Source organism: Myodes glareolus, chromosome 7, assembly GCF_982192425.1.
Source record: "Myodes glareolus chromosome 7, mMyoGla1.1, whole genome shotgun sequence".
In the NCBI taxonomy this organism is placed as follows: Eukaryota; Metazoa; Chordata; class Mammalia; order Rodentia; family Cricetidae; genus Myodes; species Myodes glareolus.
Window position 1 is genome coordinate 18,343,215 of NC_142032.1, and position 288,358 is coordinate 18,631,572.

General features: G+C 44.3%; 6 protein-coding genes and 4 long non-coding RNA genes across 17 annotated transcripts in view; 4 read left to right on the forward strand and 6 right to left on the reverse strand.

The window, feature by feature from the left end:
- Nucleotides 1-4,698: 4,698 nt before the first annotated feature.
- Cutc (cutC copper transporter) lies at nucleotides 4,699-36,349 on the reverse strand. Of its 3 annotated transcripts, none has more exons than XM_048452936.3 (9): nucleotides 36,173-36,347; nucleotides 33,723-33,794; nucleotides 30,531-30,590; nucleotides 29,339-29,548; nucleotides 28,683-28,718; nucleotides 26,212-26,315; nucleotides 9,272-9,299; nucleotides 5,958-6,063; nucleotides 4,699-5,116 (listed from the first exon to the last, which is right to left on the reverse strand). In XM_048452936.3, the coding sequence occupies exons 1-9, from the start codon at nucleotides 36,228-36,230 to the stop codon at nucleotides 5,002-5,004; spliced, it is 789 nt and encodes a 262-aa protein (XP_048308893.1). In that variant the 5' UTR covers nucleotides 36,231-36,347; the 3' UTR covers nucleotides 4,699-5,001. The 3 variants fall into 3 exon arrangements, with proteins under 3 accessions (XP_048308893.1, XP_048308892.1, XP_048308894.1); XM_048452935.3 differs by having other exon boundaries at nucleotides 26,212-26,345; nucleotides 36,173-36,343; XM_048452937.3 differs by lacking the exon at nucleotides 28,683-28,718 and having other exon boundaries at nucleotides 26,212-26,345; nucleotides 36,173-36,349.
- A 41-nt stretch (nucleotides 36,350-36,390) lies between these two features.
- Cox15 (cytochrome c oxidase assembly factor COX15) lies at nucleotides 36,391-52,176 on the forward strand. 2 transcript variants are annotated; one of them, XM_048452933.3, is made up of 9 exons: nucleotides 36,391-36,550; nucleotides 37,748-37,938; nucleotides 39,968-40,090; nucleotides 41,812-41,998; nucleotides 44,005-44,172; nucleotides 45,959-46,040; nucleotides 47,640-47,794; nucleotides 49,353-49,466; nucleotides 50,530-52,176. In XM_048452933.3, exons 1-9 carry the CDS (start codon nucleotides 36,461-36,463, stop codon nucleotides 50,659-50,661), a joined length of 1,242 nt encoding a protein of 413 aa, XP_048308890.3. In that variant the 5' UTR covers nucleotides 36,391-36,460; the 3' UTR covers nucleotides 50,662-52,176. The 2 variants fall into 2 exon arrangements, with proteins under 2 accessions (XP_048308890.3, XP_085550090.1); XM_085693964.2 differs by lacking the exon at nucleotides 36,391-36,550 and adding an exon at nucleotides 36,571-36,720.
- On the reverse strand, nucleotides 52,149-96,516 carry Entpd7 (ectonucleoside triphosphate diphosphohydrolase 7). Its single transcript, XM_048452931.3, has 13 exons — nucleotides 96,364-96,516; nucleotides 95,951-96,053; nucleotides 95,166-95,348; nucleotides 81,442-81,647; nucleotides 81,027-81,177; nucleotides 74,632-74,735; nucleotides 71,966-72,022; nucleotides 71,192-71,325; nucleotides 66,713-66,879; nucleotides 63,193-63,517; nucleotides 60,686-60,771; nucleotides 59,134-59,295; nucleotides 52,149-57,350 (listed from the first exon to the last, which is right to left on the reverse strand). The coding sequence occupies exons 2-13, from the start codon at nucleotides 95,956-95,958 to the stop codon at nucleotides 57,119-57,121; spliced, it is 1,815 nt and encodes a 604-aa protein (XP_048308888.2). The 5' UTR covers nucleotides 95,959-96,053; nucleotides 96,364-96,516; the 3' UTR covers nucleotides 52,149-57,118.
- A 13,991-nt stretch (nucleotides 96,517-110,507) lies between these two features.
- Nucleotides 110,508-121,936, forward strand: Slc25a28 (solute carrier family 25 member 28). 5 transcript variants are annotated; one of them, XM_085693962.2, is made up of 4 exons: nucleotides 110,508-110,888; nucleotides 118,444-118,672; nucleotides 119,908-119,964; nucleotides 121,087-121,936. In XM_085693962.2, the coding sequence occupies exons 1-4, from the start codon at nucleotides 110,598-110,600 to the stop codon at nucleotides 121,602-121,604; spliced, it is 1,095 nt and encodes a 364-aa protein (XP_085550088.1). In that variant the 5' UTR covers nucleotides 110,508-110,597; the 3' UTR covers nucleotides 121,605-121,936. The 5 variants fall into 5 exon arrangements, with proteins under 5 accessions (XP_085550088.1, XP_048308887.1, XP_085550089.1 ...); XM_085693963.2 differs by lacking the exon at nucleotides 110,508-110,888 and adding an exon at nucleotides 110,942-111,201; XM_048452930.3 differs by lacking the exon at nucleotides 118,444-118,672 and having other exon boundaries at nucleotides 110,611-110,888.
- Nucleotides 121,937-148,589: 26,653 nt separating this feature from the next.
- On the reverse strand, nucleotides 148,590-152,510 carry LOC125412275 (uncharacterized). Its single transcript, XR_007235541.3, has 3 exons — nucleotides 152,251-152,510; nucleotides 151,868-151,975; nucleotides 148,590-148,769 (listed from the first exon to the last, which is right to left on the reverse strand). It is a non-coding gene; the product is annotated as an uncharacterized LOC125412275 (long non-coding RNA).
- A 30,831-nt stretch (nucleotides 152,511-183,341) lies between these two features.
- Nkx2-3 (NK2 homeobox 3) lies at nucleotides 183,342-187,466 on the reverse strand. Its single transcript, XM_085693961.2, has 2 exons — nucleotides 186,298-187,466; nucleotides 183,342-184,886 (listed from the first exon to the last, which is right to left on the reverse strand). Exons 1-2 carry the CDS (start codon nucleotides 186,644-186,646, stop codon nucleotides 184,156-184,158), a joined length of 1,080 nt encoding a protein of 359 aa, XP_085550087.1. The 5' UTR covers nucleotides 186,647-187,466; the 3' UTR covers nucleotides 183,342-184,155.
- Nucleotides 187,467-187,550: 84 nt separating this feature from the next.
- Nucleotides 187,551-197,136, forward strand: LOC148121309 (uncharacterized). Its single transcript, XR_015738340.1, has 2 exons — nucleotides 187,551-188,760; nucleotides 196,990-197,136. It is a non-coding gene; the product is annotated as an uncharacterized LOC148121309 (long non-coding RNA).
- A 75,921-nt stretch (nucleotides 197,137-273,057) lies between these two features.
- On the reverse strand, nucleotides 273,058-275,300 carry LOC146893661 (uncharacterized). The gene is made up of 2 exons (XR_015003307.2): nucleotides 274,828-275,300; nucleotides 273,058-274,153 (listed from the first exon to the last, which is right to left on the reverse strand). It is a non-coding gene; the product is annotated as an uncharacterized LOC146893661 (long non-coding RNA).
- A 4,136-nt stretch (nucleotides 275,301-279,436) lies between these two features.
- Got1 (glutamic-oxaloacetic transaminase 1) overlaps nucleotides 279,437-288,358 on the forward strand; it is a 24,586-nt gene continuing 15,664 nt past the window's right edge. The window contains exon 1 of the mRNA XM_048452927.3: nucleotides 279,437-279,653. Within this exon, the coding sequence (XP_048308884.3) occupies nucleotides 279,536-279,653 (118 nt within the window). The 5' untranslated portion in view covers nucleotides 279,437-279,535. The remainder of the gene's footprint in view (nucleotides 279,654-288,358) is intronic.
- Nucleotides 280,757-284,056, reverse strand: LOC125412256 (uncharacterized). The gene is made up of 2 exons (XR_007235537.3): nucleotides 283,288-284,056; nucleotides 280,757-282,925 (listed from the first exon to the last, which is right to left on the reverse strand). It is a non-coding gene; the product is annotated as an uncharacterized LOC125412256 (long non-coding RNA).

Sequence of the window (288,358 nt, forward strand, 5' to 3'; positions counted from 1 at the left end):
AGAGACAACTGTGTTATATCATCATTTACTTAAGAGATTTCGTTTCCCTGTGGCCTCCAGAGACAGGAAGAACTATCTCCTCAGTATCTTGTGATTAGACTCTTGAGAATGAGTTACAAAATAGGCAAACATGATGACGTATGTAACCGTGTCCTATCTTCACAGAAACAACAGGCTTCTGAGCAATCTCAGGTATAAAGTGCATTCTCTGAGAAACAGACTTAAACTCAGAGTGGCTTCAATGAACTCCATTGAAATTCTGAGGCCTTTGAACTCAGTCAAACCAAGAGAGTTACCTTACTTCTGAGGTTGCATTTCCAAAGATAAGCTATCTCTTGCAAATTATTGACATACTACAGAGCTTTAGTCTTCCCAACCCTTAGCAACAGCTGGACTATAGGACCCTGTCCTCCCTGTTCCTTGAGGCCAAAACACAGGATGCAAGTAATGTTTATGCTAACCAGCTAAGCTTCCAGCTAAGTTCAGTCCTTGCTTCTGCTACAGCCTGGGACATTAGCCTAAGGGATCTATATTGCTTTAAAATGGTAATTTTTCAACCTGCCTAAAAGAAGCTCAGGGCCAAGGTCCATCTATTCTGTCTGACATTGCCTTGCACCCTCGACCACCTGTCTGAGGCCAGTTTCCCCAGCCCCCTCTGGGTGGGAGGAGTTTTCCTTTACTAGGGCCAAAGGTATTTAACCCTGATCAAGTTGAATAAATTGGGCATTCTCTTCTTGAGGATGACTGGAACTCTGTATCTGTGTGTGTGCGTCTTTTGTTTCAACTCCTAGGACAATATGGAACTCGTGGGAGGTGGGTGTCGCGAATGGCGATCCCTACACTGGACTGGAAGAGGATTGTTTCTTCCGATAATTTAGGGCCACTTGCAAAGGTTATGACTGCACCAAAGTGGTTTGAATATTTGTTTTATGTAACTAACTAAATAACTAAACCCTGAGAGATTACAATTCACCGAATTCCAGTGGCTCTTTTTCATACACATCTGATTTTGAGCTTTATTCTTTTTTTTAAAAAAATGTATTTTGTAAATATTAGTGTTCTCCTTGTATGTTTGCCTGGGTGACAGCAGAGGGCATTGGATCCCATTATAGATGAACTACCATGTGATTGCTAGGAATTGAACTCGGGACCTCTGAAAGAGTAGCCAGTGCTCTTAAACTGCTGAGCCGCCTCTCCAGCCCCCAGCTTTATTCTTACATATGTGTGAGATAACTGCTATCTTCAGGACTCATCTCTACATATAACATATACTAAGAGAAAGAAACACTTTCAGAAGGGCGTCCAGAAGTAGAAGCAAATTTTCTGACATCTCAAATGATACAAGTTCTTCCTTAATAAGGCCCAACGTGACTTGGTTTTAAAAATACATAAAATATGACAAAAATACAAATGAAAAGGATAGAAAAGATTTAAGCAAGGGACAAGCCATTTGTGCAAAATTCATTAGCTTCCATCTACATAAATGCTGCAAATTTGACTGTTGTTCTCATTGGCCAATGAAGAGAGGGCAACTTAGTAATTTAGTCAAGCTTTGTTTGGTTCCAAGTAGCAGAGATCCCTATCAAACTGGAGGGTTTTTTTTTTAAGTTCTAAATTTAATAGAAAAGTTGATGAAAGGATCTAGCTGTAGATAGGTCAAGAGGCTTGAACAATGTCTTCACAATTTGTTTCTTCCAGTTTCACTCTCTGCGCTTTTCTCATTTTCTAGTAAAGATGGCCACAAATTTATGACTATGAGACAAAAAGCCCACAACTGATGAGCTTTTAGGCTTTGTGAGGAAGCTTAACTACAGCTGTCCAGCTAACATGACATGGCGCCAAACTGACTTTTAAACATTTTATGTGTATACCCTTAGACCCTACTATGCCTGGCCATAACTAGAGAGGTTTCTCTTTGCAGGGAACTGCACTGATGCAGACTCATGGCTGCTCAAGGCATTGGGTATTAAGGGATGGCGGAGAACTCAGTCCTAAACAGGAAATTTATACCACCTTTTCTAAGTCTCAAGGAACATCAAGGGAGAGAAAGCAGAAAGAGTGTAAAATCTGGAGTGAGGGAGAAGGCTTGTAAAATGGTACCTTCTGGGCATCACAGTTACTACAACCATCTCACAGCAACTCAAATTGCTACTATCAGACCTTCACAAAACTGGACCTGTCGCTAGTCGATCACGGCTAGAAGTATCCATAGGACCACACTTCTGGTGAACAACTGGGTAGATTCTGGAGGAAAAGCAGCTATCTTCTTCAGTTACATATCCACAAGTTGAGCTCACCAGGCCCCAATGGATAGTTTGAAACCTATGGTTACATAGATATATTCTTGGTTAAAATCAGTGAGTCACAAGACAAAACAAAGCAAGAATGTAAGATCTACAAAGAGGTGGGGGCTAAACAAATGTGGGAAGGAAATGAGGTGAGGGAAGTAACCAGATGTGTTATATACATATATGAAGTTATCAAAGAAAGTAGGTTATATATAAATGTGAAAATTTATAGAACACACACACAAAAGCAGATGAGCACTGGGTATATAGCTGAGCGGCAGAGTGCTTGCCTGCATCAAAAAGGTTCTAGGTTCAACTATTTGTGGTATTATCCGAGGTTATATTGAATGATCCTGAGGGGAAGGATGGGCTGAACAATCTCAGTGTTTTGTAATTCAGATACAAATAGAGAATGAGAATCAGATTTGCTCTCACTGCTGTTTCCATATGTACTATCCATTCCTTTATCTATTCCAGGCAGATACTATCACTCTTTGGTGTCTTAGGCATGAAATGTTCTAGACCAATCTAAGAAAAAAATCCTTCCTTATATATTTCTTTAAAAATTTTCATCTTTATTGTAATATACAATTCAATCACTTTATGAGAAAATTATTTTAATCTATACAGAGTTATACAATAACCATTCCCTAAAATAAAATAAAATAAAACCCCCAAGGAAAGAAAAAGAAGCCTCATATCCAACTCAGAGCTCCTTGATTCCAGAAGCAGCCAACCCCGAGGAACAAGTGGCACTCCTGTTAATCATTTTTTTCTTACTTGTCAAGGCCTCCTGCACCAGTTCCAGGATTGAAGCAGACAGGCGAGGACCAGAAGAAAAGGTACAAAGATCATTTTACTGAGCTGGAGAGCATCACTTTTTTCAGGATGTTGTACTTGGAAGGACAAAAACTGAAAAAAACCTCTAAAATGAGATGGTTGTCATTCTATGACCTGATGCTTTAATACTTTGTTAGTGTATATATTTGTATAAAATAATGTGATGCATAATTCAGCATTGTTGGGCCAATGGTCATCCTCTACACACTTTATTACAGTTGCCTTCCAGGTGTCTAACTCTTCAGATCCTGCCTTCAGAAGGTCTTCCTTAGTTCTATGTAGGTATTTGCCAATCTGTGCAAAAAAGCACTTCCTTCCACAATTTTCCACTATTTGTAACTTAAGTCTGATTGATGAGTTATGGTGGTTTAGAACCAAATAGTGGAATATAAGGTCAGATTCCCATTCTAATAACTAGCAAATAATCTGGAAATGAACATTTTAGTACCATGTAGAAAATTTAGCTACCAATCAACATTTTATGTAAAGATTTTAACAAAGCTCATCCTTAACTCTTATTTCAGTAGGAGCTTCAAAATGATTATTTTCTGAAGGATAAATAATATTACTATGAATATCCATTTATCAAGTTTGGTGACTGTGAGCCATCATGTGGTGCTGGGGTCTGAACCTGGGTCCTCTGGAAGAGCAGTCAGTGCTCTAAATTGCTGTTATCTTTCCAGCCCTGCTATTTGATCTTTTGAGATAAAGTCTCAGTTTGTAGCCTGGGTTTATTTCAAACTCATGGTAACTCCTATCTCAGTGTCCTAAATGCTGGGATTATTGGCTAACTCCAGGAACTTTTAAATGCTGCTTTCCAGGTCTGTGACTTTAACAAAATCCCCAGAACCATGCTATTCCCCGAACCACAAATCTGCAACAGAACCTTCATCTCACCTTTATTGTTTACCATATCCCTGCATTGTCTTTAAAGTGATGTGACTTTGGACCTTGACTGGTTCATCCCTCTTTAGGCACCCAGGGATCGCCTGATCCCTAGAGGTCACCATATAGTGCAGATAACTGGGTAGTAAATTACACTACAGCCCAGAACTCCGGAACTCAAGTCATCCCCCTGCTTCAGCCTCTCTAGCAGTTGAAATTATAGGCATACACCACTGTACCTGGCCCCAGTACAACGCATCCTGCCAAATCACCACTGTGTTGAATGCACTTTGTTTTTGATCTCTGGTTTGCCTTTAACTGTGCTCTTCACTATGTCATCCAACACCTTGAGCCCCTTCAGATAGAGACACAGATTTTTGGCTCCTGTGTTGCTATCAGCACCGATTTTCATTGTGGCTACTGGAAGACCCAAAGAAATAAAAAAATTCACATTGGAAGACACACCTTGCCTCAATTTGGATATCAGAATGCAATAGAAAGAAAAAAGTCCAAGTCTGGGAATTTTTACACTATATCATTTTACTGCAACCTTTACATCCTGTCCTGAGCAACAAATCCAATGAGTACATGATAGAAAGGAAAACTACAAGAAATGGAAAAGCAAAACAATCTTCTTACATAATAAACTACTGAAAATATTAAGTAAAAGAATATGAGACTATAACACAACAGAATGAGGAGTTTTATTTTACAAATGAAAATGCAAAAAGTGGACTAAACTGACTCTCCACCAAACTCTGATTTCCTACCTTGTGGTTGACCTTTGCCAGTTTATCAGTGAATTCCGTGAGGAAGAGGCACAGGTTAAATTTAGTCACCATGACAGCAATGACTGGCAAAGAAAAGGATTGCATTGCTGTTCCAATTTCTTTTTCTTCTTGAAAACACACAACACTCCATGGCCACATGGAGAATTGAAGGCTCTACTTCTGTCTTCACAGAGTAACATCCATGTCTCTCAGAGAAGTTAAACTAGGATATCCCTTGCAATAGCATACAAAGTCCTTACTTTTGTCACATCTGTTACCTTCAGAGAATATTCTGAATGAGCAAGTGAAGCGCCCATTGCAACAGAGGAATTTCTGCAATAGAAACAGCAAAGAACAGATAGGTAATCACATTAGTTGTGAAATACACCCCTCCTTAACTTTACAGACTCACTCATGGCTCAAGAACAGGGGAAGGCCAAGGATGCTGGACTACCATACTTGCAATTTTCATTAATTAATGACTTGAAAAATCTAGTAACTAAATGCACCAGGCAGGAAATTGGATTTTATATCTGAAAATGTACATGCTAATGTCTTTTTTTTTTATATGTTGAATCCCTGCTCACCCACCAGTAAATGAGATGACTCAATTAAGTTGTAGGAATTCTCTAGGGTACTGAAAAAAACATAGTAGTTTAAAGTCCTTAATGGCAATAAAATTTCAAAACAACTGCAAGTAGAGAGCAAAGGTAAATGGAGACTATTTACAGCAGGAGAGATAAAGTGGTCTCGAAGCTGCCCCATACCAATCATTAACTCAGTAAAGGATCACGTAGAGAACTAAACACGTGAGCCGATGACTCACTGGATACTTCACTGATGCGTTCATTTATAAAGTGCTTATGCTCAGCAATGTCTGAACTAGAAAATCATTCCCCCTGAACTAAGTCTCTCTTAGGCGTGTTGACGAGCTATAACCACAGAAATGGTGAGGGCTGGCATGACTCAGTAAAAGCTATATGAAGGCTTACTTAAATTCCCAAGTTACTGTTTATTTCTGGAAAAACAATAATCATTTTAGAAATATTTTTCAACTGAAAAACACAATACTAATCACAGCAATTTATCATTTAATAATGACATTAACTAAGGTTTTCTTATTTAAGCAACCAAAGATTTCATTCACTCCTGTATGTAAAGAATATATTTGTACCGAAACTTCATTCCTGAGTCTCTAGAAGATCGAGCAGAACAGTGAAATTCTGTAGCACCTGAACCCTCAAGGATCCTTTGCAGATTTTTATCTGTTATGCCACCTCCTGTTACAAAAAAAAGGTAACACATTAAATGGAACAGAATATCACATGTAAGTTAAATATACATAAATCCTTATTTTACACAAAATATTCATTCTAAATATTTTGACTATTTCAAAACTTACTGTCTCTAAGCTAATATGGGGTCAGAAAACAAGATCTATGCTACAGAATCTGGAGAACTTGTAAGGACAGAGCTTACAAAGAAAACTCACTTATCCATTGTCACAATGCTATGCATTACTGAGTTTGGATTTTAAAAACTATCTGGACAAGGAAAATCATTCACCACGCCATCATTGCTTTCCCCTCAATGTATACACAGAAAGTTCAAGATAGGTGTAAGGGAAAAGCTACAAAGGCATCAGAAACCTATCCTCAACAGAGAACCTGTAATGCTTCACTCCACCCCAGGGTTTGAAGAACATACTGACTCTACTGGAAATGAGACTAAGCAAACTATTTACAGCTTGCTCATCCTAAGATTAACTCTGTTTCATTTCACTGACAAATTTAACTTTTTAAAAAATATGTAGCCAAATATTTTTATGACATTCATTTGATAATCTTTAATATATTTATGACAGCATACTCTGAATTCATATCGGTAATTATAAATATGAAACTATTTATTTTCATATTCTGATAAAGAAAATATATTCAAAACATTTAAGATGGTATTAGCTAGGTACTTTTGTACTTTAAGCTGTGTTTTTACTACACTTCTTCAGACTCGTTAGATTGGCTTTTTGTTGTTGTTGTTGTTAGTGCTATCCATGTTGCTGAACCCTTAAAAAGTGGAAAGAACAAGTCAGGCACAGCTGTGAACATCTCTAATCTCAGCACTTGAGCCTGCGGCAGAATGATCTAAAGTTTGACCAGCCTGGGCTATATAACAATACCCTGTTTGTGTATCTGTCTCCTTTGGCAACTATATGGCATCTCTTTAACTCTGCCTACTCTATATCTCTGTTCAGATATTCCACATGGCTTTGCTCTGCTAAGTCATTGGCCAAAACAGCTTTATTCATTAACCAATAAAGCAATACATATACAGAAGGACATCCCACATCATCTCCCCTTTTCTGTCTCATTAAAAAGGAAAGTTTTACTTTAACATAGTAAAATTACATAAACACAAGAGTTATTAATCAAGAATTATAGTTACAATATATAGTTATTAACATTTGACAAATTAAGGAAAATACTCTATCATATATCCCATCTTTGTAAGTCTAAAGTTTTATATCTAATTTATCTTTTATCATAACTAAGAAAAACTATCTGTCTTCAACTCTTCAAAGATCCCAGAAGGACATAATATTACCTAAGTAAACAGGAAGTGCATTGTAAGCAACTTCCAAAACTCTAGAATTGGTAGAGACATTTCATTGCCTGGACAGTCACCCAAAGTTCTTCTGTAATGTTGGAGCATTCATCTTCAGCCTACAGGCCTATACTATCCAGCAGACTTTAATGTGAAACAGGAAATTTGAAGATCTGTCTGCCTTATAATGGCAAAGTTCATCAGTTGCTTTCTTCTGTGTCCTGGCATTTTTTTTCTGTGAAGCAGCAACCCTGAAGCAGCAACACCTTCTTTGGGCAAGTTCAGCAGTGATTTTTTTTGTGGGTCCTACATGTCCAGTTTATACAGCATACCATCAAGCAGTTCAGGCAAGAAACTGAATAGCTAACAAACTCCATAAGGAGCCTCTCTGATGCCCATCATCCTCTTGAAAAAGACTGGTGCTGCCAGGAGATGTGTCTCATTGTCATGAAAAATCTAAGTTCTTAAAACATTGTAAATGCCATATTCTGTAAGTCTTTGAAGTTTTGAAGATTATCTATATAACTGAGATATATCTCTGTATATCTAGAAAACCTAACATGACTACAGGTTTGACTATTATAAATGACTACCTATTAATCTGAAATTTTTAATTACACATTACATTTTTTTTAAAATATGGTTTATTTAACTTTATTTTATGTACATTAGTGTGAAGGTGTCAGATGTCCTGGAACTGGATTTTCAGACAGTTGTGAGCTGCCATGTGGGTGCTGGGAATTGAACCCGGGTCCTCTGGAAGAGCAGTCAGTACTCTTAACCGCTGAGCCATCTCTCCAGCCCCTACACATTACATTTTTAAAAGAGCTGTCTAAACATAAATCTAATCCAGGAGTAGAAATTTATATACACAGTGTAACAAAATCAACCTTAAATATGTATCAATAGACCAAGATCCATACCAATGCAAAGTATCCATCGATATATCATATTCCCCTTATTTGTTTTTTTTATTTAGAAATTTATTGTGACCATTAATCACTTATAATCAACCCCCTTGAAATGAAAACAAATATTTATAAACAATAATTTTGGGAATTGGGGCATAGTTTTCTTCAAACTTCTTCCTGCTGTTTGTTGGGCGAAGTATTTTTAGGGTTCACAGAGAACTTTCAGGAGGTCTTGTTTCATCAAGCCACATTAGCCTGGAAGGAATCCAAAGGTTCTCATTTTCTGAGGAAACAAAAATAGAACCTCTTTTCCAAAGCAACATATCCTTAGACACAAATTTTGAAGTTAAGATACCTTTATGTTGGTTTAGCTTAGCAGCCCCCAGAATCTGTAGTTAAAAAATTCAAAGAAAACACAGTAATATGCATAATCCAGACTCTCCGTGTATTTTCCATCTTTATGTGGTTTATTTTTCTTTATTACTTTAATCCATGACTGTCTGTACTCTTTTTTTTAACTGCAATACTGTTTGGCCAATAGCTTAAGCATAATTCTGGCTAACTCTTATATCTTAAATTAACCCATTTCTATTAATCTGGGCACTACCACAAGGTTGTGGCCTACTGGCAAAGTTTCAGACAGTTCCAACCGTCTCCTTTGGCAGCTACATGCCTTTTCCCTGACTCTGCCTACTCTCTTTATATGTCTCTTAGGACTGTGTGTACTCTTCTATATTACTTCTACTATCTCTTTAAAGACTTTATTTTATTTTTAGTTCTTTCTGTTTATAACTATCTACACTCTTTTTCCTCACTCTCCCCAGCCTATGTACTTTTTAAACACTGTGTCTAGAACTCTCCCCAAGCTCTCTCAGTTCCTATGTGGATATAGGCACCCACATTGGTGCACCACCTATTTGCTCTTTGTAACACTCTATTTCCACATTATCAGAAAACACAGAGCGATAAATACCTGGCATCACCACAATCCTGCCTTTTGCCTGAAAAGGGGGGAGAAAGTAAATTTTAGTATCTTTCTCTCAGTTGAGATTAGTAAGTATATTTTAAAAATTTAAGTTACTACTAATATTTAATTTTTCAATAGTTCTCTCTCTTTTAGGGAAAAGACAGAGGGAAAAGATAATATAAACTATTATAAGTTTTTTTTTCCTAGAAAGATTTTTATTCTATTGCCTTAAAAATGTATAGTATTATAAACATAAAGAATAGGTATAAAAATAAACTTTATAATCACACAACCTTAAGAAAAATCTTACTGGAAAAATCACAGAAAGTTTGAGTTTGTGGTATGCAGTAGAATGAAAATAGGTGCATATAAAATTTTAGCAGAAAAGACAATATAACGTAATTGTAAGTTATGGTGGTGAGAGTGGAAAGATGAGAAATCACTCAAATCTTGCCTCATCAACTAAATATCAACAGAATAAAGCCATACATTTATTTAATAGAAAATATAAGAATTAATTTAATTTCTGACATTATCAAGTGGCCTATCCATCCTCCTACGTCTTTCCAGAAAATTCTTCTTTTCCCACAGCTGCCCTTCTCAAGCCTCCTCCTCACCCATTAAAATCATATGTAAGCCCCTATTCTATCTCTTTGAGTTATATTTCTTTGCTAACACACTCATAAGAATATACAGTTATGTGCACATTCTTTTGTTGGTTTATTTGCCCCAGGAACTAAACGTAAGAGAAAAGAGAGGAATCTATCCCTTTGACATGGTGAACAAAGAAAGTTCTTATTGGCATGGAACTTTAAACATTAAAAGAAGATGAAACAGATAAACAATATTTATATAATAAAATTTCAGATAGCAAGTACAATGGAGGTAAAACATAGTCAGGTAATAAAATAGGGACTGAGAGGAAGGGGGTAATTTCACAAAATTACTAATTGTTAGAAAAATTAACTGGAGCAAAGATATTTCATGTTCTCAAATACATGAGAGCAAAGCATCCATAAAACATTCACTATCTAAGAAGTTGAAATGATCTTAGGAGGAGGAAAAGTCACATTTATTTGTTTCTTACCAATGAAAGCTTTCTAAAATAAAGACAAATATTTTTAAGAGATTAATATTATCATACTTTTTGGCCTTCTATAAAAGATTACTTAGAATAATATATTTACCTACCACTATCAGAAGTGATTTAAAAACACAAAACACTGAGCATCATTAATAATCTGAAAAACAAAACCCGGTATAGTTTGAACATGAAATGACTCCCATGGGCTTGGTTGCTACCTAAAAGACTTTGGGGAGATGACTGTATCATGAGGACTCCAACTTCATGAATGGAATAATCCTCTGATGGATTAAAAATCTGGGTAGACACCCAGACTGCACCCTTCCCTGGGCTCCATATTTTGACCTACAACTCTGGAAGAAGACGTTGGCTTTACGGACGCCAGCCCCAGCAGAAAACTTCTGCTGCAGTAGATGCCATGCTGTACCAGGAATCCCAGATGCCAAGCGGTTCCCTAGGACTTCAGAGACTACACAGGCACTTGGAATAGAAAAAGCAATGTTGGCACCCAAAACTTCAGAAGTTTTACAGACCACAAAAACACCAGCAGAGATAGCCTACTGGAACTGAAGACTTGCTAGTCACTAGTCACTTGGACACTTAGGCCAGAAGATCAGGGAAGAAACAAAAACCAAGTGTTGGGGACTTTGGACCCCCAGACCCTGAATTTTCTATAACCCTTTGCCTGCCGGGGTAAACAGCTTGCTTTCCTGTGCTAGCAGCTGTTCTGAGCAACCTACGCTTGCAGCTGCTCTGAGCACGTGACCCTGATGGCAGGAGAGTGGTTTCTGGTGGCTTGCAGCTGAAGGATTCTGAGAGCTAGGGCATGGCCAAAGGTCAGGGAAGGCACTATATAAGCTGCCCAGGAACACAATAAAGTTGGCATTCTTCATGTTCTTGTTTCAAGAATGGCCTGTGTCTGTCTGTATGTGTGTATTTTAATCTCCAGGTGGTTCCCCCAACTCAGGAACCACCTTCCCTAGTGCAGGCAGTAAGCTACAGGTGTAGTACCGTAGTACATGTAGTACAGGCACTACAGGACCATAGTACACATAGTAGTACTGACATTACACCAAGGAACAAAATAGCCCCATCCAATAAAGACAAACACAGGTATCAACACTTAGACCTATAATCAACCCAAACCCAGATGCCCAAATGCCAGTGTAAAAACACAATAATAGAAAGGGCAACATGGCACCACCAGAGTCCAGCTACCCTATGACAGCAAGGCCTGAACAAGACCTGAACAATGCAATTGAAGCACAAGAAAATGACCTTAAAAATAACTTCATGAAGATGATAGAGGTCCTTAAAGGGCAATGAAAAATCCCTTAAAGAAATTGAGGAAAAGACAAACAAAAAATTGGAGGAAATCAGTAAATCCCTTAAAGAATGACAAGAAAAAAAACAAACAGGTGAAAAAAAAAACAGTTCAAGACCTGAAAATGGAAGTAGAAGCAATAAAGAAAACACAAACTCAGGGAATTCTGGAAAAGGAAATCTGGGTAAGTGAACAGGAACTATAGAAGCAAGCAACACCAACAAAATACAAGAGATGGAAAAAAAGAAATCTCAGGCGCTGAAGACATGACAGAGGAAATAGATTCACTGTACAAAGAAAATGTTAAAACTAAAAAATTCATAGCACAAAACATCCAGGAAATCTAAGACACTATGAAAGGAGCAAGCCTAAGAGTAATAAGAATAGAAGGAAAAGAATTCCAGCTCAAAGACCCAGAAAATATATTTAATAAAATCATAGAAGAATATTTCCCTAACCTAAAGAGGACATGCCTATAAAGGTACAAGAAGCTTACTGAACACCAAATAGACTGGATCAGAAAAGAAAATCCCTGAGCTACATAATAATCAAAACACTAAACATATAGAACAAAGAGAGAATATTAAAAGCAGCAAAAGAAAAAGGCAAAATAACATATAAAGGCAGACCTATTAGAATCACACCCGACTTCCCAATGGAGACCCTAAAGTCCAGAAGGGCCTGGACAGATGTCTTGCAGACCCTAAGAGATCATGGATGTTAGCCTAGACTACTATACCCAGCAAAACTGTAAATCACTATAGATGGAGAAAACAAGATATTTCATGACAAAGTCAAATTTAAACAATATCTACTCACAAATCCAACCCAACACAAGGTACTAGAAGGAAAACTCCAACTCAAGGAAGTTAACTACACCCATGAAAACCCAGATAATAATCTCACATCAGCAAAACCCAGCAAAGGGAAACACACACAAATACACACACATACCACACCACACCACCACCAATAAAATAACAGGAATTAACAATCAATGGTCATTAGTATCGCTCAATATCAATAGATTGAATTCAAGACACAAGCTAACAGAACGAATACAGAAACAGGATCCACCCTTCTGCTTTATACAAGAAACACACATCAACATCAAAGACAGACATCGCCTCAGAGTAAAGGTGGGAAAAAGATTTTCCAATCATAGGCACCCAAGAAGCCAGCTGGTGTAGTTATCCTACTCTGCTACCTAACAAAACTGACTCCATGTGGGGCAGTGGTGGGGCACACCTTTAATCCCAGCACTTGGGAGACAGACAGAGGCAGGTGGAACTCTGTGAGTTCAAGGCCAGTTTTGGTCTACAGAGTGAGTTTCAGGACAGGCTCTAAAGCTACACAGAGAAACCCTGTCTCGAAAAACCAATAAACCAATAAATAAATAGACTTCAAGCAAAATTAATCAAAAGAGATGGAGAAGGGCATTTCATACTTATCAATGAAAAATCCACCAAGATTATATCTCAATCCTGAACATCTATGCCCCAAATGCAATGGCAACCACATTTGTAAAAAAAAAAACATTACTAAAGCTTAAATCACACATCGAACCCCACACATTAACAGTGTGGGAGACCAACACCTCACTCTCACCAATAGATAGGTTTACAGAGCTTAAAAGTTTTTGCCTTTAAGACTCTCTTTCAGGGTTCAATTAAAGATGCCATGAATAGCTAAAGGGAGGGGGACTAAAGATAGGAGAGTAAAGAAGTCTGCTCACAACAGGTTCCATCTATCCATAATTCTTTATTCTTCTTTCTTCAATCAATCATTTCTCATTGCTCCTTCTTATTCTCCCTTGTTCTTAGTTCGATGTTGTTCCTTAGTTCTACCCGTTACAAATGTTCCCAGTCATATATATCCTTAAAACCAGCAAGTCCCAAGCCCTAACAGGTTTCAGGGCCAGAATTCTTTTGCCCCATAGAAAGTCAGATAAATCACACACACACACACACACACACACACAGACCCATGGAGTGGCTAGTACACGTCCAGTGAACTCTTTAATGGAGAAAGTTAGTTAAGAAAGGGAAATAAATCATCAGGGAATTCTAGAGGGGAAGGTTAGTGAGCTATACTACATTTTTAGATCGTATAAAAGGTTAAAAGATTTATTTTCAGTAAAATTATGAATAGGACACAGATTGTTTAAATCAATGTGTCACTTTTCTCCCAGCAAGCATAGAATCAGGTAACCAAGAAACCTACGTAAACTGTCAGGGAGAAGCTGATGGCTCTTGATCAGATAGCACATACACCAGACACTGCAGTTTCTACAGGCCTAGGTCTGGAGTTAGACTTACTGCTCTAAGCAAAGAAGAGACACAAGCCTCTAAGTTATCAGTTCCAGGCTACGCTGTTATCAGTCATTCTGATCGTGGGTGTTGTGGGTCTTTCTCTGGGTTGCAGTTAATTATCCCTTCTGCTGTCCTGAAAGTTCTAGAAGAAAAAGTAGCAAACATAGCCACAAGGAGTAGACAGCAGGAAATAATCAAACCAAGGGCTGAAAATCAATAAAACAGAAACAAAGAATCAATGAAAAAAAGAGTTGTTTTTTTTTGAGAAAAATCAACAAAATAGATAAACCCTTATCCAAACTAACTAAAAGGCAGAAAGAGAATATCTAAATTAACAAAATCAGAAATAAAAAGGGGAACGTAACAACAGACACTGAGGAAATCCAGTGAATCATCAGTCATACTTCAAAACCCTGTACTCCACAAAATCGAAAAATCTAAAGAAAATATCTCAATAGATACCACATACCAAAATTAAATCAAGTTCAGATAAACAATTTAAATAAACCTATAACCTCCTAAGGAAATAGAAGCAGTCATTTAAAGTTTTCCAGTGGGGAAAAAAAGGCCAAGGTCAGGTGGTTTTAATGAAGAATTCTACCAGATTTTCAAAGAAGAGCTAATATCAATACTCCCCAACTTATTCTAAAAAATAGAAATCGAAGGAACATTGCCAATTTTTTTCTATGAGGCCACAATCATCCTGACACCCAATCCACACGAAGACTCAACAAAGAAAGAGAATTACAGACCAATTTCACTCATGAACATTGATAAGCAAAAAAACTCAATAAAATACTAGCAAACCAAATCCAAGAACACATCAAAAAGACCATCTACCATTAACAAGTAGACTTCATCCCAGAGATGAAGGAATGGTTCAACATATGAAAATCTGTCAATGTAATCCATCATATAAATAAACTGAAAGAAAAAAAAACAATATGATCATCTCATTAGATGCTGAAAAATCCTTTGACAAAAATCCAACATCCGTTTATGATAAAAGTCTTAGAGAGATCAGGGATACAAGGGACATACCCAAATATAATAAAAGAATCTACAGCAAGTCAATACCCAACATCAAATTAAGTGAGAAACTCAAAGCAATTCCACTAAAATCAGAAACAAGACAGGGTTGTCTACTCTCTCTATACCTATTCAATATAGTACTCAAAGTTCTAGCTAGAGCAATAAGACAACTAAAGGAGATCAAGGGGATACAAACAAGAAAGGAAGAAGTCAAAGCATCATTATTGACAGGTAATATTATAGTGACTCCAAAAATTCTACCAGGGAACTCTTACACCTTTAAATGCCTTTAGTCAAGTGACTGGTCAGAAGATTAACTCCCCCCAAAATAAGAAGTGATAAACAGGCTGAGAAAGAAACCAGGGACTCAATATCCTTCATAATAGCCTCAAATAATATAAAATATCTTTGAGTAACTAAGCAAGTGAGCAGTATCAATAAAAAAAATCCAAAGATAGATATTGGGGTTCAATGTGAAGATCAGAAAAGCAAAGCAAAGAATCACCAGATAGACCTTATACCTCTACCAAATCTTCAGACCGAAGAGGTGAGATCCTGTCTCCACAAATCCTCAGGCTCCACATTTCAATTAGTTCCTATCTCTTCCCCTTTATATTCTTCTCTCCACCCAGCCAAATAGCTCCTGTCTCACCTCCCTAGTGTTGGGATTAAAGGCCTGTGATACCAAGTGCTGGGATCACCTTTGTGTGAGCTCTGTTTCTGTTTTAGAAAGATTCAATCTTGTGTGGGCCATGGTGGCCCTGAACTCAGAGATCTCTGCCTCTGTCTCCTGAGTTCTGGGATTAAAGATGAATGCCAACACTCCCTGTCCTGTATGGCTGACTAGCATGGCTGCTTTACCCTTTGATTTTTCAGGCAAGTTTTATTTATTAAAACACAAATAGCATACCACTATACAAGTGAAAGACTTGTATGATAAGAACTTCAACTCTTTAAAGAAAGAAATTAGAGAAGATATCAGAAGATGGAAAGATCTCCCATGTTCACAAATTGGTAGGACTAACATAGTTAAAATGGCCATCTTACAAAAAGTCATCTACAGATTCAATGCAATCCCCATCAAAATTTCAACATAATTCTTTACAGACCTTGAAAAAACAATACTCAACGTTATATGGAAAAACAAAAACTCAGAATATCTAAAACAATCCTGCATAATAAAAGAACTTCTGGAGGCATTACCATCCCTGATTTCAAGCTTTACTACAGAGCTATAGTAATAAAAACAGACAAGTGGATCAACGGAATCAAACCAAAGACCCAGACATATTTAAATCCATATACCTTTGGACACCTGATTTTTGACAAAGAAGCCAAAACTATAAATGGAAAGAAGAAAGCATCTTCAACAAAAGGTGCTGGTATAATTGGATGCTGGCATGTAGAAAAATACAAACAGATCCATATTTATCACCCTGCACAAAACTCGAGTCCAAGTGGATCAAAAACGTCAACAAAAATTTAGATACATGGAACATGATAGAAAAGAAAATGAGAAACAGCCATGAGCACATTGGCACAGGAGACAACTTCCTGAACTGAACACCAATTGTGCATATATTAAGATCAACAATTAATAAATGGGACCTCATGAAAATGAAAAGCTCCTATAAGGCAAAGGATACCATCATTAGGACAAAATGGCAGCCTACAGAATGGAAAATGGTCTTTAACAATCCCACATCTGACAGAGGGCTAATATCCAAAATATATAAAGAACTTAAGAAACTAGACATCAAAAAAACTCAGTTAAAAAATGGGGTATAGATCTAAACAGAGAACTCTCAACAGAAGAATCTCAAATGGCTGAGGAAAACTTAATATTCAACATTCTTAGCCATTAATGAAATGCAAATCAAAATGACTCTGAGATTCTATCTTATACCTATCAGAATGGCTAAGATCAAAAAACACAGTGACAGTTCATGTTGGAGAGGATATGGAGTAAGGAGAATACTCTTTCATTGCTGGTGGGACTGCAAACTTGTACAGCACTTTGGAAATCAATATGGCAGTTTCTCAGAACATTGAGAATCAATCTACCACAAGACCCAGGTATACTACTCTTGGGCATAATCTCAAAGGATGAATCATACCACAAGGACACTTGCTCAACTACATTCATAGCAGCTTTATTTGTAATAGCCAGAATCTGGAAACAATCTAGATGTCCCTCAACCAGAAATTGATAAAGAAAATGTGGTACATTAACAGCTATATATTACAGCTGTTAAAAACAATGACACCATAAAGCTTGCAGGCAAATTTTCTGGAACTAGGAAAAAAAAAATCATCCTGAGTAAGGTAACCCAGACCTAGAAAGATAAACATGGTATGTTCTCACTCATAAGCAGATACTAGCTATAAAATTAAAGGATAACTATGCTACAATCCACAGACTCAGAGATTAGGTAACAAGGAGAGTTCAACGGGACATGTTGATCTCTCTAAGAAGGGGAAATAGAAGAAGTTTTGTTGGTAGACTGTGTGTGTGAGTGGGGATGGGAACATAAGCGATCAGGTTGGGGATGGGACACAGAGAGGGAGAGTACTGAAAGAGACTACTGGAAAGGTGGGGCAGGGGAGGCATTTCGGAGTCAGGTAAAAACCTGGTGCAAGGGAATCTCCCAGGAATCTCCAAGGATGATTCCAGCTAATACTCCTAGCAATAGTGGATATGGAGCCTGAACTGGCCATTTCCTGGGAGCAGGGCAAGACTTCAAGTGGAGGGAGTGGGAAACCAACCTAGCCACACAACCTTCAACCTACAGTCTGTCCTGTCTATGGGGACCTACTGGGGTAAGGATGATCTAGAGATTGAGGGAGTGGCCAGCCAATGACCAGTCTAGCCTAAAATCCATGCCAGGAAAGTAAGTCCACTCCTGAAATTGCCTAGAGCACCAGGACCCAGAGGCTGGATGGTCAGAGACCAGTGGTGGCCTCATGCTCTACCATCAGCAAATTTGGTGAGACAATTAGGAATTCTTAAAAAGGAAAATTAGTTAGAAAAAGAAGGAGGTTTTTTTTCCCCCACATTAAAAAAAGGGAAACACTATTATGATAAAGAGAGTTAGGTCTCCGTAACACAATGGATGGTTTAACATTAGAACAATTAAATGAAGGGATAATTTAAAAAGGATTGACATAATGTTAATTACCAGTTTGATAATCTTTATTGTTGGTTTGATAATTATTGGTTTATCACTAAAAAGGTTGATTGATATGTGTGCCTTAGAAAAACTTATTAAAACATATCATAGAGATGTTCAGGTACAAAAAAATTTAACGGAGAACTAATTCAGCATTGCATTATAAGGATAGAGAGGAATAGCCTAAGGTTTTCAAACAACCAACCTTAATTTATCCAGTCACCTTACATGAATAACTGTCAAACGATAGATATCCCCAAGGCTATGTAAGAGTTAAATGGACTCCTGTGGAAATGTTAGATTTAAGGAGATTCAAGAAAGCAATAATCTCATATGGCATGCATTCACCTTTTGTGAAGCAAACGACTCATGGTCAACTTGTAATAGAATTATACCTCAAAATTGGAGAAACTTGGTTAGAGCAGTCTTGGAGCCTGGTCCTCAATTACAATGGAAGACCTGATGGAAAGATGAGGTTAAGACCATTGAACAACAAAGTAGGGCTAGAGGTATGGAAGTCTCCCAAGATCAACTTTTTGGAAAAGGAAATTATGCTCTGTGGGAATTGCTACCCCGAGTTATATCTCCCTGCCCCCATTTGAGGTGCTTATCTGCAAAGAATCTTAACTTCCCTCTGCTCCTGGAGTTGGATGAGGAAGTTTGAGTGCCGTGATTATTCCTTGATCCCTGCTGGGGTCAGGTGACAGTCCCTACTGGGGACAGATGAAGGTGGAGTGCATGTGATCAGTCCTTGACCTCTACTGGGGTCAGGTAAGAGTTCCTCCTTGGGTCAGGTGACAGTCCCTTCGCAGCCCCTTCCCCATTTGGTGCCATGGTATAAAAGCTAGCCCCAGCAGTACAATAAACGAGCTGCTGTTTCACCTCAACCTCGTGCTCTGTGGATTTCATTCAACCTGGACACCCTCCGCCGAGACTCGTGGTTCCAGACCGTGCTGGCGCGGTAATGCTCATGTACAAATACAATCTCTATATGATGAACACACCCTAGATTTATGCCATACAGAAGTTTTGAATGTTTGGGCCAGAATTCAAGTAGGAAAGAAAAATGAGTCATTTACTAAAGTTATACAGGGCCCAAAGGAAGCCTTTATGGAAAGCCTTTTCTTACAAAAACTAACTTCAGCAGTAAATAGAATGATACCAAATTCAGAAGCTAGACAAATAATTGAATCTCTGGCTTTTGAAAATACACAATGCAAAGGGGTAATTAGGCCTTTAAAGTCAAGATCAGCACCCTTGGAGGAATGGATCTGAGATACAATCAATATTGAATTTCATGATCATGATGATGCTTGGATAAGAGAGGTGATTTCCAAAGGTTTGAAAAAATATTGAAATGTCAAGTGTTTCAATTGTGGTATACATGGTCACCTAAAAAGGGACTGTAAACAGGGCATTCCAGAAATAATTTTTTTTCTAAGCATAATTCTAGATTATACAGAAGGTGTGATAAAGGCAGGCATTGGACTAATGAATGCAGATCAAGAAGGGACAGTCAAGGTAACTCTTTGCCATTGGGAAACTCCTTGAGGCGCCTCTCACAGACCCCCATGCCAAATTTGGTTCAGTCATTTGCTGTAACTATGAAGGAAACTCATTCCCAGAGCAATTAAAGAATCTAACAATGCCTATTATAAGAAACCATACTGCTCTCAATGATAGAAAAGCTATAGAAGAGAGAATAAAAATTTCAAGAGAAAATAAGGCAAATATTACAAAGATTAAATTTGAACAAGGAGACCTCTTAGTTAGAAAGATGATCCTTCATTAGACAACATGGCCATTCTACCTAAACTAACCTATGAAACTACAAATGCTCTGCATGTGATCAGATAGAACTTGCCAGAAGGAAACCTCCCAAAATTAGGGTTGGGGAAGGGTTTTGTTTTTGTCTTTTCTGGAGAATGAAGGCATCCACTTAAGGGATCTGAAGACCACTGGACAAACTAGACATCTGAAGAAAAAGGACAAATCATCCAAAGATAGTGTCCCAAGAAAAAGAGTAAATTGGCGTATTGGTGTATCACATCTCCAATAGGATAAAACTTCATAAATCTTCCCTAAATGCTTGTTTCTGCTGTTCTCTACAGGCATATAATACAAATGGTCCTTTTGTAGCCCCAATCTAATTGAAAATTAAAGCTGGCTTTGAAGTTGGAATGTGGCTCTCTCCTCTGAACCCAAACATACTTGTTAAAGTAAAATTGAAACTCTGTCTCATGTCAGAAGAGCCACCTGATATGGGAGAAAAGAAAAACAAAAATTTAGGGACAACTGTACTGCCACTAATTTCATAATCCTTTTGTTTAGATTCTTTAAAGCTTTTCTTAGAATACAAATATTATCTCAAAATTTGTAAGATTAATAAATTTATAAGATCAATATAGTTTAAACTTTTTGTTATGGTATTAATGATCATATAGAGTACTAACTTGTAGCATGACTAACAAAAACAGACATTGGGGTTCAAGCTAAAAGATCAGAGAAGCAAAGCAGCCAACCACGAGAAAGCTCTTACCTCTATGAAATCTTCAGACTGAAAAGAGAGCAAGTTTCTGTCTCATTCTGCCTTATATTCCTCTCTAGTGCTGGTATTAAAGGTGTGCACCATCACTACCCGGCCTCTATGGCTAACTAGTGGCTGCTGGGATTACAGGTGTCTGTTACCATTGTCTGGTCTGTATGGCTGATTAGTGTAGCTAGCTTTGCACTTTCATCTTCAGGCAAGCTTTGTTAGATCAAAAACAAAATATCACTATACTAACTATCTAGAAGAAGGCTTCACCTAGCTGCCTGTACACTATTTCAGGTTTGAATCTTTATCAGGTAACTAGGAATTAAGTTTCTGTACTCTGGATGTACATAACAAATATTGATTCTTGAATTTCTTGGAGAGCTACTGCATATGACATTTAAAATATTTAAATTTTCTACAGTGAACCAAGATCATGCCTAATAGTTCAAGTCTCCAAATGGAGGATGGGTCCTCACAACAATGATTCCACAAGGACTATGATAACACCTCTAAGCTGACAAACATCACCTAAAGATCGGCTTTGGACTACAAACTGTTCAAGACATTTCCGAGGTGGCTAACTGAGATGATCCAGCTTCACAAACTACTCTAGCCAGGACCTGACACAAGTCCTGGTCCTTTTCCATTACACAGAGACTAAACAACAAATGATAAAGCTACCTCTCCCAGGACTTGACAATTAACCTAAATTATTCTTTTCAGGATTCCCTAAAAATACCGTCACACCCAGACAGCAGGAAGTAAATTTAAGAACACAATGACCACATTCCCAAGAGGTGGGGTGGGTGGTTTTTTATCTTTCATTGGATTATGGATATTTGTCATTGTTTGGGGGGTTGGTTACAAGTTGTTATTGGTAATAGGAAAAAAATTGAACAACGGAGATTAGATTCAGAGTTCTGTTGCACAAATAGCAAAAACCCAGTGACAAGATATTAGGGTTCAACCTGAGGATCAGAAAAGCAAAGCAGCCAACCACTAGGGAGACCTTTTACTTCTAACAAATATTCAGACCGAAAGGGCGAGATATTGTCTTCAGAAATCCTCAGACTCCACAATCCACTGAGTTCCTGTCTCTTCTTCTTTATATTCCTCTCATCATCCAGTCATATTGTTCCTGTCCCCATCTCCATAGTGCTGGGATTAAAAGTGTGGGACTCCCAAACACTGGGATTAAAAGTGTGACCCACCATCACTTGAATGTGCTTCTGGCTTGATCTTGTGTAGCCAAGGGTAGCCTCTAACTGACAGAGATCCATTTGCCTCTGTTTCCTGAGTTCTGGGATTAAAAGTGTGTGCCATCACTCCCTGACTTGTATGGCTGACTAGTGTGGCTGCTTTGCCCTCTGATCTTCGGGAAAGCTTTATTTATTAAAATACAAATAATATAACACTGTAGAGTTCTTGTTTTGAAAAGAAAAAAAGGGAGATATAGATATGTTAGAATATACAGGTAGATTATTGAGTCTACTCTGAAAAGCAAAGGATATAGAAACAGGGTTAAGAAGCGGATTATTGGATCTACTTTTAAACAAAAAAAACAACTAGCTGTTTTAAATAAGGTACATAGATAAAGATCTTTGTATATTGATAAAAATGTGAGATTAATTTTGTTAGAACATACTGTACATATATTTCTAATTTTGTTCAAGGTATTGAACCTATGCAGCTTATTTAATAATGCAATGAAAACTTTTAGCCCTTGAAAGCTTATTATTACCAACTAACTAGTATATAAAGAAATGCAAGTTAGTAGTTAGTCATTACAATCAAACTTGTAGTCATATTAGGTATGTTTTTAAGGTCAAACAGAGAAATATTTTAGATAGACAGGTCATCTTCAAACACTTTAGAGATCTGCAGAATATGGAATTTAAGATATTTTAATAACATAGGTTTGTTTGTTTTTTTTAAATGACAATGAGACATGTCTGCTCCTGGCAGTACCAAACTACCTTGGAGAAGATGATGGGCATTGAAGAAATTCCATATAGAGTTTACTTTCTTTGTGGTAAAAGTAAGCCACTGGGCAAGAAAGTGCCCTTGCCTTGACTGCTAACAGTATGCTGTCCAAATTGGAGAAGTGGGACACAAAAGAAAGGACTGCCAGACTTTGTCAGGACAGTGGCAGCCCTTCAGAATATCCTGTTTCAAACTAAAGTTTGCCAGATATGCTAGGCCTGAAGGCCAAGATGGATGCTCATTGCAGAGGAACTTTGGGTCCAGGCAGTCAGTTGTTTCCGTCATATCTTACATTTTTTGGAAGTTGCTTGCTTGCTCTTGTAGGTACACAGGTTCCCCATTTTCCCGAGACGCCTTGCAGGGCTGTTCTGCTTCCTGGTTCCACTGCATCAGCTTAAGGGTGTGGCATAGAACTGCCCTCTCCTGTTATGTTAATTTCACCTACGGCCCAAGGGTGTAGCTCAGAGAGAACTCTTCTGTCATGGTAATTCCACCTGCAAGCAAGGTTCTCGCCCACAGGCAAGGTTCCTGGGTCAGCTTTTCTCTGAGCCTGAGCACGCCCACCTGGCTTCCTCTTTTCTCTGTTCAGCTGCTCTCCGACCTTGGGTGCGGCCCCCTGACTTTTCTCTTTCCCTGTTCCTGATGGGGGGCTGGTGTCTTTTTGCCCCACAGTATATATACCCGACTTATGCTTAATAAAGTTGCCATTTACTCTTGTAAATGAGCCAGGTCTCTTTTGTCTGTGTCTCTTTCAGCCCTCAGGACAATTGTCCCTTCTCGTGGGCCCGAATTCAGGAAGTGCGCAGCCTGGGTCGGGCGTGGGAATCCACTGGGAAATGCAGACTCTTACAGCTCTCCTTGTTTATTCAGGTCGTATTATTTCCTTATCGTGTTTCTAACAGAGTTGAAGACTTAATAGTTACAGTTTTCCTTGTTATCAGATTCAGAAAAGAAATTTACTAAAGAGGTGTAAAGTATATAAGGTAGAGAGACATTAAAAGATAGTTTTGGAAATGCAAGCTACAATAGAAAGTGAATTAGGTACAAACTTTTGAACTTATCAAGATATGCTGTGGGACAATGGTCTGTACCTTGTCACTTGTATTTTAAATAAACGCTGATTGGCTAGTAGCCAGGCAAGAAGCATAGGTGTGGCAAACAGGCAGGAAGTAGAGGTGGGGCAACGAGAATTCTGGGAAGAGGGAAGTTTCAATCTGCATTTGTCACCCAGACACAGAAGCCAGACACAGAGCAAGATGTGACTGCCTCGCCGAAAAAGGTACCAAGCCATGTGGCTAACACAGACAAGAATTATGGGCTAATTTAAGTTATAAGAGTTAATAAGAGGGCTGGAGAGATGGCTCAGAGGTTAAGAGCATTGCCAAATCTTCCAAAGGTCCTGAGTTCAATTCCCAGTAACCACATGGTGGCTCACAACCATCTGTAATGAGGTCTGGTGCCCTCTTCTGGCCTGCAGACATACACACAGACAGAATATTGTATATATAATAAATAAATATTTTTAAAAAAAAGATTTAATAAGAAACCTGAGCTAATGGGCCAATCAGTTTATAATTAATGTAGACCTGTGTTTCTTTGGGACTGAATGACTGCAGAACCGGGTGGGACAGAAACCTTGGTCAACAAAGATAGGGTAGATATGGAGTAGTTTCTCTGAATTTGTCAATTGCCAATAGACTAAACAGTGTTGGTATATTTATTGCCTGTATATATTTTATATAGTTATTATACTTATTCTATACAGCTTTTTTATATAATCTTCTTTATTTTAGACAAAAAAGGAGGGGGGAATGTGATAATATTTCATTAATACTATAACAAAGTTTGCCTCAAGATCAGAGGGTGGAGCTAGCCACTAGTTAACCACAGATGTCTGACAGTCTGTACAGACAGACAGGAAGTGATGTGGCTGGGTAGAGAGAGGAATATAAGGTGAGAGGAGACATGAGGTCGGTCCCCTTTCAGATGAAGAGTTAACAAGGTAAGAGTTCGCTGTGGCTTGCTCCTTTCTCTGACCTTTCAGCATTTGCACCAATATCTGGCTCCAGGTTTTTATTATTTGATGTGGTAGGTCCATCTGTCTGTGTGTTGCTTTTCCTGGTTAATGAATAAAGGAACTACCTTGGCCTGTTGATAGGGTAGAACTTAGGAAGGCAGGGGAAGGAACTGAATGCTAGGAGAAAGAAGGGCAAAGTCAGAGAGAAGCCACGGATCCTCCTCCTAAAACAGATACCGGTTAGAATCTTTGCCAGTAAGCCACTGTCAGGTGGTGATATACAAATGAATAGAAACGGGTTAAATTAATATAAGAGTTAGTCATCAAGAAGCTAGAGCTAATGGGCCAAGCAGTGTTTTAATTAATATATGTTCTGCAAGGTTATTTTGGTTCCAAGAGTTCTTTTTTTCATTCCTAAGGGTTCTTATTTTTTAAGAGAGCTTGCAGTACAAAAGTCTGCATGCCACCAGTAATAAGCACGGTCATTCTATCAGCACACATTTCAATAGGAGCATTTACTTGGACAAAGACGTGACAAGTTTCAAATTTTCAGTAATTACAAGAGTTTCTCTTTAAAATAAAACTTAAAATTTTAATTTTAAAATAACTATTAAGTTTATACAGGTAACATTTAGCTATGACAATGCTGTAAATGTGATCAGGACAAACAAGCAGTCCGGGGCCCTCTTCCTCTTCCTACAATTATCAATACCAATTAGAACTCATGCAACACCTGGTTTACCAACTATGTTTTCTATTCCGAAACATTTTGGGCTTCCCCATAGTCAAAGATTAAACATAAAATGCTGTTTAGCAAGGTTTTCAAGGTTTTACATACGCTTTTCTTCACTTCAAATTCTGTTCATTCTTCAGTACCTTAAGTCATGCCTGCAGAAACAATGCCCCAACCCTGACAAGACCTACACGGTGAACAGAGAAACACTCTTGCAAACTGTCCTCTGACCTCCACAGACATGCCATGGCAAACACATGTGCATGCACACACAAACTAACAAATGTAAAAAGATTTCTTAAAGCAATCTCTGACTGCTCTACAAATCTAGTTTACTCACAGCAGAAAACAATCCTAACATATTGATAGTTGGAAAGAATTAAAAAGAACATAAGTTTTAGGATATATGTACAGAGATGACAACTGTAAATTTAACAGAGATTCCCCTGCATATACATAGATTGACAGTAGAAAGATGTGGTGTAAAACTAGACAAGACTAATGACAGAGAAAAGGTAAAACTTGCTGTCTATGATTTGATCTGAAGTGTCCTGGTTATTTAAAATACCCATGCAATAAATAAATAAATAAATAAATAAATAAATATCATATAAATATGTCACCGGCTCTACTTTTCTTCCATAATCACCAAGTCAGTAATATTCATTTTTATAAACTAGCTGAATAGAACAGAATATTATACTGATAATACATATAAAAATAGAATGCTCAGAGTAACCACAACCCTCTTGTACCTCATCTATGAGTTGCTTTATTAGAGGCAGTCCTTCGAGTGCTGAACTGTCACATCCGCTGGTCAAAACACGTTCAAATCCCAAGGTCAGGAGGGTCTCCAGAGCTGCCATTGGATCATGAACCATATCAAAGGCTAAAATAAGTAAAACTGATTTGAATTTTGAACCGAAATATCCTCTAATTCAATAGGTTCCAAAATGCAGTGTGTATATATATATATATATATTATAATATATACTATGTATAACGGTATGCTAGATTTATACTGGCTTACAATAGATAACTATGAAATATTCATAATTTTTATTTAAAATTAGTCAAGGTAAAGTATTTAAACCACAGAAAGAAGAAAATGCTACAAATCAGAGTTTCTTCCTTCTTTTCTTTTTGAGACAGGATCTCTTCATGTAACTATAAGCAGCCTGGAACTCACCATGTAGACCAGGCTGGCCTCAAACTCATAGTGACCCATCTGCCTCTGCCACTAGAGTTCCAGGATTAAGGGTGTGCACCACCAGGACTGCTTCAAGAGTTCTTTTTTTCATTTCTAAGGGTTCTTTTTATTTTTTAAGAGTCAGAGTTTGCAGTACAAAAGTCTGCATGCCACCAGTAATAAGCACGGTCATTTTATCAGCACACATTTCAATAGGAGCATTTATTTGGACAAAGAGAAGATGTGACAAGTTTCAAATTTTCAGTAATCACAAGTGTTTCTCTTTAAAATAAAACTTAAAATTTTAATTTTAAAATAACTATTAAGTTTATACAGGTAACATTTAGCTATGACAATGCTGTAAATGTGGTCACATCTGGAAAAGTGTTCAAAGGCTGCAGACAAACTATACTGCAAAAACGACACATTATACTCGCCTGTCCTAGGAGAAACCTGGCCTCACTTTCACAATTATTGAATGGTTTGTACTAAATCATTTGCCTGATATACTCAAGACTCATAGCTGATTGTTTGCAACAGACAACATGAGGTTTCGATTCTGTTCTACTAAGATACTTCCTTTCTCAAGTCAGGCATGGAGGCACAAGTTTATAATTCTAGCACTCAGGAGATAAGGCAGGAGGATTCCAAGTTCAGGGGAAGGGAGGGAAGGAGAGAAGAAAGGTTAAGTGGAGAGGAAAGGGATGGGACTTCTCTCTTCAGAACAATAAGAAAGAAAAGTGGCCTAGGAACCTTAAAAAAAAAAACCTACTTCTGCTTTGGTGCTCAGCACTAGCATAAGATACAGAATTCTAGTTTACAGAGATGAGGTACTATGGGTCCTTGGGACACACTCCTTTTTCCATCCTTTACTGGACACAGGCAGCTGATGTAGTTCACAAGTTTTCCTGCCTTGGGGCCATCACTTTCCCAACAGTGGCTATACTGCCTTATTAAATAAACAAGTGGGCAAAAAGTGGAACCAAGAACACTATTAAAACACAATTTTTATTTCTATAAATCGTGAAAATATTTCTGTTAGACTTATTAGAGAAAGATTAAGAAATAGAAATTTGAAGTCATCTTTTAAAAGTTTAAAATTTTTTAAATATATTCTATGTGACTGCCTCATTTTCTTAAAACTATTAAGAATGACAAAATTTAAACTACTTTTTCAGATAAATGTTCACTAATTTAAAAATATTTTTGGTGTGCCTGGCATCAAGATGCTGACAGACTAATGTCTTTTGTTGCCTTTTTTTTTTTTTAAAGAAACATTGCTAATACCAAATCAAGACAATAGTTTCTGGTACTGTCATAAATTTCAAAGGGTAATAAATACTTTATCTTAATTTCTATACATGGAGACAGATACTAGTAATTCACTCTAAGCCTATTTAAAAAGAAGAAAAGCATTTAACACTTTCTCAAGTATCACTGTTTTGACTAAAGATTCTTTCTTTTCATCTGCAATGGCAGTGCCTTCGAAACACAAGTGACACTTGTCCCTTGATTTTGCCAAGGCTTAGTAAGACTAACCAAAGTATAGGGGAGCTATAACTATTTCTATTTCTTCGTAAAAAGGTTTGATTCTTGTTCACACATCTACTTTGTCTTCCCACAAGAAGTCTCTATTGACAAAGCTGACCTCACTGCTAGCTCTAGGAATGGTTTTGCCTGGCACAAAGAAGCCAGGAGGTACACTTCATTTCAGTGGCCATGATTTACTCCTTTTAGGGCTGTATATGATCTAAGGTAATCTAATAATTAATGAATCTCAGGATTGCTACTAGCTTGGACACATACACTTGCAGGCAATGCTTACTCTTTCCTCAAGTATATGCTACCACCACCTTCTTAACAAGGTTTCATAACAAAGTTTTCAAGTTTTCTAGGCACCGAACACCATTTCTTAGTCTATAACTAACTAGTATCACTGTAACACTACAGAACAGTGTTCAATAGAAGGGTTGTGCCATCTGGTAAGATTTGGAAACTGACACCATTTACCAAACCTATTAAACAGAAAAGACTCACCTCGGTGAAAAGTGACTGGCAGAGGGCGGCAGAGAGCTATAAGAAGACAGTCATGCAACAAGAGGAGGCTCATTACTATTTGTAGAATTCTCCTTCTTGGGTAAAACTTTTATATTCTCTTCTGCTAAGACAGTGAACTAAAACAGTAACAAACAGCAGCCTTATAAACTCAAAAATCCTATCTTTCCTCTAAACTCTGACTTTCGTATGAAATATAACTATCTACACCTTTAGGGTACCAAATAAAAATTACATGAACTGTAAAGACAACATTAAATCAATTACTCGGATACTCTAAGGATCGTCAAGAAAAGCTTTGGCCTCATAATGTAGATATTTTGCATTTATCCTCTCCGCTTTCTCCCCTCATTATTGACTAGAATAACTTCTCAGGTTTTGGTGCATTGGTTAATGCAATCAATGCAAATTTCTCTAAACTCTGCAAGAGCAGAACCTGATGTACAGCAACAAAGGAGTGCCAAGAGGGCTTTGTCACATTTACCCTCTACCCCAATAGTTAAACAACTTTTTTTAAAGATAGGTTAGTTTAAGTATCTGCAGCTATGTCTGAAAAATCAATTTTGTAATTTTTTTTCCTGCATCAGGAGAGTGTGTATATGTGCTAAAAGCTTTACACCTCAGCTACAAATTCTTACCCACAAGAGACATGCACAGGTCTTTGTCAATGCGTCCATCTTCAGTCAATGCCCCAAATACCAAACCATCAGCACCATAAAGCTTGGCAAGACGAATGTCAGCCTTCATCACTTCAATTTCACGATCTGAATATAAAAAATCACCTCCCCGTGGTCGAATCATTACAAAAACTGGAATCTGGACACTTTGTTTTACTACTTGAAGAATACCTTTAAGAGCAGAAGCAGATTAAAGTTCAACTATAAGCTAAGAGATCTGGAGAAGTTATTAAACTATTATTGGTCATATACAGTTATTCTTATGTATTATTTCCAAAGGAAAGGAGTTGAAGAATCAGAGGATAATATAAAGGGAAGGAGGCAGCCTTGAGTGAATGTGTAAAGAATGGATGAAGTTCTTAGTGAATGTGTGTTATTAACAAGGACCAAAGCTTCAGACCATGGCAAATGGCAAAGCCTTCCTCTGGGGGAGGCTCAGAGGCATAGCAAACCTTCCTCTGGTCCAAGTTGAGCATTTACAAATGACTGACCAATGTGTGTAAAAACTAGCAACTGCAGCTTTCTCCTCCCAGATGATTGCACCCTAAGACTGTTCCCTACAGAGACCACAAGGGGAGACTAGCTCACTCCTCTACCTGTGCTGTACACAAGAAACACGCTGAGGCTCCAGGTTGCTACACTATAGGTGCCACTCCACCAGAATAAGCACGATCCACTCCATCCCAGCTTCTCTCTCTCTCTCTCTCTCTCTCTCTCTCTCTCTCTGTGTGTGTGTGTGTGTGTGTGTGTGTGTGTGTGTATCTGTCTGTCTGTCTTTGCATCATTTCCTCATTGCCTGAGGAAAGTTTCCAGGACCAAGATGTGCAGGAGGCAGAGGAGGCCGATGAGGAAACACAAGTGTTTATGGTGGAAAGCAGTAGTAGGAAAGCCAAGGGATAGAGAGCAAGGCAGAAGGGCTAAAGATACTCAAAAGCACTTGTCAGCTGATATAATAAAAACAACAGTTTACCTTCCAATCTGTTGATGCTTGAGGACAAAAATATATTTAACTAAAAATACGTTTAATTAAAACCTTTGATGATGTGATTTACAAATATAAGTATTTCTACTTGGTAGCATAGTCTTCATAACATTACATAATCAGTTGTTGCTATCTCTGTATGAGAAATTTGGTGGAAAAAAAGATACTTACCCATGCTGGGTGTGGTTCCTCCCTCCAATAAGCCAGCACATAGTTCAATCCGACCAGCACCTTTTAAAAAACATATTTATTTAAAGTTCCTATGATAAGACAACTGTTTATCTAAATATAAAAAGAACCTAGGAGCTTAACAAAGAAATCAAATTATAAAATTAGAGTAAAAATATTTTAAATCTCAATTGTATTCTATAACCTTCATTGTGTTACTGAAAGCCAAAGAAAGAGTTAATTCAAGTTAAGCCAGTTCTCTTAAAACTTGTAAGAGTTGCTGTGCACAGGGAATAAAGACATTATTGGATAAAAAATAGTAGGATGTTAACTCTTAACCAATAAGAAAGTAACATCAATTTTTGAAAACATTCCTTATTACTCTAAGTTTTAAAACAAAACAAAAACAGTTAATTTGTAGTAGCTATCAAGATAATTTCAAGATGAGGTGAGTACTGATAGCAAAACAACAACAAACCCTGTCAAACTATTGGGGTCATGTTACAAAAAAGGTCTCAGGAACAAGGCTCTCACTAACCAAAGATAGGATACAAAATAACTATGATAAATTAAAACACATGTCTAAATCTAGTTTTATAATGTTAAAATAACTCATTGGAGGGTAGCAAACAGATGTGTTATTCTGGAAATCAGAGAACAAAGAAGGCAGTCTTTCTCCCTTTCTCCCACAACCAAATGATAAAAAAGTTGTTCTTTCTAGTTTATACTAGACACTAAATAAATAAATAAATATTAAGCAGGGCGTGATGGTACACACCTGTAATTCTAGCACTCGGAATGCTAAGGCAGAAAGATTGTCATGAGTTCAAGGCCAGCCTTAACTACAAGTATGTGGTAGTATCCTATGTCCCTCCAAAAACAAAAGAACAAACAAAATTCAACCATATATATATATATATATATATATATATGTATATATGTACATATATATCTGAATATACACACATTAAAATTATTAGATTGACAAATGACTGGAAAACTTACAAAAGATAGATCAATAGATCAGTTTGGTAACACCTGAATCCACTGAACAATCTTAACATTATACCCATGCACATACACAAAGAAAAACACAAGATGCCCTCCTAAAGTAATACAACAGGATACTGCCAATAAAGTAATTTAAAAAATTATTTTTTATTTCTAAATTTTTATTTTAATTTTGATGTTTTGAAACAGGGTCTCTCTCTCTAGCCCTGGCAATTCTAGAACTTGCTGCATAGAACAGACTTGCCTCAAACTCATAGAGATGTGCTTTTTTTCATCTCCTGAGTGCTGGGGTTAAAGACATGTAGCACCTTGCCCAGCTTATTTAATTTTATATGTATGAGTATTTTGCCTGCACGTCTGTGTACCAAGTGTATGTATGCCTGCTGCACAGAGGCCAGAAGAGGGCATCGGATTCCCTGGAACTGAACCCATAGCCTCTGAAAACGCACCCAGTGTGTGTAACCAATGAGTCATCTCTCCAGCCCTATGAAACAATTTTATTAAAGCTTAATTCTGAATTGGATTTTAAACTCAACAGGGAATAGAGTGATTAGAAAAGAATATCAAATGGCACCACTTACATAGTCAGCAAAATTGGGACTGTGGTGCTCTGAATGATGAACATCATAGTGCATCTAACAAATCAACTATGAAAAAAGAGAAAAAGAAACTTTTTTAAAAAACGAGGAAATCATAAAGTATGGTAGTACATGTCTGTGATCCTAGCACTTGAAAGGCTTAGGCAAGAGGATCACAGTTTGAGGTCACCCTGGGTTACAGCAAGACTCTCTCAAAACAGCCAAGAATAAGAGATGTAACTTAGTAATACAGCACCCAGCATGTACAAAGCCCTGGGTTCAATTCCCACAGGGCACCAGGCGGGCGGGGGGGGGGGGGGAAATCGATCACCTGTTATAGCAATTATCAATCTTTCATTCCTTTTTATTGCCACGAATGGATTTTACATTTTCAAAGGTTTTCAAAAATCAACAAGGGGTAACAATATCAAATGTGTCCAGCAAAACTGAAAACATATAAATTGCTCCCCACCAAAAACGTCTGCTGAAAATTACTGACCACGACTTAAAAATGGTTGAAGTTTGTAATGATTATCTTTCATTATCAATTTGACTAGATTTGGAGTCACCTAGGAGACACATCTTTGAGGGAGTTTCCAGAGCAGCTTGACTGAGGAGGAAAGACCCACACTGAACATGGGAGGCACTAGTTCATGGCCGGAATCCCAGAACCAAAACAGAAAGGAAAGAGGAAGCCAACCGAGCATCAGCATCTACTTGTCTGCTTCCTGGCTGCAGACACAATGGATCAGCTGCCCCAAGCTCTGCACCATGCCTTCAGTGCCACGATGGACTGAATCCCTCAAACTGTGAGCCAACATAAACTCTTCCTTCTTCAAGTTTCTCTTGCAAGGTAATCTGTCACAGCAAATTTTAACTACCAAAAAGTAGTTAAAATTATTTTTCTGATCTTGAGATGATGGAGATGCTTATGCTTCTCACAAAAACAAATTTAGAATACAAAACAAAACAGCACCTATGGTAAAAAGATAAGACCTCTAAAATCATCTAGAATTTTTATTCTTCTTCAGTACTGGGGATTACACATGCTACAAGTGCTTTGTCACTAAACTACTTGCTCAGTCCATTGTATTTTAAACTATTTCAAATTCTTAAATTTGTGTCAAGTTCAATTAAAAAAAACATGTTAATGACTAAGCAGCATTATAGATGCTTGCCACAAAATGTGACCTGCTTGAGGGAAAGAGGGTATTAGACAGTAATCTTCCAATAAAGTTTTGATTTTGCTTTACTTTCTAAAGCAAGGTATCCCCATCTAGCTCAAGCTGGTCTCAAACTTTCAATCCTCAGGACCTCAAGCTTCACTGTGCTGGGACCATAAGCATGTGCCACCATGCCACGCTCTTCAGTAGGTTTTCTAGTTGTTTCTGAAAGGACTACTACTGTCCAAGGGATGACAAGGGCTTTTTTTTAATTTTTTTAATGACGTTTCACTCTATAGCCAGAACTGACTTCAGAGTAACCCTTCTGTCTCAGCCTCCCGAGTGCCCAGCTTGGCCAGGGGATTTTGGAGGTCAGTTCATAGGACTCATTCTGAGACCCTAAAAAGGTTGTCAACCACTATTGATTATCTAGTCTCCCTTACCTCCTCTTTCTGCATTCACAGCCGACTCCACCGAATCCACACACACTTCCATAAGAAATCCATTTGGTGCTCCTAAAGAGTACGAACAACAGAAATTCTTGAAGGAACTAGCAATTCATACCAATCTTCCACTAACACTTCAGTTTTTGCTGCCTGAATGTGCAATAGAGAAACAAGCACACGTACTAAGACCCATCCATGTGGTAAAATGCCACACTCATTCAAATCGGTGGGTCCAGACTATGAAACAGATATACAGACATACACAAAAGAAGCCAAAGTGAAACAATTTTTAGTACATAGTGAACATGAAATTAATCTTTCTAAACCACAGATCTCAACATTGTGTCCCAGCTCAGACTCTCGGAACGTTTCTCAATGCTAGCAGTTAAAAGGACTACATATTTAAAATGACTTCAAATTCTGGTGTGATTTTATTCACTGTGTGGCCCTAGACAAGTTACTTTGCTATAGAAGTTTCAATTCCTGACCTCAGAGTAATCAACACTGAGATAATTTACATAAAGTACACCCACTAAACATTATTATTTTTTTTTGAGACAGGATTATTCTGTGTAATAGTCCTAGCTGCCCTGAAACTAGCTCTTGTAGACAAGGCTGACCTTGAACTCACATTATCGTTAGTAAACTACATCTTATTTCCTCTTTATGACTTCAGTGTTCCTCAGTCTCCATCTTTGCCAATGAATACATCATCCCAACTGATAGTATATTCATCCTTCTAGTTTCTTCTTCAAATGCTAAACTTCTCCAAGGATCGTACCAAGTCACATTTCCATGTTTTTTTCTCCCAAAGTAGAAAAATCTATCTCCTTCTTCTGTACTCCAGGAACTTATATATTTCTCATTCAAACCCTAGTTTCACCTCTTATGAGATACATATCTGATCTCTACTGGTTGACAGGAAGTTCCTTAGTAAGGTCATTATTTAAGAGTTCTTTGTCTTCGTCTCTTGGCCAGCACAGGATCTACCATGCTAACAAGTCACCCAAATATACCCTAAAACCTGAATTATAAATTTACATGTTAATATAAAAAAATGGTGTAAGCAGCTTTGGATTTTTCCTGCAAGTTATTTTTAATTAAAGATTTGAATGTTGTGGCCTAGGAAATGGTTCAGAAGGTAAAGCCATTTACCGTGCAATCCTGACAACCCAAGTTCATCCCCTGATGTATTTAAAATCGGGAGAGCTAACACCTCTGAGCTCCACACACTCACTATGCCACATGTACCCACCCCACACAATAACGATCAATACACTCATACTTACACGTATTGCTCTCTTTAAAAAATAGTCACTATATTGTGGTACTGGTTACTAATGGGCAGTGAATTTATAATTATTTTCACTTTTCTATATTGCTTGACTTTTTCGACCTAACATTGCTTTTATGATGAAAAATTACTTTGAAAAACAAAAATCTGTCACCTCTTAAAATGAAGTTAGAATTGTCGTTTATTGAAAAATTACTTTGAAAAACAAAAATCTGTCACCTCTTAAAATGAAGTTAGAATTGTCGTTTATTTAATAAAAGACTATCTGTCCCACGATTGGGACTCAAATGTTAGTCTATGGCCTTAAATAACAAGGCACTAACTCCACAAATCTGATAGCCACATCAACAGTCACACCCCTGGGCCTGACAATGCTGAAGGATTATCAGTAGCTTCACACAAGAGGACGGGAATGGCTACAAATGCTACAAAAGGAGCCCGGGCAACAACGGTTTTCTTAGGGATCAAAAAAGACGTTTGAGGCAGTCGTGCTCAAAGTAAGCCACTCCAGGTGGCTTTGGGGACTCTGAGCCTACAGCTTTACCTGCCTTTTCCTCCCTTGGTCTCTCATTGGATGGAAGTGTAGGTATAAGAAACCAGCTATCTTCCATTAGATCTGCAAAGTCTTCCACATTAAAGAGATTTGCAAAATACAGAGCATTGCCACTTATATGACTTTATTTAGGGATATTTATCCTTCATAAAAGTTATACGTGTTAATATATAATAGGTATATTACGGCTCTTTTTTAACTTATCAGTCAATACATACTTTTTAGGACAGTAAGTCCCGAGAAAAACAAACGTGAGAACCGCTGGTTTGGAGAACCAAGAGTTCACTGAGTGGGAAGAGATTTGCCGCGATAGCCAGACCTGGAGGGCTCCCGCGTAACCAACCCAAAGGCTGGACAAACAGACCCCACTAGTCACCGCACGTTTATTATCTACCGCAGCGACAGGAAGGTGGGAGGTGCCCTCTTGTGGCCCAAGGGGCTTCGGGGAGTTGGGGGAACTTGTGGGAAAGCGTGACCCGCCGGGACCCCCGAGAAGCCTGGGGACTCGCGGGAAGCGTCACTGTCTGGGACCCACGAGGAGCCGAGGAACCCACCCGGGGTTGACCCGCACACCACCCCCTGCCCCGCTGCCTTCCGCACCCGCCTTCCCCGACGGCATCCATGCCGGTTTCCGCTCGCAGGAAGCCCCTTTCTTCATGCTTCCCGCCTTCCTCCCTTGCTCGCCTGCGTTTCCACAGAGGAGGCGCGTTCCCGACGTCCTCGCGCCGTAGAATCGTACGCGCAAGCGCAGTAGCCAACCTCCCGCGGCGGTGGTGGTGGGTGGGCGCGCTCTCGCGGTGTCTGACCCGGATGTGCTCCTCCTTTCCGGGAAGGAGAAGGGGAGAGCACATCGCTGGGGCGTTCCGGCGGAGGCGGTGCACCGTAAGCATGCAACGGTTGCTCCTTCCGTCCCTGAAGGCCTTCACGGGGAGCCGCAGTGTCGGGCTCCTAGTCCATAGGGCGGCGTCCAGAGTACAGGTACCCAGTGCAGCTGGCTCCCATCACGGAAGCCCAGCTGGGGTGAAAAAGGCTAGTATAAAGTTAACGAACCGCCCCGCCGGTTGGTTACCTCCCTGTCATTTCAGGACACGTTCATTTCCTCGTGTCCAGACAGCCCCCTGAATGCGGATCCAGAAATACTGCCCCCGGTTTGTGCATTACTGGCCAATTTATTTAGCTTTTATGTTTCAATTTCCTAATCTGTAGAATGGGGTAACTACTCAAGGTTTTGGTGAGGATTAATATTTTTAGTATACATCAAACCTTTAGCACATGATAAAAGCTCAGTATTTTTTTGCACATTTGGTCTTTGCTAAAAGTGTCATGAACTACTGTATAACCCCATTCTACAGAGAAGGGAATTGAGATTTATTTTAAGTTGTTTGTCTAAGATACCCACTTAATTAGAAGTAGGAAACTGAACAAACATCTTACTGGTAGGATTAGAACCAAAGAGAACATGTATTCTCGTATCTGATAATTATTAGTAAAAGGTGAAAGATTTGGGGGATGGGAAGAGAAAGCAGAGAATTCTAGTCATTATAATTGTGTTATGATCTAGGAAGAGAAAAAGAAATGCTCACATGGCCTCTGCCCTGGAGAAGTTAGTTTATTCATTGTTGGCTCACTTGTTATAAATATGTATTGGGTCTTGCTATGTACGGAACCAGTGCCATAAACAAAGGCAATGGAAGAGAGGGGAAGAGAGAGAGAATAAGATAGACCAGAACCTGCCATGCAGAGCTCCCAGCTCTGTGAGACCTACGGACCTGAATACACATGGCAGTGTGTTAAGGGTTGTGGTTGGGGAGGTCCTTGTGTTGTGAGGGTGATCTGTTGTGAGGCTCTGGGAAGTTTGGGGTGTAACAATGCAAGCCCAGATCAACAGTATCAGTCAGGCAAGTGTGGGAGGGGATAGCACTTTTAGAGGCTGAGGGGAGAAAGAAACCCATTGGGAAAAGGGCCCTGGTGGTCCAGTTGAGAGATAGCTGTCAACCATCGTGGGAGCTGTGGAAATGCAGCGTTTGTGAGGCCCTTTTCTCTAGCTGTCAACCATCGTGGGAGCTGTGGAAATGCAGCGTTTGTGAGGCCCTTTTCTCCAGGCAAATTGAGGTCGAGAGTGGGTAGCAGTCTTTCCCCGATTCTTTGGTTATAATTTTCTTATTTGTTCCTCAGTGTGGTTGCAACTTTGGCAGCAGGCATCCTCTGAGGCCAGGGCAATATGGCACTGTCACTGAAGTGACTTTACAATCCGGAAAAGCTGCAGTGCCCCTTCCCTCAAAGGCAGCTGAACAGGCAGTGGGCCGATGGCTCCTGGTCTGCAGCGGAGCAGTCGCTGGAGCCGTTATTCTTGGAGGAGTAACTCGGTGAGTCATTTGCTCTGGGTGAACCAGGTTGTCAGTGGGAAAGGCTCTGGGCATCCTCTCAGTTTACAGTTGGAGAAGCTAGCTTGCTTTGTCTTAGAACAGGTCAGTATTTTATTGGTAGGAGCCTGTCAGAAGGACAGGATTTCTTCTTCACTGGTAGCTGGGCATTGTTCCTGTATGGTTAACCTCGCCAGTGTTCAGATTGAGCCCAACTTTTCCCCCTGCAGTTTGTTTGCTTAAATTAAACACATATGTTCATATACCACAATTGCTTCATGTGTCTCTTAGGTTATCTTTATGTCTGTAAACAAACTTTATGGATTTAGGCTTTCCCTTCTCCCACATCTTTGAAGTTTTGTTGCTTTTGAAGAAGGCCAAGTCATTTGTCCTGTGGTTACCCACAGTCTGACTTATCTAGTGATGTCTAACATAGTCTTTGTCCTCGTCTGTCCTGGAAATGAGTAGTTTCTTACTAGATTCTGATTGGTAATGAGGGGGTGAGATACTTCATAGGTGACTGGAACATTCATTCTAGAATCTGTTGGGGACATCAACTATATTTATTATTGCCTATATCCATTATTTCATTAGAATTCCAAAACAGTGATATTTTTATTAATGATAAAGAGAAACTTTCCCTCATTACCAGTGTCATTAGCCCAGGAAACAGTCCTCATATGAAAGGCAAGACTTGATTCATTCTCTTCATTTACTAATTTTCAAAATAGTAAATTGTTCCCAAGATCCTCCAAAGGCTACAGATAAAGGATTTGGTGTTTAAAGTTTTGTTATGAGTTCATACATTTAAAGACATTGATGTGTCTCAGTCCACTGTGAGGATTGTATTGGTAGTTTACTTAAATTCTTCCATCTTAATTGGTGGGAATCTTGAAATTGGTCCCAGCATCTTTTGACAAGGCCCTTTGATAGCATCTTTGCTTTGTGGTACAATAAGGTTTTCCAGGCTTATTTTGTGCATTTCTCACCTTGACCTTTAGATTAGGAACCCCAATTCCTTTTTGGTGAAAGCAGTTTTTAATGTGTGTGTCTATATGTGTGTGTGCATCTGCATACATGTGGAAGTCAGATGACTTTATGCTTCGTTCCTAGGTGCTGCCCACCTTTCCTTCATTGTTGTTGTTTGTTTGTTTGTTTGCTTGCTTGCTTTGAGGCAAGGCCTGTCACTGACCTTGAATTTGTCTCTACCTGTCCACAGCTGGGATTATAAGCGGATTATAAGCGTGTGCTATTGTACCTATTTTTTTGTTTGTTTTAGACATTGGTTCTGGGGCTTGTGTTCAGGCAGGCACTTTATTGGATGAACTACCCTCCAGCCCCTACTTTTTAATTTTAATGAAGTGTGTGTGTTTATTATCTTCATATTCGTTGCGCTCTGTTTCAAAATATGGTGTTATTAAACCTTGGCTGTTATGGCACATTGCAACAAATTTAATATTCTTTTGTACCTATACTTCTGCAATAAGTCTCTTTTCCTGATGTGGAGAATGTTAGTTTTAGCTAGTGTTATTATATATAACTCGATGGTTGAATAAATACTTAGTGTGTGCAAGGCCCTGGGTTCAGTCCTTAGCACCAAAATAATGAGAATGTTGCTTGTGTATTTATTATACATTTCTTTAATGTAAACATTGTTTTTGCCTATATAGAAATGCTAGTGAAAGAATTGGGTGGGACCAAGTCATGGTGGCACATGCCTGTAATATCAGTACTTGAGAGGTGAAGGAGGCTAGCCTGTTCTACCTCAGAGACCCTGTTTCAGGAAAGAAAAACACCAATAAACAATAAATGGGGTGGGGTTGGGTAAAAGACTTGAGAGAATGGACTGAAGGTTTAAAGAAATAAGAGCTGGCATGCAGGGTCTGGTTTGTGCAAGAACTCTATATCCAGCAATGCAAACAAAAAAGGAAGAGGAAAGGAACTCATACCCACGGGTTAAGTTCACATCTACTTGTTGCCATAGACTATTTAGGAGTAATCTAGAATCATACACTCACATTTCTATCCTAAGGCTGACGGAGTCTGGCCTCTCAATGGTAGACTGGCATTTAATAAAAGAGATGAAGCCACCCACAAGCCAAGAAGAATGGGAAGCAGAATTCCAGAAATACCAGCAGTTTCCAGAATTTAAAATGTAAGTGTTAGAAAAGAGTGAGGTAAATGTCATTGTGTGTGTGTGTGTGTGTGTGTGTGTGTGTGTGTGTGTGTGTGTGTGTGTGTGTAGCAGGCCTGGAGACGTGGTTTCTCTCCGAACCTGGAGCTAAGCTCACTGCTGGCAAGTCTCAGTGCTTTTCCTGTCTCTGTCCCCCACAGCACTAGAGTTACAGGAACACACAGCCACACCCAACTTTTTATATGGGTGCTGGGGATTTGAATTCAATTCCGTATGCTTGTGCCGTGAGCATTCTTACTCAGTGAGCCATCTCCAAAGTCCCTCACGTAAATATCCTGTTTAGTTAGGGTTACACTGCTGTGACGAACCACCATGATCAAAGACAACGTGGGGAGGAGAGGGGTTATTTCAGTTCTGTATGACAGTTCATCATTCACATCAGTGAGGGCAGGAACCGGGAGGCAGAGGCCGTGGAGGATGTGTACCACTCTCAAGGCAGCGGAACCTGGGAGAGTGGAGCCTAAAAATGAGGTGGACCGAAGTCTCGTGCAATAGCCAGCTTTATTCAGAGCATCAGGCAATTTATACTTTTAGGGTTAAGAAGGATCACGTGAGTAAGGTATTCAATCAAAGGACAAGCCACATGTGGCAGAAACATATTTTTTCATAGAGACACTCCTATCTGCCACACCTGGGAGGAACGTGGAAACATTCTAAGAACAGTTCTGTGTTTTGAAGAAACTGAGGTCACAAGACTCTTGTCTTTTTTCCTGAAGTTTTTCACTAGCACTCAGAATTCTCACACAGCTCCGTTCTTGGATTGTGTTCCGACAGAGGAGTGCTGCTTACTGACTTGTTCCCCATGGCTTGTTCAGATTGCTTTTTTTTTTTCTCATTTCAAGTACAGTTTATTTCAAAGACCTCACTACTGAATGCACATATTCTCTCTTTCTCTCTCTCTCTCTCTGGACTGTTGGGTTCTAGTTCTAAGTATTTAAATATTTTAACAACTTCATTCAGTATAATTAGTATGTAATAGATCATACATATTTAACTCGTACAGTTGACGTCTGTGCCTGCCCATGAACCCTCTACAATCAGTATGAGTCGATCAGTCAGACCAGGTTTCTCATGCTTCTTTCATTGTTCCAGCTTGACAATCCCTACCCTGCCACCCCCAGACACAACTGACCTGTGCCCTTTCATTATACAGATTATGGAATTTCATATAAATAAATAAAATCATGTCAGGCATAAGCTCTGTTGTCTGACATTTTTTCACCCAGCAACATGGTTTTGAGGATGCTGCCCACGGGAGAATGTACCGGTCCCATCAGGTGGGTGTGCCATACACTGTCCACCATGTGCTGGTTCCTAGAGTTTTTCCTTGTCGTTTTCAGCCTGCTTTCTTATAGAACCCAGAACCATCAGCCCAGGAATGGCACCACCCTCAATGGGCTGGGCCCTCACACATCAATCACTAATCAAGAAAATGCTCTACATGCTGGGTGGTGGTCGCACATGCCTTTAATCCCAGCGCTGAAGAGATAGAAGAAGATGGATCTTAGTTCAAGTCTAGCCTGGTCTACAGAGTGAGTTCCAGGACAGCCAGGGCTGTTACACAGAGAAACCCTGTCTCAAAAAAGCAGAGAGAGAGAGAGAGAGAGAGAGAGAGAGAGAGAGAAGAGCTGAACCCAATAGTGGTTTCTTCTCTTTTCATTTTTGACTTCCATTTTGCCTAGCCTGAATCATGACATGACACTGGCAGAATTCAAGTTCATCTGGTACATGGAATACTCACACCGAATGTGGGGTCGAGCTGTAGGCCTTGCGTACATCCTGCCTGCTGCCTATTTCTGGAGAAAGGGTTGGCTCAGCCGTGGCATGAAAGGACGTGTTCTTGCCCTCTGTGGCTTAGTCTGTTTCCAGGTAAGATTTATTCAAGGTTGGGAAACCAGAGATGCTCAAAGAGCTTCCTAGTGGGTATTAATTAAGGACATCATCTTCGAAGCACTACAATAGCATTTTAGTGCCATAGGCTTGGCTTTAAATCCCATTTCTGCCACTTAGGGCAAGCTATCTGACTTGTCATATATGATTTCCTTACTTATTCTGAGTAGAGACAGTAATAGTACCACTTAGGGAGTACAGATATTAAATGAGATAATACCTATAAAGCAGTTAATTGGGTGTCTGAAATCAGTGAGGTCTCAATAGTGTGTTTTCTGTGCCACTGGAAGGAGAGCTCCTGTCTCCTTTGGTTTTCTTCCGGGTTCTCTTCCATTTGTTTCTAACTTGTGTGTTGTCTTAGAGTGATCCCTACTGTAGAGTGACTACAGAGGCGAACAGGAAAACTCCAAAAGAAATAGTTCGGGGTTGAAAGTCGGGATACAGATGTAGCTGATGTTCAGGTATAAGCGGTATTTAAAATCATGTAAGCTGGACTTCTTACAGAGGAGAGCTTCAGGAGATTCTCACAGTTAACGCCAAGAACCAAGAAAGGGAACTAGAGGAGACACCTGCACGTATTTGGGACAAAATGTAAAGTTCCTGATGGTATCCCAGCATCAAAGAAACATCAGCATTTGACCAGTAGGAAACTAGGTGGTTAATTTAACTCAGAAGTGGTAAGGAGATAAGCTAATGAAGCAATTAACGAGGCATTAGAAACTACAGTAAAGAATTAGACACTAATAAAAGTTAGTTTGTAGAAGTTTATTATAAAAGTTAACTATTATTATGTTTTTATAACTAAGCAAATTAGATGAAATAAAAGTTTAATTTTATAATTAAACATTAAAAATTAAGGTAGAAATTTAAGTTGTCAGGTAGGGTTGTGGGAGGAAGTAAGTTAGGCTAGAGAACTGTATAGCCGTCATTTTTCCAGGGTCCCTGAAGATGAAGGTAATTATAATAGTCAGGCTGGTCTCGAAAGGGGAGGAAATATCCCCAAAGGGTTACCTGAAGAAGTGAAAGAAACTCATCCCTTTGGCCTGATTCTGTGGGATTGGAAGCAGTGGGTGAAATGATTGTGTCTTATCTGATAAAACTGGAATTGATGTAGTTGGGTTATTGCTAGTTAAAGCAGAGAACCGTGGAGTGTGATGCATTCTGTGAGCTTTCTAAACATAAACATGCATTTTGTTGGGGGGAATGGTGAGATTCTCTTGTCATTGGTTGGTTGGTTTGGTTTGGATTTATGAGATAGTCTCGTGTACCTAATCCAGCCTCCAACTTGCTGTGTAGCCAAGTATGACCTCAGATTGCTGATTCTGCTCCCTCTACTTCCCAAGGACTGGAATTAAAAGTCTGGGCCACCATACCTAGTTTAAACGTGCACTTTCTTTACCTGTCTTCTGCGTTCTCCTCCCTCCCTTCCTTCCTAAGAGCTGAAGTCTTTCTGTGACTGAATTTGGAGTTTAAATTTCTTCATCTCCAGTTTCCAGTTTCATTTTTCTTAGAGAGTAGAAATACATTTTTGCAAAGCAATCTACATGCAAAATCTTACATATTTGTATGCCTTCCCCCAGGCTTTTTTGTTTGTCTTATACCCACCTATCTTGACAATAATTGTTTTTAAACAGTTAACCTTTATTAAGCTTTTTCCAAATATAATCTAGTTTTCATAAACCAAAATATTGTGTTTCACTGGTTTGCATGTTAAATTATATCAAGTATTTGTAAAGTTTTGAGTGCAGATAAACTCTTGGGTAATGTCATATACCTGAACTACACAAAACACGTCTAAACAATGATCAAGCATTAATACTGTTAATGCAGAATCGCCAACAGTTCACACTTCCTGAACACTGGCTGTGAACACTAGAAGGGTGTGGAAACAGGTTGGGAGGGTGTTCTTTCTGATAATGTACTTTCTCAGTAGAACCCAACAGGTCAAACCTTGTTTGATTTGCCCCTCTCTTCTTGAATTCTAGGGTCTTTTGGGTTGGTATATGGTGAAAAGTGGATTAGAAGAAAAACCAGAGTCCTATGATATTCCTCGGGTCAGTCAGTACCGCCTCGCAGCCCACCTGGGATCAGCACTTGTTCTTTACTGTGCCAGCCTGTGGACCTCACTGTCCCTGCTGCTCCCTCAGCACAAGGTAAGCGCCCGTCGGCACAGGTGCACAGGTGCTGCCTCCTCAGCACAAGGTGAGTGCCAGTCGGCCTCACTGCACAGGTGCATAGATGCTGATAGGCAGGGAGATGGAAATCTGGTTCTAATGCAAAGTTAGTAAGTCAGATTCCCTTGGCTATTGTAAAGAATGTGTCTGAGCATGCGTGCACAACTAGCTCTTTCAGACATAGGTCTCAACTCTTTGGGATGGATATATATGTATGTATCTCCAGAAGTGAAGCTGCTCAGTAACATAGAGACTCTTTGGGATGGATATATATGTATATATCTCCAGAAGTGAAGCTGCTCAGTAACATAGAGACTGAACATCTTGTCAACATCGTCTAATGAGGAACGTGAAAACACAAGTTTTAGGAAAAAGGCAAGGAGAACTGCCAGTGAGGATAGCCCCACCACTTTAGCCCTGGCTCCCCAGTGGAGACTCAACTCCAGAGCAGGAGCTGTGGCTGCACCTGTGCTGGGGAACCGTCTCAAGCTACCAAACTCATTTCTTCCCTTTCTTTCTGTCCCTTCTTTTTTTTTCCACTTCTTTTTTGGTTTTTCAGTTCAAAGTTTCTCTTTGTAATAGCCCTGGCTGTCCTTGAAGTCGCTTTGTAGACCAGGCTGACCTCAAACTCACAGAGATCCACCTGCCTCTGCCTTCCCCATGCTGGCATTAAAGGCGTGCACCACCAGGTTCATCTTTTTTCTGATATTTACAAATAGTGATTGTTGGTTTGGTGAGGTGGTCCAACAAGCCTGGAAACCTGAGTTCAATCCTGTAACCCCACATGAAGGTGGATGAGGAGAGTAGAATACACAAAGTTGTATTTTGATATCTACACGTGTGCTGTGGCATGAACATGTATGCACATACACATACAAATGCACCAATAATTTAAAATGCTTAATTTAAAAAGTGATTATTAAATAAATATTAAAGTGTGAGTTGGCCTAGATAAGCTGTTCATGGAGAACATTTTGATGTGACATCAGATTTTTCAGTAGAATCACCTAATAGGTATTTAGAGCTAGGACTTGGGTCCCAGTAAGGACTGGAGATGTTCACAGGAAAACCAAATATTGAAGCCTTTCCATAGTAAATAGTCCTCATCTGAAAATTCTTCTTCCTCCGACTTCCAAGCCTGCATCCACAGCTGTCTACTGACACCCTGCTCCCGTGTTCCAATCCCTCAAATCTTCCCAGTCCTTCAGTACTCATACGCCCACACTCTTGGACAACCCCCCCCCCCCCCAACACTGGAATTGAACTATGCTAGGTTACTGATACTCTACCTAATTATAGAAAGAATTTGAGTGATTCACTATAATTAAGTGATATACTGTCATGTTCTTTACTGCAGTAACACTAGCTACTGGGGGCTATTTAAATTTAATTGATTGAAATATCTGGGAAGATACATAATAAATGTCTAACAATGAAATAAATGTATTCAGAACATTGTCTGCTGGGTACTTATTCTATGTTAGAACAGTGTCTGCCGGGTACTTATCCTATGTTAGATCAGTATCTGCCGGGTACTTATCCTATGTTAGAACAGTGTCTGCCGGGTACTTATCCTGTGTTAGAACAGTGTCTGCCGGGTACTTATCCTGTGTTAGAACAGTGTCTGCCAGGTACTTATCCTATGTTAGAACAGTGTCTGCCGGGTACTTTTCCTCATTAGCAGACAAATTGTCTAGATTTGGATTTGGAGATCTTCCTGCCTCAATAGTTCCTACCAAAGAGATTACCTGATTATCCTTTACAGTTACCTGAAACCCGACAGCTGCTGTGGTTGAGACGCTTTGCTGGAGGCACAGCAGGCCTGGTGTTCCTCACGGCTCTCTCAGGTAGGCCTCATCCCAGCACACTTGGTTCATTTCCATCCAGTGTGAAGTGGCATTTCTTGCCTAATATTCTGTTGTTCCTGCTGCCTCTCTGTCTTTTCCTGTCACACTTGGCTCCTTCACTGCCACTATCCACCCTCTGTTTTCTGCTCCCAGGAACTGTAAGCTATGTATAGAACAGAGATGATGACTGTAAGTCATGTACATGAAGTGCTTAGAACAGGGCCTGGCTTGTAGCAAAAGCTGTGTTAGTTGTGTTGTGGAAACATTATTACATATTACACCAGAATGGGTCAGACAGGTGACCTGTCCTCAGTGATGATCAAAGATGTTCAAGTTCACTGGAGCTGGGACCAATGTAGGTCCTTCCTCCTAAGAGTTTTACACTTTTTTTAAAATTTATTTGTACATGTGTATGTCTGAGTGTATGCCACGTGTGTGCAGGTACACAAAGAGTCCAGAAGAGGGCATTGGATCCTCTCTAGGTAGAGTTACATGTAGTTGGGAGCCTCCCAACGTGGGTGTTGGGAATCAAACTCGGATCCGGAAGAGCAGCAACGGTTGAGCCATTGCTCATCCCTAGATGTTGACCTTCACCTTCCTAACTCTCAGTGCACCATCTAATCCAGGAATCAGAATCCCCATGTGGTTACACTTAAGTTAAGGTTAAATAACATTTAGCTTTCATTCAGTCACACTAGCCGCATTGAGTGATCAGCAGACACATGTGGCTTGTGGCTAATGTATTGCAGGAAAAACAGACATAGAACAAGTCCATTATCAGAGAAAGTTATTGGACAGCACTGCTCCATCATGAAAATAACATTTAATTCAAACCAGGAGCCTACCCTACTCCTGATTCTTTGCTCTTCATTTCTTTTCTATATAATGTGTATTTTGGTCTTATAAGTCATGTTTATAAAGATGATTCAAATTTCTTTGACTCTGTTGATAATAATGGATCATCCATCCATTTACACCTGCCTTCTTTTTGTGCTTTTCCAGGGTTTAGTTTGTCAGTTTGTGATTTCTTTCTTTTTTTTTTTTTGTATCTTCTTTGTTTCTTCAACAAGTATTGATTAAATTCTTGGAAGAAAGACAGAAAATGTACAACAAAACCATGTTCAGTAACTCAGTACTGTAGTACTATGAGGAAAATAAAGCAAGATGAAGGGGGAGGAATGGAACAGAAGAGCCATGTCAGACCATAGGGGCTTCCTCTAGTAAGGTGACGTCTGAGCAGAGACTGAGCAAGTAAGGGAGTGAACTCTAAAGTTCCAAGACAGATCAACAGTAGTTAGGGACAGGAAGGACACAGAATCAAAAACAAAGGACTTTTTCCAAAGTAATAGGATCTCCTCCAGAGCCTCTGATCTCTAACAGACGCACTGGAATCTTGGGGTCGGAACTGATACGGGTTAGAGGTGTTACTGAGTTCCTGTGGAGACTGTGATATATGTTCTCTACCTGAGAAGCTCAATTGCCTATTTTTCTATTGTCCTCGAAATAGTTCCTTTGTCTAGCTCTGGGGTAGGAGACTTCTGTATTCAGAGCTGATATTTGGTCTTTATTTTGATACATCCTGTGTATCTTGGCATGCAGGGGCTTTTGTGGCAGGGCTGGATGCTGGGCTTGTTTACAACTCCTTCCCCAAAATGGGAGACACTTGGATCCCAGAGGATCTCCTTACCTTCTCTCCCATCCTGAAGAATGTCTTTGAGAATCCCACCATGGTGCAGTTTGATCACCGGCTTCTGGTAAGTGTGCTGGTTTGTGCTGCTGGGCATTGGAACCCTCACACATGTTTTGGGAGTGCCAGGGAGGCACTGGGCATCAGGACCCTCACATACGTTTTGGGAGTGCCAGGGAGGCACTGGGCATCAGGACCCTCACAAAGGGTTTGGGAGTGCCAGGGAGGCATTGACAACTGTTAGCATGGCAGTAACTGACTGTTCTTTTGGAGGCAATTCTAGGATCAAACAGATGTCAAATCTGACATTTTTGTCATTACATCCAAATTCTAGCTTAAAATCAGATAGGCAAGTTAATACTAACCCCACTCAATCCTGAATATGCCTAAGTGTCATTTCAGCAGAGATGCGATTAGAGAACAGACTGTAGTCTGTGGCTGAGCACATAGCTATGGAAGAGCCCAAAGGTGCCTCATTAATACTTGTCCATTTATTGAAGCCCATAGGTACTGGTGGTGTGGAAACCCTACTAAGACTGGCCTGGCAGCCTGAGTGGATACCCAAGAGACCCTAGCGTTGTGTGAGCAGCAGGACAGGGTCACAGGGAACAATGACCTGTGTGATGGAAGAGGAAGACTTAGATAGCTGGCAGATCTGAGAGGAGCTTTAAAGGGACACGAAGATTAGCTGTTAGGAATACATGTAAAGAGAGACCAAAGGAGACCCCACAGCTTCTCCTGCAGCATTCCTAAAACATGAACAGTGGAAATGGAAACTCTAGAGTGAGCCTTAAGCTAAGGGCAGGATGTCATCAGGTGGAGGCATGGTGAGTGTGAGATGGTAGACAAGGAGATGTAGAGAGGACTCATGTCCATGGACTAGAGTTGACATTCCCACCCCTACACAGTGTTTTAGCATAAATAAAAGTATGGTTGGATCTGTCCCTATAGCTCGCTCTGAAACAGATGTAAAGACATGATAGAAAACATTCTCTCTGGCATGAATGGAGAAAAGAATCTTATTGCCAACCCCAGACCCTTATTCTGGTATAAATGAAACTAAGATTTTCATTGTTTTTACCAGCTAGAAGCACTACCATCCCTTCTACTCTCAACCCAGGGAAGTTAAATCCTTTGTGTGTTATGGTCAGCCCTGCTTTAGGAATAGGGGATTAGGGCTGGAGAGATGGCTCCGTGGTTAAGAGCACTTGTTGCTCTTGCAGAGGACCCAAGTTCAGTTCTCAGCACCCATGTGTGTACTCATACTAACTCTAGTTCCAGAGGTTCCAACACCCTTTTCTGGCCTCCTCAGGCGCCGCATGCACATGATACACAGACATGCATGCAGGCAAAGCACCCATGCACATAAGATAAAAATAAATCTTTGAGGAAAAAACACGAATGTAAAATTATATATAAAATTACAGCTAAGGGTATAAGGTCTGATATAAAAGGCCAGGCTCTCCCCAGAGGGAGGTAAGTGTGTAAAGTAGTAAACACGCTCAGGTGTGCCTGGGTGATAGTGCGCCTCAGTTCCAGCAGAAGGGGACTGTGGGTGGAGCAGTGTTCCCAGAAGGAGTGCCTGCAACCCCCACACGCATGATGACCATCTTTCTTTCTTCTAGGGCATCACATCGGTCACTGCTATTACAGTGCTCTACTTCCTGTCCCGGAGAATCCCCCTTCCTCGAAGGACCAAGATGGCAGCAGTGACTCTGCTCGCTTTGGCATATGCACAGGTACCAAGCCCTTCTTGAGCTGATGGTATTCCCCAAACAAAGTTAATGTTAATCGTAGGTTAATAATAAAAAAATACATAAAAAGTATCAAAACACTATTGTCATAAGAGGAATGAAAATTGGCTGGCTAATAATGCAACAGCTTTTTAATATCAAAGAAGAGCAACTTAATGAATATCATTTTGTAGCTATCATTCTATGGAGAGCTAAATTTTGGGTGTGGGGCGAGCAGGCAAAGAGATGTTATTAGCATGGGTGCAGGAAAATGGATACATTTAGATATTCTTGGTGAGACCATGAGTCTATAATAGCTTTCATCAGAGGGCAATTATACAATATAATATCTATTATATATATATATATATTATATATATAATATAATATAATGCTTTGATCCAGAAGACTGATGGTTGTGCCTGCCGTAGAAATACCCTTCTGTACTAGGAGCTTTGTGTGAGGAAACTCAGAATTGTGGTGATTAAAATTGGAAGCAAACTAAACCAACCATGCATGTCTTTGCTGTGGAGCACTGCACAGCAGTTTAGGGAAAATCAAGTGGCAGAACAATATTTTTAACAGCACAGGACTATATGCATCTGTATATTCCAACACTTGGAAGACAGGCAGGTGAGTTCAGGACTAGCCTGGTTTACATAGTGAGTTCTAGGCCAGCCAGGGCTTCACAGTGAAACTCTGCCTCCAGCAAACAAAAGTGAAAGCCTGTATCTCTCAGTAACCACATATATGAAAGTAAGGCATATAGAAACTGGTAACCATAACTACCGATGTGGAATAAGACAGGTAGATGCTGGGTATAGTAGCTCGTGCCTGTAATCCCAGCACTAAGGAAGAGGGTTGCTAGCACCATGAGTTCATGCGACAAGGGAATTTCAGGTTTACCTATTCTATTTGAATTTCATTGATTTACGTGTTTTACGCTTGCTTATGGGCGTTAAATACATGCTTTGTCATGCTCTGATTTGACCGCTTGGAGGCTTGTGTATCTGGCTCACACATGCAGTCACTTTCAGTATTACTAGCTTTCTTTTTTTTTCTACAACAGGTGACCTTGGGCATTAGCACTCTGCTTATGTATGTTCCAACTCCTCTGGCTGCCACACACCAATCAGGCTCCTTGGCACTGCTTAGTGGTGCCCTTTGGCTCATGAATGAACTCCGAAGGGTACCAAAATAATTCTGAGAATCACTCACTAGGACTGAAACTATCTTGGTAATTTATCAGCAATCACAAGAACTTAGGAGGGTGGCCTTGACATGCCACATGGCTTACATATCGGTCATGTCTCAAGACTGTTATGAGATGAACACTGGATCAAGAATGCCACTAAGGTGTCCTTACACCAAAGGTTTCCTTTAAAATCTGCTGCAGAAATAAGTGTCCGTCATTTGCTGCTGCTTACTAGGCAGTCTGGCTTTTCTTAGCGTTAGGAAGATCTTGGATTTCCGTGTCCTTGTGCTGCAGAATCCTGTCCACTAATCAGGCTGGTGGTGACAGTGACAGACCCAAGAACAGGTGCCCCAGTGGAGTTACTGGACCAGTCGACAGGTAACTGAATGTTGGTTTGTGACCAACATCTAGTGTTGTTATATCTTCTTAAGCACCTAATGAACTAGATTTTGAAGTGAAGATCCTCTTTTATGTATGTGTGTGTGTTTGTGTTAATATATGCCATGTGTGTACATAATGCCCATGGTGGCCAGGGAAAGTGCTGGATCCCTTAGAGCTGGAGTTATAGGCAATTGTAAGCTGCCTGATATGGTTGCTGGTAACCAAACACGTGTACTCCGGAAGAGCAGCGGTCACTCTCATAGCTGAACCACCTCTCTAGTCCGGGGTGAATATTATTAAAATTAATTGTTAGTCAGGCAATGGTGGCACATGCCTGTAATCCCAGCACTTGGGAGGCAGAGGCAGGTGGATCTCTGTGATTTTGAAGCCAGCCTGGCCTACAGAGTGAGTTCCAGGACAGCCAGGGCTATTACACAGAGAAACCCTGTCTCGAATACCCACCCTGAAAAAAAAAATTTTAAATGTTTACAATTTCTAGTTTTTAAAAATGATACGGAGGCTTAGTATGTCTACCTGAAGTTGCCCATTTGCAGTTTCTGAACCAGATGATCAGTCTTTCAACTCTAGTATTCTGTGAGTCTGTGTATCCTAAAGGGTATGCTCTCAGCTAGTCTTAGCAGAACAAAGACACATGTTTTATTTCCCTAGTCCCAGTCCCTCAGGGCTTGTGCTGTTGCACGGGAGGGGTTTCCTCAATCTCAGAACTCAAGACTCATCTTAGACCCACTCAATCCAAGCCCTTGGAACAGAAGTGTGGTGGGTTTTCGAGACAGGGTTTCTCTGTGTAGCCTGACTTTACAGTCACTCTAAACCAGGGACATCCCGAGTCAGCTCAGGCTTCGGGTGTTTACTTCATTTTTCTTTGATTACAGTTGAGCATGTCTGGAAACAGATCTGGTGTTTAGCTGTTTAACTGCACTGTGCTCTCTGTGCACTCCTGGTCAACAAGATCATCTTAGCTCTTTTTGTAGTTCTGTAATTTGCTGTCACCAGATAGATACCAAATACTGAATGAACTGGTGGAAAATAATAGTTACTGGTTTTATGTTCCAAATGTCTGTTTCAGAAAAAGCCATTGCACACTTAAAGGATCAAATAAATTTCCTTTAATGTTTTTAACAGTCTGTCAACAGTTCTGTCAATTGTTTTTAAACATAAAAGTAATTAAAACATGTATTTTCAGTCAGCTAACCCAGGATCTATCTTTTTTTCTTTTATGAGCCCCATTGGGTTGATCAGGACATAACTCTTATGACATCATTTAATCTTTTTAAGAATTCACTTATTATTGTGTGTGTATATGATGGGGAGTATACACTATGTACATGCATGTGCATGCAGAGGTCAGGGGACAAGTCGTGTGAGTTAGTTCTCTCCTTCCATCTTTGTGTGGGTTCTGGGGGGTCACACTCAGGTTGCCAGGCTTGTGGTCTTACCTGCTGAACTGTCTCAGTGGTCCAGATTTCTGTCTTTAGCCTACACTGAGATATGCTTCTACTGTGGCAGGGTTAATGACTGCCAAGAGTGAAGTTGGTCACAGAGACCGACTCTGGAGAATCATGATGCCAGTTTCCCTGTAGCCTTCCGGTCCTACGGTGAATGGTGGGTTATATGTGGGCATATGTGACACAGAGCTATGCCCCGACATGAGGGTTACTGAGTCACCATTCCAATGACATTGCACATTTTCTGTTTATAAGCTTCATGTTTATCAGAATATTCAGAACGATTCATGAAATTTAGGAATTCTATAGAATTCTTACTGAATGTGAAGCATCTGGAAAGCAGTCCCAGGCACCCAAAACAGCACGTCTGGGTCTAGGTCACAATGGAGATGCCAGAGCCACCGCAGAGACCACACTCAAGGTAGAAATCACGGAGGAGACGTGGCAGATACTTTACAGCTTCAGGAGACATAAAGTGTGGAAGGAGAACTTGAAGCAGAAGTCCTGGCAGGCAGAGTACTCAGGATCCCTACTGGCTAAAGAGGCGGGTCCTGTACTGCTAGTGGAGCCAACCTTGGAATGTGCTCCATGGGGTGGGCTGCTTAGGAATTGCCAGGGCTGCCTTCAGATCATGCTGTAGCTTAGATTTGGGTGTCCTCCAAGGGCCCACTTGTTAAAGGCTTGGCCCCAGGATGACATTATTGGGAGGTGGTGGGTCCTTGTAGGCACAGCTTCATAGGTCTTTAAGTCACTGGAGGACATATGAGACTCCCAACTCCATCCTCTCTTGCATCCTGGCCATGGCTGAGCAATTCCGCTTTGCTACACACGTCTGCCACAATGCACTTCTTCATCACAGGCTCAAGCAGAGGGAACACTTGACCTCTAAAACTGTGAATCAAAACAACCCTTTTCTCTTCATTAATGATCTCAGATGTTTCGTTACAGCAAGTAGAGAGTAACAACAGAGGGAGCGGACAGTGGGCGGGCTCTTTGGGGAGGGGGTCTGTCAGCTGTTGTCCTACGGTCAGGAGGGCTCAGAAGTAGACATATCTTCAAGCTTGTCCGCCATGCATGCAGGACTAAACATCCTATTACTCAGAACATTTTCAACTCTGGTTTTTATAAAAATGGGAACAATGGTCTCATAATTGAAAAAAATGGAAGCCCTTATATATGAGCAATTAATTCCACTTTACCATATAAAAGGGTCTCTTTATTGCTCAGATTTCCAAAAGACAAAATGGTCTATTGGTGCATGGTTTTCCTCTGTCTCTCTAATAGTATTAATGAACAAAAAGAATGAAATACTAGGGCAAAGGGGGAATGTGAAATACTACAATGGCAGCCTATTGGGATATAAAATAAGACAAGATGGCTCAAAATAGAACCTAAATGAGCCACCCACAGAGACAGAAACTCCAGGATTGGCAGGGCTTTTCCAGTGAGATCAGATCCAAGTTAGGAGCAAGGTGGCAGCCAAGGACAGAGCCACTCAGAATTCAGAACACCACCTATAAGTATTTGATTTCGGTGCATTCATTCGTTACTCTGTTGTTAGTCAAAGGTGCCAAAGCTTGGTTCTGAGACCTCACTTTTGAACATACCAACTTTTGTGGCACCGATCAAATCCTTACAAATTTGGCAGAAGTCCATCATCCGGACAGCAAGACTGAGGCTAAGCACAAAGTAGGAGACTCTGAACCAGCCATTGCTACTCCCAACTGAAATGAAGTCACACAAGTCCCATTCTGGAAACTGTCCAAGAATCACCACCAAGTTCTGTAATGAGGTAGAGAGCTCTATTAGGCATTTGTACCTTCACTCAGATTGCAGTTATGTTATTGGAATGCTGTGGTTAAGAAAAAAAAAATTGTTCAAAGTTAAACTAATTACTTAAAAGTAAAACCTGAAGTATTTTTAAAAAGAAAAAAAAACCACTCAGATGGAGTGAAAACTTGTCTAATGAAAGGATGTCACCCGACGGGAGTGATGGGAAAAACCTAGAACCAGTCAGGAGCAATATGCTCAGTTCTCAACCATGTAACAAAGTGTCCCTTCTTGTTCTTAACCTATGGAACTTCGGGAAGTCTTATGTTAATAAAGTCTGAATCTCATAATATTAAAACAGTAAATAGGATATAATGTACAAAACAAAAACTCAGACTAATTAAAATAAATTAAGAAATATATTTATATTGAAAAATGATAAAGATAGGCATCCTGAGATTTTTTTCAACTATAAAAAGAATGTAGGGTTTATCAATCCAAAAGGCTGTCATGATTAAATCATATACAAAGAACATATAACGTTCTAAAGAGCAATACAAAGTAAGTGCTTGACAAATGGTAGGTACTGGTACCGTCAGGGTGAAGAGTAAATTCGGTAAGGAGGGCTTCAAAACTGGACGGCTCATCTCCTCCCTCCAGCTTCAGTTTGAGCTTGTGAATCACAGCCACTGTTAACAAGATCTCCCAAGAACACCAAAACTGGTACATAGAAACTAAGATGAAATGAAAAGTTCCCTGAGGAGGCAAATGGCTAGCAAGAACATTTTTGTCATTTTAAAGCAGCATTAAAAAGGCAAAGGCTCACTCATAGGGCATAAAAAATAGAATTAAAGAGAACCTTAAATTTGAAAAGAAATGTCAATGACATAGTCCTGATGGAAAACAAAATATGTAAAAGTGAAAGCCTCTTTGATAGATGACTACTTATCTGATGTGCACCATGGTGGTGCAGAGCTATAATCACAGCACAATGAGGCAGGAGGATCATTGAGTACCAGGCCAGCCTGGGTTACATAATGAGACCCTGCCTATAAAGGAAAAAAGGAAGAAAATAATTTAGAACTTGCCTAACCACAGAGCTAATATATTTATTTATCTTCACCTTGGCTTATCCCTAGGCCATCTTAGTTTTTTTCCATTTCATAAAGTATTTCTTTTCTGTTCCCAGTATGGAATCTGTTTTCAAAGAAGTCCCATTTTTATTCTTTAAATTTAGAATTTTTTTTTTCTCTATTCTAACCCTACAAATAAAAGACTTTGGCAAAATGAAAAGGAAATGAGCCAGGTCTGGTGGTACCCACCTTTAAACCCAGCACTGTGAGGAAACAGAGGCAGGAGGATCAGGAGTTCAAGGCTAGCCTTGGCTACCTAAAAAAATTGGGCTCAAGAGATTTGCCTTACTCCCAAAAAGAAATCAAGCTACTATTTCTGCCCTGGGAACAATCGCAGGCAGGCCCCTCATGGGTCTGTGGGAAATAGTCCATGGGGGCAGGAGGAGCTGACACGTTGAGTGTCTGGAAGACTGGCTGCAGAGGGGCCGGTTTCTGAGAGGCTGTGGTGAGTACATGGTATGGCTTTCCTCTCCCCAGTAAAGGAAGTGCTATTTGTGACAGATGTCCAAACAAATGGCCAGCCTGCTCCATGGAAGATTTATCTAGTTATTCCAAAGTTTAGAATTTGCTTTCTTTCAAACATTCCAAAAATAGGTAAGAACTTTGATTTTAAGCCCCGCATGGTAGCACATGCCTTTAATCCCGGCACCTGGGAGGCAGGGGGATCTCTGTGAGTTTGAATTCAGGCCAGCCTGGTCTACAGAGTGAATTCCAGGACAGCCAGAGCGACATACACAGTGAGACCCTGTCTCGAAACCGCAGCCCCCAAAAGACTCAACTTTGATTTTACTGCCTTTGCCTACTCTCTTGATACTATTCTTCCTTAAACAAACAAACAAACAAAAAAGACCAAACAAATACATCCCATCCCAAAATACGTAAGATCTCAGCAGTGAAATGAGGGAAGTTGCTTTGAATCTTCTGCACAGAAAAATATGCCTGAGGCAGTAACCTGAAAACAGGCAAACCTGTCCTGGTAGTTTCTCCATTCCATAAGCACGCTTACGGCTCAAAAGGCAACGTGGATGCCCAGCAGCCTGTGAGGCACACAGACATGGAAATGTGTTCTGTGCTAGTCAGACCAAGTGTCAGATAAAATACTGTCAGGTCGTCAATGGATCATTCACTTCAAAGGGGTCCAGCCTCTCGGATCTACTTAACGTAATCAGCAACACTGTCAGGGATGTCAAGTAAGCAAGGAAGTTGTATCGTTTTGGTTGCCTTGAGATCCTGGTCCACTGAACCTCAGAGATCTTGGGTCCCTATTCAAGGCTGTGGATCTCCACATAAGGATATCTCTGTTACAGAGAAAGCAGGGGCAACTGCACTTGCTGGAATCTCTCTGGCTCTCTTATCAGTCAATCCAAGTTCAACCACGATTCCAGTTGCCCAATCAAAAACTTGCTTCAGCAAGAGGGGGAAATACTACATCCCAGAAACATACTAGCTTTCTGTGATAAAAGAGAAGCATGCTTCATTTGGGCTAAGCTTGGTCCCCTGTGTTAGCACTGGCCTCTCGCCACTTAGTTCCTCACAGATTACATTACGGCTTCTGAGAAAAGGTCCTGTCCTGGGCAAAAAAAAAAAAAAAAAAAAATTAAAGAAGTAGAAATTCCCAGGCCAAAGCAGCATCTGAGGCCAGTTGATGAAAGTGGAGGAATTCAGGAAGCAGCAGTCCTAAGGTTTTGGAGTTTCTCCGGTCCCAGTCCAGCCTCACGGCCCCACTTGCACCCCAATCATCGGCACCACTTGTTCAATCCACAGCAGGTCCAACGGAGCCGAGGCTCGAGTTTGTCGGCGATGAATTCTGTGGATTCGCAGAAGGTACAGGACGATGGCCAGCAGCACCACCAGGGTACAGGCGAAGAAGAGATAGTGGTTGTAGACAAAGGAGAGACGGAACCAGCTGCCATGGGCTTGCCGGACACCTCCCTGCCGAAGGTCCCTAGGGGAGTAGAAAGAACAACTAGTTTCAGAGTGAAACACTGGCTGTGATTTGAAGGATCCGCCCGGGTCTATCCCAATATTCATCCGCTCAGACAGCCTAAGAAGCCAGCCGCACCGAGCGAGTGAGGCTTCAGGGCATCCCCGGCCCAGGGGCTGACTGGTGCCTCCTGTACCTTCCTGTCCCTCGGGCCGGATGCTGCAGAACGTGGAGACAAACTCAAAAGGCCAATAAAACTAAGTTTTAAAAAAACAGACAAAACTGGTCACCTGCAAACTAAATCTTTTGTTGTTGTTTTTTGAAACAGGGTCATTGTAGCCCTAGCTATCCTGGAATTCATTATTGTAGATCAGACTGGCCTCCAACTCACAGAGATCCACCTGCCTCTGCCTCTTGAATGCTGGATTTAAAGTGTGCACCACTACACCAGACTGTAACATAAATCTTAAAATATAGTTTGTAAATACAGTACTAAGAATAGAGTATCCCTTGACTCCAAACAAGACAAATTGAATATGTCTACATCTTTAAAAAAAAAAAAAGGTGCAATATTTCTTAGGGTCTAGCATTCTATGCATGAAGGCAGTTGTGGCCTGACCAGCTATAGTATGACCTGGAAAAACAGCCTTATATAAACGGAAGAGCACCGGTCTACTGGCCTGGCTAGGATGTCACTCTTGCATCATTCGGGTACTAGATCCATTTAGTTTGTATGACCTGCAGTTATTGTGGTAGTTTGTGTTCTGACAGAGGGCAGAACTAGCCGCTAGTTAACCACTGAAGCTGGGCGGTGGCAGCTCTCGCCTTTAATCCCAGCAATTAGGAGGTGGAGACAGAGAGTAATTAGGAAGGGTGGAGACAGGATCTTGGCGGAAGGGATGGAGAAAGGGAGAGGGGAAGGAAGCAGTTGGCGGCTGCTCCCATTCTCTGGTCTTCCAGGTTTTCACTCCGGTTTACCCCTAATTAGATTTACATTTCATGCAATGTTTTTTAATGTAATTTTTCAAATGGAAAGATTTTATATAAAATACGGATTTCTGATTTCTCTGGACAAATGAGAACTGGCAAATGTTGGGACACCTGTGTGTGACAGGAATCAGTACTTTAGTTGGTGCACACTGTCTGGTTCCTCGGAGCCACACGGCCCACTTCCCTCACACCTGTCCCCTGTCTGCTTCCTGATCACAGAGTTTGGAGGATCAGGCACAAGAGAGTAAAGGTAGATCTTATTTTATCTGAACCTGTCCTAGAAAAGAGGACCTAAAACCTGTCCCAAATATCTTATAGCACATAGCGGCAAGTCATGGGAGCCCACAACTGGATAAAAATAACCATCTTAAAACCATGTCGGGCCCTTTTTCTAATGCTAGGGCCACCACAAACTGTGCCAGGTCAGTGACAGCGTTTCTTGAATGATTCTACCCATGAGGAAAGAGTGCTTTGCCCACATAGCCTCCTTCAAGTCCTTGTCAAATATGTTTTCCAGACTAACTTAAGGCTCACACTTAGGCCCTCAGTGCGCATCCTAGAAGCATTTAGTATGAGCCCAACCATAGAGTGATCCCTTGGAGGACAAATAAAGCTGGCAAAGGCGAGGAAGAGAGTCCAGACCAGTTCATCTCAACCTTTCTGTCTCAGCATACTGACTGTGGCTCAGATGGAAGGAACAGCGGGAGTCTCTGGAGGGTGGAGGAGGTGAGGGGTTCACTGGCAAGATCTATTCTGAGGCATCGACCTAACATCCTCTGAGGTCAAGGGACCAGGTTGGTGAGTCTGACTTTACCTGAGTGGCAGGAATCGGGTTTTATATAAAATGGCTCCCAGGGTCCACTGCACCTCTCGGTCATACACCAGCTGTGCTGTCTGCAGGTTTGGATAGTCGTAGGGGAAGTGGAACCCTTCGTGCAGGACTTCGTACATCCAAGCTGACTTAAAACATTGATACCTGAGTAGTGAGAAGGAAGCTTTTAAAAATATGTTTTAAAAAATAAGAAGAAAAAGATAACTGTAACGCATTCCTTTGTAGGGACTCCTGCTTCTGTCGCAGGTCAAGCGACGAGCAACTAGCCTCTCCTTGCTTTGCCTTCTCCCCTCTAGGGACAGGCAAAGTTGAGGCTGTGGCTGTGGTTTTCTCCTGCTTTGAGTTTCAAGATTCTTGTCCTCAGAGAACATCCTGAAATAACTATGATGTATTTGTACAACACCTGTGATTTACATAAATGAAAAACCAGACTGGCAGAAGTTATGGTCATTCGGGAAGCTGGTGACAGATATGCAGGGGTTCATTGTGCTATTTCATGTTTGGTTTTGTTTTCTCTTTGTAGCCCTGGTCATCCTGGAACTCACTCTGTAGAGCAGGTTGGCCTCAAACTCAGAGATCTGCCTGCCTCTGCCTCCTGAGTTCTGGGATTAAAGGCATGCATCACCATGCCTGGCACCTTTGAATTTTTCAAAGTGAACATTTACAAATGGGAGGATCATGAGTCCTTGAAGAAAATGTTGAAGCTAGGTAAGTTACATTTTTATTCTTTCTACCTGTGCTGGTTTGAAAGAAAATGGCAGTGGCACTACTAGGTAGGGCATTGTTGGAGTGGGTGTGGTCTTGGCAGAGGAAGTGTGTCACTATGAAGTTAGGCTTTGAGGTCTCATAAATGCTCAAGCTTAGACCACTTCCTGTTGCGTGTGAGTCACGATGTAAGAACAATCAGCTCCTTCTCTAGCAGTATGTCTGCCTGCATCCTGCCTCCATTCCCGCCATGATGAGAATGGACTAAGCCCAACTGTAAGCCAGCCCAACTGTAAGCCAGCCACCAAAATTATATGTTTTCCTTTATAAGAGTTGCCATGGCACGCCTTTAATCCCAGCATTTGGGAGGCAGAGTCAGGTGGATCTCAGTGAGTTCAAGGCCAGTCTGGTCTACAGAAAGAGAGTTCCAGGATAACATAACAGCCAGAGCTGTTATGCAGAGAAACCCTGTCTCAAAAAACAAAAGCAAAACAAAACAAAAAAGAGTTGCCAAGGTAATAGTGTCTCTTCACAGCAACAGAAACCCTAAGGCACTACTTTTCAGCTAATTTTCTATAATAAAATATTTAAAATACAGAAGGCCACTCTTGACACTTGTCACTTGGAGGGAGTGTCCTTTGGTAACTACTGGTTTTCTGCTGCAGAAAGGGGCTCACTATTTGGTCCCAATTCTCCAGAAAACCAAAATCTGAAATAATCCAATTCTCCTTCAGCCTAAAATCCGATTTGTACTGTTCGATAGTTCTCCATTATAATCTGTCTCCCACGTTTTAAGGCCGTATCTGAAGTAGACAGGAAAGTTACTTACTTGAGCCGATGCTCATCTGCGTGTGGAGAAAAGAGGCCATTCTTGAATCTCTGTGCGAGCACTGGCCATGCCATGCCACAGTAGTCCTGGAATGGGCACGGAGAAAACAGTGTGACATAAACCACAAGCGAATTCTCCAACTCCCCACGGCACAGCTGCTCCATGTCCAGGTACGCGGAGCTACTATCTCACCAAGGAAGACAAGCGGCACACTGGACCACTGGACACCACGCCATGCCTCCTCTACTCTCATTGCTTCCACTTCTAATACAAAACAGCCCAAGCTGGCTCCTGAGCCTCTTAGGCGTCAGAGAGCCCGAGGGTTAGAAGTAAGAATAATATCAAGAGCCAGGGAGCTAGCTGCCGCCCAATCTGTGAAAATTCATATGGGCATGGGGAGCAGCCATCATCAGCCTGCCTGGGGGTCACACCTCTCAAAGAACTGTTTTCAGTTGGTAAGAGAATAAAGAAAAGGGTATCACAGAGTGTGCAGGATGGCACGGTGCTGAGTGGAAAACAAAGCAGGAAAAGCAAGGGTAATATGAGGAGGGTGGGAACTGTGGATAGCAAGCATATCTAGGGAAGGTGGGAAGACAACATTTGCGCTGGAATTTTAAAAAATCAAGGGAACAATCTCTTTTACCTCAGAAAACTTCCTAAGTCAACTAGCAACTTGGCTAAGCAATCATTTGAGCCCTCTGTTTTCAAAGCAACGGAATCTGAGGAATCTTCGTGACAAGAAAAGGACCCAAGTCAGGCCAGTCAGGGAGCTCTCGAGGAGGTAAGGAAGAAGGGGTCCCTAAAGCTGGAGGAGCAGCATGAAGCAGGAGCTCCTCAGTACTCCCAGGATTGCCTCTGGGGGTGCAACAGCAGAAACTGCAGATGCCAGTCTGCTGGAAGTATACCTCAAAACAACCTTAGGGAACTAGAAACAAGAAGAAAGCCCAAAAAATGTAAGAGGAGACATTCTTTCCATCTCTGTCTCTCAGAGAGATCACAATTACACAAAAATCAAAGGCATGATTTGCTGAATCTAGAATGTTCCCTAAGACTCATGCATTAGAGACTTGGGCCCCTGGGTGGCACTGTTGGGACATAGTGGGACAGTCCTTCATTAGGGGCAGCCCTTTACAGGACATTATGGGACCCCAGCTCCGGCTACACTCTTTACTCCCACTCTCATGATGTAAACTGTTTGGCTCTGCCATGTATTACCACCATGTTATGCTCAAAGCAAGGAGGCAGTTGACCGTGGACTGGAACCTATTAAACTGTAGGACAAAACAAATCTTTGTTCTTTAAGTTGAACACTGTAAGTATTTTGCTAAAGTGATCTTTTTATTTTTAATTCTTATTTATTTGCTTCTTTTTTTAGTGATTTTTTTAATTGACTAACAAAACCAGGTGTGATAACATACTCCTTTCATCCCAACATTTGAGAGACAGAAGTAGGGAGGCCAGCTTGGTTTCTGTAGCAAGTTCCAGGCTAGCCAGGGCAACATAGTGAGACTGTCTCAAAAACAATTAACAAAACCAAAAAATAAATAAACAAAATAAAATGAGAAACAACAACCAACTTAACTGACACAGACTCCAAACTGAGGCAGGGGCTACAGAGAACTGGTCAGATTTCTAGTTGTGCTGGTAACTAAAGGTGTGAGCCTGTAAGTGTGTAAGCTCTATATATGTGCAAAGTGAATTTTTACTCTTTCGCTTAAAACATTTCTACCATCACTGGGGTTCACAACACCTTATATCAACCTTATATCAGACCATTCTGGCCTCTAAAAGATTTTTTTGAGTGTATATGTGTATGTATGCAAGGGGGGTTATGTGTGCCACGAGTATGTGGGTGCCCAAGGTGACCAAAAAACATTACCAGAGCCCTGGAGCTGGATTTTTACAGCAGTTCGTTGTGAGCTACCTGATTTGGGATTTCCCTCTGTATGCTGTGAATACCATTGGTTAATAAAGAAACTGGCCTGGCCTGATAGGGTAGAACAGAACTAAGTGGGGAAACCTAAACTGAATGCTGGGAACTGAACACTGGTCCTCTGGAAGAGCAACAGTTGCTTAGCCACTTATCCATCTTTGCAGTCCTGACTCTGGCTCAAACCAAGAGAAGAAAAACAGACCTGTCCACCAAGAGCACCATGTGAGTCAGACACCTAGCAAAGGGGAAACATGTGAAACGACACGTCGGAGCCACAAACATCGGGGGAGTTGGAAAAAACGCTAACTATTTACCATTAGAACAATTTTATCCCTCGGTGAAAATACATACACTCATGGAAACCTAAACACATCCTATCAAGGGCAGTTTAACAGAGATGGTCCCTTAACCTCTGAGGTCATTTTCTTCTCTATAAAATGAGGGTTCCTGGCCCTTAGAAGGACTCAAGTGAGATCATGCACACAAAGCCCTCATGTACACTGCCTAGCACAAAGCCCAGCATCCACTAAATGGCAGCTGCCAGCATGAGTCATCTTGAGTATTAATGAGTTACCTGAGCAGCCTTGGCAAATGTTGGCCCGTGGTAGCGGCCACCGATACGCAACACATCCTCTGTACAGTAAAAGAACTCAGAGAAACCGTAGAACTCGCTGTTGTTGAAGTCAATCGGTGACTGGTAGATGCCATTCAGCGAGGCCTGGCTGGTGTTGGAGCGGGCCAGCAGGGGGCTCAGCATTGCCCTACAAGTGGTCCAGTCACCCTTTCCTCGGACATGCAGGACCTGGCTGTTCCTCTCCACCACATCTGTGAGTCCCACAGGCAGGCAGGGGTCCAGAAATGGGTTGTCAGGACTCAGGCCTGTCTTCTGGCCCAGCAGTCTGTCACAACAACAAAAGCAGAACATGAGGGGGCTGGCCCTGACCTCTTCTGAGAACTAAGCTCACTTCAAAAGCACCTTCTGATTTTCAATGACAAACGGGCAACAAGGGCTGAGTGGAGTATTTCTAGGTGGCAGCAGCACATGCATGTTTAATTGAAGTTTAGAAACCAGGGAGCAGTGTACCAGTGATGGAATTCACTCGGCCTCTCATTATCGTGTATTCCCAGCGCAGAGTCACACAGGAGCTGTGAATCTGCTGTTCTCCCTCTGCCTGCCTTCCCATAAACCTCGGAAAAGTGCAAGGGATTCCTGTTTAACACACAGCTGGGGGCTGGAGAGAGGGCTCAGTGGGTAAAGCACTCCCTGCACAAGTATGAGAATGTGAGTTTGAATCCTCGGAACCCGTGGAACAGCCAGATGAGGTGGCGTGTGACTGTAGTCCCAGTGCCTTGCAGGGAGAGAGGAGGCAGACAGAAAACTCCCTGGAAGCTAAAGGGCCAGCGAGCCTGGTGTGCACAGCAGTGGACTGTCAGGGCTGTCGGAACACAGTCCAGGAATGGATTCATGTAAGGAGAATTCTGAGTGCTTGTGAAAACACTCCAACAGTCTTGTGTCCTTAGTTTCCTAAAAACACAGATCTGTTCTTGGGATGTCCTTTTATGCTCCTCTCAGGCGCAGCAGATAGGTGTGTGATTACTTCAGACTACTCGTCATTGCTTGCTGATGGTATTCAATCAAGTGTTTAAATTATCCTTTATATGCCTCCATGGGAAAGCATGTTTTTGTCATGTGTGGCTTGTCCTCGTGACTGTATACAGCTTGAACTCATGGGACCTTTCTTAACCCTCAGAGTATAAACTGCCTGAGGCTCTGAATAAGTTGACTGGTGCCTGAGACTTTAGTCGCTTCACTGATCTACTCCGTTCTCCCAGGTTCCACTGTTGCTAGAGCGGTGACAGTGGACAAGAGACCCTGCTCTCAAACAAGGAGAAGGGGAAGACGGATCCAAGGCCCCAAGTGTCCCATGGCAAACACATGCCCACATTCACACATATCAACGTGTGCACACACATGTGCATACATGTATCTTATACACACAAAAATACACAAACACACACAACTGGGAAGAGACAAAAGAGGGAAGAACTCAGAGAGGAGAGCGTCCTGAAGAGGGAACCATGGCAGTGATACAGTGGCAACATCTGGCCTGGAGTGAGTGGTGCTGGGCCAGCCAGCCTCCTGGGATCACAAATCCCTCGGCTGCTAAATGGGAGGGGGGACAAGACTTGACTCCTTCCATGGCCACAGCTCTACTTCTCTAGCCTATACTTGCCTAGCAATCGTATTCTCGTTACTAAGAAGATTGATATGCAAATGTGTCCAAAGGTAGAAAGCACATGGTGACCACTGGTACCTGCATTAGTTGTTCATTAATTATCAGTTCCTAAACAGGCAGCTGTGAACGAGTGGACTTTGCTGGGTGAAGATGCAAGAACAATTAGAAACTGAAGGAGGATTCGGGAAAGGGTAATGCAACAGAATGTCCGGGAATAAATGGAATCTGACTATTAGCGAGAACTGTCCCGGGAGGATAGGTCTGTCTGGTAGACTGGCAGCTATGGGAGCCACCTAAACAATCCTTAAAGTTGGCTGATGTGGGATGTCCTTCTGTATATGTGATACTTTTATTGGTTGTTGAATAAAGTTGTTTTGACCAATGGTTTAGTAGAGCAAAGCCAAGTGAGAAATCTGAACAGAGATATATAGAGAGAGAGTAGGCAGAGTCAAGGAGACACCATGTAGCTGCCAAAGGTGAGAGACGCTGGAACCTTACCGGTAGGCAACACCCATGTCGTGATACATGGATTAATAGAAATGGGTTAATTGAAGATGTAAGAACTAGCTAGGAAAATGCCTAAGCTATTGGCTTAGTAATTAATATAGTTTCTGTGTGATTATTCAGGCCATAGTAGCTAGGAAACAAATGAGCAGTCTCTGTTTACAAACGTAGGCAACTTCTGAGCTTGCCTAGAAAGTACCAAGGCAATGGATGGATGCCGTCCGGCAAGAGTGATGAGAGGAGCACAGGGCAACCAACAGAGAAGGGAAGCACAGCAGTTAATGAAGCAGGAATGAACTGAATCCAACACGAAGCTTTCCGAGCCAGGGATCTCCAGTTATCACAGCACGGGGAGGAGCAATGAGTGCCCCGGTAAGTCAGCTTGTACTGACAAACAAAAACCCTCTGTGGGATGTTCATGCAGTCACCCAGAACACCTGGTCCCCAAAGCTCCATCAACTCCTAGTGATGGAGGCTTCAACAATCAAGAAGGCTGATGAGACAGCATTCAGCATTCCCTAAATCTGAGACAGCTGCTGCGGAGAAATCATTACAGGTGGGTAATGCATCTTTAGCTTAGTTTTTCTTGTGAAACCAATGGATATAATTGTTTGATGAAAAGAGCCTTTGTTTATTGTATCTACAGTACGCACAATGATAAATAACTTTAAATAATCAAAACAAACAAATAAGAATAATTCATAGCTGTTCATTATGGCCTGAAGGTATTCAAATGAGAAACCAGTGATCTCGGGGCTGAATAGTGGTTCAGCTGTTAAGAGTGCTTCCTGCTTCTGGAGAGGACCCAAGACCCTGCACCCATATGAGGCGGCTCACAGCCAACCATAACTCTAGCTCCTGGGAATCCAATGCCCTCTTCTGATGTCTACAGTTACCTGCACATATGCAAACACATGTACACATAAATAACAATAAAACAATAAAACAAACCCTTTTAAAGAATCAGTGATCTTTGCAGTTCTGGATGTCAAACTGGCTATGCAGGACTCAAACACTATTTTAAAGGCATTTTAACTTTCTGCACTTGTTAAATTTAATATGCATGAGCAAACCCAACTCTCACACGAGAGGAGATAATCCACTTCTCCTAGCTACAAACTTCTCCTGATGTCAGCTATGGCTGTGGATACAGCAAAATAACACAAAAGATGGACATTTTCGCCAGCCATACCACTAAACAACAGAGTGTACCCTTGCAAAGCAGGGGCTGAACCGGGTCCCTAGAGATGTGGCGGGAAAGGAAGAGGCAAACTTAGCCGCTGTAGCTGAATGTCACCATTTTCCCCTCACATCTGCAGTCTGGTAGAAGTGAGGATTCCGTGTCAAACGTACCTGTTTCTGTTAAGCGTTTCATTCAGCACAAGGTCTTCATAGCGCTGCCGGGCAAAGTTGCCTCCAAAGCCCAGAAAGGTGGTGACGTAAACCCTGTACACATGCTCCGTGTGCTGCACGTCACAGCCCAGGTTGAACTCAGCCAACAGGATCTTAGCTGCTTCTTCCTGTCACACAACATCGAGAGAAAAGAAAGGGGGGGGGGTTCAGTTCCTTTCTAGAAAGCAGCAGCATTGTGAATCCACCAAGCTCCATTTCTAAGACTACTCTTTAAAATGGCCTTCCAATCTCACGGCCACGCACAGTGATACGCTCCTGTAACTCCAGCACCCACACAGCCGAGGCAGGAGGACCACAAATCCAAAGACAATATGAACTCAGGGCAAGTCCCTGTGTGTGTCTGTGAGGTCATTTCCCAAGAGGTTTAACTGAAGAGAGAGGATCCATCCTGAACGTGGGCAGTACAATTTCATGGGTTGCGGTCTTGACCGAATGAAGACAGAAAGAAAGTTGGGCACCTGCAGTCTCTCTCTGCTTCCTGACTACAGATGCCATGTGACCAGCTGCCTCACTCAGGCCACGCCTCCCCCACCATGACGGACTGTTTCCCCTCAAAATGTAAGCCAAAATGACCTTTCCTCTTAAGTGGTTTTGTTGGGCATTTTGTAACAGTCACGAGAAGCAGCTGACACAGGGGAAGTGGGTTCATTATAGTTGACACCATTTCCTGGTACGGACATCTGTATTTTCCAGTTCTCTACAATGGAAGTGTACTATTTTCATAATTAGAAAAAAAAATCCTTTACCAAAGAAAGGATCGTTGTGAGATCTATTCCATGACCTTGTCTAGAGTTATTCAAAAGCTTTTCCATGTCCTCTGACAGGCTTGGGCATTGGCAAATTCAGTTTTATCTTCAAAATAAGGGAGGTTTTGCTGTTTGAGTGTTTTTGGTTTTTGTTTTTTTGTTTCAAGCAGGGTCTCACTGTGTAGCCATGGTTGGTCTAACATTCACTCTGTAGTCCAGGCTGGTCTCAAACTCACAGAGATTCACCTGCCTCTGCTTCCCAAGTACGGGGATTAAAGGGGTGCACCACCAACACCTGGCCTTGACTTTGGTTTTGAACTTTAAAGGTAGAGATTAACCTATATCTCCAAACTCTAACCCATAGCAAAGCCCTTCCTCTGGTCTAATTGCTCCTGCTCATTCTCACATCCGGTCTATCCCTACCCTGCTCTGAATCACCATCCCAATGTGTTTCTTGTGTAATCTTTTAATGTGTATGATTGCAAAATGGAAATAACTATTTGGACTGTGGGATTTTTAATTTATGAACATATTACTGCACCTAGCAACTCTACTCCTCGATTTATACCCAGGAGACCTAACAACTTATGTCTACACAAAAGTGTGTTCATGAATGTTCCCAGCGCTGCCGTCCATAATCCCTCAGTGTGGAAGCTGCTCAGCTTATGCATCCAGTGATGAATGAATGAACAAAAGGTGGACTTAGCCACCAAAACCAGCAATGAACTGGTACACACCACAACATCGATTACCTTGGGAACGTTTTTCTAAGAGTCATACTGCATGATTTCATTATATGCAAAGTCCAGAAGAGGCAGATCCCTAGATGAGAGAAAGCAATGGAGGACTGGACAATGGGAGACAACTGATTTTGGCAGTGCTGAAACGTTCTGAATTCCAAGCGATGCTGTATGGTCTTTGCTTTTTAACCAAATGCTAGCATCCATCTTTGATTTCACTATACTGCTGTGTCTGCATCTAATTTGGTGCTTGGAAGTACTTCCGCTGCTGCTTTCTAAATCTGTCCACACAAGTCATTTAAGACCTAACACTCAAAGACCACAAATGTGAATTCATTTTAGCTCACTAAGCCTTAGGACTTCAGAACTAGAAGACCAAAAAGATGCTCTGACCCCGGCTCAGGACCCCACTGTTTGTTCTGACCCCTTCTCAGTACCCCACTGTCAGCTCTGACTATGGCTCAGGACCCTACTATTCATTCTGACCCTGGCTCAGGATCACACTACTGCCTGCCCTTCCCCTGCCTTCTCTCTCCGCTGGAATCTTCGTCTTCCTAGTTCCCCAGCCTGGACCATCAGGACTTCTGCAGATCTCATAACACCATACTGGTACACTCACCTAAATATAACTAGATTTTTGCTCTAAATATTTGCTGAAATGTGTGCCCTTCCCTCCAATTCCATCTCCACTGTCTACTCTGACCTTGCAACTCCTCACTCAAGACTCTTCTCACCTACATTTCTCTTTTCTACTCACACCAAAATTATCTTAAAAAACAAACAAACAAAAAAAAAAACCAGACCAGCAGCTGGGAGGCCTTCGAGTTTGTCTGACTGTGGAACTGAGGCTCATGTGACTGCCTCGCTTTGGCTGGGTCCTTACAAGTGACAGAACTGAAAACCAAGCCCCCTCCAACAACACTCAAGACTCCTCATGATCCAATTCCATCCTCTCTCCCCAGAACCTCCCCTGAAGCTCCTAGGGTGGACAGATCACTGAGCACTCCTTAGACATTCCAGTCTGCTGCCTTCTCTGTTCCTCTGCACACTGTGACAGTGGGGGACAGTCTCTGCTCAGCTTTACTCTGATCCTGTGCCCAGGTAAGCAGCTCACCTTCCACGAAGGCAGCATGGTTCCGGCTCAAGCTTTCACAAGTAGGGCTGACCTGCTGGTCCCTGTCTCCTCCCAGCTGTTGAGGCAAGGGGGCCTCAACCACGGGCAATGCTAAACATCACAGTATACCCAGCCACACACAACTATTCAGCCCCAAACAACAGCACCAAGGGTGAGAAACCATCATTTAGATCAGTGCTTCTCAACCTTCCTAATGCTGCGACCCTTTAATATAGTCCTTCATACTGTGGTGACCCCCCAACCATAAAATTATTTTCATTGCTATTTCATAAGTAATTTTGCTGTTATGAATTGTAACATAAACACCTGATATGCAGGGTATTTGATATTTGGCCCCTAGGAAAGGGTTGTTCAAACCCCCAAAGGGGTTGCAACGTACAGGTTGAGAACTACCATTTAGATCATATTATAGGACTGCTGTCATCTGCCTGACACTTCTGACTCACTGACTTCTGGAGGCAATGGAACTAGCATGTTCTATTTCTTGTGCACACTGCATGTTTAAAAAGGGCTGCTTCTCTTTTCTCTCGCTAATGAATCATCTCCCTAAAAATACATTCTTGGCTGGAGATGAACCCACTGGTACAGCACTTGCCTAGCACATGCAGGGCCCTGAGATTACTCCACAGTGCCACAACAAGGAAACCAAAAGCTAGCATCAAAATGCATCCTTTAGGGGCCAGGACTCAGTAAAGTACCACGAATAGAATGAGGGCTTGAGTTTGAGCCCTATCGCTCACACAAAAAAGTAGATATGTACTGTCAGTCTTAGGTCTCACACTCACTCCGCATACACAGGCGCCCACACCACACACACACATACACAGTGGCAGCACACGCCTGTAATCCCAGTCTTGGGGAAGAGTGGAAGAAGGACCCCTGGAGCCTGCTGACTCAGTCTCACAGGCAAGCAATGTAGGATGTCCTTCCATTTGCTGTCAATATGTGTTTCTTTCACTGATTGATGAAGAAAGTTGTTTCGGCCAATGGCCAGCCAGAATAGAGCCACGCAGGAAATCCAAAGATATGGAGAGAAAGAAGGCAGAGTCAGGGAGATGCCATGTAGTCACCAAAGAAGTAACATGCCAGGACATCACTGGCATATGGCAATACACAGATTAGTAGAAATGGATTAATTAAATTGTGAGAGCTAGTCAGTAATATGCCTAAGTCTTTGGCTTTTGTTTTTGTTTTCTTTCCTGAGACAGGATTTCTCTGTAGCTTTGGAGCCTATCCTGGAACTAGCTCTTGTAGACCAGATTGGCCTCGAACTCATAGAGATCCATATGCCTCTGCCTCCTGAGTACTGGGATAAAAGGCGTATGTATGAACGGTATCCAAGACTGACCTGTGTATTTACTCTTCAGGAAACCCCCGAAGATACATAGTATTAATTATCACTGCTAAAATGTAGCAAGCACTTATCATAAGTGGGCCACTTGCTAAGCACTTGACATTCTGATATCCTGGCAGCTTTGTAAGAGAGATACTATTATACCTTGTGGACACTCAGGACCAGGGAGGTAACCTGCTCAAGATAATGCAAGCTAGTGCCAGGGTGGTGGCAGGCACAGGTCTTTAATGAGGCAAAGGCAGGCAGATCCCTGTGAGTTCAAGGCCAGCCAGGGTCACACAGTGAGACCCACATCTTCATGGGAAAAAAGGAAAAGAAGATAACAGAAGCTAGCAACTGTCTGACCGGATCCAGGACTCTGGCTCCCAGCGTACAGCTTTAAACACTGATCTCCCTACACTGGCACTGGGATTTCTAACTGAACTTCCACACAAGGCAAAATACCTGTTTGGGAGGAAGGACAGAGGTTGAGGTAGGGACTTCATAGGCAATTTGGAGAGAAGCTCCTCCCATGTCCAGTATCCCCACTGTCCTCCTGCGTCCTGCTGCTGAGTCCAGGGAAGTGTCAGCATCTGACTCTGAAACCAGTGACAGGATTCAAATAATCAAACACAAAAACCAAGTCCAAAGGAAAACACACCCCAACCCCTCCCCCCAACACCGCTACCCCACCTACACCCCTGCCCTCTGCAAAAATAAAAAGAAAAAAGAAAAAAAAAGAAAAGAAGAAATTTGCCAGGCCAGCAAGATGGCTTATCTAATAAAAGCAACTAAAATAAATTCATCTATTAAGTGTACATTATACAGAGAATAATTCTTTCAAATGACTTAAATGTAATACTTCAACTATATATCCACAGGGATAGGAGAGAACCAACTCTAGCGTGTTGTCCTCCACATCTGCACCATGGCGTGTGCGTGCCCACCCTCATACACACGCAATAAATAATGTTCAAACAATAACAACAGTGGAGGACTTTTGAAAAAAATGTGTTCTTTGGAACAAGCGTAGACACAAAAAAGAGCAAACTATTCGAAGGGTTGAGACTGGGTGAGGGGTTTGCCCACGTTCATTTTGTTACTTCTTCTCTAACAGACATTTGAAGCTTCCCATAAAGACTACAAGGAAGAACAGCTCCCAGCAAGCACAGACACACTACTGAGAGCCTGGAGAGAAGCTGCAGCCCTGAAGAACATCACACGGCGGAACGGACTTACCATCTTCATGGTCAAATCGTCCCAGAACAAAGTTGATTCCAATCCATGCGTAAACTCCTAAGGGAGAAATGGAAAGGCCTCTCTATAATTCTCTACTGCTGGACCATATCCACCCCCCACTTCAAGGGCACCCTTTTTCTCCTTTCTTGGGAAAATAAAAAGAACCATAATATTCTACTCCATACTCTTTAAAATTTGTTTTTATTTAATGTGCATTGCTGTTTTGTCTGCATGTATGTCTGTGTGAGAGTGTCAGATCTCCTGGAACCAGAGTTACAGACAGTTGTGAGCTGCCATGTGGGTGCTGAGAACTGAACCCAGGTCCTCTGGAAGACTAGCCGGTGCTCTTAGCTGCTGAGCCACCTCTCCAGTCCCCGTTCACTCCATGCTCCTGGTGCATGAACCTTAAATCTTCTCTCTCTCTCTCTCTCTCTCTCTCTCTCTCTCTCTCTCTCTCTCTCTCTCTCTCCCTCTCTCCCCTCCTCTCTTCATCTAGCACACTGCTTCCCACTCCCATCTCAAATAGTGCTGGGCTCATGCATGTTAGCTACCTGTATCCCCATCACATCTTTTCTCGTGTGATTTTCATTCTTTCTGCAATCATTTGTAACTTCTAATAATTCTATGAAGACTAGGACCTAATTGTAAAAACAAAACAAAACAAGACAAAAAAACCTCTTCAAATAAAATGTTTAAAACTGTATCAAGAGTCAGGCATGGTGCCATACATCTCTAACCCCAGCACTCAGGAGGCAGAGGCAGGTGGATTTCTATAAATTCGAGGCTAGCCTGATCTACACTGCTTGTTCTAGGCCAACCCAGGCTTCACAGTGAGACCCTGCTGAGAGATGGGAGGGGGTCTGGGTGAAGCTTACTGGGAGGATGCCTGTTCAGCATGACCAAGGACTTGGGGGAGAAGAGTGAGTCTTGCAACTGTGACTTCTGAGAAAAGTGGGGGGAATGCGCCCACCCAGCGTCCCCACATGAAGCAAGTATAACTCCGAGAGGGACGCACACAGGGAATGCGCCCAGCCAGCGTCCCCACCAGATGCAAGTGTAAGTCTGGGTGGGATGCACACAGCAGTTTTGTAAGAACTCTGAAAGTGAAGCGAACAGTGGACACACAGAGAGACAAGAATTGAAAAATGTTCCCAAACTGGACCAAGTCTCTCATTTTTTTCCCTTGGCTTCAACTCAAAAACAGTTGGGGTGAAGAAGAATCAGGTGTGAACAGAGGGAACTTTCTGACTCCTTTCCAGCTCAGAGTGGGAAAACAGACTCCAAAGGTTCAGAGGCAGCAGGGGGAAGTTCAGGGGGGACTGATTTGCTGTTGCTTGTTTGTCTGGTTGTTGTTGGTGGTGGTGTGTGTGTCTATGTGTGTGCCTGTGTGTGTGCACCTCTGTGTGTGTCCTGTGCCTCTGTGTGTGTGCCTGTGCCTGTATGTGTGTGTGCATGCCTGTGTGGGTGTGCATGCCTGTGTGTGTGTGCCTCTGTATGTGTGCCTGTGTGTGTATATGTGTGTGCACACGTGCACATGTGCAAGCTAAGTGTACACGGCGACCAGACATGACACTAGATGTCTTCCTCAGTCTCCCTCCACCTTATGTTTTGAAGACAGGGTCTCTCAGCAATTCAACCAGGCTGGTTAGTCAGCAAGCTCCATGGATTCTTGTCTCTGCCGCTCCAGCTCTGGGATTACAGGTGTGTGTCACCACACCTGGTTTTTTATGTGAGTGCTGAAGGCTGTAACTCAGGTCATCACGCTTGTGTGGTGAGTACTTTACCAAATGAGCCATCTTTCCAGCCCCATGATCACCTCTGGTCAAAAAAAAAAAAAAAAAAAAAAAAAAGGGTGGGGGATAGGCTGAATCTCTGAGTTTGAGGTTAACTTGGTCTACAGAGTGAGTTCTAAGACAGTCAGGGTTACACAGAGAAACCCTGACTCAAAAAAGAAAAAAAGAAAAAAAAAGGAAGGGAGAGAGAGAAAGGAAGAAAAGAAAAGAAATTGAAATGGCTGGCCATGTTGGTGCTTGCCTGTAATCCCTGCAGTAGGAAGCAGGGGCAGGAGGATTGCTCTAAGTTTTAAGCCAGCCAGCAAGTTCTTGACAAGCAAGGGTTACACAGTGAGACCTTGCCTCAAACCCAGGAAAGAAGCGGTAACAACTGATCATTCTGGGCACCCTGGGCCACATGAGAATATCAATGCAGTGGTGTATTGTGGGAAGTCACACCACATAGCAATTACAATAAAAGAAAAGCCCAAAAGAGAAGAAAAGTAACTCAGCCTAATCATTCCTTGAACTAAGGTCTCCTCACACCTTAATGGAATAACTTGCTTTCACGTTTAAATTAGGAAAACTACACATAACTCCTAGAACTGTATGTTTGCAAAAGTGTAATTAACTAATCAAAGACCCATTTGGAAACATCATTAAATACTAAGTATGGTGCTAAGTTAAAACCAGATATAAATGTGAGACTTCCAGAAGCAGTCATCTGAACCGGATGACTAGTGGAGGAGCTACCAGTAGACTGGACAGTTGAGCCAAGACCATTCCGGAGAGCAAAGTGGAAGGCGGTGCACACAGCAATCCCAAGCACCTGCTAGGGAAGCTGAACCCTGAGCATCTCCAAGGCAACCCGGCGCTACCCAGCCAGCCCAGTACCTTCCTGCTTCCCAGAGATCACTTCAGCCTGAGACTGTGAAAAGAGGAAGTCAAACTCCAATGGCAAATCTTTCACTAAATCAGCCAAGATAGCCAACTGTTGCCTGCAGAAAAAGAACAAAAAAAATCCCAAAGTTAATTATTAACCATCTTTTCACCTGGCACCAAAGCGGCCCAGTAAGTTGTGGCAGAAGGAGGGCTTGAGCTCGGGGCCAAGGGCTAGCCTGGGAAACATGGTGAGCCCCCATCTCTGAAAGAAAACAAATAAAAACCTCTTATCACAAACTGCCCTCCCATGTAGTCTTGTCATGATGCCTCCCCATCTACCCCATCCACTTGCCTAGCGCTTATCCATTTTGGTTCCTAATTTGACTTCAGAGGCTCAAACTGCAACGAAAGAACAGCCTCGTACACGAAGACAGTATTTAGGGGTCAGTATCAACTCAGGAGCTCCGAGACCAAGATCTCAGCACAAAGGAGATTGATCTGCCCCAGAGGGACAAAGGGCAGGCAATAGAGACAAAGATGGGAGATAGAGGCCAAGGGAGAAGAGGAAGGAAACAAGGGAGAGGGAAAAGGTGCAGCTGTCCCAGAAGCGAGACAAAGAACTGCCTTTGAGGAGAGAGCAGGCAGCATTAGGGTGAAGTGCTTCATCGTTACTGGGCGTGTTTCATAATTACATGAGCTAAAGGGGGCCTTTGATTGCTGGACTTCAATACTTCCATAGTTGGACCTTGGTCTCAGGAGGAGGAAAGGCCAAATAAAGGAATAGACCTTGGGGGCCAGTTTTAGAAATGAATCTAATGGTTTTTATAAGGCAGGGGGGATGGAGGAGAGGGGCGATGCCTGCCAGAGCCATGTTCCATGCTCAGGCTGGCTAGCGTCCCTTCACCTTAAATCATGCAGTAACTGGGTGTTACATGAGGAGCACATGGCTTTATGGCTCTGGGCGAGCATGAGGAAGTCACAGGAAATTACAGCCCAGATTCCCAAGCTATCAGACACTCTTGGCTACACTGTTTCTAACTCGGAGAGGAAGATGTCAATTACAGACACAAACTCACCCTCGGGTCTTACACAATACAGCCTGCCTCACATGACCTCACAACTCGGCAGTGATCGCCACAGCTCTTATATAATCTATTATATGAGCTAACAATTAACTTTTCCATGTTTCAAGGGTTGACTTTTTTTCTTTATAAAAATCTTATCATTTGAAAACCCCAGAGGCGGTTCAGAATACAAAGTTCATTAGAATTTCCACTTCAATGGTGATATTTGATACTTAGTATCTATGTGGGTATTTTTCCTCTGAAGTTTTAAATGTTTTTCCTAGGATTATTAGATGAAGTAAAAATAAATAAAGCAAAGTATAATAAAATGAATCCAAGGCAAACGTTAGTTAAAAATGAGATCAATGGTCATTTTATGTTTGCAATGTTCCCATGATTTGTGTGTGTGTGTGTGTGTGTGTGTGTGTGTGTATACATGTAAATATGTGGAGGCCAGAAGTTGACATTGGGTGTCTTCCTCAACTAATCTCTACCCTTTTTTAAAAAAAAAAAAGTTAGATTTAATCATTTTATTTTATGTGTATTTTGCCTATATGTGTGTATGTGTACCACATGCACGCTTGATGCCCATGGAGGTCAGAAGATGACATCAGATTCTCTGAGACTGGAATTACAGATGTCTGTGAACCACTTTGTGGATGCTAGGAACTGAACCCAGGTATTCTACAAGAGCAACAACTGCTTTTGATCACTGAACCACCTCTCCAGCCCTCCATCTTATTCTTTTCCACACAGGGTTTCTTCAGTGAACCTGGAACTTCCTGGTTTGGTTAGACTGGCTGGCCAGCAGCCCCAGGGACCCTCCTGTTCCTGCAGCCCCAGCACTGGGATTACAGGCACGCTCCACTACACCTGGCTGGGGATCCAAACTCAGGCCCTCATGCCTGGGAAACAAGTACTTTCTCAGCTGAGGCCTCTCCCCAGCACGTCTTGGGTTTCTAAAGTTATTCATTATAGGAATATTCTACCAGGTCAGATAACTGTCAACATGACTCAGTGAAAACTATTGCTGCCACTTAAAAGGGCAGAATTATACTTGAAGAACTAATTTTCCAATACAATCTCAGGTACAGCGTTTTTAAATGCTGTTACACATCATAACGTTCTACAGAGTTCACAGGGGTAAGGAGGGGCTATCCATCTCTCCGGACTGGACAGGCTTCTGAGTGGCTCTGAATTAGGAGTACTTGCCGTGTAACTCCTGCAGAGGACCTGAGTTCAGATCCCAGCACCCACATCAAGCGTCACAATCACCCGTGGCCCCAGCTCCTTCTGGTCCCTCAGGAACTTGCACTCGTGTGCACGTGGATACCCACACAGACACACATAATTAAAAATAATAAAAAGAAAATCTTACGAGTTTTCAAAAGAAATAAAATGAAAAAACAAAAACAAACAAACAAAAAACTCATATACTGTACTGGGATGAAACTTTCGTTCTCAACATTGTTCTTTTCTTTAAACTCAATGGCGAAACTTTGAGAGCTCCTCAACAGAGCCGGGTTACATAGAAGTCTCCTGCACCGCTCCACTCCCTCCTTCCAAAGTTTCATATCTGAAATTTCTTACAGTTAAAACAAACAAACAAACCAACAAATTTGCCAACATGACTTCCCAAACACGAGTTGAACAACAGAAACACCAATGGACATGCCAAAGGGAACAGGGGAAAGTTCACGAGGCCTCAAACCTAATCAAAGAACCACAGGCAGCTAATGAAAACTGGCAGCAGGGGAGGTGGTCTTCCCCAGGTCAGCCCTGAAAACATACATACAGGTAACATTATACAGACTGAGCAGGTTATTTTTAGGAACATATATGTATATGGATATATGTATACAATAACAATTAACGAGAAAAGAGGCCAAGAATTTTAAGGAGAGTGGGGAGGTATAGTATATGGAAGGGTTTGGAGGGAGGAAAGGGAAGAAGAAAAAATGCTGTAATTATATTATAACCTCAAAATTTTAAAAAAAAATTAAATGAAATAAGATCCTGTAAATACCTTTATATAATTTTATAGGTATTTCCATTATAAAATAAAGAGGAAGTAGAAAAAAATCTGCTTGATTGTTGGCAAGAAATACAACCTAGTGCATATTCAAATGCAGTCCATATGACTCATGGGCACTAGTGGCAGATACCAATGAAACAGGAAGGCATTAATCACACAACGCAGGTTCTTGCAGCAACAGGCAGATGTGTATCAGCAACTGCCTTAGAGGCAGTCATGATTTCATTGAGCCCAGAGTGGACATATGCATTACTGAAAGGTAATCAGAAAAGTAGGAAGCGAAATGGAAGATGCTGGACACAGCAGAGCCTACCATTCCGAGATTCCACACTCATACTTGTGTGACAGAGGCAATGCGGGGCAATGCCAGGAGATGAATTGTCTATTTTGCCTTAGACACACATATGGTGGCTAAACCATCACCCACGTTCTTCTGCCCAGCCCTGCTGGCTGGCTCTGCCACTTTGACCTTTATTCTGGGTTTCCTCCCCAGCCTAGGTTGTGGGGCCTCAGGCAGGCCCCAGGCTGTGTGATCCGGCATCCTCACCTTCTGCCCTTACCTCCTGTTCTTGTCCCAGGGTTTCAGAAGTTCACAAACAAAAGGTAATATTACTTACTTCAAAAAGCAAAAATTCTGGAGCTGATGGGTTGGCTCAGTGATTAAGAACAATTGTTGCTTTAGATCTGGGTGCAATTCCCAGCACCCACATGGTGGCTCACAACCATCTGCAACTCCAGTCTCAGAGGATCTGAAGCCTTCCTCTCAACTCCTTGGGCACTAGGCACACATATAATGCATATACATGCATGTAGGCAAAACATTCATACAAATAAAATAATAAATCTAAAAAAAGAAAAATTCTAGGAATGGAGAATGTAGTTTGGTTAGAGAAGTGTTTACCTACCATGAACAAAGAAAGCCCTAGGTTCAGCCCTCGTACCACACTAAAACAAACAAACAAACAAAAAGGCATGATGGAATGTGCCTAGCACTAATCTCAGCACTTGGGTAGCAGAGGCAAGTGAATCTCTGTGAGTTTGAGGCTATATAGTGAGATCCTGTCTAAAATAAACAATGTAATGTAAATTACAGGATGATCCCAACTTCGTAGCAATTACATATAGATATACAAAGAAAAGGAACCAATGCAAAACAAAAAGGCTGGGAGGCAGAATGGACAGTTTTGTTTGGCTTGATGTATGTACTTTTAGGACTTCCTGTAATGATGTAAGGTTATAGCTTTGACATTTAAAGCATGATTTGTAAAACCAAAATAAAATTTTGTAAACACACAGCAAGAAGGCCTCCTATGATAACAAATGACTATAAAAATAATCTGCCCCTCACCAGAAAGCCAGAGAGCAACCACTCACTGAGTCTACGAGAGACAAGAACTCCAGTGAGAACAGCGCAGCGGGACACTGCACTGCCCGGCGCACCCAGACCAAAGCGCTCATCAACAGCGAGGGTTTCTGGTAGTGCAGCCTGAAGAAACACCAAGTGAGAACATTTAAATGTGTGGAAACCCAAACTGCTATTTACCAAGGAAGAATATTTCCATTATTAAGGGATGCCCAGTGCTTATGAGACTGGTCATTCTTGGAGGCTTAATTCCAACGTCGACGTTGGCACTGAGCTCACTGAGATAGCACCAAAAGCACAGGCAACAAAACCAAAACCCACAAGTGGGAGCACACCAAACCGAGAAGTTTCTGGAACAACCAGCTGAAGGAAAAGGCAAGCTTCCTAGTGAAGTATTTACAAACTGCACACCTCACGAGGGTTTAGTCCTCAAAACACAGGAGAAAACTTCACGGCTTGACAGAACGGAACCTACATCCTGATTGATCACCTATTTCTCTAAAGACAAACGAGCGGTCGGCTGGTGTATGACAGCGTCTTGAGGTCTGCACGAGGGAACTGCAAGCCAGCACTGCGGGAAAGACAACTTTACATCTGCTGGGGTGGCTATTACCAGAAAAACAAAAGGTATTTGCAGAGATGTGGGAAAAAAAAGAACTCTTGACAGTGGGAATATAAAATGGTACAAAGTTCAATCCCTGGAGCCTACATATTGGGAGAACAGAAGCAACTCTTCTAAGTTGTTCTCTGACCTCTAATTGAGCACACCCATACACACACACACACACACACACACACACACATACACACACATACACACACACACATACACACACACAAACACACACACACACACCCATACACACACATGCACACACACACATACACACACACACACACACCCATACACACACACACACACACACACACAGTGTTAAAGAAAAAAAAACTTTAAAAGTGCATATGGATGACCGGAAAGTTGGCTCTGTGGTTAAGGACTCTGGCTGCTCTTGCACAGGACCCAGGTTTGTTTTTCAAAACTACCTGTAACCTCTAGTTCCAGGGGACCCAATGCCTTCTTCCAGCATCTGTGGGCTCCACACGCATGTAGTGCACATACCTACATGGAGGCAAACAGTCATGCATATAAAATAAAATTTCTAAACCTATTTTTAAAAAGTGTACATGTAGCTGGGGTGAGGTCCTAGTGGCAGAGCATCTCCCTAGTTAAGCTCTGTGTTCAGCCCTAGCATCTTTCTTGAGGTGGTAGTGCACACCTTTGATCCCAGCACTTGGGAGGCGGAGGTAGGAGGATCTCTGTGAGTTTGAGGCCAGCCTGGTCTACAAAGAAGGTTCCAGGCAGCCAGGGCTATACACAGAGAAACCCTTTATCGAAAAAATAACAACAAAGATATCAGGCTCAATTTGGGGTTCAGGTGGAAAAGATTGAACTGGTTGGAGCTGTGAAAGCCATCTAAAGCAAGAGAGACTGAGGTTTGTGTAGCAGGGAGAGGAAGGAGAGTCACCCATCATCATGGGACCCAAACAGAGTTACAGAAAAGGTCAAACTGCTGCCTTGGTCTCCCAATAGCGCCCAGTATGACTCCTGTTCCTCGGGTGACTCCTGCCTTTGTGCAAATACGGTCTTACCATACCTGTTCCATGACTCAGTCACCATCACTACCACTCCCAATTGCCTCCACACCCTCAATCCAAACTCAGAATCCCTTTGTCATCTCACAGAGATACTGATCCAAAGCCACAAATGACAGGAAGATATTGCTGCCTGACGGTGCAGTTACTGGATACAGGGATGGCTCCACTGGTTCTGAGCAAGCAGCCTTCCCTTCCCCACTTGTGAGTTCTGTGTGGCGTGCCTTCACCCACCTCCATTCTGGCTGCCAGCGACTCGCTTCCCTGAGTCCCATACCATGCTGAATCTCACCTCTCAGGGAGCAACCTCATGCCCGCTGTGCAGAGGATGTAAAGGGGGGTCTCCTTGTGCTTCTTCACAGGCACGTGAGCAGCAGCAAAACTCAGAAGAGGTCGCAGGTAATCGCTGGCATGTTCTGGAGTATCTGCCATTGCGGAGATTCCTGAAATAAAACCAAACATGTATACATATGTGTGTATGTATGTGTCTGTGTATTTTAATGTAGATCACACAAGACCCAGAAAACGAATTCTCGTAAGATTCTGTCCAAGGACCTACATTTATGTTTTTGAAAGAAGTTGGATGGCAGTTAAGTGAGAGATTCCTCCCACTGTCCAGATTCCCACAAGAACAAGGGAGCTCCTTCCTCCCCTTTCTCTTCCTACACTAGGTAAGAGATCAGTAACAAATGTATTCTAATGAGTACCTGGCTTGATTTTCTTAACCACAGGCTGGCTGTTTCGGTCTCTCATCTGTTTGATGTCCAGTAAGTCATGGGGGTTCCCATTATGTCTTGGCCAGAAATAAACAAAAATCCGGGAGCCACTGCTACCACAGTCCACCACAAGTCCGTAATTCAGATTTGGGTCTTCGGTGTTGGTGGCTTCAAGGTCTCCTACCCGAGCCAAATACCTAAGATGGATAAAACAGAAATGAGTGGGTCCATGAAGAGGGCTAGTATTTCAGTTGATCGCTGAGCCTTCATGAACGTCCTCACGTTCTATCGGGCTCCAAGCTTTTGTGTACTTGAGATAGACCCATGTATACTTGGTATACTACAAAATAAAGTGAAAAATGTTTCAGGTTTTTTTTTTTTTGAGACAGGGTTTCACTATGTAGCCTTGGCTAACCTGGAGCTCCTTACATAGACCAGGCTGGCCTTGAATTCACAAAGATCCAGCTGCCTCTGCCTCCTGAGTGCCGGGACTAAAGGCATGAGCTACTAGACCCAGCAAATGTTTAAACAGTAATTCATCTGGATAACAACAATAAATTCATTCCATATTAACACAACATCAACATATTTATACATACATACCTATGCTACACTTTCAAAAACAAAAACTAGAAGAGTGGTTTTGTTTCATAATTTTGCAAATGTCTTTTGCACCTTGATCAGCAATCAACAATCTCACATTTGCTTTGGTATTCAATGTGCTACAGACATAGCTTTAGCTGAGTGTGTGATGGTCTAGCCTTTCACACCTACTGCAAAAGGGTTTTATTTCTTCCTTCTTTCCTTCTTTTTTCTTTCTTTCTTTCTTTTTTTTTTTTTTTTTTTTTTTTTTTTTTTTTTTTTTTTTAGATAGTGTTTACCAGTAGCTATAGATCCAGTCCTGAAACTTGTTCTGTAAACCAGCCTGGCCTCGAACTCACAGAGATTCACCTGTCTCTGCCTCCCGAGTGCTAGAATTAAAGGCGTGTGCCACCACCACCCAGCTTCTTTCTTTTAAAATTTACTTTTATTTACTCATGGTTAAACGATGTAGGGACTGAACCTCATACATGCTAGACAAGCATTCTACCACTGAGTAACACCCTCAGACTAAGAAATAGTTTTAACAGACTTTCAGAACGCTGGAGACACTCTGCTTCTATATTATAACTAAAAATAAGTAGAGTTTCTTAGAGATTTTGCTGCAATTGCAACCGTCTCAGTAAAGGTTTCTACTCCATGATAAACACCATGACCAAAAGCACGTGGGAAGGAAAGGGTTTTATTTCATCTTACACTTCCGGTCACACTCCAACACTGTTGGAGTCAGAGCAGGAGGAACATGGGGCAGGAACTTGCTCTTCCTGGTTTGCTCAGCCTGATTTCTAACCACCCAGGAGCACCCGCCTAAGGGTGGCCTCAGCCACAGTGGTCTGCGCCCTTTGTCATCATCGGTAGCCAAGACAATGCCCTACAGACCTGCCAACCAACCGATCTGATGGAGGCATTTTCGCTGTCGAGGTGTCTCTCTTCCCAGAAAACCTGGCTTGTGTTAAGTTGACAAAAAATTCACTAACAAGTCAGGTGTTATGGTGCATGCCTTTAATCTCAGCACTCAGAGGCAGAGACAGGCGGATCTCTGTAAAATGGAAGCCAGCTTAGTCTACATAGTGAGCTCCAGGACAGTCAAAGCTACATAGTGAAACCTTGTCTCAAAACACAAAAACAAACTACCAAAACCTAGCCAACACAAAAACCCAACCACCCCAAAATTTTATATTCTGCTACATTAAAATCTATTGGCTTATCTTGAACTATAAAAAGATAGCTTTTTGTAATACGGCAAGATCCTATATCATTATCGGAAAAAAATTATTCAACTAATTATGTAAATCTTCCTAATATTGACATATTTCACTGTACAGTTTTTTTTAATCACATCAGCACCAATGTTTCTCATAAAAATCTTTAAGGTCCTGGGAAGTGTGCCAAATTTAGTTGCAAAGATAAACTTGAAATTCTAACTCCCAGTTGGAAGCTCAGACTTTATCTATTTAAATACTGACACTTGTTTTCTTTAAAGGTAACAAGTTTATTTTATTCGTTTTTAAAAGGTCCACGGGTTAGAAGTGTCTCTTAGTGGTAGACCGCTTGCCTAGCGTGTACAAGGCATAAGGTTTAAACTTTTGCATGCCAATTTTTTTAATCTTGAAGATATAGATAGATAGATAGATAGATAGATAGATAGATAGATAGATAGATGATAGATAATTTTAAAAGTCTGAGATTTTGCAAACACATACACACAGTCACATGTTCATACCATGTGCAGGGCTGGAACACACAGAGTGCAGACGAGGCTGGTGGATACCTTGGAACTGCAGTTACAGGCCTTTGTGAGCTGCGTTGAGTAGGGACCAGACCTGGGTCCTCCGCAAGAGCAGCCAGGGCTCTTAACCACTGAGCCATTTCCCTATGATTTTTTTTTTTTTTTTTGAGACAGAGTCTCACTACAGAGTATGTAGCTCTGGATGACCTAGAATGCACTATCTACACCAAATTGATCTTGAATTCACAGAGATCTACACCCTTTGCCTCCTGAGTGCTGAGATTAAAGGCATAGACCATCACACCTAAATACAAAATAGAATCTTTAAAAATAAATAAAATATCTATGAAATACCTAAGTCGGAAAACTACAGTCTTTCTCATGGTAAAAATAGTGTTTCACGGCTTAACTGCCCAAGGATCCTCCCTCAAGACAGCTTAGGAGCGTGGGAATGATGAATGGGAATGATGAATGCCTACTTCTCAACACATCACATAGTAATAAAATGCCGTCAAGTACATCAGATTCCCCCCACCACAACTGTATCACAAAGCGAAATGCAGTAACAAAAGTACAACTGAGTAACACTATCTTGATTTGTGCTAAGCCCTCCCCAGTTGTCTGCCCTCTGACATCATGGAGGCAATCGTCAACTTGCTGAAAAAGGCAAAGCACACTCACAGGAGTTGGGAGGTGGAAGCAACTCGAACATCCAGCACTGGAAGAATGGATAAACAAGAGATACTATTCAGTGTAACAAAGGAAGACCATCTCCTTACATGCTACTGTGGGACGTTAGGTCAAGAGAAATAAGCTAGCCACAAGAAGATAAATGCTCTATTTATTCCACTTGCATGAGGTGTGTACGGGAGTCAAAGTCATAGAAACAAAAGTGAAATAGTTGGGGACCACTGGCTGGCAGGCGGAATAGAGGGGAGCTGTTCTTTGATGGGTAGAGAGTGTCAGACTTGCTGGATGAGAAGCTCTGGAGACAATGTAACAGCGAATGTGAGTGGGCTGAACACCACTTAACTGGACACTTAGAAATGGTCAAGAAGGTAAACTTTATGTGATTTACTACAATGAAAACGGTAGATAATATCTCAATATTATTACAAGCTTTGAATTCACAGTTCTCAAAATGGTCCCAGGAACTCCAAGGACTCACATTTTGGTAGCCAATGCTGTAATGCAACCCATTTTCTCCCAAGCATTTGCCCTCTCTCACCTTTTTCCCATTTTTTCTTTCTCATTGCTTTTGGAAAGGTTTTCCAGCCTTTTTTGTTGTTGTTGTTTGGTTTGGGTTTTTCTTTGTATGTTTTTGAGCAGGGTCTCGTATGTCTTATCCTCCTTCCCAAGTCCCAAGTGTACAGCACTACACTTGGTTAATGCAATATTAGGGATAAAACTAGGGCTTTGTACATGGCTGACAACTGCCCAGCCTGGTCTCTCCACAGAAGCCACTATGTAGCAATGCTGGCCCCAACAAAATCCACAGTGATTTCAAACGCCTTTATTTATATTTTTGACAGGGTCTCACTAAGTAGTTTCAACTCACTTGGAACACACTCTGTAGAACAGATTGGTCTCAAACTCACAGATCCGCCTGCCTCTGCCTCCTGAGTACTGAAATTAAAGATGCGCAAGTGCCCTTAGAGACAGGAGCCTGGATGCCCTGGAGCTGGAGTTACCGGTGATTGGTGCTAGGGACCACACTCCAGTCCTCTACAACAATACACACTCTTAACCACGCACCATCTCTCCAGCCCCCGAGAAAGCGTTTCTTCTCCTCCTGCTCTAAGAGTACCACTATGCCCTTCGAGAAGCTTGTGTACATTTCAGCATGAACCCTTAAGGTTTCTCTCCATTTGCTTAGGCCATTTCTCAAGAGCATGCCGACTACTGGCAGCACGGGTCAGTGGTCCTCACATTCCTGGACCTAAGATGTGGTCACACGGGACTCACTGCTCCTGGAGCTCACAGGACAGAGCTGCTGGTTTGCTCCCAATTCCTCTGGGTCTTCCTTCTGCTATCCTCAAAATCAACCGGGCATCGACAGTTTCAATGACTCCGCAGCCTGTCCTGTTATCCTTCCTGATTCTCGCTGAAATAAGCAATTTCACGGTTCTAATTCTGGTGCAGCTCAACTTAGCTTTCTCTTCCTTTAGACTTTGTCATGAGAGCAATAGCAAAAAGGAAAAGAAAATGTCAGCTGGCTTTAGACCACAGGGCAGAAAGGAAGGAGCAGATGGCATTCAGCTTCCACTCCCTAGCTGAGTCTTTGATCAGTCACTGCAAGCAGCAGGAAGTCTCCAGTTTTCTTATCTTGTAGACAGACAGGTACTGAAGAAGGGCTTTCCCTCCGGGGAGTGGCAGAAGTACCACTCTCCAGACTGCTAACCTCGGATGACCTCATCGCTTGCTTACACTTCCCAGTCTCTTGAGCGTCTTCGCTTATGATTTGCAGATCTAGCCTTGGCTGTCATGGCGAATCACGTGCACCGCTGGACCATTCTTGGCTGATGCCACACAGAACAATTTCTAGAAAGAACTCAAAGCTTAAGAGAAAATGTCTAAAAAGCTCCGGAATTCCTCAGCCACCTTCCCAAGAGAGAGCCAGTTCCCCACCAGGCTCCTCACTTGCCTTCCCTCCACTCATACAGCGTAGATCCTCCATCTCCCTCCACCTCCTCCTCTGCCCATCCCTTCTCTCTCTAACATGATAGCCCTCCAGTCGCTGCTGAGTCAATGAAAGCTAGCCACAAATACATCCCCTCAAGTAGAAATGAAAGACGAGGGCTTTCACTGCCATTATCCTGAAAATATTAACAGCATTGCTGCCAGAAGTAACCAAACTATTACCTGGCTCGCTTGATCAATATCAGTTAAACCACTTTCAGAGCTCAAACAGAACTCAGCAATGTGCCAAAAGTCAATAAATGAGGCCTTCGTCAGAAAGGACCTACCAGCACTTTGTTGAATGTCATCATATTTCATGACAGTACTCATAACTCAAAACCAAACACAGGGGCATTACACTAGCCATCCATGAATGACGGCAATCCATGCCCAGAAACCCAGTTTGGAAGGTTATTGCTCACCTCCTAACAAGATTAACCAGACAAGAGCACTTATAACTTAAAACCCTACTTTCAAGCGAATAACTGCCATTAAGATAAAGCAAATGAATGCATGGGAAGGAAAGCATCCATTTTGCCAGAAAAGGGTTCTTTCAAACTCCTATAAAAGGAAACCTAGCTCTAAATTTATAACCTAAAGTGTTATAAATGTTTATTTTAATTTAATGTAATGTCTCTTTTTGACCTCCAGAAACAATATGGGTATGTGCTCACAATAAAAACGAAAATACATCCAGGCCGTGGTGGCACACACCTTTAATCCCAGCACTCAGGAGGCAGAGGCAGGGGGATCTCTGTAAGTTCAAGGCCAGACTGGTCTACAGAGTCAGTTCCAGGACAGCCAGGGCTGTTACACAGAGAGACCTTGTCTTGAAAAACAAAACAAAAATGAAAACAAAAACAGAAGAAGAAGGAGGAGGAGGAGGAGAAGGAGGAGGAGGAGGAGAAGGAGAAAATACAACTCCTTGGTTTTGAAACTGCCTACAGAAAACTCACAAAGGAGCTTCTAATGTTTTCAGTTGTATTACCTGAGAAATGGTCTGTCACTAAGAGGTGAATAAAATGCAAGTTAAAGGTCTCTAGCAGAAAACAGCTAAGGCAATATGAAAACATCACTTCCACACATATTGAAACACAAAGATGTAAAAAGATCACCATGAGCATTTACTGAGAGCGCGGAATGACTGCAGTGTTCCTTGGCACGCATTCTCCTGAGCAAAGGACTGCACATTCCTGTGAGGACACCTGTGGTCTATTCCCAGCAGCACTGCACCCTCTGAAGGTGCATAAACATGCAGAACACGGATTCAATTTCAGCACGTGACTTAGGAGCAACAAGCAGGAAAACTGTATATTATGGCTGTACGTAATAAGGAAAGTCACAAGTGCAAGGACTTGCCTGAGATCTTTCAGAACTGTTGGCAAAGCTTTCCCCATGGTTCCTAGTTACCGGATTTGTCATTCTACTGTCAGCTATTGGTCCCTGGTACTCAAGCAGCAGAGGCTGCTACAGAAAAAAAGAAAAGAAAAGAAAAGAAAGAGAAGAGAAGAGAAAAGGAAAGGAAAGAAAAGAAAAGAAAAAGGAAAGAAAAGAAAGAAAAAGCAGAATTTTTAATGGAGATAATGTTGCCTGTCATCTTCAGATCATACTTCGGGGACAGAGAAGGGAATTAATGGATAGAAAAATCAATATTATTTCAAATAATAAATATCCTAGAGCTAACATTTGCTTAAGTCAATCAATGTGGAGGGGGGTTAGCCTAGACACTTTATTTCTTTATTTGTTGCTGGTTTTGTTTTTCCAAGACAGGACCTCGGCCCCTCTACCTCCCAAGGGCTGGGATTACAGGCATGTACCCCTCCACTTGGCTAGATGTTCTGTTCCTAATTTAAATGACAAGATAAAACATCATTTTCACTCCCACTTTATGCATTAAAATCTAGAATGTTAAGAAGCCTCCTCATGATCACCTGCAAGCAAATGATCAGGGCTAATTAACCCTGAAGCCACAGTACCGCCCTAAGGAACTATAGCAGCCTTCCGGCTCTCACCCAGTCTACTTACTGGAAGCCTCTGCACTTCAGAGACCTTGTCACTTAACATCCGTCACTGGTCCCTAAGTGATTTAAAGATAAAGGACTACAAGCAATTACTCAAGATCATCATTATCTAAATTATCAGGCTGTATAAGAAAAGTTTTAACAAAACACATAGAGCTGTTTACTAAGACAGACAATGTAGAAATTTTGATTTATTCAGTATATTTTTTTCCCCAGTATTTTTGAGACAGGATCTTGTCAGGTAGCCTAGTCTGCCTTACCTCCCTAGGCTTGGATTACAGGCATGCAACACAACACCTGGTTTCTGTCAGTCTTTAAGAAGTCCCCCCAACGCCTCACTGTCACATGCCAGTTGTCAGTGCATTTAGGGCACCTGCGCGCATTGACAACCTGGACTCCCAGAAGCCATCATTTTAATTTGCTGTAATCTTTGGTTTTGCGAGGCAAACGTGAGTCACGCAGGAAAAGGAAAGGCAAGGCACTGGTGACTCCTGACTGTAACAGCAGGGCTTTAGGGTCTGAATTGGAAGAGCACTAACATTAATGTTTAAGGCTTCCCTGGGGGATCCTTTCAGGTTAACCCAGCCTACAGAGTGAGAAGGAACGAAAACAAAAGCAATACAAGGGGGGGTGGGCAGGAGGAGGAAGAAAAAGCAAAGCAAGCTGCATATGAGAGCCTATCTTATCAGTAAGGTACACGCACTTTTAGGACATGAACTTAGTGATAGCACAGTCGGTCAGTTACTCATGGGTCTCTCTGGATTCATTTATGATTAACTTTGTTCCTGATTCTTAACTGTGGGTAGCTCCTGATCTTAAATGACTATCTCAATTACTCCCTCAGGTCTGCTCTCTAATGGGGTTATGAACTCTGTGTTCAGGAGCCACGTTTTATTCATCTTTGTACCCAGTGTCAAATACGATACAACGAACACACGGTGTTGGGGAGGCTGCCACCAATGGAATTTATAGCATCCAGCTGTTTGTGGCAATGTGTACACAGCCACTAAATAACAATAAGCTCTAGGGTACAAGGCTGCTTGGCCAAAGCATTTCAAGGTGTGAGGACTTTGGTAATACAGTCCCAAAGACCTCTTCTTTCAATTAAATCAAGCTAACAAGTAGTTAGTTATTGAATCTGGTTACTTAGCATATGGTAGTTAACAAGAACTGCTGTTGGGGGCTGGAGAGATGACTTATTGGTTAAGAACACTGACTGCTCTTCCTAAGGGCCTGGGTTCAATTCCCAGCACCCACATGGCAGCTCACAAGTGTCTGGAACTCCAAGATCTGACACCCTCACACAGACATTCATGCAGGCAACACACCAAATGCACTTACACAAACAAAAACAACAATGATGACAACAAAACCAAACCGAACTGTGGTCACTCTACCTCCCACAGACCACTCTGTCTTCTCAATCTGTGCGGCTGCCGCCCAACTTCAGGCTACTCTCGTCTTGCTCAAGTATTACAGTAAGTTTCTCCGCTTCCTTCTTTCCTTCCAATTCATTCCCTACAATATCATCAAAGTGAGCTTTTTGTTGTTAGTTTTTTGGGACAGGGTTTCTCTGTATAACCTTGGCTGTCCTGAAACTCACTCTGTAGATCAGGCTGGCCTTGAACTCAGGGATCCACCTGCCTCTGCCTCCTGAGGATTAAAGGCGTGCACACCACCATCACCCACCTACCCTCGGCCACTGCTGAACTTTTTAAAGACCAAATTCTAACACACAGCTCTTCAAAACCTGCTAAGCCTTTTCTCTACCCTTAGGAAGAAATCTAAATACTCCCCTCTACACTTCCCACTCCTATCCCACCCCGATCAACAACTTAACACGCCAGGCCCTAATCTACCTCTTTACCATACAGCTCACTACTAACTCTTAATACTTTGCCCTAGCTGTGTTAGCTAATCCATAGTCAGGTCATGTCATCTTTCCAGTGGGAAACTGTGCTAAGGTCTGCCAAGAAAACCCCATTCAGCAACAAAGAAATTCAATTTATGGATCTGGATTTTAAACTTACAATTTTAATTAACAAATTTCTTAATATCACTTGCTGACGACTATCATTCCCCATATAGTATGTTGTGTCCTGGAAAGGAAGACTTCAAACTACAGATAAACAGAAGTTCTAACAGAGGGAAGGCTGACCATACAAGCAGCTTGAGAAAAGATACCAAATAGTCTATGTCCCAGCAATACCCACACATGGTGGCTCTCAACACATTTTTAACTAATTAATGGCAAAATTAAACATGAAATGAGAAATTCTGGAGACAAAAACCAATGAAAACGAAGACTGGGCATCTATCACAATTCTGATGACGGAAGCTTCAAGGAAAGTATTGACAGAGGATTCTGGCAAGATTCCCCTGCATCCTTATGAGAGGGCCATGCAGAACCTACTTCTCTCTCAGCAGGACCTGAATGGGGATGCCTATGGCCCTAGGTGCTACTGGCTGCTATTTTGCAACTGTTAAATAAGCTAACCCCGTAGACAGCAATTTCCATCCTGCTGGCTAATATGGCGCCCATGGTTTGTCTGTCTCTAGATATCAAGTTATAGGAGCCAGTTAGGTTTTTTTTTTGTAATTACTATTATTTAAGTCAGTCTGAGTTATTACTTAGAGCCAAAGTCTCCTGACACATATCTGAGAAGCAAGTCTGAAAAAAGAAAGAAGAAAATCATGTTGAAAATGATGAATAGAGCTGTGTGGTGGTGGCACATAACCTTTAATCCCAGCACTCAGGCGGCAGAGGCAGGCAGATCTCTGTGAGTTTGAGGCCATCCTGGTCTACAGAGTAAGTTCCAGGACAGCCAAGGCCATTACACAGAAAAACCCTGTCTTGAAAAATAAAAGAAGAAGAAGAGAAGAAAGAAAATGATGACTACAACATGACATCATTTAATTCTGTAGCCTCAGCAGAAATTAATCTAAAAGATACAGCAATGAGAGTTTTCTTTAAAAGACTACAGGTCATCATGTGCAGTTGATAAGGCATTGAGAGCATAACATATAACTTAGCAGCATTTCCTATGAGAAAAGGATATTCTGTATTCAGTGAATAAAATCAGCAGTAGATGAAACACTGTGGAAGACAATATTAATGACTCAGGTATAGTAGTGCACACCTTTAATCCCAGCACATGGGAAGCAGAAGCAGACAGATCTCTGCTTTGAGGCCAGCCTGATCTACATAGAGAATTCGGGGCTAGCCAGGGCTACATAGTGAGGCCCTATCCAAAAATAAATAAAATACCCAGAATAAAACACACAGAGAGAAAACATAGATCATCAGTTGGTTGAGGAAAGGATCCTGGGTGCAATACACATGTAACTGGAGTCCTCAAAGGAGAAGGGGAAAACAGAAAAATATATGAAGAAATGATGGTCAAAGTTTTTCTAAATTTGTTTTTAAAAGTCTAAGTTTAGGGTTTGAGAGATGGCTCAGGGATTAAAAGCACTGGCTGTTCGTCTATTGGACACGGGTTCAATTCCCAACAACCACACGGTGGCTCATAACTACCTGTAACAAAATCTGGTGCCCTCTTATAGCATGCAGGCAGAACACTGTATACATAATAAATAAACATTTTTTTAAAAAAAGTCTAACTTTATAGATCTGAAAATATAAGGGCCTGTGTTGTATTCGGTACTGTGCAGAGCCAGTGCGCGGCAAATGACTGCTCCTAAAAAGAGTGCCTAACCATGGAGCAAAATCTCACAAATACATCCCAATCAAACTGCTTTTAAAAATCACCCAGGAGGAAAGCACACACATGTGCAGAAAGAACCAAGATACACATGTCAGCTGACTTCTCAGAAAGAATGCAAGCCAAGAAGAGAAAATGATCAACACAGAGCTCCTTAACAATGGATTTCTTCTTTCCGAAATGAAAGCAAAGTAAGTCCATTCTTGGTTACATAAAAATTGAGATGCCAAGCAGTGGGGGCACACACCTCTAATCTCAGCCCCTGGGAGGCAGAGACAGGCAGATATCGGAGTTTGAGACCAGCTTGGTATACAGAGTGAATTCCAGGACAGCCTGGGCTACACAGAGAAGCCATGTCTTGGGGGGGGGGGGGAATTGAAAGAATTCACTCCCTGTAGACTCACCTTACTAGAAATGGAAGAGTTTTTTTTTAATTATTTTAACTCATTAGTAGATTCTAGCCATACACAAAGGACATGGAGCCTATAGTTAGCGATCCTAAGGAAGCTAAATAACAAGGTGAACCCAAAGAGAAAAATATATAGATCCTCCTGGAAATTGGAAGCAGACAAGATCGCCAGGCAAAGGTTGGGAGCATTGGGGGGGGGGGGGAGAAAGAGAAGGGAGAAGGGGAGGATTGGAAAGAGCTTGGGGGAGTGGGATGGTTGAGATGGAGGAAGGGCGGATATGGGAGCAAAGAAGATATCTTAATTAAGGGAGCCATTTTAGGGTTGGCAAGAGGCTTGGCTCTAGAGGGGTTCCCAGGTGTCCACAGGGATGTCCCCAGCTAGGTCCTTGGGCAGTAGAGGAGAGGGTGCCTGAACTGGCCTTGTCCTGTAGTCAGGCTGATGACTATCTTGAATATCACCATAGAACCTTCATCCGGCGATGGATGGAGATAGAGACAGAGACCCACATTGGAGCACTGGACTGAGCTCCTAAGGTCCAGTTGAAGAGCAGAAGGAGCGAGAATATGAGCAAGGAAGTCAGGACCACAAGGGGTTGGCCCACCCACTGAGACAGTGTGCCTGAGCTAATGGGAGCTCACCAAATCCAGCTGGACTGTGACTGAATGAGCATGTGATCACACTGAACTCTCTGAATGTGGCTGATAATGGGGGCTGACTGAGAAGCCAATGATAACGACACTGGGATTTGTCTCTACTGCATGTACTGGCTTTTAGGTATCCTAGTCTATTTGGATGCATATGGGGAGGACCTTGGACTTCCCACAGGGCAGGGTACCCTGTCCTCTCTTAGGACTGGAAGGGAAGAAGAAGGGGGAGGGGAGAGCAGGAGGGAAATGGGAGGAGGGAAGAAAGTGAAATTTTTGAATGGTATTATTTATAAAGCAATAAAAATTAAAAAATTATTTAAGACAACAAGAAATATGGTGCTAGAAGCACTGGTGAAAAATGGGTAAGCATACAATACTTTCTTTAAATTTAGAAATCCTTGAAAAGATAGTTGACTGTTCAATAACAGTACTTTATGGAACTGGCACCATTTGTAGAAATAAAATATATGACAATAGCTTAAAGACTATGGGAAAAGGAAGACCAAAAGTGTACTGCTCTTAAACTCTGGTCAAGTACAAGCAATGTGGTAAAGCTGTCGCTATAAATCCTAAAGCAACCATTAAAAGAAATTAAATTATACCCGATAATCCAACGAAAGGGATAAAATAAAATGGTAAAAAAGCACTCAATTCCAAAGAAAGGACAGAGTGTTTGTGTGTGGGGGAGGGGTAAACAAACAGGGCAAATGGAAATGATAAGACAGACCAGGCCTAAACATAATTAATAGACAAAATGTAAATGGCTTGATCACCCCACTTAAAAGGAAGACACAGACAATGGATAAAAAGCAAGGCTAAACTATCTACAAAAAGTCCACCTTAAACATAATCGAAATATGAGGACTATAGAGGAGTCTCAGTCATTAAAAGCACTGACTGCTCTAGAGGACCCAGGTTTGGTTCCCAGCACCCTCATGGCGGCTCACAACCATCCACAACTCCAGTTACAGGGGATCAAACACCATCTGGCCCCTTCAGGCATGAGGTACATATAAACTCACACATTTTACACACACACACACACCAATTTTTTTTTCCCCAAGACCGGGTTTCTCTGTGTAGCCCTGGCTGTCCTGCAACTCGCTCTGTAGACCAGGCTGACCTCAAACTCAGAGATCCACCTCCTGAGTATTAAAGTGCTGGTATTAAAGGCCACCACTCCTGGTCAATAATATATATTTTTAAAGACAAACTTAAAAGTATATAGAAAAGTATCCCATTAACATGATTCAGAAGAAAGCTGAAGTCGCTATATTAATATCACACTAATAGACCTCAGAGCAAAGAATAAAATCAAGGATAGAGACTTCTTTAACAAAGACAGAGAAGTCAATTCATGAAATCATCAGAAGCATACAGCAATCCTAAATATGTATGTACCCACTGAGCGTCAATCCACCCAGACAAGAAAACAGAAAGCCGTCTTTCATGGCTAAAATACAGCATCAGCATTCTTGAACTAAAACTGAACACAGCCAAAAAAATGAACGTAAGGCCCTCCTATGTTATTTATGGCATGCATTTTTACTAATAAAAGTGTCATATCTCTCAGGAGTCCAGGGTACTCATTAAAGAATTTATCAAAAAGAAAAGAAAAATGACAGCCAAGTCTGGTGACACAGACTGCTGTCCCACCAGTCAAGAGGCTGAGCTTCACATGACTGCAAGTTCCAAGATCAGCTTACTGAGTGAGTTCCAGGTCATTCTGGGCCTGGGGATGCTAGTGAAAACCCTGTCTCGACAATCAAAATGAAAAAGGAGGGTGAGGTCATAACTTAGTGGGAGAGTGCTTACCACAAGCCCAAGACCCTGCTACGGCCCCCAGCCCAGAAGGAAGTTGATAACCTCAACAGCAGGCTAGTCAGAGTGATGCAAAGCTGACTCACCTCTCGTACTGCCTATCTCGTGCTGACGAAGTGCCACGATGTCCCAAGTCCATGATCAAGAGAAGTAAAAGGAGACAGGGTATAAGGAAGAGTCCCAGTAATGCCACCCGCTGACGGAGAAATGGGCTCACTGTGGGCACAGTGAAGTACCAGGAGGCTGGGCAGAGGTAGGAAAAACTGATCCTGGAATGAGACAAACATCTGTTAAGCCTTAAATCTCTCCATAAGTGACGCTTTAAAACTAGATGAAAGCCCTGAAGGCAAAAATGCATGACAGGAGAAGGCTGTTTTTTTCATTCTCAAACGAGACAAAAGCACCTGTACGGCTCATAGTATTTCTGTTATTCAATTCAGAAAGACCTGACCTGCTGTTTCCGTGCCCACTAACAATGCTGTCAAGAAGCTAGACAGTTAGAAAAGTTATTTAACTGATTTTTTTAATGCTTTAACAAATTATACATATAGAGGGACTTTTAAAAAAAAATCTCAGCTTTAACAGATACACAGTAAAAACGGAATCTGGCTCTGACTCCACCATCTTTCAGAGCCAACCATTGCTACTCCCACGACCCCAGACTATGGACAGGAAATTAATGCACCGGCCATTCAAAAGAATACCACATTGCCGTCTTTGCATACACCTGACCAGAATGCAAAGTTCAGGTGAAGCCTCAGACAAACCTCACTTTGTAACAGCCTCCCAGCGCCTGCCACCCACCCACTCAACCCGCTTACCACCCTCCACTGAGCCCTTTGACAGAGATAACGGGGAGGGGGGACCTTACCTAGCCATGGGTTCCCTTCAGTAGTCTTGACGTCTGTCACCTCCTTTTCCTTTTGCCCTGAGAGGGTGGCCTCCTTGTCCCCAGCATCTCCTAAGGCTGAAGCCTGGAAAGGGTTGGCTGGCTTTCAGACAGATGTCCAGAAGTGCCCAAAGAACTAGATCTCCGCAATGACAGCACACTTCCCTCCCACTGTATTGAGACCACCCACCACTCCCTGTCGGGTCTCTCCCCTCCCCAACCCCCACTCCTATCCCCGCGGGCCAAGGGGACCCTGAGCGCATCCCCGACGTAAGGCTTTCCTGCGGGCCGGCTCCGTGCTCGTGGAGCACGCCACCCCAGGTGGTAAGGATGGGGGACCCCGCTTCCTTTTCCTGTCACTCTTCTCCCTGCAGCTCTCCCGCGATGCCACTCACGGGATCCCGAGGCCCGCTCGTCCCTCTGCACAGCCCAGCCTGGTCCTCAGCGGTTCCCCGTGGCTCCCAGAGCAGCCGGAAGGAGGCCTGGCCGCCAGCGGCGCCACGTCCCCAAGGAAACCGCACTGAGCCAATGACTGCTGGGGACCCGAAGAGGCCCGCCCAGCGCGCAACCGGAGCTGCAGACGAACCCGCCGCGTTCACAAATTGAGATTCTGTTCACAGCCGGGCCAATGCTCAAGGGCGCCGGGCCCCGAATGCCCGCCTCCGGTTTATAGCCGCTGCCAATCGAAAAGGCGTCGCGACCAAGCTCCGCCTGGAGAGCGAGCGGTGGCCGGCACAGGTAAGAGGCCACCGACTGTTGTGTCGCCAGCTCCCTGCGGGTGGCCTCCTCTGCTCCTACTCCCACTGTTGGACATTACCTGTTGGTGAGTCTCGGGGTCTTCACCACAGCAGTGCACCCCTTGCCCACAACCTTTCTTACCACAATGGCAGTTCCTCCATCCCGTTCCTTTTGCCCACAAATTGATGTCCCAGGCTTATTGTCACCTCTCGTGATAGAAACATTGTAGGAAAAAATTGGAGACTGATGTTTGCATCGAAGCGCTTCCGTCCTTCCTTCAACGTCGATGGTCTACTATGTGCGGATCATGAACATTTGTGTCATTGTCTTGAACATTATGGTGATACACACAAAAGCATCGGTCGTTTGGTGCATTTACTCTTGCTGACACCAGACGCCATCCCTGTGTCTCATTTGCATGAAGAACCCTCTGGAATGGCAGAAGTCTAAGTTTTTCTCAACTTAGACTCTTCCATAATGTCCACGGCGTCTCCTGGCCCCTTGGTTAAGCTCCTTACGTACCCTTGCGGGTTTGGACCCGATGGTTTTTTGTTCATTCTGGTTCTTCTTCCGCCTGCTTTGCCTATCTGCCCCTGCGCAGCTCTTACCTTTTTGGCTTAAGGATCGTCTTCCTCCCAAAATCTTCCTTGACCCACATATCTCTTTATAAACACCTCTGTTCCAGTTACCCCTTGAATTACAATCATGTTCCTGTCTGCTTCACTAGCCAGAATACCCTTGAGGGCAGGACTCTGCTTTTACCCATTTCCCAAAGCCAGGCCACCCTTTCACACATTAAACACGGCTATCTTAGAATATACATGAACACTGGGACAGGGACGAAGACCGAGATGAGATCAATAGCGGCTGTTCCATTCAAAGCTGGCTATAACGAGTGACAGTGACTGTCACTGCATTTGGCAGAAAATCGATGCTGTCAGGGGAAATAAAACGGCTTAATAATGAAAGGAACAAGGGTCCATACATCTATGACTTCGGGGTGTTATTAATAGCAGAGAGAGGCCGAAGGCTGGGTGACTGGGTCAGAGTAGCATGTTCAGCATGGGCCTGAGCTGAAGAGGAAAGGAACAAATAAAAAAGAAGCTAGTTTGGGGGCTGGAGAGATGGCTTAGTGGTTAAGAGCACTACTACTCATTCCAGAGGACCTGGGTTCAATTCCCAGCACCCACATGGCAGCTTACAGTTGTCTGTAACTCCAGTTCCAGGGGATCCAACACCCTCACACAGACATACATGTAGGCAAACACTAATGCACATAACATTAAAAACAAATTATTTAAGCCAGGCAGTAGTGACTTACACCTTTAATTCTAGCACTTGGAAGGCAAAGGAGTTCGAGGTCCAGTCTGGTCTACAAAGTGAGTTCCAAGACAGCCAGGGCTGTTACATGGAGAAACCCTGTCTTGAAAAACCAAAGAAAGAAAGTTAGCTGGAAGTCCACACTTTTAATCCTACCACTTGAGAGGCAGAGGCAGGCAGATGTCTGTTAGTTTGAGGCCAGCCTGGTGTGCACAGTGAGTTCCAGGAGAGGAAGGACTAAGAAGAAAGACCTGTCAAAGGAGGAGGAGAAGAGGGGAGGGGAGGAAAAGAATTGATCAGGCCCTGCTTGGTCTGGCTGATGGCTACAGGGTCTGGTCATCTGTGATCTGATCTTTCTTTCCCTTCTGCTACTCTATCAGGTTGCCTATCTTAACTTGTCCTTCTGCTTTGAACTCTCATCTCTCAACTTTCTTCTCCCTTAAACAACACACGGCTTTAGTGTTATACGTAACCTGGGACGCTGAGGAAAAAGTGTGGGGGCTGGGAATGTAGGTCAGCCGGTAGTGTTTTCCTGGCACAGACCGTGAAACCCTGTGTTCGACCCCCAGCATCACACTAAAACAAAAATAAAATAAAAATAAGAAACCTGATCATAGCAGTGCATGTCTGTAATCCCTACAGTCAGAAGGAGAGGCAGAGGATCAGAAGTTCAAAGCCATTGTCTTAGGCAGCAGGAGAAGACTGTGTGCCACACTAGGGCAGGCTTGAGCTTCTGAGACTTCAAAACCTGCGCCCGATGACTCACTTCCTCCAGCGAGGCCACACCTACTCCAGCAAGGCCACACCTCCCAATAGTGCCAATCTCTATGGGCCTAAGAAGCCATTTTCATTCCAACTATCACAGTCATTCTCTGATACATTGCGTGTTTGTGGCTAGCCTGAGCTACGTGAGACCCTGGTCACGACGAAAAAGCAAAGGTGGGACAAGGCTTGATGGCTCAGTCCCTTAACCCCAACACTACACTAGGAAGCTGAAGGGGAAAGATTGCTGTGAGGCAGTCTGGACTACCCGGTGAGACCTTAACCTAACCACACATACATACACACTCATACACACACATGCACATTGCATAAAGTTTGTATTAATTACAAAATTATATAAATATCAGATAGCTTATTATTCCTGAAAACAGGTCAGTGCCTGAAGAAAGGAAGACATGGAAATAATTCAAAGGTTGTTCTGAAATACTTTTTTTTAACTTCTTGAAATTTTGTTCTTTGAGTTCTAAGTCTAAATATGTACATTTCAAACTCAAGTACTCCACCAAATAGGTGTTTTAGAAGAGAAACATTATCTGATTATCTTACCTTTTTGTAATAGGAGACTACTTGTTCATTTCCTGGCTGTCCAGACCCAAATAATTACACAGAAACTATATTAATTACAACATTGTTTGGCCTCTTAGCTCAGGCTTCTTATTAAGTAACTCTTTCATCTTAAATTAACTCATTTCTATCAATCTGTGTATCGCCACGAGGCTATGGCTTACTTGGTAAGGTTCCAGTATGTTCTTCTCCTTCAGCAGCTACGTGGCATCTCTCTGACTTCACCTTCCTTCCTGCTCTGTCTCTGCTGGGAATTCCCGCCTACTTCTAGTCTGCCCTGCCATAGGCCAAAACAGCTTTATTCATTAATCAATAAAGGCAACACATATACAGAAGGACCTCCCACATCACTACCTTAAAGAGTATCTAATTCATAGGGTTTATAAGCTACATTACCTTTACAATCCAAAGGGGCATTGAACCACCCTCCAAAGTTAGAGTGTATAACTTCTGTCATAAAACAGAAAACTGTGTTTTAGTCCCAAGAGTTTCTCATGACACTTTCCTTGTGAATTTCTCCTTGACAGCTGGTTTGGGCAGTACTTCCTCTAATAAATCCACCTACCCCAGGCGTGTGTTCAGCATGATTCTCTTCAAAGCCCAGCCATGCTTGTCTGATTAACAGTTCACAAGGTTGAGTCCTGAGGTTTCCAGTAAGCAGACCAAATCAAAAAAGGTTAAAATCATTTCTCTACCTCATTTGCGTAGCCCAATGACATGTGGAAAGCCGCATTTCAAAAGAGGCTTTTAACTGCTCCTTAAAGGCTTTTCTATACCTACATTAAAAAGTTTATCAAGACACCTCTCTCACTTTGGCACCTTTCCTTTTCCTGGAGATTTTGTTCACTTGCTCTTCCCTCACCCTGCCCACATGCTGGCCTCTCCGCCTGTATTAATATATGTCCTTAGTAGGACCCTCCTTAACCACCTTATTTAAAATTGTAGCTCTTCCCACTCACACCCAGTTGTCCATATTTCCTATTTCATTGTTTTACTGCAAAGTATTTTACTCAGCCAGCAGTTATTTTGTTTTTCAGAACTTGATTTTGAATCTAGGGCTGCTGTCATGTTTGGCAAACATTATTCCACTGTGTAGCATCCCCAGTCTTACTGGTTTACTGTCTATCTCCCTACAACTAGAATAACAATTCCATCAAAACAAACATATGACTTTGAAAATGAAACAGAATGCTCATTGTGTACATATGTAAGTATCTCAAAGAAATATTGCTAAATAAAAATACTGATAAAACTGGACATGGTGATGCGTAGTGCTATTGTCTCATCAGGACCGCCAGTCTGTAAGTAACGACACAGAGACATTATTAATTATGAAAGCTAGGCCTTTAGCTTATGCTTGTCTCAACTAGCTCTCATAACTTAACCAATTAGTATTAATCTATGTCCTGCCACATGGCGTTGCCTCCCTTCCATCTTGCGTCTCCTGTTTCCTTTCTGTCTGGCTGGTGACTCTGCCTTTCTTCTTCCCAGAGTTCTCTCTCTGTCTGGAAGTCCCATCTATACTTCCTGCCCAGCTATTCACCATTCAGCTTCTTATTGCACCAGTCACAGCAACGCATCTTCACACAGTGCACAGATATCGCACAACGGTGATGTGCATCTGGAATCCTAGCCCTTGTGGAACTAAGACAGGAGAATGGGAGACTTGATGTCAACACAGTTTTATAGCAAGACCTTGTCCCCCAAACTGAAAAGAACAAACCAAACACTGATAACTGACAACAATAATAAATAAAATTTAAAAAACCTGGTCCTATGTATTAGTCAAGGTTCTTCAGAGGAACAGAACTAATACATTTAGATACAGAGCTGATACATATAAATCCCACTGAGTCACATCCACATATATGAAAGGAATTTATTAGACAGGCTTACAGACTGTGGTTCAGCTAGTCCAACAATGGTTTCCTATCAATGGATGGTCCAAGAATCCAGTAGTTGTTTAGTCCATGGGGCTCAAAGTCACAATATATGCTAGAATCCTGAAGAAGTTGACTATAATGCCAGTTAAGGAATGAACTTGCCAGCAAGTATGCAACAAGAGAGAATGTCCTCCTTCCATGTTCTTAAAATAGTCTGCCAGCAGAAGGTGAGACCCAGATTAAAGGTGGATCTTCCTAATACGTTTTATGTAGCCCAATAAAAGGTTTCCCCAATAATGCAGTAAGCTAGATCAAATTGAAAAAGTAAAAGAACAGGTTTATTTGAGCAAAGCAACTCTGAGGTGAGTTCCAGTCCCAGAGATCTAGGCAGGAGAAGTCACGAACCTAAACTAAAGCAGGGAGGTTATATAGCCTGTAGGCAAGGGGTGATGATGGTATGTCTGCCACAAGCTGGGTATGTGCCAAATGTAGTCAAAAGCTGAACGCTTTAGGCAGGGTCTTAGGCTGCTGGCAACTTCAGGGAAGGAGCTTCCATTGCTGCCAAGAATGTGGAACTGGGCTTTTTCTTGCCTTTTCGTTGCTGGAGATGCTCTGAGAGGGCAGGATTTTCAGAGAGAGATGGGACTTCTCAGACTGTGCAGGAGTGAGCTAGAGGTTCCAAACAAACACTTCCCAAATCAAAAGATCTGGATTAAAGGTGGCTCTTCCTACTTCAAATGACTTAATAAAACAATCTCTTATAGGTATATGCAGCCACTTGGGTTTCAATAATTCCAGATGTAGTCAAGTTGACAACCAAGAGTTTAAGGCCAGCCTGGGGTACATAAAGAGTTTGAGGCCAGCCTCAGCTAGTGAAACCCAGTCTTTGGTCATAACCTTAAGGATAAGATGCTTGGTACTGCTGCAGCATAAGCCTGGGAATAACAGAATAGAAATGGACAAAAGCCACTGTCCTATCAAACTGACAGAGATTAGTGTTCAATAATACTCAATGGTGATGTCATAGTGTCTACTTACGTAGTCCAGGTTGGCCTGAAACTTACTGTGTAGCTGATAATGATACAATAATTTGCCAAGAATGTGGTACTTTCACTACTATGTCATAGAGACACTTAAGCATCCCCGTGGAGAGGCCAGAGTGGAAAGGAACTGAAGCCACCTGCCAATAACCAGCATCAGCTTGCCAGTCAAGTGAGTCAGCCATTGGAGAGATACACCGCCATCCTGGCAAGTCTTGAGGTATCTGTAATCCCAGCCAACTGTATCAGATTCCCCACCACAGAGATAATAAATGTTTATTGTTTTAAGCCGCTAAGTTTTGTGGTAATTCGTCACTGAACAGCAGATAACCAATATACAACCGCACAGGCTTAAAGGAAATGTATACATTGGGAGTATCTTATAAGCCCTTCATAACAGGTTATTAGCATTGTAATGTATGGATGTCTGTTTCTCACAAGACTGCTGCTCATGCCTCCTCCCTGGTCCCTCTGCCTCTCTCATCTTTCTTGGCTACTTAGGACAGGCCTGAGCATTTGAATAACTGACGTCCAACAGGTAACTCTTGAGTTGAGCCAATTAATCCAAGAGTAGTTCTGGACAATTTGTAACTGTGGGGATAGCTTCCTATTTTACCTGTTCTGATATAGCTGGAGTTAATGATGTAGAAGTCTAAATTTCTCTCCCCGCTACTACCACCACCACCACCCTGATCCACCCACCCCCATAGGCTCTTGTTGTCAGTTTAGGGTGTCCTTGAACTCAGATCCTTCTGCTCCAGCCTCCAAAGTGCTAAAATTACAAGTTTGCATGGTCATACCTGGAATATCTACCCTGCAGGTGCTAGTTTGTCCTGAGTAATCTGTAAAGACGAGGAAGTTTAAGAGGTCAAAAGCTGACTCATTAAGAGAATGAAAAGAGCTGGTGGTGGTGCAGCTCATCTTTGTTCTCAGGACAGGGACTGAAGGAGGCAGAGGCAGGCGGATCTCTGTGAGTTTGAAGCCAGCCTGGTCAACAGAGCTAGTTCCAGGACACTCAGGACGATACAAAGAAGCCCTGTCTCAAAAAAAAAAAAAAAAAAAAAAAAAAAAAGGAAGAAACAGAAAAAAAGTAAAAGGAAGAGGGGTATGGATAAGTAGGAGCCTAGATGTGGGTGCAATAAAAATGTAAGCAGGGTGCTGGGGGCTCAGCCGTATAGTGCTTGCCTACCATGTGCATGGCCCTGAGTCCAATCATCAGCTGGGGAAAAGAGGGCGAGAGGGAGAGGCAGAGAGAGAGAGAGAGAGAGAGAGAGAGAGAGAGAGAGAGAGAGAATATGGTTAATTGATTAATTAATATGGAATATATAAAAATACAACCTGGAGAAGAGTCAGGAAAACTCCATGCAGATAGCTCAGGAGGCCTGTGGTCTGAGGTCTACATGTGCTTCCCTAAGCTTTTGTTAATGATGAAGTTGTTATTGTTAATGTTTGCTGCCTCCAGAACCTTGTCTGGTTGCGTTGATAGTGTGCCTCATATTTATACCACCAAGCATTAAAAAGTAGCAACCAATCCAAACCTCATTCCTGCTGATAGCCCAAGTTCTTTGTATGCCAAGGACAACAGACCCTTACTTTATTTGGTAATAATCAGGAAAGTTGTTGTTGTTGCTGTTCTTTAATTGAGATAAGATCTACTCATATAGACCAGTTTAACCTCAAACGACTAGGTAGCTGAGGATTGACCTTCAACCACTGATCCTCCCAAGGGCTGAGATGACCAGTAAGTACCACTATGTACAGCTGAGGAGAAAGAACTTCCTAATTATAGCCACTTTATGTAAGGATTCGTCTAGTCTTCATGAAGCTGAGTTCATACAATGATTAAGAACACACGTGACCTGGGCCTGGAGTTCACAGACGCTGTTGTGAGAAGAAAAAGTCTTATTTGTGAGATAATGTCAAATTTACTACTGTAGCCTAGCAACAAGATGATTGCATAAACAAGTGTCCTGGTTTGCATTCTGTTACTGTGAGGAAACCCTGAGGAGAAGCAGCTTGGGAAGGAAAGGGTTTATTTGGCTTACACTTTCAAGTCCCGGTCTATCACTGAGAGGAGCCAGGGCAGGAATTCTAGCAGGAACAGAAACATGAACCACAGAGGAAGGCCACTCTACGGCTTCTCAGTTAGCTTTCTGGTACAGTCTAGGCTCTTCTGCCGAGGGATGATGCTGCCCACTTTGGGTTAGACTTTCCCACGTCAATCAAAAACCAAGACAGTTCCCAAAAGAAAGAGCAACAGGCCAGTCCAATCTGGGCAACTCCTCAATTGAAACACCTTCCTCAAGTAACTCTTGGTTGTGTCAAACTAACAAAAAAAAAACCCTCCAAAACAAATAAATAAACAAACAACAGGACAACAAGCAAAGGACATTGTCACTTGGTCATTTCAGTTTGTTGTTTTGGAGGGGGAATATGTCATGTATTTCTGCAATGGTTCACAGACATTTATAAAGGAAAAGTAAATAATAATAGTAATAGCATTTTTGTTTTGTTTTGTTTTTTTTTTTTTGAAACAGGGTTTCTCTGTGTAACCTTAGCTATCCTGGAACTTGCTCTGTAGACCAGGCCAGCCTTGAACTCAGAGATGCTCTTGCTTCTGTCTCTTGAGTGCAGGGATTAAAAAGGTATGCCACTCCACGAAACTACTAACAATATTAACAACAAGCAACATTTGTTGAGTTCTGACTTTATGCCTAATAGAATACTAAGCATGGAACATTTTTTTCTTTTCTTGGTTTTTTTTTTTTTTTGGTTTTTGTTTGTTTTTTTGTTTTTTTTTTCTTTTGAGATAGGGTTTCTCTGTGTAGCTCTGGCTATCTTAGAACTCACTTTATAGACCAGGCTGGCTTTGAACTCAGTCTACCTCTAGTCTACCAGAGTGCTGGGATTAGGCCTGAGCCACTGCCACAGGCTAACATTCTTTTTATCATCATAATCTCTCATCATAATACCTGCTGTGTAACAGTTTCCTGAATACTGAAACATTCTGTCCTGTAGAAAATTCAGAAACTCCTTAAGCAGAAAGGTAAACAACTCAAAAAAGTTTCAGGAAGTCCCTGAAATTTACCAAACTCAGTAGGCCCCTCCCTGTCAAAGTAAACAAGAAAAGCTAAGTGTCCTCCCAGACCAAGTGAAGCTGAGCGGCAAAGAAGAATCTCAAAAAAGTTTCAAAGAAGACTCTGAGACCACCTGCTGCCTGGAAGACATTTAGATCAAACAAGGCACCTAGGAAGAATACTGTCCAACCTGTTGAGCTTCCTGCAGGCTGTGTGGTGTGCTCCAGGTCCCCAGCTTTTATTAGCTGTCACCCACACTGGGATGGGCTTTGATGATGCACCTACCTTTGAGCCATTTCTGCTACTATAGATAACCTCACATCCATATTCCTGTAAGTAATCTCAATTAAAGCTCACAGTTCACCAAGTTGGACTTTGGTGTTGTCTGTGCTTGGCTGTCATGGGCTCCTTATCTGGGATGAGTAGGCCTGTCCTTTCCATCTTCCTAGGCAAAGTTCTGTCACACAAGGACTGCTGTCGTAATTATTACCACGTTGCAGAAAGCTGAGATTTAGTAAGGGAACCTTGTGCTGTCTTCTTTGCTCTCATTTCCTGATGGGGAGTCAAGACAAAAATAGGATGGAATGAGTTAGATAGAGCTCTTCCTTCTCTTCCTTCCTTCCTCATTCTAATTCAGTTTTGTCGGTTTGTTACAAACTTCATCTAGAGAGGAAGTAGGCTGTATTCATACCGTGTAATAAACTGTGGAATATCCAGCCCTGGTCTTACAGCCCCTATAACCACAGCCACTTTGGGGACTGCAACCAGAGGATCACATGTTCAAAGCCTGCCTTAACTATAAGATGGGTTTGAGGCCAGCTTGGGAGAGTTAGGGAGATCTTGTCTCAAAGTAAAAAAGCTGAGGAGAGGAGGGACTCGTGCTGAGAGAACTTGTCTCCATGCATAAGGCTCTGGTTTCAGCGACCAGCACCACAGAAACCAAGACCATAGTAAGTTGATCGTCTTTGTGGAAATGAACAACAGAAAGAAGGACTTGGATGACTGTTAGGACTTAGAAAACCTGCAGTTGTCTGGGGAAACTTATTTACAGAACTTACAACATTTTGTCAATGCAATGCAGATACTAGAAATGGGAGCAAAAAGATTTGTGCTGGACAAAAAGAAACAAAAAGAAACATTCATTTTCCACGCCAAATTTTCTGTGTCTGTTCCAGCTTAGTTTGAAGAGAGAGCACGCACGTGTGTGCAGGGAAAGACAGACAGACAGACAGAAACACACACACACACACACACACACACAGAGAGAGAGAGAGAGAGAGAGAGAGAGAGAGAGAGAGAGAGAGACTCCCTACTAAACCAACAAAATGAGTAGTTTCCCTCAGTTTGAGCCTGGGATACTGCTGCCTACTCTGAATATTTCACATAAGTGGAATTCCAAGTGCTTTTGCTTCTGTCTTCCTTCATCAAACAGAAAGCTTTCAAGGTTTGTTCACAATAAAGCAAGTATCAGTATGTATTGGTTTCCTTCCAAAGCTAATTGTCGTCAAAGCATTTCCATATTGCACGCACATACCCATTCTTCCACTGATAGACGTTTGCCTGCTGTGGGAAGGTCCACTGCTAACTGGTGTGCACTTATCTCCTACTTTCCTCCTGGAACTGGATCCGGGAGTGAACTTACTGGGTCACACAGCAGTTCTGTTCAACTGTGTCTGGAGGTCAGGGGACAACTTAGAGGAGTCAGTTCTCTCATCCCATCATCATGGGTGCCAGGATCAAATTCAGGTTGTCAGGCTACAGCAGCAGGTGCCCTTCCTCCCTGAGCCATCTCACCAGCCCCAGTTTAAATGTTTGAGGACCCACCAAGCTGAAGCAGCAGACTGCACATTCCCATCATCAATGTGTGAGAATTCCGGTTTCTCCACACCCTCAACAAAGGTTGCTGTTTTCAGCCATCAATGGTTTTCTGTTTGGTTTTGGAGGCAGAATTTGTGTGGGTCCAGGTTGGGATTCTCCTGCCTTCGCCTCCTAAGTGCTAGGAATACAGACTTATGCCATGACTTGGTGGTTGTATTTTTATTAAAGCCATTGTATTGGGTATAAAGTAGCACATCTTTGACAAAGGAAAATGAAAATGTTCCAACTTAGGTATCAAACAATGTAAGACACAGTTCACTTGAACTTTTTTTTTCAAAAAACAATTTAATATGTATTAAATGCCTGCATGTATTTCTGTGCACCACAGGGAGTGCCATTCAGATTTTATTGTTTATTTTGAATGGCAGGACACTGCCTTTGCAGCACATTCTTAACACCCAGCACAAAAATTAAAGTGTAAATCTTGAATATCCTAGTCCCAGAATAAATAGGTAAGACACAGCTCTTACCTGAATGAAATTAGACATCACCACCTGTGGCACGATTAATAAAAACCCAGAGACAGAAATTGGGGTTCAACCTGAAGGTCAGAAAAGCAAAACAATCAGCCACTGGCTCTTACCTCTACCTCAGTCCAAAATGGCCTCCAGGAATCTCAGAGTGAGACTGTGCCAGAGAGCCCTCCCGTCTTGTATTCCTCTCTAGGGCTGGGATTAAAGGTTTGTACCACTGCTGCCTGATTTCTATGGCAAACTAGTATAGCTACTGGGATTAAAGGTGTGTGTTACTACTGTTTGGTCTGGAAGGCTGATCAGTGTGGCTGTTTTACTCTCTGAACTCCAGTCAAGCTTTATTAAAATACAAATGAGTATCACTACAATCACCATGTTTCATATTGCTTTGATCTCAGGGAATATAGTAACATATACCTTGAAAGGAGTCAGGGCTTGGAATAGGTTAAAAACCCACTGCTCCACTGTAAAACACACACACATGGGCAGGGGAGAAGCATATCTAATAAGGCCAAAGGATGTAATTAGTCCTTAGCAGGAATGTATTTAAACCGGGAAGGATATGAGGTCTACAACTTTGAGTAAAGCAGGGAAAACTTGCCAACATCAGGAGCTCTTAACAAGTGGATTTCTGTGCCTGGAAGTGAATTAGCAAGGTAAAGGGTAGGTGAGGTGAGGTCACCCCTTTCTTTTGTAAAGGTAGAAAAACTGAGAAACAAGGAAAGCACTTCCTTGCTTCCACGCTGTTTTTCCAGGAAAAGGCTGCCTGCTGTCATTAGACTTACACATGTGTCTGTGTGTGACACATGTGCACACTTACTGTGCAAGGGGACAGTGTTCAATTCCCTGGAACTGGGGTTATGCAAGTTTGGGAACCACCATATGGATGCTGGGAACTGAACCGGACCTCTGCAATAAGTGTTTTTATTTGGTTTTGGTTTTTTTTGAGACAGATTTTCTCTGTGTAGTCTTGTCTATTCTGGAACTCACTCTGTAGACCAGGCAGATCCACCTGCTTCCAGAGAGCTGAGATTAAAGGCATTCACCATCACCCATGGCTGCAACAAGCAGCCTTAACGGCTGAGCCACCTCTCCAGCTCCCCATGAAGTTTTAGGATTCCACGAAGAACAGCATATTCTCTTGAAACTCTCCCACATGTCCTTAGGCAGTCTTCCTCTGCAGTTTCAGATTGAAAAGTCACCTCATCTGTGTTGTTGATTGCCACAGTTCTCATGGTCAGACCATCACTCAAGACAGTGAAATCTGTCTCATTTTATTCTCTACTGATATGCCAGGTACAATGCCAGCTTGGGGTGGGGGATGTTAAGTTTTGAACTTTCAAGAATGGGATAACAACAGAAAAGACTGAACAAGCTGTAGGAAAGAGTTCTTGAGAGTAATGGAATCTCCTCCACGCTGAAATCCGAAATGAAATGCAATTTTATGTGTGGTTGGGGATGGGGACTTTATTTTCCAAAAGATCACGATCCAAATGTTAGAAACCACGACCAAAGATGAGCTGAGACCCACAGAAAGATTAAACTTTCAAGAGGAAATGGAAAACCCTCCTGTCGTTTTAAGGAAACGCTATGAAAAGATGGAAAAGTTGGCAACTGCGTCACCATCTCATTAAAATGGGTTGTAAAGGCAGAGTTTGAAACTGGGGAAGCGTGTGCAAACACGCCGCCGTGAAGGGAGCCTGAGGAAGCCGGCAGTACCGGCGAAAGATGGCCCCGCGCTCCTCAGGAGAGGCTGAGGCTCTAGAGTCGCTTCGGTGCCTGCCTCTGCTCAATGTGGTGGCCCTGCGGTGGTCCCAAGGACTGGTACCGCTTTACAACCAAGGATCGATTCTCAAGATCCAGCTCAGCAGCTCAGCCAGTGGGGTTCATCAGCGAGTCAGCTCGGGGAGAAGATGCTCAAGTTTCTCAGAGTCGGGACCAGCTGAACTTCGGAGCATCCGCGGTTGCACCGCTGCGCTTGGGATGCTGCTCCAAGCCCCTGACCACCTGTCGTCGCCTCAGAATCATCCCGCCCCATTTCGCCGTCACCATTCCCAGCGCAGAGCCCACCCAGTGAGAACTCCTCCGTCCACCCACTGCTGGGTTCCCTAGGCGGCTCTAGGTGGGAGGTCCCAGCCGAGCGACCCGAGGCTCGCCGCCGCCCTCCCCTAACGGCCGGTCAGGCCTTGCCAGGGGACGCGGGGTCCTGGCCGACTCCGCCTCCGCCTGAGATCCCGCGGGAACAGTGGGTGCCGTGCTACCCGACACTCGGTGCACGCCGGAGCACGCGTCGTAACGGCAACCGACAGCGGTTTGACCTTGAAGGCCTGGCACCGCCCCCTCTCCCCGGCGCTCCGGGCAGCCACGCACGCCGCCCCGCGGAGCCCGGCTGCTGCAGCCCAGAGCCGGTCCTCGTCCTCCCGGCGCTTCTCTCCATAGCCAATGGAAGAACGAAGTGGCCCGGGCCAATGGCCGCCGCCAAAGTAGCCAGAGCGGTTGAGCCTATCAAAGTTCAGCTTTAAGTTTCTCCCGCCCTCGAAACACCAGGGGCGGGCCGATCGGCCAAGTCCGCCAATCAGTGACCAATAAACAAGAAGCTTCCAAGATCAAAGGGGAAGGGGTGGGATCTACGTGAGGAATGACAAGCCGACTGACGAATACCACTAATAGAATTTCGCTCCGTAAAATGAGGGTGGGGACACGTTAAGGTTTGCACCAATGGCTGTCTGGGGGGCGTGCCCGCGGGGCCAAGCGGGAGCCGGAGGCCCCGGGCTCTCTGGGCCGCGCCTGAGGCGGACGCAACGGGGCCGGGAGGCGGCGGCAGTAGTGGCGGCGGCAGCGGCGCGGCTGAGCGCCGCGGCTGGCCCGAGTGGATGGAGTTGGAGGGGCGGAGTGCAGGCGGTGTGGCGGGAGGACCGGCTGCTGGGCCCGGGCGGAGCCCCGGGGAGTCTGCGCTGCTGGACGGGTGGCTGCAGCGGGGCGTGGGCCGGGGGGCCGGCGGCGGGGAGGCGGGGGCCTGTCAGCCCCCAGTACGGCAGGATCCGGAGTCCGGCCCGGAATACGAAGCGCTGCCGGCTGGAGCTACTGTCACCACGCACATGGTGGCCGGCGCCGTGGCAGGGATCCTGGAGCATTGCGTGATGTACCCGGTCGACTGCGTCAAGGTGAGACCTGGACCGGGCTGCGAACCCGACCTGGGGCTGACCCGACCCTGAGCCGTGTTTAGAGCCAGAATCCCGACTGAGACCCAGAGCCGATGGGTTCCTTCCTGGCTCCTACCTCTACGCACGATTTGAACCGATACTCCGTGCAAGCAAAGTCCTGGCTGGGAGTTGAGCTAAGTCAGGAACCAGGACTTATTTCTAACGGTCAGTGAGATCTGAATCGAGACTCGGAGCAAAAATCTTGTCAGCCAAAGACCTGATCCCGCCTGGGACTAAGCAGGAATGGGGTGGGATGGGGGATCCCAAAGCGCAGGTAAGTCTACAACTCGATTAAGGTAAAACCAGCTGGCGTGGAATCAGACCGTGAACTCGATCTGATGGCTTGGCTTCCTATGTGCTTCGGGCCGGTGCTTTTACAAGCTCCTTGCTGCGTCTTCCCTTAAAAGTAACGGGGCAGGAACCGGAATCTGGGATCTCTCAGCTAGATAAAAGTACGTATTCAATCTTAACCCGTGAGTGGTTGAAAATCATTGTGCAGTCAAAAGTGAGAGCTCCATACTGGAATGGATATGGGAAAGGACATGCTAAGGAAAAGGTTTCGGTTTCTCTGTGGAGCAAGATTGATAGCCTATCTATTTCCTGAACGTAAAAATTGCGCTCACCCGTGCACAACAGAGCTGAAACTGATAGTCTGTTTCTTTGGGCACCTGAATTTGACAAAAAGGGAAACGACCAGAAGGGAAGTGTGACGATGTTAGAAAGGAGATGCCAACGTGGAGAAAATAGGATGAGATTTTCAGGGTATGATCGTTGTTGAACCTAAAGCCAATTACATCCACAACCAACCAGGATGGTAATGGACATACAAGTCCGAAGAAGCCTGGGTGAAGATGGAAGCATAGTTTTCTTTACTGTTCTTATACTGTAGTAGAGATGCCAGCTACTAAAGGTGAAATCTAAACTGAAGGGGAAGTAACTTTGAGGGGGTTGTTGAGATTACTGATGAGAACTGGTGCTTTTTTGACATCAGTTAATATAGGCAATACTCTGTCCATTCTTTGATGTATGTTTCATCAACAACAACTTTAGCCCTGCAAACATCAGTTTATTCTGCTTGCTTCTGGTTTCAGTACTATTTTACAATTTCACTGGTAAAGTGGGTGAGGAAATAGGGAAAGTGCTCATGCCGCTTTGTGAATGACTTTGAGTTGTGGTGAGGAATAGAGAAAGTGCTCCCTGAGTTGCCCAGTGTCTCGGCGTTACAGGATAACTCCTAACAAGAGCCAGACCCACTGGAAACTGTGCTTAAGTGCACCTGGCTGAGGTGACCATTAGCGTCTTAAATGTCTTTGTCAACAGAATTAGACCGTGAACTAGACTCACTGCTTGTTCTTTGGGTAGGAGCTTTTTCCAAACAACTTACTGTGTCTTCCCTTAAAAGAAATAATAAAACTTGTATGAGAGAAATAACTAATGAGATAACAGTTATAAAATGAATACATAGAAATAATTCAGACATTTAGGAAATAGACTGTCAAGTGGATGTCTTGAATTAATGAATGCTATGAACATTTTACTAACATATCCAAAAGTTAGTAAATTCTTGCTGCAGAGTTGCAGAATAATCTCTCTCTCTCTCTCTCTCTCTCTCTCTCTCTCTCTCTCTCTCTCTCTCTCTCGTTTGTTTTTCGAGACAGGCTTTCTCTGTGTAGCTTTGGAGCCTGTACTGAATCTGTAGACTGGGGTAGCCTTGAGGTCATAGAGAACCTCCTGCCTCTACCTCCCAAATGCTGGGATTGAAGATGTGCACCACCATGTCCCTACAACCCCTCTCTCTCTTAACTGCAAGTACAGCACAGTCTGTGGGGTGCTGTGTTTCAGGAGAAGTATCAAATGGAAAACAGATCAGAGAAAGCAGTGAAAATTATTTAATGGGATGGAAAATACATTGTGATAATATGACCAACTTAAAAATGTTACTACTGGAATTGGGGAGTAAAGTGGCTGCTAGCACCTACATAAAAGTCTGAGCATGGTGGCGTACATCTGTAACCCTGATGTTGGAAAAGTAGAGTCAGGCAGTTCCTTGACACTCACCAGGTAGCCTGTGTAGCTAAGTCCGTGAGTTCCAGGTTATAAGAGACCTGTGTCTAAAGATGATAAGCTGGCTCAGTGTGGTGGCGCATGTCTTTAATTCCAGCACTCTGGAGGCAGAGGAGGCAGATCTGTGAGTTTGAGGCTAACACGGGCTGTGTAGTAAGGCCCTGTGTCAATAAACAAATGAGGTGGAAAGTGGTTGAGAAGATCCCCAAAGTGGGTCTCTTCCCCCTTCCACACACACAAACACAAACTTAAACGTACCCACATGAACACAGAAAGGAGAGACAACGCTACTACTACCTATCAGTTTGACAGTTGGGAGATGGTCTCCTTACTCTATAATGCTGCTTTGGTTGTACACATTTTTATAAATTTCCTTGTCAGAAGTGCTTCTAGAACTAGGTGGTGTGGTCCACTCCTTCAATCTCAGCACTTGGGAGGCAGAGGCAGAAGGATCTCCAAGTTTGAGGCTGGCCTGGTCTACAGGACAGCTAGGGGTACATAAAGAAACCCTGTCACAGAATAAGAAACAAAAGAAATGCCTCTAGACTATCCTTAGTGGGGGCACATCTTTGTCCTGTGACAAGACTCAATCAGCAGAGACCACCCAGAGTCAAATATGGCTCATCAGACTGGGCCATACTGCCTGCTCTCTCTGGCAAACAAAATCCCTGATTTACTTTTAAGTAAATTGGGGGGACACAGGAGAAGGGAGTTCCAAAGGTGTTGCATAACCAGTAAGCTATGTCTAGCCTACCAAGGTTAACTGTTTGATTAATAGTTCTTAATCACCTGATTATGTTGTAAGATTTGTATTCTAAAGAATTGACAGTACAGTCTTACCTCTAAACCTCGTACTAAAGAATTAGTTGTTTGGTTTGAAGGACAAATGCCTAAGAGTCTTCAAAAATGCAAAGGCCGGCTTATCTTAGAAGAATCATTTCTCCTTGCTCTTAATGATGGAAATTAAACAGGTAACCTGGTATGAGTTATTGTCCCATGGTTTAATCTCATTGTACAGGTGTGACTGTAACTCAAATCCCTTCTCAGAAAAGACTTCCCAGTTCCTTTGTCCCCAGGTGGCTTTTCCATGGATGGTAAAGAGGAAAAGCAGACCAACCAGAGCCTTAGATAGAGACAGGTGTCAGTGTTGGAGCCTAAGGGGACACCAAAGTGCTTGCAAATGAATGCTGACGTTGTCGTTGTTTCCTGGCACGCAGGCCTGTGTATCCCCAGCCACTTATCAGGGTCAAGTTGACTTAAAATATCCTTGGGAAGGACCATGGGGAAGTCAACACAGCCGTGCTAGACCATGGTTATCAAGCCTGCTATTTCCATGGTCGTAATAGGGAGATTTGGAAGTCCAGAGAAATCAGTTTCCTTTTCTAGGCCTCAGAGGCAAGTGTCAGATTGTATCTGTAGGGACAAACCCCAAAGCAGCAGAACCCTTCTCAGAGTTCTGGCTGCTTCTCCAGTGTGAGGGATCATCTGGGGCTCTGCTCAGTGGAGCACATGTCACGTAGTACTTTGCCTTCTGCAAAGGAGCAGAGAGAATCCTTTGTTGGACTTCTGGTGTGAAAGGTTATCTCTGTGCAGCCACCAGTGAAAGGTAGGAAATGTCATCTCTGACTTGTATTTTATTTTCTACACCTCATAGCGATAACTAAGTAATCAGTAAATGCCAGATGTTCTTGCATTCCCAGCCCTGTGTAAAGTCCTTAACACCACTCTTACTAGTTCATAGATGAAGAAAGGCTTCGAGAGCGGTTAGGTAACTTGTCAAAGGTCACAGAGTCTAAGTGGCAGAGTTGTGATTTGAATTCAGTCTGACTCATCAACTTCCCTTGTAGCTTCCCAAAAGCAGGTCTGAAGAGCCAAGCCAGCTAGAGTGACACCTGTGTGTTCTCCCGTGACTAGAACCTCGAGCGTGGCATCTGAATGTGCGGTGCACGTTACAATAGACCAGGAAACCCTCACAGTCAGCACACATGTGCTACCTTAGAATTAACCGGATTCCTTAGTGGCTAAGGACTGATTAGTTGCCCATGTGAGTGACGCATACCACGCTACCATGACCTGTTAAGCCTTGAGTATGAACAAATGTATTTTAGAATCATGTTTTAAATAACCAAACCCTTACGTTTATAGTACTTTGTAAATTATAGTTTTTATATGTCTTGTTTTTTTAAATCCACATAGCATGGCAATTTTCTATAACTATTTTTAGATTGTTATTTTACGTGTATGAGTGTTTTACCTGCATATGTGTCTGAGCGTCACGGAAGTGCCTGGTGTGCATGGAGATGAGAGGTCCCTGGGACTGGAGTGACGGCTGCGAGCTGATGTTGGTGCTGGGAATTGAACCGTACGCCCTGTGCAAGAGGACGCGCTATTAACTGCGGGGCCATCTTTCCAGCCCTGCGTGGATTCCTAATGAGAGAAGTTGGGTGACGTAGCTAAGATTGAGCATGTCTGACAGAGCTGGCTCACAGACCAGGCTTCCCGACTCAGACGGCACCAAAACACCTAAGCACCCCCCACACACACACCCTCCGCTTTTTTTTTCTTTCTTTTGAGACAGGGTTTGTCTGTATAGACCAGGCTGACTTCAAACTCAAGGAAATCCACCTGCCTCTCTGCTTCCTAGTGTTGGGATTAATGTGTGAGCCACGACCGCAGGGTTTACTTAGCTTTTCCTCAGTGTTAGGTAGTGGCATTTTGTGTTTTATACTACAGCCTTTCATACGTTCCTAGAGATTTCAGCATTCTGCAGAAAGGGGATTTATTGGTTCAAAACTCTGGGCATCCGTATTTGTTTTTGTGTTTGGACTGTTTTCTGCCTGGGTCCTCCGCATAGGGAGGCACTGTCATTGCGTTAGAGTTAGATGTGCTTGTAAGCATTGGGAGTAACTTCCGCATAGTCCAGTTTCCTCTTGGGGATGAGGAGTTCTCTGAGGCCAGATTCTTGCATCACTGGTTGCCAAATGTGCCCGTAACTCCAGCAAAGCACTGTGGTTTCTGGGTCCTCTTGCAGAAAACTGGTTTCAAACAGACTCCTGGAAGTTGGTGCTGTTAAGGCACCAGGTCCAGATTAAAATCACACCCTCTAAGTAAAGCACACTTTGTATTTTTAGATGGTTTTGAGAGCTGAAAACTGAATGTCCATTTGTGATACGGTGATATGTGATATTCCTGATTGAAAGGCTAGTAATTGACATTTTAAGCATGCTGTGTTTTGTTAGTAGCAGGCAGGAGAGAATAACTCCAGAGGAATGTGGATCGCTTGCGGCTAACCAGGACCTGTTCATCTGGTTAGTCTCTGTTTCGTGGTCTTGAGAAAAGGCCTTATTCTTGGATCCCAGTTGGCTAACTTGAATCAGGAGGATTCAGACTTTTAAATCTAAACTGAATCTAGTGATTGGCATAAAATAGGAGTTTAAAATGTCAGTGGTCATCAGTTGCCCCCTGTTGACTCGCCAGCAGCTGTTATTTCCTGAACTGGTGTAGACATGTCTGTGTGACAAAAGATTCACCCAGCAAGCAGATCCTTGAGGATCCTGTCTACCAGTAGCCAGGCATTGCTTTTACACTGTTAGGCCCCATGCTACCTGAGCTTTGCAATGTTAGTAGACAAGAGATTTTTGTGTAAAGATGTACTTCAGAGGCGGTCTGATGAGGTAGATTTCCAATTTTTAAAAGATTTATTATATTTTAAATTGTATATAATACATGTTTGTGTCGGGAGAGAGTATGTACACGTGGATTCCAGAAGGCAGCACTGGATTCCCTGGATCTGGAGTTACAGCTATGAACCACCCAGCATGGGTGACTGGGAGCTGAACGTGGGTCCTCTGAAAGAGCACTGTGCCTTTGTAATCACTGAGCATTTTCTCCAGCCCTCCTTTTCTTCTTTTTAACATTTCGTGGGTGTGGTGCACTAGTGTGCATGTGTGTGTGTGTGCGTGCACGTGTGTGTGTGTGTGTGTATCTTTCTATAGCACACCTGTGGAGGTCAGAGGGCCACTCCTTTCACCATGTGGAGTCCAAGGCTCGAACTCAGGCTGTCAGGGTTCGGTGGCAAGTGACTTTACTCAGTGAGACATCTCACTGGCTTGGGTTCCCAAATTTCAGTAAACTTTGTGGATATTTTGCAAGTGTTCACTACCCACACTTTGATCCCAGTCATTCATCTTCAAAAGTTGTATTTCATAGAGACTGGTTTTATTTGCCAAGGCTATTTGGAGGATCCAGTCAATTTAGATAAGAAATCTGAATTGTCCTTCAGTTTTAAAGGTTAGTTTGGTTTCCCCATCCCCACAGTTTCGTTCCAGGCTCTCTCCTAGGAGAGACATCTGTTAGGAATTGTAGCACAAATAATAAAAACCCAGAGACAGATATTGGGGTTCAACCTGAAGATTAGAAAAGCAAAGCAGCCAAGCCACTAGAAAGCTCTTACCTCTAAGAAATCCTCGGACTGAAAGAGCGATCCTGCCTCCAGGAATTCTCGGGATGAGACTAGGCTGAGAGCTGTCTCTTCCATCTTAGATTCCTCTCTAGTGCTGGGATTAAAGGCCTGCACCACTACATCCTTGCTTCTGTGGTGAACTAGTGTGGCTACTGGGATTAAAGGTGTGTGCCACCACTGCCTGGTCTGTAAGGCTGACCAGTTTGGCTCTCTCTGATCTTCAGGCAAGCTTATTTATTTAAGACACAAATAATACACCACTATAGGGAATGCTATTTCTACCAAGACTTTAACTTGCAGACCCAGCAGCCAAAGCCAAATGTCTGAAAAGATATCAGAAGGTTAGCCACTCTCTGATTAGTCAGGGTATTGTGTGGTCAGGAAGCAGGGTCAGGGCCTGTCTTTAGAAATAAAGCAAGTGTGGTGTCGACAGTAAATACTGGAATTTAAAGGTTTAGCTTACTTTTCATTATGTGTGTGGGGCTGTGTGTGGCTGTGTGCATGTGAGAGCAAGAAACCAGAGAGGCCAGAGAAGAGCGTTGGATCCCCTGGAGCTGGAGTTACAGGCGACTGAATCACCCAGTGTGGAACTTGAACTCAGGCCCTCTGCAAGAATAGTGCCTGCTCTGAACTGCTGCGCCATCTAGCCAGCCTTGATCTCTAACTTAGCCTTAGTTTCTCAAGGTGGAAAGGCAACTTTTGGATCTCACATTTGGTATTATTGCTGGGGCAGTGGATCATTTTGGAGTTTCAGGTTGTTGCCAAGAGGCACTGTTCTCAAAGGATGTTCTCAGGGTGTTCTGCTTTTTGGCTGTGGATGAGAAGAGGAAGAAAGGTCCAAGGCTTGGGAAGATGAGTCATAGATGTGGGAAGAAGTAAAAGCTGGATGCGAAGTCTCCCTCCCACAGGCTTGCCGGTGTCCAGGGCCTGTGTGATAGGGCAGGCGAGAAGTTGGAATCACTGACTTTGCCTTTTTTGCTGTACTTTCAGACCCGGATGCAGAGTCTACAGCCTGACCCAGCGGCCCGCTATCGAAACGTGTTGGAGGCCCTCTGGAGAATTATAAGAACAGAGGGCCTGTGGAGGCCCATGCGGGGGCTGAATGTCACAGCAACAGGCGCGGGGCCTGCCCACGCCCTCTATTTTGCCTGCTACGAAAAGTTAAAAAAGACATTGAGTGATGTAATCCATCCAGGGGGCAATAGCCATATTGCCAATGGTATTGAGCCTTCCTGTGCTGGTCCCCCACTTTCCCAACTCTCTGGGCTTTGCTGCTGTCAGTGCTTCCCAGTCTCAGCATGGTTTGGAGCTGCAGCTTTGGGCTGGGGTAGGCCAGATTATAGGGGAGGGACTTCCAAACCTGATGTGCTCCGACAGCAGGCTGCTTCAACCCCACTCCTCCTTTGGGGCACCTCAACAAAAGGTCACAGTATCCTCCCTTACCTACCAGCTTGACTTTGCTCTCATCTCCCTGGCATCACTTCTAATGCCTGGTAATGTGGAGACACACTGAACAACCCCACTGTATGTTTCTTGGTAGTTGGGTGGTGTCCTGCTTCTCAAGGAAGATTTAATGGAGTCCCAGCTCTTCACCTTTTCAGGATCCTGCCTGATCAGAGGACATGACAAAAGCCTTGATAAGTGAATGGGGGTGGGGTTAAGGGACCGTTTGGAGAATCCAGATGTTTTAGAGTTTGGGTAGAAATAAAGAAAGAAATAACAGGACTGGAGAGATGGCTCGGAGGTTAAGAGCATTGCCTGCTCTTCCAAAAGTCCTGAGTTCAATTCCCAGCAACCCATGGTGGCTCACAATCATCTGTAATGGGGTCTGGTACCCTCTTCTGGCCTGCAGGCATACACACAGACAGAATATTGTATATTGTATACATAATAAATATTTAAGAAAGAAAGAAAAAGAAAGAAAAATGAACAGCCTAGGGTTTGAAGATTGTAGAGAGCAGCAGGGTGTAGTGATTCAGTACCGAAAGAGAAGGTGTGGATGGACAAACGATAGGTTTAGACACAGCATGGGCAGTTTACATTCCCCAGGGTAGGAAGCAGGTTAGACTGAGGCCTTGGCTACCTGGCTCCATTCTCCCTGTGGTGGTGGGCCATGGCTGTGCTGGCATGCCTTGCCAGAAGTGTATCTGCCTCCTGCCAGGGCATAACTGTTTTTCTTAGAATCCTCTGTACTGAAGACATCTGGGATGTTGTCTTTGCCCTTCTGGGCCTTCCTATCAGAGGTGGAATGGGTAGTGATGGCCTTTTTAAGCTAGGGGTGTGTCCTTTCGGGGGGCAGGAGCTCAGGAGCAGTGGGATCTGAAACCACCTCTTGGGCTGACTCCTAACATGCCTTTCCTCACTGCTGTCCCAGCCACTCACTTTTACCTGGGGCCTCAGTGACTTGCTCACTCTCTTGGCCTTACATGTGGCAGTTGTTTTTCTTGTTTGCAGGTGCAGCCGGATGTGTGGCAACATTACTTCATGATGCAGCCATGAATCCAGCGGAAGGTAAAGATTTCTTTAACCCATCCTTCTGGGCAGCTACATCTTCATGTCTATTTCTACCTTGCAAAGAAAACCAGAACACAATTTTTGTGGGGAGTCCTCTTATTTACCTTGATATACCACTAGAGGGCGCGCCTTCCATATGGTCTGTGCTTGAGTGGACTCTGGTTGAATCAACAGTCTCTGGGATTTAATTCCTCTTTGAGGCTTTCCTGGAAAAAGCAATGACTGTTGGCTTAGTCCTGGGCTTTCCTAGAAGTCTCCTTTATGGTATATTTGATCTCTCTAATTTGTATAAAAGTATTTCATGTTTCTCAAAAAAGGTAGATTTTTAACATTTTAAAATTTAAAGTATTACATTTCTTACTGGAATGTAGACAGAGGTGAAAGATTAAACTGTGTAGTTTAACCCTTTCTTTGCTACTAGGGTATTAGCTTTTTAGGTGGGGGGAAATTCTCCAGAAACACCCTGTGAGAGTTGAGGCGATTGCAGATGTGAGGGACTGACGTAGCTGCCACATTCCTTCAGTCCACTGTCTTTACGTCTACAAGGCCATGGCATGGACAGGGCTAGAGTTAGCTAGAGGTGCACAGGAAATCTGCGCTGTCCGCCTAGCAGAACGGGGAGTGTTTAGAAACCGAAGCCAGCACTTTCGGAATAAGAATTGTAGTTTCTTCTTGGTAGCATTTATTTTTCCTCCCTTCTCAATTTTAAGAGTTCATACCTGAGGAATGGAACTGGTGCTCAGTTCATCGCTGTGTTCACTGCCGCTGAGTCATCTATTGTTGGGAAAGGCTAGGATAGTAAAAATAGACAGGCCAGGTCTTTTCACGGAGACTCTGGGGTTACTAAACTAACTATACTGAGTATTAATTGCTTGGCTTTAAAGAAATCCTACAGAGAATGGGTTCATTTTTCTTTTTCTTCTTACTAACCCTCTGGCTACCCTCCCTCCTATAATAAGACAAACACAAACTCTTAGATTAATAGGAAACTTCCCTCAGCCTTTTTCTCTTTCCTTTCCATTGGCTGATCTGCGGACTGGGAACCCTGATCTGGATACTGTGTCACTGACTGGTTGCTGTTCCCATTTTCCTCCTCCTGCTCCTTGATGGCATTCCCAGTGGTCAAGCAGAGGATGCAGATGTACAACTCACCATACCACCGAGTGACAGACTGTGTACGGGCAGTGTGGCAAAATGAAGGGGCCGGGGCCTTTTACCGCAGCTACACGACTCAGCTGACCATGAATGTTCCCTTTCAAGCCATTCACTTCATGACCTATGAGTTCCTGCAGGAGCACTTTAACCCCCAGAGACGGTACAACCCCAGCTCCCACGTGCTCTCTGGAGCCTGTGCAGGAGCGGTAGCTGCCGCTGCCACAACCCCACTGGACGTTTGCAAAACACTGCTCAACACCCAGGAATCCCTGGCTTTGAACTCAAACATTACAGGACACATCACAGGCATGGCTAATGCCTTCAGGACGGTTTATCAAGTAGGCGGGGTAACTGCCTACTTCCGAGGGGTGCAGGCCAGGGTAATTTACCAGATCCCCTCCACGGCCATTGCATGGTCTGTGTATGAATTCTTCAAATACCTAATCACAAAGCGACAAGAAGAGTGGAGGGAAGGCAAGTGAAGAAGGGACACCGAATGGACCAGGGTCCCACAGCGCGGCTGCATCCCGCCCCCTCCAGCATGGTCTGTGTCTCCTGGCACCATCCAGTCGCAAGTGGAGCTGGAAGAGAGGGAGAAAGCTCTCTCCAGGCTCTGGTTGGCTAACACTAGTTCTCGCCAGCTTCTGTCGCCACCATCGTCTTTTCTCCTGGGCCCTCAGCAAGTTCAGAAAGCCCACCGCAGTACCTCTGATGACCTACATCCTGGACCTGGCGACCTACCTGCTCTCGACAGCTGCAGAGGGATAAGCAGCACATTCCCCTGGTTCCTAATTAAAAAGAAAAAGTCTTTAAATGTTGTGTTGGGTTTGTCTTGCCAAAAGGGGCATGCAATGCTGTCAGCCATTCCCTGACTTGAAGTGTAAGTCAAAGGGAGGGTTGCGTATGTCTGGTTTTCGTTTCTGCTGACTTGATATGATTTAGGGGTACAAGGCCCTACTTCCCTTGACCAGTCAGCTTGAGTCTCCTAGATGCCAGGAACACTGGGCTTTTACCTGCTGTTCACACAGCAGGTGCCTCGTCCCACCCATGCCACCACCAGGGCACAGAGTTCCTGATCTCTTGGTCTGGTTCTGGGTTCTGCCTGAGCCATGAAAGTTTACACGTGGCACTTTGTTTCCTAATGTAGTTGCAGAATTAAAATTATTCATTGAAGCTGCAAGTCCCAAAGTTGGTGTGACAAGACTTCATTTGATTTCTAATTTTTTAATGGTTATTTTGATACTGGGGCTTGAGCCCAGGGCCTCCCGAATGCCAGGCATGTGTTTTACCATGGAGAATCATCAACAGCCTACTTGAATGTTTTACAAGGTACTTGAGCCTATATGATCTCATTTAGTTCTGACAAAGTGATGAAGTGGGCAGTGCAAGTACCGCCTCCTTTTGACTGACAGGAGCCCAGGGAGGCCGTGACTTACCCAAGGCCTCACTGTAAGTGCAGAGCAGAGACTGGCCAGGATAGTTTATCCCATGAGTGAATCTAACTGCAGATAGGAAATTAGTATCATGGGGCACTGTAGCTGGAGACACTCCATCTGCTGTCCGTGTGGACGCTGTCTGGAGACCGAGGCAGGGCTGAATGGGGTGGGTCCAGTATCCTCTATCCGCAAGTTCTTTGGTATGGACCCATCATCTTTTCATTCGTTATTCAGAAGCAATTGAGTGTCTCAGGTGTCCCTAACTGGTCTAGAGATTATTTCTAGAGAAATTATATGTAAACAGACAACTAGAAGACAGATGAGTGTAGTTTAGCATACTCCTAGAGGACGTACGAATTGAAGTTTAGCCTCAAAGGACCGGAGTAGAAGCAGAAGAAATGACATCTGAGTGACACCTGGACAGATCAGCTAAGTAGGAGACAAGGGAGGGGAGTCCAAGGCTTGGAGGTGGGAGAGTATTTGGCAGGGATGAAACTGGGTGAGGTTGCAGCTGGGAAGTGGAGCAAGGGCTGGGGCTTAAAGTACTGCTCAGGGGTTCAGGGTTTATCCTGAGGCGAAGCAAAGCATTACGTGGTTTAAATGAGGCGGGCATGAGCAGATTTAGCATTTAAACACTTGGGCTCCTGGGGAAGGATTAAGGAGAACAAGACTGGACAGGCAGGCAGACCATGTAGAGAGCTGTTACAGTCAGACAGCTCCACGGTGGTCTGCACCTAGACTGACGAGGCTGGAGCAATGTTAGGGTTATAAGAGCAAGAGGATTTAGTTACAGAATAAATCTTGACACCCTGAACCTGACAGCTCTTCGAGCATCTACGGAGGATTGTGTCTGAACGCACTTGGAAACAGCTGCCGAGCAAACAGCAGGGACCCCTGTTCTCTGCTTCAGTGCAGGAAGGAAAGAGATGTCAGTGGTGCTGAGTGGTGGCCAGTGGAGCTAGGGTTGCTCTGGATATGAGATTGCTGCAGAGGACATGCCAGGCTGTTTACTAGGGAAAACATGAGCGAGTAGCTGCTTCCCAGCATCGACCAAACCACAAAACAAAGGAGCAGGTATCTGGACTTTGCCCACAGTCAGCTCTGTGGAAATGCTGTTGGTGCAGTAGTGCATTAGGTACAATGACAGTAAGGCTCATTTTTCAAGAAGAGGATGAGGGTGTTTTCTGAAAAAATGGTGACCCCCTGTAGACCCTCTTGGCTCTGATGCTGTTCACAAATAGAAATTACAAAAGTGACCTTCCAACTTCCAGTTGTGATCTGGCTACTAGATGGTTCACTTGGTATTTGGGTGAGGCAGTAGGTTCTGAAGGGAGAAGGGTGTCTCAGCCTAACCCTTAGAGACAGAATGATATAACTGGGACAAGGTCTAATATGCCAGTGACCAGATATCTGGGTCATCTCTATAGAACCCACTATGCCCAAGAGACCTGTAGGTATTTGGTGGCACAAAAGGGCCAGAGCCTTTTGAATAAATATGTTTGTGACATACCTTGGCCCCATTCCAAGCAGCCAGTTTCATCAGGGAATGCATCAGGAAAAATGAGGGGGTGGGGGAAGTGCCACAATTTGGCTAGAGAAAACCCTGACCCACAGAGATCCGGCCAGTGTGAATGAGTAGTCTTGAAATAGCAAAGGGTGCTATGTAGTCATGTCCTTGGTTCACAGAGGCAGGGCACCGAAGGTAAGTGTGGGTCAGTTGGCAGAGAAAGGTGACAAGCAGATAAAAAAAGCTAACAGCAAAAGCATGCTCCTTTTGTAGAATTTAGAAAACAGATTAAAGAGGAAATGTGTCTGATCCTAGAGAATATGGCTTTGTTGTGGTTATTGTTGACTGATTTTGCAGTCCTGGAGACAGCCCAGTGCATTGTGAATGCTAGGCAAGCATCTGCTACTGAAATACATCCCATTTCTTGTTTGTGATAGGTCTCACTTTGTAGCCCAGGCTGGCCTCAAACTCAATATCCTCCTGCCTCAACCTTCCCAGTGCTCAGAATATAGGCATGTACCAGCAACCTAGACTAGAATATAATGCTTTTATGTCATTTTTCAATGTGTAAGTTTATATTTGTGTGTGTGTGTGTGTGTGTGTGTGTGTGTGTTAATGGGGCTTGAACCAGGCCCTTTTGCATACGAGGCAAACCACAAATAATCTCTATTCATCTTCAAAAGTGAGAGTTCCCTGTAACCAACTTCTTTTGTAGAATAGAATATAGTATCCATTTTTCCACATCATTAAATGTCTTTCTACCACCTCAATATAAATGGTCACACAACACCCTGCTATATAAACACATAAGTCCCATCTGTCCTCTGGTGTTCTCTTATGAGCAGAGGAGAATCGCTAGATATAAGGAGAAGGATTGGAGTGGCGTAACAGCTTGAATAGACTCTGCCCAGAGACCACAGCATAGGTCAGATGGTGGAGGTGAGTGAAGCTGGGCCACAGGAGTGTCAGGGCCAGGGGGTTCCTGGAAGCCATCTCGCTCTGCTCCTCAGCAGGAGCTTTATCGGGCTGCCCTTGTGTTCGGGAGCTTGCTGCTGCGTGAGGCCATCAGCAGTGCCAAAGCTCCTTCTACTACAAAGCCCCCGGTCTCCTGCTTCTACTCGGGTATCCTGTCACTTGCCTGTTCTTGTTGCCTTTGGAATAAAAGTCAAATTCTTTATTGTGGTCGATAGGATTTTACATAATTTGGCTCAGCCCCTCTAACCCCATCCTGCCTCCAGAAGGTGAGGCACTGACACAAACTACAGTTTCTTCAAAGCCTGAAGCTCCTCCTGGGTCTGTGTTCATTACTCTCAAAGTCTCGAAGGGCAGTCTGTGTACACTCAGAACCGCCACCCAGCCGCTGCTGAGACTCTCAGAAACGCCACTCAGCCGCTGCTGAGGCTGGATGTGCAATGCTGTGTTAGATTGGTGGACAGAGATAGAGTCTTGGGAGTTCCACACAGTGGTCCACACATAGAGCCCCATGAACAACCTGGAAACCACCCCCACCCCCATCAGCACCCTTACCGCCCACATTCATATCACACATTCAAGACAGTTTCTTTAGAAATAGAGGTATTTAAGTCTCCCTGTAATTTCCGCCTCCCATGGCTGCTTCTGCCTGCCGGGGCAGCACAGAAGTTTGCTAATCCGCTCTCCTCTCTGACTGCCCTTCTAAAATATCGAGATAGCTGTCACATCATCCAGGGAGGGTCGGGGCAGAGTCTGGAAGTTGTTTAGAGGAGCTTGGACTTTGCAACTAATCGGTACAGGGAAGGACTTGACTGAGGACTTGTATGAACCCAGACACGGCAGCCTGGAAGCAGGGACTCAAGCTGAGGGCATCTAGCCATCACCTAGACAGCGATGAAGCAGGAAGATGGTCACAGGGTTATGGCTACACTCAGACGGGAAGCTGTGCCGGGTGTGACAGGTGGACAGGTCCCAAGACAGTGTCGTAGTCATATGACTTTCTGCAGCCAGACTTCGGCCTACTTGACTATGGAATAGTTGTGGTCAGACACCAAGATTTAGGAGTGGAAATGCTGCTGTTGCCCTAAGGATGAACCATTTCCCCTTGCAGCCAGGGACTGAGTAGAAAAGGGCTCGGCAGCAGACACAGGGCCTGTGGAGTAGTCAGTGCTGCGTGTCACCGTTGTGCCCACATGAAGCCGTGGTCTCCCTTTATTCAAAAGCTAATCAAAGTGGCGTCACTTAGAAAATGATGCAGCCCAAGTAGAAATATAAACACTTAAGTGAAGGGAGTGCAGGGACGGGAAAGACTCGGTGGCCGCCAGTGTGTCAGGTGCAGAGACAGAGGACTGCTGGACAGCTTCCGAATTTTGGAGACATCATTTTTTTTTCTTTCTTTTTCTCCTTTTCTTTTCCTTTTCTTCCCCTTTCTTTCTTCCTTCCTTCCTTCCTTTTTTTTTTTTTTTTTTTTTTTTGAGACAGTTTCTCTGTGTAGCCTAGACTGTCCTGGAACTCACTCTGTAGACCAGGCTGGTCTCAGACTCCAGAGATCTACCTGCCTCTGCCTCCTGAGTGCCACCAATCCCCAGCAAAGACAGCAGATTTTCTTGGGGAATAATAACATAGTCATAAGTGTGTGATTGACGGTATCTGCAGTATGAATGTAGAACTCAACTGTACAGAGATGATCACTAAACCATACAGTATTTTTTGTCGTGTTCTTTGTTTTTTCGAAACAGAGTTACTCTGTGTAACAGTCCTAGCTGCCCTGGAACTCACTATGTAAACCAGGCTGACCTCAAACTCATAGAGATTGACCTGCCTCTGCCTCCTGAGTGCTGAAATTAAAGGAAAACTAGCCCTCCTATTTAAGCCCCTTCACTTCCCAGTGTCTTATCTAAGCTTCTAGGAGAGATTTTAAAAAGGAAGTCGCTGGCATGATGGAGGGGCTAGCACATTCACGTTTTGCCAGGCAACCCTACGGACAGGCCGCTCCTGGTGCTGTTGGCATCTTGAGCCTGAAGTCTGCTCAGGAGCAGCCTGGAAGCTTAGGGTTTGTGAGTTGGTCTTCAGGTGGGCTCCTCCTTCCCTGGGAAACTCTGGGTTCTGGTTTTAAGGGCTTCACGTGATTGCACAAGACTCACATCTACAAAATACTTTCACAACAGTATCTAGATAAACATTTACTTAGACAACTGCCAGGTTGTTTAGCCAAGATAACATAAAATCAACCACTGCAAGGGCTCCTGGTATTTTTTTTTTAATTTCATGCACTTTGGTGTTTATGAACCTGCATGCATGTCTGTGTGAGGGTGTTGGATTCCCTGGAACTGGAGTTACAGACACTTGTGAGCTGCCATGTGGGTGCTGGGAATTGAACCCAGGTCCTCTGGAAGAGCAGACAATGCTCTTAACCACTGAGCCATCTCCCCAAACTGTTGGGAGAGGCTGCTAGTTCATTTCCTGACCGCCCTGACTTGCAATAATCACTCAGAAACTATATTATTTGCAATATTTCTGTTTGGCCAATAAGCTTAAGTGTATTTCTAGCTAGCTCTTACATCTTAACCCATTTCTATTATTTTATATATTACCACAAGGCTTGTGGCCTACCAGCAAGGTTCCAACTGGCAGCTTGTATCTTTCTCCTCTGACGGCTACATGGCATCTACCTGACACTACCAACTCTCTCTTTATATATCTCTTCCAGCTTCGTTATACTCTGTTAAGCCATTGGCTGAAAGCAGCTTTATTCATTAACCAATAAAAGCAACACATACATGGAAAGACCTCCCACACCACCAGACTCCCCGTATTCTTGTATTTCTAGTTTCTAACTACTACAAACATTTTTGTATCTGTCCCTTAATGGACAGAGGCATTCTTTTCAGGTGGGTAAGTATAACAACAGGCTTGCTGGGTCGTAAAAGCCACATTTTTAGCTTCCAACAAATTGCCTCTATTTTGTCCCATTTTATCCAGCTTTTGTTTTTGTTCTTCTAAACTCAGGAACCTAGAATATAACTTCATCACTAAGCTATATCCCCAGGCTTTAAGAGTGTGAGAATAATAATAATAATAATAATAATAATAATAATAATAATAATAATAAAAGAGTGTGAGAATATGGGGGGGGTATCACTAAAGTTGTTAAGGCTGGCTTTGAACTCACTCTATAGCCAAGACAGGCATTGAATTTGTGGTTCTGCCTCAGTCTCTTGGGTATGTTGGATTGCAGGTCTATGCCACTAAGACCCACCTCCAGTCTGTTATTTGATATTTATCTATCCATATGTGTGTGTGTGTGTGTGTGTGTGTGTGTGCACGCATGCACACATACCTTATTTATCTCACCATCCATAGACATCTTTGTGCATATTTCCTGAGAACAAAAGCTTTCTCTTGCATAACCACAACACATTTATGAAAATCAGAAAGTAGAACCTTGCTACTAAATTCTCTGATGCACAGGTCATATTTGCACTTGGCCAGTTACTCCAATAATGCCCTTTATATTGATTTCCCCTGATATGGTATCCACTCCTGGGTCACATGGTGCACTTCCTGTTTGTTTTGTTTTATTCTCCTTTAATTTTAGCCAGGTCTAGGCCTCCCTTCAGTTTGTATAAACTTGCCTTTTGTTTTTGAGATCACTGGCCAGTTATTACGACAAATCTTTTGGTTTGGTTTGTTTACAGTTTCTTCATAACTGGATTCCAGTTGTGCAATTTTGGCAAGTGTACCAAAGGAATGACATTGAGTCCTTTTAGGGGGCAGCAAATCAGAAGACACTAGAGGTTGGTGTGTCCCTGCTGCTGGGTCCTAACAGCTCCCTCAGGGAAGGGAGGAGAATGCACAGCGTTAATGACATAGACACCAGGAGTCAGGCCTGCAGCAGGGTGTATAAGGCTCTCCCCATAGCTGAATAAGCAAGACAGTAGGCCAACTGTCTTTGCTGTTTATGTTGTTGACACTGTGCCTTCTCACCCCCTCTCCCGAGGGAGCCATTGGGACCCAGCAGCATCTCTATTTCTATTGTTGTTACTGTTATTATTATTTCATTATTATTATGACATGGTTTGGTTCTTTAATACAAGTTGGCCTTAAAGCCAAGATTGTCCTGTATCAGTCTCTCGGGTGCTGGAATTGTAGGCGTGTGTCACCGTACATCACACCACTTCTGGTTGTTTGTTGGTATTACTAACTTTGATCTAATGGTTATGATGGTTTTCACCAAGTTAACCAACTATGGAGTTACTAGCGATCCCTTTGTAATTAAGAAGTTGATGGTAGGGAACTTTTTGCAAGTTTTTGTTTGTTTGTTTTTTGATACAAAGTCTCGCTATATAGCCCTGGTTGTTCTGGAAACTCACTGTGTAGAACCGACTGACCTTAAGCTCAGGGATCTACCCATCTCTGCCCCCTGAGTACTGGAATTAAAAGTGTGCACCAACATGACCAAAATTTTAAAACTTATGTATTTTTTAATTTATGCAATGAATTTTGATCATATTCTCATTTTTTAATTTAAAAAATTTAGGTGTATGTGTGTGTGTGTGTGTGTGTGTTTGTATGTGTGAGGATGTACATGACTGTAAGTGCCCATGGAGGCCAGAAGAGGTCATTGATCCTGACTGAGCTAGAGTTTCAGGAAGTTTGATGGATGCTGGGACCCAAACTCTCATTTTCTGCAAGAACAGTATGTATTCTTAACCACTGAGCCATCTCTCTGGGCTCCAGGAAAGTGTTTTGACTCTGTGTAAATACCCTGTTCATCTCTAAACTTTTAGTGACTAGTGTTAGTAGCCATTGGTTATTCTGTCTGAATCTTTACTAAGGTGGTTACACAATGCCAATATGCCAGGCCTATGGCTACTCCTATACTTAGCATTTGCTAGTGTTTGTTATAGAAGAGCTGGCCTTTCTGCCTCCTGTATGCCTAGCTATATTAAATGCACTCGTGGCTAATTTATTCGGTGCTACTCTTGCCATGGTTACTTACTTTGGTGCTCAGATTATCCAGATTAGGCCAGGGAAACCCCCTCCAATTCTTTCATCCCTTTGACATGCTCTCAGGGCTTTTGAAGCATTTCCTTGCTTTTTCCCACAAAGACTCACCTTGTGCCTTCCTTCTCTTGATCCCCAGACTGGACATTTTTCACAGGAACTGCGGTTTCTTTTAGTAGAGGTGGTACTTAAAAACCAAGATGGTGCATGCCGTTAATCCCAGTACTCGGGAGGCAGAGGCAGGTGGATCTCTGAGTTCGAGGCCTGCCTGGTCTATTGAGCGAGTTCCTGGACAGCCAAGGCTACACAGAGAAACCCTGTCTTGAAATCAAAACAAAAACAACAAAACCTGGGTGCTGGGTGGGCTTAGTGTTCCTGTGGTGTCTATTTCTAAGCCCTTCAGCAGAGAAAACTAAGAAATATCACCAACTGTATCTCAATTTATTTCTAGATCTGTACACACACACACACACACACACACACCCCTGCATTCAGATACCTCCATCTTATCCTTCCCTTTTTCATATTTATAACTCACTTTCCAATACCCAAAACAGACAGCCATTATTCCCACTCTTGTTTATTCATTATCTTAGTCTATAACACACAGAGTCTATAAGACTGCTAACCCTTTCACACACGCAAACCTCCTAGCTAGAATCCAGTGTTTGCTAGGTTTGTCCTTAGATGCCACCCATGTATGCTGAGATCACTTGTTTGGAACAGAGCTAGGTTTGTTTGCCATGTGTTTCTGTTTATATTTTCATGTTCTCTCATCCTTGCGGCCTGTCCCTTACAAGGAGTGGTCCTCCCCTGTGGATTTCGGGGGTAGGCTTCATAAGGTTTGTAACCCTCCCTAGAATTCCATACAAACTACGTGATATGAGTGTGTGTATGGGGGGAGGGAAGTGTAGAGACTCCCACTTTCTGTAAGATTCACAGTGGTCGCTTGGAGGGCGATCAGGACTCTAGGGCCCCAAGGACAGGGAGGCGGGAAGTCAGCCAGTCAGCCAGAGGGTGAGAGTCTGGAGCAGGATCTTCATTGTGTTCTTATCTATCACACTTGGCATAGGCTTTCCGATGGAGAGGAAACAAAGAGAAATTTAGTATCAAATCTGTACCTTGAAACAACTCTGGACAGTTTTTCTTTTTTGATTATCTCTTCATAAATGACATACGTCAGATTCTTAGATTCTGGGGCCCAGGGCAGGCCTAGGACCAATCCACAGTGGACACAGACACACACACACACACACACACACACACACACTCACACACAGAGCCTGTATATCTTCCTGCAAGTGTGCGAAACAATACTACTGGAGAGTAATTCCAGCTTACAGTACCGATGCTCACAGTGCAGACACTAACCCTGTCTGTCTTATACTCTGCATGGGCGTGTGTGTGTGTGTGTGTGTGTGTGTGTGTGTGTGTGAGCCTGCTAGGACCCTGACAAACGGGAGGGAAAGAGGGCTTGCACCTGAACCCAGAGGCTGTGAGTCAGGAGTGTGGCGCCCCCTGCAGTTTCAGGGAGGCCCCATCCCGGCATCAGAACCAAGCTGCTTCGCTAGAGGGCAGCACACTCTCTGGGACTCCTGCTCAACCGGGGCCTACGTAGGCAGACAGGTAGACAAGGAGGACTCCCGGTCAACCACACATGTCCCCTGAGCATCTCTGTCCAGGCCATCCTACTAAGCACAGGAGGACAAGCTAAAAGAGACCCTGCTCTCTGCCACGTGGCTTACAGAATGTTGAGAAAGATATCTGTATGTCAAAGCAAGACCACACCATACAAACTGAGTCCTGTGAGCCGAGCGATCTGGTGGGGGTAGGGGTAGTCAGAGTGGGGGGTCTGAAAGAAGGAGGGACAGGAATGTGAGAGCCTAAAGGGAGAAGAGATGGTGGTGTCCTGCTCATTTGGTGTGTGTGTGTGGGGGGGGTGTGTGTGTGTGGTGATAATGAAGACTACTCTGGGAGTAAACAGAGGTACGGAGAGGAGCTGGCTCGACGCTGGGAGCAGAGACAGGAGACCAGGGCTGGGTGCCCTGGATGTCTGGAAGAGGCAGTGTTCCTCCAGAGGGTCCAGCTCTGAGGGGAGGGGTGTTTGAGGAGAGGCTGTTCAGGGCTGAACTGGGAAATAGCGAAAGGCAAGGGGAATGGCAGGGGATCTCTGAGGTTCTGGGTGGAAGATCTTTACAACGCTAAGATGGACGGACCCAGGACTGTGTTAACCCCTCCTGCCAGCAAATGAACAAGAGAGAGAAAAGTGAGTTTTCATATGCTACATTATTTTGAAGTTTAACGTTGCTCAGTGTGATCTCCTGAGAACTAATGGTTTGTCAGGAGTAATCGCCCCCATTTTATAGACAAGAAACTAGATACTAAGACAGGTTCGGCCCTTGCTTACAGTCACCCAGCCACAGAATGTCAGCCAACAACTTGGACCTTAGATGAGGGCCCTGGTTTTCACTCTGGCTTTGTGGGGAAGGGTTAGCAGAGACCCGGGGTTCCAGACAGTGCTGTCCTGGCCTTGATCTGCAGCTCACTCCAGCCACACCCTGAACTCCAGTGAATGTTTCATCAAAATTCAAAGCTCATCTTGTTCAGGGCCACTCAGCTGAGCCTGCTCTGCCAGGTCAAAGTGTCCATGAAAGGAAAGGAGGCGTAGACATTAGCCGGCTGCCAGGCACTCCCCGCCTTTCTTCAGCTGCCAACTCAAAGGAAGCCTGGGATGGTGGTAGCTTCTAGATATCTAGGACTTGCATTGTCCAGCGGTGTAAAATGTAGAGAGCCCGTATGAGCGAGCTCCGAGGTGACTGCTCACAGTTTTATTTCATTTCAATTATTTATCCGTCTGCGTTGGAAGCGCATGCGCCACACGTGGGGGTCAGAGGACGACCTGCTGGAGCTCGCTTTCTCCCTTTCCACGATGTGATGCCATCAGGTTTGCCTTTCCTGGCTGAACAATCCCGCAGGCTCACAGCGACAGTTTCGCTCCATGCCGGAGTCAGGTCTCAGGACAGCAAATAAAATGCTGGTGGCACTTGGAATCTGAGCAAGCAAAGTCCTTGTCCTTCTGCCATCTCCTGCGACTCCCCTCACCAACCCGGCTCCAGCCATAGGCTCACTGTTAGGATCCTCAAATGGCCCCACAACTGCCATGCTCTTTTGCCGGATGCCTTCTTCCCTTTCTTTGACAGCTTTTCCTAGGCCACACAGTCCGCGCTGACACCTGGTTGAAGGCTGGTGTCCTGTTCTCTTTTCTACCAGCTTGGTCTTAGAAGGCTTTCCAGATCTAAGCTCTAAGTGGGTCCCCGTGAGCCAAAGGCCACACAGGGCTGGTAGAGACCCTGTTCCTGGGAGCTGGAAGGCGGCCAAGCTGGATGCGAAGCTGCTGCAGCTTCTTAGCTTGAGGCAACCTGTTCGTATCAAGTTAATGATTTGACACGGCTTCCATCGGAGAACAAGGCATTAAAACAGCTTTGGAGCAAGGAGTTAGACTAGGGATTTAGCTTGTCTCCCAGGCGCTCCAAGACAGACAGCTCTAACCCTCCAAGGGCATGTTCCAGGTAAGAATATTCTTGCTTTAGCAAAGGCTCTTGGGACCATTTTCTAGAGGTTCACCACATAAACTGTATCGAACACAGACTACCTCCAGACATCTGGAATGCAGGCAATGGCAACACATTTATAACGAAAAAGCTTGTAATTTGATTCTTGTTTTGTCTGTTCTGAGACTGAATCTCATTGTATAGCTCAGTCTAGACTGCAATCTACCACATAGTCCATATTGCCTTGAACAGCAATCCCCCTGCCTCAGTTCCCCAAGTGCTGGGATTTACAGGCATGCACCACCATGTCCACCTCAAAGTCTGTAACTTAAACTTTTGCATACACTACGTTCTGGGCCCTGTTCATTCTTACAAACGTCCTGATAATTCACTTTGAAAATGTCTCAGTCTACAGATAAAAGCAGAAATCTGAAAACTAAGAAACATGCCTGAATCACCATCGCGAGAACACAGCCAGAGACCCAGGATTCCAGCCAAGAACTCCAAGACAGTGTGGCTCACCGCTAGCCCCTGGGGCCCCTGTACAGTTGGAAGCATCTCTGTTGCTGGAAGCCCGGGACCCAGGCATAAAGCTGCCTGGAAATAGATCAAGCATGACAGGGACTCCTTGCTCTAGTGGAGGCGTGATGTCTTTCTTTCTTTCTGGTTGCTCTTGAGCTGGCTCTCATGAGTGACATCCCAGGGTCTCTCAGCATGACAGCTGTCACTCTTACTTTTCTGTAACTGTCACTTTGCTAACTGTCTAGAGAGTCAAGGAGTCCACAGAGGACGGGCATCTAGGACAGTCTAACTGCTTACACGTGATTTCCGGAGGGAACAGGGCAGGCAAGCACATCTTTCTCCACACCAAACTCGGCTGTTGAATTTGCTGTCCTGCAGATGGCACCGAGTCTCTCGCACTTCCTTCTGGATTACCTGTCCAGAGAGATGTCTCTGAAGTCTCTCTTTATCACAGCTTCCCCCCCCCCATCCAGGGCTTGTGGCTTTCTCTCTCTTCTCACACGTGTCAGTGTGTGCAATACTGCCTTCCTCCCCAACGCGAGGCCAAGGACCTCTTCTGTCTGCTGCACAACACGGGGTGTGGAAACAAGTTCAAGTGCATTTAGTTGAGAAAAGTCAATGTAAACTTTACAGCAATTTAAAAAGATATGTATCACTAAAGCATTAGGCATGTTGCTGTTTAGAAATAAGGAATTGGGCTCAGAAGAGTCTCCGGCAGGTCCAGGTCCCGAATGCACATGTATCAGGCTGTATGCACTCCAGGGCCCTCTTTCCCACAACGCCCCTCTCCTCCTCTGACTCAGATGTTCTATAGCCTTGTGGCCCAGAAGTTGTCCTTCCTTGTGGAGAGGAAAGAAATCCAACAATACCCGGGAGAGCTCTTTTTAGTCCTTGGGCAGGGCAGGGTCGTGTCCTCCGAGGAGCATAGCACAGGATCTGTGTCACCCATTCTAAGGACTGCCCTTGAAATGCTGCCTCGCATCCAGCAGTCGATGGGTTTAGCATCATTCACCTGCCAGGAGGCAAGAGACACCTGCCTCCTTCATCCTGGCCTTTCTCTGGGAGCAGCGGCCAGTGCTGCTCACAACTGGGCATGGTGGTGCTTGCCTGTAACCCCAGCTCTTCGGGAGGCTGAGGCAGGAGGTTGGGTTAGAGACCCTGGCAAGGGGGAAGGAAGGGACAGGCCACCTTGCCTATGGGACAGATGCACAGCCCCTGGGGGACAGCAGGGTCAATCTCAGCACTGTGAAGTCTGTGAACCTAGTAGCCTTGGTCTGTTGGGTTTCCTCGTGTATATTTTCCCAGGACTGTGCTAGGCAGAGGCTGCACAGAGGGACAGCAGGGGAGGGGGAGGTGAGGACACGACGGGGCGTCTGTGAATATGGGACTGCAGGTAACTGTCTCTCTCTCAGAGACAGACAGAAAGACAGACAGAGACGGGGGGGTGGGGAGATCCAGCCAGACAGTCAGTCAGAGACAAAGGGAGAGACTGAGACAAATAGACAGAGACACAGAGAGATATAGACAGACAAAGACAGAGAGAGACAAGAAATATTTAAGCAGTTGGGAGATCTGGGTTTGTAGGGAAGCTCACCTCATATAAACTATATTGTATGACATTGGGGAAACAATCCTTTTGTTACATGGAGATTAAAAAAATCCTGAGAGTCCTTCCTGTGATTTAAGACTTAAATCCACTAGCAAACAGGTGAAGGCATCTTAGACACTACAGTCTACATACATGGAGATGTGTTACACATGCATCTTTTCTTATTACAATGGATACATCCCAGGTAGGATGCAGCTCAGTTGCTCTGTCTAGTGCTTACCTACCATGCTGTAGGTCCTGGGTTAGATCTCGCCTGGATATGGTCAACATGGAGGTACAGCACTTGGGAGGTGAGGGACAGAGGAGCAGGACCTCAAAGTCAGTCTTCCATAAATAGCAAGTTCAAGCCAGCCTGGGTTGCTACATAACACCTTAACTCAAAAATAAACTAGCAAACCAAATAAGGATATATCAAAGAAAGTAAAACAAACATAACCAATACTTTAAAGAAAAAAATTCTTTCATTTACAGTTTACAATCACTATTCCATTTTGCATTTTTTTCTTCCATCTGTGTCCGAAGCACATGTGTGTAAATGCAGGCTGTATGCACATGGTCACTCACCACAAGAATGAAAGACCGGGCGCTTGCTAGGCAAGTGCTCAAGTCATGAGCTATACCTCAGGCAGAGATTTTCATTATTAATTAGAGCAACAACTCCCATCTACATTGCTTTAGATAAATTAAACGTTTAAGAAATGAGCTGCTGGGGGCTGGAGAGATGGCTCAGTGGTTAAGAGCATTGCCTGCTCTTCCAAAGGTCCTGAGTTCAATTCCCAGCAACCACATGATGGCTCACAACCATCTGAACTGATATCTGATGCCCTCTTCTCTTCTGGCCTGCAGACAGACACACAGACAAAATATTGTATACATAATAAATAAATAAATAAATAAATATTTTTTAAAAAAAGAAATGAGCTGCTATTCATTCCCCAGTCCCTTCATTCATTAAATATATAATGATTACAACTGGGCACATGGATCCATTCCTTCTGTCTGCCAACAAAGAGCAAGAAACCTCTACAGCTAGGTTTCTGTCTGAAGACGAAGGTGATAGTCTATACCCCAAGCGTCAGATGAAGTCACACCTGGGGAAAAACGCTCAGAAACAATGTGGAGCAGCAGGAAGCACCCACAGATGGGAGATAAAACACACACCCCTCTCCATACATGCACAGCCAGGGAGACGTAATTCAGAATTAATCCTGGCCCAACAAGTCCTAACAACCAACAGCAAAGGAGCGTATACCTGGGAGAGTATGCTGGTTCCCAAGATGCTAATAAACCATTCCCTCTGCCTCCAGCACTTAAAATGAGTCATTCCTTCTAAATGGAGGTGAAGTGTCCCCCTCCCCAGGGTGGCTTACTGTTGTCACAACAACAGTAAATCTGACTTGGAAAAGGGCAGGCTCCATGAGTTTAGTGTGACATGCATACGGTGTTTCCTTTTGCAGAGTGGTTGTGGTCTTTGGTGCAAAAACAGAACCCAAGATGGGGAAGGGAAGCTGGGCACTCTCCTTGCCTCTCAGAGGATCATTCTCCAGTGTGCTTGGAACCAGCAATGCCTGGTATCCGTTGACAGTCAGCAGCCTTATGGGACCACACAGAGCCCATAAACATCATCTCCCTGGACTTTAATAAGGTTTTGAATGGTTCCCACTTAAGTAGTCCTTGAGAAACTTGGAAAATCCGGCCGAGTGCGAACGTTTTATTAAGCAGGATGTTGGGGAAATTTGTGGTACCATTTAGCAGCCCCCAAAATCATTCTTGGCATTAATTGGCTTTATCCTAGGTGGTCCACGACTTTCCTTATCTTATTCTCCCTCTGTCTTTCTGCTAATCTCAATGACCCCTTAAATTCTCAAAGCATCCTTCTCAGAGTTGTAACCTGGGACTTGCATAAAAACCAGGGTCAAGGGACGTGAAACAGAGTGATTTAAACTAAAGCCACTTTATGTTTCAACCTAAGCATCTAAAACATTAAACAATTCTGAAATATATGCCAACTGAGTATGCAAAGCATAAAACTTTCTTTCAAAAATAAACTTTGTCCTCTGTAGTCGGTTCGTTTGTATCAGGAGTGTGATCTGGGCAGGTTGTCAAAGAGTAGAAACTTCCCGCAGAAATCAGAGTGGGGAAGTTCTGATTTGAGTGGCTGCATCGTAAACTCACGGAGAGCCTGAGAAACTGCCTGGGGTTTCTGCCTCTTTCTTAGACAGTCGATATTGTAAATGCAGGGCTCTTCAGCTAGAAGAGGCAGGAGAAAGAAAGGAGGGAGTGATAGCTAGAGAAATTTACGGCCCGTTTACTGCATGTTCCTAAACACAGCGCTGCGCTAGGAGAGCTCACACATGCTCTCACTTGAGCGCCTCAAAAGCGGGGCAAAGGAGCCTGATTCCCTGCTTCAGAGATCATCTCCCCCGGTCATTCAGCTATGCACGGATGACCCGTCACACCTCTGCCCCTCCAAACTCTGTGTGTGTGTATGCATGTGTATAATGCATGCATACACACAAGCGTACATGCTGGTGATGACATGAACATTGCTTATGCACTTGTTAGCATATTTTGTCTGAATATTCATTTTAATACATAAGTAAGACATATTCGACACATTATTGCAATGTGAAAGTTTTTACATTACGCTTAATTGTTTGTGGAGGGGTATGCCGTGGTGTGCATGTGGAGGTCAGAGGACAACTTGTGTGAGTCGGTTCTCTTCTTCTAAACTTGTGGGTCCCAGGGATCAAACTGAGATCACTGGTAGCAAGTACCTTTACCTGCTGAGCCATTTGCCAGGCCAGACGTGTGAAAAGCAGCAATTCTTCTGGACATTCCCTATAGTTACATATATAAGTGGCTGTTGTGGGGGGTATAGCTCAGTGAGAAGAGTGGATGTAGCATACAGTAGGCTTTGATTTTGATCCCCAGCACCCCAAAAGAGTATGCATTAATAAAACCACTGGAGCCAGGCAGTGGTGGTGCATGCCTTTAATCCCAGCACCTGGGAAGCAGACACAGGCAGATCTCTGTGAGTTCAAGGCCAGCCTAGTCTACAGAGCGAGTTCCAGGACAGGCTCCAAAGCTACAGAGAAACTCTGTTTCAAAAGACAAACAAACAAAGCAACAAAAATAGCAACAAAAAACATCATTGGAGAATAAGTTAATGGAAAAACAAGCAAAAATTTATTCTTCCACTAATGAAACAAGAGAATGATTGAGAATAATTATTTTTAAGTCTTGTTTTCTCTGTTACTTGAGTGTTTGTACTTGAGATGTACGTTAACCCACCATTTGCAATTTACACCCGATCTTCCTCAGATTCTGTTGTACATATTTCTCACATCATTAGCTTAGTCATCCTCTGCCTTGGACTTAATGGCCATGCAATAATTGACAGCCACAGTGCTTATCCACCCCACGCCCCCTACCAGCACTGGCCACCGAGAGTTTCTAATACTTGCTGTTATAGAATGTGTTGTGATTAAAATCTCCCTGTAGTTTCTTCCTCTCTGGTTTGGATACTTTCCCCAGCCTTCCCAGAAGTGGAATTACTAGGTCAAAGGGTGTGACCATGCTTAAGGCTCTTGATCCATCACGCCAAATTATTTTCCAAAAGGATTGAACCGATTTCTGCTATTGTAGCTTGCTCTGTGTGAGAATTCTGGGGATGGACATGGCTTTCTGGGGAAAGACTTCTTCTCATCTACGGCTTGGCTGAAATCGTTACACTTTTGGTCAGCTGCTTCATACGACTTCTTTCAAACTCTGTTGACAATGTTTGGCTATCTGATGACTGGCTAGAAGATTTATGTTGCTCTCCCTGTCTCCAGGCTCTTCCTGCCTTCAGTCTGTTTTGCACATTGTGGCCAGATTAACTCTTTTGGAAACATTGCCTGCCGCCTGTCCCTGCCCTACTCAGAAATGAAGCGGTTTTCTTTTCCCTCCCTGATCAAGTCCAGACTCTTCTCCAGGGCCTTGGAGACCCTCCATAACAAGGATCACCCACCCTCTCATTCAAGCCGATCTTCCGCACCCCCATCAGGCATCTTAGTCTCTTTCCGTCTCAGCCTCAGATCATGTTCCTCTGCTTCCCCCTTTTGCTTAGGTTTACCTGCGCCTGGATCCCCTCTGCTTCCTTCTGCCTAATCCACACTCTCCACTCTCAAGGTGGCACAGTCCCACCCACTCACTGGAGAATTCCAGGAATCAGGAACTCAGAGACTTAGAAAATAAACGTAAAGAGGATGCCAGGCGTGTTCCTGGGCCAGGGAACACGGGTGCCCTCCACCATCAAAGGCATGAATGGGTTGGCAATCAAACCAGAACCTGGCAAGGCTCTTGCACCGCTGGTGCCGGGCAGGCCTAACGAGGGATCTAAGAGAGTAGGATTGTAGGCCAACAATACAATAATGATGATAACGGTTACCATTATGATTAGTTTCACTTTGAGAAAATAAAACCTGAAAAGTAATGGCTTAAATATAAGAAGAATTCTCTGATATTTACAAAAAGAGATCTTCAGGAAGTCCAGGGCTAGAATAGCCTTTTTCTGTCTACTGAGAAATCAAAATTCTTTTCTTTTTTAATTAAAAAATTTGTATAAGAGGGTGCATGTGAAGTCAGACAGGACATCAGATTCCCTGGAACTGGAGTCACAGGAAGTGGGTGCTGGGAGTCATATTCCAGTCCTTGGCACGAGCAGTATGTGTTCTTAACCACTGAGACGTCTCTCCAGTCCTGAGGACCCAAACTCTTCAGCTCTTTTCAATGACAATCCCAGGGTGTGTCCTTCCTTCTCATTCTCTGAAAGAGCAACTGAGATACAGCTACCGGCCATATAGTCCAGACCGTTAACAAGGCAGAACCACTTTGACAAATGCTACCTCCACCTGGAGAGGTTTGTAAAGCCAGTGCACTGCTTCTGTTCCGAGCCCACCAGTCTCATCACGTGGCTGCACCTAGCTGCAGAGGAAGGCCCTGTGTGCAGATAAAAATCAGGGCTCAGTTACTAACAACAGATTTCAGCATATGTAGTCAGCGGTGTTCGCTGCCACCTCTTGAGGTCCTGTGGTCACCAATTTACCTCCCTTGTCTCTTTCCAGTTTTGTATCACCTCTCAGCAAGTTCGTAATGGAAAGGAAAGCCAAACCCAGACTGTATCTAGAGTCGGGCTCTTCACCTTTACCAAAACTTACTTTTTCATAATGGAAACACACAAGTTAACTGCTACGCATCTTTCCCTTCCAGAAACAGAATCTTATACTCGGTTGTCTCACCGTGCAGAATGCACCTGGGGCTCTCCTTTAAAATGTGGTTAATAGCCAGGTGGTGGTGGTGTGCATCTTTTATTCCAGCACTTGGGAGGCAGAGGCAGGTGGATGTCAGTGTGTTTGAGGCCAGCCTTGTCTATAAAGCAAATTCCAGGCCAGTCAGGGCTGTTACACAAAGAAATCCTATCTCGAAAAACAAAACAAAACAAAATGTGGTTAATAATTTTTTGTGGCTAGTAGGCCTCATCTGTGAAGACTCTAGAAGACTTCTTCTCTATAGATTATAGAGCATAAGCAGTAAGCAACACTAAAATAATGTTCTAAAGGGAAAAGAAATTGTTTTCACTGAGAAGACCCGGGATAAATCCATCTCACACGTTTATTAAGGTAGAAAGGAAGGTGAGGTTCATCTAGTTTGCTGTGTTCTGGATGTCCCTGCAGCTTTCCTGTAAAGCGGATGAGGCAGGGTGCGGACTTCATCCAGTGGGAGGTCACTCACTTGCCTGGAAGACACAGGCCGCTCAGCACTGGGAGAAAAGGAGCACAAAATCCGCATGGAGCGAGGCTGGGCAGGGGTCTTGACTTACGTTGATGCTTGGAATTATGGGCTCTTGGTAGACAGGATGAGGATCCAGTCCTCACAGGAGAGACTGCAAGTTTGGGAAGAAGGGATATTGTATGGAAAGAGGAAAACTGGGTGTCTGTTTTGCAGGGCTGAGGATTGAACCCAGAGTCTCGAGTACTCCGAGACTGGTCCCCATTCCTGGTGCACAGGTGATAAACAGTCTCGGGTATAAACTAGGTAAAATATACATATAGCTGATGTGGAATGGAAGACACTGGGGTGGGAAGAGATGGCAGATAAGACAGTGGCAGCTTTGTACCTTGCATGACCCCCCATCGTCTACAGCACTGCCAACGTGCTGTGTGCCTGGCCTACGTGACTATGTGAGCCTGAGCTGTCTGGATCCTATAGTGAAGGGTTTTTGTGTCTGGATGATTGAGCAAGGCTGGGTATTGAAGAGGAGGCTGGAAGCCAGAGGAAACCACAGAGAAAGGCTAGTTCCTAGGGAGTGAGCACCCAAGGGGGCAAGGACAGGTCACTTCTGTTCTGCATTCCACGTGTCTAATACGGGGCCTGGTCCGTGGTTCCCAACTTCCTCGTCCAACTAACACATGTTACACAAATGAACGAATGAACTAATGGAAAGGGGTCTATGTCCCCAAGTTTATAAAACAAGAGGTGTTCATAAGCATCTTTCCTGCTGGCCTTTTAAAATAAGCAGTCCTAATGAGACAGGGTGTTGCACACCTGGAATCCCAGCACTCTACAGGCTGAGACGGGAGGTTCTTAGGTCATGACCAGCCTAAGGTTCTTTTTTTAATTTTTTTTATTTAATTTTATGTATATTGATGTTTTGTCATGAGTGTCGGTTCCCCTGGAACTGGAATTACAAACAGTTGTTAGCTGCCATGTGGGTGCTAGGGATTGAATCTGGGTCCTCTGGAAGAGCAATCAGTGCTCTTAACTGCTGAGCCATCTCTCCAGCCTTGAGGTCCTATCTTAAAGAAAATAAATAAATAAACAAGACAGTTAGAAACCTCAGAAAACAGTCTAAGGGCAGATACTCTGGCCTGTTCCGCATGTGAGCCAACACCAGGGAGTCTATGTGATGTGGGATTCCCCTCTGTATGCTGTGAATATCATTGATTAATAAAGGAACTGCTTTGGGCCTATAGCAGAGCTATAGGGGAACAGAGCTAGGTGGGGAAAACTAAACTGAATGCTGGGAGAAAGGAGGCAGAGTCAGGGAGAAGCCATGTAACCCCCGCTGGAGATAGACACCTGATGGAACTTTAGCCGGTAAGTCACAGCCACGTGGTGATACACAGATTAATAGAAATGGATTAAATTAATATGTAAGAGTTATTCAATAAGAAGCTAGAGCTAATGGGCCAAGCAATGATTTAACTGATACAGTTTCTGTGTGATTATTTTCGGGTCTAAGCTGTCAGGCGACTGGGAAACAAGTGATCTCCTCCCTTACAACATCTACAACGTGGACACTGAGACCTGGGGTACCAGAGACTGAGAAGTCATAGGGCTTGGACAGGGGAGAACTGTGCCTCATTTTGCTCCCACCGACCATCTCCTGGGTTATTGCTAGTGCCAGGCCTTGTCCTTAACACTATGTTTGCATCCTCCCATCCAACTCCAATCTGCATCCCCAGTAGGTGAAGACACCAGAGCTGAAGGAGGTTAAATAACTTGTCTAAGGTATGCAGTCTCTTAAGTGGACAAGGAGTCCAGCTCCCTGGCCCTACGCCATCATCTAAACCACTCTGCTGTCTGTCTGTCTTCCTCTGAAACATGCTGTATCTTGGGTCCTTACACACCTCACTGTCAAATGTATTCTTTACCTGTGTGACATTTCACTTTGAGATATTTTAAGGTGAAATTTTAGTACTCAAAAATAGTTGAGAGATGGCTGGAGATGCAGGTCAGTGGTAGAGCTGTTGCCTATGTATGTGAGGGGCTGAGTTGAATCCCTAATACTGAAAAAAAAAAAGGTAGAAAGAATCCCCATGCACCCTCATCTACACTCTCCAAATGCTTGGCAGTTTATTGCTGAAAATAAACATTAATTACATTTTCTGACTATATTTTGTTTTCTCTTGGACTTATATCTTCACTTGTTTTCCAGTGATCATAGACCCTTGCCAAGCGGGAGGCGTGGGTACCCCATGGCCGGCAGCATGCTCCACTCACCGTGTGGGAACTACAAACTAGGGGAACATATTGACCTACTCTCAGCTTTCCCACAGAGGATGAGAGGGTTATCCGGTGGCTCGCCTAATGGGGAGGCTTCTGAGGAATGTCCCAGACGCCAAGCCTGGAGAGATCCATTAGCTACAAAAGATGTCTAAACAAGAGAAACATTAGTAATGATAGCCTTTCAAAATGATCCCAGCTTTCCCCCACCACACACCCCCGGCAACCCGTCCACCTCTTCTGCTGTTTCAGAGCAGAAGGACTTGCTGAAAACCTACTATGTGTTGGGACTGAATAAAGTCTGGGCTAGCAGAAAATCTAGGTGATTCTCTGGAGGAGGTAAGAGCAGTGGGGGAATTTCTGTACCAGCTCCTCGCAGACCCTTGGTTGGGGAAAACATATCGTGAGTATTTTGGAAACAAAAACTAGTAGAGGGAGGGGAAGAAGAGGGAGACAGGACGCGTTCCTGCATGAACACGAGGCAGTTCAGCTCGGCTTCCTGCCTAGCGCTGGTGGTCTTCGGGGGAGGGGTGCGACAGGGCTGTCGGTAAAGGAGGTTCTGGGACGGAGGAGAATGAGTGGTCAGAGGGTCTGCAGAGCCAAGGCTGGTACTCGACCGTGGACTCAGGAAGAGCTTTATTTCGGGCACCAAAGCAAATCTACAGCCCACGGAGGAAAGAAGGACTTCGGTAAAGGTTTTCACGTAGCCCTGCCTGGCCTGGAACTTGCTATGTAGTTAAGGATGAACTTCGACCTTCTGCTCTTCCTGCCTCCGCCCCTGGAGTTCTGGAATTACAGCTGTGCATCATCATACCCAGTTCGTGTGGTGCTGGAGATCAAGTCAGGGGGCTACCTGCTGGGTCCCCCCTACCAGCTGGGGCACACCTCAAGCCCTGGCTAAAGTCTCTAAAGAGGGCAACTTTCCACAGGAAACAAGGAAGGAGTGGAGACCTGCTGAGTTTCTCAACTCAAACATACCAAGAGTCAAGTCCCGAGCCTGCTCTGTACCAGCTGTGTGACCCCTTAGTCTCCCCAAGCCTCAGTCTCTCCTCTACACAGTGGAGGTGCTGACACCCCTCTGATAAGGTGTGAGGCAAGAGGACATGAGAGACGGAGAAGATGGTGACCTCCACATAGCACAAACTGGTCCTCTCCCTGACTTCAAAGGCCATTCTTCAAACCCCTGCCAATTCTTGCTTTTTGAGACACTAATGCCAGCCTGCTCCTCCTTGTCTATCTTCTCCAGGTTTTTGGGACAAGGTCTCACTATATAGCCCTGGCGGGCGTGGAATTCTCTATGTAGACCACTCTGGCCTGGAACGCAGAGAGATCTGGAGACCAAAGATCTAGGTTTGACTCCTCGTCCTCCATTTAATGCCAGTGTGACCTTGGACAAGTCATTTAACCTCTCCGAGTTCCAGGTTGTCAGCCTGCAGGGAATTAAGCCTGCCAGAATGAGGTCCCGCCTACCAGAACGAGGCTCCACAGGGAAGCGTTTTTTTGTGTTAAAGCACCTCACAAGTGTCAGCTGATGGTCCATGCTGACCATGTTACCATGCCCACTCCTCCACGCTATCCCCCACTCTCCATGCCAAACTCAATCTGGCTAGAAGATGCACTGAGCAGGGAGTTAGTGCTGAACCAGTGTCCCAGCACCATTACCAGTCTGGGGTTCTTAATCGTGACCCACAAGGGCCTCTGTTTTCTCATATGAAAATTTTGGCAGGGATGTTTTTGCCTGTTTGTTGTTTTTGAGACAGGGCCTCACTACATAGTCCCGACTGGCACGGAACTTTCTATGTAGAACAGGCTGGCCTGGAACTCAGAGCTCTGTCTGCCTCTACCTCCCAACTGCTGGAACTAAAGACATGCGCCACTGTGCCCAGATTGTTTTGGGGGTTTTTGAGATAGGGTCTCACTATGTAGTCCTGGTTGGCCTACTAGGAATACAGATCAGGCTGGCTGGAACTTGGAGTGATCTTCTTGACTCGGCCTCCCAAGTACAGGGATTTCAGGCCTGTGCCTCCACTCCAAGTTTCTTGTGGAAATTCAGAGTATCTTTCATAGGGTATTCTGCTGTGAGGTAGGCCATTGCTGAAGGGGTCAGGAGTTCATTTTCCAAAAGGCACAAGGCTGGGCTTTGAGGACGTCACCACCTCTGCTGATATGATCTCATCAGATTCTTCTATTAATAAGTTCAGAATTAGACACTCCCAGTGTGTGAGCCTAAGGGTGTCTCCGATACTCCGTTTAGGGTAATTAGTCTATTTGACCCTTAGCAGGGGAAATGTGTCCAGTTGGGGGGAAATGAAGTTGTCAAACACAGCCCTTAAGAAAAGGGAGATTTATAGGGGACCACATACAAAAGCCCAGGAATTAAACAAACAAACAGGCAAAGAACACTTAAGAGCTCAGACCGAACAATGTATACCGCACGCTATGTCCAGGCAAGTCTGCCAGTGGCCCGAGGGCTCCCCAGGCACCACCCAGGCATAGCAGCCCAGACAATTGTTCATCTTCCAAGAGCCCTTTCCCAGAAGCCATAGGGTTGTAGGAAGGTAAAGCCAACGACTTCATTGAGCTGGAGGAATATCAGTCTCAGAACAACCTTCTGAGTAATTTTGGTTTGGGGAACTTTCTTCTGTGTGGCCCGAGATCTGGATCCTGCCACCTCCCTGCTGTCCCCTGACCCTCTGGGGTGCCCTGCTCTCCAGGAATCTTTCCAGCTCCGGTTCCCTGTTTAGTCTGCCTTCATAGTGTTAACATGCAGAACATCCCACTAAACTCAAATGTCAGCTAAACCACACACCAAAAAAAAAAAAAAATTGTTTAAATATATCTCATTTTAGATACACTGAGACATTTTCCTTGGCTCAGGTGAACTTGCAATATAACCAGCACTCTGTCTTTATTTGCTAAATCACAGTACTTCCAACTTGCTGTTATCTCTGCCCAGAACACAGCCTTACAGCTTCCCTTGGCTAACTCCTTGTTATTCAGGCTCCATTCCAGTATCTTTTCTGCAGAGACCTTTGACCCACCCTTTCCCAAGTTAGTGGTGTAACAGCTCTTTAGCATAGTCCCTGGGTGAATTGAAAAGAATTTACTTATTTAATCCTCGTTTCCTTCCACTAGAATGACCATTCTGATGTTTTCCCCAATCGTTCTCCATCCCGTGCATACACCTAGCACACATCAGACATCAGACAAATACCTCCCGGCTGGGTAAATGAGAGGACTCTAGGACTACTTTACAATAGTGCTTAACGCAAAGGCCCTTGCTACCAATCTGATGAAATGAGTTCTATCCCAAGTATGACATGGTGGAGGGAAAGAACCAACTCCAACAAATGGTACTCCACAGGTATGCTATGGTGTGTGTGGGGGGGCACACATGTCTGTGTGTCTGTGTGTGTTTGTTTAAAACAGAAATGGTGCTGGACAGGGATGATGCATGCCTTTAATCCCAGCACTCAGGAGGCAGAGGCAGGTGGACTTCTGTGAGTTCAAGGTCAGCCTGAGTCTACAGAGTGAGTCCCAAGACAGCCAACGCTCCACAAAAAAACCCTGCCTCGAAAAATAAATAAATAAATAAATAAATAAATAAATGCTAATGATAAATAAAACGAACAAGACAAAACAAAAACAGAAATGGGAGCTGGGCAGGGTGGCACAGGCAGAGGGAGGCTGATCTGTGAGTTCAAGGCCAGCTTGGTCTACAGAGCAAGTTCCAGGACAGCCAGGGCAGTTATACCGAGAAACCCTGTCTTGAAAAACTAAAGCCAACCAACCAAGCAAACAAAAACAAAGCAAAAACAAAAACAAAAAACAAAACAAACCACCACCACCAACAACAAAAAACAAAACAAAACAAACCCAGGAGTGGGATTCTGTTTTATGAGCTCTTCTTGTTTCCTCACAGAACATAATGTCTAAGTAAGAAAGAGCTCGTAAATGCTTTTTAAAATGGCGGGGAGGGTGCCGATTGGTAACGGGCTGAATTTCCCAGCTTGCTCAAGGCTTGGTTCCACTCCTGCACTGCCAAACACAGAAAGGCTGAGAGCACAGCTGTGACAGGAAGCTTTGGGCTATTCCATTTGACAGTTTCTAGAAGAGAGCTCCAAGGATCAACCTTTGGAGCCCTTAGGGCCCTTGTCGGAACACATAACATAGATAAGATTAGAAAATAAATTACACTGGAATACAATTACAAAAACAAAGCCATGGGTTTGGCAAGCTGGCTCAGAAATAAAGGGGCCTGCCACCAAGCCAAACCTGAATTTGGGGTCCAGGATCCACGTGATAGAAAGAGAGAACTAACTCCTACAAATTGTCCACTGACGCCCACATATGTACGGTGGCATGCATGTACACCCACACACTAAGTAAATAAATGTTTAAAAAGGGCATGGTGATGCATGCCTTTAGTTCCAGCACTTAGAGGCAGAGGCAGGGGGATCTCTGTGAGTTCAAGGCCAACCTGGTCTACAAAGTGAGTCCCAGGACAGTGAGGACTGGTACATAGAGAAACCTTATCTTGAAAAACATAAATAAATAAATAAATAAATAAATAAATAAATAAATAAATAAATGTAATAAAAAGAAAAACTCAAAAGCTAGGGCTGGCAAGATGACTCAGTGGGAAGGGGTACTTACCACCAAACCTGAGTTCAATTCCCAGGACCCACAGTTGGAAGTGACTTCTGTAAGTCCTCTGACCTCTTCATATATGCCTATGCATTTGCACACATGCACACACGCAATCACGCGCACACACACAAACATACACAGACACCACAAATGCACATACACAGTAAATTCAAGAAAGTTTTAAAAGTTTAAGTTTTAAAGTTTTAAAAGGTCTAGGCATGATAGCACAAACATTTAACCCAGCACTTGGGAGGCAGCTGTTGTAGGTAGAGTTCTGTAAGGTCAAGTCCAGTGTGCTCTATAGTGAGTTCTAGGCCAGCCAGGAGTACACAGTGAGATTCTATCTAAAAACAAAACAAAACAAAAAATAAGCTATGTAATACAATAATAATGATATAATAATAATGGCATACTTTATGCATTAAGAAACAAGCTCTAGCCGGGCAGTGGCGGTGCACGCCTTTAATCCCAGCACTTGGGAGGCTGAGGCAGGCGGATCTCTCTGAGCTCCAGGCCAGCCTGGTCTACAGAGTGAGTTCCAGGACAGGCTCCAAAACTACACAGAGAAACCCTGTCTCAAAAAACCAAAACACAGATAAACAAACCACAAGCTCTATAGCAGCGAGTCAAGTTTTTACCATAATTTCAAAGTAGTGATAAAAATGTTTTATGGTGGCTACAACAAAGTAATATGATTTGAAAACATCTGTGATTTCAGTTGGTGACAATCTTGGGCTCATTAATACAATTCTGGGTCATAGTGCTGCTTGGTAATTGAAGATCATGCTGCACCTGAAGTCAGCCATTTCTTCCCCTCCACTCCAGTCCGTAGACCTGAATTTGGCTGACTTGCCAGCTGCCAGCTGCCAACTCAACATGTACCTTATTTGCACTAGATTTAAGCAGCTCTTGCCTCCTTCCTCCTTCCTGGATGCCATGAAGTTGTCTGACAAGTTCAGCCAGTTCTGAGCTGAGGAAGCCAGATAATCCGCCTACTTATCGGAGTCCACCTAATCCAGATAGATGCTTTTCATCACTGAAGGTATCTTCCAGGCTCTGCAAATCCAGAGGATCTGCCTCCTTCCTTCACACAAGCCTCGGCACTGGCTTCGTTTCTCAAATCACTGGCACCAGTCAGGTTCTGCTTCTTGGCCAGGGTTATGGAAATTATCTGAACTTGTACTCTCTTCCTTCCATGGTAATTATCAGCATATTCTGTTGGCATTATCAAACATTATGCCTCCCAGAAGTCATGTTCATATATAAAATATTGCTATGCCAGAGCTAAAAGGTGGACCCAGAGCTCTGGATTTCTAAACCCAATGTGTATCCCACAGTGCTTACACTGTCCTTTAATATTGTTGGACTGTTAAAAATAGTTTAAATTGGCTGGAGGTGGAACTTAGTGGCAGGTCTTGTACTTAGCATACCTGAGGCTATGGGTTCAATTTTTCAGCACCGAAAAAGAAGAAAGAAAGAAAGAAAGAAAGAAAGAAAGAAAGAAAGGAAGGAAGGAAGGAAGGAAGGAAGGGAGAGAGAGAGAGAGAGAGAGAGAGAGAGAGAGAAAGAAAGAAAGAAAGGAAGGAAGGAAGGAAGGAAGGAAGGAAGGAAGGAAGAAAGAAAGAAAGAAAGAAAGAAAGAAAGAAAGAAAGAAAGAAAGAAAAGAGGGAGGGAGGAAGAAATGAAGGAAGGAAGGGTGGGTAACAAGCCTCCAGGTCTTAGCACAACTGAAGCCATAATGGAAGCATCATTCAGGCCATGGAACCCAGCACACCCAGCACACAGGCAGCACCATCAACCAAAAACAAGAACCTCATCCATCAAAGTCCATAGACCTGGGTAAGCCCCTAAATGTACTAACTTTGCTTTTTTGCTTCTGTTGTTCTGCATCTGGCTAACTGTTCTTGATAAATGAGGCATGTCAACCCAGGATGTGGTTTTTGTACTTAAAAGCCCGCCCTGAGAAAGGTTCTGGACGAACTAGGGTCCCAAACACCCAGCGTAGTTGCCCGCCAGCTAATAAGAACTTTCTATTGGCTTGAACGTGTGTCTGAATGGTCTTCCCTGGAGGATAGATACCTCATAACATTTCTGGGGGCCACAGCAAGACCCCCAGAGGCCAGTCCAGCAGTAACTATGGCTGCAGCAGCTACTGTTGCTATGGTGACACCACCAGTGATGGCTGGTAGTGGCCACAGAGGCCCAAGGGTAAGAAAGAATATGATGTCTGTTTCTCCTGTAAAACTCCAGATCTCCTACAAAATCGACTGGCTCTGTTTTGTAGGCGGGTGGCCTAGTGACAGTTGAGGCTGTCTGGAACATGGTGACTAGGAGATCGGCCATCTGACCAGTCTCCTTCTATCAACCAGTGACTTTCTCTGGTGTAAGACCCTGCCCTCCCACCCTGGCTCAAGACCTGTGACTTTTTAAAAATGGTTTCTTGACACTGGGTTCCTCTGTGTAGCCCTGGCTGTCCTGGAACTTGCTTTGTAGACCAGGCTGGCCTCAAACTCAAAAAGACCTACCTGCCTTTGCCTCCCAGGTGCTGGGACTAAAGGTACACATCACCACATTTGTGACCTGTGCCTTGTTTTTGGGGACACAAGTCCTTTTGGTTCTGCCAGGTTGTCCAGAGAAACCCCAAACCTCCACTTGTTCTCCCAACCCCACTTTCTTAGCACTCCCTACTGGCTCGGACTGCTTGGTCCACATCTCCTTTTCCACTAATGGTCTGTATAACTAGAAAACTCAAAAGCCTTCAGCCTCTGCAAAGAATAAAAAGGCTCCTTCAGGTGGGGCGGGGCCTGGTGGGACAGTGCAGTCCAGATAGAGCAGGTTTTCCCTCCTGTCCAGCCTGACTGGGACCCCAACACAGACTAAGACAACTGTTGTTGTCCTAACTCCCTGCTGTTATTGGAAGACAGACAGACACGAAACTCCACCAGGCCACATATCTGGGGACATCTAAAGCTGCTAGGTTACTCAGGCCCAGATATTACAATAAATACGGGTTGTGCTTCTCCCTGTGGTTTGACAATGGCCCGGCCTTCATGGCCCAAGTTTCTCTAAGTCTGGCAAAGGTCCAAAATATTGATTGACAACTACATTGTGCCTAGAAGCCACAAAGTTCAAGACAGGTAAACTGAACATATATCCTTGAGACTGGGGAAGATGGGCTAACCTCTTACCCTTTGCCCTTGGCCAGATGCACCCAGATTCAGAAGTTCATACTGCAGAAACTACTAACCACTGCCTCCCCCAAGTCCTTGCAGGTCCTGCCACACACCCAGAGAACTATTCCCCAGACATTTGGAGAAGCCACACCCTTGCCTGGTCTGAGCCTGCCTGGGGACCTTATATGAGCAGAGAGAATCCCAACCAGGAGCCTGGAGCCAGCATGAAAAGACCCATGCTGCCCCTCTGCCACAACCACCCCTCTTACTTTGGTTCTTTGGATGAAGGTGGGTGTTAGGGTCTCCCTCGACTGCTCAGGCTTTGGACTTCACATCCTCCTGCCTCAGTCCTTAGAGTAGGTGGGATTCACACCCAGCTACAGTGCAATTTCAAGGAAAAAATTTAGACAGTTAAAAAATATTAAATAAATACTAAAACACTAGGTCTCATTGGTTGTAAGTAATAGTGATGGACCTGCTCTAGCTTAAGAAAAAAGCAAATGTCACAGGAAAGCACAGAGTAACCCCCAGACTCAAAGGAAACCCCAAAGACCTGGCTTTGTAATAAATAGGCATAATTCTGGGGATCTAATTAGCAGGAACTCACAGGCAAGATGAACAAAGTTCCCTGTGAGGCCAAGAAAATGAATACCTCGTGCGTTCTAGGCAGTAGTGTCTCTTGTAACTACTGGACGCTGTCAGCGGAGAACAAAAGCAACACAGGCAGAGCGATACTCAGCAGTGGCTGGGTCCCAACATGATGACGTCATGAGAATGGCTGGGGCGGGGGCGGACCCACATTCGAGTCCCAGTTTGCCACGCTGTTTTAGGGTGTTTTCCTCATGGAAGGGTCAGTCCTCTCAATGGCTGGCTCGAGATTCAAATTCAATGAGAGAAGATGTGACAGCAAGAAAGAATGTGGGTCACTCTGGGCAGCTTGGCCGGGGACGGTGGTTTTGTCCTGCCAAGCCAGACTCTGCCCGATCTAGAGTTTGCTTTCTGAGGCCAGATGAAAGACATGCCTGGCAAGAAGTTGGTGTGGGGGGAGGGTGACCGTGAAATGGTGGGTGTTCCCCACACCAGTGTCTCCCTTTCTTCAGTTTCCTGTTGGGCTCCCTCTACAACTCTCCCTTCTAGGGAAGGAGCCAATGAAACCTGGGTGGTGGGCGCATCCTAGCGAGATGGTTTCCCAGTGACACTAACGGGAACCACTGCTCCTGTGTCAGTGGCCAGGGCTGAGCCACAGAGGACGCTAATTAAATGCTAAAGGCCCATTAAACTTAGTTCTCTGTTTTCCAACAAAGATGGAGGGCTGGCAAATTATGGGAGTCCCTGTAATGCAGAGGACGCCTTGACCCGTTGCAGGGAGACCATGGGAAGTGGTGGCTCGGGGTTTCGTAGTTAGTCCATGAAAGGGATGGGGTAGCCTCTGGCTTTCTGTCCAGCCTCTTTCTGTTGCATAATTAATCTAAACCAATTTAGCTTCTCTGACACAGCCAGCCAGGGCCTGGCACTTTTGTCTGTGTGGACTCAGAGCAGGCCCAGCTGAGAAACACATAAAGCGCTACCCTACTCCCCAGGTTCCATGGCTTGACTGTCGCAGGGTGTTGGAGGAGGAAGAAAATGATCTTCACGTCTAGCAAGTCAGCCCTGGGGAAACTGCAGTTCCTGAAGAGAGAGAAGCCTTCCCATCTCCAAGCCCTGGAACCCTTCGCCTTCTCTCTTAGTTGAGCCCTATTTGCCCCCTGCCCCAATCCCCTTCCCAATACCTCTTTGATCTTGATTTGGTTGGAAATCCCAGATTAGGCTCTGATGACCCAAGAATGCCTACTAGCCCTAGGGAGGGGGTTCTCTACTGGAAGGAGACAGGAACATGTGTTCTGTTTGCAGAAGAAGCACGCGTTTGTGATGTATCTGGAAGAACTGAGTTGCTGAGTGTGAGGACTGAGTGGTGCGGGCTCTGTGGAGGAAAAACTGTACATGGCAGCTGTTCTGGTGAACAACTGCCCTGGTTCTTCTTGGGATTGGTGGATTGCCAGACTTGGGGATTTCAGTGGTAAAATGGGAAACATCCAGGCAAATGAAGACAAGTTTAGTCACCCGCGGCTTCAGTCTTAGGAGCAACACAAATAACAATTTGCTATCTACCATGCACGAGTGTGAGCACACTGCCTTCCTCTGTTGTTCAATTGACTCATTGGCTGAAGGGCTGTATTGATTTCTATTTTATGAATGAAGGAACTAAAGACCAGCTAAGTAACTAAGGACCTCACCCAAGGTCACACAGCTAAGTAAGTGTGGGCTTGACATGGAAACCCAGATCTGTCTCTCTTCCAAAGCCATGATTTTACCATAATAACTCTTTTCCTTCTAACGGACATGAAAGTAACTCCATCCTGGAATTATTCCTTTAGGGATTATTGTACTGGACTAATTGACTCTGAACAAGTCAGAGATTGGCCGCTAGCCCCTACCCAAACTGGAAACTGGAAAGAGGGTTAGGTTTTGTTTTTTGCTTTTTTCCTTTGGTCCTGGGAATTGAACCCTGGGGCCTTGTACATACTAGACAACTACTTTACTACTAAGCTATGTTCCATTGACCCCCTTTTTGATAATTATGCTTAATCATTCTTATAAATGACATAGGGGAATAAAAATTAATATGTGCATGAAATTGAACGTTCAGAAATGCAAATAGGAATTTACTATGTGATAAAGACAGAATTTCAAATCCATGGAGGAAAGGCAATAAATGCTGGGAGAATGAAGTAGCCAGAAAAAGCTGGCTCCCCGTTTCACACTTTATATTAAAACACATTCCAAATGCAGTCAAGGTTTATGTGTGAGAATAAAAATCAAAGGAACATCGAAAAGACACATGGAAACTTAGGTCTGAGTGTGCTGCAAAATCCAGAAGCCATAAAAGAAAATAAGTTCAATTTCATTAAACTCTCCTTCGTGGCAAAACAAAGTCCATAGGAAGGTAAAACAAAGATGGTGGAGACATTTTAAATGCTCAAAAACCTAAAACTAACATCCTTTTTATTACATTTATTTATTTAGTGCATGTATGTGGGCCTGGATGCGTGCATGTGTGCCACAGTTCACTTACGGAGACCAGACAACTTTGGGGAATTGGTTTTCTCCTTCCAACATGTAGGTCCCAGTGATCAAACTCAGGCTCTGGGGCTTGGCTGCAAGTGCCTTCCAAAACTTACATTCTCAATGGGTAAAACATTTACACAAGTAAAAAGGAGAAAAGAAAAGTAATCAACAAAATCTAGCACAACACAGACACGAGCATCTGAAGAGTCAGTTCACAGAGGAGACGGATGCTTAACTCCTGGACAAGTTCCGCTTTACTGATAAGAAAAGAAAGTTAAGGCTGCAAGAAGTTCCTGTATCATTGGAGAGGCAAAGAGGGCTAACCCTGCCCTGTGAGCTAGTGCAGTCTAGTCAGAAGGCCACTGACAGTGTCCATCACAGCCGAAAATCAACCACAGCCTTTGACCTGACAGTCCCACAGAAGACTTCACCTGCAGGAGAATGAACTGCAAGGATTTAGGGGTAGCATTTTGGCAACTGTAGACAACATATTCCTCCATGAAACGGAACTGGGTCGGCTGGGTGTGGTAGTGCACACCTTTAATCCCAGTGCTCTGGAGGCAGAGGCAGGTGAATCTCTGTGAGTTCCAGCCTGGTTTACATGGTGAGTTCCAGGACAGACAGACAACTGTGAGGGACAGTAGAGGGATCTCGTCCCAAAAACAACAACAACAAAAAAAGGGAACTGGATAAAGAAACTATGTTAGGTCTACATAGTAGAAAATTATGGAAAAATTGAAGCAACACAATCTATGTGGATAAAAAATGATCTCTGGTATAGAAAGAAATACAGATACAGATGTACATACTTAATGGAGAACAACGAGAAAAGTATGTCATCATTCGTGTGTCTATGTGTGTCCCAAAGGAAGACAGATAGTGTATCATACATGTCGGAACACAAGGTCCAAGAGTGAGTTACGTGAGAATTCTGAGCTTGTGAGCAAACTCCAAGAAACTAAGACTCTTGTGACCTCCGTTTCTTCAAAAACACTGAATTGTTTTTGAATTATGCTCTTGGGTCCCTTCCAGGTGTGGTGGCTAGGAGTGAGTTTACTTCACATCATTAATTACACCCGGCTATTGCTATTTGTTTATATACACCTATAGGGAAACTTGTTCTTGCTGCACGTAGCTTGCCTGCACGTTTGGCTTGCACTGTGATTGGAGACTTTATTCATGTGACTCCTCTTAATCCTCAGAGTACAAGGGAATAAAGTGGGCTATTGGAGGAGACTTTAGTCCCCCTCATATTTAGGCTCCATTCTCCCAGGTCCCACCGCGCTAGAGTGGTAAACAGGTATGTTTGTAACTGAATGAAAAGTCTCTGGTAAGACACACAAGAAACTGGAAATAGTAGTTCCCATAGGGAAAGTGTTGAAGCCACAGTCAGTAGTGGAAGACCACCATCCCATTGGCCAAACTGGAGCAGCCATTTTATTGTGCACAGCTGAATATACAGGTCCAGCGACCATCGCCCCTAATATGGGTTTCAGAGAGGGACGTGGGGAAATAAGGTTGTTAGAGCTCAGGGGTAGGGAGTCCAAATGGGGAGCTTGGCAAGCAAATAAACAGGGTCACAGAAGAGAACATAAACATAACAGGTTGGTCATAAACAACCTCCTGAAACAAAGATAAGGTTGCTGTTTGCTGGAACAGGAGTACAGAACCATTTGTAGTTAAGGTTACCGGTGGGGCTTAAAATTGAGAATTCCTGTGTTTTCTCCCAAACCTATAGAACCAGTAGTAGAGGAATCTACTTATTTTTTAAAATCTTTGTAAAACATATGTAATATAAAGTGTTACCATTTCAATTATTTCTGAACACACAATTCAGCGGCTTTAAGCACATTCCTATTGGTGTGTGACCACCGTCATTGTCACACCCAGAGATTTAGAATGTGACTACGCAACAGTCTGCTCCTGTGGCCTCCTCCCTCCGCCGTGGGCAATGACCCCTGCTAAGTGACAATGCCCATTCCAGGTGTCCATAAACAGTGGCGCTGTCTTTGTTCTTTCCAGTCTGCTCTGTGCCGCTCGGCACGACGCTTTCAATGCCCGTCTGTATCGCAGCATGTGTTCGAGTCTCCACTCCTTCTCAGGGCTGACGAATTTGCCATTGCGAGCACATATCACACTTTGCCTGGTGTTAATTGTTTGATGGACATTAACTGGCTTGCTTCCACCTTCTGGTCATCGTGAATCATGTGATGAAACTAGAGGTGCCCACGTTTGCTCAAGTCTCCGCTTTCACCTCTTCTGGGAATACGGTACACCAAGCAGCTGTTGGTCACACAGTATTTCCTTTTTCCATGTATGAATGCCCTATCTGCATGTATGCTTGTGGGCCAGAAGAGGGCATCCGACCCCATTACAGATGGTTGTGAACAGCCATGTGTTGCTGGGAATTGAACTCAGGACCTCTGAAAGGGCAGGGAGTGCTCTTAACCGCTGAGCCATCTCTCCAGTCCAGCATCACAGCATCACATAGTATTTCTATATCCCGCCCATTTTTTTTTTTAAAGGAACCATCATATCGGTTGCCTTAGCAACTGTACTACTTTACAGTCTAGCCAATAACACGTAAGTGTATGTGTTCCAGTCTCTCCACATCTTCCCTTTCTGGGGAGACAGGGTTATTATTATTATTATCTTACTAAAGGTATAATTTTAATTAATTAATTAGTGTGTGTTGTATATGATCGGTCCCAGCTTCTGTGTGGGTGCTGGGGAGTAAAGCCCAGGCGTTCATGCTTGATTAATCATGGTCTTACCTGCTATGTCATCTCTCTAGCTCCTGGGTCTCACTTATTTAGACAGAGCGGGCCTTGAACTTGCAGCAATTCTCCTGCCTCAGTCTTCCCTGCTCTCCAGCCCCCGCCACATGCATACACCTTAACTGGTGTGAGATAGCGAAATCTTCACCTTTGATATGAACCTCACCATGGCTGCTTCTCACAGCAGGACTTTAGTCAGCCAGCGGCGGGAAATGAAGAGCAGGGAAGCCTTCTAGGTCTGAAAAGCCAGCCAAGGATTTGGCCAGCATCCTCACTGTCAGCTGGAGGCTGAGAAAGGAAAACATACACTAGCTCCTCTCGGGAAGCAGTTTCAGTCTTCTTTCAATTTATTCATATTTTTTAATTGTAGGAATAGCCTTAAGCCGTCATTTTAAATGGTCTTAAGTCTACCAGGTGGATCTGGAAGACTGAGAAAGAGAACCAGAGAACGCTGTTTAGTGTCTGGGAAGTCACTCCGGGTTAGACCAAAGAGAGGGAAAAATCCTACAATTCAGCACTCCCCACAGCAGTCTTGGTCAAGATTTGAAACAACAAATAACGTTTAGGTATGAAACATGCAAAGGAAAAACGTGTTTCCTCCTGAAGGAAGATAACCTGTGTGCTTCTCCAATGGGAGCTAAGACCCAGGCTTTCTAGTGATGAAAGTCTGCCCCCTGGTGGTTACTTCCTGTAACACTCACGTCAAAGACAATGACTCAGCTTTAATTTACCTCAGTGAGCAGGAATAGAGAAAATCTTGAAGTGCTTTCTCTAGATTTATTTTCTGTGCTAACCTGGATGCTGGTGCTTCTTTCTGGAACACGGGAACATCAGCTGTTTTTTAGCTCTTCCATAGCTCAGCGTGTTCTGCCCAACACTGGCAGGTGGGTTGGTTATGGAGACATAGGCAACAGATAACCAACATTTGGAGTCTGGTGGAGCCCACGTTAGCTCTGTCTTCACTGATGTCCTGGAGGTCACATCCAAGATGCTCAGAATATGGACAGTACCTTATCCTCCCTTTTGGTGTCTGCATTACTATCTCTGGGGACCTTTGATCCTGCAGGCCAGTAAGGGTTTGTCTAAGTACTGATCTCTCGCTCCTTTCCTTCTGTTATAAAATGCTGCTCTCAGGCCTCTGTTCAGCTCAAGGCTGGCTCTTTCTCTGCTCTCTGGCTGCTCTGAAGTGAGAAGCTTTCTTCGCTGTCATTGTCATAGGCCTCAAGGCAGCCAGCTAGTTACGGAGGAGGTATGAGAGCCAAATTACATTGTCAGTTTTAATCACTGTGCCTTAGAGATCCATGAAACAAAAAATGCCTCTGACCTGCCAGTCCCTTGCCCCAGGACAGACGGTTCCTGAAATGCTGGAGGCTTGTGTTTATGGGAGATAACCAGCCAGTGTTTTCAGTCTCCTAAACCAGTTTGCTTGACCCATCTGCAGGGATGTGCTTGATCACGTGTGGGCAGGAGGTTCACAGTCAGGGAGTCTGTCAGGATATGCGCTTACCCCTGATTGGATGTAGGCTGGACGTATGTCAAGAGGTATGCTTGCCCCTGAATGGGCCGGATGGGAAATGCAATGGGTTATGGGTTTTCCTTTTTAAGCTGCAGCAAACTGACTCGGGGCCATTTCTCAGGAACTAGAGCCCATCCACCTGATCAGTATTTAACTAAAGCTTGTTTCAAATTTGGCTTTAAACTGTGATAGTGGTCTCTTTCTCGACTGGTGGGATTAACATTTTCTGGAGACCCCCAGTGTGGAATATTCCTTTATACTATGTGAATGTATGTTGCTGTGATTGGTTTAATAAAGCTGACTGACCAATAGTTGAACAGGATAATGTTAGGCGTGACAGTCAAACTGAAAATGGAGCTGGGGAGTCACCGGAAGCTGCAGAGGGAGCGTGACATACTGGAGGACAGGTGAAGTCACGAGCCACGTGGCAATATGTAGATTAATAGAAATGGATCAATTTCAATTGTAAATCTAATTAGTAATAAGGCTGAGCTAACAGCTGAGCATTTACAACTAATATTAAGTTTCTGAGTTATTTTTTGGGAGTGGCTACCAGCACAGGAAAACTTCATCTATACCCCAGTGAGATTCAGACCACCTGCCCAAATGCTAAAGCTAGACCTTCACTCTGGAACTCTGGAGCTGAGGGATTGCTTTAGGAGGCACAAGCTTTGGGATGGTCCAAGGTTCTGAGGCTGCCTTCAGTTCGTGGGCTGTTTGAGTGAAACACCATGCTGAGAAATGCAGCAAGTGTCTACGGAGGCCTCCTGAGTTTGGGTCTGCTTTGTGGGATCCCTTTCTGGCACATGAAGGGGTTCAACCCCAATATTCTCCCATCCAGGGCATACAGTGAGTTGTCTCCTGCCCATCTGGTTCTGGTTCTAGTTGAAAAGTTTTGTTTCTTGGGGAAAATTTTGTCTGCCTATGTCTTAAGAAAATTGTGTATGCCTGTTTTTTTCGGAAAGTTTTGTCTGTGTTTGCTGGTTTGTTTTAAAGTTTTGTTGCGAGTATGGAAGGGAAGCTGAGATTGAAACGGGTCAGATATTTTGCTGTTTCTATGTGCCAGCTGCCAGCACAAGGCTGAATTTATGGTCAAAGCTCAGAATTTATTTCTGAGCTCTCTGGTCACTGGATCAGGGTTAGTAGGAGGTCAGATGTCTTTTTTTTTCTTTTTGTTTGCTTGTTTTCAAGACAGGGTTTCTTTGTAGCTTTGTAGCTTGTTCTGGAACTCATTTTGTAGACCAGGCTGGCCTCGAACTCACAGAGATTTGCCTGCCTCTGCCTCCCAAGTGTTCGGATTAAAGGCATGCACCACCACTGCTCAGCTGAGGTCAAAGGTCTTCTGGGTGTGGATCATATTAAAATTGTTTTATGCTGTTCTTTGTTACTGGAAACCTGGCTCTCGAGTTGGATTATGGCTCTCCCTTCCCTAGACCCGGGCATATTTCAAAGTTTCTTCTATTTCCTATGTCAGTCTGAGCCACCTGGCACAGTGTCAGGGAAAAGAAAACAAAGCAGAACAGCCAAAAAATTAGACTTGGTTTATGTGAAGATTCTGTACGTCAAGATTTATAAATGTATTTTGTTGAATATGGTTAAATAATCTATAAAATCTGAAAAATAAAAGTTAAAACTAGTAACACTGGGAGTTGATAATTAAAAATCTATGCAGGGGTAATTTTAAGGGAACCTTGGCTGTGATTCCATTTTTGGATTGCCACCATCTTTAGGCAGTCACATGGCTGTTTGTCATCTTTGCTAGGACCGGAAAAGATAGATGTCATGTGACTTCACTGCTGGCTCCATTGAAGGTGACCTTGTCGAGCGGGCCTACCGAGGAGGCAACAATACATCTCCAAGTTATTTTAGATTAGGGTGGATTTTTGTATGATAATTCCTGTACTGCCCTGAAAACAAGGTCTATGAAAGATAGGATTTAAAAACAATGTTTGTTTAATAAGGTATTAAAGCTGCACTTCCATGATTTTATATGCAAGAAGGAACACTGCTCTGGCAGCTAAACTTTGTAATTTAAGAATTACCCAGGTAATAATGGCTTTAAAGGCACGAAGGGATCATGGGGAACAGCTGAGGTTTGCAAATGTGTGGCAGGGCCAGAGTTCCTAAAGAGGGCCTCAGCAGACTTGGAGGTGCTAGTGCCACGTGACAGTCACAGTGAAATGGAGCAGGTTGTGACCCAGGAAGCAGGTCATGTACATACTGCTGAGGGTGGGGCCAAAGAGGTGATCCAAACCTCTCAAAAATCCCAAGGATTGTGAATGAATCCCAGATACTGACTTTGGATTGTTTGCCCTTTTGGAGCGTGGTTTTGCCTTATGCGGACTGTGGTCACGCCCTGTTTTCTCCCTCTTGAAGTAAAAAAAAAAAAAAGGTTCTTTATTTTTGATATTGCAGGAACACTCAGTTGAGAGATTTTAAACATTTTTAAGGGAAACTTTAGAGTTTTACAAAAAAAAAGTTAAAACTGGCTATTTTTAAAGGAACAGTTAAATTTGTAAGGCTATGGGACATTTTAAGGTTATAACATGTTTTTATTATTGGTATTTGAACCTAAAAATAAAGGTTAAAAATTAAGGCCGTGGCTATGAGCACCAAATATTAAACACCAGAAGCAGGGATATTTCTATCTTATGATATAGCAATACAATGACCTGAGCAGGCTGGCAAAGGGCTTGGAGTAGCTTCTTAGCCTATGAGTCTCGAGCCTTTGGGGTGAAAGACCATTTTATAGGGGTAGCCTAGGACCATCTGCATGTCGGATGTTTGCATTGAGATTCATAGCAGTGGCAACATTGCAGTTGTGAATTAGCAACAGGAATAATTCTGTGATTAGGGGAGTCACAACACCACGGGGACTGTATTGAAAGGTCAAAACATTGGGAAGGTTGAGAAACACTGGCTTAGAGAATGTCTCCTTCCCTAAGGTCTATTCATGCTTATGAAGGTATGTCTAGGCCAAGCCCATGGTGGCCTGCGCCCTTAATTACAGCACTTGGGAGGGAGAGGCAGGTGGATCTCTCAATTCGAGGCCAATCCGGACTACAGAGAGAGTTCTGTGTCTTGATAAACGGAAAAAAAAAAAAGGAAAGAAAGAAAAAAAAGAAAATGTATGTCTAGCCTCCTTATCCTTGCTAATTTAGTTGAACTATTTTCATAAGCTGAATCTTGTAAGAAACTGGTATATTCGGTAATAGTGTACTATAAAAGGATCAGGAAACTTCCCAGTTTCTCTTGGACTATGTTTATAAGATAAAAGGTTTATTTTAATACTAAAGGAGCTTCAGTGGAGAATTTTTTTTTCCTGCTCAAACTTAACAGAGATAAAGCTATAAAGTTCAGGCGTTAGACAAAGCCCCCATTCCCTCAGGGGTTTGAAAAATGTTTGCTAAGAAGGGAGTCATTCTCCTTATAGCTGACAAAAGTAACTTGTGGCCCTTCCATTAACATGTGTCTGTGGTGCCTATTAACTTGTCAAGGGCAAAGCTAGCCGCTAGGCTCCTCCAGTCCCTACTGTAAACCCTAGCCCAGCAAGTTCTAATCTTGTGTAAGGTAATACATTATTGTAAATTAAGGATAATTAAGACAAATCTGCCTAAAGTAAAGTCTTTAATTAAAGAATAAAGTAATATAAAAAGTAAGCCATGAGGATAAGAAATACACAGGGCACTTGGATCCTGGATGCTGGTGAGTGAATGACAGCTGCCGAGAGACAGTGGATTGTGGAAGGGTCCGCTGAATTAAACCAGCCTAGATACTTTAGAGATGTCTTGGCTTCAGAATGGAAGTCAGGAAATGTGTCACATTGGGGGAGAGGCTGTACTTTTGTTTCCTTGGGAAATGAAAAGCTGTGGGTTCCTTCAAAATGCATACAGATCAGATTTGATGGGGGAGACCTCCTGAGGACCTTACACGAGGGACATGAAGGGACATGAAGACAGTAAAAACTACAGGACAGGTGATGTGAATGCTGATCCCTCTGCATGGAATAGCTCTGAGACTGGATGAGACAAGATAAATCTTGTTGATTACAGAGTTCTCTTAACAGTTTGGTTATTCAGTTTTATAAAGTTGACAAATGTCTTTTACCTGCTCAAACATAAAATAAATCATCTTTAGTTGACTTGTACACCCTGTACATCCCATATTTATGTTAATACAGATATGTATGTTACCTTTAAAAGTTGGTATGTTTTCAAAACATAGTTTTGAGTTGGTAATACAAGTTAGGAGAGAAAGTGAATTAGGTACAACCCTTTGAATTCACCAAAACAGGATAGATTTTTAAATATTTTTTCTGAATTTGTCAAATGCAAATGGACTGAATGTTGTTAATGTAATTATTAAATTTGTTTATAGTTATTACACTTATTGTAGATAGTTTTTTTGTTAGTTAAAATCCCTCCATTTTAGACAAAACAGAAGAAATGTGTGATATTTTGATCGCGTTCTGACAAATAAAGCTTGCTTGGCGTCAGAGGGTAGAGCTAGCCACTAGCCAACCAAAATTAACTACAGAGGTTTTGGAGGACTGTAGATAGGACAGGAAGTAGTAAGGGGGGCATAGAGAGGTATGGCTCTCTGGAGGAAAGAACAGAGCAGGTAGGGAGGACTTGTGACTTCTCTGCTTCTCTGATTTTTCAGGCTCTTACCCCACACCCCAAAAGTTGGTATGTCTTCAAAACAAAAGGATCAGACACGAATAAAGACAAGACAAGTAGACAATATGATCCAGCCTCTCAGAATGCCTCAGTTACAGTTTCCTCAAGAATCTGCATCCAGAATAACTTCAGATCTGCTAGCCGAGGTGGTCCAGTATCACAGACTGCTCCAGCCAAGACTTCAGATAAGCTCTACACTTTCCCATCACACAGAGACTAAACATAAAATAATACAGCTAGCCTCCCAGGACTTGACTATTATCCCAATATTCTAAGGGTCCCCGAGAGATGCTGTTGCCCCCCAGACAACAGGAAGCGGTCTAGAGAACACAACACTCACATTCCCAAGAGGTAGGGTGGGTGGCTTCTGGTCATTCGGTGGATGTTAGTCATTGTTTAGGGGTGTTGGTTGCAAGTTGTTATTGGTCATGGTCAGGGAGGAAACTAAACAATGGAGGTTAGAGTCAGGGATCATTTTCGAAAAAGAGAAGAGGGGGCTATTAGGAAAGGGTAGATTATTGACTCTACTCGAAAAATAAAAATGATAGGATAAAAGGGTAGATTATTGAATCTACTTTTAAATTAAAAAAAAACTATTAGTCTCGAATATTTCAAATTGGTATGGATTTTTATATATTGATACAAATTTAAGGTTATTTTTGTTATAATGTATGTATGTTTCCACTCTTGTTTAAGGTACTGTACCTATGACCTCATTTTAAAAAAACGTAATCTATAATTAAGAAATGCTGGTTGGTAGTTAGTCATCTATAATAGTCAAATTTGTTGTCACATTAGGTGTGTTTTCAAGATTAAGCCTAGGTTTGTTTAGCTCAGATATACTTAATAGATAATGGTCCTCAAACTTGTCAGAGGTCTGATGAATATGACGTTTAAAATGTTTAATAGAAAAAAATTTACTATGACAGACAGAGACTCCCGTATCTTAGCAGTGACCGTGAGGTCTCCAAAGAATATGATGGGGCACCGTGATCTTTCCACCTAGATTGTGATAATGCTAATCCCTGGGCAAAAATGCCCCAATGCAGCACCTGCTACCAGGACCCGGCCCAAACTGTGGACAAGCAGGACACTGAAGAGTTGATTGCCCCACTTTGCATAGTCTCTCCCGTGATCTTCCTCCGCAGGAAAACCTCTCACCTTCTGGGCTTGGCCGCCAAAAACTGATGCTGTCCTGGTACCTTTGCCCCAGTGCCATGGAGACCGCAGGAGCCTGGGATGAGAATCTAAGTAATGGACTAGTCTCTGACATTTTAGTTGATACATAGGCCATTTGGGTTATACTTCATGCTATAATTTATCCTTCTCAGATCTCTGATGGTATTGACAGCTAGGCTAACTACAGCTTTGTCAACTTAGCAGCAGCAGGCCACCAGGCTCTTCCCCAAGGTTGTAGCCAGTTTGTTAATTCATTTCATACGTAAAAGTCAAGTCTTGCTTTTTCTAGAGCTGCTAGGTCTCCTGTAGAGAAAAGGCAGACAGGTTTGCCTTGCTAACAGGCTTCATATTAAAAGATAAACAGGTTTTAAGTATAATTTTCCACTAAAAGAACATGATTTGCAATGACTGTTCTCAGTAATAATTGCTTGTGTCTCTGGTAAATGATTAGGTGCAAAATAAAAAAAGGGGGTTAAAGTCTGTACAAGTTTCGAAAGTCTAAGAATGTTTTAAGATCTATTAAGTTCTGAGTCTGTGAAAGCTTCAGTCAGTTCCGAGGGTCTCAGAAGTGATGTAAAATGGAAATGCAAGTCGCAAAAGTCTAAGGTATGGGAAACGGGAGATGTTTCGGATTTCTTTCCCCTTCTATGCCATCGTTACACAAGATTTTAAACATTCAGAGTTTTTTTTCAAACTTTCTTTTCTTTTTTTTATATTTTAAATTTATTTTTATTAAGTATACAGTGTTCTGCCAGAAGAGGACACCATATCCTATTATAGATGGTTACAAACCACCATGTGGTTGCTGGGAATTGAACTCAGGACCTTTGGAAGAACAGTTAGTGCTCTTAACCTTTGAGCCACCTCTCCAGCCCCAAACATTTAGAGCTTTAACATTGATCAATGGAGTTCTGAAAAGCTGATAGAGCAACGACTCAAGATTTTAGATGTCTTTTGGTTGTCTTCTAAGTATAGACTTAAAAGTGCTTCTCATTGGGTTAAAGACATTTCTGTTCAATATATATCTGGCTTTCTGGACAAAGGAAAAATGTTCATTTAAATTTACATTTATTTATTTAGTGTTCATTCTTTTTAACCCAGAGCTCTAGCCTTTGGTAGGATTCAAAGGTGTGAGTCTATTCCAGTTGTTTTACAGACACCTGTTACCTGCTTTTTCTATAATGTGGATTTCAGTGTAGATTGGTAATGCTTAACATATCTAAAACTTTTATATCTTTTTGTAAACTAAAAACAAAATTATGTAAGCTTCAGAGGACTTAAGACTCAAGGGAGTCATAAGACCTGGACCCACCTCTCACAGGTCAAAAGGACTCCAGATAATCACAGCCTACGTTTCCCCATCTGTCTATTCCTGAGGATGGAGGATGGGCTCTCTCTCCTGGTCTTGAGGCTCCTCCCCTCCCCAACTACTAGGATTAATGGGCCCGAATGTCCCAAATGTAAAATTTTCCTTTAAGTTCCTAAATTCTAACTTCTGTCCAGAGTTACATCTATCTCAACAGATTTCCACTTGGCCAACAGACACCACCCAAGCATCAGCTGCTGACTACAACCCGCTCCAAATGCAAGCCCTGGACTTGCTGAAAGCTGATGTGGACCCGTCCAGCCTACGTGAAGGTTCCCTGTCTTTTCAGCGGGGTTAGCGAACCAGATGCTTCTAAGGGCGTGCCCCATTGCCTGAATATCCTCCTTGCCTTTGACTAATATTTCAGCCTCCCTGGACCCTGACAACAGTGTCCTCGTTTCAGCAGGAAGTAGTCACAGAAGAGAATATGTCATCCTTTGTCCCCCAACAAGCTGGAGTTTTAGATCAAAAGGAAACTCTCTGTCATAGGAGACAAAATGGCTACTTAGAGGGCCTATTGGCATGCTAGGAAAGGTACCTGTGAACACCAAGTAGACCCAGATCTATCAACAGGTAGATTTGTTAGCTGAAACCATTCTATAGTATGATAGGGCACCCAACCTGCTCCATGTAAAACAGAGAAGTTATTATATAGCTTTAAGGAAAAAATTGTTTCTATATAAACTACTCAAAAATCATTAAAAATAATCTGATGTACTAAAAAATATTATTGCAGAAAAGGGGACCTGAGATGAAGTAAATAACTGGTCCCATTCTCATTTCCAGATTCCTTCTAGATAGTAACTCTGATGTCTGCCATCACAGGGCCCTTGTGCTTCTGCTAATTACTGTTGGCTCTTGCATCATTAACGCTTTAACTAAATGATAATTCCTGTCTGGGTACCATTAAGTTGATGGTTATTAGATCCCAATATAAACAGGTACCCCAGAACAGTGTCAACGATTTGACACAGGATACAACTCAAGGGGGGGGGGGCAGGGGTATGAGAGCCAAAGTTACATTGTAAGTTTTAATCACTGTGCCTTAGAGATCCATGAAACAAAATTGCCTCTGATCTGCCAGTTCCTTGCCCCAGGACAGGCAGTTCCTGAAATGCTGGAGCTATTGTTTATGGGGGACAACCAGCCAGTGTTTCAGTCTCCTAAACCAGTTTGCTTGACCCATCTGCAGGGATGTGCTTGATCACATGTACACAGGAGGTTCACAAACAGGGAGTATGTCAGGATATGTGCTTACCCCTGATTGGATGTAGGATGGAGGTACATCAGGAGGTATGCTTGCCCCTGAATGGACCTGATGGGAAATGCAACAGATTATGGGCCCCTGACTGGATGTAGGCTAGAGGTACGTCAGAAGATATGCTTGCCCATGATTGGACCTGATAAGAAATGCAATGGATTATGGGTTTTTCTTTTTAAGCTGCTGCAAACCATGACTCAGGGCCATTTCCCAGGAACCCGGGTATAGACCTGGCCACAGCCCATCTACCTGGCCAGTATGTAATTAACATTTCCTTCAAGTTTGGTTTTAAACTGTTGTAGCGGTGGTGGTGGTCTTATCCTTGACTGATAGGAGTAACAGAGGAGTTTAAGACTATGAGCCAAAGACATTTTTCTCCTTTTAAAATAGAACTAACTGTATTTGATTTCCCCAGGCCTAGAACACAATATTCCCCACAATATATATAAACAGTTTAACATTTTAAAATTAGGAACTATTTTACCATCGATGTCAAAAGACACTTTGGTTCCACCATTTTCCCAGCACTGAACCTCTGAGTGGTTATGATTCTCTGGGAAGGTAAAAAGGGCAGGGCGCAGGGGAGCCTTCTTTCTTACACACAAGACAGGGGAGTGAGCACAGACGGGCTTGGTGAGTGAACAGACACCACTGCTTTCATGATGGGAACTTGTTTCTCACTGGTTTGTTAACGAGCCGCATCTTTCTCCAGTGAAAACCAGTCTAATGTGTTAGCGTGTGTATTTTGATGCTAACAGAAGACAAAATGGTTGACGCCCTCCCACTAGCAATGGCTGTATCGTTAAGTGCTAGCCGGTCGCTTCTGGGCTACAAACAACCCTGAATTAAAGGTCTGAGCCCCCCTGGAGTACATACTTACTAACCACGGTGTAAACCACAGACATGATAGCTGCCTGCTTTTCTCCGGCACCTTGTACTTCTGAAGGGGGAACTCGCTTTTAGTAGGTGTCAAACCTGTAGATTCAGAGTTCACCGACATTGCAGAAAGCCTTCCGAGGGCCAGCGATTCCTTCGACCCTCTGGCTCACGGATGTCCTCACAGCCATCCTGTAAGGTAGGGACTAGAGCTCACTGTATTCATGAAGACACTGAGGTGTGGATGGTGAAATTTACTCACTCACAGTCAAGCTTGGGAACCTTGCCCAAAATACAAAGTGACAATTTGCTCTCTTGCTTTGGATGGGGAACAAAAGGGAGACCACATTGCCACAAGTTGGCCTTCCCTTCCCTGTGGAGATGCTTCCTTAGTGACCAGACCCATTTCCCCTCCGGCCACCCCAGCACGTCTAATTCACCTCCATGCAGCATTAATTTTATGCTTCCAAGTGACTGCAAGGAGATAGAGGTCTTCCCACGTGGGCTGAGAACCTACGTCTCAGGCTGTGCACAGAGGCCAACTGTGCCAGCCCTGGCTACCGCCATCTAGAATTACAATAGGCCTGGGGCTAGGGTTACCGCACTTAACACTGAAAGGTCCTCACCACTAGAGGGTGAGGCCTTTTCAAGATGGAAGGCTAATCACTCATCAGGTGCCAGCTGGCCATGTATTTTGGGTTTGTTTTGTTTCTGCCAGATTCAAGAGCAAGCAAAGGGTGAGGGGCCAAGGGAACTAGGGCAGGCTGAGTGGAGCTCTAGGGTGTGAATGACAGGGGCATTCAGAGAACCAACATTCCAAAGGTGTCCCTGGGTGTGGACACATATTAGAGTCTCCACACTGACATAGTACATCTGACAGTCCACATGCATGGTCCCTAGTGATTCCTGAGAGCCTATTGGGCACAAAGCGTTTAAATGGGGACTTCAGCAGTCCCTGTCCTCCAAAGGACTCTTCCAGTAGGACAATAAGGAAATGTCCCCTTGACCTGCCCTCTACACATTCAACTCTGTCTTCCTCCCTCCTCTTCAGTCTCCATGAAGCATACCCTCAGTCACTTCGTCACTTCGCCAATCCGAGAGCCTGGAGGTTATCTCAGAGCTGGGCATAGCAACATGTGTCTGTGACCTCAGCACTGCACAGACAGAGACAGGATCCTTGGGACTCCTTGGCCAGGACTGGCCTCAAAATATACCATAGCGAGAGACTGAGGAAGACATTTGGTGCCAACCTCTGTCTCTACAACCACATGTGTGCCTGTGTGCACTCCAGGTACACACTACAAACAAGTACACATATGTGCACTACATTAAACACACACAAACACACCATCAATTAATGTACTTTCAAAATAAAGTTTATTTAAAGGGGCTGGAGAGATGGCTCAGCAGTTGGGAGCACTGGCTGCTCTTTCAGAGAACCAGGGTTTGAGTCCCAGAACCCATGTGGTGACTCACAACTCCAGTTAGAGGTGACCCAACGCCCCCTTCTGGCCTTCTCAGGCACTGCATGCTTTCAGTATATAGATGTACATGTAGGCAAAGCAACCATAGACATAAAATAAAATGGAACAAAAAAATTATTTAAAATTGTTGTTTTAGCTGGGCGGTGGTGGCACGTGCTTAATCCCAGCATTTGGGAGGCAGAGGCAGGCGAATCTCTGTGAGTTCGAGGTCATCCTGGCCTATAGAGCAAGTTCCAGGACAGCTAGGACTTACACAGAGAAATCCCGTCTCGAAAAAAAAAAAAATCAAAAAAAAATTCCCCCCCAAATTGTTGCTCTAATTGACAAGTCATATATGTTTATGGTGCACATGATTTTTCATATGTATATATATTTTGGAATAGCTAAGTAAAAGTGATTAATATGCGTTGCCATACACATACTTATTTTTGGTGATGAGAACTCATGAAACTTCTGCTTTTATCTGTTTTTGAATGCAATACCAGGCCTGGAGAGATGACTCAGCAGTTCAAAGTACTGGTTGCTCTTCCAGAGGACCCAGATTCAATTCCCAGCACCTACAGGGCAGCTCACAATTGTCTGTAACTCCAGTTCCAGGGGACCTGACACCTTCTTCTGGTCTCCATGGTGCATAGACATACATGAAGATGAAGATGAAGATAAATAACCACACTTATAAAATGAAAAATAAAAAGAGTACAATGCACAGGTAATAGCTGCAGTCAGAGCCTTGCACCCTTGCACTGATTTCTCCTGACTGAAACGCTGCATCCTTTGGCCAACATCACCAGAGATGAGGATCTGGCCCTGGGAGCCCTGATCTTACTCTTTGTCTCTAAAAGTTGGAATTTTCTAGATTCTACTTGTGAATGGGATCGTGTGCACGGATATTTGTTTGTTTGTTTGTTTTGTTTTTCAAGACAGGGTTTCTTTGTAGCTTCGGAGCCTGTCCTAGAACTCACTCTGTAAACCAGGCTGGCCTTGAACTCACAGAGATCTGCCTGTCTCTGCCTTCCGAGTGCTGGGATTAAAGGTGTGTGCCACCACTGCCTGGCTACATGGATCTTTCTAACACTAGCTTAAAGGCAAAGGGAATTGTTCTCACAGTCATAATGAAACCAATCACTTCTACTTATTTCCCTCAGCACCGGCCCCCCTCCCCTCTCCTCCCGCTTGTTCCCCACCTTTTCTTTGACAGCCTTGGTACAGCTTTCATTACTCTGTCCAGCATAGTCCTCCCCGGTTTCTACTAGACACCTAGCTAAGCACCATCTTTTTCTACAAGCCTGTCCTAACCACTCCCATCAGACCAACAGCATCTTGTGCCCAACATAAGTCATTCCTGTGACCAATGGAGGGGAATGTTCTCTGCGGGTATGCCCTGTCCTCTCCCCTGCCTAATGACACTTTAGCCCATCGAAAGGAGGGGACCTTGGCTTACTGAAACCACATTTTTCGGCTACAGTTCATACCCAGAAGAATTTTCTGCAACCGAACCTAATGTGACAGGCGCTGCTAAGGTCATCGCGATCACCAGCGGCAAAACCCAAAGTGCTCTGGGAATTCACTGTTTAATAAACCCCAAGCCAGTCAGCAAAAAAAGCGCCTGCTAATTGCAGATCGTTGGAGACCCTGGAAAAGAAGTCACATGGCTTATGGCAGAAGACGGTACTTAGAGGATGCTGGAGGGCTGCGGTTAGGAAGCAGCTGTTTGTGGCTGTCTGGTGTCGATGGGCCAGGCCCTGCACACACACAAGGGCTGAAAGGAGAGCCTGTGTGGATAGCCCATCCCTGACCCTCCATTAGAGTGACCTATGGCATAGAGGTGCGGATTTGACATCTAATCTATAGACTTTGGGCTTGCATCTGATTTTGACCACCTGGCAAACGAGTGGAGGCTAAACGACCCATCTTCTCCCGGAGGTCATAAATTGCACTTAGGTAGCGACTAGGCCTTATTAAGCGGCTTGAGTTCTTGTAGTTGCTACAGGAAGACATATATCTTGTGCTATACACGAACTGCATTTAACAATTAGGTCAAACGAGCTGCCCGTGTGTCTTTTGAGAATGAGATGCCTTCTCTGGCCCTCCAACTCTGTCTAGGGGGTGGGATAAAGGAAAAAACCTGGAAAGAAAACAAGAGGCCTGGATTGGAGAATCCACCTTCACCCTCTATTACCTGACCATTCCAGGCTGGCACCCCAAGATTCCCTTCTTGTCAAATAGAAGAGTCTCTCTCTCTCTCTCTCTCTCTCTCTCTCTCTCTCTCTCTTCTTTTTTGCATTGTGCAATCCATAGAGCTTCTCCTTGTCAAAGATCAAAGGTATAGTAAAGGGTCTATGGCTTATATATAAAGACAGATGTGATTTTTCTTTTACAATCTTGTATATGTTCATGTATGTGTGTGTGTACATGTTTATGTGTGAGCATGATCACATGCCATGATGATCACATGCCATGGGACATCAGAGGATAACCTCAGGTATTGGTCCTCATTTTCCAGTTTGAGACAAGGCCTCCTGTTGGCTGTTGCATATACGAGGCCTGAGAATTCTGGGGATTCTCCTGACTCCGCCTTCCGTCTTGCTGTGGGAGAGTTGGTGTCACAGCTCTTTTTGTGGGTTACAGGATCCAAACTCAGCCCTCACACTTTTACAGCTAGCACTTTACGCACTGAGCTGTCCCTTCAGGTTTAAGAGAACACTGTGTCAAGGGCAGCTCTTTACTAGCTCTCAAGCCTGGACAACTCAAGGCCTCAAAGTCAAAGTTTCTGAGGGCTGGGAATACAGCTGAGTAGTGGAATGTTGGCCTCACATGCATGTGGCTCTGAGTTCAATCCCACACAGATATAAATTTTAAAAATTCAGCTTTTTAAAGAGTGGCTTGGGCTCCTTCACCTTTAAGAGATAGCTAATAAGTCTTAGATATCATGACTATAAGTAGTATTTAGGATTCTGAGTGAAAAACCATCACCATTCAATGCTTAATATGCTCAATAATAAATTGATCAAGTGAATGAATATCTTTTAAATTAATTAGAGAGGAAATGCAGACAATGCCTTCTCATTTAAAATGATAATAGTAAATAAAAATCTACCATTTCTTTTGTGGTTCTGGGCATCAAATCCCCAGCCTCGAGCATGTCAGATGAAATGCTGAATCAGCCAGCTACCTTCCCCAGCCCACAATATAGGACTGGTTCAAATTCACTGTGTATTAGTTATAAATGCAGCACACAAGCTTTGGATAATGATACATGCAACACATAAAACTATTGAGTAATCATGCACATAACACATAAAGCTATTGAGTAATTATGCAGCAAAGCATAAAGCAATCGGGTAATTTGAATTACTCTACTAGAAATCAGTGAGATAAGAAAAGTGAGAAGGAGAAGTAGCGAGCAAGACAAGGCCAGCAGAGGTTTTAAGAGGAAAGCAGACATTCAGAGGATGAAGCAGAGTGAAGGAAGAGAAATGGAGAGCAGGGGGAGGCATGGGGTGGTGGACACCAGAGAGGTGTGAAACTATGCTTTAGAAAGCCCTGACTCGCCCTGCCCTCTGACTCTGTTCCTCTCTCCTCCTCTTTCTAAGTCTCTTCTTTCTTTCAGTGGCTTGAGGACTAAGTCCACTGTCAGAATTATAGCCTGGTTAAAGGAAGAACTCTTTGGACTATAGATGCAGCTACAAGAAAATTTCTGCTCTATGAAGAAACCAGGCTAACCTAGTTAGAGGGCCGCACTCCTTCTTCTCCCTACAGAGAGAAGCTAAGGCACCTAATTATTGTTGTGTTTTTTCCTAACACAGATTTTTTGATATCCTATAAATGAACCCAGAACATCTACTTAATTTATTTTATTTTATTTATTTATTTTTTCAGGGAATAGAGATAGGGGTTTTGATGCACAGGATGCCAAAACTCCATGTTTTGTTGGGTAGGTTGTTTCCTGAACCAAAGCCCCACCCCAGTGAAGCATACATCTGTGTACCAAGCCATCTCCTGGCAGATGCTGGAACCACTTTGAGAAAATGATGCTCTTTTCTAACATGTCCAAAGGTGCCCATGGTGCAACATAAACCCATATTCAACTAAAGTAGTTTGTTTACACACCTGAAGGAGCTCTGTGACACTGGACTGGTGGTCCACACCACGAGGGAAGAAGATGAATCGTGGAAACCTCCAGACTTTGACCGTGCTACCTTTGCTATCTGCCTCGCTGCTCATCAATCCTAAAACGGCGGTGTAGACCAAGTTTCTATTCCAGTCAGAGGAGGGCACTGTTGCTTAGAGAGTGTGAGCCCTTCTTTCTTTTTTCAGTTATTTACTTTTATTTTAAGTGTGTTGGTGTTTTGCCTGCATGTTTGTCTTTGTGAAGGTGTTGGATCTCCTGGAACTGTAGCCACAGACAGCTGTTAGCTGTCATGTAGGTGCTGGGAATCGAACTTGGGTCCTCTGGAAGAACAGCCAGAGTGCTTAACCACTGAGCCATTTCTCCAGTCCCAAGATCTTCTCAAGGTCAGATGGAATAATAAATTCCAGAACTTAGTATGACTCCAGGCTGGGCACCTGTCTTGGAACAGGGGACTAAGAAAGTTAAGACTTGATCTCAGCTGTAGACTCAAGTCAGATGACTTTGCTTGCTCTCTAAAAAGGAATTGGGACTGTGACCACATTTCTACCCTATTCTGGTCACTAAAGTGGGACCCCAAATCCAAGAGCCTTTCTTAAAGAATAGCCCAGTCAAGTCTGGGGAGACTGGGGAAGGGGGCTGCAATCTGGATCTCTGGCCAACACCAGAGGGTGCTGACACCTTCTGAAACCAACCAGGAAGTGTTGGGGACCCTCCTTGAACCCACTAGAGGGCACTGGCAGGGGTCAGCTGTCAGTCACAGGATGCAGAACAGGTGATGTCATTGGTAGAGTCAAGACCTGGGTGCAGTTCTTCCCTAAGAGGATCACCAGGGCAACTGTTGAGGAGGACATGGGCAGAATGGTCGGCATGTGTCTTCTGGAGAAATCATCCATCTCCTGGTTCTGGTGATAGCCTCTGCCCTAGAGTAAGTTGCGTTGCCTCCCTGAGCCTCTGTTTTCACGTCTGCAAAGAGCTGCTGTGATTCAGGGTTGTGAGTCACTGTGAACCTTCCTAACACTGTGACCCTTTAATACAGTTTCAAATCTTGTAGGAACCCCAACCATAAAATTATTCTTGTTGCTATTTCATAACTGTAGTTTTGCTATTGTTATAAATTGCAATGTAAATATCTGTGCTTTCCAAGAGTCTTAGGTGTCCCCTGTGGAAGGTTTATTTGTTGCCAAGGGGTCGCCAACCACAGGTTGTGAACCTCTGTTCTAGAATGTGGTCTGACATTTTAAGGAATAGAACTGTGGTAAGACCCACCATGTTTCTAGACCAGAGAAAACCTTTTAGAAGTGTATTTGAACACACACACAGATACACACACACCATAGAATTTTTTTGTTTTTGTTTGTTTGTTTGTTTGTTTTCAAGACAGGGCTTCTCTGTGTAACAGCTTTGGCTGTCTTGGAACTCACTTTGTAAACCAACCTGGCCTCAAACTCAGAGATCCACTTGCCTCTGCCTCTGGAGTGCTGGGATCAAAGGCATGTGCCACCACCACCCTGCCTAGCCCCCATAGAGAGATTTTTGAATGGTAGCTTCCTGGTGGAGGCTGTGTGTATTCCAGACAGTCAAGCATGATAGTCACACATTAATCTATATGCTCACAACCCCAGCGTGTATGTGTGAGGGTGTGTGTCACACAGGTATCATGTACAGCATTGAACACAAAGTGGGGACATACAGAGTACAGAGTTGGGAGATCTAAACTGACCTAGAATGTCCAAGGTCTCTCCCTCAGAAAGTAAGACAGGAGAAAGAACAGAAATCTGGAGACTAGAAATGAAGAAGTGGACTATGGGGGAAACACTGAATTGCACCTTAGAGAGGCCCAGTGACCCGGGGAGAGAGGCTCTCTCAGGCCATTTTCTCACCTTCTAAATTGAGTTAGTTGATCCCTTTCAGCTTTGACACTCTCTTCTTCAGGGCATAAGGGAAGAAGGAGAGACTCCTACAGGAGTCAGAAATGGGGGACAGAAACCACTGCTCCGGGTCAGGTCTCCAGTTCTGCATTCTTTCATCAAACACACGCCAAATAGTCCGCAGTGTGCTGTCTGTTTAAGACCCGAGAGAAAGCTGGACGGATGAACCAGACAGAATTTGGAACCTGAGGAAAGGTGGTCTTTAGCAATTCCTAGCTGAAATTGTCTAGATCTAGGATATATAACAAATCACAACTAATCTCAGGACTGCGTCTAACTTAACAGCACATTTGACCTTTGAGCCCTTCTGTGAGTGGCACACCATGTGTGACAGGTACAGTAAGACATACCCACGCCAAGTCTGAATCCACCAGCAGACACTGGGGTGGGAGTGAGTTCTGATTACTTTATGTGGACTGGGAACTAATCTGTATTTCTCCCCAAGAACTCACCCTCAGGATGATCCAAGGGGACTTTTTGTACCTTTTCTCAGGGAATGGAAAACACATATGATCTACTGGGTGAATCTTGTATATATACAAAACTTTAATCAGTTATGTTTATAACTTGAAACCCTGGAATTACAAATAAGTATTGGATTTTCCTTATTTCAAAGACATTCTTCACAAAAACAGTTCCCTTTGAGAAGGAAAAGACTTTTGTGTTCTAAAAGAAACCAGAATACTGAACTCATTTAAAAAGACGTGAGGACCTCTTCTCTACCCAGGATAGAAGTTCTCCCCATACGACTGTCTGAGAGACCCCACAACACACAGAGAGAATTACATTCACACCACACAAACAGACTCTTTGCTCATTTGCCAACACGCAAGTGGCCAGTGGTCAGCCTAGGTCCATCCAAAGGGAGGTTTAGCAGTGAGCATCTAAGTTGATCTAGAAGTCAAATTCTGCCATAGTCAAGCTGTTTGCATGGGAAAGGAGGCAGAAGATGTCAGAAATACTCTCCATGGCAATGAGTAAAAAGCACTATGGGGTAGTTGCCATAGTCACTGTAGGAATGACTTAACCTCTCTGACCCTCAGTTTCTTCATGTATCAACAAAGGGCATATAACTCACAAGGTAATTCTGAGAATTTCTGAGAATAGGAGGGTCTCTTTCTCTCTCTCTGTCTCTCTCTCTGTCTCTGTCTCTCTCTCTCTCTCACACACACACACACACACACACACAGAGAGAGAGAGAGAGAGAGAGACACGTAGTGGAAAGTCTCTCTGCTGGTACCTCCCCAGGGCAGGCTTTGTGTTATAACATAAGATAGTGGTGTACCAAGGATTGTCAATACTGGTTGATGAACGACAGAGCCAAGTCATGAACTAAAACTGTAGCTAGAACCAAACCATGTTTCTCTGCCCTGGCTTCAGCCTGCCAGGCAATCTTTCTGTCTCTTTAGATGAGATATTTCAACAATCAATGGGGTGGGGCTTGTAAACAGTAACAAGAGCTGTGAGGGCTGAACCTCTCTAAGTATTAGCCCCCGAAAAGTCCTGATGTGTTCTCCATCATCCCATTCCTAAAGATGGATGAGTGATGGGGTGAGGGTTGGAGGTGCAGACCTAACTACAGTTGTAGAGTACTCCTAACATCTCTCAGCCTTCCAGAATCTCCAGAGTTATGATCACCACCACCATCACCATGGTAGGGACTTTGGAAAGCCGGGAGAAGCTGGCTGCCAGGTCTACTTTGGTATGTTAAATAGGCACCTTAGTCATTTGTCCCAGGGTTTGCGACTGAACAGTTAACATCTTGTAAAGCTTGAAATTACAACCCTAGGCATATACCAAGTGTACATTAAAGTCACCAAGGGTGGACCAGGATTATGCTAACACAGTAACCCTAGCCATCTGAAATGTTTTTAAGTTTAAATTCCTCTAATTGCAATGCTGGAAAATCTCAAATTCAATTCTTCAGTCACACCTAATCACATTCTCACGTGCCCCCAAAACCATATTGGACACCACCCACATAGAATATTTCTATTCAATCAGACATAGTGGTGCACAACAGCTTTAATCTCAGCACTCAGAAAGCAGAGACAGGTGGATCTCTGTGAATTCAAGGCCAGCCTGGTCTACACAAAGAATTCCAGAACAACCAGAGATACACAGTGAAAAACCCTGTCTAAATAAATAAATGATTTCAGGAGCACTTTTTTTTTTTTTTTTGGCTCTTTGTTTGTTTCTTTGTTTATTGTTTTCAAGACAGGATTTCTCTGTGTAACAGCCCTGGCTGTTCTGGATCTCACTTTGTACAAAGACCAGGCTGCCCTCGAACTCACAGAGACCCATCTGCCTCTGCCTACTGAGTGCTGGGATCAAAAGTGTGCACCACCGCTGCCTGACCTACAGCACTTGTTACAACAGCCCAAAACTATAAACTCATCTACTTGCCTATCAGTAATGGAGTGGCGAATTGTGGCGTATCAAACACTCTAAAGTAGTTTGAATGAACTGCCTGTCAGCAAGCAGCGATATGGATAAACCTTGCAAACCAAAGCCAGGCACATCATGCATACAGGCAATTTCATCTCAGTCACGTTTTCCAACGGGCGAAACTACTCTACAGCGCCTCAAGCCGGGACTCAGGAAGGCTGTAGTCACCGTGGTCGGGATTTGAGAGCCCTGGCCGCGTTAGTTCTCCGCCTGGGCGTTAGCAGTTTACTGTATCTTTTTTTTTTTTTTTAATAACGCCCTTTCTCCTGTATGCTTCTTCCCGTTTTCAAAATGCTCTTTCAGAAAACATCGCTGCTATTGATCTGGTAGCTACAGTCCAGGTAGGGGAAATGTTCCTTCAACACAGCTAACATGCTTTTGAGGTCATAGCACTCTCAGGGATGCCTCTCCAGCACAGCCTGCTCTCCCAGTGGAGGGCACGTGGCACCGCACCCCGGATTCCTACCTCTGCAGGGTGCTGGCCTGGCTCCTCTCCCACGTGGTAGCGGTCAGGTTGGCTGGCCCTTCCAGTCCCGGCGCTGCCTGGGTCAGACCCTAGGGGCTCGTTGGTGCTCTCCCCACGCAGCCTGCGACCGTCCAGTGACCGTCCAAGCGTCTGCGGCTGGGGGGACCCGATGATCCAGGCTCTCCCGTACAGAGCCGGACAGAGGCGGGGTATGAACGGTGTTCACTCACACTACGTTCTTCCATGGTCCTAGAGTTGGGAGCGGTTGACCAGGAAGTCCCCTCCGAGACTCCGAACGCTGAAGCCAAGGACAAGTAGGCAGACTCCGTCCTCGAACCTTCCCGCCTTTGCAGGCGGTTCTCCACCGAAGCGCCCGCCCCCCAGCCCCACCCTACGGAGCTGCGCGTGGCAGGTTTGTCTTTTGGCAACCAACAGCGGGCCCCGGTTTCTCTACAGGACCCATTTCTGCTGTAGTGATGGACTAAGAGGTCTGGGGCCCGGGAGTCCTTTCGCCTGGGTCTTACACCCTCCCGCCCTCCCCTCCCCATCCCCGACCGGTCAGATTCTTTGTTAAGAGTTAGGGACAGTTCCGCCCTCAATGGGCTTACTGGCGGCGACACAGCTGGGGGTATGAGCTTGCAAAGTGGAATCCTGCACTCTGGAAGCCCGGTTCTCAGCCTGCACAGCTGCAAGCCCTTACCTCGGTACAGGTTTGAACTAAGCCGCCTTTATTTCTGGGTCATCTTTTTAATTTTTCAAAGTCAAGGTGATTCATGCCTGAGTGTTTATGGCCATTCGCTGATTTGTGCATTCCTATTTGTGCGCTTTATTGTAGATTCTTTATTGTAGAAACTGGGGACTGGAGAGATGGCTCAGAGGTTAAGACTGCTCTTCCATTGGTCCTAACTTCAATTCCCAGCAACCACATGGTGGCTCACAACCATCTATAATGAGAGCTGACTAACTTGCAGGAAGAACCCTGTATACATAATAATAAATAAAACTTAATAAAAAGCAAAAAGAAACTGAGAGGTCCATTTAGGGAGGAAACTGAGGTTCAGTGTGCCCCTAGTGTGCTCCAGGTGGGTACTGCTTGTAGTGGTGGGCTTTGAGATTAGAATAGAGATTTCTTCTTTAGGAACCTGATCTGACTGGCAGTAAGAACCAATTCTTCCTCCCACCCCTGCCTACTCACCTCCTAAGTCTGGTGTGGCTTAAGTCACTGTGAAGAGTGTAAGCGCTCTCTCTCTCTCTCTCTCTCTCTCTCTCTCTCTCTCTCTCTCTCTCTTTCTGCGTGTGTGTGTGTGTGTGTGTGTGCGCGCGTGCATGTGTGTGTGTGTGTGTGTGTGTGTGTGTGATTCCTCTAGGCTTGTAGAACAGTCTTGTGGGGCAGTAGCTTTTTGAAATATCTTCTCTGCCCTTCCATCTCCCCTACCCCACCCAACACACACACACACACACACACACACACACACACACACACACACACTCAGGGAAATGAATGATGCTACATTGGTCAAAGGTTTTCACTCTCTGATGTCCCTGACTCTGGAACCCCCGGCAATGACGGAAATCCTTTAACAAAGTACTGGGAGCTATTTATATTTGGAGTATACAGGCTCCCAGAGAGGGCAGGGGGCTGGAAGGGGCTGGTCCAGTCTAGTTTTAATTATCTTAAGACACGCAAAGTAAACCACAAGGAAGTCAATACATAGGCCCAGCTGTGTTTCCTCTTTGAGGACCACATTCCTCTTCTAGAACCTAAGAGGATGCAGATTCAAGGAAGACTGACTGGACAGGAGGAAGCCAGCAGGGAAGGTGAGGGTCAGGTGCTAGGAGCATTGGGAATCCACAGCCCAGCAGGATGCAGAAGTGTGTGTGTGTGTGTGTGTGTGTGTGTGTGTGTGTGTGTGTCTGTGTCTGTGTCTGTGGTTCCCTGGGCAATTCCAGTGGAGTAAGGATGCTGCTTCTAGAGACTTCAGCGCCTCCTGCACAGGCTCCATGCTGGGAGCGAGCAGGCTGAACCTGGCTGTCTCTAGCATCATCTAGTGACTGCAGGGAATCCCATTACTTTCCAGTCCTCACCCTTCCTCATTTCCTAGTCCTGCCCTAGCCTCAGACTGTGCGGTGTCAAGGCCATCACCAAGTTCCAAGCCTCCTTGCCTACATCTGAACTGTAGGGGCAAGTGTGATATCTGAGGAGAGAGGGACTCCCTAGCAGCACAGTGCCTAAGAGTACAGAAAGCAGACCCCGGTTCCAGTATTTCAGGATGAGCTGCCCGGTGTCCTGCCCAGGCACAGGTAAGCTAAGAACACCCCTTCCCCCATTTCCCTCACAGCCAAAACCAAGGTCACAGCTTGACTGCACCTGGGAGGGTCACCTGCAGGACTGTTGAGTACCAAAGGAGCTGATGAAGGAGTCTATCTACAGAACTCTCACAGCCCATAAATGTCTTGCAGTCATATCTGCCTCAGAGATGCCAGCTTGACCCTCCATGACCTTCCACGGAAGGAGAGAGACAAAAAATGTCCTCACACCACACAACGTTTTGATACTGGAAAGTACCTAAGTCTCTGGTGGCACAGATGGGGGTGTGATCACCCCTATTTGAGGGGTTCAGGAAAACGTTTGACCTTGATGCAGGAATTTACCAGAAAGATGAGGATGATGTCCCAGAGAAATGGAAGACATTGCGGTGCAGGGGCTTTGTGCGTGAGAGGTCACCGCTGCTGGGGTGGTTTCTTTTTCACTTTTCCTAGTGAGGTGTCAACTGAAAGGTGTCTTCCTGACTCTTCTATCAAAGGACTTAAATTCTTAGCATTTTATTTATTCTATTTACACTTTAAATTCTACCAACTATTTAAAAATGCCCAAACCCACATAGGTTGTTGTCACGTCCCATCACCCAACTCAGCATACCCAGAAGTGAATTCAGGAACCTGTGAACACTGGTTTCCTACTATCTCCATTCCCAGCATCTAGAACAGTGCGTGCGAACAAATAGGTTCTAGATGTATACAGTAGAGTGAACGAATCAATGAATGAATCTTTTCCAGCTGGTGAGAAAATGAGACTTCCTCCTCCAGTCTATAGCTTAAGAAACTCGCGGCTAAATAAGCCCAAGTGGACAGGCAGCTTGGTAAGAAGGTGGCTCACGGGGTAGCGGGAGGAAGGGTTCCAACACACCGCAATGACTGAGGGTGCAGAAGTCTAGTCCACTAACTCGGTCCCAGCTCTGGGGTCGTCCCAGGTACCAGAGAGCAAAGAGGAGCAGGGTCTTCCTCCTTCCTCCAACCCCTTCTACTGCCTCAGAGTTAGGCCCTTCAGCGATGGGGGGCCAAGTGCGTCCTGGGCGGCCAGAGGGTTTGAGGGTTTGGGGGCGCTCTCTGGCCTGCCTGCCTGTTTCCCTCCTCCTTTCCTACCCCCCCCCCCCCCCCGCCCTTGGGTCTCTCTAGCTCCCCAGACTAGCGGCCTGGCAGCAACCTAACAGCCCCCACCCCCTTCAGCAAGGGCGAAATTGCTAAACTTGTAGCAATAATGACCCTGCATTCAGACAGCCGACTCCCGCTGAACCTCTCTGCGCCCCGGCCCGCCCGGCCTAATCAGAGTGCCCCTCCCTGTTGCCCGCCCAGCCCCCGGCCCCCCGGCCGCCCCTTCCCCCCACACACAAAAAAACGGGGAACAAAACCCCCGCGCATTTCTCCGTCCCTCTGTTGAGCAGACTGTTGCACAAAGCCCCCGCTCTGAGAAGCAATGGGGAGCTCGGGGGGGACGTCAATCCGACGCGCTGGGGTTTTTGTTCGCACAGGGGACCTCGCCTTCCTACCACACCTTTTGTTCGGGACTCCAATAAAAAGCCATTCTTTCCGCACCTTCCCGGCCCGGAGCCGCCTTTCAGCCAGGCCCGGCCCCACAATGGCGCGGCGCACAGAGGCCTCCCCATTCACCCGCCTTGGCACGCTCACAATCGGCCGTGTGGCAGCACAGGCCTCGCACAGGCATTCTCCGCAAGTGACAAGGAGCCGCATAAAGCCGCGGCCGCCGGGGGAGAAGGGAGGGCGGCCGAGGGGGAGAGCTCGGCCCCGGCGGGGCGCAATGCAGCGCCCCCGGGCGCGCTTGAAGGCCCGGTGGTGGCCGAGAAAGGAGCCACCCAAGGCTGAGCCTGGCAGCGAGCTTTTCGTCTTTCTTGGAGACCCTCGAAGTGGGACAGAGTCTCAGCTTGACCCAGGCAGGTCCCCCGCACCAAGTCAGAGCATCTGGATAAAATGTAGCGGTGGGTGGGGGATTACAAAGTCCTGGACCTCAGAAGACCCAGAGCCTCCTTCCAGCCTGTTAGGCCCACAACACTAAAGAGAAATTAATGAACAAAGCGGTGAAGAGACCAAACTTGCAGCCTGGGGCCTGGCTCAGGAGCACCAGGCCTAGATGCCCAGGGTGCTTTTCCTCACTTCCCGCCCTGCTTAAGGGGGAGGGGGGATTACTCCCCAGTCTTTGGGACTAAACAAGTCTGCAGCAAGTCAAACAGTTCAGAAATATTGCACCTTCTTTATTGACTCCTGTAGTGTATGACAGCGGGTGTGTACACGGCGTGTGGATATAGTTATATAGAGAGATAATGTGCTGAATACAGGATACAAAACAGAAAGGAAACCAACCTGGGACACCTAAGCTGGGCTGCCAGGTCCTGGATTTGCTCAGCTGCCTCCCTTCCCCCAACTTTCGATCTCACTGGGGTGGTGGTCTCCAAGAAGAGTCCCCTGACAATCCAGAGATGCGGGCGGAGTCTGTCTCGGAAGAGAGGCAGCTGGAAAACGAAAAATCCACTGTGGAGGCGCTCCAGGCTAGAAAAAGGGACTGCGAATCGGTGGAATTTCTCAAGCCACTACCCCATTTTCCTCTCCTTCACACTTTTTTCTTTTTCCCTTTTCTTTTCTTTTTCTTCCTTTATTTTCCTGTTTGGTCCGGTTCCCCCGACCGACCGAACTTCGAGAAGGCCAAGTGTAGGCCGCAGGAGAAAAGCCCTCCTCCGGAGAGCAAGTGACAGCCGGAGTTCCAGCCTCCCGCACTCCCCGCAGAGTCAGGGTGGGGGGCCAACCTCTTCACTGGAGCCTGGCCCGTGTTGTTTCTGTCTCAGACAGTCTTGACGATTGGACCAGGGCATCCGTTTCTCCGCTGAGCCCCAGACCTAGAGTGTGCTGCAACCCTGGCCCCTCGGGGAGCGGTATGTCTATGATTTTATTTTAACGAGGGGACCTGGCCCTTGGGTCCGGCCTTTCTCGTGTCTCATTCCCGCGGCGCCAAGCTGCGGTAGGACGCCCGCCGCGTGTCCAGTCCTGTCCTTACCAAGCCCTGATGCCCTGCAAGGTCCCCTGGGCGCACGCCGGCCCGGCTGCGGAGCCCTGGTGCAAGGGTTGAGCGCCGCCACCACTGCCAAAGCCTCCCAGGTTGCTCACGTTCACAAAGGATCCGCCTCCGGTGGCGCTGCAGGCGGGCTGCATGGCGGTGGTCGCTGCGGAGGCCCCGCCGCCGCCACCGCCTGTCGGGTAGGCACAGCCGTAGCTGCCACTGTAGGCCGCGGCTGCGGCGGCCGCTGCAGCCGCAGCTGCTGCGGCGGCGGCCGAGTTACCGTAGCCGTAGGCGGGGAAGCTGTTGTAGGAATAGGCTCCGGCGCCCACGCTGTAGGGCGAGCCATAGGCCTGCGCGCTGGGTGTGACGCACGGCTTGCCATCCCGCACCAGCACCGGCACTGCCACGCGGCGAGGTGGTGGCGGCGGCGCGTGCGTCCCTAGCTCCAGGGACTTGTCCTGCCGCTGTCTCTTGCACTTGTACCTGCGATTCTGGAACCAGATTTTCACCTGCGTGGACGTGAGCTTCAGACTGCTGGCGAGGTGCTCGCGTTCGGGCGCCGACAGGTACCGCTGCTGCTTGAACCTGCGCTCCAGCTCGAAGACCTGAGCTTGAGAGAAGAGCACCCTCGGCTTCCGGCGGCTGCGCGGCTTCGGCCTCTCGCCGTCCTCGTTCGCCTTACAGTCTGTCGTCGCTTCTAGAGACTTCTTCAGCTGGCAGCTTTCTGCGTAGAGAAGCAAGACCTTAGCCCCGTTCTGGCTCCCGGTATAGCACCCCTACGCCCCGGCAGCACAGAGCACTCCATAGTAAGTGTTTAGATCTGGAGAAAGTTCATAGTTTCTGGTACTCAAGGGCCCTGCGTCAGACCGAGCACCTCCCCAGGAGAAGGCACGTTTGGTGGGGAGTAGTTAGTTTGCATTTATTAGAACTTGAGTATCGGTGAGAAAAGAGATTAAGTGTGCGGCTCGAAGCGCTAATGACTGTTTTCAAGATGAAAGCTTGCGTCTGCATTAACATCAGTATTTGCAAACTCGTTTGCCTACCACTCACCAAGGATACCTGAAGGTGTGAAACGTGTTGGTATTGGGGACAGGCAGCCGGGATGTACGGGTTGATTGCGGATTTTTTTTTTCTGCTCGGAAATATCTTAAGTGTAAGACGCAACTCAAGAACTTATTTTTTTTCTTACCAAAACTACTGCGTGTAACAATATTTGTATATTACCTTACATAGGAAAAAAGTTGGATGGGCCGATTTAGACAGTTTTGTGTCTGTTTTAGACAGTTTTGTGTCTCAGTCACATCAAACCTCCACTTGGAGAAGAGATTCTTCGATTCTGTCTTCCTTTCAGACATTTCCTGCGGGGTTATTCAGTTATCCGATTTTCCTACCACCTCTGGTCTGTGAAGCGTCCAGAACCCCCTGCTAAATTCTTCACTTTATCCCACCCTACTGGCTTGCAGCCTGAGACACAAAGCTAACGCTAGGATTTTTTTTTAAAGGCCTTTACTTCGTGGGTGTGAGTGGTGCGGTCATCTGGAGTGGATCGTGCTCCCACACACCGACCATTCCCTCTCCTTCGCAGAGTGCTAGCTCCAAGCTCAGAAGAAGTAAGGTAAAGTCCATCAAAGTTCCTTGTCTGCAAGGATGCTAAATACACAACCTGCTGGCACTGCCTTTTCGAGAAAGCCGGGGTGACTGCCCAGCCTCATTCTGGAACTCAACACACACTAGGCAGAAAAATGGTCAGACTACTGACTCCTTTTTGAGAAGAGGGGTGTTCGAGAAAACACACACCCACACACCATGATGTTAGGACCCAACCGCTGGGCCCCTGTCACTTCTCGCTTATCTGAACCGGGGCTGTAAAAACCACTTTCCTTTCCCTCAGGGGCTGCTCCCTCTCCTCCCTGCTCTGCTGAAGAGCGGTCACCAGAACCACCACTTTCCCCCTCTACCCCAGCTGCATCTCAGGTATCTGCGCTTTGCAGAGCTGTCCTCGAACCTGGCTAGGCATGACTCTAGCCAAATGTAAAAGGGGCGGGTGGCCATGCTGGCACGGTTTGTGGGTTGTTTATGGGCGCTAAGCCATTGCCCCAGGTGTAGGGACGCAATTCGTTTCCCCCTCTACTCACTTTGGCTCCGTTCTCTCACAACCTCCTCTTCTTGTTCCTTGGGCCTGCTGCAGGAGTCTCGAAGGACTGTATGGACATAGCTTTGTGGACAGAGACCTGAATCTCCGTGGCCCTCGGCAGCAGCTAGTGAGTTCAAATAGGACAGTTTCTCTCCCTCTTCTTCCTCGTCCTCCTCCCCTGCATCAGAAAACTGTGTCCCGTCAGTCGCAGCCAGCATGCAGGGAGCCGAGTGGAAGTGCTGCTCCAGCTCCGCCTGCAAGTGAGCTCCGTGGAAGTGCTGCTGCTGCTCCAGATTCAAAATGTCTTTGACTGAGAAAGGGGTGGAGGTGACCGGGCTTGGTAACATCATCAGGGCCACTTAATTGTCCAGTCCAAATACTCAATAAATCCCGGCGGGGGCGGGGAGGCAGAGCGGCGGCTCCAGCTCTTCCTCTGGACTCCGCGGTGTTGCGGAGTCGAGCTTTTGACAGACGCGGTCCTGTTCCAGTCTAAATCGCCTCCATTGGCCGGGACCTGGGGGTCTGGGTTTTGTTACAGCCACTGCAAGGACTGGGGCCCGGGCTGTGAAGCCTCTGTCCGGGGGCCCTGCGTCATGTCGAGGGGCGGAGTCGGCATCCTGGCCTCCTTTCTAATTGGTTCTGGCATAGGTGAGCCACGCCCTCCGCGTCCACCCAGTGGGGTGTTGCTGCGCTACCAGAAATAGACAGGGACTAGAATAGGGTCTTGAGGTCCAAGTCGCTGTGGGAGAGCTGCATTGAACCGGGTGTCCGAATCATCGATTCCCGTTCCAACTAGCCGCATCTTCCCCCAGGTCAATTTTGAGAGGCTCACTGTCCGTGATCCAACAAAGTCCTAGAAGGATGGCACGGACTGACTTTTCCAGCTGCTTCGGGGCAGGAAAACTTCCTGGCTAGTAAACGGCGGACGGTGGATTCCTCAGGAGACTAATGCTGTATCTGTGGAATTATGAGCGACGTGTCAAATCCCACCTTGTCTTTACTGTAGCTGTTCTCACCACGTGGAGTGCCTTTTCCATCCTCAGTTCCACGAATGGAAAACTGTTCTCCAAGGCTCTACTCAAATACCACGTCCTCCAAGGAATCGCTGCCAGATCGCCTAGCCCGGAAGTCCTCTTCCTCTGAATTTGCTCCGTTAGCAATGTCACTTGTCACTCCCCCTCACCTAGTGCTACGTATGGCAGGCTTTGTGTGTCCACCTGGTTGTCAAGTTAGACTGCGAGTCCCTGAGGGCAGGGTCCAGGTCGCATTTGCCTTTGCGGCCTTTGCAGTGGCTGCAGACAACAGGTATCTGAAAGACAGATGAAGTACTTTGGTGCCTGCTGCTCTTGCTTCGAATCGCCTGAGTCAATATGTGGTCTTCGATATTCTCAGTTTCCTCGTCCATATAAAGGAGCCGAATTCCCTCTTTTGGGTAATTGCTCTAGGTAAATAGGACTAACCAGGCCGGAAGCATAGTGCAGGTCTAGGAATGCTAAGGGTTCAAAACGTGTTTCTGCCTCAGAGGTCAGAACAGTCGTTGACATTGATCCTGACCTGGCTGGAGCACCACCTCACTCACTGGGCGGCTTTATGAGAACAGGGGTTGTGAGGGACTCTGATCTCAGAAGGGAGGTAACCCAGCTGTGGGGGCAGCACTTTCCTCGGCTGAAGTCTGAGTATAGATAGGCCTTAACTTTCAGAAGCGCCTTATTTCTCTACCTGTTGACTTTCGGGCGCATTTCTGAGACAGCGGTTGCATTCTGCGTGGAGAATATATGCAATCTCAGACTCTGAAAACTGCCTGGTGGGGACCACCTTCTGGCATTCACCTGCCTATAAGCTTAACTCTCTGAATAGCAGCGGCCCCTATTGTGAAGCTAACAACAAAACGCGTGGGCAGCACGCCTGGAAGTAACAAATAAGGAGTGGTTCTGGTTTCACTGCGGGGGTTCCTCACCAGACCGCCCCAGGCTTTTGTTTGTTTCCTCCCTCTCCCTCCCCTGCCCCCCAGTAGAACCGCACAGTTGGGAGAGACTGGTCTCAACTGGAAAGGACGGCTGGAAGGCACAGGGACTGAGGATAACGCCCTGGGAAACGGGTAGACACGGCACGAATAGGGATTATATGGAGGGTGGCCTTGCGGAACCCAGGGACAGTAGAAGGAGACCGTGCCCTAGGCCCTGGAGAAAGGGTTGGGAGGAGAGGGAGGCGGGGCTCTTCGGGGGAGAGCGGAAATGCTGCGCCGGGGCCACCGGGGAAGCTGGGACGAAGCTCCCTCCACGTGCCCTGGGGGAAATGGGAATGATTGTCAGTGGGTAGGCCCTCGAAACCATTTCTAGGTCTCAGGAGCCTTTTCGCTTTTAAGACTTGAGCCCCAGGCGGGGACCGCAGTCGCTACAGAAGGCGAGTCTGCGGAGGGAAGAGTGCGCCTGGTTTTGCGGTGGATCCCGAGCAGCGAGGTGGGGTGAGTGCGTGGCACTGCAGGGTCGGGGACTTTGAGCGCCTCCAAGCAGGCTGTGAGAGGACTAGAAGGAAAAGGCGCTCCTGTCTCAGTCCCCAAGACCTGCTGCAAGGCAAAACCGTCGCGGACGAATTCTTGTTCCCTTCTGATCTCCATTTTTTTTTCTTTTTTAAAGTTTTCAGGTGACTTCAAGATTCGATCAAAAGAAAAGATAAAAACTATTTGCTTCCATGGGAAGCGTGTATTTCCCCTTGCTTGGTTCCTTGCTTCCTAGCGCTGCTTCGCCCTCACCTAACCTTTGCCCCAGAAACGGGTCTTAGAACCGCAACTGAGTGAAAGCCCCAGCCCAACAGGGCCAGGAACTCAGTGGCACACCCACACACCTGCTGCAGCCGGGTAGGCCCACTCCGGCCTCTTCTCTCTGCTCCCCCACCTGCGGAGCACGTGGCGGGGTCTCCTCTAAATCCTGCAGCCGCCACTACCTGGTCAGGTATCCTCAAAACACACCTGGACAGCTCTCTCTTGAGAACCCTGGCCAAGCTGCTCCACAGCAGGCTGGGACCAGACTACACCTGGGAGGACTTGGTGGGGAGTCTGGTGAATGTGTCAGGTCGGGGCTTCTATGGCTTAACCTGCTCTCCTCTCTCTAACCTGGAACACCGCCGGTTCCGACTTTCACCCACCACCTTGACTTTTAGGATTGATTGGTCTTTGATTTTTGTATACAGCAGGGGTTCTGGTCATCTCCAGCTTCCCTTTCCAAATTGTTTAGTCTTGTCTTATACTGATTTCGAAGTAGCAGGTTCCCAACCAGGCCAACCGCCTTCAGGTGGCCTGTCTTTCCCGCTCCGGCAACCGGCGCCCGAAAGGACTTTGGATCTGTGCACAGCCAGCTGTGCACCGCTGTAGGAGCCCGCTTCCTCCCTCCCACTCCTTGGGCCCTGCTGCTGCTACCGGGGTACAGAATCTAGTTCCACTCAGTATCCAGTTACTAGTGCGTTCGGGGGCATTTGCATTCTCTTGTCTGAAAAGATCTTAGAAATCTTAGATTCGTGCTCAGTTAACAATAGGTTTTCGTATCAGGCACTTCAGCCAGCTACTGTCAGATAAAGTAAATATGACTGCAGTTTGGCTTGTTTTAGTCCTAAGTGTCTGCCTGGGTTCACCTCCATCACCTAGTACACATCACAAGCCCCTCCCAGCGGAGATTTGATTACAGATCTTGCTGAAGTGGTGGCAAATTCCCTGGGGGGTGCTTTATAGACGTGTATATATAATAAATAAAATTATAGCTGTTAAAGAGCTTTGTGTTAACCATTACAGTAATTGCATTACCGAAGGAAAAATGTGGTAACTTTTGAAAGCTTTGTGTTAACAGTCCCTCGTTTCCTCCACATGTAAAATAGGCAGATAGGCAACAGTTTGGGTACCATTTGACATCATTTGTCTCGTTGCACAAACAGTTATTTAATTATGGAATCAGGGCCCTGTTCTTAAAATTTTAATGTAGCACTACAGTGATTTTCTATTAAACTACGAAAAAATAAACTGTAAACTCAACTGGCCGGATACATGAAACTTTAGGTGAGTTTTTAATTTACTTGAAGGCTGTCCTAGAAATTGCTTTTTAATGATTCACACACACACAAAGAAAGAACCTAGGTGAGGAAGAACTTCCTTTTCGGCAGTGCCGCTAAGTGGAATGCCGTTGACTTGTTGGTGGCAGCAGCGGCATGCTAGATCTGGTTTTGGTCCCTTAGAAACGTTAGAAAACTGTCCCCAACTCCCGAGCAGACGGATGTTAACTGCAATAATGCTAAAAAGGGTGAATGCATTCCCTGACTGGAGTTATAAATCTGCTCCCTAACGGCTGAGCTGAGCATTTGTATAATTTTAAGGAGATGCGTTCCTTGGTTCTAGAAAGCGTTAAATGTATCTAATTTCTTGAGTGTGTGTGTTTTCATGGTGAACTAATGTGTGAGGGATTTTTAAGTGGACTGTGAGCGCAGAGCTTGTTTTGCACGTGTGGGCAATTTTTCTAGATTTTGTTTGGAATTAATTTTCCAAACAGATCATCATTTCTCTTCCCTGAGAGAAAAATCAGTCCAAATCCAGCAAATTGTGTGGTCTGTGGTATAAATTACAGGCCATCTCTGAGAGTTTCGGTTTCTCAGGGCGAGGAGTTCTCACTCATATCTTCTGAGATCTGACCCACCAACACTTTAAAAGATAAAAATGTAAATTGAGATTTCCTCACTAAAACCAGTTCCTCTAAGGCCAGTACGACACTGGAGTCAGAGGGCTATCTCCGTGGAATATTTCTTCTAACAAAAATTTCTAAAACAAAGGGTGCTTTACGCGATTATTTGTATTGATGTGTGTGCTATTTGAAAATGCAATGAGCAGTTTTAACTAGAGGATTTAACTGGAATGCGGAATGCATTCCGTAGGATTTTTTTTAACTTCCTGTAGCTAAATTTTAACGTCTTCTAAATTTTAACCTTCCAAAATACAGTCTAACTTAAGAGAGTCTTTTTAAGTCCTTGGCGAATTAATTCACTCAAGCTAGAGCGACTGCCTTGCCGGTTCTCGCGGTTGGCTGAGCAGACGAGTAGGAAGAGAGCGAGAAGTGGCACTCGCCTTAGGAGCAGCAGATTGTTCTCGTCTCTTCCTCAAACTATCCTCTGCTACTCTCAACCGCAAACCTACTTCTACGGACCTTAGCCTCCTGCAGTTACCTAAAAACTTGCTTCCCGGTCAGTCTCTCTGGAGTTACTTAGGGAGAATAACTTCAAACCATTCGAGGAAGAAAAATACCTTTCCTATTTGCAAGAAAGCGTTGCTGGTTTAAATCTCTCATGTGTATTTTCATTTGGTTCTGTCTGCGTGGGACCCGGAGGTCCGACTCTGGTGCGCACTTGAGGAGGAGGACAATGATTCCCTAGATTAGTCGGGATACTCAAGACGGGATAGTCTGTCACCCAAGAAAAGACTCTGGATACCCTGGCCCTGGGGCTCACCGCTCCGCTCCCCAAGGCAGTCCAGGTTTTCTCCTCAGTGCGCTGGGTTGGGCGGTGCGTAGGGCAGTAAAATGTGGGCTTTACCCGTAATTGGATAGAAATAGGAGGTGGAGAGCGTCGAGGCCTCAGATGGGCATAGTGACCAGTGGAGGTTCACAGCCACAAGATCAGAGGCGTGATGCACCCCAGAAGCCAGGTTCAGGCTACAACCCCAGGCCTACTGGACGCCGCTTCCAAGGTCAAGGATTTGGGGGTTTCAGGCTGCGGGCCTGAAGGTGATGAGGACTTACTCGGTCCTGTTTGCCAGCTGGCTCTGCCTTTCTGAGCTCCCGCGCTGTTTCAGCGAACTGCTGGCTTTCGGTCGACGCGCCTCTCTCCAGCTTTGCGACCCCAACAAACCAGAGCCCTTAAAGACCTCTGCTCTGGCGTTGTCTTTGTCCTTGAGCCTGCCTCTAGGAACTCAATCCTCCCCACTCCAGAGAAGACGATCTTCTCACCGGTTCAGGCACGCTGAGGTTCCCCAGAACTCCAGAGTCTAGGACTATAGAATCCCAGGACCTTTCTCCTGGCAGCCTTCCCCGCAGCCACCCTTTCCTCCCCGCTGGAGGCCACACTTTTCCCACCGCCTTCTTCCTTTTTTCTCTGGGTCCCTTTCCTTCTTCACTCGCCCTTTCCCCCTCCACCCTACTCCCACTTCCTTTCTCCCACACCCCCAATCCATCTTCCAGCTTCCTTTAAAATTCTGTCTCTACTCCTTCCCACCTGTTGGTTTCCCGTTTTCTCACCTCCCCCCCTTTTTTTAATTTCATACTCTCTCATCCTAGCCTGGAAGCTGCTAGTTTTGTTTTTGTTTTAAAATCTTGGTTCCCACCGGTGTTTGATTTAGAAAAAAAGAAAAAAGAAAAAAAGCTAGGCTTCAAATCAGTGCTGCTCAAGTGAGATCGACCAAGTTGAGCAAAGCTCCATTCATGAACTGTTTCCCAAATCCCAGCTCTGTGCCTGGGCCTGCTCAGGAAAATGCTCACGTATCTTTGGTCAAATGAAAGGGATCCTATTCCTTGCCCTGCTCCATCTCCTAAGCTGTCTCTCACATCCCACCCCACCCTTACCCCCCAGCAGCGGTGTGTGTGGGGTGTGTGTGTGTGTGTGTGTGTGTGTGTGTGGTGTGTAGACTCCAGGTGGTGGGCTGGGCTTCCCTCCTTGTGGAAATCCCCTCCAGGCTGATCCCGAGGAGCCTGCACTTCCTTCTATTGTGGCTGTCCAGAGAAGCCCATGCTGGGGGTGAGCCTGAGGCCCCCACTTCAGGCATCCCTTAAGAGTAGATGGGGTCTCCCAGACAGGGACCATGGCTCCACATCTCACACAGGTAAAGTAGATAGGAACCCTCCTTTCCTGAAAGCACCATTTATATGCTGGGGGTTGTTCAGTCTTGAGATCATCCCAGCTAGAAGATGCAACCAGGACCACTTTGAATTTCTGGGGCCGAATCTGGGAAAGAATAGTGGGTTCTTCATTGTCTCACTTCATCCAGCCTTGTAAGGAGCTCAGGTCCAATGTTCTATCTCTGTAAAGCCCCCTCCTTCCACATCCTTCTAAGCTGCCTGTTATGGGGTCTGGGGAGCCACTAAGTCACTGGTCTCCTGAGGTACACTAGACTTAAGGATTTCTTCCTGTGTCTTTAACTGCATGGCAGACAGCTGGCCACCCTCCTATCCCCCCCCCCTTTTACTTTTAATCTGCTACCATGTGATGGATGGCAACTGTATCACTCTGAGAAACAGCTGGGTGCAGATCTGATTGTTTCTATCTACTTGTCTGCAAAGTGCTTTTTGCACTGGCATGGTGTACCCTGGATCTATGCTGGCATGAAGGCACTTGGGGTTTTTCACGCATGTAGACCCCATTAAAGCCTTGCTCATGCTCAGTGAATGATCATTATTATGTCGGGCAGCACTCCATCTGAGTTCTCCTCCCTCCTCTCCCCAACACCTAGCAATAACGAGAATTACTGGTAAATGACAAGAGATCAAGAGATAAATATTTATATGGTCCAAGGTGAAAACTAACCTCCATGACTGGATGTTCTACTTTCATACAGTTTATGAGATCCTTACAATTAGGCATGTTCAAAAGGGCCCTAGAAGGATCTGTGTGAGCTGTAGCCAGAGAAGAAGGAATAGATTTTATTGCTAGAATTGTAATGACACTGTGAGTGCGTTCTTGAAAGCAATAAAACTATGTTGAGACATTCTGCTCCTCAGATCATGACCCTGCATTTGCATATGCATATTCCAGAAGGTGGCCTGTATATATGAATATGTGTGTGTGTGTGTGTGTGTGTGTGTGTGTGTGTATACACATCCTAACAGTGAATGAACTTGGGTGGGCATAAATGTTTTGCAACTCTCACAACTGACAAACCCACAAACACAAATGTGGCTGAATGTATATAGATTTCCTGAGCTTGCTTGTGCATAGGTGGGTCTTCATGATTCCCTGTACTGCATGGAGATTCCCCCAAAGAACAGGCAGCCATGTCCAAGGGTGGGGTCCAGGAAAACTTGGTTTTCTCTGAGTTATAGCCTTATCTTATACCTCTGCCCTGGACCAGAGCACTGCCCTTGGAGTCCACCAGATCTAGGTGTGAAATAGAGCTCTGCCGGTGTTATAGCTTTGTGACCTTAATCCAGTTTTCCCACCGCACCAAGCAGCAGCTTTCTCACTAGCTCAGAAGGTAATCGTGGGGCTGGAGACATGACTCAGCTGTTGAGAACCCTTGCTTCTCTTACAGAGGATCTGGGTTCAATTCCTAGCGCCTACATGGCAGCTCACAGCTGTGTGTAATTCCAGTTTCAGTGGTGATCTGATGCCCTCTTCTGACCTCAGACACCAGACACCATGTGGTGCACATACATTCATGCCGACAAACACCCATAAAATAAAATACATACATTTTCAAAGAGAAGATAACAGTGGTGTGGACTTTATAGACCTGCAATAAGGATTAAAGAAGTGATAGAAAGTGTGTAGGGGGACTAAAGGGAGTGCAGCAGAGGCAGTGGCAGCAACCATAGTGCCTTTAGTCCCAGCACTGGCAGAGGCAGGTGGATCTCTGGGTTTGAGGCCAGCCTGGTCTACAGAGCAAGTTCTAGGGCAGTCAAAACAAAACATCAAAATCAAAAACAAAAAAAAACCCAAACAAAAACAAATAGACAAAACACGTTAGAGAACCTGCCTGTTTGGTGACACTCACACCTGTGGTCCCAGCACTGGGGAACTAGAGGAGGACAGAGAATCATGAGTTCCAGCCCAGCCTCAATGACATAGTGAGTTCCAGGTCAGCCTGCTCCAGAAGAAATACATAAACAATTTAGAGAAACACTAGAAACTTTTTTTTTTTTTTTTTGTGGCAGTACCTGTCTGGGGACTGTGAGAGATGGTCCTGGTCTGAGCTTGGAGCAGGATTTCCAGAATTCACAGGCCCTCTGTTTTCTGACCTGGGTAGTGGTGAAGGAGCAGGAATTGTTCTCTTAATCTTTAGGAGTAACCTGTGGAGTCACCATCAGCCTCCTCTTAGCTCCCACCCATACTCCCCAATCTCATCCCCACCCAGCCCCAGAAAACTCCAAACTTAACCAAGCTTCCTGCTCCCAGGAATGCATCATTTTCAGCTGTTATAAACACATCTCTAAAGTCTCATGTCATTGTTATCATGTTTAGATAAAGATCTGGCCAATTAGTGTCCTTATTGGAATGCAAATAAATCATCTGCCCTGGACCCACCCTGGAGGTGGGCATCTCCCTGAGATCTTTTTCTTCCTTCCCTCCTGGTTTTGGGCAAGAACACCTCATCTTGGAAACATCTGTATTGTGGTTTCTCCCCTGGATCCCAGGCAGTCTCTTACCATCTCTGAGCCTGTTGATGAGGACCACCTCTGGGAACTGATAGCAAGAACAGAAATAATCCAGCTGACACCAACAGCAACAGCAGCCCCACCAGTGACCATATGGATAATAGCAGCTACTGTTTGGTCATAGCTTCCTACAAGCACCGTATGGCTCAGTGGTCAAGAGCTTTCCCCTACTCTCCTTCCTCAAATAAACTAGCAGAGCCTGACTGAGCCACTTCTGCAGAACCGGGAGAATGAAATAGTTCCTGGGTATAAATACTGTAGAAGGGTACTATGCTGCTGTCTACCACCCTTGCTGTTTCTACTTCTTCCAACAAGTCCTGCCTTCTGCTAGGGATACTTAGCACTTCACAGCCGCCTCCTTCAAGCCTTCCTGTCTGCTTGGGTGGAGGTTCACAGCCTCCAGGAATGCGTTTGAGTGGTATGGTTGACTGCAGGCTGACTTCAAAATAAACAGTGCTTGGGATGGGGTGGACAGGTCCCCCTGAAGCCTCTTTTCTCCCCTCCCAGCCATACCCCCCACTCCCAGCTACTTCCTTTTCACACTCCCCCCCCCCCCACTTTCTGGTACACGTCTGCCTTCCGAACTTCTTACCTACCACGGAGTTAACAGTAACCATCATAAGTTTCCTGTCAATGAACAAGGGTTTAGTAAAACATTCTTTTCCCATCAACATGATATACCTGTAGATGAATGTCATAGCCATCCCCTCTCCCGCATTTTAGAGCCATGGAAACCCATGCCTGAAGATGTGAAGTCGATTGGCCGCGGTGGAGGGAATAGGCAACAGACTGGTGCAAGATTTTCCAGGTGTAAGCTCCTCCAAGTCTTGGTGAACTGGAAAAAGATCTTGCACCAGCCTGGACTCTAGCAGCCTGGTTAACCAGCCATCCTGCTCAGGGATACCTTCCCCACGTTGGGGACCCTGGACTTGGTTTGTGATCTAGAGGCCCCTTCATGCGGGACTCTGATGTCCTACTCTCCAGCGCCCATGCTACTGCCTGTCTGCCTGGGCCTCGAAGGCAAGGAAAGTCTGTGTCCCTGGGAACAGGACGGAGGGTTCTCTGAGCTCCCTTCTTTCCTGTCTTGACCCCTGGGCTCCTCTTCTCATGCTCCATTCATGAAGTAAGAGCATCTCTTCCATTGGGCACCAAACCCCTCAGGCGGGCAGGACAGGGATGCCCTGGAGCCAGGCTTTGGACCCTCACATAGGAATCTGTGCTACTGGGATACCTCGCGGATGTAGAGTCATGGGTTCAAATCTGTGTTCACTGGTTCTTTGGTCTCTTTACTCTTTCAGCTTTGCTGTTCTTCGTGGAACTGGAGATTCTTAAAACAACTTCCAAGTTGCCCGAGGATTCAAGAATACCCCTGCAATGCAATTAGAACGGTATCTGGCACGATCAATTCTCAATAAATGTTAGTTTATTTGTTATTAACCCCTGAACGAGTGGAGGCTGATTTTTCCGTTTCTGGGTGTGAACTCTGGACCTCTGCATGCATCATGCACGAAGGCCCCCCCCCGTGGCGCCCTTGGGTTTTGAAAGGGCGGGTTAACTCGGTTGTGCTGTGCTTAGAGCCAGCACCCGTGGTTACATTAAGGCAAGCGACGACCTCAGTGTGTGCGTCTGTCCCTAGCTGCGTGCGTGCAGTGGCCTGTGCATGTCAGGAGTCCAGGCCGGGTTGACGCGCTTGTGGGGACCTCATCTGCGTTGGGTTTAGATTTTGCCTGCGACAAGAAACTCTGTTCACCTGACTGACGGATGCATGGTGTTCACGCTGTGTACACAAAACCCAGGGGAAGCTGGAGTCCCGGGTGCTCGGCCTGTGGCTCATCGAACGATTTGCGCTATTAATGGTTATTTTATTTATATCGTTAGAATTGTCCCCCCGGGTCTGTTTACACCAACGTCTGGCCGGCTCGGCCGCAGTGTTTGGACAGGGGATTACACTAATGGATGGTGAGCTGGGAGGGGAGGAGCAGGCACTGCTGGAAACTGAGCTCCGGGATGCGGGGTGGACCTGGGCGGAGTGGGGGGCAGAACTCTCCAGGGCTTGGCCTTTGACCTTGCAGGGGAAGGAAACCTGTCTGCCTGCGATAGCAGGCAGCGTTAGTGTTGGAGACTCCTGCTCCCGGGCCCCTATCCCTGGGCTCCGAAGGCCTATTCCAAACTCCAGGTCGCCCCGCTTGGGTGAGCACACTGCTACAAATAAACAAGACTTGGAGCTACCAGGATGCTGGGCACTTTGATGGGCCCCCCTCTTTTGGCGACTAGGTCTCTGAATCCGGATTATGGCCGAGCCCTGGGCGCCTGGCGGCCTGCGGGGGTTAAAGCTGTCTTTAAAGTGCGGCTGTGGAGAGAGCTCAGAGTTCCCCAAGTTTGGAGAATCTAAGATACAATGTCCACTGCACGTTGTGGAGCCTGAGAATTGATCTGACTGGGGTGGGGCCAGGACTGGTGTCCAGGGCCAAAAAAGGGTCTCGCGGGTGTTCCCAGCCTTCAACTGGAGAAGACCCGGGTCCAGAATCTCTGGCTTAGGGCCCAAGCATCTTTGTTACAGGGCTAGGATCTGATGTGCAGAAATAGCTAACATTTCGTTAGCGTTACCGACTGCCATTCTCTAGTATTCTGTAAGGTTGGGCTCTGGCCAGCACTCACAGGCGCTGTTATACAGAGGAGGAAACTAACGTGGGTGTCCATCAGGTAGTACGTGGCAGGGCCAGAACCCTAAACCCAGAACTGTCTGCCGAACTAGAGTGGTACTAATCAGTGTTTAGGATATTCGTTTGTGGTATCAGCTGAGCTAAGGGACTCTTTCTCTCTTGCGAGCGCACTGGGCACACGAATCCATCCCTATTCATAATGCCAATGGCTTCATGAAACTTCAAGGTTTATCCACAGAGTTCTGATCAATAAGTTTATCCTTACAGGTTATACAAAGGATATTTGATGTAATCAGTTCATTTTGAACACAGGCTGAGAAAGTAGTACTTTCATAACTGTCGATTCTTGAAGCTCAGGGCGTTAAAATCGCTCCTGGAGATCGATCACACAGTTGGTAAACACGGAGGTAGAGTCTCAGGGTTTCGAACTCCAATGTCTTTCTAGACCACTTCTAAGATCCTCAAGTTCTATATTCCTTCTCCATTGGCTCCTTCTCCCTTCTCCGGCTTGTTTCTGTGCTGCGGGATCTGGATGTTGTGGGGTTGGCTCTCTGAGAGTTACCTGTTGGGGGCGTAGGGCGGGCAGAGTTGCCCTGTGCTCTGAGCACTGCGCTGCCAGGACGCACGCTCCGGTAAACCGTTTATCTAAGGACAACTTCTGTTTCTCGTTCCCTGTCTGGAGTTGCCCTGCAGCCAGCAATGAAAAATGCGCCCTTTCCCGAGTCTCTGGCGCTGGTGATTTATGTGGGAACTGTCCCAGGCCGCTGAGGCCTGGGCTGCTCTGCCTGGCCTCAGGGGTGGAGGGCGCGGGCGGTCCTGTAAGAGAACCTGGTTTCCCCGCCCTTCCAAGCACCCGCTTTTACTGCGCCCCCTTCTACCTCGACCCCCAGAACATTTTACAGCCGCTCCCCCAGGAAGCTGAGCGCTTTATCGCGGTCAAGTAAACACCATTATCCCAGGTCCATTAACACGGAGATTTTGGCGATGTAAATAGACCTATAGAGGGAGAAAAGCAGCCCCTCCCAGAACTCCCTTGTAAAACGGTGAGGGTTCCTAAAGATTTATGGCCGATGTTTGCAACCCCATTCCCCCCACTCTTGCTAATTTTCTAAGAAATCCCAATCTTAGCCAGAACCAGAAGATGGGGCATACTCCTCCTGCCCCCAACTTAGAAATCTCGCCTTGGGGTGTTAGCAGGGCTAGGGTGGGGAGTCCTCAGAAGCGCTGACCTCGTCATTAATTTTCCCTAAGTCACGAGCCCAGGAATGCTGATTCCTTTCCGGCTGCGGATGCGTAGATAAACTCTCAGCTGGGAGCTGCCAGGGTGGATGAGGTCCACACACCGCTCCCCCACCCCACTCCACCCTCCGCCCCTGCTCAGGGGCCAGGATGCCTGTGTTCCAGGCTTCTTCCTCATTTGTAAACTGGTTAGGGCTTTCAGCAAGTCCTTAGGAGGCTGTAAAACATGTGGGACTTGTCATTGGTGGGCACTGCCACAGCCGGCTGTGACCTAGGGCAGGCATCTGGCCAGCTTGGATGGCCTCGGTTCTTTGCCTTTCTGTCCAAAAGGATATGCCCACCCTATTCACGCTGGTGTCAGCCAACAAACATGAAGTCAGATTAGGATGGTGGTGCTGGCGCAGGGTGAGTGGAGACCTTTGTCCACCTCTGTCGACTTTTAGTTTCTGATGGGTGTTGAGTGACTTGTTCCAGGCAGTTTCTGTTCATCTGGAGTGTGCTTTTCTTAACCCCTCGAGTCAATATTTATATTAAGCAATCTATCTGGAACAAGGAAGAGTAGCTCAGGTTGGGGAAACAAAGATAGAAGTTCTGCAGGCCAAGGGAAGCTGCAGGAGAAGCAGCCAAGGTCACTTTCTACACACTGCCTGTAGTCTTAGGTTTCTGTCCTGCCTGGTTCCCACAGTTCTTAAGTCCCAATGGAATCACACAGAGGTCTACATTAGTTATAAACTGATTGGCCTGGTAGCTCAGACTTCTTATTAACTCTTACAACTTATATTAGTCCATTATTCTTTCTATGTTAGCCACGTGGCTCAGTACCTGACTCAGCGAGGCAGCTGCCTGTGGCTAAAGGTGGCTCCATTTTAGCTTAAAGAATGCATCAATTCTTGAGGGTCAGCACCTGGATAAGAAGGGCGCACTTTTGCAGTCATAAGAAAGAAAAACCGGAGTGCAGAAAGGAAGAAGTGCTTTTTGGTTCTTTGGCAGACTGATTGGAACTAGAATAGGGACTTTTTATTTATTTATTTATTATTTTTTCGAGATAGGATTCCTCTGTGTAGCTCTGGCTGTCCTGGATCTCGAACTCACAGAGATCCACCTGCCTCTGCCTCCCGAGTGCTGGGATTAAAGGTGTGACCTGCCAGAGCTTTGTATGTGTGTGGGCACAGTTACCTACACCAAGAAGCCCTTTGGCATTCTGGCAAGGCTGACAGATGCTCACTTCAGGGGAATGCATTAAAAAACAAAATGTAGCTGGACCTTCTGTGTTGCCACCACCACCCGGTAATACTAGATCTTTCTACTGGTGATGAATTGACAATTGCTAAGCATCCTGGGCTTGCTGCTCATATTCAGAAGTCACTGAAAATCTTTTTCTTACGATGCATGACAGTCAAGGCATCTGGATTTTACCAATATTGCAACAGCTTTTGAGTTGCTGCTTAGACAATGTAAGGAAGATTTGTTTGAGAGTCGCAAGATGTGCTGTGAAAACAAGGGTTCTGGACAGACACTCTTCTGCCTCTGAGACTGTTTGGAAACGGTGTGCATGAGTTTGATGAGCACAGTGGGCTGGGAACATTCGAGAACACCAGAGAAGAAGCTGGGATGGGCTCACGTGCCTTGTGAAGGGATTCAAAGTGTTGGCTGGCACTCTGAAACTTCTGGACTTCAGAAATTAACTGGCACCTACCCCATCTTGTCCCGGTATTTAAATACAATGGGAAGGAAAACTGTCCAGACCACAGCACTCCTGGCAGGGGCAGTATACTACACTGAAATGTCAAGTTCAACTCTAAAGATGCTAAACATAAGCTCAGGACCTAGCTCCGGGGGCAGTGGCCAGCCACAGCCCAACATCTTTCTCATTGCTAAGCACCCATTTCCTTTTTACCTCCAAGTTCTTCTGTGTTTTGAGCTCCTTCCTGGGTTGTTGGTTCTTGCAGGGCTCTCATTTGTTTTTTCATTTATTTACTCATTCATTGAGTAATTGTTAGACTCGAAGGAGTCAACAGAGATATTATGGAAGATCTAGAAGAAAGTCAAGAAGAGATTAAGCCTCGCAGATATCCTTACTCCTGATCAACCTTTCCCCCTTTTCTTTTCTTCTTCTTTCCTCTCTTTCTTGTTTTCTTTCCTTTCTTTCCTTTTTTCAGTCTAGTTCTTGGTACCTAATCCAGGCTGGTAAACCTGATACACATCAAACCTCTTTTATCAAGGTTTATTTTACTGCTTGTGCAGTTGCCAAAGGCCATAGAAGTCTTACTGGGAGAAGGAAGAGCTTTTAGCATACAAATTGGGTCCCATCTTTTCAATTGTAATGACAACTCCTTTAGGGGTGAACTTTACTGAAGGTGACTGCAAAGTTAGAGTGCCAAGGTGGGGCTTGTTCCAAATGGTAAGAAATGTGCAAGATCCACCCAACATGAAACTGCTAGCCCCAGATTAAGCTAGTGATTATAATTGACAGCACAGAGCAAACACAGCTCTAACTAATAAAGTTTTACCTGGCATGAGCTTCAGTGCTAACAGTAGCGTTTGCCTGACTTTGTAATCTCCTGTATGTCTTCTTCAGTGTCTTAGGTCACTGTCTCAGAGACAGCAGGTGGGTCTGTGTACTGAAGTCAGATCTAAATAACTAGATAGTCAGGCGTGGTGGTGCATGCCTGTGATCCTACCACTTGGGAGGCAGAGGATGAAGGATCTGGAGTTCAAGGCCAGCCTGGGCATCTTAGGAGATTGCTTGTCTTGAAAGTCAATAGCAGCAATCACATGAAAGAGTTGGAATGAGAATAGGGCTTAGAACCCAATTCTGTTTCAACAATAAGAACTTTTGACAAGCGTTGAATACAGTTAAAAGTTGGATGTTCTTTTTCTTTTAATGAAGGAAAACATTTAACTGGGGTGGCTGTACATTTTTCAGAGGTTTGTTCCTTTATCATTGTGGTGGGGAGCATGGCAGCCTGCAGGTAGACATGGTGCTGGGGAAGGAGCTGGTACGTGTTGATATGCAGTCAGCAGGATGTAGACTGTTTCAATAGGCATGCCTGGAGCATATATGAGACTTCAAAGCCCACCTTGACAGTAACACACTTCCTCCCACAAGACCATACCTACTCCTACAAGGACATACCTCCCAAAAGTGCCACTCCCTTTGGGGACTGTTTTCTCTGAAACTGCCATATTCCACTCCCTGACCTCCAAAGGCAAACATGCATCAGTCCAACTTCACAAGTCCCCATAGTCTATCACAGTCTCAAACTTATTTATAAGTCTAAAGTTCAAAGTCTTTTTTGAGATTCATGCAATCTCTTAATTGTAATCCTCGGTAAAATCAAAATCAAAAAGCAGGTCACGCACTTCCAACATATTATGGCACAGGATATACATTATCATTCCAAAACGTAGGGAAGAGAGCATAGTGAGGAATATTAAACCAAAGCAAGACTGAAAGCCAGCTTGACAAACATATGGAAGAGAGAACTTTAAAATGACAGTGTCTGAGGCTGGAGAGATGACTCAGTGGCTAAGAGTACTGACTGTTCTTCCAGAGGATCCTGGTTTGATGTCCCCCATGTACATAAAGGCTCAAAACTGTCTGTCACTCCAGTCCCAGAGGATCCGACTCCTTCTTCCTGCCTTGGAAGGTACTTCATGCATGATGTGCACAGACATACTCATACAGAGGCAAAATACTCATACACATAAAATAAAAAAGGAAAACCCCTAAAACAACAGTATTTGTTAAGTGGGGAAATTTCAGATTTCATTTATTTATTTATTATTTATTTTTATTATTTTATGTTCATTGGTGTTTTGCCTGCATGTATGTCTGTGTGAGGGTGTCAGAAGCCCTGGAACTAGAGTTATAGACAGGTGTGAACTGCCATGTGGGGGTTGGGAATTGAACCTGGATCCTCTGGAAGAGCAGCCAGTGCTCTTAACCTGTGAGCCACCTCTTCATCCCTGAAATTTTAGATTCTTTAACTCTTTGTTAAAGAAATTTTGTCTCCAAGATTGTGTGCTCACAAACATTCACTATATTTCATAGAAGTAATTTTGCAATGTTTATGATTAAGATTTAGATTTTATACTTTTACCTCTGACGTGGTAGTATTGTTCAGAAATGAGAGATATGACAATCTAATACACCCAAGATGAAGTTATAATTTCTCCATATACAACTTGATTGGCCCTGCGCAAGGGACTTTGTTTTTTCAGCTTTAAATGAGAAAACTAAATAGTTTTTATCTCATGATGTTCCTGTGAGGGTTAAATTGCAGATGCATACCAACGTTTTGAGCTGGTATCTGGAACATAATGCCTCCCCCCCACCATAAATGTTATTTTTATGAAGCAAACATTCCTTAATCTAACCTTCAAAACAAATATCAGATCCATTATTAGGACCAACAGGGATGATCATGTTCCCAATTTCTGAATGTGGCAATTAAGCATAAACAGAATGTATTTCCATTTTGAGAGCCTCCAATAAGGCTGGAAACCCTTACGGGACAACTTAACAAATGACGTTTATGCAGAATGTTCCAGGGCAGAGCTAAAAAAGCATCCTTCCAAATTTGTTTACTTATTACTTATGGAGCACTTAGCATTTTCTAGGCTCTCTAGAGACAGGTCTCAAGTCTGTGGTCTCTGAGAACTTACAGTATAGAGAAGAAATGAACAGAAATAAGTCTAAAACGTGACAGAATGCACGGCCAGTACTCGGGAAGACTGAAGATTTCTCTGAGAAGAATTCAAGGAGGAAAATGAAGTTTGAGCAGGACCTAGAAGGATGATATGGTTTGGGCAGGCGATGGATCGTGGGAGACAGTCTAAATTCCTCTATAAGCATGTTCGCATGAAGCTGCTACTAGCATAGAAAATAATGTTCATCTCAAGAACAATGCTCAGCTGGGTGGTGGTGGTCCATGCCTTAAAACCCTTTAATCAGGAGGCAGAGGCAGGAGAATCTCTGTGAGTTTGAGGCCAGCCTGGTCTACAAGAGCTAGTACCAGGACAGACTCCAAAGCTACAGAGAAACCCTGTCTCAAAAAACCAATAAAGAAACCCTCTCCCCTCTAAAGAGCAATGCTCTTTGAAAGAGGGAAGTGTTTCAATGCCATCTTACCTGGTTCTTAAAATGACAACTATGCAAAGACTTTAATAGCATAGCTGCTATGCAGCAATATTTCAAAAAAGGGACATAGAAAAGTCTTTGCATTTGTGAACACCTTTGATCCCAGCATTCAGGAGGCAGAGGCAGGTGGCTCTCTGAATTCAAGTCTGGCCTGGTCTATAGAGCAAGTTCCAGGACAGCTAGGGCTACACAGAGAAACCTGTCTCAAGAAAGGAAACAAAACAAAACAAAAATCAAAAAGAAAGTAAAAAAGAAGAAGGAAAAAAATGTTTGCACATATGATCTTAATTGTGTAAAACGTACATACGGAAAAGGGACAGGAGGAAGTAGCCGACAACATTGTTCTTTGTGGTCACTAGGGATGGGGATTCTGGATAATTTTCTTCTGTGGATGTGCATGCGCTTGCACCAATCAGAAAGGGGTAGAATATGTTCAGTAGTTGGGTTTTTTTTTTTTTTTTTTTTGAGACAGGGTTTCTCTGTGTAACATCCCTGGCTTTCCTGGATCTCTCTCTATAGACCAGGCTGGCCTTGAACTCACAGAGATCCACCTGCTTCTGCCTCCCGAGCGCTGGGATTAAAGACATGCGCCACCACTGCCCCGGCATATGTTCAGTTTTAATAACAACAGCAGAAACTCACACAGAGGAAGCACACAGAGACGTAAAATGTTACTGAGACATCTGAGTTTCTTTCCCTCACTCTATGCCTTCCTTTCTGACTTCCTTATAAACGTGCAATCTCTCTCTCTCTCTCTCTCTCTCTCTCTCTCTCTCTCTCTCTCTCTCTCGTGTGTGTATGTGTGTCTACCTAACCTGTTGTTTAGGAGAGTTTTGAGGACTTGAGGTGGGGGCCTGAGGACTTGAGGACCTGAGTATTACATCAACATGGCCTCTATTAGATGAAGGTCTCCAGGAGACAACCTGTGAGTAAGAGCCTACCTTCCTACCGCCTTCCTGAGATTTGCTTGTACCTTCTTGGATACAACAGTGGGGAAGACACTTAAGTCCTGAAACTATCTGTCAAGAGAAAAGAACTTAACAGGGCCTGACTGTGTAATAAGAGAGGCTGAGGGATTGGGTTGCTCCTCATGATTTGTTCTAAGTATCCATGATCCTCCTCTAGCTCTGAAAGCAAATCACAGAAGATTTCTGTAGGGTAAAGTCAATGTCTCCAGCAAGCCCAGTCGCCTGGCGTGGCAGGGATAGATAGAATTTAATCCGTACATTGTCAGGGTGAAGCAGGTATAGACAAGAATCAGGGGCAGCCTGATTTGGGCACCCTGTCCTCAGATGAAAAGACATGCAATGATAAAGGAAATCTTGGTGATGACAGTACTTAGAAGATTTAGTTTTGAATGTCACTGCCCTGTTCTGAACTGTGTGTGCTCTTCAGTGTGGGTGGAACTGGTCCTGGAGGAGCAGTAGTTAAGGCAAGGATTGCCTTTCTCTACTTCCCCATTGGCTTCCTGCAGCCCTTGCTGTCACGTGATTGGTGCCACATTTTGTAGGATGATTACTACCAAGAGCAATTTGTTTTTTGTTGTTTTGTTTTTTGAGACAGGGTTTCTCTGTAGCTTTGGAACCTATCCTGGAACTAGCTCTTGTAGACCAGGCTGGCCTCTTGCCTCTGCTTCCCGAGTGCAGGGATTAAAGGCGTGTGTCACCAATGCTTGCCAAGAGCATTTTATTTTTTATTTTTTAAATTTTTTTTAAAGATTTATTTATTTATTATATATATATAGAATTCTACCTGAATGTCAGAAGAGGGCACCAGATCTCATTACAGATGGTTGTGAGCCACCATGTGGTTGCTGGAAATTGAACTCAGAACCTCTGGAAGAGCAGTCAGTGCTCTTAACCGCTGAGCCATCTCTCCAGCCCCAGCCAAGAGCATTTTAAAAGAAAGGGTGCTGGGAGCTCAGTACCTGAGACTGACAGCCTGAACATTTCTTTGGACTCATATCTCATTGATGATTTACCTAGGTCTAGAATTCTTGTTCAGAATCCTTTTCTCTTCAGAATTTGGAAGCCATTGCTCAACTCTCTTCAACCTTTTCATGTGTGTGCTGAGGAGTTGTTATCCTCTGTAAGCCACTCCTGCTTCCTCAGAATCCTGTGCCAACCGACAGCAGGAGCTCGAGCAATAAGTGGCAACCCCACTCTTTGTCTTTTTCATGAGAAATAGAATTTCTTTCTCTGTTTCCCTCATCCTCTCTCTCTCTCTCTCACACACACACACTCTCTCTCTCTCCTCTCTCTCTTCCTATTTATTTATTTATTTATTTATTTATTTTTGGTGGTCCTACGTTGTATCCCTGGTCCTTATACTTCATGAAAATGGCTCTCAGGAGTCTGGAATCCTTGCCTGATTGGACCCGAAAGGAGGACAGACGCTTTACTACAGGCTTCATTACACTTTGCTTAGGGTAGACTGTTTGGTTTGGAGCCTCCAGGGTCAGAATCTTAAAGTATTTCCTCTCAAGTCAGCCAAGTACTCAGGGAAGAGAGTCTCCCAGATGCTGCCTCCTTGGAGATTTTTAAGGATTTTAAGGTAAAAATTGGATTTGTTCTTAGCTTTTCCCAAGTACTAGTTTGGGGTTCAGTTTTCTTTATTCTACTCCATTTCTCAAACAAACAAACACTAAAAAGAACTAAACAGCAAAGGTAGGACTCCTGTCCGATTTTTATTTCATTGGATTTCAGGTCCGAATAAGAAAAGGCAAGGATAAGTGATCTGTACATGTCCCCGCCTCCAACCCCCTTCCTAGCCAGGCTGGCATCTGATCCCTGCTCCCCCCCCCCCTTTCCCGTCAGGTACTGGGATTACCAGGACGCATTAATAGGTCTGGCTTCACCTAACTCTCTAGCCAGCCAAGGTATCAGAGGGAATCCTGGATTCCCAGAGCAACAGAATGCAACTGTTGGAAGGAAGCTTGGAGCTAATTCATGCCTGACCTGTGTATAGAAAAGGCACCCCGGATGGTGGCCCTGTCTACTGCAGAAGCATTCTCTGAGCCCCATGTCCATCATCCTAATACACAGCTCATTCTAGTCCCTCAGCACACATTTCCCCAGGGAAGCTATGGGTCTGGAGAGAGAGGAAACTTTCAATGTGATCAATGAACTGTACACTCACAGAACCACCCAAGCAAATGGAATTAAACATTATTTCTTTGGTTCTATTTCTCCTTTTGATAAAGTATGGAACATTTGGAAAAGCCTTGTCCTTTAGAATCAAAGCATGGCTCTAAAAACCGGTAACTCCTTCTCTTCCAGTTGCTCTATTGGGGTAATACAGGGCTTGAGCCCTCATTTTCAAATGCATAATTAAACTTGTTCCGTGGGACAAGTCAGCAAAGAATGTTGTCATTGCCTGCAGCCCCAAGTGGTAAAATCACAGGAAAATGCAGTAACTAGAGGCTTTCTGATGGCTCTGGACCATTCTGGTGGTTCTTTCTCTCATTGCTTCCCTTGCCTGGAAACGGAATGTCTTGATTCCACCTCTCCCTTTTTTATTTAGTGGTATTTTTTATTTAATGGTAATTCTGCTAATTTTCTTGAATAGATATTCAAGTTATGTTTTTCAAGTATCAAAAGGAGTAAGTGCTGGATTTTCCTGCTGCCCACTCCTATGTGACCAATGCTATCACATTTGTAAACATAGTTTTCAGAATTGTTTTTCTACAATGCAAGAATGTGTATGTTGTTTTTCCCTTTCTGTTCACACTTGCACAAGTGGTAGATTTTTCACATTTTTGCACCTCTCCCTCCATGGAATGGCCCTTGTGGGTGTGAGCACACCTTGCTACAGTGTTCTGCTGTGGTGTGAGCACACCTTGCTACAGTGTTCTGCTGTGGTGTGAGCACACCTTCCTTCCTACAGTATTCTGCTGTGGGTGTGAGCACACCTTCCTTCAGTATTCTGTTGTGGTGTGAGCACACCTTCCTTCCTACAGTATTCTGTTGTGGGTGTGAGCACACCTTCCTTCCTACAGTATTCTGCTGTGGGTGTGAGCACACCTTCCTTCCTACAGTATTCTGCTGTGGGTGTGAGCACACCTTCCTTCCTACAGTATTCTGCTGTGGGTGTGAGCACACCTTCCTTCAGTATTCTGTTGTGGTGTGAGCACACCTTCCTTCCTACAGTATTCTGCCATGGATGTAAGCACACCTTCCTTCCTACAGTATTCTGCTGTGGTGTGAGCACATCTTCCTTCCTACAGTATTCTCTGCTGTGGTGTGAGCACATCTTCCTTCCCACAGTATTCTGCTGTGGTATGGAACACACCTTCCTTCCTTCCTACAGTATTCTGCTGTGGTGTGAGCACACCTTCCTTCCTACAGTATTCTCTGCTGTGGTGTGAGCACATCTTCCTTCCTACAGTATTCTGCTGTGGTATGGAACACACCTTCCTTCCTTCCTACAGTATTCTGCTGTGGTGTGAGCACACCTTCTTACTTACAGCATTCTGCTGTAGCAGTGAGCCAGTCTGCAGTTGATAAACACTTGGGTTGTTCCATTCCTACTTTCTTACTTTGAGAGATAGATTTTCTGCTTTTATTTTATTTTATGTTTGTTTGTTTGTTGTTTGTTTGTTTTCATGACATGGTTTCTTTGTATAGCCTTGGCAGTCCAAGAACTACCTCTGTAGACTAGGCTGGCCTTGAATTCACAGAGATCCGCCTGTTTTTGCCTACCGAGTGCTGGGGTTAAAGGCATGCACCCCCACTGCCCAGCTATTTCCTCCTCTTCTTACTTTAGTAGTCTTTTCTTTCTGAAAATTGTACAAAAACATTTAAAAATTCAGTAGGTAAGGTAGGGGAGATGGCTCAATAGAAGATAAAATGTTTGTTATGAGAGCAGAGGACCTGAGTTAGGCTTCACAGCACCTGTGTGTGTGTCTGCAATCTCAGCATCGGGGAGTGAGTCAGGAGGGTCTTTCCTCCAACTCCTCCCCAATCCTCAATCTCATTACTCCGATGCAGAGCTTCATCTCTCTCTCTCTCTCTCTCTCTCTCTCTCTCTCTCTCTCTCCCTTCCTCCCTCCCTCCCCCTTCCTCTCTCGCTCTCTCTCCTCTCTCTTATAAAGAGCAAAACAAAATAACAACACCCCCCCCCAAACAACATAGAGTCTGTTTCTTGTTGGCCAGCTGTTCCAGAGCACGGGGCCTGCTCTGGAGAGTAGTTGGTGATCTAGTGTTAATCCGTTGGATAATAGGTTGATTTTCCTTCTCCCAGCAACTGTTGATTTTGACTAGTTCTTGGTTGGGACAGGACTTGATGCCCTCTTCCCCTTTATGGCTCACTTTTACAGTTAGTAGACTATATGGGCATGTATACCTGCACACAGTTGTATACACACATGAACATGCACATACACTTGTACATAAAATAAAGTTAATGGAATATGGTGAATCATTTATATGTTATTATTTTTCTCTTTAGTTATAGTTAATGTTTTATTACAAGAATGTTGAAATGCATGGGAAAGTAGGTAGACTGTTAAAATGAATGTCCATGCACACATTACCTAGATTTAACAGTGATTGACATTTTCCTAGTTCATGTTTTCCATTTCTTTTTCTTTGTTGACTATTTTAACACATTTTTCAGACTGTTGACATTTACTCTAAGTAGGCTCCCCCTTGATTTTAGTTGGCCATTCTTCATGAGTTCTCTCCTAACTTGACTTTATTATAAGTGATTTTACAACTAAAAAAGCTATGTAACATAATATAGATTATGCATATATAGTTGTGAAAATGTGTTTGTTCAATAGAATGAAAGGGTTCTTCGAAGCAAAGTGCAGGACCAAGTCAGCTTTTAGTTATTCCCCACTAAGAGGCCCAATGAAACCATTCACACAAAATTCTTGAGAATAAAAGACAATGGAAGAACACATAAGCCCCTCCCTCCCCCCTCTTCTTTCTTACATTTTTTTTCCCTCTGAGATGGGCTCTTGCTATATGCCTAGTCTAGTCTTAAACTCCCTAGCTCAAACAACCCTTCCGCGCAAGGCTGCTGAGTAGCTGGCGCTCCAGGCATGCACCTTTGCCTGACTGCTCATGAAGCCTTTCAAAGCTTCTCTGTAGAGCCACTGTTCTCAACCCTTCTACTGTGGAGAGTCTTCATTAATCTCCTCATATATGGGGACTCCCAACCGTAAAACTGTTTTGTTGCTACTTCATAACTGCAGTGTTGCTACTTTTATGAATCGTAATGTAAATATCTGCTATGCAGGATGTCTGATGTGTGACTCCTGTGGAGGGGTCGTTTGATCCCCTAAAGGGGTCTTAACCCATGGCCCGAGAGCCTCTGTTTTAAAGTAACGATAGCCACAAGAGAGCTGGGAAAGAGTCAAATCTTTTGTTGCTGTTTTGCTTTTTTTGAGACAGGGTTTTTCTGGGTAGCCCCGACTGTCCTGGAGCTAGCTCTGTACATCAGGTTGGCTTTAAACTCAGAGAGATCCATCTGCATCTGCTACCTGAGTGCAGGGATTAAGGGCATGTGCCACCACTGCCCCATATTTTTGTTTTTAAAAATCAAGAAACTGGTCTGGGACCATAGCTCAGTGATATGGGAGAGTGCTTGTCTAGCACACACAAGGCCCTAGGTTTACTCTCAAGTAGGAGCCAATCAATCAATATATTCAATATGCGTAATACACACTTTTCTGGGCATGGTGACACAAGCCTGTCATCTTAGCATTTGAGAAGTGGACTCAGGAGGATGGGGAGTTGAAAAGTCATTCTTGGCTTTGGTGTGAGTTTGAGGCCAACCTGGGCTATAAAATACCCTGACGTGGATTTCCCTCTGTGTGCTGTGATTACCATTTAAGAACAAAGAAACTGCTTTAGACCTATAGCAAGGCAGAACTTAGGTAGGCAGGGAAAGCTAGGCTGAATGCTGGGAGAAAGAAGGGCGGAATGAGAGAGATCCATGGAGCTGCCAGAGCCTGACATGCTGAAACTTTGCCGGTAAGCCACTGCCAAGTGGCGATACACAGATTAATGCAGATGGATTAAATTAAAATATAAGAGTTAGCCAATAAGAAGCTCAAGCTAATGGGCCAAACAGCGATTTAAATAATGTCGTTTCTGTGTGATTATTTCGGGTCTAAGCTAGCCAGGAGGCTGAGACAAACAAGTGGCCCCTCCTCCAACAATACCCTGCCACAGAACAACAAAATTCTCCAGAAAATCTTGGTTCCATGAAGTTAAAGATCTGCTGTAGGACACATGCCACTGAACAAAGATGGCTTTCAAACTCCTTTTTATCTTCTAAAACACAGGGTCCTCCCTCCTAGCAGTTTTGTAACGTAAAAGACTCAGCAGATAGTGATGTTTTACAGAAATGATGCTTTGGTATGATGCTTGGGCTTTAGAGGAAGCTGTAGGGAAAGGTGCTGCTTTGCTGAAGCTGCTTGGCCCCCTGGGAGTTTGAGGTGAGCTGATGAGAGTTTGTCTCGGATAAGGCATTAGTTGGGGGAGATTTTGCAAAGGAAAGTCAAAAGGATTTGGGGGGTTTCCAAACTTGGGAAAAGAGGAAGAGGTATCAGGGAAGATGCCAAAATGTGAGCTTGGATGAAAGAATCCAAGCTTGGAGCTGGTTATGATTATGGGAAAAGGGTAACAGAGTCTTTAGAACATTCCAAATAAAGATGCTGAGTGATATTTGGGGAATCAAGATTACAGCTCAGAAAAGGAATCTGTAAGGCTGTGGACTCAGCAGTCACTGAGCTAAGGGGGTGCTGTGATGGCGGTGGCCATGGCAGGAGATGGATAGAGAGAGAGAATGGACGGTGAGTGTTCTTGAATAGAGGCATGTTCAAGGTTATCAGAAAAAAGAGACACAAACAAAGGGGGAGATAGATAGATAGGTAGATAGATAGATAGATAAATAGAGAGATAGATAGATAGATAGATAGATAGATAGATAGATAGATAGATAGATAGATAAATAGATAATTGATCGAGATGTGGGGAAGCGGATAGGGCTCCAAGTCTGATGAAGCACCATCCTTCCAAAGAACTTAAAGCTTATCAACAGACAGAAAGTTGCATAATGTCGCAGAAGCTGAGAAGAGGGAGAGAGCTATTGGATTCAAAGAGAGCTTGAGCCTGCTTGGAATTGAGTGGGGTATTGGTTCTTTTGCCTTTGTTCTGACAAAACACCCGACAGGGACAACATAAGGAAGATAAAGTTTATTTTGGCTCATGGTGTGAGGGTGGCATCCCTCTGGGCAGGGAAAGAGAGTGGCAGGAGCTTGAAGCAGCTGCTCACAGAGTCTGCACTCAGGCAGTAGAGACTGATGAATGCTCAGTGGTTTTTCTGCTTTATATTCATTTGGACCCCCTTCTGACGGTGCTGCCCACATTTGGACCCCTGTCTTCTCTCCTCACTTAAAACTCCGTGGCTCCCTCTCAGAGTTGTGACTAGGGGGTGCTTTGTCGATGATTCTAAATCTAGTCAATTTGACAATAAATATTAACCATTACATGTAGTTGGGTTTTTTTTTGGGGGGGGGATCAAGTTGATGAGTTATGGATGGGGTTAGGTGTGGATAAAATAATCAAGTCACTCCATCACCCGCACTCACAGTAAGGTTGCCAGCCAATGACCAGGGCAAAACACTGGGACACTCACCTCTGTCTCTGCTGTTGCAAGTTCTCAACTTCTATTTTCTTACAAATTGCATAGGCATGGGGGCAAATGAGGTGTGTGTGTGTGTGTGTGTGTGTGTGTTGTGTCTATGTTTAATTAAGGTATAATTGCATACAGAGGAATGTGCACAGATCTCAAGGGTACAGCCTAATGGACTTTGTAAACGTATGTTGTGCAATGTTGCCCGACTCTGATACAGAAAATTACCAGCACTCTACAAAGCTCATTCAGCTTGCCAAACTGGTCTGCATCCAGGGTCTCAGCTGCTCAGGAGGCTGAGATAGGCTCACTTCAAGAGCAGGCGTTTGAGACTAGACTGAGCAAATCAGAGAGACCCTGCCTCAATAAATGAACTATTAAGTAGAATAAGACAAGATAAAGTGCCTCTATTCTTGTTGTGACTGTGTGGAACTGGCCAGGTTCCAGAGAGAGCCACGGTGAGGAGAAGGAAGCTGGGGTGGGGGCGGGGCCGGCGCTTGGGAAGAGTGGAGAGCTAGCTGCAGCTGCCCTCCTGGATAACCTCAGTACTGACAGTCTGGACTTCAAAGTTTTGGCTGCTCCTAAGAAGCAGGTTCCGAAATGACAGCTTGGTAGCACAAAGCAGACACGGGGCACTGCCTGGCTTGGGATCTTGATTCTGCTGAAGATTGGCTCTGTGACTTTTCACACCTTTGTTCCTGTGGCTCTGCTTCAATTTCCTAGGTAAGTACTTACGTGAATTCTTTCACAGTTACAATTGTTCATTGATTAAAATACCAATCTTACCACTTCGTCACACAAGGATTAAATTAACAATGAATTCTAATCAAATATCAACCACTATGGCAAATACTGAAAGCACTTTTTTATTTTCTTCTCTCATCCCAATCGTGATTTTCCCTCCCTCCATTCCTCCTGGTACTTCCCCCCCCCCCCCCGCCATCCACTTCTCCTCAGTTTGAAAGTACTTATACCCCACCCCCCTCTCCTGTGTATGTGTGTGTGTGTGTGTGTGTGTGTGTGTGTGTGTGTACTGGGGATTGTGCCCAGGGATTTCTGCATGATGGACCAGTACTTTACCACTGAACGACATCCTCAGACCACAGAGACATCCCCCAAGTCATTTTATTTGTTTGTTCAGTTTTTAGATACAGGACTTCACTACAGAGTTCAGGTTGGCCTTGAACTGATCCCCCTGCCTCAGCTTTCCCTGTGCTGGGATTACAGATATGGGCCACCTTGTTCTCAAGGTAATCACTTGACAAGGAGTTAGAGAAGATGGGCTGAGCCACTGAGAATGTCCAGCAAATAGTTCCTCGTTTTAAGCCTTCAGTGGCAAAGCTGGATGCCGCTGCCAGAACCAACCAGGCGTGGATTTAGGTGTAGGTCATGTTGCTCCTTGAGTCACCATTATTGGCTAATCTACATTGCTTATAAAGGAGCTAAAGGTTTCGATGGGTCTTCCCATCCCTTTATGAGATGCCCACCCCTTTCAGATTGCAGCTTCTCTATGGCATCTCTGTGTAATCCTCTCCTTGGCCCCTGCACACTGGAAAGGCCAGTCCTAGCTCTGGTGGTGGAGACTTTATCAGGACTTTCCCACCGCACTCCCTGGGTCATTGGAAATTCTTGCTCACCACACAAGCCAGTCAGTTTCCAAGGAATTTACCCGGGGGGCTGAAAACGGAATGTGTGTGACCCTCAGCTGCTCTCAGGGCTTGCCTCTTCCTTCTCCTCATCCTGAATTCACCTCTGGAGTTGGACCAGTTCTCCACAACTGAAGTCCGGGTGACAGCAAGGTGTGATGGATGGGTAAAGAGCCAGGGAGTGGCACGGCGCATGGTCAGGAACCCAAGGCTGTGTTTATGAGAAGGAAGAGGCTGTTTCCTGGAGCGAGCATAATGCTGCTCTAAAAAAGGCAGGGGAAATACATCATGCGAGGGCGCATAACCCTGGGAGGGCCACTGGGAATCCCAGTACCAGAGAAGGCCCGCAGGTCAAGGTGTCTCTGGCAGGCCCTGTTTTATAGGCCATTTGCGTGAGGCTTTGCTGCTCTTCTCTACAATGCTGACAGCCGCTCAAGGTCTCAGGAGGACCTGGGAGGCTAATCTTAGCTGTTGCTTTCCAGGCCTTCCCAATTGGGCCTGCTGATGCACTGAGAAGCGAAACTCTATTGTTTTAAAAACTGCCAAAACAACAATTTTGGATGTTGACTCTTGCATCCCTGCAAATAGATTGGAATCATTAGCTCCTTCCCTTGCCTCCAAACCCAGGGCAAAAGAAAGTTTTATTGACTTTTTCCAGCGGTCAAAGAGGAACGGGAATGTGTTTCTATCAGTATCTGTGTCCCCAGCTCCTCAGTACTGGGGATCAGACCCAGGGCCTCATGCATGAATGCTAGGCAAACTCTACCATTAAGCTATACAGCCCCTGGCCTTTTGCTTTGAGGCACATCCTTACCAAGTTACTTAGGCTGGCAATGAAGTTACTATGTAGCCAGGCCACCCTTGAACTCATGATCCCCCAGCCTCAGCCTTTCAAGCACCGAGGTTACTGGCCTGTGCCTCCACATCAAGCTTCCTTTAATATTTCTGCATATCGCTGATGATTCTTGTTCCTCTGGTGTCCTTGGAGGTCCTGCTGTGTCATAAAGGGGTCTCAGGATAAAAAGAGCAGTCAGTATTAGCTTCTACAGCCAGTGTAACAAATGACCACAGCTCAGTCGTTTGACACAGAAGAAATTTATTCTCTTATGGCTCTGGAAGTGCAAAGTCCAGAACCTCATGGGGTTGAAATCTGAGTGCTGGTATGGCTAGGTTCTTCTGGAAGGATGCGGGGCAGGGGGTCGGGCTCTGATCATCATCTTGGGACATAGAACATTAGACATCAGCACTTCTGGAAGGATGCGGGGCAGGGGGTCGGGCTCTGATCATCATCTTGGGACATAGAACATTAGACATCAGCACTTCTGGTTCAGACCTTAGGGCCCTGATCAGCATATTTACCATCTGCCGTTTGATGCAGACTTGGACAGAATCATATCACAGGCTTTTCTGGTTCTGTAGCTTGTAGACAGCAGATTGTGGGGTTTAGTCCCATAATTAAACAATTAGACAGCCAGTTCCTATAACAAATCTTTGTCTTCGTATGTATGTATGTATGTATGTATGTATGTATGTATGTATGTATGCATCTATCTATCTATCTATCTATCTATCTATCTATCTATCTATCTATCTATCATCTATCTCCTATTGGTTCTATATGTCTGGAGAACTTCAACTGGCCCAGTGGTCAGTATTTAGCCTGTCACACACCTTCAAGTATGATACAAATGTATTAGGCACTTCCTGTCTACTAAATACTGTACTAAAGGCTGAGATGCTGCTGTCCCTTTAAGTCTCCAGTCCAGTAATAGGTATCCCTCCTAATTTACACCAATAGCAGCTAATCTCCTTTTAATTCTTAGTCTGTACAAACTTCTCATCTTGACCTTTAGACATAGTAACTCTTTAACCTTCAGAATATCCTGTAAGGGAAATATTATTATTTTATCTTCACTCAGAAGTGGGAGAAACAAAGACATAGACAAGTTAAACAGATTACCCCAAATTTAGAAAGAAGCAAAATTGAAGTGTGAACCTAAGTGCCTAGCTAATGAACTCTGCATCAGTAAAGGTGTGTCCTTCCTACTTCCCAGCAGAGCATTTATCTGGGTCTTGTTATCTTTATTCTACAGAGGAGGTGAAAGTGGTACCTTGGTCGGAAGGTCAGTCATCTATAAAGTCAGCTGGCCAAATGTTAGTTTTGTAGTTTTGTTTCTCATTGCCCGTTCACGTTCTTCTGTATAGTCAAAGGCCTTTGGAATGGAACAGACTGGAAGAACAACATGTCACTGATAGTATTGTCTGAACGGATTTTCTGGGTGGTTTCTGTTATAATGAAAGGCGGGGAGGAGGGGCGTCAGAGCTGAGAGAGGATGCCAGGACGCCAGCCTCAGAACACATGAAGAAGATGGAGGACAGTGTTTGTAATTAAACAAGCCAGATTCTGCTCTGCAAGGAAGAAACAATGGTAAAACCAGGGCGGATGGGAGAAGGAAGAGGGAGAGAAAGGGAGTGAGAGGAGCTCAGGGAGGAAAGCAGGGCTAAGGGATGTGGAGCGGAGGCTTGACAAACAGCGACTCAAGCGGTTTGAACCTACAGAAGTCGAGTGTGCTTCAAGGTAACCAGGCTGGCAGCGGACGTAAATGAAGAGCAGGCACTGGAGTGGACATTTGCCTGAGAGCAGGTGAAGGGACACCGTGAAAGGAACCTACTCTATCAGATTTTCCAGTTCAATCAAACCCCAACTATCACAACCTAGTAATTCAGGAAGTAGTCATTGAACTGCTATATGCTCCGGACTTTTAAAAAACTTATTTTTTTTTTTATGGGTATGGGTGTTTTGCCTGTATGTCTGTATCTCACTTGTGTGTTTGGTGCTCTCAGAGGCCAGGAGAGGGAGTTAGATCCCCTGGAACTGCAGTTACAGAGTGTTGTAGCTGCCATGTGGGTGCTGGGAATCGAATCCATGTTCTGGAAGAGCAGCCAGTGCTTTTAACTGTTGAGCCATCTCTCCAGCTCCACTCAGGATGTTTCTGAAGTTGAGAGGCTCTGACCATCTTGAGTGCAATCAGTATAAAATGTCTAGATGACAATCCGAAGATCTAACTGTGGCAGTAACATTTCAACCCCCACCCCTTGTGTGTGGAAGCAGAGGACCACCTTGGTTGTCACCCTCAGAAGAGTCATCCATCTCCTTCCAGACACCATCCCTCATTGGCCTAGAACACACCACTTAGGCTATGGTGTCTGGCCAGTGAGCTCTGGGAATCCTCCTGTCTCAATCTTCGCAGGGCTCGGATATATAAGCATGCACCAAACCATCTCTTTTACATGGGTTCTAGAGGTTGACGTTTACTGAGTCCTCCCTCCAGCCCTAAAGGAACATTTTTGCCACCGCTCACATTGAATTTTTAAAAGCTTAATTAGGCTTTTAAAACGTTTAGTATAAACATCTACTCTCTAGCCCACATTATTTTTAAAGGATTTATTTTATTTCATGTGCATTGGTGTTTTGCCTGCATGTATGTCTGTGAAGGTGCCAGATCCCCTGAAACTAGAGCAGCTGTGAGCTTTCATGTAGGTGCTGGGAATTGAACCCAGGTCCTCTGGGAGAGCAGTCAGTGCTCTTAACTATTGAGCCATCTCTGCAGTCCTTCTAGCCCACACTCTATACTAGCATATTCCTGACCAGCTTTATTTACTGTTTATCCAGCCACTAGAGACAAACTTTGAAGCCCCTGAAGTTGGAAACTTTGGGATTGGGTCTTCTGCCATGGCATAGGGGCTGCTAATTTTCTAGAGTGAAGGCTCTTAAGTTAAGGAGCTCTAGAACTATCTTAGCTATATTAGAAGGTCACACACCTGATCTTTTAACCTCACTTACCCACTGTGTTACACTAAAAGACTATCTCTTGAATTTTACTGCCACAAATTCTAGAGTCAGAGCATTTTCTGTTCTGTTCTCCACCCTTGGCTCTTCCACAGGCCGGAGGAAGGGTTGGTCTCCATGACCATGGCTGGGTAGGTGAGGTTAGAGCTGCCTTCGTGTGGATGTGGGCTGTGTGGCAGAGAAGGTGGTTTGCACCAAGGCTCGTTAGGGGCTGGGTGAACGGAAGATCAATATCACTTCAGATGATTTTGTTCCAGATGATCATATGCCAGAGCTAGACGAGAGCTTATGATGTGGGAGTCCCCTCTGTTTTTGCTGTGAATATGTTTTATTACCATTGGTTAATGAATAAAGCTGTTTCGGCCGATGGTTTAGCAGAGCAAAGCCAGGCAGAAAATCCGAACAGAGATATAGAAAGTAGGCGGAGTCAAGGAGATGCCCTGTAGCTGCCCAAGGAGAGAGATGGCTGGAGCCACAGCCTCATGGAGATACACAGATTAATAGTAATGGATTAATTTAAGAAAAGAGCTATCTAGGAACACACCAAAGTCATTGGCCAAACACTGTTGTAATTAATACAGTTTCTGTGTGATGTTTTTCAGGTCTGGGCAGCAGGGAAATGAATGCCCAGTCACTGCCTACAAGCTTAGAGTCTTAATTGATTTAATAACTAATACCTGAGTATTGACATTTTGCTAGGTGCTTGTGAAACATACGTCTAACACCACAGCTCCTTGCTTCTTGAATGATGTCTATGCGGTTCAGCACCTTTTATCTGGAACTAAGGGAAGTAGGGTCACATTGGAATTACTGCTTGTAAATGACAAAACCAAGACTGATGTGAGGTTGGACACTGATTCCCAAGCTTTTCTCACCCATTGCCTCCTCATCCTTCTAACTCAGTGGTTCTCAGCCTTCCTACTGCTGCGACCCTGTAATGCAGTTCCTCATGTTGTGGTGACCCCAACCATAAAATTATTTTCTTTGCCATTTCGTAACTGTAATTTTGCTATTGTTATGAATCGTAACATTAAAATGCAGATGGTTTTAGGCGACCCCTGTGAAAGGGCCATTCATCCCTGAGGGGTGGAGACCCACTGTTCTAACTTGTTCTTATCTGCTTTCCCCTTCTGCAGCGATCCATTTAGGTCCCTGTTCTCCAGAAGCTCACTTCACTGTACTCCTCTGAGCTTGGTTGTCCGTTGACTCTCATCTCCAAGGCTGGAGCAGTTTGTTCCATATTGATAAGGGAGTTTCCCCCCTTGATTGCTGTTACAACAATCCCTCAAGGACTTCACTGTTTCTACAGTACTAGATTTATGACAAGCTAAATAATTGCTTAGGTGGATAATTGAAAAATGCACGCTGCATGACTCTGCTTATATGCAATTCTTAAAAGGAAAATTGCATTTTTAGGAAATTCTAGAATATTTTAGAAAAGGGAAATTCATCGACAGTTGCCTAATGTCAAAGGTAGGAATTCACTGTGAAGAACCATAGCGGAACTTTCTGTGTGAAGGAAGAAAAAGCCTGTCTCCTGAGTGTGATGGTGGTTGCACATATATACATTTACCAAACTAACCACTTAAAATTTATGTTTTACTCTTTATAGATTGCACATCAATAAAGTAACTTTTTTTAAAAAAAAATATTTATTTATTTATTTACTTATTTATTATGTATACAATATTCTGTCTGTGTGTATGTCTGCAGGCCAGAAGAGGGCACCAGATCTCATTACAGATGGTTGTGAGCCACCATGTGGTTGCCGGGAATTGAACTCAGAACCTTTGGAAGAGCAGGCAATGCTCTTAACCACTGAGCCATCTCTCCAGCCCTAAAGTAACTTTTTTAAAGAGGGGATCTTTGAAATAGTTTTGTTATTTTGCAATGAGACAAATATGATTGGTGTGGGAAGTCCTGTATATTTGTTGCTTTTATTGGTTCATGAACGAAGAAGCTGCTTTCGGCCAATGGCTTAACAGAATATAGCCAGGCTGGAAAAGATATATAGAGTAGGCAGAGTCAGGGAGAAGCCATATAGCTGCCATAGGAGACAGATGCCTCTGCCAGAGTTTGCTGAGACTTTGACGATAGGCCACAACCTCATGGAGATGCACAGATTAATGGAGATGGGTTAGTTTAGGATATAAGAACTAGCTAGAAATATGCTTAAGCAATTGGCCAAACAGTGTTGCAAACAATACAGTTTTTGTGTGATTATTTCAGGGTATGGGCAGCTAGGAATGAACTAACAGCTTAATGTGATCAAATGAGTTCAGCGGCAGGGTTTAAAATGCAAAGATTAGCACTGGTGCTTCCAACCAGGGAGCAGGAGACACGGGTGGGCATGTCTACACTGTTCATTTCTATGTGCCTGCCAGGGTGCAGCGTTTTGTTGCAGCGATTCTAGGGTTTAAAGGTAGAGTTTGCTTGCTTGCTTGTTTGCTAGCAGGGAACAGTGGCACTGGGGGCAGAGCAACAGGCTTTTAGCCAAATCCTCCCCCTAGGACCCAACTTATAAAACACTGCTCTTGCCCTGGAGGGTGACTCACAGCTGTCTTTAGAGGGTGTGTGCCTGTGTGTGTATTCTCCTAGGGCTAATCCAAAGACTTCTCAAACGCAGTCTTTGTGATATTTGATTTTCTCTCTATGAACTGAGTTGAAAACTTAACCATCCCAAGTGAAATCCTCTCTGCTATTTGTTTTCAGTATGGGTTAAGGGCAGAGACTGAATTCTAAGGCTATCATGGTTTAATTTCCTTCTGGGGAATTTGATAAGGCATTTCCCCAGTATTGACTCAGTTATTAGCCTGGATATAATACTGGCCCACTCCATGTCTGAATATGGTGGGCAGCTTTTTTTTTAAATGCTTATTTATTATGTATGCAATGTTCTGCCTGCATGACAGAGGAGGGCACCAGATCTCATGATTGCTGGTTGTGAGCCACCATGTGGTTACTGGGAATTGAACTCAGGATCTCCGGAAGAGAAGCCAGTACTCTCTAAGTCATCTCTCTAGCCCCAGTGGGTAGCTTCTTGAACGTGTGTTTGCATACTCGTGTGTATGTGTGTTTACAGTTGGTGGCCACACCCACTCTTCTTTCTGTTCATTTAGAACTGTTTCAAACTCCAGAAAACAAGACGCTATGCTATATTCACAGTAGTGCATATGAAATAGTCCTGTGGTTGCCAGATAAACACTTACGGGCCATTTATTTCTTTCTCCTTTTCTAACTTCAAATTACATTTGCAATATCACATTTGAGAGGCTCCACTTACACTCTCTTGGTGTCCAATACCAGTTGCCCCAACAGACGAACCCCAGAGCTAGCAGAATCATCCCAGGGAGCCCAGGCAATAACGGGTTCAATGAAGTTACTTGCTTTCTCTTCAGCCTTGCCCCAGTCTTGGGGTGACGGGCATTCCATTTGGGGGAATGAATCACACGGAACTTAATCCTAGTAATACCTTAGATTTGCTGGGCACTTTATGCATTTCATGGTGCTTTCACACGAATCATACTCATAACCACCCGAGAAGTGTATTGGACAGATACTAACCCAGCTTTATTGGTGAAAAGCCCAGGCTCAGAAGACATGAGGTTTGCCGTGGTGGTGAGTCAGCAGTGAACTGGGAAGCAGACCAACAGCCATGGATGATTAACCAGACAAGGAGAGAATAGAAATCCTTTAAAACGACCACAAAGGGATTAATCAGACAAATATATGAGCAGGCAGCCACAGTTTATTGAATGCCTACTATGTACCAAGTGTTCTAAGATGTGCCTCATGTATATTATCATATTCAAGGTCATAAAACTGTGTAGGATCATGATTATATAGGAAAATAACCTTTTAAAGTTATGTCTTTTTTTGAGATTATTTTATAATGACCTCGTGTCCCTCTTCCCTTTCCTCCCTCTAGACCCTTCTATATATCTCTTCTTGCTCTCTTAAATTCACAACCTCTATTTTATAGAGGTTGAGGTCTCCTGGGCTCTCCCCATCCATGTTAGCATGTCTATTGTTATGTGTTTGTGCAGCTCAAGTTAGGCAGCCATGTTGGTGAGGCTGTATGGATGTAGCTTCTGACATTCCTAGAGACACAACCTCACAGCAAACTCCCTGGTTCTCTGGCTCTTACTCCACTTTTCCCAATGATCCCTGAGTCTTAGCTGTGGAAGTTCTATTTTAGATGATAAATGATTCTTATCAGCATATTTACAAGGAATACCCTGACTCCCCCAAAACAAGCAACTTATTCAAAGTACTAAATGGAAATATATTCACCACCCTTTGTATTTTCTTACTTATTTATTTGACAAAAAGATAAGCACATGATGTAGAATGGTCAAATAGAACTAGTTAATGTATCCCCTTCCTTATATACTTATTTTTAGGAGAACATTTTTATTATTATAATCTTATTGTTATAATTATTATACTATTGCATATTAACTGTACAGATTAATGACTTCACATGCAAATACCATGCGTTGGCCATTTCCACCCTCTTTTTTTTATAACCCCGCTCTCTTCCTTCCCTTGGTATTCTTTCTTAGACACTAGAAGTTCTCTTATACATCCAGATCGGACTGTTTTGTTTTATTTTGTTAGTTTTTTGTAATCTGGTTTCATGTAGCCCAGGCTGGCTTTGAACTCACTCAATAGCTGAGGATGACCTGGAGCCTCCAATCCTCTTGTCTTCATCTTCCAAGTGTTGAGATTGCAGACACAGGGCACCATGCCTGGATTCTTTTGCTTGGTGGTTTAGTTTCCACCCATGAGAGAGAACATGTGGCACATGCCTTTCTGTGTCTGGCTCAGTTTGCCCAACAGTTCCATCCATTTTCTTGTAACTGACAGGATTGCATTCTTCCTTATGGCTGAATTACACTCCATATTGTCTTTATCCATCCATCAGTTGATGGGTACCTAGGCTGGCTTCGCATCTTAGCTGTCTTGTGAATAAACACTCCTAGGCAAGCATCTGTTTTGTATGCTGAATTCATGACCTTTGGACATACATGTATGTGCCCAGGGGTGGGGTAGTTGGGCCTTATGGTGGTTCTGTTTTTTTGAGGAACCTCCATATTGTCCTACAAATAATATATATATATATATATATATATATATATATATATATATATATATCTCCTTCTGATACCAATGTATCTCCCACCAATTACTCAAAGGTTACTTTCCCCCACATCTTTGCCAATATGCCATTTTTGTTTTTGTTTTTACACAATAATTTTTTTTCAAGACAGGGTTTCTCTGTGTGATGGCCCTGGCTGTCCTGGAACTAGCTCTTGTAGTTGTGAGTTCAGGTTGACCTTGAACTCACAGAGATTCACCTGCCTCTGCCTCCTGAGTGCTTGGATTAAAGGCATGCGCCACCACCGCCTGGCCTTGTTTTGAGTTTAATAATTAATAGTCAGTCTAACTGGAGTGAGATAGTTTCTGATTGCAGTTTTGATTTGTATTTCCCTGAAAGCTAAAGATATCGAATATTTTCTATAAGTTTATTGACTATTACTTCTTTTGAGAATTATTTATTCAGATAACTTGCTGCATTTTTATTGGATTTGCTTGTGTTTGTGGGAAGGATACTCACCATATTCTCCTGAAGCAATTTTTGAAGGAATGCTCTGCTGTTAACTACAGCCCTCACATGCCACACATCTTTGGTTTCCCCACATTCTGAAGCTTGACATCTTCTGACAAAATTTCTCTCTCTCAGCTCCTGGTCACCATCATTGTATTCTCTGCTAGACTTTTTAGTTTCCACACATAAGTAAGATCACGTGTTTTTTGTTTTTCCGTGTTTGGCTTATTTCATTTAACACAGTGACCTCCAGATTCATCCATGTTGTCACAAAAAACAAGATTCTTTCCTTTAAAATATTAGTTTTCATTCTGTTGTTCTTTTTTATCACAGCTTTAAAATTTTATTTACTCATTTTTAATTTATATGTTTGTGTGTATATGCCTGCATAAGTTATGTGTGTTATTGCTTGAGGGTGCTTGAAGAGGTCAGAGGGTGTCGGGTCCCCCGGAGCTGGAGTTACAGACAGTTGTGAGCTGCTGTGTGGGTGCTGGGAATTGAACCCTGGTCCTCTGAAAGAGCAGCCAGTGCTCTTAAGAGCTGAACCATCTCCCCAGTCCTCTTTATTTGTTTGCAGTTTGAAGAATGCCGGTTCTGTTTTTTCACTAGTGAGATTCATTTGCACCCCCATCAACAGTGTAAAAGAGTTCTGTTTTCTTTACATTCTCAGCAATAGCTATCTGCTGATTTTAATAAGACATTCTAACAGGTGTGAGGTACTTTTTCACTATGATTTTAATTCACACTTCTCCAATGTTTAGTAACGTATAACATTTCTACATGCTATTTACATGTCTTCTGTTGAGAAATGTCAGGCAGGTCTTTTGCTTGTTTTGATTTTTTTTTCCTTTTTTTGCCATTCACTTTGTTGTTATTGTAATTCCTTACAATTTTGGGGTCATAACCCTTAGGATTATAATTGGTTATTATTGTCCCCTTTCCGTCCACTACCTCTTCACTCCATTAATCATTGTTCTTTTTTTTTTTTAAATATTTATTTATTTAGTTATTTAGTATGTATACAATATTCTGTCTGTGTGTATGACTGCATGACAGAAGAGGGCACCAGACTCCATTACAGATGGTTGTGAGCCACCATGTGGTTACTGGGAATTGAACTCAGGACCTTTGGAAGAGCAGGCAATGCTCTTAACCTCTGAGCCATCTCTCCAGCCCCCAATCATTGTTCTTTTAATAAGAGCATCCAGACTTCAACCTCCACCACCTTCTCAAGCTCCACCATCTTTACTACACGTCATCATCATTCCGACTTTCATTTTATTCTCAATCTCAACTTCACTCGTAGTCTTCCCTTCTTCGCAAGACCAGAAAGAAGCAGTCTCGTGAAGAGTATTTCACGATAAGGAACTTCATGTTTCCTGAGTCCACGGCCACAAGGATCCTCCATTGTGACAGCACAGATTTGGACACACCATCTTTTTTTTAAATTTTTTATTATGTATACAGTGTTCTGCCTGCATGTATGCCTGCATGACAGAAGAGGGAACCAGATCTCATTACAGATGGTTGTGAGCCACCATGTGGTTGCTGGGAATTGAACTCGGGACCTTTGGAAATTGAACTCAGGACCTTTGGAAGAACAGGCAGTGCTCTTAGCTGCTGAGCCATCTCTCCAGCGACCCAAGGACACACCATCTTTCTCCAGTCAGTCTGTATATTGTTTGAAACATTTCTGTTGAATTAACTTGTCTGTTAGGGTAGGAATTACGGCTGTACTCTCTTTTCCAGTTAAAAAGCTAGAGTTGTTATTTTTGTACTCTAGAAAGAGCATCTACTCTTGTTCTTGAGGATGACTTAATCATACTCACACAGGGTTTCTGCCCTCACCTCTTTCATTTGTATTGTGTTTTGGATCTGGAGGTTTGTCGCCTGTCCTTGTCTTTGGGGTTTCCTGTTTGCTATGATCATCACAATTTACTATGTATTCACTTACTCAGCCAACATACATTTGCCACTCTGTGTAACAGAATGCAGCGAGATCGACATCCAACCCCAGATTCAAATCTAGTGCCATCAACTACATTTTTCTTATTTGACTGTGTTTTTCTTTGGCTGTGTAGCTGTTTTGCAAGTGGTAATTTGACTTAGAAGAATAACCAAAATTTTGTTTAAAGTTCCGAAAGAAGAAGGAGAGACCTCAGCATTTGGGGGCCTCCGTGCTTCTTTTCAAATGGTCCCTTTAACCGCAAGATGGCCACCGTCGCTCTTATTCACATGCTTCGCATTTTTACTATTCAGCCAGACATCTCCACTTCCTTTTATGCTGAGGAAGCTTAGGTTAAATAAAATCTCTTTCCCCAAAGAAGAAAGGAACCAAGAACTATTAAGAACAACTGTACAGAAAAGAAGGGGAAAGGAGAACCTTCAGGATTCACGATTCTTACCCACTCACTAACTTGGTTTGTTATCCTGGGATACCTCAGTCAGAGCTACAAGGTGCCTGTGTTCTGGGAATATGACAGGTAGCAGGGTTTGTGGAGTTCCAGCCAGACTGGCTGAATCTTGGTGAAGAACTCTACAGACAGGCACAATATCCTTTCTTTTCAGTGTGCTGATGTAGAAGAGGAAAATATTTGTGTGGTTATTTTTTCTGGAACCTTCTCATTGGGGACCCTGTTGCACCTCTTAGAAGAAAGCTCCCTGGGAACAGAGCATCCGTTTCTGAGTATACAAATGAGCTCTGTGGCCCCCTCTCCCTGCCATCAGACCCAGGGCAGTGGTAATGTGGCAGCAATTTCCATTCTTTCACAGCTCACCACGGCACTTCTACAATGTAGACTGGGGTTATCTATATTTAAGAAAATGAGGGCATTGCACAAACTCTGTGGTGTGGAGCAGAATAAAAACGTTGGTATGTGGGCCTTTGACACTGCTCAGTGTGTAAATGGTGCTTGTTGCCAAGCCTGATAACCTAAACCTGATCCTTGGGACCCAAATGGTGGAAAAATACCAACTCCTGAAAGCTGTCCTTTGACCTCCACCTATGTGCTTTGGTCCACACATGCCTCATTCCCAAAATTAATTTGTGTAATAAAACGTGTTTTTTAAATTCGGTACATTCTTTACCAGTAAAGCTCCTTCATAAATAGGGGCTCCCTTATCTCCCTATACTCATTTGCCATATGGTTCCTCAATCAAAAATCCCTCATACAGGTTAGCTCAAGTTCCCTTAGCCCCTCCCCCACAGGATGCAAATCCCCCCTCAGTTCCCCTTGGGAGGAATGCCTTTCTGCCTTTCCCATTCCTTTCCTTCCTCCGAGGTCCACTTTAGACCAACCTCCTCCATCATACCCTCTCTGACAGCTCCTGCCCAGTTCCTTCTTCCTTCTCCGTCTGACCTCCTACTGCACAATGGGGCGGGATAACAATAGCCCTCATTGGCCTAGCGCTTGACCGGCACTGGACTTAGTCTTGACTTCCACAAGCTCCCAAGACGGGTGTGGACAATGAAAATCCAGACCAAGGTAACGTTGCAAGTAAATAGTAAGACTGGGTCATCAGTTCAGGAGTCCAGCGCTTCCCCGAGCGTACAGCTTTAGACCCCAGCCTGACCAAACCCTGGGCAAATGGTAGATTCAGTCACTACCTGCGTGGGGACTGTTGGATCAACCCTGCCAGGTCTCTATCTTTCTTCCTGCCCAGCACCTGCTCCCGCCTTAAAGAGACTGATTCTTGAGCCAGGAACATTGAGCACTTATGGGTGAGACTCTGAAACAGAAGAGGGTAAATGGCTGCTTCTCCAGGGACTGTTGGTCTGTTGTCCACGGAGAGGCCATCTACCACAGCCACGCTTTCCCCAAAGGGCCCAACTGGAGGCCTCGTTCTAAAGCACAGCAGAATGAGGACATGATTTCACTTGTTTGCTATATGAGGTTTTTTGTTATTTAAAAAAAAAAAGGCTATTTTAAAAAGCACCAGTAGTGAAAATCTCTCTCCTCTGGCTGAGTGGCATTTCATGTCTGTTCACATCACTATGTCAGTCTTTGAAGAAAAGGGCTAAAGCAGTTCTCTTTCTTACCAGACAAAGGGAAGAACTGGGTGTTTCCCTGGTAGAAGACCCAGATGTGATGAGTGAAGCCTTAGGATTGAAGCTGACTCACTGACATTGGGGGCCGGAGGTGGGTCAGAGCTTTCAAAATCAGCGAGTGCTCCCGCGGCTCTGGTTACACACCTGCCGGCTGCAGCCAGCCTTGGGATTGTCAGTATTTGGGACAGGACTCGGGGAAGATCTTCAGCTCAGTTTAATTCTTTCAAAATGGATCTTCTCCACACCAGGCAGGCGAGGGATTTATTTTTACATAACTTAAACAATCAGATTTCACTCACACATATACACACATGCACATGCCACACAAACGCATGCATTGGCACACGATTAGAGTTCACCTAACCTGGGAGAGCATGCGGATGATTCCTATTTTTTATCTAACAAGTTCTTTTTTTTTTTTTTCCAGTGTAACATTTAAAAGGCAGTACCCCCGCCCCCACCAAGACAGGGTTTCTCTGTGTAACAGCCCTGGCTGTCCTGGAATTTGCTCTGAAAATCAGGTTGGCCTCAGACTCAGAGATCCGCCTGCTCCTGCCTCTCGAGTACTGGAATTAAAGGAGCGCACCACCACCACTTTACACAATACTTCGTTTTAATAATCTCTTATGGTCTGGGCAATAATGAGTGTCTTTGGAATCTTTTCACATGGGATCCTTCCGATGCCTCAGGGTACTACCAAATGGCCACAGAGTCTCTACCCACCCACCTGATGGTTCCCTCTTTTGTACGAAGCTGCACTGGCCAGGAATCTTTTTCTAAATGGCCTCTTCAAGTGGGCAGTGGGAGCTTGCAGACGGCAGGCAGGGCAGCCTCTGCGTGCTCAAATGTCTCACTTGGCAGCTAGTTGACTCCAGAGCAAACTGAGCCAAAAGTCACCAACCAGAGCTGCAGTTTCTTATGATCTAATCTTTAAAGTGTCACAATGTCATTTCTGTCACATGCTATTGGCATTAGAGTCCACAGAAAATAGAAGTCACAAAAAATCTTGCATACACCCTGCCACAACCCCTCTGCCATTAGTTGGCCACCAAGTGAATGGATGAACATGCAAAAGGAGAGCTTGTTAGAAGTATGGTTGAAGCCAGTAGTAAGATGAGTCGTCATGTCTGGCTGACTCTGTGAAAACACCCACCCGTGCTGTTGTAATACCAGAAATCAGTATATGTTCTTTATGGAGTAGGTGGAAATAAGTGCGAGTGTTACTGGCCGTGCACACCTGCAGTCAGCATTCTGCAAACAGGCTGGAATGCACCATGCATTTATTTGTTAGATTGCTGTCCTGTACAATGCGATCTGCTCGTGTAGATTACAGTGTTAATGTAGATTAACATGGTGTTAGTGTAGATTAACAGTGTTACATGGCGTACCAAGATCTGCTAAGTGTGGTTTTTACTCTCAGGGTCAGGGATGGTGATTTCTCCCCCATCTTCCTGCTATGTTATTTTATTGTTTTCCAGACTAAATAGTAAGCAAAACTGAAAAAAAAAAGGAGCAATCTTATAGGTGGTAAAGAGAAACAGGAGGAGCAATTGTCATGAACGCTGTTTTCTGAACTCCGTGGTTATTCCATGAAGGAAGCATCAATTTGCACCTAACAGAAGACAGAATGGGACATGGGGGTGGGGGTAACGACTTGATTCTGGGGTCGAGAGCTTGCCAGATCCTAGCCACCCTTCCACACCAAGAAATTCACCCTCTGTGTGCCCAGATGCCAGACAGTCTGGCGAACAATTTTTGGAGCAAGCGTTGCCTGTGTGGAAAGGAATTTTCATTGAAGGGAAGGAAGGGAGGAACTGTGCTAACCTGTGGTGGGTGGAATCGGGGCAGTTTTTAATGCCGGAGCTCAGGGAACTTCTGAACCAGCCATCAGAAAAGTAACAACGAGCCGCTGGGCGCTTGAGCGAAGGGAACGTCAGACAGCCCAGGGGATCCGATTTGTGCATTAAATATGCTGACTGCGATCCTCTTCCTCTGATCAGAGATGATTTACTTCTAGTCCTGAAGCATGTCGGGAGGAAGCTGAGTGGGGTGAGGACAGATGGGCGTGTCTGACTGCGGCGAAGGAATCGAATACTAGGGCTCCATCTGCAGGCCTTTCCGCGCGGTTGCAGCGGCGACCCAGGTGAAGCTACGCAGTGGTCCTGGTTCAGGACCGAAGAGAAACGTTGTATTTTGCCCTTTAGCTTCTGACAGCATCGCTTCCTAGCTTTCAGTGTAGTTTTTCCGCAGGTTTCATCGGATTTATACCCAAATATTTCTTCTGATGAACTTGTAAATGATTCCGTTTATTTAAATTCTGCCTCCGAAAGTACATCGCTAACATAAAAATAATTTTCTCTTTTGAAGACAGTCTCATTATTTGGCTCTGGATGACCTTGAACTCCTAACTCCTAATTGTGCACTCCACAATTTGCATAGTGATCTTACATCACACAATCGTGCTGAACTCATCACTAGGTCTAGGAGTTTGTTTTGTAGATTCTCTAGAATTTTCTACTTAAATACTGTCGCTATGAATAAAGATTTTTTTTCTTCCTTTAAGAGGTGGGCGCTTTTCGCCTGTTATTCAAGCGCGTTGCGGGTCCTCTGTCCCCAGGGTTACGCAGGAGAGGTGAGATAGCATATTTCCCACCTTTCTGACTGAACGGAGAGTACCTGTTTTCATCATTAGTGTGAGGTGAGGTGGAGGCTTCTCTGACAGCTGGTAAAGTGCTCTCTAAAAGTGATCGCTACGTAAGCGCCAGCACCTGAGTTCTGATGGTCCTCAGAATCATTGTGGAGAACCACGCACCGGGTCTGTAAACCCGCACCAGGAATGGAGACAGAGGCAGGGGGATCTCCAGTGTTCACCAGCCAGCAAGTCTGGCCGAATGGATGAGTTCCAGGTTCAGGGAAACTCTATCTCAAAAATTAAGGTGGAAAGCAACGGAGGAAGACACCCAAGTTGACTTTTGACTTCACACCCACACCCACCACTCCCCGCCCACATGCACGCACGCATGCACGCACGCAAACACTTTGATTATATTCGCTGTTCCTCTTCTTCCCTCCTTTGACTCCCACTGTATTTCTCCTTGGTCCATGTCTTTATCTTAAAATCACCTAACTTCCACACATGAGAGAAAACATTTGCTCTTTGTCTTTTTGAGTTTGGCCTTTTTCGCTCAAGTTAGTTATCTCCAGTTCCATTCATTTTCCTATAAATGACAATCTTTATGGCTGAATAAAACTCCATTGTGTATATTTACCACATTTTCTTTACCCACCAGTCTGCTTATGGGCATCTAGGTTAGTTCTGTAATTTGGTGGTGTGAACGGTGCCACAATAAACATGAGTATGTAAGTATTTCTGTAGTGATCTGGCTTTGATTCTTTTGACTGCACGGAGAGGGACTGTGAGCGGACCGTACGGAAGTCCTGTGTTTGGTTGTTTTGGAGTCTGCACACTGATCCCCATAGTGCTTGCTAGTTTACTTTCCCTCCGGCAGTGAATAAGGATTCTTCCCCCCACACCCTTGGCTTCACTGGTTCTTTGTTTGCTTAACAACATATACATCAAATTTCTTTGGTTTATGAAAGACTGCTCAAGCTATTTTCTACTTTTTTTCTTGAATGAGTTTATGGTACTTTATGTCATTCAAGAAACTTGTCTATTTTATATGTTATTAACTGTGTTGGTATACCTTTTCATAGCATTTCCTCAGTTTTTCAGTGTATGCTGGGGCTGTAGAAATGTCACCTGTTTCAGTACTTACATTGCTAATTTTTATTATCTCTTTTTCCTGAGTAACCTGGGTAGAATTTATTAATTTTTACCAATTTCTTCCAAGAACTAAGGGGTTTCCTTGATTTTTTATATTTTTCTTACTTTTAAAATTCCATTCCTACTGTATTATTATTGCATGTTTTCAACTTACTTAAAATGTTTTCTCTGTTTTTTTCCCTAGTTTTCTGAGGTGGAGTCTGAGCGTCACCAACGATTTTCCTCATTGCCTTGAGTCTTTCCTTTAGTTTTTAAAAAGTAAATGAATATATGATAGCTGTGTGTACATGATGTGTGTATATACATGATGTGCATATGTAGGGAGGGCACTGCGGGTCAGAGGGCAAGTCTGTGGAGTCGGCTGTCTTCTGGAAAGCTCTGTGTGGGTCCCAGGGGCCCCAGGAGGCCCACGCCTGCCTTCCCCTGCCAATCTCTTGCCTACCCTTTCCTGCTTTTCTGGTAGATATTTTGCGCTCTCCGTGTACCCTGAGGAGGGCTTCCGCACTATCACATAAACACTAATGCTCACATAAACACTAAGGCACATTTTCTTTCAGTTTAGAATACTTTCTAATTTCTCTGTTGATTCTTATTTAATTCGCAGGTTATTCAGAAGTTGTCATTTAATTTACAAATGCTTAGGCATTTCCTAAAGATTGTCTTGTTTGCTTGTTTCCATTTTCATGCCATTGTGGTCAGAGAATGTTCTTTGTATGACATGAATTTCTTTAAGTTGATTTAGACTGGTTGTATGGATGAACATGGTGAATATCCTTCATCCACAGAACAAGAAGATGATTTTTGCTATTATGTGGCATGCTCTGTAAATGTTAGCTCTGGTTCCCTTTTCCATACCCCGATTTTCTTATCACTTATTTTATGTGAGTAAATACCTGTTTGTTTTGTTTTTAAATCTGGCTGAAAGTTAGACAGGATAAGAACAATGCAATATGAGGTTTTATAACATGTGCACGTATGATGTGTAACGACAGCATGGAGATTGGGCAGGAGATGTGGAAGTGGGCTTTTATGAGTCTCTTACGAGGTCCTTGGAGTGTTGCAGCATCTGGTGAAGGCCAGCTGCACTGCTTTATGCATTGTACAAGTTATAAACACCGCATCGCATTATTACATTTTCTTATTCGATTAGCTTTCAAGGAGAAGTGAAAAACAAAACAAACATGCATTTTACCACACAGTTAGCATTCCCAGTGTTCTTTATTCTGCTCTGCAGATTGGCATTTTAATTTGTGGTTGTTTTCCCTCTGAAAAATTTTTTTTTACATGCTTTAATAACAGCAGATGAGCCCTTGGCTTATGCTTTAGAAAGGTCTTTCCACGAGGTTTGCAGCTCTTGGTCGATACTTTTCCACTAATATTTTAATGGCGTTGCCTCACTGTTTGCTCGTTTGTATTGTTTCCAAAAAGAATTGTGCGATCAAGCGGGGCGTGGGGGTGAAGATCCGTAATTCCAGCACTTGGGCGCTGGAGGCAGAAGGATCTAAGTTCAAGGCCAGCTTCAACTGCACATCCAGTTTGAGGTTTCTGTTAGAAGCTGATTATCCTGCCTTGCCTACCTGGCCATTTAGCAGGGGTTAAATTTTGTTGTCATTTCTTTGAACATAGGTTCACAGTTGGGATTATTCTTATTCATGCTACTTCAACTAATACTGCTGCACAATGGATGGTTTTGCTTTTGCTGGAGACTTGGCAGTATTTATGAGTCGATGTTAATGAAGTCTTAGTACTCCAAGGAAAAACAGTGCTTGCACACAGAGACACAGCAATTAATTTCACAGCAGATATTTCTTGGATGACAGGATCTGTCACCTTGTTTGAATATGTACCTCAACAGCTATCAGAAAGGGAAGCAAGAATTCCTTCATTAATACTTAGATTTTCAGTGGGTGCATTTTCTAAACTCAAGCTGTATTTTAGCAATGTTTGTCAGACCTGGATGTAAGTGCAAAAATTTCAACAGACACTCTGCATGGCTTTCTCAATCCCTCCCTGATTTTGAATAAATGCTCTCAGCAAGCAAATCTATAAAGGAAGAGCACTGCATACCCACTGCAGTGAATACTGCAAGGACGAACAAGTAACAGGAAGCTTTGATCAGAATGTGCAGAAACTAACATCGCTGTTCTGTTGGGGATGCAGTGGGGTAGCCACTGCGGGAGGCAATGCAGTGACTACTCAGGAAATGTAAAACAGAATTACCATGTGATATAGAAAGACCACTTCAGGGTTCGTGTCTAGGAGAACTAAGATGAGGACCCGAAAGAAGTTTCAGAGATTAAGAGCCTGTGCTGCTTTTGCAGAGGATCCAAGTTCATTTCCTAGCATTCGCGTTAGGCAGTTCGCAGCTGCGTGTAATTCTAGTTTCAGGGCATTAGACTACCCCTTCTGGCCTCCAAGGGCACCTGATTCACATGTGCACACCTTCCCCCACTCCACACAGGCACACACACACACACACACACACACACACACATTAAAAACAGAAACATTAGAATTAAACATCAACAACAAAACAAAACTAGAAAGAGGATCTCGGCAGTGTACAGTGGCACATACTTGTAATTCCAATAGAGGCAGGGCTATCTTGTTGAGTTTGAGGTAAGCCTAATCTGTGAGTTCTAAATCAGGGCTGCACAATGAGTCCCCGTCTCAAACTCTCTGTCTCTCTGTCTCTGTCTCTCTGTCTCTCTCTCTGTCTCTCTCTCTCTGTCTCTCTCTCTGTCTCTGTCTCTCTCTCTCTCTCTCACACACACACACACACATACACACACACGGAGGGTCTGAAAGAGAGATTTGCTCACTAGTGCTCACAGCAGCACTAGCCAAAGGGCCAAAGGGTGGAAGCAACTCATGTCCCTTAGTGGTGAGTGGACAGAATGTGGCACACACGCACCTTGGACTATTACTCTGACTGTGGGAGGAAGTATGTTCTGGCATATACTGCAACATGGATTAACCTTAAAGATCATCTGTGCTGTGTGAGTGTGGAATGCCTAGGGTAGTCACTTCACAGAGACAGAAGTGACTCTCAGAGACTGAGGAAGGCAGCTGCTTCGTGACTACGGAGTTTCAGTTTTGTGAGGTGGAAAGTTCTGAACAGAGTTGCCCTATTGGGATATTGCAGATGTGGTTAAGTTCTATGGTATGCATTCTGCTACAGAAAAAAAAACCTATTACAAAGTGCAAAATACACCAAAAGTATAGTAATAATAAATAAGAAATCCATTCACATAACATTAGAATTTAAAAAATTGCCAGAATATTTCCTGGAAAAAGAACATTGAGAGTTCATCTTGAAAGTCCAGTTTCAAATGGGTTCTTTCTTTTTTCTTGGTGGGAGAGGAGGGCAGGTCTGGCTCTGCAGCCCTGGCCGCTTAGAACTCGCTGTGCAGACCAGGCTGATCTCATACTTGTGGCTCTCCTCTGCCTCCAGAGTGCTGGGATGACAGGTGTGCACCACCATATTCAGCTCAAACATATTCTTTCAAACCATGTAGGAATAGAATGGCTGCTGTCTAAAAATATAGGTGTGCTTACAGTTTGAACTATGGAACAGATGGAACAGCTATTTTAAGCCCTTCTTTATGAACCCCACCCCTGTATCTGCCTCAAGTTCATTTTAGGGGATCACATGGTTCCCCCAGGTATGGATTTTGCTTTTCTGTTTTTTTTTTTTCTGTATTACTCAGTTCTAAGCACTTGGATGGTATTTTGTTCGATGATAGGATTTCTGTATTGTAAAAATACTCTGGGTTTTTGTTCCAAATGACTTGGTTGAATCATTTGAAAACATTATTTTTAAGATTTGTTAGGTATAGCCAGGCGGTGGTGGCACAGCACTTTGGAGGCAGAAGCAGGCTGATCTCTGTGAGTTCAAGGCCAGCCTGGTCTACAGAGTGAGTTCCAGGACAGTCAAGGCTACACAGAGAAGCCCTGTCTTGAAAAACAAAACAAAACAAACAAACAAACAAAAAAACCAAACTAAGCAAATGAAAACCAGCACCACCACCAACAAAATTCCCACCATCTGTTAGGCAGGACTGCAATCATGTTCAGCCTAGAAGTAATTAGTCTTTATTTTTGGGTACATAACCGTGCTGTGGTACCTTCGTGAACCTGGAGGCTTCCACGTTTGGCTGGTGGGAACGGCTACATTTCTACCCTGTGTGGGTGCCACACACTTCTAACCATTCCCGAGGTTCTCTATCTTGTCTCAGTTTTCTTCGACGTATGACTGACCAGTGTGAAGTTCAATAGTCAGGTGGGAACTCTCTGCAGACTTCTAGACTGTCCATTGTCTGTTAGGGCTCTCCTTCCTTTTATCTATTCTAAGAACATTAGTCACCTTGGTCTTCCCACACCCTTAGCTCTGTTTCTGTAACTCTGAGAGCTTGCCCGGCTCTGCCTGGGCCTCTTTTTCTTGCACCGCAGCTTGGAAACTCTCTCAGGGCAGTGACTGTGGAATTGTCAGGCATGCCATCCTTCTCAGGGCTTAGGGTCCTTCTGATATCTGGTGTTTTTCAAACTGTTGTTTAATGTATTTTGTTAACTTTTCAGTTGCTTTAGGTGGGAGGAGGAACCAGCCCCCACTGGTCGTATCATATTGGCTGGAGGTCAAAGCCTGCAACTAAACGTTCAGGCACACTTCTATACTGAAAGCGATTTGCATATTTTATGGCATAAAAATAATATATCTATTCACTGAGTAAAACACTGGGATTGTTCACTCGAAGATTATTCTCGGCCAAGTGACCTGTCCTTTGTTTTGGTAGCGATGCCGTTGCTCCTGCTAAAATGGTAGAACAAAGCCACGACTGAGTCTAAACCAAAGCTGCATTAAATCACTGTGTGTGTACTTCACAATGACTGCTAAACACAACTGTAGCTCTAGGCACAGCCACTTGAGCTGGAGCAGCGGCATTAAATCTTGGCCTCACTCAAGTATGGCCCATTCTGTGGTTTGCTGTAGAGCTGACACGCCAATGACATTATGAGGAGGAAGACGAAACTCAAAGGTAAGATTTATAAACACGCGCTCCCTGCTCTTAGATTAAGTGTCCCTGAAGACTTCAATATAAAGTGGATCTCTCTAAGACAAAATCCCGACCGTGCTCGTGAGCTGATGCCTGCTGTGCGGAGAGCAGTAAAGGCCATCGAGAGACTGTGCAAATCTGACGACAGCAAGGACTAGCGGTTGGGAGTGCTAGTGGGAGGGAGCATAAAATGCAGCAAGGCAGCAGGAGCTTCTGCTAGGAGTAGAGGAATGATGGGGGTGTTTCAGACCTGAGCTCTGTTATTAGAGGGTATGTGTTCTCCCTAGAGCTTGGGTTTGGCAATTACAGCTGTGTAATCCCAGGGGAGTCACTGCATAGTCTTGCTGTGTTCCCACAGCATTACCCCAGCAGTGTTGTTGCAGGCATGGAAAAGCAAGGTGGGTGCAGCGCACTGGACAGTGAGCCTGAGAGACGTGCCGGCTGTGGGGATCGTCGTCATCATTCTTGCTGTTGTTTTGGAGAACTTCATGTGCCAGGGAGCAAGGGATGCAGAGTGCATGGGGCATCATCAGGGAAGGCCTTGAAAAGGTGGAAGCTGAGTTGGGCTTTGAAGCAAGGGAAAAATTCCAATGAATGGGATATACAGGGATTCTGGAGCGGGAGATGGTCAGGGAGAGAATGGACTAGTTCAAAGGAAAAAAAAATAGGCTCTCAAAGACCAGGAAAGAGAAATCCTGGTGTCCAGGCCTCACCTTTACCTCTGGGGTTGGCTTTGTTGGCTGACATTGCTTAGGGCTCTTCAAGTGATTACATGGGCAGGCAGCTATAAGGCTGAGAACCATTGTTCTAGAGGTAGACATTGTGTCTAATAGTTTGTTTCCGAGATGTGGTAATGGTATAAGACAGTTGTCAGGGGGAAAATCCCAAGTTTATGGTCTTTGAATTCAAATATTTTCATTTTGTTGAAGATCCAAGGCACAAAGAAATTAGTCAGTTTTGTGCCTTAAATGAGACAGTGAATTCCTGACTTTTCTTTAGCTCTTATCTGTTGTCACCGGTATAAACCCATCTGGTTTTTTTGTTTTCTGTTGCTGGTGATGCAGCATCGACAGACAGGGGAGGCTGCATAATATTGCAAAGAAGTTTCTTTTGGTTCATGGTTCTGGTCTAAGGTCATATGGCTGCATCTGGTGATAGCCTTGCTGACGGAGTCCTGGTGACACAGAGTATCACCCGGCAAGGGACAGAGAGCACGTGCGTGTGTGTATTCTGGTGTCTTGCTGTTCTTATACAGCTACAGTATTAAATCATGGGGCTCCACCCGATGTCCTTATCTTACCTCAGTCGCCCTCCAAGACTCCTAGTCCAAGTGCCCCACAGTGGAGATAAAACTCCACCGTGAGTTTCGGGATGGGCAAACCACACTGAATCCATAGCATCTCTTTCTCCTTTTTTCACGCCAGTCCTCTTCCCCGCTTGCCTTGAGATTCACCGCTTCACGAGCAAGGCAGAGCAATCCTTCCAAAGGCTCTTGGTTCAGGTTGTGGGGTGCTGTGTTTGAATTCATGTAAAGGCACCCAGATGGCCGTAGACCGCATCTGCAGAGCCAAACTGTTTAAAGATTCTCTCCTACCTTTTTGAGCCAGGGAGGAAGGAGAGCCCCTAGAAGAGGACACACCCTGTATTTTGAGGTGCTCAAGGTGCCAGCGCTCGGACTTACAGTACAGCTCTCCCTCCTCTCTGTTTACAAAGTGGCTCCGACGTCGGGACTGTGGCGGTGAGCCCTGCCAGAGTTTGGGGGTGGGGGGAGATGACACACAGCGTTTGTGGGAATTCTGTGACTCAAGAGGCAAAAGGTCAGTCACTTTTCATTGACAGTGTTCTTGTTGCCCCAGGTTTATCTCTGGGAATCTTGACTGGTTTCCAGGGCCCCGCTTTACCCCCATTGTTATCTGGAAACACAGGAACAGCAGTTTTGTCGTGCCAGACCGGGTTAGACATCGGACCCCATGCCCTACGCCCTTCCCCCATAAGGAAAATCCTACATTCTTCCACAGTAGTTGGAAGAGGATTCTTAAAAACACAAACCTGCTCACGCTCCTCCTGTATGCATCCATGTCTGTCCTATTCTCCCTTCTTCATCTTCTCTCTGGCGCAACAAAATCACCCCAAATACGACCCAACACTGGGGCACACCCTACACCTGGTGACATGCCCCAAATCCCCAGAGATACTTGCCTTTCACTTTTTTCTTTTCTTGACAGGGTTTCTCTGTGTAACAGCCCCTGGCTGTCCTGGCACTCCCTTTGTAGGGTTGAATTCATAGATATCCACCTGCCTCTGCCTCCCGAGTGCTGGGATTAAAAGTGTGCGCCACCATGCCTGGTGCCTTTCACTCTTAAACATGTCAAAAGCTCTGAAGCCACGAACAACTTCAGTCCACAGTCATAGTAAAAATTGCTGCGAGTTACACATGCGTGACTCACACCTCAGCTGCTATTATCCTACCTGGAGGTGCAAATATGACTCAGCTACCCGTAGCAGAGTCCGCATCTGTACTCACAAACCACTCTTTGGTCCCGAGAAACATATAGAAACAGGGAAGGGAGGCAGGGGAACTAGAGAACGGACCCATTCCTTTCTTCTGTTCTGAAGCGACACAACTAGGAACTGTTGTGCTATGTTGGTGTGCTGAGTTCTAGAACATTCTTACAAGAGACACTGACTTGACTCCAGGGCCAAGAACAGCAACTTCTGTGCAGCAATGTTTGCTGGGTTCCTCCAGCTGTCTTTGGGCAGTTCTTACTAAATGCAAACGATTAGCATTTCCTGTTAAAACATTTCTAATAAATAAATGAATACATCATCTTCCCAAGCCGAAGCAGGTCTGCAAGCGGCCTAGGAGCTACTTACTTGGAGCTAAGGACAGACTTGGACCACCCAGCACCAACCCACTGGCCTGGGGCCAAGGCTGCTTTTGTTTGAATTCCTGTATGAGTAACCGCTCAAGCCGACGCCGGCCAAACTCAGTGAAATATTATTTTTAATATTAAATAAATAGATGGTGGGGTGTGTTGATTTTTTCCCCTTTCAGTAAATTGCAGTATCATGCTCCAGAAGCCAGCTCTTGTATTCAGAGTCCTGCAGATAGAAGGAAGTTCACGTTTTCTTTGACCCCCCCCCCCTCATGGAGCACTTATCTCCCAAGGGACAGAGAAGTCCCAGTTGGGGCGAGCAGGACCCTATTTAGAATAGCTGGAGCTCTGAATGCTAACAAAGCTTGGAAAAGATCACCAACCATTTTTGATAAGTTTTCTAATGGTTTTCTTGCAGTATACAAAAGCATTGTATATAAAAATTAGAGCGCACAGACAAACAGTTGAAGTGAACTGTCCAGTGGGAGATGCTTACTTACAAGCACAGTTGAACGCTCGTCCTGGGTTTCTCATTCATGTGAACATGTCATACTCAATATATGTTGACTTGATGGACCCACACTGTATATGTGCATTTTTTAAACATGGAGTTAATTTGACATTGATTTTTCTGCCAATAAGTTCTCTGCTAAAACTCTTACAAGCCTGCCTGACATCCTGTCTTGTGCATTTGCCACTACGGACTCCTCTAGTCCCTTCTTGTTCCTAAGTTTTTTTCTGTTATAAATACTACTAGTTTAGAAACAAGCAAACAAGCAAACACAAACAACCCACATTCAAATCTTTGATTATCCCTTAATTATTCCCCCAGGATAAATTTCTAAGGCAGATTTCTAAGGCTTTGACTACCAAATGCCAAGCTACTCTCTAAAATGACTATACCCATTTACACCAGCACCAGTAGGTAGTCAAAATATTCCCCTGCTTTACCTCTGCCACACTGCATATTAGTCTAAAAAAGGAAATCTTTGGCAATTTTTTGTTGTTGTTGGGGGCCGGTGGAGGCGAGCACAGAAGCACACATATTGAACAGGAGATGTGGGTAATACGTGACCAGTGAAGGGCTCAGATCAACAAGGACACTGGGATGTGACAGCTTCAGAAAGGCTCAGGAATCAGGAAGTGACAAGACCTTTTAGCATTGGGCTGATTGGCTGAAGTAAATACACAGAAGTCCCAAGGAGAGCCAAGCTAGAGACACAGGATTTCCCAAAATAGAGTCTCAGTGACATTTAATCAGTAGGAAAAGACATTGAAGTCAAGGATATCTTGGGGACACTGGGACTGATCAATTCAGAACAGTTTCTTGGTAGCGGAATCTCTCTCTACCTGTGGCAGGCTAACGTGCGTGCCAGAGTTCCAAGAGGGACAGGTAGCATCTGCAATGTTTCCTAAACTTGCTAAGAATATATTCCCTCGTCTACTTTCTTTCTATTGAGCATCTCACAGGTCACACTTAGAGAACCCCTCTGATATGATAAGGGGTAGGGAACACTCTCTCACAGGAAGAGTGGGAACAAAAGGTAGGACAGAATTCTTCAACAACTACCATTTGATGTGTAATATTGAATGGCAAATGAGGCCCAAAACAGAGAAATAGACAATAGGCCTGAAAAAAACTGCAGGGAAGCCAGGCATTCAAGTGAGAGATTCTAAAAGTATTTAATCGCTAGGTCTTTTATTGTTGTGTGAAGCTTCTTGTGGGGACACAATAGGATATGGTCAGACTGAAATAGATCCTCTCCTCAGCCAGGAAGTCTCTTGCCTATGAGCAGGCACGGCAATCCACCCAAGGGCCTGCTTTTTAGCGCACGGGGTCTCCAAAGCGGCAGAATCAATTCCGAAAAGCCTTTAGAATTCCACAACAAAGAGACAATTATTTAATAAAGCTTTCTGGGTTTTTTTGTTTGTTTTTTAAAACTCACAAAGTAACTCATACTAAACTGAAAGAGACATTTTGAAGTGAAACAGGGCATATAACACCCAGATTTAAAAGCCTTTAGAATTTTTTAAAATTGGGTAGGATTCAAGTAGTTTTGTTAGAATTGACCCCGCGTTTCGCTGGACTAGTGTTTGCCGGCCACCCCTAACTGGGGTCATTTTTGGGTGTGCTTCTGCAATCAGTCACTTATCTTGGCTTATTACTCTCTGTTCCTATCTACAGGTCTCAATTCAATGGGACTCACACTGGCTTGTCAGGCTGACCAATAACATTCCAGAAATTTCTGTGATGTCAGCAAATGTAAATCCTAGCGTCTGGTCCGATACACCCAGGGTCAGTGAATGGAGCTGATTCTATTCTATTCTAAAGGAAAAGGACTTGACATTCAGTCAACCCAGCCACAGATAGGGAATTGGGCCTTTGTGCTATCAAAAATAATACACAAACCATATTAACTAATTTTGTAATTGCCTGAGGGATCTGAGTCTGAGGAAAAGAACTTCAACATTAGAAATTTTTCTGAAAACCTTCCAGTGGCTGATGACCATTGGAACTTTTAGAATCGACTTGAATCTCTAAGCTGCACAGCCAGTGGCAGCACCCAAGCTTCTGTTCTCATTCCATGTGCCTGTGGCAGACATCTCCAATCCATCATTGCATTCTTTTCCATTGAGCAGTGTTTACCTCTTAATACAGCATTCCAAGCAACCAATGAATCAGCTGCTAAAAACAAAATCAACTTCCCTTTCCTGCTTGGCCCTGGTTTGTAGGTGATGTGTTCATTAGCCAAGCGTGAGGGACAGACTCAAAGTCCCCTGAGGAGAGAAACTTAAAGTCCATTAATGAAGGCGACAGATGTAGACATTCAGGGAACCAAGATGTAGAAATATGTGGGAATAAAAATCTAACCTCTCAAGGCTGGAGAGATGGCTCAGTGGTTAAGGGCACAGATCTGAACTGGATCTCCAGAACCCAGAACCCATCTCAGTGGCTTACAACCACCTGTAACTCCAGCTTCAAGGGACTCTGACACTTTTGGCCTTCACAAGCACTTGTACATACATGCACATACATAGACACATGCACATATATGTACTTTTTAAAGACAAGAAAAATAAGTCTTTAAAAATATCACTTCTCTCCCATCCTCAATGACATGGCAGTTAGTGGTCAATACAAATCCTGATTATTTATTTATTTATTTATTTATTTATTTATTTATGCCTCCTGTGACCCTTTCTTAAGTACAGGTACAAGGATCAGACAGAAGGGATCAGAGTGGTTACAAAGTACAGATCAAGCATAAGTCTGGGCTGGGGACATATCAAAAGTTACCTTGGGATAATATGGATGTCACCCCTACATGGCCACAGGGTTGGGGGGGTCTTGGGTCTTGGTCTCAGATAAGTTCCTCGGAGCTTAACGGCTCAGTGAAAAAGGCGGAGACATTATGCTGTACCCAAGAACAATGAGAAGTTAAATAAAGAAGGCAAGTGAGCAGGAGGTGGCGTGAATCTATCATCCTGTCACTCAGGGTGCCGAGGCAAGAGGATAGGCGATCAAGGCCAGTCTGTGTTACATCATGAGATCTGTCCCAGAAAAGAAAGAAACAGAAGGTTGTGTGTCTAGGAAGTAATAGAATATGAAGATGAGACTCGGTTGAAAACTCCCAGGCCAGGGCTCTTTCTGATATATGTGTGCTTCTTGTGTTCGGATACAAGCATCATCAGTCAGACGTGCGAGGCCAGGAAATTATTTCAAATATTTAGGAGAAAATGGCCCTACTTGAGATTTTAAAGGAGCCTTTTTTAATTTACAAAAACAATGATACATTAAGAAGCAGAAGGCATAATTTTCATGACTTTTTACAAGACCTTGTAAGATTTCAAAGGCACCGATAGCAGTGGCGTTGACCTTCTGGCCACACTCTGGCGTTGTGCTTTCTTGCTCTGTGCATTTCTGCAGATGTGGGAAGGAGGTACCATTTCTTTACCAGGATTCCCCCATTTCTTTTTTCCTTCCCCTCTTCTTCCTCCTTATTCTTTCATTTTTGTTCTTTATTTGGGTGGCGGTGCCACAAGTGTCCTAGCACCCAAAGGCAGCTTGCTTGTGAGATTATTTCACACAATGAAGCATGAGGCTGTAGTCAGGCCTGCAGCTACGGGAGGAGCCAGCACTCCCAGGGTGATGTAGAGACAGAGTCACACCCTGGGCTTAGTCACTCTCGTTGGGTAAGGATGGACCTGAATTTGAACTTCTCTGCTCAAATGTGTCCCAAGATACACATGTAGGTATATTAGGTGTATTGGTTAGTTCAGGCTGCTGTAACAAAATGACATAGACTTATACAATGAAAATGATTTAATTTTTTAGTTTCATAGGATAGAAGCTGTGATCACTCCAGGGGTCAGCATGGTCAGGCTGTGGTGAGAGTTCTCCTCCTCGAGTACAGGCTGCTACCTTCTTGCTGTGTCCATGTAAGAAAGACGGAGTTTCTACTGTATCTTCCTATAAGGATGCCAATCTTTTCGTGAGAGTCCCACCCTCATGACCTCACTCAAACCTAAGCATTTCCCAAAGGCCCAGCCTCCAGATACCATTACACCGGACAGTAGGGCTTCAGTGTAAAACTTTGCACATGGGGGTGGGGAGATACAATTCAATGCATAGCAGACAGTCAGGAAAATTCAAGAGTAGCAGAAGAACCAGTTCAATGGGGCTTAAACAACAAAGGGATTCTGTTGACACAGATAGCTGTAGGCAAACTAGGGTGGGCCTCAGGAGTAGCTGCTCTGGAGCAGCATCAAGAACAGCCTGTGCCATGCCATCAAAGACTCAGACTTTCCTAGCATGGGTTTCAACTGAAAACTGACCTTTCTGTTTTTTTTTTAATTAATCTGCTTTGACTTTTTGAAAGTTTCATACATGAGTACACTGTATTTATATTCTTTCTGCCTCTTCCTCTCATCTTCAACCCCTCCCACATCTCCCACAACTCTCTTGAATTAGTGGTCTTTTTAATATTATTATTGTTACAAACACAGACTATTGTATTCATTTAGTGTTGCTTCTATGTACAAGTGTTTAGGACTGACCACTGGGGATTGGATAACCCATCAGGGGCTCATCTTTGGGGAAGATCAATCCTCCCCTCCCCTCAGCTGCCTGTGGTTCTTCATCTAGGGGTTGGGCCTTGTGAAATTTCCCTATCTACCTTGGCATATCGACTGGTCACTATGTAGGTCATGCTTAGGCAACAGCATTGTTGTGATGTCATGGGTGTGGTTTGGCTGTCATGTCTAGAAGGCGGAAACTCACAGCAGGCACTCAGATTTTCTGTGTTTTAAATTCATTTCCTGGCTGCCTAGACCTGAATAATCACACAGAAACTATATTAATTGCAATACTGTTTGACCTATTAGTGTAGGCTTCTTATTAACTAATTCTTACATCTTAAATTAACCCATTTCTATCAATCTGTTTATCACCATGAGACTGTGGCCTACCAGTAAGTTTCCAGCGTGTCCTTCTCCTTCAGCAGCTACATGGTGTCTCTTAGAACCCACCTACTCTATCTATCTATCTATCTATCTATCTATCTATCTATCTATCACCTATCTATCTATCTATCTGTTAGATTTCCTACCTGACTTTAGTTTGCTAAGCCATTGGCCAAATTTAACGAATTTAATGAATTTTATTCATTAACGAATAAAAGCAACACATATACAGAAGGACATCCCACATCATCTATAATATAGAAATGGATACTTTACATTGGTATGGACTTTGGCTTATTAATACGAGTTTAGGGTCAATATTGTTATATATTTATTTCTATTCTTGTTTAAGGTATTATGTTTATACAGTTCATTAAAAATGTAATGCATAATTAAAAGTTACTGATTAATAGATAATCATCTATAATAGTCACACTTGTAGCTATGTTGGTTAGGTTTTTAGATATATAGAGATATATTTCAATTAGATATTCTTCAGACTTTTCAAAGACCTACAGAATATGGCATTTAAAATGTTTTAAGAGCTTAGACTTTTCTCGAGAGTGAGACAAGTCTGCTTCTGGCAGCACCAATTACGTTGGAGAGGTTGAGGGGCATTGAAGAAAAAATGAAATTTGCCTTCAGAGTGACAAGGCTGGCCATTTGGGCAAGAAACTGGACTGCTTGATGGCATACTGTATAAACTGGGCATACAGGACCCATAGAAAAATCACTGCTGAACTTGCCAAAAGAAGGTGAAATGGTCCTTCAGGGTTCCTACTTCATGAAAGTACTACCAGACATTCTTCAGGACACAGAAGAAAGCAATTGATGAACTTTGTCAGTACAAGGCAGAACAGATCTTCAAATTTCCCGCTTCACTGAAAAGTCTGCCAGATATTATGGGTCTGTAAGTTGAAGATGGGTACCCCAACATTACAGAAGAACTTTGGGTTACTATCCAGGCAATGAGATGTCTCTGTCAATTCTAGAGTTTTGGAAGTTGCTTACAATGCACTTCCTGTTTACTTAGACAATATTATATCCTTCTGGGACCTTTGATGGAGTTGAAGACATATAATTATAGTTTTCCTTAGTTATGATAAAAGATAAATTAGATATGAAACTTTCCAGATACAAAGAGACTATATATTGTAACTGTGATTCTTGCTAGATAACTTGCTGCAGGAGCCCCTTCCGCTCCTTCAGCCAATTGCCTTTAAGGTACCAGCCCACTTGGGCGTGGTCTCTCTGGCTTGAAAAAGCAGTGGTAGCCGTGCACTCCCTCTCTTGCTCCAGACTCCGCTTCTGGCTATCAGACGCTTTTCCTGGACGTGCTGTTGTCTAGGACGGTGATCTGTAAGTTTTTCCCTTTAAATAAATAACCCTTTTATTAATCATAATTTCAAACTGGTGTGGGATTGTTTTGTGACTTACTCCTTTATAACTGTTTTGTTATATATAATTTTACTATGTTAAAGTTAAAACCTTCCTTTTTAATTAGACAGAAAAGGGGAGATAATGTGGGTTGTTCTTCTGTATATGTGTTACTTGTATGGGTTAATGAATAAAGTTGTTTTGGCCAGTGGCTTAGCAGAGTAAAGTCAGGCAGGAAATCTGAACAGAGATATATATACAGAGAGAGTAGGCAGAATCAATGAGATGCCATGTAGCTGCTGAAGGAGAAGGACACGCCGGAACCTTACCATTAGGCCACAGTCTCATGGTGATACAGAGATCTATAGAAATGGGTTAATTTAAGATGTAAGAGCTAGCTAGAAGTATGCCTAAGTTATTGGCCAGAGCAGCCTTATTCATTAATCAATAAAAGAAACATATATTCAGAAGGACATACCACATCACCTCTCCACCTCTTATTCCTCAATGTTTGTGGAGATTCAGGCATCTGGGTTGTTTGTAGCTGTACCAGTTGGGTCCAGTTACCCAAAGTCACTTACTCTCTGTGTTTTGACTGTTGTGGATTGCTGTGGTAGCCTCTCTCTTCTGTAAAGAGAAGCTGTTTCGTGAGGGGTGGCTGCTACATTTATCTGTGGGAAAAAGGACAGGCATTTAGAAATCAGCTAGAAATTACACTGGTTCAGGAAAATGTCAATAAGACTGCTTAACATTTAGAATGTTCCAGATGTCTTGCTTCCTGGATAACAAATGGACCCATCTCACTTGTTGGCATTATGTCATGAATTCATTACTGAACCAGACACAGAGGTTAGGATGACGGGCCGCACCAACTTAACTTAAATCTCGAGAGCTCAAGGACCAACCATCCCGGTTATGTAAATGCTTAATAATCCGGGAAAGGAAAGAATAGAGGTTATGGGAGGCAACTTTGCTGTTCACCACAATTTTCTCCTTAAAAAAACTGTTCGCTCTAACTGTTGACTGTCTGGAATACAGCAAGTTCACAGTAAATATGAGTTGCCTAACTGCATGTCTGCCCATGTATGAAAGCTACCGTGAGCCTTCTGGGAAGGGGTAATGATGGGGCAGGCACCACAGAAGGCATAAATGGAAATGCTGTCAATCTGAAGGTCAGCCGCTCTCTGGGCTCATGTTGTGGCAACACAGAGCAGCTGAAGACAGGGCAGAAGCGCCTAGTTCTGATGCTGCATTTACGGCTGCTGGAACCACATCTCCTGCGCACTGATGCCCCCTCTCAAATCTGGGAAAAGTCACCGCTTTTGTCTTCTGCAGTGAAACTGGGTACTTTAGACATTCACTGGGGTATATGCAAATGTCTTCGGAATAGATCTAATTTTAAAGTTGGGAATTCTTGTTCTGAGAGAAATGTCATTACCAAAAGGCGAATGCTGTATGGTTCCACTTAGGTGGTGTTCTTGGTGATTCATTCGTTATGTTCGTAGAGGAAGAAAGAAGCCTGGAGGTTGGGAGGGCTGGAGAGCCTAGAGAATGGGAAGCGAGCTTTAATAGATCCAGTTTCAGTTTCACAAGAGAAGAGTCCTGCAGCTGGGTAGTGGCAAGAGTTGCACAACAATATGAGTGGGTTTAATGCTGTTGCGTTGTGTACCCAAAAGTGGGCAATATGGTCATTTTTATGTTATGTGTATTTGACCACACAAGAGCTAGGAGTCATGTGTGGTTTCTTGCTTTTTTTTTTTTTTTAAAAAACTTGAGGTAAAGACACAAATAGGCATTTAGTAAGTGTTGGCTGGCATCCCAGGAATTGGAGTGGAGGCCTGTGGCGGGGACACAGCTCCCTTAGAGGGGGAAGAAGTGAATGGAGCTGTTCACGGGCCTCCAGGGCAATTACTGCGTGCCCAGCTCAGCATCATGGAGGCCATCCTGGAAGAGGCTTTCTTGGACTGCCTCATGGAGTCTCTGCTTCTCATAGCCATATGTTCTGTTTCTGGTGGTGCTTCCGAGGCTGAGGTCTTAGGACTGATGGGGGGAGAAGCAGGCATCTGCGGTGCCCATGTAACCCAGCCATGGAGCACAGCACCTCTTAGACTCTAACTCAAAAAATCAAGCTTGATGAAATTTTACTTATATGAGGCCAGAAAGGGTGTCTAGTGGTCCCTGAAGCCCCCTAGCTGTTTTCTTTGGGGACTTTTTACTTCTCTTTTCTGCAAAACCAAGCAAGCAACTTTTCCTGGACTGAGGACACAGAAGAGGAGGCCACCCGTGGCTCCTCTCTCGGTCTAGTGGCTATATCTGCCAAGGGTAGGCTGGATAAGGCCTGGACCACAGGGCTCAAGGTCCCCAGCACCCTGGACTCCACATACCTGTACTTTCCAGAAAGGTCACAACATGACCAAGCAAGCCTGTCAGGACAGGATGGTGAGTTGTGCTGCTCCCGACTTAGGCCTACAATACACAGCCAAGCCCTTTACTTGAGGAGTGATGGACAGGAGCCACGGGAGGCCTCCCAGCTGCATCTCCAAGATGGTAACTTCAGTGGAAGCTCAAAGCCATAGAAACCGGCAACCCCGAGAAGCACTGTCCCACATCCACCATGGGAGCTGACCACCGGGCCTTCTGATAAACCTCCCCGATTCTCCTGCAGCCCTGAGGGCCACCTGTCCCAGAGGTAGCTAGCAGTAGATTGGAGTTAATGGCTGGGGCTTCTGAGCGAGCTCTGTGAGGCAGCTGTGCACCTGTGGCACATCTCTGCCCTCTGACTCTGTTCCTCACATTGCCACTCAGCAGAAATCCCAGAGAAGCAGAGACTGGCCTTCCCGGCCTGTGAGAGCTATCAGTCATCTCTTTCCCATGGTTCTTTGGGGGCTCTGCTGCACACCACCAAAATATATGTGGTTCCCTTTTAACCTTTCTTCTGCCATCGCATTCTTAGGAGCGCTTTCCTGTTCCTTTTCTTTGTTTTTGTTTTTGTTTTTTTTTTTTTCATTCGATATTTTTGAGACAGGGTTTCTCTGTGTAACAGCCCTGGCTGTCCTGGAACTCACTCTGTACACCAGGCTGGGCTCAGACTCACATAGGTCCACCTGCTTCTGCCTCCAGAGTGCTGGGATCAAAGCCACTACGTCTGACTTCCTGTTCCTTTTCTCAGTCAGCAAACAAGATGGCTTTTTTCACCCTAGGCACCAAGTCTTTTTTTTTTTTTTTAAGATTAAGTTTAGACATCCTATGGAGGCTTTCTCTTTCTATATTCTATTCCTGATTTACTGTGTGGTGTTATTCTAAAACCCTCCTTACCATTTGTACCTGCTCAGCTGAGGGGAATTCTTTTTGCAACTCTCTTTGCTCTCCCAAACAGACTAATTTTAGTGTTTTGGTTTTTTCCCATCATTGGAATATTTTCCATGGAAGATCAGAGCAGTCCAGTCAGCTTTGGGTAGGATTCAACTATCCACATTCTAACACTTAGTTGGGACTGCGATCTGAGTGTCAGATCCTTCCCCAGGTGTCCAGTCCCTTTGTAAACAGAACCTCATTCGTGGCCACGATTTCCCTTGAGAACCGCATAGCTTCACCATCACACATGGGTACTCAGAGAAGTTAAGTAGATGTTTCTGGTCGCGGAGGAGCTGGTACCCTAGGCTCAAATCACTCCCGACACTACCCTGCCTGCATCCAAGACATGGGATGACTTCATCTCTGACCTCTTGGGGGCTGAACTACTTCTGGTGGGAGCCAAGCAAGGCCTCCTGGGAAGAGCTGTGGTGGGTGGAGGACTTCTGTGGTAAGGGATGAGTCACCAGTGTCCTGCTTCGTCCTTGTCTTCTCTTCCCCTCTCTGCACCAAGCTGGCTCCTCTGCATCACTCTCCTGTTCTCTAGCTGACATCACCACACCTAACCCTGAGGACACATTGATCCTCCTCTTGGGACCAATCCCTTTCCCTTGTTCAGCAGAAATAAGGATGGTGTTTTTCAAAAATAAAGAAATGTTTCCTGCAAAAGCAAGATAAAGCCAAACTAAACTTCTACCACAAAACAAAACAAAGCAAAGCCCCTGAGCAGATGCCCTGCAGAGGTAGGGCTCTCTTTATCATTGCTGACCTAGTCCTCCCTGGACCCTCAAATCCGGGGAAGAGCAGAACGGTGCACAATTCTTACTCTGTCATCCTTCCCTGGCTCCTAGCAGCTCTGAGGGGCTGGGCACATCACTGACCTGGGGTGGGGGTAACTTTTGCAATTTCTCCAGGAGTAAGGTAGCAACACCTGGAGCCTAGTGTCCCTTCCTCCTGTGGAGGTGCAGAGGGAAACACGTGTTGATGTGAGGGAGGAACTTGACTGGAGTTTAACCCTCTTGGTTGCCCTACAAACAGAGCATTCTTAGACTTGAGAATGTGTTCGAATTCCAGAATTGCCCACGGCTGGCTGTGAGATCTCAGGATAGGTAGGAGAGACTGAGGTCAGAGGACACAGTGGCCCATGAGGCTCTAAGGCAGTGGTTCTCAACCTGTGGGTTGAAACCTGTTTGGGGCTGCATATCATATATTTACATTGTAATTCATAACAGTAGAAAAATTATAGTTGTAGAGTAACAATGAGACAATCTTATGGTGGGGGGGGGCACCATAACACTGGGAATTGTCTTAAAGGGTCACAGCATTGCAAAGGTTGAGAACAACTGCCCTGGGGTGTTCATTGTCATTAAAGTGCCCAGAGCATTGTGGCAGTGCCTCCATGAGAAGGGCTTTGAACCTGTGTCTGGCAAGGTCCTCTGTATCGCTGCAGCGCTTGCCAGAGCAAGTGTTTTCCTGTTGTTTTGCACTTAGCAGACTGCATTTGTGAAGCCCTTGTAGCCATAAGCAAACAATTCTTTGAGTTGAATGCATGAATGGCAATGTAAGAGGAAAGGAAGTGATTTGCGCTGGAAGACAGCAGAAGAACAATACCAGAGGCTATTAGATTAATTCATTTAGTCATTTGGCTAATATTTACTGAGCATTCATAGGGTATCTGCTCCAGTTATTGCAGATTCTATCCCCTTTGTACACCAAGGAGAAGAGGGGAAGGCAGGGAGGGCTTTCCCAAAATAATGGAAAAATTGTTCTTTAAAAAGTCATAATTATAATTTTTGATATTAGTTCATTCTTTTCAAGCAATTTTAGTCCTCAAACTGGAGTAAAAAGTATTATTAAAGTAAAAATGATGATGTAATATTATTTTTAAATAATTATGATAGTATGTTAAAACATTTTAAAATCTACTTTTATCTTCAAATCTTTGTTACCCAGAAATCCTTCACAATCTCTCAAAGCTAAGAACTCTAAAATCCTGGTAGAGAGACCAAGGGAAGGTTCACATTGGATTGTTGCTGTCGGCAGGATGGCGTTCAGAAGATGCCCTGTCTATGGTTGTTGGGAGAAATTCCAGAGATTGTTATCTGAGAGGTTTATGCGCCTTGCCTGGGCCATTCCCTTGGATTAAGAGGGGACAAGAAGCACAAGTAGAAATGACAGGATCAGGAACATGTGCTGTTAGCTGCAGGGTAGTTGACACCACCATTGCTGGGAAGGCCTGATGCAGTCAGGGCTGTGGACACGTGAGTGGGAGATGGGGGAGAAATGGTAGGATTCCGGGACAGTCCCTGGCCGTGGGCATCTGCAGGTCAATACAGGTAAGACAACAGACAGGTTGAAGCAGGTTGGCTCAGATGACACAGTGAGAAAGGGCACAGAGGAGCAGATCCCACAATGGATCCTCAAAATCAGAGTAGGGACGAGATGGATCTGGGGGACTTTACACCCCTCTGAGTCAACCTCAAGTCATTGAATGGATTCCGACTGATACAGAGGAATTCCAGTTGTTACAGGGAAATACACTTTTCCCATGAAAGCAGTCAGGAAAGTGCTTTCTAGATCTTTGAATCCCAGGCTGTCACAAGATGAGTGATTTTGGTGAGGTGACTTTCAGTGCCTCATTGGTAAATAAGGATGACAGGGACAGCACCCATCTCACTGGAATGTTCTGAGGATAACTTCAAATGTTTCTTGGTAAACACCACCTAGGCATTGCTGAGCCCGGGTGGAGTGGATTTAGAGTTGCCCCTCTTGCTTTGTGAGTTCAAGGCCAGCTTCTACTGCTTTAACTTTAAGGACTCATTACATTACTCGATCTGTCACCATTCCTTGTTGTTAAAGATTTTTCCAAATAGCTCATCATTCCTTGTTGTTAAAAGATTTTTCCAAATAGCTCAGCTATTTGGAAATAGAAGCTCTGCCTGTAGTGGTGACTGGTACCTGAGGTCGAACAACCTCTTTGTGGACCTGGAACTAACTTTTCCACCAGCAAAGAGACAACTCAGCCATTAACCTGTCACATGAGCCATCCATATGTCACTGTGGCCTAAACTCCAGATCTCAGTCAGTAAGGAAGACAGCAGAGGAAGCAAGGAAGAAAATTAAATAAGTGAAGAACTGTAGACTCAGAAGGGCCTTAAAGGCTCACCACCTACAGCACACAGACAGTAAGAGTAAGAACAGTAATGTCAGCAGGGCGTGGAGGGAAATGAGGGCGGGAAGGAGGGAGTCAGTGCAGCAAGAAGGGGCAGGAGTAAAAACTCCACTGTGGCTCAACAGCGGCTTTGCTTCTGGTCAGTTATGTTGCGTTCTCCAGGCTAGCCCTCACATCCATGTAGCCGAGGATGACCTCGATGCCCGTGTCTCCTCCCTGCCTCTCACCACCCGAATGCTGGGATTCTAGGCACGGCCACCACGTCTAATTAGTTGTTCTTTAATCCGGATGGTCAAGGTTCCTAGGGAAGAGTTGAGACTCTCTTCCCCATACTGACATCTCTAGCTGAAGCGGCTCCACCCCCTCCCTGTCTCTCCTCCCCCCACCCCCGCCACAAAGAGGCAGCTGTCACCTCTTGTGGATCTTTTCATCTCATGACTGGTTAATTAAAACAACCATTTCCTCCCAGATTAGTCTTGGCTTGATGCATATAACCATCTTTCTTTCTTTGTAGTTGAATGTTGTCTTTCCACATCTTTCTTGTACTCAGAGTATATACATTTTTTTCTTTTTTTAAAGTGTGTTTTTTGTACACTATAATCTTTAAGTAAAATTTCCTACTTTTTAAAAATTTACTTTTATTTTACATGTGTTGGTGTTTTGCCATGGGTGTTGGGTCCCTTGGAACTGAAATTACAGACAGTTAGGAGCTGTTATGTAGGTGCTGGGAATTGAACCTGGGTTCTCTGGAAGAGCAGCCAGTGCTCTTAACCACTGAACCATCTCTCCAGCTCTATTTTTTCTTAAAATCCCCTTAGTTCCATTGTTTCTCTTTTCTGCATTTTGCTCTTCTATTCAAAGGTAGAAATCCAAGATTCTTTTGTATTTTGGTCTTTCCCTTATTTGTGTGACTCTGCAATTCCCTTAATATTTCCAGTTCTGAGCCTCAAAATGGAAGAGAAGAGATCAAGACATTTGCCTGGTTACATACTCTGTGAATCACCTTCCCACTGGAGGCTTAGAAGACCAGTTTTGCAAAGCAAAGACGGGGTTGAAACATCCCACGGCATGGCGGTGGATATGGTGTTCTTACAGGCCTGCATGCTCTGGCCACAGCCCACTCTCTACCACTCTATTGCTCACAGGCATTGGGGACACTTTGTTATGGTGGTAGTTCTATTCCCTTTGGAATCAGAGACTTGTGGAGCAAAATTCTTTCACGTCACATAGCTCACCTAGCCACCTGATGTCTGAATCCCAAAATCCAGGGAGGGGAAACTAGCTGCTTGGAAAAACAGTCGAGTCCATTCCATGACCAAAGAGCAAACTCAGTTTTCAAATGAAGTGTTCCCGCATTTGGTCACAGCAGTGCCTTGTTTAGGAAGCTCTCCCTCCCTGGGTAGCCGTTATTCTGGTGCAGGGGCCACCGTTTATCTCTTTTCTTTCAGGATCTTAAGAGAAGGCTTTTCAGTTATCCAGATGCTAGATTCTTTCTTTTTCACTTTTGTAAACTGTGAACACGTGTGCGCATTTGCGTGTGTGTGTGTCTGTGTGAGTATGCGTGTGGTGTAAGCGTGTGTACCTGTGTGTGTATCTGAGCATGTGTGTGTGCCCATGCACAAGCGCAGAGACTGGAGGATGTTGCTGGAAGCCCTCTTCTGTCGCTCTGTCTTATTCCCTTAGGACAGGTGCTGAACCTGTAACTTGCCAGCTTTTGTTTTTCCTTTTTTTCCCATATTTTTGGGGGTAGAATAACCAGTATGTCCCAGAACGCCACCTGTCTCTACCTCCTCCCCAGAGCTGTGGTCATGCCTGCTTTTTATGTGAGTGCTGGGGATTCAAACTCAGGTTCTCATTCTTATGTATGTTACCCACTGAGCCATCTCTGCAGTCCTGGATTGTTTCTTTATAAAATTTCCAAAGGGCAGTGTGTAAAAATGTTTGTAGCATATGAATATCTTGAGAATAGCAGCAGCGTATACCTCTACTTGCCAGGCATTATTTCGAGTACTTTGTTGTGCATATTAAACCAAGACAAATGTCATATTTCTAAACAAGTTGTAGATGCGCATGTCCTGAGGGCATACATGAGATATAATTTCGGGTCATCAGAAAAGAAGGACTCTTGCCTCACCTAATTCAATCCCTAACTTTCCTGATAAGTCAAAAGGAGGGGCTCACAACTGTTGGTCAGGCCTCCAGGCCTCTGCTCCAGGAAACATGTGGGCATCTCAGACATCACAGCAGGAGCTAGCTACTCATGGCCAGTATCAACTAAGGTATTTTAGCAAACCCGGAATTTTTATTTTTTTTTATTTTTTTAAGTCTTCCAAAGTGAGTATTCTTTGAAGAAAGACAGAGTTCTGGGTTGTTAGTAAGATGGGCATTTAGACTTCCCTGCCATGTACATTCTTGTCAGAAAAACTGACAGAAGACGTATTTGAGAACTGCTGGGCTTGCTCCGCTGTGGCTTGTGGGAAGCAGTGGGGGATAAGTCCCAGGGACAGGAGACCCAGGGAAGGCCTGAGTTGTAGATGACTTTTTGGCTGGCTGGAGGATGCAGGGACATTTCCCAGGATACAGCAAACTAGCCCCATGACTTGTTGTCCACGGATACCCGCCCTCTCGAATCCTGCTCCCTAGATAGTTCAGGAGCACCATATGGAAACTCCCTGCCCAGCTCTGGTTCTGAACATTTCTTCTCGAGAGAGAGCCTCTATTCTGGCAGCACAAACGGAGAATGAGATCTCAGAATGGATGGTTAGTCTAAGTCGTGGTAGCTTCTCAACAGGGCTTTTGGGAATCAGTGGGAACTACATAGAACATTTGAAAAATCATATTTGCTTCCAGTGGCGACAGATTTTTAAACAGTATAGACATGGACAAATGAGTCACATTTATTTAAAACTAACACTAACAACACAGCAAAAACTATTTTGTTGTATAAAATATTATTTGGAATTTGTTTATTGCGTTTGAGCACTTTCAAATTTTATGAAGAAATTATTATAGCTGCATTTGTTAGGGGAAAATACACAGAGATTGATTGAATTTAGCTTTGGGCAAAAGCACATTTTCTCTAGCTGTCCAGATGTTTCTTCATGTTAGTCACTAGAAAGATAGGGCTGTGTGGGTTCTAAAATCATCTGCATACACAGCAGGGCTCAGCCTCCGTTCTACCACTAACAGTTGTGGGAACTTGTTTATGGCGCTTCACTCTGAGTCTCAGCTTCCATACATGGAACAATAGTTACCTCGCAAGCCATGGTGGGCTTTTAGTAAGATATTACATGTGGAGTCAGTTTTCATAATGCTGTAGATGGTCAGTAAATTAGTAAATAGTAGTTTTCATGTGTGTGTGTGTGCATGTGTGTATACATAGTAAAAACCAAACACAAGGGGCTGGAGAGATGACTTAGTGGCTAAAAGCTCTGGTTGCTCTTTCAGAGGACCAGGGTTCAATTCCCAGCACCCACACGGCAGCTCACAACTGTAACATGAAGGGAAGGCTTGTTTGTTTGGGTATCTGTCCCACCCAGTTCCCCACTGCCACAAGTCCCAGACAAAATCAACCACACAGAGATTTCTATAAGTTATAAAGCTGATTGGCCCATTCACTCTAGTTTCTTATTAGCTAACTCTCACATCTTGATTAACCCATTTTTCTGATATGTTAGTCATGTGGCTCAGTACCTTTTTCAGTGGGGCAGCTCACATCCTCCTGTCCTGCTGGACAGGAGTGGGAGGAATCAACTTCCTCCTACCCAGAATTCTCCTGCTCTCCTTGCATCATTTCCACTTCCTATCTGGTTTTCCCGCCTACACCTCCTGCCTGGCCAATCAGCGTTTATTTAAAACACGATTGACAGAATACAGACAATTCTCCCGCACCACACAACTGTCTGCAACTCCAAGTTCCAGGGGCCCTGACACCCTCACACAGAACTACATGCAGTAGTTACAAATGCACATAAAACAGATAAAGAAATCTTAAAAACAAAAAGGAGAGAACCAAGCACAATACCAGAAAAGAATTGGTGTGGCGATGCATACTTGTGATACCAGCAATCGGGAGGATGAGGCAGGAAGATTGAGAGCTGGAGGAGGCCAGCCTGGGCTACATAGTAAGACACTGTCCAAGCATGCTCTTCTCTAATAAAACACTACTACTGCCATCAGCACTACAACCACCGCTAATAATAACAACAAAATCAGAAAGGAGCAGAAGTGAGAAGGTGCCATCACCAAGAAGCACTCACGATGCAAACCTATTTGCTCACTTGGGGTGCCCTGCCAAGCACCAGCATGTGGAGCTCACCCTTTTGGATTTCCTTTAATACACCTGGGGAGATGAGACTTACTCATTTGTACATCTGGTCATTAGGATGCAAAGACATTGGTACTTTTGTAATCAGGAATGAGGGATAGAAGCTATCTATTTTTAACTTTGGAGACTAGACAGACATTCAGAGGTGCGGTAGATAGGAGGAAAGAGAGTGGAAACATCTTGAAACTGAGACAACCAGCCATCTGGGCTTGAAGAACAAGATTCATGAATGACTGTCTATACAAGGGGAGACTCTTGGCTTTGTTAAGATGATAGTAGTGAAAATGTACTTTAACATTCTCAGAAACAACAGCAAATCCCCATCTACTAACTGGGACCAGTAATCTTGCTGTGTACTCAATGTGTGTCAGCGGGAGGAATGGTCCACAGGGCGGGTGAACAAACACAAGCCCTCCCGCACAAGTTCCGGGTTCCTCATTGCGTCTGAGAGACACCCACACCTTCACGAAATCACTTAGCCATATCTTCCTTGGAGTCTCCTTCTTAGCTCCCTCGGCAGATCTCAGAGAGATGACCTTTCACCCCCCATCTCAGGCTGAATGCCTGCTGGATCCCAGCAGAAGCATGAACTTACTGAGAACAGCCTATGAGAAGTGCCGGCCCAGTTGGCAGAACGAATTCCAGGCAAATTTTTCAGGTCGGAGGAGACGACAGCTCCTCTCAGAGGTATTGCTAAGACAAAGCAGAGCCGCCATCCTACTCGGGGGTTAATATCCTCCCTCCTCTGCCCCCCAACTTGCTGCCAGAGATCAGCTAATCTGATAATTACGACAACAAACACAGTTTAGACAAACAAGACCTGACCCGGAGGGCTTGGAATGAAAACATTTACTTCTCTGTCTCCCCAGAGAGACAGTGCCTGGAGCTCACACACACAGAGGCACTGGGGAGATCACCCTTGCACTGGAGCAGCGGGGCAAAAACATCTGTGTGCCTATGCTGTGTAGAAAGACGGTTCACAGCAGAGGGGAGAGGCGGGAGGGGCCGGAACGGTGCGGTCTGGTCCAAGCCTGCGCACATTTGGAGCAGATGGAAAATGTATCAATCATTGGAGTTGCAAGCACGTTGTAATTGATTTTTTTTTTTCAGCAGACAGAGCTGAAGGAAGGGCAGGAAGCAGGCAGGATCCAAAGGAAGAAGCCGGGGGTACCTGATGGAGGAGCATCAACTGGAGTGTTTGGGGAAGCAGGAAGCCTATTCAAAATTCTAGCTAGAGAACTTAATATATGCCCCTCAGGAGAACTCTATGCTCTAATTGAAGTTTCCAGGTCATCTTTTCTGACCCCATTTTTGCTACGAAACAGAATATGCCTTTTGATCTCCTTACTTGCTTCAAATTTGGCCACACAACTCCCCCTCCCCCCCACCCCCCGCAGACTTTTTTACTTCTGAAATATGGCTTCCTTGATAAAATTTTACAGGTTACTTATACGGAAAGTTCCAACTTTGGCTTCCTTCAACCTAGAATTTTCTTCCATTCCCAACTAGAACTTCAGATTTTTGCCCCATGTATCCAAGCCTCATTCCAAACATTCTCTTTTTCACAAGTGATGCCGTGCCACTTGGCAAATACTCCTCTTCTGGAACTTGCTGGTTTTCTTTAGCATTCAAATCCTTGGGGCATTTGCAGATTGTCTGTCCGTATGGACCACACCAATCGAAAAGGAGTCATTACTGTGACTGACAATAGGTCAAGGCTTAAAGTGACTGTGTAAACCGAAAGATGCTCTCAAATCAATCAGGGGACACATTGGGAGTGAACGGAAACACTGCGGTTTGCCTCAATAATCAATTACACAAGTATAGAATGGAAAACCCGTGAGTTTATGGAAAAGAGAGAAGTTAGGACTGGCTGCTAATGACATAGCAATGACTCTATGAGCTTAAATAGTGAATACAGTTATAGTAGCTATCAATAAAAGAGACTGCCATGGTAGTACTGTCAATAAGAGGAATTAGAGTGGGACAGAACAAATCTAATTATGTCTCCCTCCTTCCCTCCCCCTTCCTTCCTCCTTCCCTTTGTACTTCCTCCCTTTCTTCCTTCCTTCCTTCTTTTCTCTGTCCTTCCTCTGTCACGGTTGCCTGATGACTAGGCATAGAGTTCCGAAGACTTTGCAGAATAATTTTGCCTTATATGTGTTTTAGCTGATTTCAGGCTAATTCCCTGGTGCAATTTATACAGACCAGTTTTGCAATGGGCAGCTCTCCTATCCCTTTTACCTGCTTCTTTCTACTTCTAAGAAGTTTTTAATCTTCTTTGTTCACTTGGCTGTTCCTCAAGTGGTCTGTTGGCGATATCCCACCAACAGAGAGGGACTCAAGTCAATCCACTGCTACGCACTTTAACATGGCTATTTGTTTATTTGTTTATCCACTCTCCATCCGTCCGTCCGTCCGTCCATCCATCCATTTGTCCATCCGTCCATCCAACTACCTGCCTACCCACACACCCATCATCTATCCATTGGGTATCAACCATAAACGAGGCATTACTCCAGGACCTGGACATTCATTAGTGAACAAATGCAACAGGGTCTCTGCACTCATCAAATTTACGTTAAGCAGGCCCTAAACAGAAACTTAAAATGCCAGATAATAAGATAGAGATCCTCTCCTGGTTGCCAGGGACCTGAAGAGCCTCCTACCTTTTGCCTAAGCTTTTCAGATCATGATAAACCCTAGCTCAGGCTCCACTCCTGAGCTGGAGGCCAAGCTACTGTGAGTTGGGCTTCCCTCCCTATTGTCCAGGGGCCTGTAGTTCCTAGCAGGGCAGTCAACCAAGCGTTCTCTAATTGCTTTCCTAATGCTACTCTTGCCTCCTTAATAGATTTGTGTAGAGCATCAGCCCTTTGAGGCTATAGCATATAGCTTCAGTTTGAATATGGTCAGCCAATCTCTAGGCAGAATGCGTTTTAGAGGGGATGGAAAAGCACAACTCAAACATGACTTAAAGTTTTTAAGCCTATTCCTAGATAACAGGAGACCTTCTCCTAAATCCTCTAGAGTAAGAATGTAACATTAGGACAATAGTTTGTTTGTTGAACCTACATCCTCCAGAGTCCTAGATTCTGTAAGGAGTCCATTAAAACAACAAACATCCCTTACTCTGAGTAGCAGCAAGATTAGAAGGAGAGTCAGGAAGGGAAACACCCAATGAGCTCAAAGAGGGAGGATAGAAAGGGAAGGACAAACCTGGCAAATTTGAAGTCTAAAATTTAGCTAAACAACATTCTTTTGGGCTCCTCACTCTCTGCATAACAAAAGGAGTTCAAAGACTCCCAGGAACAACTCACCCAGACTCAACAAAATCGTTACAACAAGGGCTTTTCTGCTCCCACAGACTGGTTGGCAGAAAGGGGAAAGCTGAGGAAGCTGTCCCCATTGGCATGAGAAGATGGGCCATCACACAGCTGGAGGAGCAAGTTCCAGGCTGGAGTGCAATCCAGTGGTCAGTGTTTCATGGGATGTGCAAAGCCTTGGGTTCAAACTCCAGCACCCCACTCCCAAGTGAGTTAAAGAATAAAAGGCTGATGAAATTAATGAAGGCATAGTAATGAGTGGGGTGGGGAGGCAGGTAGAATGAGAAGTTAAACACTTTTAAAAATTATATGCACTTCTGGAATGGTTTGTATCTCACATCCATCCATCCAGTTCTATCTATCTATCTATCTATCTATCTATCTATCTATCTATCTATCTATCTATCTATCTATCATCTATCTATCTCTATCTATCTGTCTGTCTGTCTGTCTGTCTGTCTTTCTGTCTGTCTGTCTATCTATCAATCATCTGTCTGTCTCATCTATCTAGCCAATACACTTACATGTTTAAGAATAGGAATAGTTCGTTTTAATAAAACAATAAGCAACAGAAACACCCATTAAGCTGCCTTTTGACGGAGACATGTGTTGGCATAGGAAACAAGATGACCACTAACATTTAGCTTGCTCCTTGGAGAATTGTGGCTATCCAGAGTGACTCCTGGATGTGTGTAGATGCTCCGATGCCATATGGGAGGACTTCTGAGGAAACACCCTAGGTATCTGTTAATGGGCTGTATCCCCTAGGGGACACGCTAAGGTAAAACATGAAGTCTAGCTCCGCAGAAGCCATGGCTGCCGCACAGGTTGAGGCCAGGCAACCAGAAGACAGGAGTTTGCTTCTTCAGCAGAACTCAGGGATGCTTTTGAGAATTACACAACAGACATTTTGTTGTGTAAATGAATTTCTGAAAAAATACAGATAGTTTATATCTTCTATAATTTTAGATACTAGGGAAAAATTATATTTGAGATATTCAAGATTAGAGACAGTTAAATGGCCACTTACTACCTGTGTGATCTTGGGGAAACTTATGTCATCTGCCTTGTTTCTTACAGGTCTTGTCTGGTTTTCCTTTGAGGACTTCTCTTTCTCTTTCCTTCTCTTAGCTGCTGTCTCTGGCTCCCATCTTTTCTCTCTGAATTTGTGATCTCCCCAGGGTCAGACACCATTCCTTCCCATGACACATGCATCTTGTCTTCAGATTAGGCCGACACATGCTTTGCCCACTACTTTAGTAGATCGATTGCCTGTGCGATTTTTATACTTTATAGGGTCCTTCAAAATCGAAACTCGGTGTCTTTCCAAATTCATCATTCACCCCTTTCCCTTTCTGCTTTAGTCATACCATAAAATTGTGAGGGTTTTCTGTTTGTTTTTTCTCACTTGTTTTATGTTCTCTCTCTCTCCTCTCTTCTCTTAATTCATGCCTTGTAACCACCACCACCATTCTTTTAAACCAGTTCTCTTAGCTAACCCCCATCTACCTTCACCTCTCAGATTAGACCTCAGTTTCTCTGAGATGCTTCCCTCGGTTCTTCTTGTCTAGGCTGTGTCCTCTGTAGCTAACAACGTGCTTATAATTCTGGAGGATTGCTCACTGCACTGTGGGGCCCAAAGGTAGGGACAATGCGACTGTTCGTCACATATATTCGTCACAATCTCTAATGCAGGCCCAGTGTCTCAGAACAGACACCTGATGTACTAATGTAAGCAAGGTAGCAATGGCTAAGAGATGCATAGGCTCTGGGTTCGGATCCTAACCCCACTGCTCAGCAACTGTGTAAACCTTGGCAGGTTTGGTTCTCTGCACATTGGCATCCTCATCTGCTAACCTGTGGAAAGGGCTTACACCAGCATTGGGCTGACACACAGACTCAAATAAACAACAAAAACAGCCTCAGAAGATTGTTTTATGCATTTGAGCATACACAGACACACATATATACAAAACGTATGAGACAATAATAATCAAGGAAAAAGAGGATGTCGATTTGACAGTTGCGGGGAGCATAGGAGGGATTGGGGAGATGAAAGGGAATGGGGAAAGTGATACAATTCAATTTTAATTACAGTGTATTAACCTTGTAATTAGACAGCCTAATAAATATCCATTACTATTATCATATTTTTTCAGTGCTAAAAATAACCTCTAATTAGCTTGCAAAGCTCAAATTTTTGTGGTGTGCTAGCTCACTTCTGAGATCCTAGCTGAGGGCGAGATAGGAGGGTTGTGGTGTGCTAGCTCACTTCTGAGATCCTAGCTGAGGGCGAGATAGGAGGGTTGTGGTGTGCTAGCTCACTTCTGAGATCCTAGCTGAGGGCGAGATAGGAAGGTTGTGGTGAGTTCGAGGCTACAGTTTAAGAACATACCTCAAAACGATAACAATTTAAAATGCTGTGTGGAGCTCTCTTGTTAAATCAGGTATTCTTGTAGTGTCTACCTCTAGGAAAGTATTTGAATGCTTTGGTGGAGAATTATTGGGCAAATTACACAAATAAGCAATTGTATTTTGTGTTAATATTGTTTAAGAGTTCTGTATTTGCAATGCAATGGTTAGACTTTGAAAATAGTATTGTTAAGCTGGGTGTGGTGGCATATGCCTTTAATCCCAGCACTCAGGAAGGAGGTCTTCATGAGTTTGAGGGCAGGCTGGTCTACACACCAAGTTCGACCAAGGTTAGCCTGGGCTACATAGGTAAGACCCTATGTGGTGGTTTGAAAGAATGGCCTCCAAAGGGAGTGGCACTATTAAAAGGTGTGGCCTTCTTGGAGTAGATGTGGTCTTGCTGAAGGAAGTTTGTTACTGTGGATGTGGGCTTTGAGGGCTCACATATGCTCAAACCACGCCCAATGAGACAGACCACTTCCCGTGGCCTGTGCAAGACATAGAACTCTCAGCCACTTCTCCAGCACCATGTCTGCCTGCACGCCACCGTGTACCAGCATTTTAAATTAAGCCACATTTCTTATTTACCCTCTGCCACATGGCTGTACCTTCTTTCAACATGACAGGTCATACTGCTTCTCTCTGCAACCCCTCCCCCAATTCTGCAAGACTCCTCCTCTTCTTTCTCCCTCTCTTTTTCTGCAAGACCCACTTAACCTCTACCTGTCCAGCTACTGACCAGCCAGCTTCTTTATTGACCCGTTCACAGTGACACATATTTACACAGTGTAAGGAAATATTCCTTAGCTTGGTAAACTACCTTCTAAGCAACCTCTGTTCCAAGGTGGCTCTGGGTTGGAGCCTGGCTTTGTGCTTTTTAACCACACTTCTGTAATTTTGATGCATACCAAGGTTTGACAATCTGGGAGCTACTTTTAAAAGATTGGTTAAAATCAGCAGCCACCATGATAAAACCACATAGCTCTACTGGACTCAGCAGGGAGTTCATGGGAGTTGCCCCCGAGAGGGAATGCTCAGAGGTGGCTCAGCAGTCTCTGGGACACACGCCTGCTGCTGCTATCATCTCCAGGACTGTTGTCACCTTCAGCATGATTGTCTTCCAGTGATTAACTGGCCTCTTCTTAAATGAGGACAACTCCAGGCTTAGCAGGCAAGAGGAAGAGAAACTTTCACCAATTGTGGCTGCAGGTGCTGTTAAGAGCCTTGCCAAAGTACCACTCTAGGTCCCAGAGTGATGTGGGATTCCCCTCTGTATGCTATGAATACCATTGGTTAATAAAGAAACTATCTTGGGCCTGTGCAGAGCAGAATAGAGGTAGGTGGGGAAAACTAAACTGAATGCTGGGAGAAAGGAGGCGGAGTCACAGAGAAGTCATGGAGCTGCCACCAGAGATAGACACGGAAGAACCTTGTTGGTATGCCATGAGCCTCATGGTAAAATATAAAATAATGGAAATAGGTTAAATTAAGATGTAAAAGCTAGCCAATAAGAAGTCAGAGCTAATAGGCCAAGCAGTGATTTAATTAATACAGTTTCTGTGGGGTTATTTCAGGAGTCTGGGCAGTCAGGAAATGAACAATCGGCCTCCTACTACACCAGAAGGTGTTAAAAATGCTCCTGGAAGGGCCTAGGATCACCTGTTTCCAGAACCAGCTAGGGCTGGGATATATGTATATATCAGTTGGTGGCATGCTTCCCCAGCCTACACAAAGCCCTTGTTTGATCCACAGCATTACATAAACCAGGCATGGTGATGTTTGCAGGCTGATAATCCCAGCACTCAGAAGGTGGAGGCAGGAGAATCAAGATTCAAGACTTGCTCAGGGAGTTTGAGGCCAGACTGGGCTACAATAAGACCCTGTTTTAAAAAACAAAAGCAAATAAACAGAATTAGCTAATGTTGCAATGCAATTTCCTGGGCCCTACACCCTTGCCTTCTGAACCAGGCTCTGCATTTTAAAAGAACTTTATTATTATTATTATTATTATTATTATTTCTGAGGCATATTAGAACCAGAAGAAGGTCGGGCAGCTAGAGAAGACTTGGTGATGATGTTGGCTAGCTCTGCTTCTGTGGAGGTGTGCAGGGTTTTTTTGTTTCTTTACACTCCTGTGTATTGTGAGAAAAGTGAAGGCCCAGATTCCCCATCATGGAATTTGGGCTGGTTTCTCAGCACTTAAATGATCACCAACCATCAAAGGTCAGCTAGAGGGGCTGATGGAGAAAAGAGTTGTGGAATCAAAGCCTTGCTTCTTTGTGTTCTTTGACGCTGCCAGCATCAGCACCGTTCTGAAGAAAACAAAAATGAGTGCTCTGTTTTCAGGAACTGTCTGCTTAAAAATGAATTTATTCCTTAAGAAATCTGAATTGTGGTAGATGAGTCTTGGTCTGGTACCTTCCTGCTGGGTCCTTTGAAGGTAACAGGGATGTCCTGGGGTGCTTGTTTCAGGTGAGAGAAGTGTTTTATAGGTGACATCTACTCTTAACTGTCAAAGATAGATGAGCAGGACTCTCCTCCCTCAGGGGATGTCACTACCTCAGTTTTCCTGTCAAACTCTGTCAGGCTCTGTAACCTGAAACAAAGGGGGAGCTGGGGAGGGTGAAGGACAGATTCTAATGAGCTGTCCACTGGGCCCCTCTCTGTTGTCCTGTCTCAGCTCTAACTTTATTCACTGCTGGTGGGGTGATTACTCTCAGAGCTGCGGAGGTGGCCTGGGGCGGAGAGGAGCTGACTCCTAAGAAGCTTCCGCCATTGTGCACTTGCAGGGCTTGCTGTTTTACTGACTAAAATCCTCCCACTACAGCTCATCTTAACCTATCCACTATCCTAACCTATCTAAATGGGGGAGACCTACTCAGGCAGGCAGCTGGCCTTCTGTCCCCTGAGAATTTACCAGGTGTGATATAGAAATCTTAGAGTTGAGCTGCTTGAACAGGTGAGCTCTCTGAAGAAGCAGAGAGAGTCAGACTCTATGCAAGCCTCATGTTGTGTGGGAGGGGAGCTGGAGGAGCCAGAGAATGAGTCAATGCCAGCTGTCCCCTGATCAAGATGCTTAAACCTTTGCTTATGCACGTATGTACACACTTTTTTCTAGGAATGAGATTATGCTCAACATATTTCTACGTGACTGTGGTTTGTTCTGCTTGAATATTATATATCTGGGGGGATATTTCCTGGGGTTCACCTAATTCTGTCTCATTTAACATCAGTGCAGCATGGCTTTCTAATGAGAAGCCTTCTGTGTAATCACACCCAGTTAAGGCATGGCTACCTGGAGCCCAGAAAGAAAAATGGACAGGGACCAGATGTGTGCACTCGCTGGGCGATCCCCGCCGGACAGAGGAAGTCGGGCTTCCCATTCTTATGGCGTGAGTTTTCCCATTATAACAATTAAAAATATAATTGTTATCCTTAAGCTGGCCTGGTTATTTCCCATATTGAGCTAAATTGCAACATCCCATGCTCTAAACAAAGGCATATCCTGGGAGGCCATCTAGAACATTCCAAGCTATGACTGTCATACCATCCGTATACCATCCATCTATGATGCTGGGGCTTTCTTGACACCATTCTGCCTCTGATTATAACCCTGTTTTCTGGGGGGTCCCTCTAGAAGCTATGGACCCTTTAGCATTCATCCCCAGTCTTCCTTGGCCCAGTCACAGCCAGACCCTCGTCTGGAAAACCAGAGATCCCAGCTGTGAACTTGACTTGTCTCTGCCATCAACTACTCTTTGGGACGTGATCTTCCAGAGAAATTCTGCAGCCCCACTTGGCTCCTTTGCCATCTCAGCCCTCTGGGCAGTGCCAGTCACCAATTCTCCTTTGAACTACATTTCGGATCCTAGGGAGAATATAAGTAACCATCACAAATAATTTCCCTCCTCTTTTCCTTTTGTGTGTTTGTGAGGGCACGCTCATGTGTGGAGGCTCACCGGTTGATGTTTGGTGCCTTCCTTGTTCACTCCCCACCTTGGTTTTTGGCAGGGTTCTTCGTGAACCTCGAGCTCACCGGTTCTTCTGGGCTTGCTGGTCATCGAGCTTCAGGGACCCACCTGTCTCCATCTCACCAGCGCTTAGGTTACAAATGCACACCACAGCACCCAGCTCTTTCCGTGTGTGTTGGGGATTTGAATTCAGATTTTGAGGCTTGAGCAGCAAACACTGTTACTGACTAAGCCATTTCCCTACCTAGCCTCCTTCTCTTGCTCTCCTTTTCCCTTCACTCTCCCCTTCCTCCTTCTCTTCCTCCTTTTCTGGTTGGTCTGTCTGTCTGTACGTCCATCCATTCATTCACCCACCCACCCACCCACCCACATATCTATCTTCTTTCTATCTATCTATCTATCTATCTATCTATCTATCTATCTATCTATCTATCTATCATCTATCATCTGTCATCTATCATCTCTGAGAGAGGGTTTTCCATGGTCTGGAGTGGTCTGGAACTCATTTTGTAGCTAAGGGTGCTTTTAATTCCTGATTCTCCTGCCTCCATCTCCTGAAAGCTAGGATCACAGATGTCACCACCACAGCTATTTCCCTCTATACCTTAGAAAGATGGGCATTATGCTTATATTTGAACTTTCTTCACATTTCTTAACCAGCTGAAAAGATTTTCATTTTGCTAATACAAATTATAATATATGAAGTGATATCTTTGTGGTTTTATCTTCTGGAACAAATAAGAGCTAAAAACAATAAAACAAAATAAGTTGAAGATAATACTTTGACTGCTGTCATACTAAATTAATACCTCATTGATAAATATTAACACTTTTAATGCTATCTCTTGAAAACATTTGACTGCCCAAACAGAATGCAGAACTTTAGGATTGATATATGCAGGTGGTGACAGTTCTCCTTGGTCTGCGTCAGAACTAACGCTACCCCTGTTGGAGGGAGCACACCTGGGGAAGAAGAATTGTCTTTAACTGAATTGATTCCCCCTTTATAAACTGTCTTCTTCCATGAAGAGATGCAGCATGCATCACAGATGTATCTTGGCGCCTTTATTTGTGCCAAGTCATTGTTGTGTCTTCCCCTATCATATTATAGAATATCTGAGGATAGGTACTTTGTCTTTTTGCTAATTAAGTTAATTTTAGCACTTAATGCAACACTGGCACATTGCAGATGTTCTGTCAATGCCTATAGACAGAATGAATAAGTCATGAAGATAAAGAAACACTGATATTAGGTTATGGAATTCAATTAGGCTTAGAGTAAAATAAAAATTAATTGAAACTTAAAGAAAATGCAAACTCTCAAAAGTCTACCAAATTTAGGACTAGAGGATGGCTGGAGACCCTTGTGTCTTAGTTACATGGAAATTCACTCACACACACACTACACACACATACGGTACACACATATACATACACACACCACACAATACAGTATACACATATACAACACACATATACAACACACACTACACGTACAGTACACACATATGCAACATACACACATATAGTACACAGACATACAGCACACAGAGTTCACACACACACACACACACACACACACACACACACACACCTTACTTCTTCTACATAGTTCGGACACTCACGTAATTCTCCTCATGCTTCTTTCGTTTTTTTAATTTTTCTGTCCAGAAACTGAAACTGTTGTCACTGAAATTAATGTAACATCAGAAAGCAAACACAGTGGTCTTGTATGGGAACAGGACCTCCTTCTTTCTTTGTAAACACAACATCCGGGTGTGGTAGCATTTGCTTGTAATCTTAGCATTTGAGAGACTGAGGCAGGAGGAACCTGAGCTTGAGGTCAGCCTGGGCCACACAGTGAGCGCCTGTTTCAAGAGAACGGCAAGGCAGCAGCAGCCATCCTTGCTCAGACCCACAAATGGGGGCCCATCACCCACTACAGCTGCAACACAGTTTTAAAAGAATTCTCTCTCAAAGGGAGGCTATGGGAATGATTTCCAGGTATGACAACATAAAATATTCCACGATCCTCTGACAAAAGCACAGTATGGTTTTAGAATCCAGTAATGCATGCCTTCTATAAATTCTATCACGTGGAACGCAGCCTGGCAAAGTGGAATGGGGACTCTGGAACCAGACTGCCTGTGTTCTTAGCCTTAGGATTTTGGCTAGCTGTGCCAACTTGGATGAATCGCTTGACTGCTTTTTGCCCTAATTACCTCATCTGTTAGATGGGATAAGACCACCTACTTCAGTTGTTATACAGTTAGAATGAGTTAGTGTTTGTAAAGCACTTAGCCGGTACCTGGAAGACAGTAAGCACTGTATAACTGTTGTTAAATAAATAAAGCCCTACAATGGGCAAGGCAGTTAGAAGCACCAATAGATCCAGGAAAACACTGAACCGCTGCTATCTTCTGAATACTTACTTGTGTTTGGTAGCCACTAGTCACTGGAGAGTTGGCACCAACTCTTGTAAAAACTCTGAGAGTACAGCAATATGCATTGATTTGTATCGCTACTGTATCTTGACTATGAGATATCAGAAGCCATCTAAATGGTAGGATGGAATATCTTGGGATATATACTTCTTTTGCTTTATTAATTTGTTGTGTGTATGTGCACACTCATACTCATGCATCCCCATGCCACAGCCTGGATGTGGCTGTCAGAGGACAGCTTACGGGAATCAGTGTTCTCCTTCCACCCTTGTGGATCTTGGGGCTTGGCCTTAGGTGGCCAGGCTTGGCGGCAGAGGTCTTTACTTGCTGAGCCATCTCTTCCCTAGGATTCATCTTTTTAAAAATCATCACTTTGTTATCAAGGGCTTTGCTCTTTGGTTTTGAACAGGGTCTCACTATGTAGCTCTGGCTGTCCTGGAACTCACTATGTAGACCAGGCTAGCTTTGACCTCACAGAGATCCACTGCCTTTGCCTCCCGAGAGTGCTGGGATTAAAGGCATGTGCCATCAGGACCAGCTAGCAAGTGCTTTTTAATATTTCTATATTTCCAAACCAGCCTCAAACCACAGCACAGCCATTCACTTTACTGAGAGATACTTTCTGAGTTCAAAAGTCTTGTATGTTTGACAGGACTATTCCACTTTTTCCTCTTTTCTAACCAATTTTCATTGTCAGGCTCCTTATTAATTTGTATCCTCATAAAATCCTTTTCAAATCTGTTAGCTTTCAACAAACATATGATTTGGGAGTGTATAAAAACAATGCCATTATTTATTATGTTGTCTGCTAAAGTAGCTTTGCACCGCACAGTGTCTGAGTGCCTACCTGTCTTTGCAGACTTGTTACATTTCCCTGGGGTCGACTCTTAGAGTAGAAATGGCACGCACACTTTAACTTGACTCATTTGCTGAGAGATGCTTTATTAGTGTCTACGAAGTAGCACTGACTTCAATGGCGATGGCAATGCTGTTTCTTCCCAATGCTAATCAATAATTTACATTTTTAGCAGCCTGGTGGGTAAACACTGATACATTGATATGACTCCAATTTAATAATGAGGGTGATTTGGGGATGTTTGTTGGCCGTTTTTATTTGTGATCAATTGTCTGTTTTTTGGGGGGGGATCTGGAGAGACTGTGAAGTCGTTAGGAGTACTTATTCCTCTTGCAGAGGACCTGGGCTTGGTTCTCAGCACCCACATCATGGTTTACAACTGTCTGTAACTCCAGTTCCGGGGGATCCAACACCCTGTCCTTGTTTCCAAGGGCACTGCACACAGATGGTGCGCATACATACATACAGGCAAAACACTCGTGCACATGAGAAAAGGAAAAGAATATTGTTTTCAGTAAGCAACAATATTCATTTATCCTGAAAATCAAATGATGATGAGAGTGAAGTTATATTTTCAGCCTGCTGGCTTTCCTAAGTGTTCAGTTATGCACTAAACAGAAACAGCTCGTGACAGTGCTTTTTTAGTGGCATCTTCTTTGGCTCCTCTGCCCAGGCCTGCGGCTAATCCACAGCTCAGAGAGACTAGCACGGACTTTCCATGAGGAAAGGAGGCCCAAAAGAATGAAAAGCAGGATGGAAGTCTTTGGGTGACCACATCCCCACCTCCCCGCAAAACTCCTATATTTTTTCATGTTGTGCTCAATCAATGAAGAACGTTCTTGGGACTAGGAACAAGCCATGTGGGAGGGTTATGAAGAGGCTCTTTCGGTAAGAGACGGTCTAGAGATCTGACACACAACGCTGTGAACATGACTAGCATACTGTGATATCTTAAAATGGCCAAGATAGTAAATAGTAAGCTACATACTTTTTTTAACCACAGTAAACGAGCTAATTTTAATTTTGTATTGCCACTTGTCTTTAATCAATCAACAAATATTTATGCTCTAATTATGCACCAAGTACTTTTCTGTCATGGAAAGTGCAGAGATAGGTCTGATAGCTTTGAGTGCAAGAAGCTAGCAATTGCTAAGGGAGATAGTTAAGTACGCATGACAATTAGCTAACAACCCCAGGCAGTGTAGACACCAGATGAGAGAAGACAGAAGGCTCGTGCCTTTAAAACAGTTATTTGTGCTACAATGATAGAAATGCTTGTTAGGCACCCTAAATGGCTTTTAAATCAAATTTAAAATTATGCATTAATTTCTTTTTATGTGTTTTGTCTGAATGCATTTCTGTGTGCCTAGTGCCCACAGAGTCCAGAAGAAAGCCCTGGATCACTAGGATTTGTAATCACTGGATTACAAACAGTTGTTCCCTGCCACGTGGGGCTGGGAACTGAACCAGGGTCATCTGGAAGAATAGTCAGTGCTCTTAACCACTGAGCCATCTCTCCAGTCCTTTGAAGAATTTTCATATTCTCTCTCTCTCTCGCTCGCTCTCTCTCTCTTTCTCTCTCCACCCCTCCCTCCCTCCCTCCCTCCCTCCCCCTTTCTCCCTTCCTTTTTTCTTTCTTTCTTTTTAAAAAATTTTTTTTGAGACAGGGGTTCATTGTGTTATGTAAGCCTGGCTGTTGTGGAAGTCACTTTGTAGATCAGGCTGGCCTCAAACTCACAGAAATCCTCCTGCCTCTGCCTCTCAAGTGCTGATATTAAAGGCGTGTGCCACCATCGCCTGGCTTCATGTGCATTTTCTAAGTTGGCCCTCCTAATAAATCTAGAGGCATCTCTACTTGAGAGCGGAGGAAACAGAGGTGCAGAGGTTATAATTCATTCAGTTCACAAGGCAGAGCCAGTCCCAGACTTACTGTCTGCTGCCACTAACTCCTCCGAAGGTTTGTTTAAGTTGGAATTGAAGACTTGTTGCCAAAAATCTTTTCAGGGTCAGGGCAGAACCCAAATATGCTAAGAATACTTTGGTTATGTATTTGCTAAAATTAGGATTATTCCCTCCCCGTGTGTTCTAGACAACAAGATTGAGACTTACATTTAGTACAAAAGTCACAGATGTTTTTTCCCTTTTATTGGTGAGAGAAATTCAAATCATAGTGTGATAGAATGGGGCTAGCATGCAAGGCTAACTCAGGGGCTGTTTCTGCACACTTTCAGTCAACTGCAGCTTCAGCAGAGTTCCTCCCCCACCCTGAGGAGCATCTCTCCTTAAAGTCACCATACCTGTGTTCCGCCAGCAACTACCCTGATCTGTCCGACATGTGTCAGAAACGGGCACTGACGCAGCAGAATGAAGTCAGTGAGGAAGAATGTAGAAGCCATCATCAGGGTTATGACCATATGATTTACACCCACTTAAAAACAAAACCACATCCTGCTTCAGAAGGACTTCTATCTAGAAAGTTCAGAAGCATTTACTTTGTTCATACACACCGCTATCTGGTTACCTAAGGTCAAGCCACTGTTTACCTTAGTCAGACAGAACCTGGGCAAGACACCTGAAACTGTCTGTTTTCCACCAACCACTTGGTCTTCCCGTACTAAGCAATAGAAGATACTAAATTATTTCTATAAAAATCACATTCGCAATAAGGAAAATAAAATTTAAAAGAACATGTGCGGATAAAGTAAAATTAAAAACAAAAATTTCAACTGGTGGGTGCCCCCTCAATAGTTTTCAAAAAAAGGGCAGTGCTGCCCTCTACTGTTGAAATGTTAGAAATACGTCTCTGCCGGCTTTGAGCAAGGCCATCTATTACAGCCCTGTCTTAAAACACAGCTTTAGAAGTTAAGACATACCGTGTTCCCCGCAAAGATATTGAATGTGCTCTTTGTTTATCTTTTCATCTGCATCCACCTTGCATCAAAGCACAGGATTTGAGGTCATGACCAAAGAAATGGAGGAGGAAAGGAGGCCACAATTCAGAGACAAAATGTGAGGGACTGGGGCTGGAGAGAGCTCAGCTGTCAGGCCCTTTTCTGATCTTCAGGAGAACTCTATTTCAGCCTGGTCTGTAACCCGCTCCAAAGACTCCAACCAGGCCTGCCTGTAACTTCAGCTCCAAGGTGTCTGTTGCCCTCTTCTGGCCTCTTTGAGCGTGTGTACAGGCATAGCATACCTTCACGAAAACACTATAAATAAAAAGAAATCTTCGAAAGAGCAGGCATTACATTAGCCATACGCCACTGTGTCTACAGACATATCTAGGTAGAAACAGGATACTGTGAGGCGAATATTCTGATTTTAAGGCCTATGGCCTTCCCATTCTTCTCTCATTTTGAAGTGATTTTCTTTTTCTTTTCTTTCTTTTTTTCCTTTTCTTTTTCCTTTTTTGCTAAGGCAATATACTTTGTGACTTTTGTTGTTGTTGTTTTAAGTCAGTGGTTCTCAACATGTGGGATGAGACCCCTTTGAAGCTGCACGTCAGATATTTATATTACAATTCATAACAGTAGCAAAATTACAGTTATGAAGTAGCAACAAAAATAATTTTATGGTTGGGGGTCACCACAACACGAGGTAACTTCCAACGATATTAAAGGTATTAAAAGGTATTAAAGGGCTGTAGTATTAAGAAAGTTGAGAACCACTGTCTTAAGTGGAAATGAAGGTTTCCCCAGATGTTGAGAGAGTTATGGGATGGTTTCTAAAATTATTTTCTCTTTCAGAGAAAGATATAAAAGATTATTATTAATATATTTATGTTTTAATTCATTTTGAATATATTATCTTTTTAAAAAATTTTTGTTAGCAATCACAGATCTTTACAAAAACTTCTTAGACTCAGTAAGTAGCTAAGGCTCACCTCAAACTCTCCGTCAGCCTTGTAAGTGCTGGGTTTATAGGCACGCATCACCTCCCATGGCCTTTTCCATTTAAAAAATACCTCAGAGTACATACCTGCAAGAGGCCAGATCAAGCCAGATCAGGCAGACTTCAAAGAGAGCTCAACCAGAACCTTCCAGCTGCCTAGGGACGAAAGTGTAATCTCTATGACAATAATAATAACTCTGCCACTATGCCGCACACATTTGTATCTGCTACAATATAACAGACAAGAATAGTAACACTCAGACAATACTAAGTCACTCAATGTCTCAACTAGTAAGAGGCAAAGCTGGGATCTGATTCTGAGTCCAAGCTTAGCTCTAATTTTCACCTGTGCTGCTCGTCATTCAATACAAAGCCTAAACAACTCTCAAAGCAACGAGTCTGTGATATTAGTGATGACGACGAATCTTATTAACCCTCGGCAAGCCCTGCTAGCATCTGCTGTGTTCCTGGGAAATGCAGTTCAAAGAGTTTTCATGCCAAACTTTTCAGTTGCATTAAATAAGTTAATTTTCCCAGCATCCCCACCCTCACTCTGCGGTAGAACTATTATTATCTTCATATTGCAGGTGAGGAACATGAGCCACTCAGAGGAAATCCACTTCTAGAGGTCAGGCTTTTAACCATTGTACTATGACACTTAAGTATAAAAAATTATACAGCGCAACAATTTCTAAATGGCTCCACGGGAGTTAATTACAGTTGGCAGTAATGATAGCACTCCCGGCACTCAGGCCTGTTGGTATCTTCAGAACACAAAGGTCTTTGGAGCCTTAAATAAAACCTGCACACGTGAGTATCCAGTTCAGGAACTAAGTATAGATCCCGTCTGTTCCAGGCACCATTGGACATGTCCTTCTGGGAGATAGGACACAGTAACGTATATACTGGCTTAGTACAAACCCTGAGGTGGCTAGGGATGGGGTGGGGTTATGCTGGCAGAGGAGCCGTACATGAAGAAGAAAGAGAATCTGAGAATAAAGCACAGAGTTAAGCTTTCCCAAGGCTCTCCCAGGCACATGACCTAGTTAGTCCGGGAGAAGCTAAAAAACTGGCTGCTCTCTTTAGCAAGAGAATCCAGTTGCCATCCCAGGACACAACCCCTCAGCAGGCTTGGTGTTTATTGAACCCACCATTTGGCCACACAATGACTCTTGAATGTATCTTCTCTAACATCTTTGGTTTTGAAAGAAAATGTGTTCAGCACAAACTCAACATGTAAATGATATCCTCCCCTTCGGGACAGTGTACATACACCCAAATATAACCACCACAAAGCATTTTGTGCTCCAGTGCAAAGGGCACTAAATTTCTCTCCCCCGCATGTTCCTAAGTTTAGACACCCTGGGTGCTCCGGGTGAAGACTGAGTAAAACGAGCAGGGGTGGATTAGTTTAGAGGTCCGGGCAGTTGCCTCTGATGCTTTGCCGCTTGTGTTCTGGGACAGTATTGTTGGCCCTAGAGACTTCAGATTTCCCAAAGAATATATTCTAAAGGAATTCATTCTTGATACAGCTGTTGCTGTGTGGCTTCCTAATTCCTCTTTCACTGCTTTTCCTTTTTCTTTAAGAAAAGAGATTGGGGTCTGAGTGGGAGCCAGAAGGACTCCGCTGAACAGTTTTAGAAACTTGCCAGGAGGCAATGGAACTCCCAGCTCCTCTCTTCTGACCTCAGCTCCCCTCTCCCTGCCATTCTGCTGGCTGCCTTACTTGACTGCCTGGCACTTCTCTTCATAAGCCCTTTGCTTGAATTATTTCTTCAGCAAGGAGGCAGTGTTGAGTCAATTCTAAGTCAAAGTGTTAAAATTAGCAATGACCGGGAAGGCATTTTGTTTATTTCAAGTTTGGTATTTTATTTAGGAGGTAGCTTACAAGACTCAAGACAGAAGAGAAGACTGAACACAATCTCCAAGGCCCCCATGACTGAGAGATAAAAAAAAAAATGAACATTTGAATTCTATATAACATAGGCTTCCTTCCTCATCTTTCCAACCCCCTAAAGTTCAGGTGTAATGGAAGAGGAAATAAAAACACTATCTGTCTTAGTTAGGGCTACTATTGCTATGATGAAACATCATTACCAAAATCAAGTTGGGGAGGAAAGGGTTTACTGGGCTTATACGTCTATATTGTCCATCATTGAAGGAAGTCACAACAGGAACTCAGACAGGGAGGAACCTGTCTGCAGGGGTTGATGCAGAGGCCATGGAAGGGAGCTGCTTATTGGCTTGCTCAGCTTACTTTCTTATAGCACCCAGGACCACCAGCCCAGGGGTGGCCCCACCCACACGGGCTGGGCCCTCCCTCATCAATCCCTGATTAAGAAAATACCCTTCAGGCTTGCCTACAGCCTGCTCTTATGGAGGCTTTTTCTTAGTTGAGGTTCTCTCCTCTCAGATGACTTTAGTTTGTATTAAGCTGACATAAAACTATCCAGTAGGCTATCACAGGTTTGATCGTGGAGCCGTTTAGGCCATCATCTCTGGGGAGATGACTCTGTTGGTAAACATGCTTGCTGTACAAGGAAGACCTGAGTTTGGATCCCCAGCCCCCATGAAGAAGTCAAGTGTGATAGCCTGCTTATAACTCCCATGCTGGGGAGCGGAGACAGGCAAGTCTCTGAGCTCATTGCCGATACAATCTAGCAGAATTCCTGAGTTTTAAGTTCAGAGACCCTGTCTCAGATAATAGGAAGGGGATAATAGGAAGGGAACCCTGTCTCAGATAATAGGAAGGGGAGATAATAGGAAGGAAGACACCTGACGTTCACCTCTGGCCCCACACATGTGTTACTTTGTGCCTAACAGAACACACACACACACACACACACACACACACACACACACACAGAGAGAGAGAGAGAGAGAGAGAGAGAGAGAGAGAGAGAGAGAGAGAGAGAGAAGTATTTACTTGATCTTAGCCACACTGACAGTGTTTGGGTAACCTAAGGTTGCTTTTCTCCCTGGGAATGACGCAGTGACCATGACATTGTTGGCTACTGTTGTGGAGATCACACTAGGGCAGCCAGGTTGCAGAAACACCCCTTTCCACAGCTGCACTCAGACTGATCTTTGGAAGTACTAAAAGCACCAGAAGGCTGTTGGACCTTCGGCGTTAGCTGTGACAATCAGAGGGAAACATGGGAACGCTGTGGGAAGTCACCTTAAAAAAAACGGGGCGATGTTTTTAAAAAGCAAAAGACAGAAAAGGTAGCAGGTGCTGCTGAGTTCCGAGGCTTATGTTCATCCTGACTGGAAGACTCGTGTGAAGATTCAACATGTTCTCCTAAGGAAACCATGATACTGTTTTCTCACGAAATAACAAGGAACTGGCTCCTTCCAGCATTTGTTGGATATTTAGTATGAGAAACGGAGGGAGGTTTGCCAGGTCCCAGGCAAAGCAGCATATCATTGCCAGGGGGGTGCGGATGAGGTGCAGTAACAAAGCTAGTATTTAGAGAGCACTTACTGCATGCAACTAAACGCTTTATATGTACTAACACATAATCCCCACGACAACCCCGAGGAAAACACTATTATCTCCACTCTACGGAGCAGGAACAGGCCTGCCCGAGTTAGTAAGTGGCAGCCAGCCTCCGAACCTAACTTCCCTGGCTCCAGAGCGAGGTTCCTACTCAGCAGGACATTTTCTAAAATTGTAATGTCGACCACCAAACCCCCGACGCATACGAAAGAGATTTCTAACCAGGAGGAGGGTTAAGGAGAGGTTTTACGGAGGGTTGACAGATGTGAATCTTCAAGGTCAACAGGTGGAGAAAGGATCTGGACAGAAATAGTCTCAGGGGAAGGAGCAGCCTGACAAAAAGAAGCAACAGTTTGGGTATCAGCCAGTCGATGACAGCACACATGGGAGGAAGGCTACGAGGGAGGCCTCGCCAGATGCCTGACGGTCCTTGAGGACTAGGCGCCCCCTCTCTCCAAGTAACCGGGGAGTAAAATTACTCAAACTAGCAAGTGCGTATCCCTTACTCTCTGCAGGGTCTCCCCTGCCAGCGATCAGGGTAGACAGCGCTCCCAAGTGTCTTTCTGGGAAAACACCGAGTGGAGATGATCAGGGTCACCCGCGCTCGGGTACAGCGTGTCCAGGTGGACCACTCGAGTTCTCCGCACAAATGCCGGGGACTTGGCTGTCAGTCCGACCTGGATATCTCGGGAACGTGCGCACTGCCGGGGCCTGGCGGGGACAACCACCTGCTCAGCGCGTACAGGAACATCTGTCTTCTGCAATTCCCACGGGCGGCCACCGCCCCAGGTCTCCAGGCCCCAGAAGGTCAAGGAATATGTCCTCTGGGGACTCCAGCCACCCGCAACATCCTCATCACCCTAAGGAATAAAAGCCTCAGCGATTGGAGCAGGTTATGCCAATCATCCTTGTCTCCGCCCACACCTCCACCGGTGTAAATCGCACTGGTTGCATCACACGAGCCTCCGATAAGATTCTCTTCTTGAATTGGCTAATAGGGACTTGTCCCGCCTAACCCATCTATGTCGGGAGATTGTGATTGGCTGACCACGTTGCCAAGTTCCGGACGCGACTCGGCTATTGGAAGTCATGGGCTTTCCCCGCCCGCCGGTGAAGGTGAGAGTCTCCTCCGGTCTCCGTGCTGCTCAGCGCACCGAGCAGCTCTGGGCTCGCGCTCGAGGTCTCGGCAGATTCCTTCACGATGGCACCTCCATCAGTCTTTGCCCAGGTTCCACAGGCCCCTCCAGTTCTGGTCTTTAAGCTCACTGCGGACTTCCGGGAGGATCCAGATCCCCGCAAGGTTAACCTCGGTGTGGGAGGTAAGGATGCAGTGCCCTGGAATGCGAGAAGCATGGGGGGGACCGTGGGAGGAGCCGAGGCTTAGTTTGGTGCCTCCCTGAGAGGGGACCCGGGAGAGAAGGCTGGGGCCATGAGGCCGTCCACCAACCTACCCATTTTGCAGATCGTGACTCGGAGTCCTTGGAAAAAGGCAGTGTGTTCAAGGTCACGCAGAACAGGTGTAGCATCTGGGACACAAACGTTGTTTTCTGTTCCTCCATCCTGTGTTCTTAATAGTACTTGTTTCAAAGCAATGAGATGGCCAGGGATTGTAAGGAAGGAGAAGTCTGGTAGCCTTGGGGTCATGGTCAGCCGAGAAGTGGGAATGAAAGAGCTATTAGCCTCTTGGAACTGTGGTCTGGGCTGGGTGAACAGCAGGTGCCAGTTAGGAAGCCTGTCACACCACGTGAGGGAAGATCTCGGTTTGGTTTATTCTCAGTTGAGGTGCAGTCCAGCTCAGGGCTCACACATCTGGGGCTTCATTTCCTTGAACCAGTTTAGCCCTCTGCTAAGGACGTTTGTGTTGGAGAGTGCCTGAAACTCCTTTTAACAGGAGCCTCCAGCGACTTTGTTGTAACCATCACTTCGATGCTGGAAGCTTTACGGAGCCTGGTTTGCATTTGTCCATATACAGAGGCCAGCCAGCCAATGGCAAAAACGTGAGCGGGGTGGTGGGTGACGGCCTGAAGGTGCTAGAAGGTTTGAAAGAAGAAACAATTGTTTTGTAGCCGAGGGTGATGTGAAGGAGATTCAGAATCAAGATTCTTATAGAAGTGTGTGTGTGCATAACCCTTCACACACACACACACACACACACACACACACACACACACACACACACACACCATCAAGGAATAGGAGAGGGGTGAGAGAATATCCTCAGTGCTGTTGTATTGACGGTGGGCGATGGTGCATGGACATAAATGACATATATTATTTTCTCATCTTTTATGTATGTTTGAAACTTCTCAAAATAAAGCATTAAAAAGTCAGGGTTAGTTGTTTCTCCAGTGGAGGGAAATATGTTTTTAGCAGCCAGCAGAACAGGAGAAATGCTGATGGTCTTGAATAGAAATCAGAATGCTCACTGTATAAGCTCTTTATTTAAACCCAGTGCAGAACCTCCAAGTGTTTATTTACAGCCTGATTTATATAGAAGAACTGATGAGGTCGAGGGCCTTGGCCCATCTTACAGGGCTTTTGTGGAGACTAAACACAATCGCAGGCTTTGAATGAGGGCTGACGTATAAGCAGGAGTTATATAACCAGCGATTTCAGTTGCTGTGGCGGCGTTTCTTTGAGTGGGTCTCTTAAAAAAAGTTGAATGAAAATTACCAGCCTAACAACTGAAAAACAAAATAATTTATGACGTTGGTTCAGGAATAAAATACACATGCACACAAAAACCTTCCTGCTATAGCATCCAGTCCAGACAACCCGAATCAGCCTTTAGCAAGATTCCCATCTCAGCAGTGACATGCCTTCTGCCACTTTTTCCAGGAACCTAAGAACAGGAGCGAATGAGTTGTTCATGTAAGTGTACTTTCTGTCCATAGCACTTCTGGGAGCTGTTTTGTGACTCTCCTGTTTGCAAGGAAGGAGGTTGAAGCCCAGGGGAAAGTATAGTTTGACCCCTAGGTTGAAGAGCTGGGATTCTAGCCAAGTCCTAGACCCCAGGGTCTCTGGCCTCTTCTCGGCTTAGGATACTTTCAGCTGACCTCCGGGTAGCCAGTAACCTGCAGGGAGAAGAGGCAGGAGCCCTGGGTGCCCGGTGCCAACTGTGGTCTAATGAGGGTTATTTAATGCCTTTGAAGCCGAGGTAGAATGGGGTATTAGGAATGAATGACAATTAGAATCTGTCAAAAGTCTACTCCAAGATTGCCCAGCATGCTCTGTGATTCTATTAATAGGGTAAATCTGCGGTGTGGGGTAATTGTATTGACCCTATCAATTAACCGTGGAGTAAAAGAACAATCACATGTGACATGTGACCTGTAGATGAAAGGTGTTGCGTATTTGCGTATTTGGTCATTACTGTGACCTGTTCTGTGTGGGAGATAGGTGGCAGGCCAGCGTCTACTCCGAGCAGAGTAGAACAAACGGTCTCCGTCTGCGTGTGCACGTCCTGTTTTACGTATACACACGCGTCAGCACGCTCTTGGACAAGGAGATTAATTAATTGCTGACTGTGAGATGAGGCTTCCTCCCAAGGTCAAAGGTAACGGAAGCTCCTCCTCTCCCATTCTAGTGATGCTGGACAGTTTTAGAATAAACTGCTACTATAATCTCGTCAGCTGGTACCCACTCACAGATAGTTGCCCCAGAGATTTTTCTGCATGCTGAGCTAATTTCAATAGTTTTCTTGTCATTAAACAGCAGTGGGTCTCATTTTTTCACTGTTAAGCACAATGCTTATGGAGTTTATGGGCTTAGTGTTTCTCAAAGCCTCTGTCTGACTACAGTGCCTTTAAGGATTGACAGACACAAGTCCATCCTGATGCAACACCCACTCCGGTACTGTGAGCGTATATATTCATGTGACGGCCAGCTCTTGACACTGAGTGCCTTGCACTATTGCTCTCTCCCTTTTCTTTTGGGACAGTGCTTCTCCCTGAACCCGATGCTCACTCACTGATGGCATGGCTAGCGGGCCAGTGAGCTCAGGGATTTGTCTGTCTCCTCTGTCCCAAGCTTTAGGTTACGCGCCATGATGCTCAGTTCTTTATGTGGGTGTCTGGGATCTGAGGTCCTGTCTCATGCATGCGTGGTAGGCACAGAGTAGACTGAGCCATCTCTCTAGCCTCCAGTTCTTTCTTTCTTTCATTTTCTTCTTCTTCTTCTTTTTTAAATGTGAACTTAACCTTCTTTTGGTCTAGTTAGTTTAGTAGTTGTTTTCAGTGTGGCTCCTCCCCTCTTCAGATATCAGTTGTTGACTAGATGGCTGTGTCAGGTGTTTCCCAGAGCACAGGGTGGAGAAGGGTCTCAGAGGCATGGGTGCAAGGGCTCTTGGGTGTGGCTGGGTGAGGGAAGTGGCGCCAGTAGGAGGAGGTGATGAGGGTGATAGTTGAACCATTTAACCCTGTTCTTCCTTTCTGCAAAGCAAGACTGCCGGGCCTGCTCTTCACCTGTATGACTGCCTTGGATGCTCCCTCAGGAAGAAAGACCAGGCTCACAGGGTAGACCTCAGCAGCATGCTGATAAGGAGCTGATAGAGGCTCTGGGCTGAGCACTTTGCGATTTCCTTAGGCATCACCTGTTAAAATCAAAAAGAAAGGAAGCGAGAACTCAGTAGTCCCAGCCTAACTCTTCTTATCTTTGGCAAATAATTTCTGGCCTCAGTTTCCTGATTCCTAATACCCATCTATTTTGTGGTTTGTTAAAATAATTAAATGAGAATCAAGAAATGTGCAGAGTATTCAGCAAATCCTTGTTATTACCATGGCTTCAGTTCCCACTAGTGTCTGTAATTATGAGATCTTTCGACCGTGCATCTCCTCGCCTGGTACCCTTCCTCTTCTTCACCGTAAGTTCTGTATCCTCATCAGCCCCCTCCACCACCCACTATTACAGACTAGATGGGTACTGGGATCACCAGCAACACTCTCCTGGCCCCACCTGTATATGTTTGTTCTTTGGGTTCCAGTTTTATGTCCTCACAAGTCCACCTGTGTATCATCCCTTGTCTTTATCCCCCATCGCCACTGCCTTATTTCACGTCTTCATTATCTCTCTTCTGGGTCATTTCTGGAATCTTCCGACTTAGCCGCGCCTCTTGGTCCTCTGAAGTCTGTTTTCCGTTGCCTCCTACAGGAGATTCTGTTAAAGTGTACAGCTCCTGGTGTGACTGCTTTTGGATGTCTTATTGAAACAGAAGATCCTTGACAGAAAGTCCCCAGACCATGAGCTCCATGTGGTTCCTCCTTCCCTGCTGGTCCTCCACAGAGCCTGCTCCTGATGCAGGAAAATGCAGAACCTCAAATGTCTCCTGCTGTCCCATTCCTGAGGACCTGGCACAGTTGTCTGTCCGACTGGGATGTAACCTCTTCCCTCATCTCCTTTTAAAACCCTTCTTTATTTACCTTTCACACTTCATCCTCTGTAAGGTCTTCCCTGACCTGGCATGGCGAATTCAAGCCCAGAGTGCCGCCTTTCCTAGAAGAAAGGATATCTTGCTGTAGCATTTTCTAGCCGGTGCCTGGTCAAGGCGGAGAGCGCGCATGGAATGATGGGAAGAGGGGTGGGAGGAAGAGCAGCAGGAACCAAACAGGACGGCAATAAGAACTCCCCAGGAGAGACGCATGGTGGCTATCCACAATGCTGCCTTCCTTGCCCCAGTCATTCAGGAGTAGCTTACAATCCTGCTTCACTAAGATACACAACACACTCGGGTATGTCTAGGACTGAACCTGGGAGAAATTGGGCAATGAGAAGGAAGCCACTGAATTAGGCAATCCGCCCTTTCTCTCAGTACAGCAAACAGTGCCTCTTCCCAACCCCCTTCTCCAGAATTACAGGGGTTTTTTTGTTTTGTTTTGTTTTTGTTTTTTAAGTCTTTAGTGTATATAGTAATGATAAGAACATCAGTACAATGGTTTTTTCTTTTTTCTACTTATTTTACAATAATTTAGGAATGACATAAATATTAACATACAGCATACCTGTGTTATCTTGTATGTAATACCCAGTCATAGATCTGGCCCTGACTTTTCTAAAACGACTCACGTTTGGTGAGTCTAGATTATCCTTTCTGTGTGGTCCAGACATGCATCCATTCTGTGACCCTTGAAATGGTCTTGAGCGGTAGGGCTCCCCCAAGAGACCACCTCTTTATAATTGTCTCCATACGTGCCATCCAGTTTGTTCAACTCTGCTTACCAGGACTGATGTAAGCTCCTCCTCTCCCAACATTAAAGTCCTTTTCAAAGGATGAAGGTTCGGTAGTATTGAGGACATTTACAGAAATAGCATCCCCTCTAAAATCCATTCCCCAGAGACTTCCAGGAGTACTCGGCAGTGTAGCCTTGGCGCCTGACTTGGTGCTCTGGGCCAAGAATAGCTCTTCCTCAGAAGTAGGTATTTTGGTCTTTCTTTTTGCTTTAGCCAACAAGCAGACAGCAATCAGCCAAATCCCTCCCCCACTCAGTACAGCTCCAGGAGTTCCCCATGACTTACAGCAAATATAACTTCTTGTATTTGGTAATATACAGTGCGCTGTACACTGGTCTGTCCCTTGCTTTTCCCACTTGATCTCCCCTTCATGTTTGTACACAGAGAGCATCTTTGTTCTTTTCCACAGCTGCCTAACTGATGAATAAACCAGATTTTACTTTGCCAGTCTCATGTTGGACACCCAAGTTGTTTACAGTCGTAGTATATTAAAGCAATACTTCAGCGAACCACTAGTGCCTAGGTCATCTCACGTGTTGACAGCCCATCTGTAGGATGCAGGCTGGAATGGAAGGTGCTGACCTGTGTGTGTCTGGACAGATGCTTCCAAGCTGCTCTCCACAGCTCTTCACAAAGATCATCAGTTTACACTTGAAACAGCCGTGTGCAGAGTGTCTGCTTCCCCACAGCCTCCTGAGTAAATTCCCAGTATGAATGTGCACTTTGTGTCTCAAGGTGGTTTTCATTTGCGTCTCTTTTACCATAAATGCAACTGGAAATTTTTCTTGTGTTTGAGCCATTTACAACATTACCATGGGGGTGAGGAAATACTCTTTTCTATATATGAATTATTAATTATTAATCATGATTTTAATTATCTGCTATTAGAAACATTGTGTTGAATATTTTTATATCACTAGTGTGAGAATATTTATAGAAAATACTTCTAAATGTAAAACTACTAAGCTAAAATGTGTTCAGCAAACAAAATAGTTTATAAACTATAATCTCATTCTAAACTGTATCTCTATTTTCTACTTGGTCGGCTAACTGTATTTCCCAAATATGTGACATCTATAGATCTGAGAAGTGTATCAGTGCGTCATAAAAATGTGACGGTCAAACTGCAGTAGCCACGCACCCGCCTACAGCCTCTGGGTTGGCCAGTCAATCACAAGAGTATGACTGACAGCCTTCAGCTAATCAAACTAACTCCCTTCAACAAAGATAAGAAGTTTATCTAATCAGGAAAAACCTGATTTTTGCCTATCAGAATACTTACTGATGAGAAGAGATACTCATAAAATAGGTTCAAGTGGAAAAAAGCCACGTGTTGAAAAACCTTGTGATGGTAAGACCCATATTTTATAAAAGAATGTGCATACTGGCGGTAAAGATGAGAAGGTTGTATACCCATGCTCCTGTACCGGAGTGCTGGGATTGTGGCGTTCATTGTTTACCTTTGGCTTTCCTAAACTTCTTACAGTTAATGTGTGCTGTTCAGTAAGACACCCTAAAATATGAGTTTTCTCAAAGACAGGAACTGACAGTTGGACAGAAATTAACGAGATAAAATGTAGTCCGAATCACTGTTAGAATCTGGTTTCACTGCAGGCGTCGGGTTGTTGACTGGCTTACACAGTGGAGTACAGAGGACAGTAACCCCGTTGGTCACCAGGTCACCAGGTCAGGCGAGGGTCAAGGCCAAAGCAGCTGCCTGCTGAAGCTGCAGTCCAGCAGAACTTTAGAGTGGTGTGTGTGTGTATGAGGAAGTAGGAAAGGTCAAAGCGGCTTAAGGACATGCTGAGCACTCTAAAATGTTGAAGAGACACTTAGAGGTTTACTGTGTAAGCTCATTAAATGCTGGGAAATAGAGTTAGATCAGTACGGACAACGTGAGGTAGCTAGTGTGTATGAACAGTGAAAATGGTAAACTCTGGCGGATTTCAAAACACACAGAGAGGACAAAGGTGTGCTTTAGTGGGTCCCTGGTCATTGTGTAACTGCTTGCTGGACACCAGGCACAGGACACTGGCTTCCTGTGTGACGTGCTTCTGCATCTTTGGGACAACTGGAAGAGGCAAATGTCCTTCGATTTTCTCCTTCTTTCTCCGTTGTAACATGGAGGGCTGGCTTGTTGGGGTTTCTGTCCCTCCCAGTACCCCAACAGCCAGCAAACAACAAAGAAAATAACACAGAGTCTACATTAGGTTATAAACTGATTGGCCCATTAGGTCAGGCTACTTATTAGTTCTTATAACTTATCTTAACCCATTATTCTGATCTATGTTAGCCACATGGGCTCAGTACCTTTCTCGGTGTGACAGCTTACATGTTGCCTCTTCGGTGGTCTGTACAGGAGTGGCTGAGAGAGCTTCTGCTTCCAGAATACTCCCAGTCTCTTTGCTCCACCCCTACTTCCTGTCTGGCTTTCCCGCCTATACTGCCTGCCTGGCCAATCAGCGTTTTATTAAAATATGATTGACAGAATACAGATAATTCTCCCGCACCATTTCCCTCTTTTTTTTTTTAAACAAAGGAAAATACCCATAATCCATTTGTTGGGAATGTGGGCGTAGTATTTCAGGCTACTTCCTGATGGTTGGGGGCGCTGATGATCTTATGGGGACCTAAAGAAAATTTAGAGTTATAATCAAGTCCTGACTGAAGTATCCTGGGAGTCTTGATCATCTCAGGCTGCAGTCTTGAATCAGTTCTGGATGTAGAACTCTGTCATCTGGGCCATCTGTTCCTGTCGATTTCTCAGGTGGCCTCCCTTGGTCAAAGATGATTTTTCTTAACTCTGAATAAATCCATAGCCTCTCTTTTTCTGTGGAAACAAAAGCAGAATCTCTTCTCCAAAGTAACATACCTTTTGACTTCAGTTTTGAAGCCAAGGTATTTTCAAAATGTCTATCTTGGGTTAGCTCAGCAGCATTTATAAACAAATGTCTTTTGGTGACTGTTGCTCCTTCCTCAGCATTCAAACAATTAAAAGAGAGCATAATAACACACAGTATCAAGATTCTCTGTGTATTTTCCATCTTTATGCAGCTTTATTTTACTTCTATTTCTTTTATTTTTACTTTTACTTTTTGAGACAGGCTCTCTGTATATCTTTGTCCTGGAATAACTCTGTAGACCAGGCTGTCCTTGAACTCACAGAGATCCTCCTGTCTCTGCCTCCCCAGTGCTGGGATTAAAGGTGTATGCTACCACACCTTGAACTCACAGAGATCTGTCTGTCCCTGCCTCCCAGGCATTGGGATTAAAGGTGTGCACTACCACACCTTGAAGTCACAGAGGTCAATCTCTACCTCTGTCCCTTGAAGTCACAGAGGTCAATATGCCTCTGCCTCCCAGGCATTGGGATTTAAGGTGTGTACCACCACACCCAACTACTCTCTTTCTTCCTTTTTTTTACATTAAGAACTTTAACTTTAGCCTGCATATATTTTTAACACACTGTAAAATATTTAGAGGTTTTCTTCCTCTTTGAATCTCTCTTTACTGTATATCTCTCTTTTTCTGACCACATGAGCCTTTAATTTACTAAGCAATATGGAGAGCAGTGGCTTTGACGGCTAGATCCAACCCACTCCCCAGCTCTCCAGTCTCATGGCTGAGATACCAGCCAGAGTTGTGTTCATTGCCACAACTCTATGGCGTTTCAAGGTCCTTGCCAGCAAGCAAGCTGCAGCATTCTGCTCACAGACCACACTCAGTCAGACTGCCTGCCTGAAAGAGTCAGAGATTACCCTGTCAGGACAGCCCAGAAAGCCGGCATTGTAAAACAACG

What these genes read in the sequence shown, in the direction of transcription:
- Cutc (XM_048452935.3), bottom strand. Translation starts at nt 36,230, where the DNA reads ATGAAGAAAGGGGCTTCCTGCGAGCGGAAACCGGCATGGATGCCGTCG. An exon ending in TGTGAATGCAGAAAGAGGAG is followed by an intron (nt 30,591 to 33,722) that starts GTAAGGGAGACT and finishes GTTTTTTAAAAG; the next exon opens with GTGCTGGTCGGATTGAACTA. An exon ending in TAAAGCAACTCATAGATGAG is followed by an intron (nt 9,300 to 26,211) that starts GTACAAGAGGGT and finishes CCCCCTTTTCAG; the next exon opens with GCAAAAGGCAGGATTGTGGT.
- Cox15 (XM_048452933.3), top strand. Translation starts at nt 36,461, where the DNA reads ATGCAACGGTTGCTCCTTCCGTCCCTGAAGGCCTTCACGGGGAGCCGC. An exon ending in ATTCTTGGAGGAGTAACTCG is followed by an intron (nt 37,939 to 39,967) that starts GTGAGTCATTTG and finishes TTCTATCCTAAG; the next exon opens with GCTGACGGAGTCTGGCCTCT. An exon ending in GTTCCTCACGGCTCTCTCAG is followed by an intron (nt 46,041 to 47,639) that starts GTAGGCCTCATC and finishes CTTGGCATGCAG; the next exon opens with GGGCTTTTGTGGCAGGGCTG.
- Entpd7 (XM_048452931.3), bottom strand. An exon ending in GGTTAAGAAAATCAAGCCAG is followed by an intron (nt 81,178 to 81,441) that starts GTACTCATTAGA and finishes GTTTTATTTCAG; the next exon opens with GAATCTCCGCAATGGCAGAT. An exon ending in ACCCGATTCCTGCCACTCAG is followed by an intron (nt 57,351 to 59,133) that starts GTAAAGTCAGAC and finishes CTACTCCCCTAG; the next exon opens with GGACCTTCGGCAGGGAGGTG.
- Slc25a28 (XM_085693962.2), top strand. Translation starts at nt 110,598, where the DNA reads ATGGAGTTGGAGGGGCGGAGTGCAGGCGGTGTGGCGGGAGGACCGGCT. An exon ending in ACCCGGTCGACTGCGTCAAG is followed by an intron (nt 110,889 to 118,443) that starts GTGAGACCTGGA and finishes CTGTACTTTCAG; the next exon opens with ACCCGGATGCAGAGTCTACA. An exon ending in CAATAGCCATATTGCCAATG is followed by an intron (nt 118,673 to 119,907) that starts GTATTGAGCCTT and finishes TCTTGTTTGCAG; the next exon opens with GTGCAGCCGGATGTGTGGCA.
- Nkx2-3 (XM_085693961.2), bottom strand. Translation starts at nt 186,646, where the DNA reads ATGATGTTACCAAGCCCGGTCACCTCCACCCCTTTCTCAGTCAAAGAC. An exon ending in TGTGAGAGAACGGAGCCAAA is followed by an intron (nt 184,887 to 186,297) that starts GTGAGTAGAGGG and finishes TTCTCTACGCAG; the next exon opens with AAAGCTGCCAGCTGAAGAAG.